The sequence below is a fragment of the Melitaea cinxia genome, chromosome 6, assembly GCF_905220565.1.
Source record: "Melitaea cinxia chromosome 6, ilMelCinx1.1, whole genome shotgun sequence".
NCBI lineage: Eukaryota > Metazoa > Arthropoda > Insecta > Lepidoptera > Nymphalidae > Melitaea > Melitaea cinxia.
This window is the reverse complement of record NC_059399.1, coordinates 829,604-1,083,926: the sequence shown is the minus strand read 5'-3', so window position 1 is coordinate 1,083,926 and position 254,323 is coordinate 829,604. Positions and strand designations below refer to the sequence as shown.

The 254,323-nt window shown below is 34.7% G+C and overlaps 3 protein-coding genes, 1 long non-coding RNA gene and 2 pseudogenes across 4 annotated transcripts; 4 read left to right on the top strand and 2 right to left on the bottom strand.

Moving 5' to 3' along the window:
• The first annotated feature begins 26,309 nt into the window (after positions 1 to 26,309).
• LOC123654468 lies at positions 26,310 to 27,578 on the top strand (annotated as a pseudogene).
• Positions 27,579 to 58,329: 30,751 nt separating this feature from the next.
• On the bottom strand, positions 58,330 to 117,163 carry LOC123654577 (neuropeptide FF receptor 2-like). The gene is made up of 9 exons (XM_045590476.1): positions 116,949 to 117,163; positions 98,333 to 98,475; positions 94,464 to 94,690; positions 92,664 to 92,766; positions 82,319 to 82,416; positions 70,558 to 70,726; positions 64,897 to 65,012; positions 60,347 to 60,427; positions 58,330 to 58,524 (listed from the first exon to the last, which is right to left on the bottom strand). Exons 1-9 carry the CDS (start codon positions 117,161 to 117,163, stop codon positions 58,348 to 58,350), a joined length of 1,329 nt encoding a protein of 442 aa, XP_045446432.1. The 3' UTR covers positions 58,330 to 58,347.
• Positions 117,164 to 131,206: 14,043 nt separating this feature from the next.
• LOC123654467 (sodium channel protein Nach-like) lies at positions 131,207 to 149,484 on the bottom strand. Its single transcript, XM_045590366.1, has 9 exons — positions 149,476 to 149,484; positions 148,538 to 148,683; positions 146,809 to 146,901; positions 145,641 to 145,722; positions 143,087 to 143,360; positions 137,277 to 137,333; positions 135,877 to 136,000; positions 132,727 to 132,833; positions 131,207 to 131,334 (listed from the first exon to the last, which is right to left on the bottom strand). Exons 1-9 carry the CDS (start codon positions 149,482 to 149,484, stop codon positions 131,207 to 131,209), a joined length of 1,020 nt encoding a protein of 339 aa, XP_045446322.1.
• LOC123654839 lies at positions 139,467 to 139,581 on the top strand (annotated as a pseudogene).
• A 29,439-nt stretch (positions 149,485 to 178,923) lies between the features above and the next one.
• LOC123654465 lies at positions 178,924 to 193,866 on the top strand. The gene is made up of 8 exons (XM_045590365.1): positions 178,924 to 178,985; positions 180,903 to 181,023; positions 181,711 to 181,872; positions 186,962 to 187,061; positions 187,544 to 187,615; positions 188,001 to 188,115; positions 192,396 to 192,496; positions 193,640 to 193,866. The coding sequence occupies exons 1-8, from the start codon at positions 178,924 to 178,926 to the stop codon at positions 193,864 to 193,866; spliced, it is 960 nt and encodes a 319-aa protein (XP_045446321.1).
• A 19,343-nt stretch (positions 193,867 to 213,209) lies between these two features.
• Positions 213,210 to 226,094, top strand: LOC123654160. Its single transcript, XR_006743198.1, has 3 exons — positions 213,210 to 213,309; positions 216,954 to 216,960; positions 226,084 to 226,094. It is a non-coding gene; the product is annotated as an uncharacterized LOC123654160 (long non-coding RNA).
• Positions 226,095 to 254,323: the final 28,229 nt, after the last annotated feature.

The following is a 254,323-nucleotide window of genomic DNA, read 5'->3' as shown; positions in this document are numbered from 1 at the left end:
TTTTTTACTTAGAATACCGATTTTGATAATTCTTAATTCTTTTAATCGAAAACTAATGCTTGTTTTGTGGTCACATTTAAATTTGATCATGATCAGACGACTCTATTTTGAGTAACCTTTGATGACGCGTATTTACTTGACTAATTTTTCGTCTACATTGTGTTACTTGTCGATCTAATTGAAGTCGGTTTTTTTTCATTTGCGGGCAAACACAACTAAATAAAATTTAAACATCAATTTTGAATAAATCTTTATGTGTAATATCCCACTTGTTTGACTTATTTTCACTTCTATGTAAATAAACTAAACATAAAATACTTTAACTTTGCAAAGTCAATATTTTGATGCTTATTAGAATATTCGTTTCCTTGACGAAATCCTATATAAATATTGACGGGTCTTGTGTAACAAACTTAAGGCGTATGTGAAAGTATCTATTTTTACATAATAAATATTACACTTTAAAAATTATTCGTATTATAAAGATGTGGTGGGTTGTGTTGCTTATGTTATGTGCGTATATATACCTATTGAGTTGCATAAAAGGAGGTTCAAAACTATTTATTCTCATAAGAAATTATTCATTTACGAAAATTCGATTCCTGCACATGACAAACATTTGTATTGGCCATATAGATAGGTATTTGTTGTGATCTGGGCATTTGTGTTTGTGTATTGTGTGTTTTTCCAGATCCCCGACACAGGAGAAAAGGACAGGGGACCGTTGAGTGTGAATCGTTTATTTATCATTAATTTATTTATTTCAAATGATATTAAAAACAATAAAATAAAATCAACATGTAATGTCAAATGTGCATTAGTCGCCAGTGTTCGAAGCTAGGCGCAACTATAATTTTTTGAAGTGAAAACATCTTTTGGCGTACCGCACACACATTGTTTCATAGGCAATAAGTTAGGCTGATCCGTCATGCTCTGAGGTGAAAGTCTCGATCGGGTGAACTCGGGACCGCCGAGTGTACCCGAGCAAGAAAGATACAGACAGCTACTCTTCACTGCTGGACGGTGAAAGGCTCGATCGGTTTAACTCGGGACTTATTGCGTTATTGCTTGAATGTGATTGTCAATGAAGTTTGCCCTTCTGCCGTGTACACCATCATTACAGCTTATACAGTCCACTGCTGGACATTGGCCTCCACAAGTTTACGCCAAAAATAACGTGAACTCATGTGTTTTGCCCGTAGTCACCACGCTGGGCAGGCGGGTTGGTGACCGCAGTACTGGCTTTGTCGCACCGAAGACGCTGCTGCCCGTCTTTGGCCTGTGTATTTCAAAGCCAGCAGTTGGATGGTTATCCCGCCATCGGTCGGTTTCTTAAGTTCTAAGGTGGTTGTGGAACCTTGTTATCCCTTAGTCGCCTCTTACGACACCCACGGGAAGAGAGGGGGCCGTGTACACATTCTAAGTTTTTTTAATTTATTAATACTTTCAAAACAGCTTAAGTCGTTTGGCAATTTGTATATAACAGAGCTCTCCCAAATGCTATTGTATTGTAAAGTATTGTATTGTAAAATATTGTATTGTAAGTAATATTTATATGTGGCATAATATAACTTTTAAATGTTGTGTGCTGTTATGATAATATTTTATTATGTCTAGATATTATGAATATATAGTTTATAGTATGCCGTGTGGTGTCGGCCGAGTAGAATAGCATCACTCCCTTTCTTCCCGTGGGGGTCGTAAAAAGCGACCGAGGGATAAACCTGGCTCAAAAACATCAGGGTCTTGGAGAAGGAAACCTTCATCAAGGTCTCCTTCAAGCATTCGTGGTATAGCTTTAAAATGCGAAAGACTCTTGCAACCGAACTGGCTCCACACGTATCGACTCGTCATTCCTGTGAGCATAGCCAGTGAGGTCGAGAGGGTGGCGCAGAGCTTAGGCAACTCTGCGTTTTCCTGAAGAGTGTCCTAGGCGACACAGTGTCTGTCTGACACTATCTAAATCGTCTGAAATAGACGAACTAAGGTCAATGTATGTATGTATGTATGTATAATTTATCGATATTATATATGTCGACGCAAAAACACTCAACATTATCTTTTATATTAGATTTTAAGGTTTATTACTTATGTCTACTTAATAATGATAATTGATTATAACCTATGTTATTACCAATGAAATAGGTAAGCTTCATTTTTAAACCTAAATCGAATAATTTATAAATTGAGTTTGTCAACATTTGTTATTACTTCCTTAGAAGTTTCGAACATTCAAAAAGTTAACTTTAAATTACAAAGTTAGGTTGAAAATTAATTATAAATCAAATCTTTAATTTGCAAAATACATTCAAAATTTAATCATTAATAATTCTTTAAGTTGATTTTTAATAGTTGCTTTTTGAATGTTCATTGGAGATTGTGTTGGACGATGAGTGATAAAAACCACGTGTAATTTTATGAAATGATTTGCGTTTATAAGTGTTTAAATAATCTTTTAAAATTATTTCACGAATTACTGTAACGAAATATTCGTATTAAAACCATTAATTAAAAACTATTGTAAAGAAGCAACATGGTGGGAGGCCACCATGTTGTTGACACTTTTTTCACGCGACGTCTGCTGAGGACGGTAGTTTGGTGAGTGCTTTTTAAATAATTGCTATCTGAATTATTTTACTGTGCTATTGGAATTATTGTTGCTTTTGTTTAAAAGATAAATTAAGGGTAGACTTAAGATTCTTGTTAAATTTATAAATTAAGTAAAGTGATAATTATAAAACGAAAGTTAAAAAACAGAGTGTATTGTAAGTGTATAGTTGTTTCATTTCATTGTCTGCTGATTATGAGTGACGTGAATAATGGTGACGTCAGCAATGCTGACGTCACACTTTCTAAAAACTTAAATAATAGTAATAATCCGTCATCAGAAGTGGGATCAGATCCCTCTTCTGCCGGTCATTCTGATGTATTAGATAATTCGTCTGTAAACGGTGTGCCGACCCAGTTTTTCGCTCATATGATGCAGATGATGAAACAGATGAGGGATCGTATGGCGGTTCCGGTTTCTCAAGTTAAAATTAATGATATTTTCTTGCCATCCTACGATCCTGATTCTAATATAGGAATACGTGAGTGGTGTAAGCATGTGACCACTGCAGTTGAAACTTACAACTTGAGCGATTATGATGTGAGAATGAAAGTGGGTAGTTTGTTAAAAGGACGCGCCAAGTTGTGGGTTGATAGCTGGCTGGTATCTGCGAAATCATGGGAGGAATTACGTGATATTTTGATAACAACTTTTGAACCTGAAAATAGGTACACATGGGATATAATTCGTTTTAGGGAACACGTTTATGACAGTAGCAAAGATATATCGCAATTCCTCTCTGAGGCGTGGATATTATGGCAACGTATCACTAAAGATAAATTGTCGAACGATGACGCGGTCGAGGCTGTTATAGGTTGTATCGGTGATGAAAGATTGCGTATAGAATTACTAAATGCGCGTGCTAAATCGGTGCCGGAATTAATTTCCATCGCGTCGTCAATACGGCGAGTAAAACGCCCACCACCTAGTAATGTAAACTCACAGGGGCCTAGTAAACGCTCAAGGTTTCCGGATAAACCTTCTTTATTTTGTCGAATATGTAAGAGAACGAATCATGACACCCGTGAGTGTCACTTTAGTAATAACAAAATCGATACAGCTCAACCGCGTCAAGATCAAAAGAATCCGCCTGCGGCTACCGACAAACGGACATGCACATTTTGCTCCAGAGTAGGTCACACATATGAGACCTGTTACAAGCGCGAACGCGCAGTAGTTTCAAACATAAATTGTGTGGGTACGTTAAAACGTACCCTATTACCTGTCATGATTGGTAACATGAAAATATTTGCTTTATTTGATAGTGGAGCAGAGTGTTCCGTAATACGTGAGTCGGTGGCTGCTAAACTTCCGGGTAGAAGGGTTAATGAGGTTCAGTATCTGAAGGGTATTGGCCATCGAATCGGATGATATCGAAAATTGTGTTTTTTCTAAGAAATAAAAAAATCGACTCAATTCACATCGACCTACTTGTACGATACTACAGTACAACAAACATCATTAGGAATAACTTAGATAACAGGATTAAAAGTAACAAAAATAAATATGCTGTATGAGAGACAAGCTTGACTGCTCGACCATAGGAAAAGGCGATATTATTAAATTAAAAAAAAGTCAAAACCAATGAGGCCTTGATGGTGGCGGGTATATAAACTACAGAAAAGTTTTATTTCAATATCCTTAAGCCGATTTGAGAGTTTACTTGTGTGATTTTCAATTTAAGATATTAATTGAACTGCTATTTATTTATACATAATAAAAGATTAGTGAGGTAAAATTTTAATAATTAATTCAAAAACGATTCTTAGAAAAATTATACATTATATTATAATTTGTAAATGAGGATTAAAAATTATTTTTGAAAATGTTCACGTTGTTTTTAATTCAAAAAATTGTAATAATATAATTAAAAAATTGTAATATTATAATTGTATAAAAATTAGTAAAAATATTAAATTACAAATTGGCTTGGTGAGATTTATTTATTTAGTTTTGGCACGGTAGCAGACCAAATCAATGAAATCAATACAATTTTTTTTATTTAAAAATTTTGATCCACGGGCTCAAAATGCCCGTGCCTTTTGTTAATCACGCATACATTATAATAATACCACAGGCGATTTTTCTTTATTACTACAGATCGACAGTCCTGTGACTGCCTAGTAAAACTAGGACGTGGTCCGACGCTGACGGTTTATTTATTTTTATTTTTTTTTCCTTACTAAATACTGTTCATGAAGAAGTATAGACATAATTCCTTTCTAATTTCTAAACATTATTGTTTTTCTTATCTATGTCTATATTTACACTTATTTGCTAGTTATCATATATGTACACTTATTTCCACAAACATAACACATTATTTCTAAATTTGTATCTTAATGACAACCGAACTCAACATCTAAATTAAATTTAATCAATCCCTTACAACAAGGTTAATTGCTGTTTAATTGTTGTGATGTCGTGGAACGATGTGTAATGTTGCTTCCTGTATTTGTTATTTACACACTATTTTAACTATTTTTTACTGGCTGTATGATGTAAACATGTAATAAAAAATCATTTTTAGATACTTGTAACAAAAACTTTAAAATTGTCAAAAATTAAAATCAAAATTTACTTTTGAAGTAAAACTTCTTTACGCTTGACTTGGGGAGTAAGCTGATGAATGCGTGACGAGTGCGTTACGAAAAGCGTGATTGCGGTGGGGTGAACGGAGTAAGCGTCTTCGGTGCGACAAAGCCAGTACTGCGGTCACCAACCCACCTGCCCAGCGTGGTGACTATGGGCAAAACACATGAGTTCACGTTATTTTTGGCGTGAACTTGTGAAGGCCTATGTCCAGCAGTGGACTGTATAGGCTGTAATGATAATGATGAACGGAGTAAGAGAGGGAGGTGCGAGCCCAACTTTTTTTCTCTTTCCCTCATAGCCAGTCACATTTCATATATCTGATACATATTACAGGTCTATTGTGCAGGCCTATTGCTAAAGAAGTTTTACTTCAGTCGTGTGGTCTAAAGCACACTCGTTTTTTCTGTAATTGAAGACCTTTGTCCCTATACAAGGCTTCGACTTCATCGTCAGGGTATGTTAGGTAGGTGGTATACAAATTTTTCACTAATCAAGTTTAGTGTACGTCCAATATGATCTACTAATAAAAATATACAAACAAACATTCATTATATCTTTTGTAATAACTTTACGCATAAATAACCACGTTTTAAAGACGGTTAAGTATTCTGAATATTTCCAACAATGCCGTTCTCATTTATTATGACACAATTAAAGTTGGGGCTCTAAGTGGCAATATAAATCAGATGTTAAAACAACACAAATACATTACCTTCACTAACTTTGTAGAATACGGAGCATAATTTTGATACAGCTTTAAAGCAAGGCTAAAAATAAGCAGCTGGCAATTATCGCGCGCTCGATTGCACGCAATCAATTGCTGTGCTGTTGCTTTAAATTTGTTCTATATATATTTTTTTTTTAACACTTAAATTCAACTAAACGTACGTGAATTTTATATGATTTATTTATTTATTTAGTGATATTCTTGACCTTTACACGTTAATTTGTAAGTATAAGCTAAGTTTGATAAATAAAATTAGTCGTGAAGGTAAAGTAATAATCTAATATATAAAATTCTCGTGTCGCGGTGTTTGTAGTTAAACTCCTCCGAAACGGCTTGACCGATTCTCATGAAATTTTGTGTGCATATTAGGTAGGTCTGAGAATCGAACAACATCTATTTTTCACACCCCGAAGTTATAAGGGGGGGGATGATTAAGGGGGTTAATAACATATATGGCAAAACAACATTTGCGGGGTCAGCTAGTATATCCATATAATCAAGCAGATACAGCCTTGCTATATTTAAACTTGACGGCAATAATCGCAAGATTCTTGCCATCGGTCGGCTATGTCAAGACATTAAATTTAAACTTTGTATCTACTACGACTAAATATGATAATGCGATTATCTTTTATTAATATGACTGTCTATATTATAATTTCAATCAATATACAATCACTAATTTATTAATAACAATATATTTTGTCTGTAACTATCTTTATGCTTTGTTTGTAATATATTTGTGGTGTACAATAAAGTATAAAATAAATAAAAATAAATAAATATTTTAAGTACGAGTGTCACGTAATAAAACTTAGATTATTGGCTTGTACGAATAGACATACAAAAGTTAATTATTTACTTTTAAACAATTGTTATTGTTCTGAACGCTATAAAGTTGCTTTGTGCTTTGTTTGTTTAGTTATTAATTTTCACGAAATACAATTACTTCACTATTTTAATAGAAAATATTGCTCGCTTTAGCCTGTAATATCCCACTGCTGGGCATAGGGCTCGTTTTCCATGTAGGAGAAGGATCAGAGCTTAATCCACCATGCTGCTCTAGTGCGGGTTGGGGGATATATGAGTAACGATCGCTATCAGGTGTACATGAAAACAGCCGGGACTGGCGGCTTAGCGTGCTCTCCGAGGCACGGTGGAGAGACCCACAAGGACTGCAAAAACACTCAGACCACGGCATACACCTGTATGGCCAATACAAATGTTTGTCATGTGCGGGGATCGAACCCGCAACCGCCAGCGCAACAGCCACAATCCATGGTTGTAACCGTTGCGCCAACGCGTCGTCAATGAAAAACATATGAAGTTTTTTTTTTACTTAACGAGGTCGGCAAACAAACGGAATGGCTCACCTGACGGTAAGTGATTACCGTAGCTTATAGACGTCTCCAACACCAGAAGCATCGCAAGCGCGTTGCCGTCCCTATCTCCCAGGAGCTACGGTCACCTTACTCATCAACAAGAACACGACATAGCTGAAAGCAGTATTATTTAGCTGTAAACTTCTGTAAGGTCTCTGTAGGAGTCCCAGTCGGGCTGCTGCATATTTTGAGCAGGAAATTTCCTGCTGTGCCCTTCCTCAGTAAAAATTATTATTTTACCTTCTTTTCAAATTTTAAATGGAGAAAAGATATTGCAAAACAAGTACTATCGAGCGTTTCGATGATAGAGCATTAGATATAATATGTCTAGAAGTACTTTTAAGGCATTTTAACGGATTACTTTACATACATGTTTTTCCCAACAGAACTAGAAGTTCGCGAGAGTAGCGCATTCAAACAACTTTTTAGCTTTTATTATTATTTATTTTATTTTATTTTATACTTTATTGTACACCACAAATATATTACAAACAAAGTATAAAAATAGTTACAGACAGTGAAGTACAATGGGCGGACTTATGGCTAATTAGCCATTTCTTCCAGACAACCCATACATAGAAAGGAAACTTATGATCTAAATTGGGTAGGTGGTGTAGATGTATAATAAACTTACATACAAATGTTTATAATTACATTCAAATACTTATAATAAAATAAAGAATTTATTATTATAGCACTTTCATAAAAAATACATAAATAAATAAAAAGAAGAATAAAAAATATAATATATTTAGTATTCAGGAGTGGAAAGTATTTAAAAAAACAAAAACTTAACAATTATTTATTTAAAATCAAATTAAAGATAGCTAACAAAAATACCCTCACTTAGAATCTAATTATTTACAAAATAAATCACCAGATCGTTATACAAGATTGTACTTACAAATAATACGCCGATTTAGATCAAATTATCACTATTACACTACACAAGTCGCGTCGAACACCACCGGAGCCGAGAAGCAGAGAAACCCATTCCTAGAACGGCTATCGCTTTATACAGAGTGACGGTGGGGGGTCGGTATCACCCAACTATAGAGTCTTAATGGTGGGGGGTCGGTAACACCCAACTATAGAGTCTTGATGGTGGGGGGTCGGTAACACCTAACTCGGCCTCTCCTGACTATTCGTCGTCCTCGACGCGCCATTTTCGTCCCAGGTGAACGTCCGGAGCTGTAGATGGACCAGCCGCGTTGGCGTCGCTTGGCACCGACGGACCTTCCATGTCGACACCATCAGTGTCAGTCCCTTCGACACTGAGTGGAACCCTCTCAGAAACCAATGAAGGTTGCCGATCTATTTCTGAAATGTCTTCTTCCTCCTCTGAAAACAACATTACACATTAATTAAGTTGCCCTTAATTAAGCAACAAGAGTTTGCATTCGATGTATCTACGAGGAAAAATTACAACTAGATACTTTGAGAGCTCTCATAAAACCCCAATACGTTACCACCAGCGTTTTCGTTTTTGTTCAAAGCTCGACATATTCGTATCAGCTGAATCTCACTTCCTGTGAACAAACTAAGCAGACGGAAGGCGTCCCTACCGTCTATTATGATTTTATAATCGACAGAGGCGTCTCACAGTAGGCATGTCCGAATAGCACAAAAACATGGACAGAGGCGTCTCACAGTAGGCATGTCCGAATAACACAAATACATGGACAGAGGCGTCTCACAGTAGGCATGTCCAGTCAGTACCAGAGAACAGAGGCGTCACACAGTAGGCATGTTCTAAAAACTACAATCTATCAGGACAGAGGCGTCTCACAGTAGGCGTATCCCGTAGATTCTACTAGCTAGCAAAAAAAAACTCACCATCAAATAAGGCGGCGCACGACTCTGGACACCACTCTCCGTGCCAAGGCACCATATATTCGGCGGCTGCCTGTGTGGTCTTCCCGTAAGACCCACTTAACAACTTCAACTGATATCGCCCACTAGGCAATGCCTTTATTACTCGATATGGGCCTCTCATTCCGGGATCCAATTTCCCAGAACTCTGTGAATACTTTATCACAAAGACTAAGTCATTTTCGTTGAAGCTACGTGGTGGCTGGCGGTTTCGGTTTACTTGTAGATCCTGATTTGTTTGGTTTTGCTGTAGGTGTTCACTAGCCCTGGCTCGACAGAGTTCTCTCCAACCATCTCGATTTTGCGACATCTCAACACATATGTCACGGATCAAGGAATTAATGACGGGTGTAGTAGCGTCGGTCCCAACTAGCAACATTAGTGGCGATGTCCTCGTAGTCTTTTGTCGAGTTATGTTGAGAATAAGTTGAAGCTTCCATAATTGCTCCGACCAACTTGCGTGTTTATGGTTAACTTCTATTCGGATCATATTTAAGACAGTCCTCACGTATCTCTCGACTTGCCCGTTGGCGTTATGCATTTCGGGTGTGATGTAATGAATTTCGCAACCGAATTGAGAAAGAAGACTGATAAAATCGGTAGATTCGAACATCCTCCCGCGATCGGTTACAAGGAGTTTTGGAACACCAAATAGAGAAACGGCATTAGTGAACGTACGGGTGAGTTCGACAGCATCTTGTCTATAAATAGCGTACAACAGGCAGTATTTGGTAAAAGAGTCAATCATTAACAAAATGAATTTAAACCCGTTTGACTCTGGTAAAGGACCCAAGACGTCAAGGTGTATTGTATGAAACGGGATGTCAGGTTTCTCCCATGATGTTATAGGTTGGTGAGGGGCTCTCGAGATTCGTTTCATGGATACACACACCAAACAGTGTTTTATATATTTGGCAATAAACTGGCGCATTGAAGGGAACCAAAAATGTTTTAATATCAAATCTAAGGTCTTTTCGGGGGAAATATGCTCGTGTTCGTCATGGAAGATCCTCAATAAACTCAATCGAAAACCCTTAGGGACAAAGCAAAGGAGTCGAGGTTTTTCGCCCGTGGGAGTGTAGCGATAGAACAGTAGGTCATTTTTGTGGATGTATCTCTGTGAGTCTAATTCACCATCTTGTAATTTTTGAATTAAGGTCTGGGTCTCATGATCCGCCGACTGGGCAATTTGTGCCCAATTACGGGGTTTAGAGATTTGGTGCACATTGGCAGAGATGGGGTTTCGGCTTAGATAGTCGGCATGCGCCATACGATTTCCTTTTCTATACTCGATAGTGAAAGTAAAATCTTGTAAATAGACCCACCATCTAGCGACTCGTGGAAGCAGGTCTTTTTTCTTCTCAGTGGCCCTAAGAGCATTGCAATCCGTAACAACTTTAAATTGCAAACTAACTAAATAATGGCGAAAATGTGCCAATGCTCTCACGACTGCTAATGTCTCCAACTGATAAGAATTATACTTGGCTTCCGCGCCCTGAGTTGTCTTACTAAAGTAACCCACTACATGTTTCTTACCGTCGGTATCTTTTTGTATCATTACAGCGCCGTAACCAATGCTACTTGCATCCGTGTGCACTTCAGTAGCCAAATTAGGGTCAAAAATTGACAAGACAGGAGAACTTGTTAAAATAGAAATAATTTCTTGTCGAACTCTTTCTTGGTCAGATCCCCAATGAAAAAGAACATCTTTTTTAAGTAAATTTGAGATAAGAGAAACCCTTGTCGAGTAATTGGGGATATATCTCCTAAAATATCCGGCCAGACCCAGAAATTGCCTAACCTGTCTAACGTTAGAGGGAATTGGAGAATGAACAAGTGCTTTTATTTTAGAGGGACTCGGCTTAACTTGTCCCTGACTTATAATTCGCCCCAGATATTCAATTTCGGTAAATAGAAAAGAGCATTTTCCCAAATTTATAGAAAACCCAGCTTCAGTCAGTGTCTTCAGGACATCTTTAAGTAACTTTAAGCCATCATTAATAGTATTACTCATCAATAAAACGTCATCGACATAGACAAGCACATTGCCAGCCTCAATGTGTTTTGAAAGAGTTTTATTGATGATTCGTTGGTATACTATCGGCGAATTTGTAAGGCCAAATGGCATACGAGTGTATTCGAAGTGGCCTTCCGGCGTCACAAAAGCGGTCTTATGTATTGACTCTTCATCGACCGGTATCTGATGGAAACCGGTGGCCATGTCTAAACTTGTAAAGTACTTAAAGTTACCCAGCCTGTCGATTTGATCGTCAATACGTGGTAAAGGGTATCGATCTCTAACCGTGAGTCTATTTAAGGCCCGATAATCGACACACATCCTGTCGCTTCCGTCTTTCTTTTTAACCAATATAATAGGGCTAGCATACTGTGATTTTGAATCGCGAATGATACCTTTACTCTTTAGATCTTTAATTATTTCTCTAACTTTTAGTTTTTCGGAATATGACAATCGGTAAGGACGGTAAGCAACAGGTGTGCTGTCGGTTAGTTCGATACGCATAGTTCCAGTAGTGACAATACTTGACGCGATACCCGAAATCAAATAGTCAGAAAAGTCAGTGATTATTCCTAAAAGTAACTCGCGATCAACGCCCAGGAGGGGCGTTTTAATTACTTCTGATTTTTGAGATGTCGAGTGTATACAGCGCTCTAATGTTCGTGTCAAGTACTGTCTGTCCTTTGTCCTCACGTAAGTTATACCATCGCGATTAAGGATATCAGTACCTATTACGATGGGGGAGCTCATACAAGAACCCGGAACCACAACAAGGTCAGCCTCAATTGTAATCTCGTCAAACTCAATAGTCAGCGTTACATAACTATCAGATATGACTACCTTGTCGCTTATGCCTTTCAGAGTGCAACGAGTAGTCTTTCTTTCACACGAAAAATGTTTTAATACATCACTAGAAATTAGTGAGATGTTTAAAGCACCGCTATCAATAAGGATATCGATAGGAATACCCTGTACAACTGCAGTGGTCAAGTCAGAGTCTCGAGGTTGCCGAATTAACGAGGGTTTCTCGCATAGATTTACGTTCCGAGTGTTACGAGAATTGGATCTTTCCTTTGTGAAACAAGCTGATTCTAAATGGCCCGGTTTTTTACAGAAGTTGCATACTACACTTGCGCCGTTAGTAATTGAATTATGTGCTGACGTTTGGGCCCGATTAGGCGCGAAACTACCACTAGTAGACCTACACTCTTGAATTTTATGCCCTGTCCGCCCACACTTAAAGCATTTCACCTTATTATAATTATTAGGAGGTTTTCTGGGATGATGACTACGTTGATCATGCTTAATGTGAGCGGGCTTGACATAAATTGATAGAAAGTTAACCAGGTTATCACAATTTAACCCAGCGTTCGTTGCTGCGGCCCTCACCTGGACGTCTGTAATACCTCGTATGACAATCAGTACTCGTAATTCGTCACTAAGCCCCTTAACTATCTTAAGGCGTAATAAGGTTCTCCTAGCATACTCGGCATATGAACTATACTTATCAGAGTTTGTTTGCATAGTTTGATATAAAATGTTTGCGTAGTCTAACCTACGCGGACACAAGGACTTAAATTCCCGACAAAAGTTAGTCCAGGTCCTGTCATGAGTCACCCATTCGTTCAGCCACGTGCGTGCATCACCCTTAAGACATACTGAAACCCGAGACAAACACTCTGCATCTCCCCAGTTGTTCGTTAGCATCGCCCTATCGACTTCTTCACACCACACCTCTATATCGTTTACCATAGGGTCAAAATTCGAGACAAAGTAGTTTTGGTTCCTAACGGTGCCTAGTGATTTAATTGCTTCCGTAAGAGCACGCGTCGAATCAGTTACGGCTGATTCGCATGGTAACGATAAGTGGTTGTTATCGTTCGTAGTACTGTTATTTGCTATGCTATCAGGCAGGTGGACACTGGAAACTGCATTTAGATTTGAGGGTAGTAACGAATCATTTAAATCAATCGACTTTTCATGGGACGCTAAATCAGTTAGATTATTCTGCACTGGCGTTAACGTTTGCGTACTATCCCTAACTCCTGCCGTTCTATTTGTATCATGATCGCTTTCGAGCGTAGTTATTCGAGAAAGAATCGAGTTCAAAGTGTGTTGCAGTTTGTCGCTTTCTCTATAGTACCTATGCGATGAATTGCCTCTAGAATAACGACGTGACCGAGATCTATCACGCGAGTGACGCCTGGGTGGCGAACGAGAAGGGGATTTATCTACATTGTATCGAGGCGCACGAGTACGGGACCTACCGCGTCGATAAGAATGTGACTTAGGGTCGTCAGCCTTATTTTTTGAATGTAAACGGGAACGCGGCCTATTTTCATCATGAGGCGAACAAGCAGGAGACCTATTTGATCGATAACAAGGCGTTCCAGGCTCGCCCGAACTGTCTATTGGATGCGAACGAGAGTGAGATGTGCGTCTATCTCGTCTACTATTGGCTTTGTGTCGACGCGACTTGTCACGCGAACTTGCTCCGATATCAGACATATCGAAAACGATTATAAAATTACAAATACGAAAAATAGCAACAAATAAATCTGTAAGATATGAAAGAGAAATGAGCTGGTGTTTTATTTGTATAAGTGTGGGTACTTTTCAAAATTTACTTTATGATGTGGGCAAAATAAAGGTATACATCCCACTTCTGAATTTAGTATTCAGGAGTGGAAAGTATTAAAAAAAACAAAAACTTAACAATTATTTATTTAAAATCAAATTAAAGATAGCTAACAAAAATACCCTCACTTAGAATCTAATTATTTACAAAATAAATCACCAGATCGTTATACAAGATTGTACTTACAAATAATACGCCGATTTAGATCAAATTATCACTATTACACTACACAAGTCGCGTCGAACACCACCGGAGCCGAGAAGCAGAGAAACCCATTCCTAGAACGGCTATCGCTTTATACAGAGTGACGGTGGGGGGTCGGTATCACCCAACTATAGAGTCTTAATGGTGGGGGGTCGGTAACACCCAACTATAGAGTCTTGATGGTGGGGGGTCGGTAACACCTAACTATATATATATTTATTATATATATAGAATCCTTTAATCTTCAATATAATAACCAGAATATATCAAATGATTATAAATTCATGAATTGTAATGATGTGGTGTATACGTTAAGAAGCGTTGTTTGCGTTTTTATGATTAATTTTTTTTTCTTTCAATGGAAAATTTATTTTAAATAGGTTATAACGTCAAAGTATACTGAACTCTAACGTGTTACAATATGGTATTATATCATTTTACAATTTACTGAATAAGAAAATGTATAGAATTGAATGAAGATATTTGTTGATGAGATTCGCAAAAAAATTCTTAAAGCTATTTTATTTTGTCAATAAGTCGAGCATTTGTTGTTTACTTAGTTGTTTTCAGTCATTTCAGTCATTTTCTACATCTCAAGAGGTAACGAAAAAATCTCGTCTCGTCGAGTCTTCACTTCGAAGATTCCGCAATACTTGAAGACAAAAGTCTTCGAGCAATGCGTCCTGCCTGTGTTGACATACGGAACCGAATCGTGGACACTGATAAAGGGACTGGTCTACTAGTTTAAAGTCGCTCAACGTGCAATGGAAAGGCTATGATCGCGGTTTCGCTCAAAGGTATGATAAGAAATAAGACTATTCGCGAGAGAACGAAATTCATCGACATCGCCCACAGAATTAGCAAATTTAAGTGGCAGTGAGCTGGTCATCTGTGTCGCAAGACCGATGGCCGTTGTAGCAGACGTGTCCTGGAGTAGTGACCACGTCTTGCAAAACGCAGTGTGGGACATCCTCCGGCTCGATGGACCGACAATCTACTTAAGATTGCCTGTATTAGCTGGATGAGGATTACGGAAAACCGAGATGTCTGACGCGAACTTGGAGAGGCCTATGTCCAACAGTGGACCGCAATAGGCTGAACAGACTGACTCACTGACTTCAGATAAGGGTTTAATAAATGTAACAGTTTCGAATATATATGTATTATAGTCAGAGCTATTTTATATAATACAACAACTGTGGAACATTGAAAAGTCGAGTCGATATATTTCGCATATGTATGTAAATTGCTTTGCAAACGCAAATGCTTATTTTCTTTACGAATAGTTCTATTTTGCTCTACTTGAAATTGTTACAAAACATGCAATGTTGTCGAAACAAATATGCAAGTTTCCAGAAGTAGCGAGTGTTACATTTATATAGTAAACCTTAAATAAAAATGCTTAAACAATTTACACCTGAATATGAATAAGACTTAAAATCTCTAATTTAATATAAATATAGATTAGAAAATATATATAACCGTACGCTTATTTTTTGACTTAGTTGTAAATTTTCTTTTTCTTTTTTAATTTAAAGCCATTAAAAGTGCAAATAAAATGCTTTATGTAAACAATAACCATAATAAAAGTTACCATAGTAAAATGCCTCTGAAAATCTGTACATTCAGCCCTAAACCCTTAATTCGTATATTATATTTGTTACATAGCATTTTAGAAACATAGGTATGAATAGTTACGGGTCTCTGTAAAGAACTCACTATAGACGGCGCCACGGTTCGCTTAAACCGAAAATAAAAATCATCATATCAAAAATTTCGCTCTAGCGGGTACATCGTTCTATAGCTTAATTGGCTAGAGCGCCGACACGGTCAGTCGAAGATGCGGGTTCGAACTCCGCTGGAGCGTTCAATTTTTGATATGATGATATTCAAAAATGTTTAGAATTCCTAATGTGTGGGTAACACAAAAATAAAATCGTACATATAAAAAAAAAACATAGGTATGCTCTCTAATATCCAATTATCCACAATACGTTGTTGTGATTTAGATTAATACGTAGCGTTCTGTTTTAGTTCTGGTAATGTAATTTAAATTAGTTAAAAATGTGCCATATAAAATCTGCATTGCGCCAAATAAAGTATCCTTGGTTCTGTGATTTTAAACAGAATTAAATTCGTTGAATTCTACGATGAAAACGATTTAATGTGCCAGCCTTGAATATGTTTACTATTTTTTTTAATATATAAGTAAAGTGGTAATTGTCTGTGTATTTGTTTTTAGTTTTTAAATTCTTATCTATATATTAATACGTGAATCAAAACTTCGTATCTCTTAATATGTACGATTTTATTTTTGTGTTACCCACACATTAGGAATTCTAAACATTTTTGAATATCATATCAAAAATTGACCGCTCCAGCGGGATACGAACCCGCGTCTCCGACTGACCGTGTCTCTTTCGTATCTTTCGTATCTCTTTTAACGAAAATTGTGCGGACGGAGGTGTATGAAATTCTCGTAAACTTATAGTTTATATAGAGAAGGAGCGCAAAATACTAATATTTTTTTTAAAACTATGCATAAAAATATATTAATTGAATGAAAGAAAAAAAAAAACATCACACACTATAATATATTTGACACACACACGCATATTATACTTTTTTATAAATTGTCAAAGTATGTAGTAAAATTGAAAAATATAAAAAAAGTTTCTTTATTTTCGTTATTTTTTGGTTTTCTTTAATTTAAGTTTTTAATTATGGTCGAATTTCGACCTCTAGGCGACCACTAGTTTTCGTCGTTTTTTTAGTTTTTAGGTTTTCAATACAATTCCTTTTAACAATTTCTGTGAGAAAATTAGTAAAAAGTTTAATTTTAAATAATGCAATATAATGGTCAAATTACTTTAAATCCAAATCAAAACTATCAAGGAGTATTTTGAATTCTTCACTCTTTTATTTTTAAAATTATTTCTTAGCTTATACTACACTAAACTATTATTATTTTAATTACTGTATAGTATGTTAAATACTGTATAGTATATATAGTAATATATTATAATATAGCTCCTGAGGGGAGAGGGGATTGGGAATTTAGTCGGCAACGCGCTTGCGATGCTTCTGGTGTTGCTGGCGTCTATAAGCTACGGTAATCTCTTACCATCAGGTGAGCCGTACGCTTGTTTGCCGACCTAGTGACATAAAAAAAAATTCTCCAGTAAAAAGGGAATAAATTTTAAACACATGTTACATTCAACATATTCAACATTCACAAATCTCACAATAACCGAATCCACGTTTTGATTAATTTAACATTTCAAATCTATTTGGAATTCAAAACCGCAACCATCTATTACGCGTCCTATCTAAGGGATCTCGACAAAACCCTGTCAAAAGATTACATCAATGTCGAACGCATTTCCTTAAATGGGACCGTTTTATTAAATGAGCTTTTATCCTTTTCAATCTCTAAGGGAACATCCATTTTATGATATCAATATATTTTCCACATTTCAGTAAAACAATAAAACTATATAATTTTTGTTTTCTTTACTTAGTAGCTCGTTTTCGACGGACACTATCAATTAAAAATAGAGTAACAATAAAAGATAAATGAGCTTTATGTTTGTATTTAACTAATTTACACATTTTTACCCGACTGTCAAGGAAGGGTTATTATGTGTAGTGTAGTGTAGTGTAGCTTCAAGTTTGTATTCAACTAATTTACACATTTTTATGTGTAAGGTAAATTTCTGGTGCTATTTATACTTATCTGATCAAGATCGTCGGTCCAGCGGTCTGGAGGGCATCCCACACTGTATTTGCCAGCACGCAGTCCCCACTCCAGAACGCGTCTTCTCCAGCTGCCATCGATATTGCGATACAGGTGACCAGCCCACTGCCACCTTAACTTGCTAATTCTGAGGGCTTTGTCGATTGCTTTCGTTTTCTCGCGGATAGTCTCATTTCTGATCCTATCTTTGAAAGAGACCCAAAGCATACCACGTTCCATTGCACGTTGAGCGATTGTAAACTTGTTAACGTAATTATGTTAAAATAGGCAGGACGCATTGCTCGAATACTTTTGTCTTGTAATAATATTTAATATTATTATACTTTTAGGATTATTTGTTTATTTACAGAAAAAAATAGATACAATTTATGTGATAAACAGTGCAGCAAAAACAATTAACAGTTTAACAGTGCACTGTGTTTCTAAAGTAATAATACTAAAGTACACACGATATTATATACTAATATAAAAATATGATATAAAGCTATACAAATAATAGATTATACATGTGAATATAATTGGAAAGAAAAAAAAATAACATCAAGTGGTTAAAGAATAATAATAATTATAATAAAAATTAAAAATAGTTTTTTTTTAAATAAGTTTTTATTGTTGTTTTTTAAATTTTTTCTTTTAAATTCGATGGCAGATTATTTATTAAGAAAGGAATAATATATTCAAGCGTGGTTACTAACTACTAAAAATTATTGTGTCTAGGTATTTTTAATGTGTGATTTGTAATATTTCTTGTTAGTTTATAGTGACTCATTTTTATTTGAACACATGAGTTCACGTTATTTTTGGCGTAAACTTGTGGAGGCCTGTCCAGCAGTGGACTGTATAGGCTGTAATGATGATGATGATGATTTTTATTTGAATGATAAAAATAAAAAAAAATTTAAATTTGAAACTACGTATTTATCAAGTTGAATTTCCCATACCTTTGTTTTCGTCATGCCGCATATAGACACAGGCAATATTCCTTCTAGGGCACGAGTATTGTCAGAGTAAATGTATTACAATCTGAATGTCGCTTTGAGCGCTATGTGAACTAGTCTACGCTATTTGTATCCAAAACGAAATACTGCTGTAGTGAGGTTTAGTAAAGAGAGATATAATATTTCCTGCGTTTGTTTATTTCATTTTTTTTTTTTAGTTATGTGATATATCCACAGGCTTATTATGCCCGTGCTTTTGTTATTCCATATATTGTTATTATTTTTTTTTTTTTAACATGCATCGGTACTTCACCGCAACTTAGAATCCAGAAGCCTTAATAACTAGTCTTAAAATTTCAAATTTCTAAAAGTCGACGCGAGTCCACTGACCAAGACTATTCTACATATTGCTTATTTTATATTCTTATATACTAATTATTTTTATTATATTTACACTTATTTGCTAACTACAATATATGTACACTTATTTGCTACTTACAATGTACACTTAACCTATGTTATTGTTAGTAGTTAGGTACTTTTTTTTTGTGCTTAGGAATCGTTTTATCCATTTAAATTTCATTTTTTTTAATCCTATCTTATTCAGTAAATATATAAAGCCTTATCATTACAATTACATTATCCTATTCCTATACTATTACATTCAATTTTATTATTTATATTACTTACTTTACACTTTTATCTACGCATAATTTATACTTACAATACAATGATGTCTTCACACCTCTACATTTTTCAACATTTTGAGCACATTCTCAATGACGGCAGCATCTCTATGGTGAATGGCCATCTTGAGACTATGCTCAAGGATTTTCTTGTCCGTCATCTCCGCTGCCCTCGCCACAAAGCGACCAATTGCGTCGTCACGGTCGTCGGTGTAATAGACACAGGTGTTGGTGTGTCTAGTCACCGCGACTACAGCGTGCGAAACGCTGTTTATTTCATTGGAATGCTACAGAAACAATGACGTGGAGATTTTTTTTTGTACAAAAAAAGGCTATACACACTGACCAATAGTTTGTACAAATTAAAGTACCTGCCTTGAACAGGAATCGAACCAGAGGCCACCCAGAATTGAGGAAACTGTTGTTACTACACCATAGTGTGGTGTGCTAGCGTTGTGCCTTGAAAACTATGCTTTACAAACACATGAGGCATGTCTATGTAGCGTATATGACAGAAATTTTATCGATATACCCGCTAGGTCTAATGATTTGTTTAATATAGACGTCTAGAATTTGATAAGTATATTGAATAATAAATGCATTAATAAGCTAAGACATTTGGTACGTATTGAATATTAAATTGGTTGACAGATTTCAAATAACAGTGTTTGCGCTTGTATGAAAGATTCACGTCGTCAACTAAATTTCTTGACTTTGTGATTTGTATATCGTTGCACAAATGTTATAATTTCTTTTTTCCATAGGTATATCTTTAGTCTAGTGGTAGCTTCACTCAATTATTATAGTGGTAGGGCAGAACAGATATGTCTTGAATGAAATTTCATAGCAGCACGTCCAAGAAAGTCCTTCAAGCTTTCAGAAGATCAAAGCTAAATAATGCTGCTCTTGTGTTGTGTTCCTAATGTGTGCAGTCTGGTTTCCAGGGGATGATACTGAATAGAGTCGGCGATTTGCTTGCAATGCTCTTAAATTTGCAGGTATCCATAAGCTTCGGTTATCGCTTGCCAACGCGTGGACAGTGAGCTTGTTTGTCAATCTCTAGATGTATAAAAAACATTTATCCAAAGTGATGACTTAAAATTATTTAATAGCTAGGTGAAAGATCTTTGATATCGTCTGATTTTAACGATTTCATCACGTGCGCATCTGCGAAGTTGTAAAATAAGAAAGCTCAAGAAAAAACACATGAAAGGAATTCGTTCAATCGTCTTGCTATCAGAAATAAATCTTTGACTAGGTATTATAAATCGTCAAATAATGTTATTGATACTTTTTGATTTTTAAGACTACTTTATTCATGTGTCGAAATGACACAAATATTTCGTAATCCCATCAAAAATATTTTGAGAAATTGTTCATCCCAATTTAAAAATTGAAACTAACTGAGGTAGGGCACAGCAGGAATTTCCTGCTCAAAATATGGAGCAGCTCGACTGGGGTAGTACCTCGACCTTACAGAAGATCACAGCTAAATAATACTGTTTTTAAGCAATATTGTGTTCCTGTTGGTGAGTAAGGTGACCAGAGCTCCTGGGGGGGTATTGGGGATTGGGTCAGCAACGCGTTTGCGATGCTTCTGGTGTTGCAGGCGTCTATAAGCTACGGTAATCGCTTAACATCAGGTGAGCCGTACGCTTGTTTGTCGACCTAGTGGTATAAAAAAAATGTAGAATAATTGACAGTATAACCTAAGCATAACCTGTAACCTCTGTTAAAGTCACTAAATTCGCAAGAAAAATGCAGCAGCTTTCAAAATGATATAAATTGAAATACAAATTGAAAGAAAATTTTCTTATCCAACGTTTCTTTGATTTATTTTCTGAATGGGACAAAAATTTTAGCGTTTATTTCCGAAGTGCAATTTGATGTTTGCGAAGAAAATGCAAATAAGAAAACTAAAAAATTCTGCGCGTTTGTAGAAGGATAAAATAACGTAAAATTTTAAAGTACGTTAAATTAAAATATTCATGGTCACCAACCCGCCTGCCCAGCGTGGTGACTATGGGCAACATACATGAGGTCAAGGCTTTTTGGCGCGAACTCATGGAGGCCTATGTCCAGCAGTGGACTGCGATAGACTGAAGTGCAAATTTAAGTATAGGAGTTTCATTAATTAGGAAGAAAATAAAGTAACAAACTGTTACAGCTATTTAAAGGATCTCTATCTATCCCTATTATAATTATCCCTAAGATAATCCCTAGTAAAAAATATAAGCCTTAGATCATGGGTTCTCAATGGGAACGGTACCACTTAATAATAAAGGTAATAATAATCTTTATTGCACAGCATTAAAATATGCAAACAAAAGTAGCACAATTAGAGGAAGATGTACAAAGGCAATCTTATCGCTAAAAGAGCGATTTCTTCCAGACAACTTTTGGATATAGGACAGAGCATAGAACACGCATACACACACACACACACACACACACACATATATATATATATATATATATATATATATATATATATGTGTGTGTGTGTGTGTGTGTATGCGTAAGTATATATATCTATAATGTATATAAACGCGAAAGGTCATTCATCACGAAATCTTCGAAACTATAACACCTACAAACTTGAAATTTGGCAGGTAGGCTCCTTATAAGACGTAGGCATCCGCTAAGAACGGGTTTTACGAAACTCGACCCCTAAAGGGGTAAAACGAAGGTTGCAAGTTTGTATGAAAGTCCTATATTTTTGAAGTAAGAGACTTGAAAATTACAATGTATGCTCTATAGATGGTGAGGAGTTGTCCAAATAATGCATCGCGATCTATATATAAAAGAGAAAGGTCACTTACTCACTCATCACGAGAACTCAAAAACCGCTGGATGGTCCCATCCACCCAGGATGGACAAAGATGAAATTTGGCAGCGGGGTAGATTATAGTTAGTAGACTTCCGCTAAGAACGAATTTTGTGATATTCCACCGCTAAGGGGGTTTAATTGGGGATGATACTTTGTATGAAACATATACATACAGCAACTATAAGTTCGCCTGATAGGTTATTTAAAAAAATAATTTGCGTTAAACCTCTTAATAGTAATGCATATCTTCATAACTATGCGAACGTAGTCGCGGGTAACAGTTGTGTAGTAACAGGTATTATAAAACAAGTCCCCAAAAGTGTATGTGATCGATTCCCTCAAAATCTACTGAACGGATTTTTATGCGGTTTCACCAATGGAGAGAGGGCTTCAAGAGAAAGGTTTACGAAACGGCTAAGCCGATTTTGATGATAGTTTCACTGGAGGTTTACCGGGAAAACCTTATAAGGCGTAGACATCCCCTAAGAACGGATTTTACGAAATTCGACCCCTAAGGGGGTAAAACGGGGGTTGGAAGTTTGTGTGAAAGTCCCATGTTTTTGAAGTAAGACACTTGAAATTTAAAATGTATGTCTTATAGATGATGAGAAGGTGTCCAAACAATGTATCTTTAGAAATCAACCACCTTTTGGGGTTAAAACGGCGGATGCTAGGTTTACTCACTCATCACGAAATCTCCGAAACTATAACAGCTACAAACTTGAAATTTGGCAGGTAGGTTCCTTATAGGGGGTAAACATCCGCTAAGAACGGATTTTACGAAATTCGACCCCTAAGGGGATAAAACGGGGAGTGGAAGTTTGTGTGAAAGCCCCATGTTTTTTAAAGTAAGAGACTTGAAATTTAAAATGTACGTTCTTTAGATGGTGAGAAGGTGTTGAAATAATGTATTTTTAGAAATCAACTCCTTTTTGGGGTTAAAACGGGGGATGGTAGGTTGATTTACTCATCAGGAAATTTCCGAAACTTTAACAGCTATAAACTTGAAATTTGGCAGGTAAGTTCTTTATAGGGCGTAGACATCCGCTAAGAAAGAATTTTACGAAACTCGACCCTTAAAGGGATAAAACGGGGTTTAGAAGTTTGTATGAAAGTCCGATTTTTTTTAAAGTAAGAGACTTGAAATTTAAAATGTATGCTCTATTCATGGTGAGGACGTGTCCAAATAATGTATCTTTAGAAGTCAACTCTCTTTTGGGGTTAAAACGGAGGATGGTTGGTTGACTCACTCATCACGAAATCTCCGAAACTATAACAGCCACAAACTTGAAGTTTGGCTGGTAGGTTTCTTATAAGGTGTAAACATCTGCTAAGAATGGATTTTACGAAACTCGACCCCCATGGGGATAAAACGGGGGTTGGAAGTTTGTATGAAAATCCTAAATTTTTGAAGTAAGAAGCTTGAAATTTAAAATGTATGCTCTATAGATGGTGAGGAGTTGTCTAAATAATGCATAGCAATGTATATATATAAAAAAGAACCGTCACTGACTCACTCATCGCGAGAACTCAAAAATCGCTGGATGGTCCCATCCATCCAGGATGGACAAAGATGAAATTTGGCAGGGAGGTAGATTATAGTTAGTAGACTTCCGCTAAGAACGGATTTTGCGATATTCCACCGCTAAGGGGGTGTAATTGGGGTTGATAGTTTGTATGAAACATTTACAACAGCTATAAGTTTGCCTGATAGGTTTTTTATACTGCAGCCTGAAAATAAAACTAAAAATGTGGTGTATAGAGAGTTTTTATAAATATAACTATTAAATTTTACTAAATTGTGGCTTTTAAAAAGTTACCCAGTGTGATAAGCATTTCAAGTGACTGAAATAAAAAAAAATAATTGCGTTAAACATCTTAATAGTAATGCATATCTTCATAACCATGCGAGCGTAGTCGCGGGTAACAGTTAGTGTATTATAAAAACCCCCAAAAGTGTATGTGATCGATTCCCTTAAAATCTATTGAACGGATTTTCATGCGGTTTCACCAATGGAGAGAGGGCTTTAAGAGGAAGGTTTACGGAACGGCTAAGCCGATTTTGATAATATTCACTGAAAGTTTGCTGGGAAAACTTTGTGACACACTGATATCAACGCGGGCGAAGCCGCGGGCACAGCTAGTATATATATATATATATGTGTCAGTCATCTGTTCCTAAAGTAAGCAACTTAATGCTTGTTTTAAAGATTACAGCCTACTGGTATAGCTACATTTTTTTTTCGATAAACATATAAATAATACATAATATATAAATATATATATTACACCCAGACTTGGGGTGGAAATCGAACCCACAACCCCCTGATCAGATAGCTCTACACTGCGCCAACGGGCTAGTCTATCGGTCGGGTCGGGTTACGTGAAGGGGATTGCTGAAATTTTGTTTTCTTGTAAAGTAGTCCATAAAAGGTTGGAAAGCTATGCTTTAGAACTTTACTAGAACCTTTTCTACTGAATAGGTTATATAATGGGTGCTCATCTAAAATAAAAAGGCTGATAGAGACCTTTCAAGTTGAAATGGATCTACTCATTCGAAGACAGTCAATCGCTCGTGATTAATTTCATTCTTGAAAAAAGTATTCAACAAAAGTCGACAGTTCTGTAAATGATTCCGGTAGTAGATAAAAGTTTGGTAGAGCTCAGGAATCATCTGTGACGGGGAAGATAAAAACGGAAATTGCGGGATGAAATATAGTAAGTTGTTGTTTTGTCGGTTTATCGTCAGGCTTAAGATATGGATAGACAAAAAAATCAAAATAAAAATAAAAATAGCTTTATTCAAATAGGCTCCAAGAGCACTTTCGAATCGTCATTTTACAAATTAAAACTTTAAAAACAAATTATTATTTTTGTAAAAAATAGCTTTATATTAAAACATAATTGTGTTTGTCAACAAACAAAAAAAAAAAAAAACGATTTTAATTTACATCAAACTTTGGTTAGATTTAAATCAAAAATTACTTGAAATGGAACCACACGATAAATACCAGCTTCTGAAAAACAACATTATAATCCGACAATTAGTAAAAATTTTAACTGCAGTTGTGCACACCAGTATGTATATATCCTGCTCGAAAGTACCCTGACCTTGCAGAAGATCACAGCTAAATAATACTGCTTTCAAGCAGTGTTGTGTTCCTGTGGTGAGTAAAGTGACCAGAGTTCCTGGATTGGGGGGGTACCTCCAGCCCTATACGAGGTAACACACACACGTATATATATACGTCTGCGTAGTATATATATATATATATATATATATATATTCGAATTGAAAACCTTGTTATTTTATAATTTGTTTCAAAATTTAAAATAATTAATTCAATAAATACTTCGGCACAAATTCATATATGTATTGTATAGTTAGGAATGTGAATTTTGTAGTAAAAGCCTGTTTCATTATGGGCAAAGTATCCCTTTCCTTTGAAGTAATAGCTTTGGAGCTTAATTCGTCACGATGTCCTTCAGGCTAAATTTAAGGCTTAGAAACTGATGTAAATTTTGATATTTAGACCCAGTTACATAGAATATATATGTATGCCAACCCGCAGTGGAGCAGCGTGGTGGATTAAGCTCTGGTTCTTCTCCTACATAGGGAAAGAGGCCTACGCCTAACAGTGGGATATTACAGTATGAAGTGAATATGGTAGCTGTTTAAAATTGTGTTATAGTCTGTATGTCATGAAATCCTATGTCAAATTTGTTCTATAAAACGTAAGAATCTTTTGCGATTAGCCTAATTTTGCCTGCTAAATAATATTATTAATAATATTTTCTAATACATCAGACCTCTTAAATAATTTTCCACTTAAGCGCCGAAAACTTCTTTTTTTTCTCCACGAACATAAATATCAATGAAAATTTCATATCCCTTACTTGAATGTTCTTCCAAACAAACTTTTCGATCCCCTTCAAATTCAATTTAATCAGAAAAAAGAACTTTTAGATTTATGATATTGGTATGTAATTATAAACCAAGAGGCTATATTTTTAAATTAAGTTTTGTTATAAATAGACATATATTAGGAGAGGAGATCAAACATCTACATGTCAGTGACAAAGAAACTATGGTTAGTTTTGATGTGCAATCACTTTTTACATGCTTACCGGTTGAAGAAGGTTGTATAAGTATTGTATCAAGAAAGCTGAGGGAAAATGATATGCCGATAGAATATGCTGACCTTCTCAAGCATTGCCTTACATCTGGCTACATATTGTGGAATAATCAGTTCTACAAGCAAGTAGATGGCGTATCGATGGGCTCACCAGTATCCCCCGTTTTTGCCGACATATTTATGGAGGACTTCGAGGAGACTGCTCTGCGTACCTCGCCTATAACGTCTAGGTTCTACAAACGGTATGTTGATGATACTTTCACAATATTACCATCTGATAAAGTATCCATATTCTTACACCATCTTAATTCCATAAATTCTAAAATTCAATTCACAATGGAGTTAGAGGCAAATAAATCTTTAGTTTTCTTAGATGCATTAGTCATCCGTAATCCCAACAATACCTTAAGCCATACAGAGTATAGAAAGCATACCCATACGGATAGGTACTTAAACGGTGAATCTCACCACCATCCAACACAGTTAGCTACCGTGGGTAAATCTTCGTTTCGAGAGCACAAGGGATCTGCGATGAACGACACCTGGAGACCGAACTTCAACATGTCAAGCTAATACTGCGAGACAACAAGCTTTGGGTACCGCGTCTTCGTCACAGTGAACGTATGAAACCAGCCACCGTCGAACGAGTACCTGCTGTGCTACCTTTTATGAAAGGGGTCACTCGCAAGACTGGCTTGATTGGATTGATTTTTCAAGCCGCCAAAAACGATAAGTCAATTTTTACCACCTGTCAAGTGTCATATACCCTTACAAGATGCAGGAGTATAGAAGCTTGATTAGTTGATTGTGACTGTGGTCTCTCTTATACAGGACAAACAAAACGATCAATTAAAACTCGCGTTAAAGAACATATAGCTGACTTAAAACATCGTCGCTATACTAGGTCCGCAATCTGTGGACACAGTCTAGACAAAGCTAGCCATTATATTAGATTCGGTAAACCACAGATCCTCGCAAAAGAACACCGATTCCAATCAAGGATGATCCGTGAGGCTATTGATATAAAAAAAACATCCAAATTTCAATAGAGAAGATGGCTGGCTTTTACCACCTGCTTGGGATCCCACTATTAATATAATTAAATCAAAAACCAAGCATAATATACCACAGGTTAAAGACTCAATTAGCACATTCTGCGTAGATGTCCTATACTATGTCCTGTACTAGTCACGTGGTGATATTTAAAGTTAATCGAAGTTTGACAAGTAATTTTGAATTATCTCCAATATTGAGTATTTACTTGACTATTTTTTCGCCGATCTACGTTGTATTATAACCCCATAAATTTTACTGGGAGTGCCATTTTTGATGATTCTTCTTTTGGTCAAAAGATGGTGCTTTTTGTGTGATCTCATTTAAATTTGATTGTGATCTGATGAGACTTTTATGAGTTATCTCTGATAATGAGTATGTACGTGAAAATAGGAAATATATTCGCCAAGAAAAAAACCGGCTTCAGTTACATTGACAAGTAATACAACGCAAGGAAACGAAAAAATAGTCAAGTAAATACTATGAGTAACGATCGGTATCAGATGTATATGGTTACAACCAGTACCGACAGCATAACGTGCTCTCCAAGGCTATATGGGGAGGCCCACAAGAACAAACATCTAAACCAAAAAAAAAATGGACAAATAGAAATACTCGAAATCGAACCATACAGCCGGTGTTTAGGCACGTAAATAGCACACGCACAACAACATCAGAGCAATTTTTAATCATTTATTACTGCAGGTAAATTTCCACTTCCTCGTTAAAGTTCGTAGATCGATGTATAAATGTACATTTCCCACACATGAAGAATAGATTTTTCTCCAGGAGTGTATCGTTTGCAGATGTCTTCACTGCCGATCACTAAGAAGTAGGAAAAACTGACTCATGTAAAAAACTTTTTTCTTATGAATTTTGTAATATTATAGCTTCATTGTAGATACTAAGGGATCTCTTTCCACTCTGTGTCCTGTATGATTTAATTAGAAATATCGAATCATGCGGGTGAAGCTTCGATCAAATGTGAGTAAATACGGTATTCATTAAGTAAAAAAAGATGTCTACAGTATTGTATATTCAAATAACGTTAACGTAAGGAAAGATTGATTTAATAAGAGACATTATTTCATTCTTGAATAAAAAGCATCAAACATTGGATTTCCTGACGTCATTACTGGAATAATTTCGATGAAATGTTTCATTGACGCGCTTACAGGATTTTATTTTAGAATGGATAAATTCACTTCCGAGAAAATTTAATTTACTATCACTGTAAAATTAGTCAAAGTGACTTCATGTTTTAAATTATTTAAGATAAAATGTTATGAGTTGTTACGGGTTGTCTTGTACTAACGTTAAAATATTTACGTTTCCTTTAAACATCAACTTACAATTATCAAAATTTTACATCATTAACTTATTCTGATAGGTACCAACTTATTTTGTAATATTCCTTAAATGTACTTATGACTAACTTAAAATTATAATATGGCGTGCCAGAAGTTTTGACCAGCGTAGAACAAGCCTGATTGCGTGAAACTCTGAAGGAACCTGCGTCTTATTATGCTCAGGAAATGTAGTACTAGAAGGGGATGGTGGTAGTCGCAAGTCAATATATTCTCCTCATTTTAAAAGGGCATTTCCGTAACCTTCGACAAAACTGGTTAAAAAGTAAATAAAACTCTCAACGCTCAAATCCGGGTCGACTCCAAGTATTTTTAAGTACTCTCAAAGCAAGTATTCGCTCCATTTGAAATAAAGTAAATATTTGTCTTTATGTAATTGTGTCAAATGTTTGATGCTTTTTATTAGTTTTACATTTAAAAAAAATATATTTTTTGTCGGGTTTTGGTTTCTGTAACTTATATTATTAAGCAACTTGTTTCATTTATAACCGACTTCAAAGGTTCTCAATTCAACTGTATTTATATATGTGACAGGTTTGCTCTTTATAATAATAATAATAATATACTTTATTGCACATTTAAATAAAGAACAAAATTTACATTACAAGCAATTATAGTAACAAATTGTTCAACCAGGCGAACTTATTGCTAAAAAGCAATCTCTTCCAGACAACCTGATAATGAATGGGATTTTGCTTTTCAGATAGGCAGGTGTTATATAAATATAAATAAGTAAAAAGAAAGAAAAAACAGAATATATAATAATTATATACTCGTATAATCGAAATCTGTGCTGTGTGGCTACGGCACTAAAGAATTTAGCCACCCCCTCTCTTCCCGTGGGTGTCGTAAGAGGCGACTAAGGGATAACAAGGTTCCACAACCACCTTGGAACTTAAGAAGCCGACCGGTGGCGGGATAACCATCCAACTGCTGGCTTTGAAATACACAGGCCGAAGACGGGCAGCAGCGTCTTCGGTGCGACAAAGCCAGTACTGCGGTCACCAACACGCCTGCCCAGCGTGGTGACTACGGGCAAAACACATGAGTTCACGTTATTTTTGGCGTAAACTTGTGGAGGCCTATGTCCAGCAGTGGACTGTATAGGCTGTAATGAGAGATAATGAGATAATCGAAATCTCATTATGGTTCCATTTAAATTTGACCATATATATTTAAATATTTACTCAAATACCGTAGTATTTTTCGATAAAATTGAAGCCGTATTTGAAGTTATAATTCTTTTGGCGCGTCAGGGGGAAAAAAAATAAGAGTTACGATGCGCGCGCACAACACCGTCACAAAAAACCGACACCCTGAAGTTAGCTAGTCCACGAAGAAGAACCTTAGAAATGTGAAGTTATCTAGCCAATGAAGTATAACTTCTTACGTGCGTACATAAGTACACAAAAACTTTTTTTTTGTTTGCGAGTTCAGTAATAGCTATTCTGTTAATGTTTCATTATACGAGTAATAAAACTTTGTCAACTTTACTGACCTACATCTTAATTACAATTAACAGTGAGTGTTTCTAGTCCCAAAAATTTCATTGAGGTTGTAATCTCGACCTTATCAATTAATCTTCTTCGTGTCTTCTCAATGCTACGCGAAATCGGTGAAATGGACGGTGCTATTGGGCATTATTGAAAGTCATTAACCCTTATTCGATTGAGCTGTTGGCGAAATGGGGGTTACTCTGTAAAATATATTCAGATATTAATTAATTTATATGTAAATTGATAATTGACATTTAAAGACATTAAAATTGTAATTAAATTTATCGAAACAATATCGTGGAGGTTATGAATAAAATAAATCTTTAATACTGTTATTTTTTTTTTAATATTTTTTTTTATTCTTAAAAAAATTGAGGTTTTGTCACTCCGTAACCACGTCACTTTCATCGTTATTAACTAAATCAACAAAGTCTCTTTAAATACATTAGGACTAATTTATAAACATTTCTAGCCTCATCAGAAGTTGGAGAAGCCAAGATACTGTTGAATTTATTAGCACATTATTTAAATTATATTCTGGGCACTGCATAAAAAACAAACTTTTTTTAGTTTCGATTCGCACACATTCCATCAAAACATGATATGTATCCTCTACTTGGTCACATTCTGTGCACAAAGGCGAATCTAATTTCTTCATTAGGAAGCCAATTCTATTTAATGGAATGTGTTCGGATCAAAGCCTATGTGCTGTGATGACCTCTTGTCTACTCAAATCTGTATCGACAAACCGGGACAGCGGTAAAGCTGGTTGAATAGTTTTGTACCATATTCTAATACTGTTAGTTATTTTATTTTAAAAATAATACAAAATATTACTCCAGTCTTCGTTTGTCTTAATACGTCATAATTGAATTTTTTTCCTTAATAAAGCTTCCATAGACTTTATACTTAGCTAATCACCATCTAATCACTAACTTCACTTTTATCAGTTAGTTCTGGTAGTCGAAAATCCTAACTTCTATTATTAAGCTAATAGGAGATGATATAAACTTTGCGTTCAACCGAATTTGATTTCATAACTTCTCAAATGCATAACATTGACGTTATATTATACTCTAGAGAGATATATTTTGGACTAGCTGTGCCCGCGACTTCATCTGCGTGGAATTAAAAAAAATATATTGTTCAGTTTGCAGTTACAAAAAAAATCTAAAATAAAAGTAGCCTAAGTTACTACTTACAACATCAGCAATCTGCTAGAGAAAGTCCCGTCAAAATTGGTCCAGCCATTTCAGAGATCAGCCAGAACCAACATTAATAACATTTTACACTAAGGGTACATTATGAGATGGTTACAAGCTCATATATGTATACTATACTCGTATGTTTAAAGAAAGTTCAATTATTCGTACATTGAACATTATTATTAATATTAATATTATTACTTTTCTTTGCTACATCTAATTTTATGGAAACAGCGAGAATGCTATATAAATCACATAATAAAATTATAATATGAAAAGTAATCTATATATTAATACGTGAATCAAAAACTTTGTACCCCATTTTACGAAAATTGCGGGATAAGTAATCTATATCTATTAACACGAGAATCAAAAACTTTGTACCCCTTTTTGCGCCGGCGGAGGAGTATAAAATTTTGCATTTTATATAGAGAAGGAGTGCAGGATGCTAATTTTTTATCGTGCATAAAAATGCATTAAATCAATTTAAAAGAAACTACTACTACTAATACTACTGTACTGTGTGGCTACGGTACTAAAGAATTTAGCCACCCCCTCTCTTCCCGTGGGTGTCGTAAGAGGCGACTAAGGGACATCACAGTTTCACTACCACCTTGGAACTTAAAAAGCCGACCGGTGCGGTGGCGGGATAACCCTCAAACTGCTGGCTTTGAAATACACAGGCCGAAAACGGGCAACAGCGTCTTCGGTGCGACAAAGCCAGTACTGCGGTCACCAACCCGCCTGCCCAGCGTGGTGACTATGGGCAAAACACATGAGTTCACGTTATGTTTGGCGTAAACTTGTGGAGGCCTGTGTCCAGCAGTGGACTGTATAGGCTGTAATGATGAAAAGAAACTACACATCCTAACATCTATTTTACACACACCCATACACACTACTAAGTTGTTTATTGTTAAAGTCTGTGGTTACTAGGCCATCACTAGTTCCTTTAAAACTTGAATGCTCATTATATTTTATTTAAATTTAATATGAACGCTAAGAGATAATTTATTATGGTCTAAGTACTTCTCCAATAAGATCGAACACTGCCTTATGGAGCTATAAAAATATTTACTCAGAAATTATACGAAAATCTCTTACGGGGATGTGTGCCGTAACATATTTACAATCCACATGAAATATTTAATATAGCAGCGCTACGTCGAGGGTGAAAACCGGAAGCATATTCCCATCCCCTTACTCTGCCCCCCTACTCCCTTTTTATCTTAATCTAATGACGCGTTTGTATTACCGCTGCTGTGGAAAATGAAACGTACAATGATATAATGCCTCTTTGTTTCCTATTTTTTAAATATTTGAAAACAATTTCAAACGTGTACAGTGTACATGGAATTGTTTCACACCCTTCACGTCATGGTCCCCTGTTTATAGACTTTGTACAGAAAACAAATAATAAATAAATAATCAGCTCGACTCGGCGACTAAGGGATAACACAGTCGCACTACCACCTTGGAACTTAAACGGCCGAACGATGGCAGGATAACCATCCAACGGCTGGCTTTGAATCGGCTGTTGCGCTGGCGGTCATGGATTCGGTCCCACCTCACGACAGACATGTCTATTGGCCATATAGATGTTTTTCGTGGTTTGGGCGTTTGTGTGTGTGTGTGTGTGTGTGTGTGTGTGTGTGTTTGTGTGCGTATGTGTACTCAGTATGTTTCCAAACCCCGACACAGAAGAAAATCTTACTGAAGGTTGTTGAGTGTAAACCGTTTGTTTAGCGACCTCGATATTATTTTTAGATTATCAAAAAAGTAAGCCATAATATATGTAAATAGGCAGGTGACGCATTTCCTCACTAAAGAGGGACACAGTATGAACTGTACACAAGGTCGGAACTGAGATGATGCAATGAATCACGTGTATCATAACAAACAGGTTTTTGATAAAAACTTACAAAAGGTGTACAATGTATACAAAATACATATATTTATGCTTGTACTTGTGGTCTCGGAGAGCACGTTAAGCCGTCGGTCCCGGTTGTTATCATGCACACCAGATAGCGATCATTACTCATAGCAGGGAATATATCCGCACACTCGCATTGGTTCAATTAGGTTGATTAAGCTCTGATCCTTGTTCTACATGTGGAAAGAAGCCTATGCTGAGAAGTAGGATTTTTATATAAATAAATATTTTATAACATACACACACACGGTCGTCTGTTCCTATGGTAAGCAACTATATGCTTGTGTTACAGGTAACAGCCGACTGTTATAACTATTTTTTTTTTGATAAATATACATAGAAATAATACATGTATAAAAATATAAACACAAATATTACACCCAGACTCGGGCGGAAATCGAACCCGCAACCCGCGGCACAGAAAGCAGGGCCATTACAAACTGCGCCAACGGGCTAGTCAATTGGGATATTAAAGGCTGAAGCGTTTGTACATATGGATATATATATCTCGAAGTAGTAAATATAGACTATAGTCATACACCACGTGGGCGAATAGTGAGATAATCGAGCGAACAAACTTCGTCATAAATGTAACGATCTTCATTTTAATAATTTTCACGGTCCATCACGTCGGTGCCGTCTGTTATCACAGTCTGCCGATAGCGATCGTTATTCGCTAGGTCACATACATACACACACATACATAAACATACACAGAAGGGTATCCACCGACCCGCAGTGGAGCAGCGTGGTGGATTAAACTCAAATCCCTCTCCTACGTGGAGAGAGACATGCCAAGCAGTGGGATGCTGCAGGCTGTATCGTGCTTATGATCGAATGTAATGTAAAATAAAAAATAAAACCGTGTGGTATCGTGGGACACCAGATAGAAATGAGGTCCCTTATAATAAAATATTAATTTCAAGTTCTATTCAAGGTATAAAGAAAATAATTATTCGAGTATACATTTTTAATTATGATTTTTTTATCGATAAAAAAAATATCGAATGATATAATAATGGCAAACTGCAATAATAATAACAGTCATCACTAGACTATACATTAGATATTGCATAGCCATCGTACATGACTATACATAAGAATCTTACGCTTTTATTTAACGTTACGAACATTTTTTGCCGGCTAGGGTACCCCTCCGCAATGCCCCATAAGGAACTTCGTTCCAAAAATTAAACAATTTAAAGAAGTATAAGGAAGTAAAATTTAAATAGTCATTTATATTCAATTAAGAACACACACGCATACTCAGTGGGAAATGAAAATATCGTGATGATAGATGCATGCATGCAAGAAATTCTAAAACATATTGCACATGTGCATATTAATCTCGACAAGTAAAAACAATAAAATTAACTATTATAAATATTCTAGACTAGATTAAAAGTTAAAGGGATTAGAATTTTTTAGTAAATTGAATTGAAATTGATTTTTAATTGATCACAATTTGACTAGCTTCAAAGAAGAGCAATGATACAATCTTAATTGATACTGGTATCTACACAGACGGCAGACATAAAAACGTAATTATACTATTAATAGGTTTAATATGCTTTTATATGATATAACCGTGGCATACATTTTACTGTTGTTATAAAATTCCCGACTTCACTCAGATCGAATGATGTGGTTATACATACATACGCTTATTGTATGAGTCTGCGCTTACATATGTAGACCGGTGTTAGGTATTCCCACTCTGAGTGCGAGTATATTCGACTAGCCCGTTGGCGCAGTTTGTAGTGACCCTGCTTTCTGCTCCGGGGGTTGTGGGTTCGATTCCCACCCCAAGTCCGGGTGTAATATATATATTTCTTTATGTATTTATATATGTATCATTTATAAGTGTGTTTATCGAAAAAAAATACGTAACTATACCAGTCGGCTGTTATCTATAACACAAGCATTATTTACTTTAGGAACAGACGACCGTGTGTGTATTGTGTAGATATTTATTTATTTATATATTATTAATTAATATTTAGCTATATTAGTCAGCTGTTACCTATAACACAAGCATTAAGTTGCTAACCTTAGAAACAGATGATCGTGTTTTATACAACTAGGTCAACCCTTGGAGCAGACAGCAGAGTCACAACAAACTGCGCCAACGGGCAAGGCCACAAAAATGTCACTGTTATGTTATGCAAAACAAAAATAGCAAACAAAAGCATTAAGCATCAGATTCCTAGAAAACAAATTAGTGGGCCAAGATTATGTGTATTGTATTTAATTCCTCACGCTATCCACTTCATTTATCCGTACAATTCAAGTGTTTCATTAAGATCTAAGAGGGTTATTTTGTACGTAGTTTAATAAGCAGTTGATCTTTAAGCGAAATTGTCGTTCGGTAAAACGTTTAACTGAAACATACCATCGCGTATATAATGAAATATCTTAAAATAGTTAACTTTTAACGTTACGGTATTAGAGAGTTGTTTTCTCGATTCTCGAATAAATTTGAAATAGCTTAATTGGCTAGAGCGGGAATATATCCGCCAACCCGCATTAGAGCCGCGTGGTGGATTCAGCTGTGGTCCTTCTTCTACATGGGGAAAGAGACCTATGCCGAGTAGTGGAATATTACGGACTAAAGCGTAGCGTTATGTATATACATAATTAAACATTACTTACAATATGCTTGCATTATTTTGCTATATATATCTTACAGTTCTCGTAACGATGTTAGTAAATTACTTGCAAGGTATCATTATAATATTTAATAACAATCGTTTAGTTTATCCCAGCGAGTAATTACTATAAAATTTGTTTGCTAATCCGGATTTAGCAGCTCGTAATCGTGTAGCTCATTAACCTATTTTCAGTTATCTACTATGGATACCCTTACCTGCTACCGAACTAACGTACATATGAGTTTAGTTCATTATTTCAACAAAGGTTGAAGCCTGAAAATAATTCACTCTACCCAATAGGTAGAGATAACTATTTTTCAATATCATATCAAAAATCGACCATTCCAGCGGGATCGAACCTACATCTCCGACTCACGACAGAGCCGAATTTAAAATCATCATATCAAAAATTTCGACCTACATCATTCCATAGCTTAATTGGCTAGAGCACCGACACGGTAGGTCAGAAAAGCAGGTTCGATCCCCGCTGGAACGGTCGATTTTTGATATGATATATATAAATGTTTAGAGTTCGCTAATGTGTGTGTAGCACAAAAATAAGTGAGTACAAGCTAGAGATAGGTTGTCAAATACTCGCCACGTCTTTATCGTAGACGCTTATCGAAAAGAAAGTTCAGTTTCTAAGCGTAAGGTGTAAGTGATAAGTAAATTTGATCTAAGCCAAAGTAACAAAATTTAGCTTTTTATACAAGTATTGCTTAACCTTGCCGTAACTTATTCATTTAAATTTTTTTTATGTAGCGTCTGGAGATATCCTATAAGATGAGATAATGGAGATAAACCAAGTCTCTGTATACGAGAAGGGTTTTACCCTAATTCAAGATGCTGCTATACGTAGGCGCGCGGATAATTTTCGTAAAATAATTAATGATCATTATCAGTTATCTATGATTACAATCAGGACCGATGGCTTTACGTATACCTTGTCGCATAAATGAAAGATCGACGGAGATATGTACTAAGAAGTCAATGCTTGAGTAAAAGTAAATTAGATAGAAGGCGAATAGCGAAACAAATTAACTCATGACGTTAAGACCGCTTTAATTCTGTTGGTTTATTTAAATTCATCAGGGGTAAATACATTATATATATATATATATATATATATATATATATATGACGCCGCGTTGGCGCAACGGTTACAGCCATGGATTGTACCTGTTGCGTTGGCGGTTGTGGGTTCGATCCCCGCACATGACAAACATTTGTATTGGCCATACAGGTGTTTGCCGTGGTCTGGGTGTTTGTGCAGTCCTTGTGGGTCTCTCCACCGTGCCTCGGAGAGCACTTCAAGCCGTCGGTCCCAGTTGTTATCATGTACACCTGATAGCGATCGTTACTCGTAGTTGGGAATATATCCGCCAACCCGCAATGGAGCAACGTGGTGGATTAAGCTCTGATCCTTCTCCTACATGGGGAAAGAGGTCTATACCCAGTACAGATATTACAGGCTGAGCAGACCACGGCAAACACCTGTATGGCCAATACAAATGTTTGTCATGTGCGGGGATCGAACCCGCAACCGCTGTGACCGTTGCGCCAACACGGTGTCTATCGTCGTATATGTAGATATATATTTTATTGTAATTTGGAACTCGAGTACTCTCGAATCTCCGTTGAAATGAATAAAATGAACAGTAATTAAGCAAGCATAATTCTATTACAACGCAAGATATGTGCCTCTATACGTTAATGTAATTCCGCAGCTGATTCGCTCCTTCCGAGTTCACTGAAATTGCCTTTAAAACTTATCTTTTTTTAAAAATACTATTTATTTGGAACGTTGAATCTGCTGAGAAAAAATGGTAGCACATTTAACAGTCACTTTTGAAAAAAAACAATGAAACCTGAAAACAAATTTGCCTTATCCAATAATTTGAACATAAAATTCATCAAAAGTACTTTGATTTTGATTTAGGAATAAACGAAACCTGATATTCTATTAAGGGTTTTCAACATTTAGTTTTCATAAAGGACATGAAAGCATTTTCAATAAGATCACTCCTACGCTTCGAACTTGGAAGGCCACATCGTTAAAAAGCAATCTGATATAACGTGACTCAGAATTAATACAGTGAATAATAGACTTATAATCTATTTTAGTATTACTTTTATTAGTCTTTATGAAAGAAAGAAAATTGTCGGTCATTAGTCAGTAATAAAACAACATAATTAGGTCCATTAATAAAAGCAGATAACGCGGTGACGCAGCGACCGCAGCGCTATCTGTTGCACTGGCGAACGCGGTCGCGGATTCGATCTCCGCTCACTACATACAAACGTATTTGCTATATGGAAATTTCTCTTGGTCTGGTGTTTACGGACCCCCGACGCGAAGTGTTAATAAATGAATATTACATACCAGGCTTGTGAAGCAATAAAATAGAAAGCAATTTGGTAGTTAAACCATTGAGGTTAACAAATTCGTTGCTTAATCAAGCCTGAAACCACAACATTGATCGAATTCAATAGGAAATCTCTCACAGTGCACCGTATTATAATGATACAAGTAATTTTTCTATAGAAATTATTAACTACATGTACCAATTTTGATGATTATTTTCTGTTCGTATTCGTTCTGTTCTAAGCTTGTGCTTTGTCACCGTGTATATTTGATTGGGATCTAACCAGCAGTTAAGTTATATCCTCAAAACAGCCTGACTAGGGTAGTAGCTAGACCGTAGAAGGTCAAAGCTAAATAATACTACTTTCAAGCAGTGTTGTGTTCCTGTTGGCGAGTAAGGGGACCAGAGCTCCTGGGGGGAATCGGGAATGGGGTCGGCAACACGTTTGCGATGCTTCTGATGTTGCATACGTCTATAAGCTACAGTAATCGCTTACGATCAGGTGAGCCGTGCGCTTGTTTGCCGGTCTACTTATATAGAAAATGGTCGGGTTTTTTACATTTTAGAACAAACATAATTACTTTAGTAGCTTAATATCATCTTGCTTGTGATATGAGAGTGTATATGAGATATATTTCTGTTGGCGTAGCGGTCACAGACATGATATACGTCGCCACCACCAGATCACGCGTCCAATTCCTTATAATATTTATGCAGTAGAACGAACATGTTATAAAGATTACTATTAAGATATAATTACTTTTTCTTTTATTTAAGAGAGCTAGAATTTTAACAAGAGTAAGATCCATCTGATTGTAAGCAATACGGACAGAGCAGTTTACGGACACCTGGAATAATAAAGGCTTTGCCAATTCTCCTCACGTTGTCAATACAGGACATTAATAGAAAGAATTTTTGTCCACCTCGCTGTACAAAGTCAAGATCAAAAAGTTGTCTGGAAGAGATCGCTCCTCTAGCGATAAGACCTTTGTACACTGTTTTTTTATTTGTAATACTAGCTGACCTGGCGAACTTCGTATCACCTTATTTTTTTCTGAAATATAATAATAACATAATATATCAAAATAAAATATAGCCTATCTTTTAAGTAGGATCAAACTGCACACGGTGTGCAAATTTGACTAAAATCGGTTAAGTAGTTTAGGAGTCCATTGAGGACAAACATTGGGACACGAGATTTATATATATTAAGATGTTATTGTGTTGATTGTTGTTGTGTACAATAAAGAGTATTATTATTATTATTATTGTCCCCCTTGAGAGCAATATTACTATATATATGTAGTGTTTATATAAATGTATAATTATGTGTATATATACACACATTTTTTTTTTTTTTTTTTAATAAAAATATGTGTATATATATGTATATATATTATATGTGTATATATATGTATTATATGTGTATATATATGTATTATATGTGTATATGTATTGCATGTGTTATATGTAGTATATTTACTAATTTTTATATCATATAGCTTGTAAACTCCATGCCAATTCTTTATCAACTATTTGTACACTTCCCTACCGCTTCTCATTTTAATATGCCCTGTCCTATACCCTAAGGTTGTCTGGAAGAAATCGCTCTTAGCGATAAGACCGCCTTTGTACATCTTTCTTCGTCTGTATCCCTTTTTGTAACATTTCTTTGTAGTGTACAATAAAGAGTATTTATTATTATTATTATTATTATTATTATTATTATTATTATTATTATTATTATTATTATTATTATTATTATTCCACTGAATGTCACTCCGCCCGCCCAATACATAATAGATACATATATTACAATAACTACTTATATAGATAATATAGTAAATTTACTTATACTTACATATATAAATATAAGCGGGTGGAGGAATACGCCCCGGCAGGGAGATCAAACGGCCGGGGGTTAGGGCTGTAGGCTGAGAAACCGGCGGACAATCCTAGCCGAGTCAAGTAACACCGCCTTCTGCATCCTGGCTGCGAGTGAACCGTCCCGGATCCCCAGTTATTATTATTATTATTATTATTATTATTATTATTATTACTCAGCTGTGACACAAAAATTATCACCGATTCGTTCCACCAAAGGTATGAGGTAACACATATAAAAAAAATAAGATACATTCAAATAGAGAATATCCTTTTTTCAAAGTCAGTTAAAATTAAATGTCAATAAAAATTCAATACTTTTACTTACTACGATTTGATACAAACACACAAAATACATTTATACATTTATAGTAATTTAGTATGGCATCTATTAAAAAAAATATTTGTAAATTTGTAAATTGAAACGCCAGGAAAATCTGTCGGATTTGTAATTCACTTTTAGTACTCTTTCTCAAGGAAGGCTAAATTTTAATTTAAGAACATTAATTACCGAGTTCAAAAAGTAGGCCAGAACTTTATTAGTAAAATGAGCTTCTGTCATCGTTAACTTTAAGAATCGACTTGCAGATTTGGAAAGTTGTAGAAGCTATTTTAGTTAGAGGTAAGGTTAATTTTTATCCGTCATAAAATAAATTTGTTTAAAATAAAGAATATAATTTATGTTTGTTTATTAAGCGTAGAAATTTGTACATCTACAAAAACTCATTTAACAATTTTTTTTATTCATTGAAAAAGTATTCTTTGCTTATTAAGACGCCGCGCTGGCGCAACGGTTACAACACTGGTTTGTGGCTGTTGCACTGGCGGTTGTGGGTTCGATCCCCGCACATGAAAAACATTTGTATTGGCCATGCAGATGTTTGCCGTGGTCTGGGTGTTTGTGCAGTCCTCGTGGGTTCCCCTTCGTGCCTCGGAGAGCACATTAAGCCGTCTATCCCGGTTGTTATCATGCATACATGATAGCGATCGTTACTCATAGTAAGGAATATATCCGCCATATATATTTTTTTTAATAATAATTCACATATTCACACCTTTGAAACCTCGGAAAATAGCTAGTATCAAATTATTTTCTTTTTGTAATTTCATTTTTTTATACAACTAGGTCGGCAAAAAAAGCGTAAGGCTCACTTGATGGTAAGCGATTACCGTAGCGTTGACGCCTGCGACACCAGAAGCACCGCAAGCGCGTTGCCGACCCTACCCCCAATCCCCCCAGCAGCTCTGCATGAAAGCAGTAATATTTATCTGTGATCATCTGTAAGTTCGAGGCACTTCCCCAGTTAGGCTGCTCCAGTTTTGATTCATCAGGAATCAACATTAATAGTACGAAATTTTAAGCGAAGTTCACGTCTAAACTAAGTCGAACTAGATTAATGTTTAAGATTTGTACACCGACGCCTCTATCAACTTAGAGGTATAAGCAAGCGTATCACGTGGTTTGACCTGCGTTTGTTTGAGGAAAAAAAAACATACTAAATTATTGTATAGGCTAATAGCCTTCTTCGGTAAATGGATTATCAAAAACATAATAATTGTGTTTGCTGGCAAACGAAAAAAAACCGACTTCAATTACATCGGGAAGTAAAACTTTTTTTGAAGTCAGTTAAAAAATAATTTATAAATCCCAAACAGTAGTTCTTGAGATTAGAGCATTTAATCAAACATACTCTTTAATTATATAATATTAGTAAAGGTTATGCTAACAATTCCTTTGCTTAGGTCTATTATCTATACTAATATTATAAAGGGGTAAAGTTTATAACTTGGTTTGTATGTAGGGGGTAATCTTCGCAAATACTGATCCGATCATGAAAATTCTTTCACTAATAAAAAGCTACACTATTCAGGAGTGACATAGGCTATATTTTATTGTAATTGAACAATAAATTCAGTAAATAAGAAAAAGATTAAAATATAATATCAAAATGGTAAATAAACTAGGGCCATCTATCGCTATTAGAAAACAATTTATTAATTTAAAATAATAAATGCACGGGAGCAACATATTATTTATTTAAGTGCTATAAAATTTGTTCTTTAAAGTATGTTATTTGGTTAATATAATAATAACGCCCAACGAAGTGGGCACGGGTCGGCTAGTCGATTATAAAATGGCATGGTCTTGAAATAATTAAAAATGCTTTTTTTATAGAAGAGGGGTCAAACGGGCAGTTGGCTCACCTGGTGGTAAGTGAAAGTAAAATCCACAGACACCCGCTACAACAGAGGATTAGCGGGCGCGTTGCCGGCCTTTCAAATAGGAGTATGACCTTTTTTTAGATAGATAGATACTCTTTATTGTACACAACAACAATCAACACAATAACATATTACAAATAAAAAAAAAACAGTGTACAAAGGCGGTCTTATCGCTAGAGTAGCGATCTCTTCCAGACAACCTTTTTTTGAAGGTCACTAAGTAAAAAAAAAGTAATAATTTAGCAAAACAGTTGTAAGATAGCCATACAAACATTTTAAATATTCGTAGACATTTAATTGTTTTCGTTGTTGTAAACAAGATTACTTGTTATTAGCTTTTTCACTCATCGACAAGCTTATGAAAATTACGTCGAAGGTTATTTAATTAAGATTAATTATGGTTATATTGTCAAGTTAAATATTGGGTTTTCTTAGAATATAGGCACAACAAAAAAAAAACATGTACCTAGTAAATTATATGTCTAATACATCATTACAGCCTATACAGTCCACTGCTGGACATAGGCCTCCACAAGTTACGCAAAAAATAACGTGAACTCATGTGTTTTGCCCATAGTCACCACGCTGGGCAGGCGGGTTGGTGACCGGATATGTCTAATACGGGTATCATAAACTACATAGGTTCCAATACGACCTTTTCCTAAATGTAAAAAGAGGCTTACGCCCAGTAGTGGGATGTTACAAGCTGAATCGAAACTTCATAAATAGTATTATTTTTCTATTTCTCTCGTTTCGTAAATAATATTATGATTTGTTGATGCGAGTTAGAAATGGGATGTGGGTATCAGATAACAATCATAACAACGGATTTCCCAGTTGTACTAAGGAATAGCGTATTACATATTTATTTATAGCACGTCTTAGAAACTCTGCTCCTATCCGAAATTATTTACCTGATTCGGATTTTTATTTCGGATATATCTGAAATAAAAATCATTATATAGATAAGTTACGTTATGGATTCAGAGAATCATAACATTCCTATTACTACCTTGAAATGAAAAAAAAATTGCATGTTTTTAGAATAAAAAAGGACATGGGTTCATAAGCCCGTGGATGTATATCACTTAAAAAAAAACATTCCTATTAAATATGACTATTAGCATGGCCACGAAACTTCCATTAATTCTGACTATTCCTGACTTTGATCGGCTTAGTCACGTTTGTTATTGATGTATTGTCTCTCCAATGATGAGTGTCTATTCCAATCGTAAATTTTATAAAAAATTTCATTTTTTAAACTTTGTTCCAATGACATAAAAAATCAATTCATATAATCTGTTAACAAAATATATGAAATACTAGCTGACCCCGCAAATGTTGTTTTGCCATATATGTTATAAACCCCCTTAAGAGGAAAGGGTACCGGGTCTTTCTCCATACAAACGTAGTCGACTGTTTTCTCCCTGGATAATGACACTAGATCAAATATTTTTGTGACATAGAACTCTTTGCTGCCATGACCATGCCCCTATGTTTTGATTTTTTTCATATTCTTATTATCATAGGAATTAGGAGACTTCAAAAACTCGAAATATTGCATAATTTTTTGTACATTTTCAGACACTCATTAAAAAAAATATATGCATATTTTCAAAAAAATGAAAACATAGGGGCATAGCCGAAGTCTTCTTTTATTGTCTAAAAAAAATTTTTAAAAAAATTGCCATGTTTTGAGGAGAAAACAGTCGACTACGAAACACTGTTTTGGTCAAAAATTATATACCTAAAACGGTCTGAGCTGCAGTTGTCCCTTTCTTGCTTTTTGGGGGATAGGTCTGGGGGAGGGAAGGGTCAAAGCAATACGTATATACGCCAGCGAAGTGATGCCTCATAGTCGACAATTATATCGATACACTAGTGATGTAATTTTTAGTCGATATTTTCTAAAATTCGTATTAACAAAATTAAATAATTTCTCTTTTCATAACTACAACAAAACCGTATTTGTATATGCGGTTTTTATTGTAACACTGTGCAAACCTGGGCTAACGAAGGGTTTCGCTAACAAATAACAATGATAATTATGGTAAATAACTGTGTTGTTTGTTTTTGGTATCAAATTAAAGGGCTCAATACAAGGATTTCAAAAAAGTATATTATGATTATTATTACCGTAATACTAATAAAAAATACAATAAGAAAGTTTAAAAAATTAGGACTGCTCTTTCCCATGCCTATGCCAAGCAAGCTGCGAGCCGCGCTTCTTCCTCGCCTCCTAGGCAAAAGACAACTTCGGGGTTTACTCTTTCCAATATATTTTTTTTATCAATTTCGGAATACTCTGTAAAAAGCTATGCATGGTCAAACATAAATAAATATAGGTACGTGGCGACTTTAGAACCTCCTCTGTTTTTTTTCATCGGTAAAAAATTGCTTAGTTGTTTTCTTGACATTACTGAGGAGCAGATTATTAAATTTGGTCGAATCTATGTACCTATGCGATTCGTATTTGGACTTCGCAAATAGAATCATATTTCTGAATTGCGTAAAAAACTCAAGTGGCACCACTGGCGTAGCATTCCTTGGAACCCCGGGAACCTTGGGGCCCTGTATCAAAATTAGTGGGGGGGGCAGGCAAATGATGGGTAAAGATTTCTCACAAAAAATGCTTGCATTGAATTAAAATAAATATTTATTTACTATAAGTTATAACTTCCTCCTAGAATAGACAATAGTGAGTGTAGTCTGCTGTAGCTGTTCCTGTTCCATCGAAATCCTTAGGTAATTTTTTTATCAGTTTTAGTTTTGAAAAACATCAAGTTATTACCTCCGGAAAACTGGATCCAAGGCTATTGAATTTTATCAGTAATAATTCCATGAGTTCTTTAATGGAATGAATGTTTTGAATTTCGGATTTTAAGCTAATTTAAAGAGCTTGTAGTTCCAAGCTGGAGAGTTATTAGCCTTGACCTGCAGCAATAGATGCGGGGGATCGTTCGCTTCAGCCTGTGAGGCCAATACTATTAGTGAATTCCTATGAATCTTCCGCATCTATATGGGGGATTCACAGGCGCATAACCTGAAGAAGAGATTCAACGCTGCCTCCAGGTCTTACAGGTAGTAAATCGCTAGGGCAAAGTTCAAACACAGCAGAATTGGCGAAAGACTATTGGACTTTCCAAATGGAACCCATGCCTTTTGTTTCTTACAAAAGCTGTCGAAGGTAACTTTAGTCTACACTTCCATCATTGCGCGAACCTGAAGGCTCTCTGGCATATTATGCGAAAAAGTAAGCGAAATTCTTTGCACTCTTTTTGCGTCGAATTCAACTCTTGACGATGAGGGAAAAGCACCACCGAGCATTCCACGGTGAGAACACGCGATGCGTAATGTGCACTATGAGCAGTGTCGTTTGTCGTGTTCTGCATTATTTCGATGTCAAGAAGTCTAGTGGTGCTAATTGTATCCACCAGTGGTTTGCAACCAATGTGCGAGCTTCGTGCGCAATGTTTCCGCGTACATTCAAAGTGTGGAATGACCTTGCTAAAATTTGGGGGTTTTAAAGCGTCTAGTGTCTACATCTTTTCTCTAAAGGCCATGGGCGACGGTAGCCGTTATAAATCAGATGGCTTCGTCTGCTTGTGTGCCCCATTCTTATATAAAAAAGATTAATTCATTGTTCATAATTATTAACTGAATCCCGAAAAAAACAATACAGAATGTTATCAACAATTGGGCGCACGCTTGACTCGGATAAAAGGGGACTGCTTTTCAAACTTCAGTCATTTCTGAAGTTAAAACTCTATAGGTATGTATGACAGTTTTTTTATTCTTTTTTCCAGGAAGCACAAGATTAAGTGACATTGTGGATAGCATTTTACAAATTTTTGCTTACACACCTTAGGGGCCCTGTAAATAGGGGGCCCCGTATCATTGATATGGCTGATACGGCAGTAGTTACGCCCTGAGTGGCACCCAATTCCCTACTTCGGGAATACGTATATTCTCAACTTACTTTACTCTATTCTTTTTAATCCTGTTGTACCTGCTTATCTAAAACGACGATTTAAGTTTCTTAGTGATTCCAATGAACGCAGTTTTCGTTCTGAGGAAAGCTTACTTCTTGAATTTCCCTCTCACTCCTCTTTCGTTTATACTAAATCTTTCACTGTTCAAGCTTGTCGACTTAGGAATTCTATAGACGTGTAAAATCGGTTTCTATTTTTAAGCCACTTCCAAAAAAGGAGGAAGCTCTCAATTTAACTGTATTTTTTATGTATGTTACTTCAGAACTTTTGACTGAGTGGACCGATTTCTACAAATATTTTTTTAATCGAAAGGTGGTGTGTATCATTTGGTCTCACTTGAGTTTATTTGAGATCTAACAACAACTTTTCGAGTAATATAAATAATACGTTTTTACTTGACTATTTTCGTCGACCTACGTTGTATTATACCGCATAACTTTTTACTAGGTGTACCGATTTTGATGATTTTTAATTTAATCGAAAGCTGATGTTTATCGTGTAGTCATATTTAAATTTCATCGAGATCTGATAACAAATTTTTGAGTAATCTTTAATAACGCGTATTTACTTGACTATATTTTCGTCTACCTTTGTTGTATTACATGTCGATGTAATTGAAGTCGGCTTTTTTTCCTTTGCGTACAAGTCGAACTCGGTCCACCCAGTCAAAAGTTCTGAAGTAACATATATACAAAAAAAAAGAAAAATACAGTCGAATTAAGAACCTCCTCCTTTTTTGGAAGTCGGTTAAAATCAATCTGATACGTATTATTATTTTCTGTTGGTGTTCAATAAAGTGTATTGTTATGTTATGTCATGTTAATCAACCACTCTTTAAAAAAATTCAATCGATTACGTAATTTGCCTAACTAAAAAAACATAAATAAAATAATAATTGAAAAAGTCGCCTTCATGATTTTTGTAAGTGTACAGTACATAATGTTTGAAATTGGTGTAATTTATTTAGCTATCTTTGTGTAATTATTGAATTTTTATCTTGTTCCAGCTTTTTCAATTGACTTTCTAATAGTTGTTCTTCACGCAGGCGGCTTTTCTTGTTTTTTTTTATTTATAATATTATTTTTAACCATTGTTATATCGCCGCAATTATATGTTAATTAATATATATAACCTATACCCATGTATTAATAACTGCGACAAACATGAGACATTACAAATTATATAGGTACTAAGGCAAACATTTTATACTGTGTATGTACTATATTACATATATATACTATACTTACACTTATACTATGTACTACATGTATACACTATAATTATGTATGTATTTCATTACCCATTCTTACACACACCTCAACCATGTAATTACATACCTAATTTATAAATAAAGTACCTAAGTATTTCGATAATTACCCACAAAAATATAGACATGTATCAAGTCACAAAGAGTATCCAATTCAAAATAATAAAACATAAATAATAAGTAGTTTACGAAAATCAATAATAGTAAGCCGAGTCACAGCAATACGATGCAGAACAAATTCAATAAAACAAGCCAAATTCAGAAAAATAGCACTATGCGCTATATGTACTCGTAGTCAATCACAAACGAAAGATGCGAATACTAAAATATCATCAACAATTAATAGCTGAATAGCCGGCGCACGCACACTAACAACACGACAGTCACACATAGAAAAAACGGGGCGGAGATAGCGCGGGGCGCGGTAGCGGCATGCAGCGCGACAGAAACATTTTATTCAAATACCTATTTTTGAAAAGTCTCTTCGGTACCCTTTCCTCTTAATCTCCCCCCCTACTTGTAACTTAGGGGTATGAAAAATATATGTTGGCCGGTTTTCAGACCTACCCAATATGTGAACAAAATTTCATAAAAATCACTCCAGCCGTTTCGGAGGAGTATTGTAACTAACATCGTGACATGAGAATTTTATAATATATAAGATTAAAATTTTGAAAATATTAACATAAAGTACAAGTCTCTTAGACTTTTCTTTTGAAACATCTTTTCAAAGTTTTTTTGTTTTAATTATATTATAATTAATTATATTCTTTTTGTACCTTAAACATCTCAAGCTTATTTTAATATATTCTTTTTGTGCATCAAAAATCTCAAGCTTATTTTAAAATAGTAATTTATACGATTATAATTAATTATATAAAAATAATTTTCAAAGAAACAGTTTCAAATTTCTTTTCGCAGACGCTCCTCAGTCGAGTAATAAGAGTATAATTTTAAGAGCGGTGTCATTAAAATTGCATCAGTCGTAAAAGGGGAATTTAAGAGGGTCCAGGATATTTCACAGAGTCGCCGCGTCTTTACATTTTATATATAAAGGTGAACTGGTAAGAAACGTGATTAGCGATGTAGGTAGAACTGGGAATAGACCAGACTCGATTTTGGTACTGATATAGGATACATATTGCTTCATGATTAAGGTAAAATCTGAATAAATGTCTACGATTTTATTTTTGTGTCAATCACACATTAGGAATTCTAAAAATTTTTGATTATCATATCAAAAATTGACCGCTCCAGCGGGGTTCGAACCCGCGTCTCCAACTGACCGTGTCGGCGCTCTAACCATTTAAGCTATGGAACGATGTACCCGCTAGATCGAAATTTTTGATATGATTATTTTTATATTCAATTTTTGATATGATATTCAAAAATATCTGAATAAATGTTCTAACATTAAGATAATTATGTTTTGCATACATATTAATCATAATAAATGTGACTTTACCAACTGTATAGCCAAATATTGTGAGATTGCATTATAATATAGTTTTTAAATTCTTATCACCTTGTTTAATAGAAATATAAAGGTTTACAAATAAATAAATATTTCAAAAAACTGTTCACAAGCGTCTATTGAATCCATCACAAGATATACACTAACAAACCAAGTACTGAAGGAGAAAGACCCACACATTAGGAATTCTAAACATTTTTGAATATCATATCATGTCGACACGGTCAGTCGGAGACGCGGGTTCGAACCCCGCTGGAGCGGTCAATTTTTGATATGATTCTCAAAAATGTTTCGAATTCCTAATGTGTGGGTAACACAAAAATAAAATCGTAGATACAAGTATAGCATACAATTTATAGCATAACCTAATTATGCGTATTTAATTAGCTTTAAGAACATTGATGGTATTTTTATTTTATACTAGCTTTTACCAGCGTCTTCGCTCTTATTGAATTATTTTTTTTAACAAAAAGTAACCTACGTTACTTCTAATACCTCCAAGAATATATGTACAAAGTTTTATCATGATCGGTTAAGTAGTTTTCGCGTGAAAGAGTAACAAACAAACTTACATTCACATTTACAATATTAGTAGGGATTACTTGTCGATGTTAATTGATGTCGAAATATCGACTAAAAAGTCTTTTTTTTTATATCACTAAGTTGGCAAACAAGCATACGGCTCACTTGATGGTAATAGATTACCGTAGCTTATAAACGCCTGCAACACCAGAAGCATCGCAAGCGCGTTGCCGATCCAATCCCCAATCCCCCCCAGGAGCTCTGTTCACCTTACTCACCAACAGGAACACAATACTGCTTGAAAACAGCATTATTTTGCTGTGATCACTGTAAGGTCGAGGTACTACCCCAGTCGGGCTGCTCCATATTTTGAGCAGGAAATTCCTGCTGTGCCATACCTCAGTTGAAGTTAAAACGCAATACTTATATAATATTACACTTTCAAATATTAAAGGAAGGTATAATTTGACGATATTCCTGATAACACGATCACATTTCTAAATTCACCAAGCGCGATACGAGTTCTATTCGATTAAACTTTGTAATACATACTCGTTAGTGATAGAAACTTTTTGCTTCACGCCGTTATAATGAAAATTGGATGTGATGTTACGTTACGTTAAGTCACGTTAAAATAAAAACTTTTATCAACAAGATAAGACAAAAATATCTTATATTTTTGTAGTTGTGTGTTGCTACTTAATGCTGTAATAGTCACAATATAGTAATTTATATGTAAAACGTGAATGTCGCAGAATTATCGGGAAATCGAAATACTCAGTAGATTATTTGAGTTCCTTATGTACTGGTACTACAAGTAAATTGATACAGTGTTTGTAGTCTCAGAGCTTTAATAGTACTTCACGCTAATATCTAGTGGTTTCTACTTATATGTATAAATATATGCATATTATATGTGTTTTATTACTGTGGGTCTCCCAACCGTGCCTTGGAGAACACCTTAAGCTATCGGTTCCGGTTGTCATCATGTACACCTGATAGCAATCGTTACTCAGAGTAGAGAATATATCCGTGAACCCGCATTGGAGCAGCGTGCTCTAAATGGGTAAAGTGGTATTTGCCCAACAGCGGGATATTACAGGCTGAAGAGATTTATATTATTTTCATTAAAGATTAAAATAACAGTCTATTGAAAATTCTGAGAAATAGAGATTACCGTTTCATTGACTCATTTCGATAAATAACAACAAACAAATATAATCAAAACATAACAAAACCAAGCAAATCTTGTTGTTGTCTTACTACGCACGTATTTAATCATAAAATAATAACAATATTATGGTATTATAATAGTAATGTATGTAGGGCAAATAATACAATGAAATCTAGATAAATCCGAAGCTAACAATGTAACACGATGACCGAATAACAGAGACCGTCATCTTAAGATCTCGTAAACGTCGTTGTTACGTATCTGATTATTACAATTTTAATACCATGCTTGTAATATCTGCCAGTCTTTTATATTCATTCGAGTAGCTTTATTTTCAAACAGTTTTAAAATCCCCACATATATTATAAATGTAAATACAAGTTTGTTTGTTACGCTTTCACGCGAAAACTACTCAACCGATCATCATGAAACTTTGTACACATATTTTTGGAGGTATTAGAAGTAAAATGGTAACTTTTTATGAAAAAAAAATCTTTATTTTGTACGAAATATACAAAAAGTTGTGTGTCAAAAAATCTCAAAATCTAGCAACTTCAACGCGATCTAGCAGTCCAGTAATGAAGTTTCAACCCTGACTACTGTAATACTGTTGCACTGTATTATCGACGGTCACATCAATACCCAATCCAGTTTCAGTTGTTTGGGATTTTTCTATATTTATTGTTCCTTTTTTCTGTCATTATATATATCCCTACTAATATCATAAATGTGAATGTAAAAAAAATTCAATGCGAGCGAAGCCGCGGCTAAAAGCTAGTATATTAAATTTGGAAAATCCGAAATTGCCCGCCTCTACGCACTCCTTTAAAAATATTGATCGCAGATTATACCTAACAGCGCCCTCTATTGTCTTGTTTAAGAGGCCGCCCACGGAAAGTGCGCCGCTGGGACGGCCCGGTGTCGCACTTTCCTTGGGCTATGATGATGAGTGATGTACAATGGTACTGGGATAAAAAATATAAATAAATAAAATGCATATCTATAACATAAACACACGGTAACAGTCGTTTGATAAAGCTAATTTTTTTCGTTAAATACATTTAAATAAAGGCATACATACAGACTCGAGGCGGCAATCGAACCCACGACCCCCGGATCAGAAACTGCAAACTGCGCCAACGGGCTAGTCAACACCACATAGAATATAACATAGTTGAGGACCTTATCGGCTTACACGCCCATCTTCTTAGTTAGACAATGCCTATTCAGCCTTAGTTGAAAAACTAGGAATATCCACAATCTGCGAGTGCCATCTGAAAGTTTTGTAAGTAACATTCAGCTATTCAGATTAATTCTTAATTATTTTTTATTAAATAATTTTATGTGACGATTTATAGCCAAAATTTTTTCTCTATAACAACTCTATAGATGGTAGTCAGAATTTTTAAGAATGGTCCGAGGTACGATCAGAAATGCGTATGTGATGCTCCTCGTCTTGGAGGAATTCATATACAACGGTAAGCACATACCATTAGGTCTACCGTACGCTTATTATCCACCTATTTTAATGTGTTTGTTTTGCACTCTATTGTATATATTCATATCTCTTAGATTTTTATATGTAAGTATATAATCTATATATTATTTTTATATACACCTCTATTTATGTCTAAACTAGCTCTCTCCTGCGCGCATTGCTACGCTATTTGTATTTAATTTTTTGGTCGTACCAACTCAGAAACCTTTGTGGGCTCATGCACAACATTTTGGTGAAGATCATGACATGATCAAATGCATAGTTTACAATTCTATTAAGGAGATACAGACAAATATTCATTATATATCCTAAAATCAGACAATTTAAACTAACTTGTTATCAGCCAAATAAAAAACAAATACTAATAATAATATTGACGCATATAGGGAATATAAGCTTAGGTACAACATAAACCGGATTTTGACTATTATAGTAACATTTCTAAAACCATACCAACAAACCCAATAAGGTAGATCCTAAACTCCATTCGTAAACACGTCGACGACCAATGTTTGGGTAACCTACACAAATATTTGCCATGAAAAAAGATTGGATCGGCATCAGAGATCCAGGTTAAGACTCAATTGAAAAAAAAGTCATTATTGAAATTTATTTTATCAAAATACCAATATTTCTGAAAGATAAACGACCAAAAACCAAAAACAAGGTCCTATACTTTCGTATATTCTTAACTGTCTTCAAAAACACGCGAAAAAAAACTTATATTAACATTGGGTTATCTGAAAAAAATGGCTAAATAGCCATAAGTCCGCTAATTGGACTTCACAGTCTGTAGCTGTATTTAAATGTGCTTAATGTTTGAAATGTATTTGTGGTGTACAATCAAGTATTAACAAGTAAATAAATAATATATTACAACATTCTTTATTACATTAAAATTTTGTACAGTTGTTTATCTAAAAATTTAGTTAGCAACATTGGTCTTATCTCTAGAAGAGATCTCTGCCAGTCAATAGTGAGAACTAATGTTATACAGCAGGCTAAAAAAGTGCAGTAATATAGATAATATATACTTGAAAATAAAAAGCTAATTAAATATCTTTAACTATGTTTTTATTTTCTTTACGAGATGATTTTATTAGTATATTTAAAGATATTTTTTCCACTCTTATGTACGTTTCGTTGTAGTAGAGCATAGCATTCAAGCATGACTAAAGCTGACTCAATATTGCCCTTTACCTTGAGAATGGTTTATGGGGTAATATCTCTACTTCGAGATGGCGTATCAAGATGAATCCTACACTATATTAAGTTAGATTTCTACGACCATAACTGTAGCCGTATGTAGAGAACTTTGCGTGGTTCTGAAATAACCGTACTAATACAGGGACAAAAAAAAAACTAAAAATAATTTCTTTAAAATCCATTGCTCTCAAAATTACCTTCTAAATTCCTTAGTTATTTCTAAAACTGGTAGCTGACACAATTTTATTTTATATTGAAGATATTTCGAAATATTCTTGAACCGTAATTTATAATTTTACTGAAGCCAAATCTGTACTATTTTATATGCCTTTATTTTATATTTTATCTCTAAATTGCGTCGATCCAAAAATAAATTATTTTGAATAAGACTTGGCATTATAGTGTATGTAATATGAGTTAGGCCTTGTATTTGTTATCCCTCAAATTCAGTACAGTTTCCTTGGTAGAGGTAAATCGCGTGTACAGGTAAATTTAAATTAAAAAAAAATTAAAAAAAAACCCTATATTTTATTCGCGTTAAGGAAATAGTGACTCATCACTGTCACGAAGATTAGCCGCTCTTCTTAATTAATTAAATCCTAATAATTGAGAACGCCTACTGAATGGTTTCCTTCAATTAGTTAATTTGAACACAGCACGTAACAGCAACGACTCGCTACTTTCTTAAAGCGAATAGGCTTACGTAGAGCCATGTTGCTTTATTTATCTTTCATTGTGTTATCAGGAAAAGACAAACTTTGAGCATCAAATGTCTCTTAGCAAGATAAATTGTCAACAAAGTGCTAACAGTAAGTATGCTCAAGAAGCACATTTATCCCAGAGCCTTTAATGAATAAAAAGTGATACATTCATTGGTTTCGAAGTAGGAGTATTTGTAAAAAGTTTATATATTTTCATTGACAACTAATTTTCTTACGATGTTCTCTGAATTTCAATGGACAATGTTATAGAGAAATATGTACCTAATTCTTAGGTCAATAAAGATGTTTTTCGTTTGTCGTTATGTGTACAATACAAATTGAATTTATAAGACGTTTTTCAAGTGTCACGAGAACCATTATTATCGTTGCTTGGAAGATTTCGTACAATACAAACGTCTTGTTCTACGTATCGTTGATTGCTCTCAATGAGAGAAAAATCAGATTGTATTTCTATTTTATTGAAATCGGGCTTATTTTATGAATAACCAATTTGTATTCTGAAGTCAGAATCTTGACAAAAAATCGTAATCAGAATTCTTGTGTATCGAACGTCGAGTGGGTTGAAATTAATACTGGCATTGTTTTCGAATAACAGCATTAAATTAGAAATTAAGTAATCCTTTATTCTCGTTAGTTTTGATAGGACAAAGTTTTTGCAAAGAAAATTTTAGTAAGTCGATAAATTCATAAACAAAAAATATATAGCGGTACGAAGCCCACCGGGTCAGATATATTATAATAATAATATAAAAATAACAATCAAAAATATACATACAATTCATTAGACATAAAAGGAGATTAACATTGATTGTATTACGTTTGATAATAGTTACATTAGTTAGATCTATATTACAGTCAATACGGTGCTGAGACGTGGACACTGACAAAAAGGACTAGTCCACAAGCTTAAAGTCGCTCAACGTGCAATGGAGCGGGCTGTGCTTCGGGTTTCTCTTAAAGATAGGATAGAATAATATCCGCGAGAGGACAAAATTAATCGGCTTAGGCCACAGAACTAGAAAGTTGAAGTGGCAGTGGGTTGATTACCTGTGTCACCAAATCGATGGCCGTTGGGGCAGACGTGTTCTGGAGTGAAGACTGCGTGTTGGCAAACGCAGTGTTGGACCGACGATACGTAAAATTGCCGGTGTAAGCTGATAAGTGTAGCAACATCTATCGAGCAGCAAACAAACTAGGGAACTAGAGAAAACTGACGTATTCTACATCACGCTATCAAAGTTATCTAAGTGATTGAGTATATATACAAGAACCCGACAACAACCGTCGGGGCGGTAGCCCACCAGACACTACACCGTCTGGTCGGAGGATCCTCCCTTTTCAATGGTGGATGAGGAACTCAACACCATTCCTCATACACCTCCCTTTTCGATGCCGGACGTGATTCTTCACACCTTGTTCTCCTCGCTACCAAACTGGTGACCCCGACGTGATCCTCACATCACCCCAAACCAGTTATGTGTGTGGATCTCGGAAGTGGATGGCGGAAAACAGGGAAGTTTCGAAATTGCGGAGGCATATTATCTCCAGCAGTGAACTGCGATAGGCTTAACTGACTAAGTGATTGATATTGCAGTTTTTAACGTCTAACGTTACAAAACTGTTAAAATTATTTAGCTCTTAACAGTGTCAGTTTGGCCGACTACGTTACATGTTCTCTGAGGCATGGTGAGGTTCCATTGAGTGATCCATAAGGACAGACATCCAGTATTAGGCGCCTACAAGACATACACACCACTACATCAGAACCTTTATTTAAGTTAGTATAATTTTCTTCAATTCTGATTACTATGAAGCCCCTTTCTTATACATATATGTATATTTCCAAAACGTAAACAAAACCAAATGCATGTTATAATTACTCCATAATGACATTAGTGGTTTCAAGCAACTTAATAAGCAATAAATCTCATTCGCTGTCGTACAAGTTTGAATCAGCACATTAATTACAAACTGTGAATAATTTAAATATGACAGATTACTCAATTAAGTTTCCTGAACCTTGGTTTCCCAGGAGTAATAATCGATGAATATTCAAATAAAACATATGCGATCGAATTTTGATTAAGTCGTGCAAACTTTTAAATCACTTTTGAATCGCCATTCTAAAATGGAGCAGCTCGACCAGGGAAGTGCCTCGACCTTATAGAAGATCACAGCTAAATAATACCATTTTCAAGCAGTGCTGTGATTCTGTGGTAAGTAAGATTATAAGAGCTCTTGTGGGTATTGGGGGTAGTGTTGCAGGCATCTAAAAACTATGGTCATCGCTTACCATCTGGTAATCCGTACGCTTATTTACTGACCTAGTTATAAAAAAAAAGTTACAATGCGACCATGGTAACATGTCTGTATTATGGCGCAATAATAGTGACTGCGGAAGCTAAAAACTTAGAATATTGTGAAATAAAATATCACTAACCTATAGAAATGCGTAGAGTAGCATAGGTCATCTTTCACTAAAAGTGAACTTTTCTTTAGCAGTAATATATAAATATATATTCGTATATATAAAAGGAAAGTCAACCAAAATCAACCACTCTGGTAAAGTGATGTATGTACCGTGTACCTAAATACCAATGATTTGCAGGGATGGGTATTTGTGTTTGTACAAATATTAGTTTTGCGGTTTGGTTATCTGTCCTTGTGTGTCTCCCACCGTACCATTCGGTGCTTAGTCGCATACACAGCGCACGCAACAACTTCAGACGGTTGTTAATTATACTAAACCAATTTAAAAAAAAGAAAGAGGTTCTCAATTCGATTTTTTTCTCATGTGTGTTTCCACATAACTTTTTACTGGATGTACTGATTATGATTATGATATATATTTTTCTATTCCAAAGCCTGTGCTTGTCATGTAGCGAGTGAGACCAGTAGCTTTTAGTTATTTCTAATAATACGTATTTAATATAAGAGTGATATAAAATTATCACAATAGGAAAAACTGCAAGTCACTATACATTTGATTCAAACATATGTAATATTTTTATTATCTGTAGTAAGGAAATGTAAATGTGAATGTAAAAAAAACACAAACTGACCTATTTACGTTTCAACATTTTACCTCGCTGCCTCTTAGTACTGAAATTTGAAATAAGAACAAAAGTAATACTGTAGGTCAACGTCTCTATTCAGTGTTTATTTTGAATTTCTGTGAAGCGAACAATAAGCACTGTTTGCAATTTAATTAAATTTCAATTGTAAAAGTGCTTTTTTTTAGTGTGAGTGTGTTTGCGTGTGCGTGCGTGTGTGTGTTTGTAACATATTTGCTATGTACTACTTATGCATCTCATACTCTTTGCAAACAACGACTGGTCATCGAGAAATATTTCCACGTATTTTACGGGTAATAAAATATTAAAGTCAAAACATCTCAACCAGTTTCATCCATTTAACTTGTTTTAAATATGGATCTGATTTCGGAAGTTTTCGCTGAGGAATATTCCGAGTACGAACGAATCCGAACAAATACGAGGACGCGTAAATTTTTGATGAGTCTTGACAGAACTTTCAAGAAAAGTCGTTTTTATAGCAAAGTTGGTATAAAAGCTTACGGTCCACCTGAGGGTATGCGGATGCCGCATATAAACGCCAACAACACCAGGAGTTCTGGCAGTACTTTTCGACTCCATCCCCGACTCTGCTCTGGAGAAGAGCTCTGGCTACTTTATTTCCCACAGAAACACAACACTACTTGGGAGTAGTGTAATACACTGTGATCATCTGTTACATTGAGGTGCTTTCCTAGTCAAACTACTCCAAATTTTAAGCAAGAAATTTCCAGTTATGCTTTACCTCAACGAAAGACAAACAAAAAAAATACTGAAATTAATTTTTCTGACTGTATAATAAATATAAGAGGAATGTAAAAATAAAATAAAAGTATATTTTATAATACATTTATTAACGTTTATAATCAAGGTGACCGTGGCGTTGCAACATTTCGACGGACAGCGCATGGGCGGGTGCAGTTCTACGCGACGAGCGCGTCACGTGACTCAGCTGAGTCGTGGCGCGTGGCTCTATGCGTCGCGATGCCTGCATGCCATGCGCGTGGCCGTTATGTCGTAGAGCATTCATCTGGTGAGAAAATATATGATTTAGGATGGAATTCTTAAAACTAGTAAACACGCCAAAATTAAAATTTTATGCCCATATTTAAAATGAAAAAGGCTCGTAACAGTTAATTATTAAGAGCATAGTATAATCGTAAATATTTTTTTTTTAAATTTGGTTTGAAAGTGATTAAATTGGGTCTAATCCTTGATAGAATCATTTTATAATTTGTTTAAAACTGTCTGAAATTGTCTGAATCATCTCCTGAATCGTGATGACCTGTTCCAGCGATGGAAACAGAATTATTCTGCTGGATTCTCGATATAATTTAGATTGGATAGATATCCAATCTAAATAATATATTTACATATTTCTTCTTGATTTGTCACGATGTTTTTTCTTTGTCTCCAAGAACAAAACGGATTTTAAAAACGAATTCAGGATTAAAAACTCAAAAAAAAAAAAACTAATTAACTTGTCATGTCCACAAAGACTGGAGTGTAAGACCTTTAGCAGGAACTTCCGATAAGAAAAATAAAGATTATAGTCATTTATAAGCTCAATGACGTCTTAAGCCTTTAGCCATTAATTATACTGTCGATCAGAACTGTTCAGAAGTTTGTGTCTGCAATTCACACATGGCAGAAGTGAGATTTGTGAAAAGTCGTAAGAAGGTAGGCTGTTGTGATTTGTTCTGTCGACGATGATCACGGTATCGTGAAAGAGGTCGTAAGCGACATGCAAATCGCATCGCTTACACGTTTTGGGCATGTATTCTATCTTATTCTCTCCTATACATTTATATGTGTTTCTTTCTTTATCGTGATGTATTTTCATTTCATCGATCTCTTGAATCATTCAAACTTCAAAATTATCTTCGAAACCTATCTTAACCGAGAATGTTGAGTGTGTGTAGCGTTTAATTTACATTAGGTAGCAGTAATTTTGTTTTACAGTCTTTTCGACTGTGCCTTATTTTATGGTTCTGAGTTGTAAGAAGCTTTTGCTCCGTATACTCATTGTGATAGTAAACAACTTTAACTGTCACAGTATCCTCATAGCGGATTTAATGAACGTATAACTGTTTTTACTATGTGGCTACGGTAGTAAATAATATAGCCACCTCCTCTCTTCCCATGGGCGTCATAAGAGGCGACTAAGGGATAGCACAGTTCCACTACCACCTTGGAACTTATAAAGCCGACCGATGGCGGGATAACCATACAACTGCTGGCTTTGAAATACACAGGCCGAAGACGGGCAGCAGCGTTTTCGATGCGACAAAGCCAGTCATGCGGTCACCAACCCGCCTGCCCAGCGTGGTGACTATGGACAAAACACATGAGTTCGCGCCATTTTTGGCGCAAACTTGTGGAGGCCTATGTCCAGCAGTGGACTGTAATAGGCTGAAAGGAAATGATGAAGCATTATACAGAGCTCAAGCATAAGAAAACCCGTTACTATTATAGTACCCGCAAAATTGGACACACGAGTACATGTTTTTGTATGAGGTATATAAGCCACGAGCGCAAAGAATATTATAATTATAAGCGATGAATATGAAAATAAGTAACCAAGTAATGTATTATTCGTAATATTCAATAAGAACATTAATTATCGAAAACTTTATATATTTAGAAGAACTTAAGTTTATTTTTATATTTTCATAGAATCCGAAGAAAAGAAAACAAAATTTGAAACAAAAGTGAATAATGAGAAAGTTAGGCCCTACTCCCGATGGCAGACATCATCTTGCTGTGTGTGTGCTGCCTTTTATTGAGATAATTATTACAATCGATTCATTTTGCTTTACGATATACAATATACGAAATTTAATTATACTTACTTGCAAATAACACCTCTTGTGTGGTTCATGATAAAGCTCATAGTCGCTTGAAGATCCGTCAGGCTTTTGCGTACATCTCCACTGTAATACAATATTACCTTACAGAAGTTTATCTTAAATACTATTACAATAATTAGAGGAGAAATTCGCTAAGAAAATTAGTTTTATCGTCTTGGACAACTTATATACGAATATTTTTCCAAGCTTATTACTTTCTTCGTTCGGATAATTATTATATATTATATTATATTATATATTATATATGTGTGTTCTAATTAAATTCGTTTTATTATATAATTTGCTGACATAGAACTTGTAAATTGGTATAAATTACACGAGAAATTCGGATGTATATTCTGAGAAATGCTGTCATGAAATATGTTATTTATACTTTTAATTAAACCTCGTGAATAAACCAATCTATGAGCCAAAATAAATAATATAAATGAAATAAACGATCATAAAAGAAGCAAAATAAACATTATAATTGTGTTTGCAGGCAAACAAAAAAAAAAACCGGCTTCAATTAAAATCGACAAGTAATACAACGTAGGTAGACAAAAAAATAGTCAAGTAAATACGCGTTATTAAAGATTACTCCAAAAGCTGTAATCAGATCTCGATGACATTTAAATGTAACCACATAATAAAAATTATCAAAATCGGTACATGTAGTAAAAAGTTATGCGGATTTTTGAGTTTCACTCGATTTCTCTGGGATCCCATCATCAGATTCTGATTTTCTTAAACGACGAAGTTATCCTCGAACATTAAAAATATATATATACGGTTGAATTAAGTAACCTCCTCCTTTTTTGGAAGTCGGTTAAAAATACAGTCAAACTGAGAGCCCCCTTCTTTCATATAATATAATAATAATAATAATTAGGCTGCTAGCTTTCAGGTCGGGCAACACAAGGCCAAGGATTGTGCGCTCTGTTAGAATGGCCTTCAACGGGCTAGGCATCAGCCTCGATCGGCCTGACATAACCGATAAACTAACGGAGTGCATCGACGGCCTGAAGCAGAGAATCGCAGCATGGGGAAAGCGCATTCGCAGGTATTCTGAGAGAGTTGAGCGCTTCCGACAAAATCGCCTCTTCGTGAGTGATCAGAAAAGGTTCTACAGAAAGCTGGAGAACCCGATATCGGGCTCTGCTTCCCTAAAACCGAGTACGGTTGACCTCGTCGCCTTCTGGGGCAACATATGGTCAAGGGAGGTGGAGCACGAGGAGGGCCCTTGGATTGCGGCGGTTCAGGACACATGTGCTAAAATTGAACCGATGAACCCAATTGCCATCTCTACGGAGGACGTAAGTGGTGCGATCCGGCGGGCTCCGAACTGGAAAATTTCGGGGGCCGACGGTCTGCATCACTACTGGCTAAAAGGGCTCTCAGTCTGCCATGCGACCTTGGCTCGACAATACCAAGAGGCAATAGATCGGAAGACACTCCCGAACCTTTTCACTACCGGGATCACTGACTTAGCTCCTAAGTCCACCAACACCGCAGATCCCACCAACTACCGCCCCATAACGTGTCTGACCTCCATCTATAAGACACTGACGTCCGTTTTGAGCTGTAAGATCTCACGACATATTGGTGAGTTTAATATTTTGTCTGCAGCTCAGAACGGATGTCGTGGAGGCGGTCGCGGTACAAAGAAGCTCCTTCTCATTGACTCTGTGGCGGGCCAGCTTGTCAGACGCAACCATCGGAACTTTTCGGCCGCCTGGATCGACTACAAAAAGGCTTTCGACTCGGTAACTCATTCATGGCTCCTGAGGGTCCTCAAGCTGTACAAGATTGACCAGGCAGTTCGAGACTTCCTCGGAGTATGTATGGGGTAATGGAGCACGATCCTATGTCTCCAGGGCGAGCGACTGATGGGCGCGAATGACCCAATCAGGATACGGAGGGGTATTTTCCAGGGTGATTGCCTGAGTCCACTATGGTTCTGCTTGTCCTTGAACCTTCTAAGCACCCTGCTGGAGCATTCGAGGACTGGCTTTCAGTTTCGGAGAGGAGGTACTAAAGTCTCCCACCTTCTCTACATGGACGACCTCAAATTGCTGGCAACTAACGCTGCTCGCCTGCAGGAACTGCTGAAAATCACTACGAAGTTTAGCAGTTCCATCAGGATGCAGCTTGGAGTGGATAAGTGTGCGGTCGTGCATGTGGACAGGGGTCAGGTGACTCAATCGTCGCAGCTTAGTCTCGAATTAACGTCATTCAAGACCCTTTTCGAAGCTGAATCTTACCGGTATCTGGGCATGTCACAATGGATAGGGGTGAAGGAAGTGGACATGAAACAGGCAGTTTGTGAAATCTTTTTTGGACGGCTGACAAAAGTTCTTCGGAGCTAGTTGTCTGGAGCCAACAAGGTCCGAGCCTATAACGCTTGGGTCATGCCCACTCTCTTGTACACCTTTGGCATACTCAGATGGACTCAGACCGAACTTGACGCCCTGGACAGAAGAGTCCGCACAACTATGACGTACCATCGCGTGCATCACCCTAAGTCGTCGGTCATGACACTGTACATCCCGCGGAAGTGTGGTGGTCGAGGCATGTTAAGCGCTAAGACCATGCATAACCGCGAGGTGTGCAGCCTCAGGGCCTACTTTGAGACGAGACGGGACAGCGCTTTGCATGGCGACGTTTCAATGTGTGACAAAGTACTAACCCCCCTAGCCTTGGCCAAAGAGAACTGGCAGAAACCGGCCGTACTGAGCACCTCTGACCAGGAGACCGTATGTATGGAGAAGGAACTGCATGGACGGTTCTACAAGGCGCTTCACGCGCCTCACGTGGACAGTAAGGCCTCCGTGCAGTGGCTGCGATTCGGCGACCTCTTTGGGGAAACCGAAGGTTTTGTCTGTGCAATACAAGATCAGGTGGTCAAGACGAACAACTACCGAAAGCACGTCCTGAAGGATGGCACTCCCGACTTCTGTCGAGCCTGTCGTCATCCCGGTGAGTCACTCAGGCATGTGCTTTCGGGTTGTTCCGCGCTTGCTAATACTGAGTACTTGCACAGACACAACCAAGTGGCCAAGATCCTCCACCAAGAGCTTGCTCTTATGTACGGTCTCCTGGAACAGAAGATGCCGTATTACCAATACTCACCGGTGCCAGTACTCGAACGCGACGGAGTCCGGCTCTACTGGGACCTGCCTATCGCCACAGACAGGACGATACTGGCGAACATATTTCTTATTTCATTATTCTCGGTATTTTTAGTGGACATCACCGTCCCGCATGACGAGAACCTCGTGAAAGCCGAGACTGAGAAAAAACGTAAATATCTGGATCTGGCGCACGAGATTGTCGACATGTGGGGTGTGGGGTCTGCTGAAATAATCCCTATCGTAATATCTGCCAATGGTTTGATCCCGGTTAGCGTCGCTCACCATCTGAGGCAACTGGGGATCCGGGACGGTTCGCTCGCAGCCAGGATGCAGAAGGCGGTGTTACTCGACTCGGCTAGGATTGTCCGCCGGTTTCTCAGCCTACAGCCCTAGCCCCCGGCCGTTTGATCTCCCTGCCGGGGCGTATTCCTCCACCCGCTTATATTTATATATGTAAGTATAAGTAAATTTACTATATTATTTATATAAGTAGTTATTATAATATATGTATGTATTATGTATTGGGCGGGCGGAGTGAGATTCAGTAAGATAATAATAATACTCTTTATTGTACACCATTAAAAGAAACAACAGAGAAAAAAAACATAAAATGAAAGATGTACAAAGGCGGTCTTATCGCTGAAAGAGCGATCTCTTCCAGACAACCTTTGGTTATAGGACACGAAATAGAAACTGCAGTTAGGAAGTAAACAAACGATTGGTGTGCGAATTAGAATACTCGAACAAAGTACTAATAGACAATATATAATAATAATTATAAACATATATACACGTACATATATAAATTACACACACACATATATATATATATAGTAAATATATATTATATCATAATATAATGTAGGTTTAATCCCATTCGTCTTATAATTGGTACAAAGAGTCAGCTGTCCTTCCTAGAAAAATCCAATGAGGATAATTCCAAGTCAAACGTACCAATTTAATTCATAGGATAATCCCCCACTGACGATAGGTAATTTAAAACAGTATGATAAGTACGGATAAGGGACAAAACACCAGCCCGACAATAGACGAGCCCGTTGTCAAAATTACATTGCTTTCTACCTCGAGGGTTCGATTCCCGCCTGAGTGTAATATTCATATTTTTTTAAAAAAATCGCTATATCAGTTGGCTGTTACCTATAATGGAAGCATTAAGTTGCTTACCTTAGGAACAGACGACCATGTGTGTGTGTGTGTGTGTGTTCGTATGAGTGCGTGTAAGTATGTTAAAGTTATTTAAAAAATATACGCATTCAATATTTGGCTCTAGACAGATAGCGTTTCTATTCCTTAATCTAGGAAGATGGGATAGATAGAAATATTACACGACTCCACAGTTCCCTCCAAACTGTTCACAACAGTTTAGAAAGTTTTCAAGTGATCTGAAGTTTATCTTACCGTAAATTTAGTTTGTTGACACATGGCTCGGCCGCAGAGCAATTTGTGCGCGGATCGTTGAAAGTTCCTCGTCATTAAGCAGTAGACTATTGGATTGATGGCGGAGTTCGCGTGACCTGCGGGTTTTCATTTAAATTTTTACACAATTATACTTAAAAATATTTTAATCAATATACCGTCGTCAGTCACACAATCTATACACATTTTGAAATACAAATTCGAAACATTCAATAAACAATTAAACAAACGAATTATACAATTAGCCGATAAAGTTACATCTACCCTCACATTAGGAAATCACGAACATCCATACACACACACACACCCACACACTCACACACACACCTGCACGAGTAACCCCACACAAAAGTATGTTGTATGTGTTTGTCAAGATAACTATTTGACGGATTAGTTTGCGTGACCGTATTGAACCCAATCTTTAACGTGAAGTATTGCCCTTCAATCAAACTACCACATGTAGGATAGTCAGACACCAGAAAACCGCTGTAATTTCATGTGTTCGAGCATTTTGATTAAGGGTTAATCTTAGGGTAATTTATCATAGGTAAATTTTATAATCTTTTTCGTAAAGAATTTTTAAAATTTAATAATTACTAAATTGATAGAATAATATGTAAAATGATTTCAATTCATACTAGCACTTTTCCGATTCCTTTCGATTAAGGATTGAAAGTCAAAATTCGTAATCGCGAATAAAGTCACGGATGCGGCTTCTCAATAATATCTCAATATTATAATAATATCTATAATTTTCCCCCGACGAAAGCATTTGTTAGCTAGTCAAATATAAATTTTAAACATTAAATAATTTCTGTTTAAAATACTCCTCCTTACACATCATTAACAGAAATTAATAACGAATAATTTATGAAGTGAGAGCGTATCCAAATGGCGCTGAAATGTATTATGTACAAACATAAAAAAAATGTATCAATACGCCTTGTGAAATTGACTCTATATATGTATTATATATGTACTATTATGTATTTATATATTTAAGAAAAATATATTAAAAGAGCCATTATTTTTCGTAAACACAACTTTTATTACTTAGATATATGTTTATGTTTTTGATAATGTAGATATAAATATATGTATGTATATTTGATTATTTTGTTCCTTAGTTATTTTTATACATACATATTTTCATATATCACATATTTGTATTGGCCATACAGGTGTTTGCCGTGGTCTGGGTGTTTGTGCAGTCCTTGTGGGTTTCCCCACCGTGCCTCGGAGAGCACGTTAAGCCGTCGGTCCCGGTTGTTATCATGTACACCTGATAGCGATCGTTACTCATAGTAGGGAATATATCCGCCAACCCGCATTGGAGCAGCGTGGTGGATTAAGCTCTGATCCTTCTCCTACATGGGGAAAGAGGATATAACAGGCTGAAGCGTAATATATTCATGATTTAATGACTCCGCATGTCTTCCTCCTCTAAATTCTTTCTGTAACCGTTTCTTTTCGGGTGTGGAAGAAGTTTCTGCTAGAGAGGAATAACAATATCAATTATATGTGAATCTCAATCTCTCATATATATTATAAATTTATAAAATTCTGTACGTATAGTTTTTTGTTAAATAAATAAATGTGATTGATACGACTTGCTATCTCAGTTTCAAAGAGAAATGATGGAATCTAGACTTGACGTGTTAGTCCTTTGCTGCATTTCTGAATTTTGTTACAAATTTTGAGATGTCAACTTTGATTTATGAATGAACTTAGTTTTATTATTTTCGCTTTTATTTTCGTCAACCGCTTACAATCAGGTATAACACATTCTTATTCGACACGTTAGTGGTATAAAAATAGTATTTTTTTTATGTTACTAGGTCGGCAAACAAGCGTACGGCTCACCTGATGGTAAGAGATTAGCGTAGCTTATAGACATCCGCAACACCAGAAGCATCACAAGTGCGTTGCCGACCCAATCCCCAATCCCCCCAGGATCTGTGGTCATCTTACTCACCAACAGGAACACAATACTACTTGAAAACAGTATTATTTAGCTGTGATCTTCTGTAAGGTCGACGAGGTCCCCCAGTCGGGCTGCTCCATATTTTGAGCAGGAAATTCCTGCTGTGCCCTACCTCAAGTTAATATTAATAATAAGAATCATAATAAAGCCTTTTATTTCCAAGAACCAAAAAATAGTAACATAATACATACATATAGTAATGTGTTTATAAAATATCCTTATCTCAAATATAGTTATACTTTTACCTAAAAAATATTGTCACTGAGATTGATATTTCAATTTTTATCTTTTCTCTGCTTTGAAAACATTCTAAAGAGTAACCAGTCCTAATCCCGTTTGTATAAGCCTCTTCACTAAATCCTAGGACTTAAAAATACAATGAGTTTTTCTGTAAAATACTTATTATATTATAATATAAATTGTATACCTCATACAAATGTATGGAATATAAATAGATAGAATACAAATATATAAAACAAATACAGATATATTGCCAGGCTCAATTTAATAATTGGTCAATTAGGTTTTACAACTTTACTAATACTTTTAATAAATTGTATTTGTAGTTACAAAGGTGACAAGCAAGTGTACGGTCCACATGATTGTAAGCGGCTACTGTTGTTTATGGATGCCAGCAGCTCCAGGAGCATTACAAGCGCGTTGGCGACCCTAGCCCCCCCCCCCCCGGAGCTTTGATCACCTTACTCACTACAGGAACACAACACTGCTTGAAAGCAGTATTAATTAGCTGTGATCTGCTTCAAGCGCGTTGCCGACCCTACCCCCTAACCCCCCCGGAGCTCTGATCACCTCACTCACTACAGGAACACAATACTGCTTGAAAGCAATATTATTTAGCTGTGATCTGCTTTAAGCGCGTTGTTGACCCTGCCCCCGACCATCCTCAGGAACTCTGACTACTTTAGTCACCACAAGAACACGAGACTATTCGGGAGTCGTGCTGTTCAGCTGTAATCTTCTGTAAAATTGAGTAACTTTCCCAGTCAAATTTCTTCTTCCCAGACAAAATTCTATTTCATCTTTACTTGGTTCATTTGTGCATTTTATTTATTTAATAGTTACAAATGTTTTTGTTTTTATTTATTTCAATAAAATAATTTTTCAAGTCATGTTTTCTGGACCTTCTACTTAACTACTATTATCCGAAAACGGCAAAAATGTTGAACATTACATAAAGAAATACAGCTTATATTTATAGACTTTGCAAGGTAATGAAATTATTGATGTAATTTGTTTTGAGATAGCATCTTTTATATTTCAAATTAAATAATATAAAAATGTAATATTATTATGATACGCTTGTACATATTTAATCATCTCTGCTCCACGGAAGATTTATAAGAATATAAAGATAAAGCACTTTTTTAAATTAAGTTTCTGGAATATACTAGTAGAAAAACCTGTTACGATAAACAGATGACAAATGTTTATAACAACTTCATTTTATATATTACTAGCGGTTACCCGCGGCTTCGCTCGCTAAAAATTTCATTATATTTACAAATAGATGCAACAGAAGTGGCTAGTACAATAATTTAGGAACTCCTTTCATAACCACCTTCGTTGCATATCACACTAGTACTACAAAATTACGCGCAAAGATCGCTCTCGATCAGATTTCACAGAACAATCGTATGAAAAACAGTATACCCTTAGATCTCCTTTAGCCACTTTAGCCACTTTAAGATTTCAGTAACACAAAGTAATCTCCTCCCATCATTTTCCATATCAACCAGTAGACGAATAACAATTTTTAAATCCATTCTACGCGGACATGCAATAACTAAAATCTCGTAGTTTACCGTACCACAAAACATGATTGACCTTCGTAAAACTTGCGAATTGAACTTGTTGCCCTTAGAACTCACTGATGCAGCACGATTACAGACTATGAACTACTTCTCTGCCGAACTTGAAGTTTGTAGAACAAAAAATGGTCTTTTATAAATTTTTCCATAGACATTAAACCTCCCTTAATTCGGTCCTGTTGTAACATCCGTTCTAGGTAAACGTTTATTCAATTTTAACTATATCCCTGCCTCATTTGAAGCCTGTAGCACAAACAATAAATAGTTTTTATACAAACTTACGAGAGCTTACAGACCACCTTAATCCGGGTCTGTCACAGAATTTATTCACAGCGGACGTATTTTAGCTAAGAATTACTTTTCTGCTTATCTTTACGTCAAACGGTTTTAAAGATTTCGTGATGAGTGAATTACCCGAAGGCATATAGATATGTAAAGAAAGCAATCTCATTGACAACGATTTTATGTCTTCATTTCTAAGACAGTAAAATTATTTTTATGGAGCTACTTTCTATCATTCAAAAGGATGGAGAAGATTAAATTGTAAAAGAAAAGTGTGGAAGCAACTAGGGGAGGCCTATGTCGAAGGACAACATGACAAAAGAACCGGTTACTAAAATAGTAAAAAACTGTAATTGTGTAGTGCTACTTGTCATTTTATTTACTTTATATCCATTTCACTCCTGTAATTAATGAGGTTGAAACAAAATGGTCAGTGAATAAAGGCTTTATTTATTTATTACTTTCTATCATAGAAAAAAAGTTCAGTATATTTGGAGATGAGTTAAGTGATCAAAGTTCGCGATGTTGTAATGTTCGATTCTCGCTCATAATAAATACATATATAGGTCACACATATGTTTGTTGCGTCCTGGATATTAATAATTATGTTTCTGAACCTTCGGCATAGGGGTAAGTCCTATGGGAGGCTATTGAGAGTGGGGCGTTTCTCGGCTAGCTAAAATAGAGTAGGTCCATCAAAAAATTAGGTAATATTAGCTTGCATTTGTGAAACCAATTTAGTGTACTTATTTTAACATCTGTCACTACTTGGTAAATGGCCAGAATAGAAAAAAAATTATTCACTTCAATAATGACTATTTATATATATATATATTTATTATTAAAGTAAATATACAATTAAGTATTTTAAGTATTTTGTGAATAGTTCAAGTCTCTACCTGTTACCATTTATTGACATCGAGCGAAAATAGGTAAAAAATGGCGTTTTTTGTATAGAAGCCCCCCCCCCCCCCCTTAAATATTTATTTTATTTTGTTTTTAGTATTTGTTCTTATAGCGGCAACAGAAATACATAAATCGTGAAAATTTCAACAGTCTAGCTATCACCATTCTTGAGATACAGCCAGACAGGTTGGTGACAGACAGACGGATGGACGGACAGATGGGCGGACAGCGAAGTCTTAGTAATAGGGTCTCGTTTTTATCCTTTGTGTACGGAACCCTAAAAAGCAACAACAGTAAAAAATATAATTAAACCTTGAAAGTTTAAAAAGTAGCTATTATCAAAAAAAAATTACTTCCATTACAGTTTTTTCACGCCTCACGCCCACATTTAATTTTATTAGTTACTGAAAAGGTTCAAGCATCGCCCTATGACACCCTATCCACTTACCGACTTTGCTCCCTTTAATAAACTTAGATCGAGATAGGTACGTCTAGTCAACATTGAGGGCGAGCGGGCTTGTGTGTGTGTGTGTGTGTGTTTGTGTGTGAATATGTGTGTTTGCTTGTCCGTGTTTGAGAATGTGTGGGCTTGTGTGTATCTGTATGCGTGAATCTTTTAAAATTAATTTAATAAAAACTTACCAACAAACAAAGCGTACGGTAAATACATGCTCAAGTCCTTCGGATTGACGGCGTTTATGTCCAGCAGCAGTTGCATGATATTGTACGGCAACCAGCACAAAGCGAACAGAACAGCTAATAGTAAGAGTAACCACGCAACCCGCTTCCGCTCCTTCATCAGTCTTAGACCCTGAAAGAAAGCCTATTGTATATAAAGCTTGAAAATATCAACCAAATGAATTTTGTTATAATGTCCATCCAACTTGACGAAAGATCTAAAAAGGCCTGAATATTTCAACGTATTAGCTAGCCTTCCAACATATTTGGAATATTACTAAATTTTAGGTTTAACTGCTTATCTGTATAATGGCTCATTGATTAAAGCATATTATGATTATTTATAAGAAACTAGCTGACTCGGCAAACGTTGTCTTGCCGCTAAACGCTATTTAAAAATAGGGGTATTTTAGGTAGTAGAAAAGAAGGGTGAAAATATAGGGGTGTATGTATTTTGCAACACTAAATCATAATAAAATAAAAAATAAATAATTTATCTCAAAATTAAAAAAAATTAGGGCTGGACTAACCTTAACATTTAGGGGGATGAAAAATAGATGTTGTTCGATTCTCACCTACCAAATATGCTCACAAAATTTCATGAGAATCGGTCAAGCCGTTTCGGAGGAGTTTAACAACAAACACCGCGACACGAGAATTTTATGTATATATTAGATAATATAAGAATTAATAGGTAAGAATGAAGGTCGAACATGTTGGTGTGTTTAGAAATTCTAAATTTGTGTATATATATGTGTGTTTTTTTTTGAAGTTATGCTTGTTTTGATGAGAGTAAATTTTATGATGCGCGCGCACACCATCACAAAAAACCGACACCCTGAAGTTAGCTAGTCAACGAAGAAGATGTTAGCAACGTGAAGTTAGCTAGCCAATGAAGTATGACCTCTTACGTGCGTACATAACTACACATACACACACACACACACACTTTTTTGTGTAGAATGTTTTTGCGTATTTTTTTGGAACTAAGTTCCTTATGGGACGTTGCGGAGGGATAGTCGGCAAAAAACGGCCGTATCGTTAAAAAAGCGTAAGATTTTTATGGCTAGTCTATGTATGATGGCTATACAGTGTCTAATGTATAGTCTGCGTGATGACTGTTATTATTATTGCAGTTTTCTATTATTATTATATCATCGAATAGTTATTATATTTTTATAAATCATTATAAATAAAATAAAAGTGTTAAGGTAATTTTGTAAATTAGTTTTTTCAATCGATAGAAAAATCATAATAAAAAATGTATGCCCAAATAATTATTTTCTTTATACCTCGAATAGAACTTGAAATTTGTATTTTATAATACGGAACTTCGTCCCTATCAGATGTTCCACAATACCATACGGTTTTTTTTTTAATTTTGAGGTGGTACAAAGTCTGCCGAGCTAGTCAAGTATGTTTCTATTCAACTTTTTACTTATTTACGCATATAAAACGTCTGTTATACTTCCGCTATACCATAGACAGAGTCGATAAAGTAAAATGAAAATAAGTTTAAAGTTAGTTTAAAGTTTTTACTAAACGAATTAAATAGCTTAAGCTTATTATAAGATCCAGAATTGTATTAATCGGGGATATAATGTGGTAATTTAGTGACGCTGCCAGAGTAGAAATTTTTTCGTGTTCCTTAGAAGGACCGGACCAGGCATGCCCGATCTGGACCGGATAAGGTATGTAACGCAGAAGATTCGTCTGGACCTGATCAGGATGAGATTAGATTTCCTGATCAGGTCCAGATCAATCATCTGCGTTATAGGTATACCTTGCCTGGTGCGGGTCAGGTATGCCCGGTCCGTTCCTTTTAAAAAACACGAATGTATATTCTTTAAAAAATTGTTTAATAAAAAAAAGCGAATTGATATTATAAATATGTTACTTAACAAAATTATTATTATCTTTATTTCCATTTACTTTCCAATGTATTATTTATTTTTGTTTTTACTTTAAATATCAATTATTTTCATAATATATATCATATTTTCAGCCAATTATATTCCGAATTGGACTGAACAAAATAGTTCTTAAAAAGTATTCCCTATATAATTTCTATTTGATTACAAAATAAATTATCAATAAAGTAGTTAGCAATACCACTTATACAAACAAAATAATTTAAATTTTACTAACTATTGTAAAAAAAGGTAACACATTCTTTAATCTAAACTTAATATTATTTTATGTGTGGGCGCTGTAATATGCATATGTAAAACGAAATTAAGGAAACGTCAGAACACTGCAGCCGGTTTTACGTTCATTTGAATAAAAATGAATATTTAGCTTAAGGCTAGAAACAGAAAGTGAGCTATTTATTATATTATATTTTACATTTCCGGTCTGGTTGTATGTTCTTGTGTGTCTCCCCACTATGCCTCGGAAAGCACGTTAAGCTGTCGGTACTAGTTGTTATCATATCGTCCAGTTCTTCTCCTAGATGTACTAGATGGATATGACCAGCAGTAGGATGTGACAAGCTGAGTCGTGAAACATAACTATTTTTAACATATTACACATCTGATCTCAAATCTACAGAACGAATGACCTCGTTACGTTTTTTTTAAGTCATATACCACAAGCCAAAGCCCTATAGGGTCCCGATAGATGTCGTTATTTGATTGGTTTATTTAGCATTTGATATGGTATTAATCATTTTCTTAGACTAGTAAGCCATCTTTGTGCCTATTTAGACAGTCGATCTGAAGGAGTAAGCTCTAGTCGTGCGACAGAGCTGACATACATACACTACATAATAATACATATATTTATAAATGTTTACATATAGTTATATCCAAACTCAGAGCGGGACAGGGTCACTATAAACTGCGCCAACGGGCGAGTCCGAAAAATCAGCAGATTAGATCAATAGAATACTATACGGAAGCTACGTGCCTAGAATATTTTGATTGCTATTCGGATATTATGTTAATTGGATATCCGTGCTGGCATTTCAAATCCGAATTCGTAAGAAAAAATATATTTTCTGCTGGGTGTTGAAGAATGTTCCTTCAATTGTAATAACATAATATTATAAATCAGAAAACAGATTATAAAGAGATACCTATTTTACAAGTTAATCATGAATAAGCCTGGTGTATTGATTCAAGGTACAGGTTAAATTGATACTTTCTGTAGATGTGATACAAAATCTAATACTACTAAACGAGCAATTCTTATATGTGCGAGTATAATCTGAATCTCGGAAACGGCTCAAACGATTTTCATGAAATTTAGTATGTAGATAAATCAATTTAGCTGGGATTCATTTCTAGAAAATGTCGTTTTATCCCTGTTTTTAGGTAATGAAAACTAGTAAAAGTATTTGTACAAATACCACCCATAAACCATCGGAGTTTAAGTGCCTTTAAGCACCACTACACCAGAGCGGTTATACTATACTAATTCATATAATTCTGTGCTGTTATAGATGTATGTGTGTACGTATGTATGTGTATATATGTATGTATGTAAGTAGTGTGTGTGTAAATGTATATGTATGATATCTATATGTATCTATGTAAGTGTATGTATTTATACCTGTAAGTATGTAATATATTAAAGTTCTTTAGCTATTACGTTATTAATTCTTGCACTGTGTTCCCCGCTATATGACACTCTCTCTCATGACCATTGGTTGACTGGAAGAGATCTCTTCTAGAGATAAGTCCACCTTTGCCATCAACTTTATGTATAATTTTTCTGTACATTATTTTTAGTGCAATAAAGTATATAAATATAATTACTGTTATATCAATAGAAGTTATTATATAAATAATTAAATAAATAATTATATCAATAATAACTGTTACTGATGTAATATATTGTTTGTTGAAAATGTATTTATCCATAAAAAGTGTAGTTGTAAACTTTGGATAAAGAACTCAATTATTTTGTTTTGAAATTGTCCATTAAGTGAGATAATAAGAGATTCATATTGATAATGATAAAAAAAATCGGAAAAATGTACTCATTATAATGAAACATCTTTTTCGGATTTTATCGCGGTTTATTAGGTTTTCATATTTTTCATTCGAAAAAGTTGTTTCATTGTAATGAGTGAAATTCGCGTAAATATTAGAAAACTTTATTCAGCTAAAACGATTTTTGCCAAATGACAAAATAATGAACAAGAAAATATTTATACGTTCATAATTGTATTATTCGTATATGCTTATGGTAATGTCTCTTTTGAAAAAAACCCACAAATATTTTAAATACGAAAGTTTGGGAGCATCGATGTACATATGTAGATCTATATTGTAAGTTTCTTACTTTTTCACGCAAAAATTAATATACCGATTTTAACCAAAATCGGTACGTAGATAGCTGAAGATCTAAAATAATAAATATGCTAACATTATATCCCGAAATTCTTATGGTACCAGAAATAACGTGAGGAAAAACCCTCCGACTAGAAAAAAGGTCAGGCTCAACCAGATCATGTATCTGGACCGGATCAGGATAGAATGAGGCATGCCAGATCCGGCAAGCTCTATCAGGACCAGGTCTGGTCCAGGCAAGGATAGCCTGATGTAAAATATAATTAAGTATCTCATCACATCCTGATCCGGTCCAGACCAATCATCTGCGTTACATGCCTTATTTAGTCCTGATCGGGCATGCCTGGTCCGGTCCTTCTAAGAAAGACGAAAAAATTTCTACTCGGGCCGTAGCGCAGCTAGTAAAAAAGTGTGTGTGTGTGTGTGTTTATGTACGCACGTAAAAAGTTATACTTCGGCTAGCTAACTTCTTCTTCGTTGACTAGCTAGCTTCAGGCTGTCAGTTTTTTTGACAGTGTGCTCGCGCATCGTAAAAAATTACTCTCATAATTTTTCCCTAAGTTGGCAAAAGAAGTATAATGTCAAAATATAAATAAAGGCACTGTTTTCCTGTGTTTTATTATTTTTATATAAACCAGTTAGTTTTTTTCAATAAATAAGCTTACCGATATCCATCATTTCAGCCTATCACAGTCCACCACTGCTGGACATAGACCTCCACAAGCTCGCACCAAAAATGGCGTGAACTCATGTGTGTTGCTCATAGTCACCACACTGGGCAGGCGGGTTGGTGACCGCAGGGCTTGCTTTGTCACACCTAAGACGCTGCTGCCCGTCTTCGGCCTGTGTATTTCAAAACCAGCAGTTGGATGGTCATCCCGCCATCGGTTGACTTTTTAAGTTCCAAGGTGGTAGTGGAACTGTGTTATCCCTTAGTCGCCTCTTACGACACCCACAGAAAGAGAGGGTGTGGCTATATTCTTCCTTGCCGTAACCACACAGTACAGATATTAACACTGGCGTAAAATTTGCTTTACTAATACTTTATAAAAAGTGGACTATTAATCTACCACTGCCGAAATTCTGCTACGAAGCTAGGTGATCAATTGTGAGTTTTAATTTCAAATATAAATTTCCAAGGATTTCTTTTGTAATGTACAGCTTTTCTTGCGATGTTCTAAATGAGATAAATGTGGGGTTCAGCTCAATAAGGATCTAACAGTTATGAAAAAAATTTTGAAACGCAAAACTTGCAAAGTAAGAAATTTACAAATTGAATTAAAGCTTGCTATAAAACTTGCACAAAACAAACACCGTATAAAATATCTTAATATTTAATTGTTTAAAAACGAAGTAAAAGTATTGAGAGATATAATATTTATATTTAACTGAGGTAGGGCACAGCAGGAATTTCCTGCTCAAAATATGGAGCAGCCCGACTGGGGTAGTACCTCGACCTTACAGAAGATCACAGCAAAATAATACTGTTTTCAAGCAGTATTGTGTTCCTGTTGGTGAGTAAGGTGACCAGAGCACCTGGGGGGATTGGGAATTGGGTTGGCAACACGCTTGCGATGCTTCTGGTGTTGCAGGCGTCTATAAGCTACGGTAATCGCTTACCATCAGGTGAGCCGTACGCTTGTTTGCCGACCTAGTGACATAAAAAAAAAAATTTATTTATTTTTATTTATTTTATACTTTATTGTACACCACAAATATATTACAAACAAAGCATAAAGATAGTTACAGACAGTGAAGTACAAAAATATTACACGAATTTAAAAATGCGTTACACAGTTACGCACAACACATCTTCAATCACATTGTTGATTTTGTTTTTAGCTATCTTTCAATTTCGTCTTGCAAGTATTATGTGTACACCATGTACAATACACGTCACATAAGGCAACCGATATCTAAAATGCAAATTTACACCACGGTCCACGAACTCAAAAGCTTTGAGAATGTTGGATGTTAGATGGCGCAAACAACTCCATTTGTCTTTATTGTGAAATTCTCAAAGGACAGTGGTAACTGGAAGTTCAGTCGATTGTAGAAAGATGAAACAAAGTTAACATTACCGATATTCGTTATAAGAAAACCAAGGGCCGTTTTTAACCGACTTCAAAAAAAGGAGGAGGTTACTCAATTCGACCGTATATATTTTTTTTTTTTTTTATGTATGTTCGGAGATAACTTCTTCGTTTATGAACCGATTTTGATAATTCTTTTTTTGTTGGAAAGGAGATATCCATAGTTTGGTACCATGATAAGGAAACCAGGATCTGATGATGGAATCCCAGAGAAATCGAGGGGAACTTTCAAAAATCGTAAGGGCGACTAGTAAATTTAATCATGTTTTCATTAAGTACTATAAAGCACTACTATTTAATAAAGGTCTGGAGTCGATCTGATGATGGAGAAGAGAGATAGTCGAGGGAACTCTTCAACAATTTATAGCAATTACCTACTTTTTGAACTTAATTCGTTTCTATTGATGAGAACTTTGCACCTGTATGAGTTATAAGTGCCATTACAGTCTGATGATGGAGACAAAAGATAGTCGAGGGAACTCTTTAACGATTTATAGCAATTACCTGCTGTTTGAACTAAATTCGTTTCTATTGATGAGAACTTTGCATATGTATGAGTTATAAGTGCCATTTCAGTCTGATGATGCAGACGAAAGATAGTCGAGGGAACTCTTCAACGACTTATAGCAATTACCTGGTGTTTGAACTTAATTCGTTTCTATTGATGAGAACTTTGCACCTATATGAGTTACAAGTGCCATTACAGTCTGATGATGGAGACGAAAGATAATCGAGGGAACTTTTCAACGATTTATAGCAATTACCTGCTGTGTGGTCATCTATGTCGCAGGACCAGGTTTGATGATGGAGCCCATAAACACTCGAGGGAATTTCTCAACAATTTACAGCAGTTACCTTTTGCTGTTTGACGACCGCATTGATATAATGGTGCATGTGCCGTGTCGGCGGCGCCTAAATACCGACGGTCGCGGGTTCTATTCCCGCTCGGAGTGGATATTTATGTTTATACAAATATTTATTTTCGGTCTAGTTGTTAATCCTTGTGGTTCTCCCAACCTAGCCTCAGAGAACACGCTAGGCTGTCAATCCCGGTTGTTATTACGTACACCTGATAGCGAACTTTACTCATAGTATGTCGACGCGTTAGCGCAGCGGTCACAGCACCGGCTGTTGCGCTATCGTTAGTGGGTTCAATCCCCGCGCACGACAGACATTTGTATTGGCCATATAGATGTTTATCATGATCTGGGTGTTTGTGCTTGTGTATTGTGTATGTTTTCGAACCCCCGACATAAGAGAAAAAGCATCCTTGCTAGATCTTCCCATCACTAAAAATTGTAAAATAAAATAATTTTTAACAAAAAAAAAACCGACTTCAAAAAGGAAACTAAAAAGTGAAAAATAAATTTACTTAGTACAAAGTAATTCGTATTTTGATTTAGTTAATCAGAAATGATTAAATAAATATTTTATAATTTTGAAGTTGGTGCCAAGTAAATACTACAACAACCTGGCTACAATAACAAATACAAACAACACACACACACAACAAACAAGTACAAAAAATATTATTAGATATGTCAAAACAATAACAGAATAATAACAGTATTCAACCTAATAGTCAATGAAACAAATTATGAAAGAAAACTGAATACAACTTACGAGTAGATACTAGAGTAGTTATTGTTTTACTTGGCACCGACTTCAAAATTATAAAATATTTATTTAATCATTTCTGATTAACTAAATCAAAATACGAATTACTTTGTACTAAGTAAATTTATTTTTCACTTTTTAGTTTCCTTTTTGAAGTCGGTTTTTTTTTTGTTAAAAATTATTTTATAACTAGGTGTGAATAAAATTTATCCTGGAAATAAGTTACGATTACACTTAACTTTTTATGGTGAAAGAGAATAATACACCAAAATACCTTATCTGTTGGATATCGTCATCCGTCAAATAGCGTTATCCGCAAACGGTGAAACAGACCCTTAGTGTCTGATTATAAATACTAAATTGGGAGTCAATATTGTTTCACTTAACTTATTGGAACCCACATAGCAGTAGGCATATTCTAGATAATTTTCATTTATTTTTATACTACTGGCATAGTACAGTAACCTGTGTTCGTTTACCATCATGCGGTTCGCTTGTTTGCCACCTTTGTAAAAAAAAAAACAAATAATCTTTCGTTACGCTTATGGTAAGTTGTTTCCATAGATTCTGAACGTTTCCAATTACCACTGACCGTCTTCAAGAGCTGGCTACCTCACTAAAGTAACACAACATTACTTGGGACCGCTATTATTTCGTGTGATTCAAAATCAAAATAATTCTATATAAATAGGGTTCAAAAGCATCTTCAAAACGTAATTTTATAAATTAAAATTTTAATTAATTTTAAAGTGGAGATACCACCGATTCGGAACGCAGATTATGAAGAGGGAAACTCCGCAGTTACTCTTTAATATATATATAATTCTGTAAGGTTGAGGTGCCATCGCAGTCGGGCTTCTCTAGAATTTAAGAAAGATATTTTCCGCTCTCTCCTACCTCATACAAACGCCTATCTTTCTACAAACAAGTCAATAATGGTAAGTTCTACATTAAGTGTTTTTAAAACAGCAATTGTTGATTTTCATACCGATTCTTTTAGTATAATCTACATTCTGAGTTGGTCATAACATCATATTATATTCATTTTTTTGAAATAAATAATAATAATTGCATTATAAACATGAGAAGGAATAACAAAATTGTAACTCCAAGTCTCCGACTGCGCAAAGTAAACGTCTCCTTTCTGGGTTATGGTATTCGCATGTATAATAAAATCCCACAAACAATTTTGGAATTTTCTCGAGATAAATTTAAAGTTTTTATTAAAAATAATAGATAAAGCTTATTATTCGGTGCAGGATTACATAGTTGATAAAGATGTGTGGACTTAGTGACGCTGTATTTTATGCAACATGTTACTAATTTTGTACTAAAATACAGTTTATATTACTTTTACGCTACCACTACGCTATATTACTTTTACAAAAATAATAATTTATTTTTAAAGTTTCAATTTGTAAAATGACGATTCGAAAGTGCTCTTGGGACCTATTTGAATAAAGCTGTTATTGATTTTGATTTTGATGAAATACATATAAGAATAATATATAAATATACGTACCTATAAAAAAACATAAATATTACATAGCAAAAAAAAAACCTATAGCAAAGTATTATAAGGTCTTTTCGTTAAAGATATTTTACATGAAACCTAGGGGCAGAGAAGGTCGAATACCTCATAATAGTGTCAGTATGGGGGTACAAATTACAATATATATATAAATCATTTGCTGTTCGTTTGTCTCACTAAAACTCAAGAATGGCTAATTTTGATCTTAGAATATTTGTTAAAGTTCAGGATGATTTAAACGGTGAGAGATAATAAGTAGCGGAAAATACCAAAACCGACAATTTTTTTCGAATACAAAACGTTAGTTAGCTCTTTGCTTAGTGGCTTGTCAGTTTGACACATATTTTTTCGCCAATGCCACGTGGGATACAAAACGTTCCTAGCTGTAAACCATCTGAAGTCTGTTGTCAAAAAATATTTGTCAATTGGCTGTCAAATATTTATAGGTGCGTTCAGAAGGTCTTTTGTCCATATTTTTCACAAATTATTGTTGGTGATATGAAGTTAAACGGGTCATCTATTATAAGATAAAAATAAAACAACATACTTACGCCTACACATATACATACAAACATTAATTTTAATATTTAAATAAAAGATATGATATGATATTGTAAAATAAGTATTTCAAAGTTCTTCGAAGCCTGTCAACATAAGGACCGGGGTGTACACGGTGAAGATCTTTTTTTTTTATATTTGAAAACCTCTTTGTAACACACGTTTATTTTATACTCGAAATAGAAATATTGTAGTAAAGAGATAAGTATTTTCTATTTTATTCGAAATTCTGAGCGTCTTATGACAGAAAATATGTTGCCAGGCTACTGTCTGGTGACTGAGTTTCATTGAATATTAATTTTTAGATAAATTATTATTTTATTCTTTATTTTATTCTTTATTTTCACCATTCTACCACCAACCCATATTTTTAAATAGCGTTTAAAAGAACGAATAGCGAATAAAGACAACGTTTACCGAGTCAGCATAATAATATTTTAATTTTATTTCTTCACAAAAATTTTAAAATGCTACATTAATGAATAATTGTGTGCTCGCATACGAAAAAACTGACTTCAATTACATCGACAAGTAATACAACGTAAGTAGACGAAACAAATTAACAAACGCACTAGTCGTCACTACGATTTTCGAGGGTTTCCCTCGATTTCTCTGGGATTCCATCATCAGATCTTGGTTTCCTTACCGTGTATTGTATGGTGATATTTATGGCATTCCTTATCACTTGGGATGGGAGATATCCTTTCCAACAAAAAAATAATTATCAATCGGTCATAAAAGACGAAGTTATCCCCGAACATGGAAAAAAAATATATGTATACCGTCGAATTGAGTAACCTCCTCCTTTTTTGAAATCGGTTAGTGAAAACTTTTGTAATAGTGAGATATAGAGTCAAGTTGGTTTGCTAAATCCTACTAATTATTCAATACCTGTGATCTATGTTTGTTTGTAATAAGGTTTAAACGTTAGCATTACTTTTTTATGATTTTATATTTAAATTTCTTAATTCTATTAATTGTCGTATGTGAGTAAGTAAGCCGTAATCAAAATAATGAAACAGCTAACATATACATAATTATATGACATGAGCTGTAAATGCTGTACAGATCTAGTCAAATTCTAAAATATCGCATCGCAATTGTTTTATTCACGATTCAGCCTGTAATATCCTACTGCTGGGCATAGGCCACGTTCTCCATATTGTTTTATTATTTGTGTGCTAAAATACATTTTGTGAATTTATCAAGTAAAAATTAGAAATGTAACTCTAGATATATATATATATATATATATATATATATATATATATATATATATATATATATATATATATATATATATATATATATATTATATATTGTTATATATTTATTGTTATAACACGGATAGATAATTAGATATGAAAAGCTTTTGGAAAAAAAACACCGTTTATATAGTACTATTTTTTATATCACTTATTGTTTTTAAAGCAAAAATTTATTATTTATAAATATTCAACTAAACAAAAACAAATTAATTATTATATAAAATAATTAAAGAAATCCAAAAATCATATCCAAAAGGGGCTTAAAAATTTGTTTTAAAATTTTTGCTTTTAGTTAAACTAAATTGTGTCGCTGCTAAGTCATTTTGTACGCCAGCTCATTGGAATAAAGTTTTGACAACTAACCTGTTGCATGCTGATGTTACCTTCGTCGATATCAAAGGGAGGTCGCACCGAACACAAAGTGCGACCCATACAGGCGTATGACAGGATCGTAATTGAACCTGGAAGAGAAACACTATTCAGTAAAATATTTTTTTAAATATAAACTTGTAAAAAAGGTCTTTATACGCTAAAGTTCTACTAAATGAAAACACAAACTTCACATGGTATAACGCATTCTTTTTTTGAAGTAATATATTTTTACGCACTCTTGACTTGGGTAGTAAGTTTGCAGGAACCTGGCTTTCCTAGCTGTGGTGGCGATTCACGCCCCGAGGCTGGATGTGATATATATATATTTATTTACTTATGTATTATTTTTAGGTAAAATTATTAAATAAAAATTGTAACGTAAATCAGTCGACTGTTACCTTTAACACAAGCTTTAATTTGCTTACCGTAGTAACAGACGACTGTGTGTGTATGTTAAAGATTTTTATTTCTTAATTGTTATTTTTACTATACCAAAAGCGAACAATGGCCAATTTAGTGTTTTTTTTTTATATTTATTTAATTATTTGATTTCAAAATAAAAATAAAAATTATATTTGTCTTAATTACATTAATAATATTTAAAACTGAAGCTACTTTCGCCTTGGACTGTAAATTCTGCAGAGAAGAATCGGCAAGAAAATCTACAATTAATATCTAAGATTTTTATTTTTGTGTTACCCACATTAGGAATTCTAAACATTTTGAATATCATATCAAAAATTGACCGCTCCAGCGGGGTTCGAACCCGCGTCTCCGACGTACCGTGTCGGCGCTCTAGCCAATTAAGCTATGGAACGATACACCCGCTCGAGCGAAATTTTCGATATGATACTTTTTAATTTCGGTTTAAGCGAACCGTGGCGCCGTCTATAGTGAGCTCTTTACAGAAACCCGTAACTATTCAAAGTTTCATATTACAATGAAAATCTTTGACAGGAGACGACACCGTGCTATTTTTAATATCTAAGATTTTTATTTTTGTGTTACCCACATTAGGAATTCTAAACATTTTGAATATCATATCAAAAATTGACCGCTCCAGCGGGGTTCGAACCCGCGTCTCCGACGTACCGTGTCGGCGCTCTAGCCAATTAAGCTATGGAACGATACACCCGCTCGAGCGAAATTTTCGATATGATACTTTTTAATTTCGGTTTAAGCGAACCGTGGCGCCGTCTATAGTGAGCTCTTTACAGAAACCCGTAACTATTCAAAGTTTCATATTACAATGAAAATCTTTGACAGGAGACGACACCGTGCTATTTTTAATATCTAAGATTTTTATTTTTGTGTTACCCACATTAGGAATTCTAAACATTTTGAATATCATATCAAAAATTGACCGCTCCAGCGGGGTTCGAACCCGCGTCTCCGACGTACCGTGTCGGCGCTCTAGCCAATTAAGCTATGGAACGATACACCCGCTCGAGCGAAATTTTCGATATGATACTTTTTAATTTCGGTTTAAGCGAACCGTGGCGCCGTCTATAGTGAGCTCTTTACAGAAACCCGTAACTATTCAAAGTTTCATATTACAATGAAAATCTTTGACAGGAGACGACACCGTGCTATTTTTAATATCTAAGATTTTTATTTTTGTGTTACCCACATTAGGAATTCTAAACATTTTGAATATCATATCAAAAATTGACCGCTCCAGCGGGGTTCGAACCCGCGTCTCCGACGTACCGTGTCGGCGCTCTAGCCAATTAAGCTATGGAACGATACACCCGCTCGAGCGAAATTTCTGTAAGAGCTCACTATAGACGGCGCCACGGTTCGCTTAAACCGAAATTAAAAAGTATCATATCGAAAATTTCGCTCGAGCGGGTGTATCGTTCCATAGCTTAATTGGCTAGAGCGCCGACACGGTACGTCGGAGACGCGGGTTCGAACCCCGCTGGAGCGGTCAATTTTTGATATGATATTCAAAAATATCTACAATTAATCTTTAAAAAGTGCGTTTTATTATAATATTGGTAATATATTGCATGAAATACAGCGTCTTTAAATCCACACAGCTTTATCATTAATATTAGCGATCCGCCCCGGCTTCGCACATTGCAAAAACTGTCAGTGTTCCTCTACTATATTATGCGTATATTATACATTTAAACATTCCTCTGAAATCATTCTATTTACTAAAGGAAACCGCATCAAAATCCGTTGCGTAGTTTTAAAGATCTAAGCATACACACAGTGCGAAATGACTATGTTTTATACTATCATTAATATACTCCTGCACTGAATGAGGTTTTAGTTATTAAATTCTTTTTTAAAACGTACATTGCATACATATGACTCTTCCGTTTCATAGATCTGCTTTAAAATTCCTAATGATTTGAAGTTAACTGTTTCTTTAATGATTGTAATGAGCGTGTCCATTAACTCAATGAGACGTCATTTAGTAAACTTAAAAAAAACAGTAAAGTAGATCATATGATACGAAATGCCACTTTTTTGTCACGATTAAGAAACGTAACGCAACACGCAACTGAATGCATGTTTGTTGATGACCTTAACCCAATTGGTATAAACATTTTTTTTAAATGTAAATCACAGCTTGCTAAAGCATTTTTGCACTGAAGTGGTTCACAGTCCACTTTTATCATTACTTTTAATTTCTCATCATCAACCAAGGGCTTCCATTTATACATGGTATTTTGCCTATGGACAAATTTCGCAAAACGAAAAGGGAAAACAAAGAATGTACTCTGTTTCTATTTATCGTAGCTTCCCAATGTATTTAATTAATCCTTCTTTTGAATTTTAAATGAATTTGGATCCCTATTTATATCCTGATATCCGATTTCCTGGTTAGATCAAAGCTATTGCGACAAAATGTCGATATAAGTACAAGAACCTAACATATATTTTAAACTAGCGACCCGCCCCGGCTTCGCACGGGTACAATGCTGATTCTAAATATACTACAGAATGTCTTTATTTATAGTGTGAAGCTAGCTTATAGCATGGTTATTAACATAATAACAACAACATTCAAATATGCGTCGTTAGGTTACACGTTGTTACAGATTGCATTGAAGAAATAAAGGTTCACTGCTTGTTCCCCGTAGGTGATAGCGTGATAATATGTAGCCTATATGTTGACCCGACTTCTTATTAATATTCGTGCCAAATTTGAAGTAAATCCATGCAGTAATTTTTGAGTTTATCCCGGACATACACACAGACATACAAACAAACAGTGTCTGTTTGTTTGTATGTCTGTGTGAATTCTAAAAACTATATTTTTGGCTTCGGTATCGACTGTAGATCACACCCCAAGTATTCTTTTAAAAATATATCCAATGTACAATTTTGAATTTCCTACCATTTTATTATATGTATAGATTTAAACATCTAATTATAGCATTCCAATGACGTGGACTGTCGCAGAAGAAGAAACGTTTGAACGACCCCATTTGTGTTCGAAAATTGAAGGAAATTGTAAAAAGGCGCAGATTAAAACGACCTTTCAGAAAACTGCAAACATTGAGAACCTACTCAGATAGAACAAGAAATATTAACCTCAAAGAGAGTACTCGTATATATTACATTATATATTAGCTGTACGCGCGACTTCGGTTGCGTACAGCCTTATCCATATCATATCCCACGCTGGGCATATGCCTCTTTCTATGTGTACACTAGGACAAAAAAATCCACCGGAATTAAATATACCACCGCCTCAGATCAGATCGAAGTATTAATACTTGTTCGTGTGTTCCTTAAATGTGGTCATTCAACTCAATGTGAGGGCCTATAAGAGTAACATAAGGGTCCCATTACTTAGCTCACCCATTGATGCTATTTATATGAAAAGTGTTCCAAAATTTTGAAACAAAAGTTATATATTTGAGCGTTTTGACTTTTTTACGATGTTAGAAATAACTAAATGAACGCCCGTACTCAACGAGGATTTAATGTATCTGGGGTGTGGGAACACAGATAATACACAAGCACAAACGCCCAGACCACTGTGACCGTTGCGCTAGCGTCTCGTCAACTTACGATTTTCTCTTATATAACACATGATAAATCAATAAAAAAAAATATCGCCTATCTGCTTCAACTCGCGGTATTACAGTTCTTAAGAAAATAACAATATAAACTAATGCTGCATCGATCTTAATCCATCTAATTGGATGTATGGCATTTTCATTAAATGGAGATTAAAACAAAAAGAAAAAAAAATGTATAGAGCAAGGTAATGATTTCGAGGAAGGTAGAAAAACAACCTTTAATAATAAATAAATAATAATTGTCTTATAACAAACACAGACAGTCGACAGTCATCTGTTCCTACGGTAAACAAATTGATGCTTGTGTTATAAGCAACAGCCAACTGTTATTTTTTTTTTTTGATAAATATACATAGAAATAGTAAATAGTCGTATATAAATAAATACAAATATTACACCAGGACTCAGATGACAATCAAACCCATAATCCCTGTAGCAGAAAGCAGGGCCATTAGAATCAACGCCAAAGAGTTTGTCAAAACAAAACAAAAAAAAAAACTAACTGAAATTATACTTGACAAGTACTAAAATGTAGGTAGTTGAAAAAATATTCAATTAAATACGTATAATTAGTGATAACTCAAAAAGTATTAGTCACTATCGATTAAAAAAAAACATCAAAAACGATACACCCAGTAAAAAGATATTACACGCACAATAATACAGTTCAATCGAGAATGCCCACCTTTTTTGAATTCGGTTAAAATGTATATATACACAAGCAGAAAATTCTAAATATCTCATATATACTTAAAATATGCTTGAATTATATTAGTGTATTTCTTAAATCTGTCAACCCACCCCTGGCTAGGGGCTAAATACTAAGTGCTTGGAACTTGGAATTTCTCCGCTACTGCTGGATACATAGCAACAAGAAAGAAATATAAAGATATATAGTCGTGTGTATGGTCACTACTACACCAAAGTAACACAGTTAATAGGCCTAAAAAGATTGCGTTGCCTTTATTTCATCCACTCAGGTCTTACATTTAAGAGCCATTCGTTTAGTGAAGACTCTTCACTCCCTCTCTAATTCATTTTGTTTAGTATTACCTCAGCCATAATAGTATACTATCAAATATTCAAAAGACTTTTTCATACACCAAAAACATGAAAATGAATTTTTCATCAGTCATATAAAATTATGACAAACAAGTCGGCTGATTCGTCAGAATATTCGTTTGCGAGTGATTTATTATTATCGAATCGAAAAACGTTCAGGCCGATCTGATTATTACATTTGATCAAAATTCAAAACTATTAATGCTGAGAAACGCAACTTCGCTGAATACAGTAGTAATAATTTTTACAATCTTAATAAAAACTAATCTAATACATAAAAATGCTCGTGTCGCGGTGTTTGTAGTTAAACTCCTCCGAAACGGCTTGACCAATTCTCATGAAATGTTGTGTGCATATTGGGTAGGTTTGAGAATCAAACAACATCTATTTTTCATCCCCCTAAATGTTAAGGGTAGTCCACCACTAAACTTTTTTTTTAATTTTATATAAATTATTTTTTTTTATTTTTTTTTTATGATACAACATTAAAAAATACATACAACCCTAAATTTTCAACCCTCTACGATCAACTCTTATTTTTAAATAGCATTTAGCGGCAAGACAACGTTTGCCGAGTCAGCTAGTAGATGCTATAAAAATTTAGTGATATAAATCTTAACTTTTACACAATTAGTTAAAAAATTAAATTAGTAAAGAAGTGTCTATTTAGCATTTGATGACGCGTTGGCGTAGCGGTCATAGCACTGGCTGTTAAGTTGGCGGTCAAGGGTTTGATTCCCGCTCACGACACGACAGACATTTCTATTCGCCATATAGCTGTTTTTCGTGGTCTGGGCGTTGTGTTTGTGTATTGTGTGTGTTCCCGAACCCCCGACACAGGAGAAAATCCTACTGGGGATCCGTTGGGTGTGCAGCATTTATTAATGTATTAATTAATTATTATTAATTTATATTATGCTAGCGACCCGCCCCGAGTTCGCTTGCGTTCAAATTAGTAAAAGAAATACGAATTATAATAATATAACATTTTATCGTTTGTTTTTTGATAAGTTTACCAAAAATGTTATTTCTGTTTTAAGCTTTTGTGATGGCTATTTACTAAAAACCTCTTACATAGAGATTCTCTAAAAATAAGAAATAAAACAGAAATGAACTGCAAATAAACTTCAGTTAATTCTGAATCACTTCGGCAATCTAATTTTTTACTTTTTTTATTGCTTTTTCAAACGGTACGAAAACAATTTATATGATCCCTGACGTGAAGATATGTGTGGATGTAGCGACGCTACATTTCGTGCAAGATATCACTAGAGTATAATAAAACATAGTTTATTTATAAAGCAACTGCTTAGTTTCGATCGGAGTTTGCTATATTCCAAATCGGTGGTAGCTTCAATATAATTTCAATTATAAAATATCAATACAAGAGTGCTTTTGAAGCATTCTTGAATAAATTAAATTTAGAATTTGATTTTGCAACTGTTTTGCAAGTTTTAGAACATTTTGTCATAAAAGAAAACAAAGATTCCCTTGTCCAGTTAAACACTATATAAAACTTCAAGATTGTACCATAACTATTTCATAAAAAAATTTACAAGATTTTACTGAAAATCGATCCTACTATTAGCATTCGCTAAAGTTTATTGAAATGGAATGGCGAAATAATTGGAGTAGATGAGATTGTTCTGGAAAAATCTTTTGATTTTCTAGCTACGTATCTACTTTTTAACATGAAAATGGTAAATATTTGAGTGAAAAGGGCTGTTAAGTCGATACAAAAGGGAAACCTTGTGTCCGATATTACATATTGAATATCTTCATACTCACAATGGCGAACATTATTTGGGAATATTGGTTCAATGCGGCTTTTATTACAACTTTACTTGAATGTAATTTTTGAAGTAAAAGTTCTTTACGCACGCTTGGCTTGGGGATTAAGCTGGTGAATGCATGATGATAGCGTTATGAAAAGTGTGATAGGGGCGAACGCAGCAAGAGAAAGAGGTGCGAACACACATTTTCTGTCTCTCTTTCTCTCATAGCCAGTCACATTTCATATATCTGATACATATTGGAGGCCTATTGTGCAGGCCTATTGCTGAAGAAGCTTTACTTCAGTCGTGTGGTCTAAAGCACACTCGTTTTTTAACCAAATTCCTAAAAATGGTTTTAATTTGATTCTTTTACGTACAAAATTTAGTTTGCAATGTGTGTACTGATTCTTTTGAATCAATAAGTTATAATTAAGTGCTTAAACTTCAATTAAGTTTTCATAACCATATTTCCACTATTAAATATATATCAAGAATGACAAAAATATTTTCTTCAAAAAATGAACCTGATGACTAATGAATATAATTCTCAGACTTTACGCTTCATTAGAAGGCGAAGACCGATGGCGGGATAACCATCCAACTGCTGGCTTTGAAATACACAGGCCGAAGACGGGCAGCAGCGTCTTCGATGCGACAAAGCCAGCCCTGCGGTCACCAAACTTTAACTGAGGTAGGGCACAGCAGGAATTTCCTGCTCAAAATATGGAGCAGCCCGACTGGGCCCTGGGGTAGTACCTCGACCTTACAGAAGATCACAGCAAAATAATACTGTTTTCAAGCAGTATTGTGTTCCTGTTGGTGATTAAGGTGACCAGAGCTCCTGGGGGGGTTGGGGATTGGGTCGGCAACGCGCTTGCGATGCTTCTGGTGTTGCAGGCGTCTATAAGCTACGGTAATCGCTTACCATCAGGTGAGCCGTACGCTTGTTTGCCGAACTAGTGACATAAAAAAAAACTAACCCGCCTGCCCAGCGTGGTGACTATGGGCAAAACACATAAGTTTGTGCAATTTTTGACGTGAACTTGTGGGGGCCTATGTCCAGTAGTAGACTGCGAAAACGCGTGATGATGATGACGTGATGAGAAGTTTAGATATCGAAATAAGTGAAGAGTTTAAAATTAAAAGGCTTAAGCTAGTTGCACAAGTTTTTTTTTGTGTTTTTTTAAATTAATATCTACGACATAATAGCTCGTCGAGAACAACTTTCTTATAGAAAATTATTTTTCTTTTCTCTTCTTTCATTTTAGTTTTAAGCTTCACGTTCAAAATACTCTTTTTATTATAATACGTATTACAAATACAAGGTATGAGTTTTTAAGTCGAAAAGCGACTTTAAAAGTGTGTATTTTTTCCCATCTTGTCTCGTCTTTATTCAATTATTCGTTCAGAGACACTTTCGAAATCTAAATTAGTGAAACAAAGTGTTTTTATAAAATGTCATTGAACTGTGAATACATTACGAGCACTATATCAAATTTATTTTATTTCTAACTTGAAGTGATGGTTGGGTCGTCTAATTAATCACGTTAGGTCCAAGTGCATGGGCGTATCTAAAGTGAGGCAAGTATTGATGCTGGTAACATTTTAGACTTTTGATGGAAATTTTTGGTAGGCTTAGCCAAAATCGCAAGATATCTTATACTATTAAACGAGCAATTCTTGTATACGATTTTCATAACATTTAGTATACAGGGGATTACGGGAGATAAATAAATCTAGCTAGGATTCATTTTTAGAAAATGTCGTTTTATCCCAGTTTTTAGAAAGTGAAAAAATATCGTTAGAATAAGAAGGTAAATTCCGCATCTGTCAGTAATGTAATAGCTCAGGTGGGAAATCGGCCGATCGCGATCGTTCGAAAAGCCCACGGTTCAAATCTTCGGTCGGTTACTATATTCTTTTTTTTTCTAATTGTACTCGTTATTTTTAATAATGTATGATATTAAACCGAACAATATTATTCATATTTTATCATTATTATTTTTTTTTATTTTTGTTTATATATTAGGTTATATTTATTTATATTTTTTATCTTTGTCGATAAAAAAATAGTATCCATATTTTATAAATATGTAATTCGTATTTAAATATGTTTTCCAAAAAACACAATTTATTTATTTATTTATTTACTCCTGATTGTATACCACAATATGCAAATACAAAATAATAATAATACAGTCAACTTAAGAATGTGTAGTACAAGCGGCGGTCTTATGGCTAGTTAGCCATTTCTTCCAGACAACCCGAACTAGGATTGAATACTATTTATTTGAAGATCGGGTGCAGTTATATTGTAATAAACTTACATATAATTTACTAAAAATACTGAACTAAGCTCGGTCACTTATTATTATTCTTTTTATATAACTAGGTCGGCAAACAAGCGTACGGCTCATCTGATTGTATTCAATTAGAGTAACTTATATACGTCTGTAACAACAGAAGCATCGCAAGCGCGTTGCTGACCCTATCCCCAATCCCCCTGGATCTCTGGTCACCTTACTCACTAACAGGAACATGACACTGCTTGAAAACAGTATTATTTAGCTGTGATCTTCTGTAAGGTCGAGGTACTACCCCAGTTGGGCTACTCCATATTTTGAGCTGGAGATTTCCTGCTGTGCCCTACCTGAGTTAAAAATCAATTATTGAAGTATTGTCGACAGTGAATCAAGTCTCAATAACTAAAAAAAAAACTTCCTATTTTTACTTAATTTTCTACTACTTATCGAGTTTTTACATTTTACATAAACAAAATTACATTTTTTTTGCCCCATCTTTACAAAATTCTGGGTACGCCCGTGTCCAACTAGAGTATGATTAGCCTGCTTAAAGAAACCGACTTCAAACAATAAAAAAGCAAAAAATAACTTAATAATGATTAAATATGAAACACGTCTTCTTATGGAAAACCTTAATAACATACTATCATTTATTATGTGCTATCCTGTGATAGGTTTGAAGTCGGTGCCAAGTTAAATAAACAAACAAAGATTTTCCAGTAATTTTTACGATTCATCCTCTAACATACACCCTGTACATGGACCTCTTTCATTATTTATCATTCACTACGCCGCTCCTCTGTGGCTTTGACGAATATATTCCCTAAGATTTGTAACGATCGCTATTTACAGCACACAGCCACAGATACCAAAATCGAAAACTAGTGTTTGTACAAATAAAAATATCCATCTCGAGTAGGAAACGAACCGGCAAGACGCCATTGTTTAGGTTCACAAGGTACATGCGCCACTACACCAAAGCGGCTGTTATTGAGAATGGGGGTAGGGTCGGCAACGCGCTTAGGACGCTAGTAGTATTGCAGGCATCTATAGGCTACAGTAATCGCTTATTTGGTGAACCGTAGGCTTGTAGTACGTAAAAATGTATAAAAAGCGAAGAATTAACTTGCAAAATTTATTTTAAACTCACCTGGTATCGCATACACTAGGGTAAAGCTTAAGGTTCCAAATTGTTTTCGAGTTTCTTGGCTGGGCCATTCCTCTGTACAGAAATATACATCCCTAGTTTCTATCTGAAACAAATAAAAATATTTAATACCCGTTAAAAAAACTATTTTAAAATCTCGTTTTTAACCGATTTCAAAAAAGGAGGAGGTTACTCAATTTGACCGTATATATACATATATTTTTTTATGTATGTTCGGGGATAGCAGAGAACCAGGGTCTGATGATGGGAAACCAGGATCTGATGATGGGATCCCAGAGAAATCGAGGGAATCCCTCAAAAATCCGCATAATTTTTTTACTGGGTGTACCAATTTTGATGATTTTTAACTTAATCGAAAGTCGATGTTTATCATGTCGTCACATTTAAATTTCATCGAAATCTGATGACAACTATTGGAGTAATCTTTTTAGACGAAATGCTTCGATAAAATAGTTCACACAGTAAAATTACAAATGTATGGTTTTACTTTACTTCACACTACACACACTACAGCCTATACAGTCCACTGCAGGACATAGGCCTCCACAAGTTTACGCCAAAAATAACGTGAACTTATGTGTTTTGCCCATAGTCACCACGCTGGGCAGGCGGGTTGGTGACCGCAGTACTGGCTTTGTCGCACCGAAGACGCTGCTGCCCGTCTTCGGCCTGTGTATTTCAAAGCCAGCAGTTGGATGGTTATCCCGCCATCGGTCGGCTTCTTAAGTTCCAAGGTGGTTGTGGAACCTTGTTATCCCTTAGTCGCCTCTTACGACACCCACGGGAAGAGAGGGGGTGGCTAAATTCTTTAGTGCCGTAGCCACACAGCACACTTTCTTCAATTGTGCCAAAATACGATTTATTGACTGTAAGCATCCTCATATCAATTTATTTAATTTATCACAGGTCAAAGTACCCTATTCGTATGGTCCCTTATAACAACAAATTTTGATGGATTAATACTACCAAAACGGTTAAAACCAAGCCACGTGAGAGATTTATTAGAATTCAAATTAGATCATCGCCACAAAGCGTGGTATATTTTGTATCCATAACCTAGAAATTATAGCTTTTCTAGGCAGTCAAAGGCTGGCCTTAAGTATAATATTAAAAAAAAATCCTAGATAAAATAATAGATGTTTAAAGAATGGTGCGGACAACTAAAATTCCTTAGATGTTCTACAAAAGAAAAGAAAAAAACTAGAAAGGAGGCGTTTACTTTACGCAGTTAGAAAAAAGAAGACTAGTCTTAGAGCATTATTATTTTTAATAGATTTGACTAATTACGTAATCTATATAGATAGAAATGAATATTTGTCTGTGTGTCCTTTATAGAATCGTAAACTTTCCATTTGATCGTGTCATGATCTTCAACAAGATTTTAAGTTGGTACGACCAAAAAATAAATAATAATAATTGTATTTGCTCGCTAACGAAAAAAATCGACTTCGATTACATAGACAAGTGATACAACGTAAGTTAAAAAAATTAACAAACGCACTAGTCGTCACTACGATTTTCGAGTGTTCTCCTCGATTTATCTAGGATTCCATTATCAGATCCTGGTTTCCTTATCATGGTACCACAATTGGAATATCTTCTTTCCAACAAAAAAAGAATTATAAAAACGGGTCATAAACGACGAAGTTATCCCCGAACATACATAAATATATACGGTCGAATTGAGTTACCTTCTCCTTTTTTGAAGTCGGTTAAAAATAAAAAAAAAGCTTAGCAACGCGCAGTGTACAGCTAGTAATATATATAATTGATAGAACGTACCGAAATATTTTTATAAGCCTTAGAAATAACAGGTACAGACTCCTTCTTAACACACGCCACTATCAGGAGTGGTATGAAGATCACCAGCGCCGCGACCCACAGCAACACGAGGAGCATTAGCGCTTGCTTACGTCCTGGCGGTCGGAGGCGAGGCTCTGGAGCTATTGACAGCCAGCGATCCACTGACATAGTGGTCAGGGTGAAAACGCTGGCGGCTACTGCTACACCTAGGGAAAAAATTACAGTAAATAACAGTATGTGATTTATATTATTCTCAATAATTGTTTGGCTTAAAATATAAATGTATGAATTTCCAAACGCCATTTTTAGGGTCTGTGGTTAAGCGTATGGTTGCCGGCACAGTACCCTCTATCTTTATTTCACTCCCGATAGCTTGACATTTTTAAATATACTGATTATGTTATTGGAGTTATCAGGGAAGTGGACCAACTATAACTATAATATATATATTTTTCAAAAATAATAAAATATTAGCAATTAAATATTTATATATACAGTAAAATTGAGAATATGAGATAGATTTTTACAAAGTACTTGAATATTTATTTATGACTATACGGTTTTGAACGAAAAATTTTGCGTCAATACCCTACTTGTTATAATACTCTATCGTTTCATATCTATTTTTAATGATATACGTTCACAGCTAACTAAGCGGATTCAGTTTGATAAGAATTGAAAGTGTCCATTTTCTTAAAAATAATAACTAAATTTTTTCGCTTACTTTTTTTAATAAAACTAGGTCGAGGAACAAGCGTAAGGTGAGCTTTACGCTTGTTTGCCGAAGCTGTAGCTCGTGGACTTAGGTGAGCCTGATGGTAAGCGATTACCGTCTACTATAGACGCCTGCAGCAAAGCGCTTTGCCGACCCTATCCCCAATTCTCCCCAGGAACCATGATCACCTTACTTACCAACAGGAACAGAAGACTGCTTGAGAGAATGAAATGGGATATTTTACACAGAATTTTACATGCTCGGTAAAAAAATCTATAAAGCTAGTTCTAGAAGTTTCACTTCTGCTGTGTGAATTGAATACACACACTTTGCTTAACTATCCTAAAACGACGTAAATTCAATTTGTTCCTATAATTAAATGCCAAAATTTACTGCCTTGTAATTGAAACGCCACACAAGCTAAACATACATGTTGGAAATTCTAAACTTTCGCTTACTTAATGAATTATTTCAATTATTCGCTTTGTTGTTTAATTATTCAAAACAGATGTCAGGTAGTTTGTTTAAAGCAAATGTGTTAGTTGGAATCCAATCCAAATCCAAGATTCCAGGAATGTAGTGGAAAATTTTCTCTCCACTATTTCAAATATACTATTTATACTAGTACTAGCGACCCGCCACGGCTTCGCACGGGTGCAATGTTGATACTAAATATACTACAGAATGTCTTTATTTATAGTGTGAAGCTAGCTTATAGCATGAACATAATGACAACAACATTCAAATAAGCGTCGTTAGATTACGCGTTGTCACAGAATGTGTTGAAGAAATAAAGGTTCACTGCTCGTTCCCCGTAGGTGATAGCGTGATAATATGTAGCCTATATGTTGACTCGACTTCTTAATAATATTCGTGCCAAATTTGAAGTAAATCCATGCAGTACTTTTTGAGTTTATCCCGGACATACATAAAGACATACAAACAAACAGACAAAAATTCTAAAAACTACATTTTTGGCTTCGGTGTCGATTGTAGATCACACCCCAAGTATTCTTTTAAAAAAATATTCAATGTACAGTTTTGACTTTTCTACCATTTTATTATATGTATAGATTAATAAAAAAACCGCTCTAGTAGTCGCCTATATCAACGTCGGTTTTGCGGGTTTGATACCCGCTCGGAATGGATATATGTACATATACAAATATTTCCGGTTCAGATGTCTGTCCTTGTGGGTCTCCCCACCGTGCCTCGGAGAGCATGTTAAGCTGTCGGTCCCGGTCGTTATTATAAATACCAACCCGCAGTGGAGCAGAGTAGTGCGTGCGATATAAAAACGACCTATTATTTAATTTATTTTTTACTGTAATGGATAAACTCAAAAACTTAATTGTACCGATTTTAAAAATTCTTTCACTAGAGGAGTAATACGTTATCTTGGGGTGACACAAGCTATATTTTAAAATAAGAATGCGGAAGAGCTAAAAAAGTCTAAGCTATGCGTATTAAATTACAAACGGAAAGCTATTTCTCAATAAAATATGTACAAAAACATACAGAATAGCTTAAAAGTAACCAGCTTTAAAACGTCAAACATAACAGTAATTATAATTTTAGAGCCTAGCCTTAGAAAATAATGGAAACTTGTAACTTGTAAGATACTGGAAGATGTCGTTATTTTCTTAAATTTAATGTAAGGGTCAATAAAGTTTAGCAAAGGTAAGACCTTTTTATACCCATTCTGCCACACTGGAAGTTTGTTTATGACAATTCTAAAGATCCCACGTTGTTTATTTCATGAATAGACAAAATTTTAAAAAAACGAGTGTGCTTTAAGCCACACGACTGAAGTAAATCTTCTGTACACTAGGCCTGCACTATCTCTTAAATATACGAAACGTAACTGGCTATGAGAGAAAGAGAGAAAGAAAATGCGCGCTTACACCTCTCTCTCTTGCTCCGTTCGCCTCGCCCAATAAAGCTTTTCGTAACGCCCTCGTCACGCATCCACCACCTTACTTCCCAAGTCGAGCTTGCGTAAGGAGGTTTTAGTTCAAAAAGCGTGTGTTATTCAGACACGGCAAAGTGACACTTCTGAAAATTCGTAGTAAGGCCATTGCAATTTGTTCTATCAACGATGATCACGGTCTAATAAAAAAAGGTCGTAAGTGCCATGTAAAACGCGTCGCTTACGCGTTTTGACCAGTAACATATGCTATCTCATTTTATTCTATACATTTATATATTTGTTTCTTTGTCATGTCTCATTTTCGTTTCATCGAATTTCAAATTACAACGTTTCTAAAGATTCACTTCAAAAATCTGTACATACATTTTTAAAAATGGGTAGTGAACGTTGAGTATCGTTATCATCATCATCATCATTCCAGCCACGGAGGAGGCTTATGTCCAGCAGTCCACTGCTGGACATAAGCCTCCACAAGTTCGCGCCAAAAATGCGTGAACTCATGTGTGTTGCCCATAGTCACCACGCTGGGCAGGCGGGTTGGTGATCGCAGGGCTGGCTTTGTCGCACCTAAGATGCTGCTGCCCGTCTTCGGCCTGTTTGTTCCAATTAAGCGGTTAGATGGTTATCCCGCCATCGGTCGGCTTCTTAAGTTCCAAGGTGGTAGTGGAACCTTGTTATCCCTTAGTTGCCTCTTACGACACCCTCGGGAAGAGAGGGGGTGGCTATATTCTTTAATGCCGTAGCCACACAGCAGCATCGTTAAGCCAGTTTTTATTTTCGAAGCAATTTACTGACCTTTGTTTTTACTACCTTGACTTTTTCATTTTGTTAACTTTATGATATGTAGATTTTTTGTCACTTTCATTTCACTTCTTTTATTCCCGGTCACATTTACATATGTTTTTTTTATGTTCGTTTCTTGTAGGGTTTATATACATGGGGTTATACCCACCCCAACCTATAGATAGTACATAAAGCCGTGGGATCTGATTCTTATAACAAATACCTAACATCAATGGTTATGGTAGGGAAATAATTGCCAAATCACAGTAAAACAGCGTATTACATTGAACCTTCTTCTGTATTGGTAAGAAACCTTTGCCTAGAAGTTTATTTTATAAAGCAGTTTAAAACTTTATGGGACGTGTTTATTTTGCAAAATTCACATCAAGTTTTTGAAAACAAGAAAACTATTCATCTAACCTTGAATGTAGTTCACGATCTTGCAAACTGTTTCTCCATAGAACCACACCAAGGTTATGGCTTTGCTCAGCTGGATAGGCATGCAAACCCCCGTAACCAGGAGATCGGCGGCAGACAAGTTTACTAGGAAAATGTTCGTGACACTGTAAAAGAAAATCATTGTTATATTCCAAAAGTATGTTATATGATTTAAACGTAACATAGTCGTTCATGCGACCCAAGAAAAGAGTTTTTATGTAACAGCATTTTTCCATTAGGCGCGTATGTAACACCTAAAGAGTACAATTGTATTGTTATACGGGAATCAAAATCTATTAACCTTTTTTAGATTTTGTATGGCATACGATGTAGTCGCAGTGACCTATATCTTTTTTTTTAAACTAAAATAGATTTTTACCTAGAAATAATTTTTAAATTATTTTTTTTTATTGTATATCACTTCAGCCTGTAATGTCGATATAGGATCAGAGCTTAATCCACTATATTCCCTACTATGAGTATCGATTGCTATCAGGTGTAAATGATAACAACCGGGATCGACGACTTAATGTGCGCTTCGAGGCACTGCACGGCTGCACGAACACCTAGACCATGGCAAACGTCTGCATGGCCAATACATATTTAATGTTTGTCATGTGTCGAACCCGCAACTATCAGCGCATCAGCCACAAACCAGTACTGTCATTTGCATACTAACTTCAAAAAATTAATTACAACATACATTTTTTTTTTGTATTATTAAATTAACAAATCTGTTACCTACAGTAAATGTAAAAAGTTATTATGTTTCTTAACATGGTTAAAAGTAGTTTTATCGTCTTATCTTTTAATACTCCTCAGTTATGACGATCAAATTTAAAATCATCATCTCTTAAAAATCAAATTTATCCTTAATTGAAATTTGATTCCATAAATAAAATAAAAATAGGTAAAAAAACTTTTTAAGTTAAACGGTTTTATGTTAAACATACATTGCAATGTTTAAGATAAATGTACTAAAAACCAAAAAATAATAAAATAGATACAGTCGTGGGAATTATAAACATATGCATAGACTAGACTAAAATAAAACCGTGGGGCACGTCAATTGTCTACAATCGTTGATTAAAATGTTTGTTTTGTAATGTTACACTATAATTAGGCAGTTATTCAACCGACAACGATGGACGTGTGATAAGTAGGGCTAGAATGTGGAAACAAGCTAGCAAGCTCGATTATAAGCGAGTTTTAGGGTTTCATAGTGGTGAGCGAGTAGTACTTTTATCATATGTTTTGTCGATTAAAGACAAACTACGAGCAGTGAAACGATTCCTCGCCAGCCAGCAGTGTGAATGTCCTACGATAAACTAGTTGAAACATCTCTTTTATTTACATGGAGTGTATAACTATTGGAATTTCCATGAGCAAGAAAATAGTAAGTAATTTCCTCACTGTCTGCGGGCCAACTGCCTATTTTAACGACGAATTAAACGATTCTTCTATCGCACATTAAGTCGATAATTTGTAGACAATTGACGTGCCCCACGGTTTTATTTTAGTCTAGTCTATGCATATGTTTATAATTCCCACGACTGTATCTATTTTATTATTTTTTGGTTTTTAGTAGATTTATCTTAAACATTGCAATGTATGTTTAACATAAAACCGTTTAACTTAAAAAGTTTTTTTACCTATTTTTATTTTCTAGTTTTTAGTTTTTATTTCGCATTCTGTTTCATTCATTTAGTGCTTCATTATTGCAAGGCCCATCTTAAATATTGAGGTTGTATAGTGCACTGTATTCTTCTTGTCAAGCCCTTTTATTTGATACCCATATTGGTGGGATTGATAAAAAATTGTTATCAGACATTTGGTAGCGGCGGCCAGCTTAGATTTCAATTTTGCATAGTAAATTGTATTCTACTTGTTGAGACCTTTCATTTGATACCCATGTTGATGGAATTGATAAAACCTAAGTTATCCGCCATTTTGTAGAGGCCGCCATCTTGGATTTTAATTTTATATAGTACATTGATTATACTGGTTGAGCACTTTCATTTGATACCCATATTGATGGGATCGATAAAACCTACGTTATCCGCCATTTTATAGCGGCCGCCATCTTGCATTTCAATTTTTTATAGTATATTGTATTCTGCTTGTTGAGCCCTTTCATTTGATACCCATATTGATGGGATTGATAAAACCTACGTTATCCGCCATTTTGTAGCGGCCGCCATCTTGGATTTCAATTTTTTATAGTATATTGTATTCTGCTTGTTGAGCCCTTTCATTTGATACCCATATTGATGGGATTAATAAAACATAAATTATCCGCCATTTTGTAGCGGCGGCCATCTTGAATTTATAATGATAATGAGTAAACATAATTGTATTGTCACCAAAATCCAAAGTGTATACAAAATTTCAGATTAATCGGTTGACAGGAAGAGGGTGAAATTTGAATTACTAAATTTGACCCAAGAATAAATAATAAATAAAAAATAAAACAAACGGGGTGAGCTAAATAAAACCGTTTAATAACAACATTAGTTGAGTAACACGTGCAAAGAAAAAATAAAAAGCAAACATTACACACTATAACTTTATTATATACTTCTAGTAGATACTCAAAATCGAAAACATGAATCACGCACGAAATAATTGTGTTTGCTCGCAAACGAAAAAAAAACCGACTTCAATTACATCGACAAGTAATACAACGTAGATCGACAAAAAAATAGTCAAGCAACTACGCGTTATCAAAGATTACTCAAAAAGTAGTGATCAGATCTCGACAAAATTTATATGTGACCACATGATAAACATCAGCTTTCGATTAAATTAAAAATTATCAAAATCGGTACACCCAGTACAAAGTTATTACGGATTTTCGAGAGTTTCCCTCGATTTCTCTGGGATCCCATGATCAGATCCTGGTTTCCTTATCATGGGACTAAACAAAGGATATCCCCTTTCCAACAAAAAAAGAATTATCAAAATCGGTACATTCAGTAGAAAGTTATGCGGTATAATACAATGTAGGTCGACGAAAAAAGCGTCAAGTAAAAACGCATTATTAGATATAACTCGAAACTTCGAACTTTCGATTAAAACAAAATTTGTCGAAATCGGTCTACCCGGTCAAAAGTTCTGATGTAACATACATAAAAAAAAAAAAAAAAAAAAAATACAGTCGAATTGAGAACCTCCTCCTTTTTTGGAAGTCGGTTAAAAAATGGAAATTAATTTTTTTAACACATTTCCTTAAATTAGGAAAAGAAAACGAAGAATAAAATAAAAGTATTGTGTGTATATGTTGTATATATTACTTTATAACTCACTTTGTTAGTTACGTAAAACAATTAATCGTTTTATTAATAAATTTAATATTATATTAGCTACATTAGCCCACGCTATTTTACACACATTTATTTTCACACTTCGCTACATTCAATTAGACTGTCTACCAAATAAAATCTTTTTATAACGCGTCCAAACAACTCCTTAACATGTTAGTTAATATAAAGGAAAAAAGGAACAAAGTCCTATTCCTTTTGGATATAGATTTAATAAATATTTTTTACGTGACCTTTGACGTGAATTATATAGAAAAAAAAAACATTTTTTTAACAAGATAAGTTACTAACAAGAACATGAAATTTTTGCCAAATTATTATTCTTTAAAAGATAATTATATCTGCTTTCTGGGATTTATGGATATCATATGTAATATATATTAATATCAGCCTAATCTCGATTATATTGTTAATTTATATAGTTAATTTCGTGATAATTGTTGTATTTGTAAAAATTAGTAATAAATAAAAGTTAAGTGTTCGGTTTTGCGTCCTTTTTTAATAGATAAGTTTGTTTCTTCTAAATTTAACATAATACACCTGAAAAGTCCGTTTGTTTTTTGTTTGTTTGTTTAAATATACTTATATTAAGAATAACAATTCTAATTGAAACATTCTTTTAGTGTTGGCTTTTATTTACCAAGGAAGGCTATAGAACTCCAGTGGTTGCTGTAAAGTATCCTAAACTTCGGCCATCTAAATAACTTAACAAACGGCTATAAAATCCGAAAAACTTGTTTAATTATAATGAACGCTATAGACTTTTTCTCCACATATTAACGTGTGTATAATCGCTGGACACAGCTATGTACTGTGTGACTACGGTACTAAAGAATATAGCTACCCCCTCTCTTCCCGTGGGTGTCGTAAGAGGCGACTAAGGGATAACACAGTTCCGCTACCACCTTGGAACTTAAAAAGCCGACCGGTGGCGGGATAACCATCTAACTGCTGGCTTTGAAATACACAGGCCGAAGACGGGCAGCAGCGTCTTCGGTGCGACAAAGCTAGCTCTGCGGTCACCAACCCGCCTGCCCAGCGTGGTGACTATGGGCAACACACATGAGTTCGCGCTATTTTTGGCTTCAACTTGTGGAGGCCTATGTCCAGCAGTGGACTGTATAGGCTGTAATGATGACAGCTATATACTATAATATATTGAGTTAATATTTATGTTAGATGATGTGAAGGTGCAATAGAATATTTATTAGTTCTTTCACTCGATAATCGCATCGAAATCGTTCCATCCAATAAAAGTTTGAGGTGTTATACAACGACAGTCGACGAAAAAATATCAAGTAATTACGCATTATTCGATATAACCGACATAGACCACAGAATTAGCAAGTTGAAGTGGCAGTAGGCTGGTCGTCTGTGTCGTAGGACCGATGGCCGTTGGAGCAGACGTGTCCTGGAGAGAAAACCACGTCTTGGCAAATGCGGTGTAGGACTCCCCCGGCCCGTTGGATCGACGATTTACATAACGTTGCCGATGTAGGTTGGGTGAGGATTACAGAAAACCGGCATGTCTGGCGCAAGCTTTGGGAGGCCTATGTTCAGAAGTTGACTGCAATAGATTGAACTGACTGAGATATAATTAGAAAAGTAGGTACTTGTTAGATCCATCTTTCCGTATCAGTGCTCGACAAAGTTTCTAACTGATATATCGTTGATAATACAATATAAAAAGTAAAAGGCGAACTCTTACTGTTTGTGATGATTGCTCGTAAGTAATTTCCGCTAACAGAAGTATTTTTGAGATGTACTAATCAAGTTTCGTTACAGTTAGTACTAGTTAGTAGTACAGTACGTTTATGAGATAAATGAAAATAGAACCTTTGTGAATAAAATTTAAAAATGGAACAAATTATTTCGTGACATTCCTGTTCGAAAAATGAAATGATTTAAAGTACAAACGAAAAAGGTATACACAAAAGTTTCCTTTATTCACAAGGCAATTAACATTTTATAAATTCCACCGTGAATTGCCAACGAGAAATTTAAAAGCGATTGGTTTTTAAAATTATTATTACGTTCCTGCTTTGTTTAGATATGTAATTACAAATATATTAAATGACAGTAAAAGAACCTTCACCTACAATAATTCACACACATCATTTCAAATGTTAATTTATTCAGTATCATACATATATCAAAAAAAAAATCCACAGAAGGATGTCAAGATGTTACACCATGAAGAATGATTTCATTTTGAGGAAAGCTGAAATAATAAAATACTACGCTATTAATCAGCATTTCCTGCGATAAACTTCCTCAAATCTGCTCCACCTGTAACAATTACCCTGAATACTGATTTTATCTTTTAATGAGATTCCAATCACAGGCTGTACCAATATCATAATGGGTGACCTTCAATTTGTGTACTAACTCTTTCTTAAAGTTTACGTTGCGATCGTGTTGCCATATCAACGAAATTAACTTTTGAGGATGCGGAGGAATGAGTTGTGAAGTTCTTTGTCCGCCATCGCAAAGGGAGGATTCTCCGACCAGACGGTGCTGTGTCTGGCGGGCTACTGGCCGCAACGGTTGTTGTCGGGTTCTTGTATATATACTCAACCGCTCTGATAACTTTGATAGCGCGATGTAGGGTACGTCAGTTTTCTCTAGTTTTATATGTCGCGAGATAGATGTCGCTACAAAGTTATTAAACATTAATCAGAAATAAAAACTTATACAAAGACCGAAATCGCAATCGTAGACATAATTGGAATTCGTATAGTATTAGACTACAAAGACGGTATAAGATCATTAATCGAAAACTGCGTAGGAAATTCATTTAAATCTAATTCTCACATCGATTCTAAAGTCGGCAAATACAATAATAATAATATAATAATAATAATAATAATTTAGCAAAATCGGTTCATAAACGACGAATTTATCCGTGAATACACATAAAAAAATATATACGGTCGAATTGAGAAACCGCCTCCGTTTTTGAAGTCAGTTAATAAATGAAGACGTTCTTTACACTTCAAAGCTTATTGCAAGTATTGGAAAAACAGGTTAGCTTGTAAGTAATATTTTGTATTTGTTTGAGACTAAATCTTAATCGTAATAATCTTATCGTAATAACTTTTACAGTAATAAAATTATTTTAGAAAGATGAATAGAACTGGATGGATCATATCTAAAAGTACGCTAAGTCTTATTTTGAGTAAAAAAAGCTGCTTGTTAATTAACGTCAAATGAGGAGGAGAAAAAACATTGCTATTTATAATATATACAATGAGATTGTTGCCACTTTATCGTGGAAAAAAATCCTACTACTACTATCATAATACAAAAATCTTTAAGAATTGGCCGGTAAAAAATATTTCAATAAAAATATTTCATAAATAATTTAAGAATCGAACTTTCTAACAATTCCTTTTTTATTAATTCATTACTAACTGGAATTTAAGAATAAAATTATTGGAACGCGATAGTTCAAAATTGTCTCGTTCCAAGAATTTCAAAATATAGAAGATAAATACTTGTATTTAAAAATATTGAATAATTTTAGATGCTTGTTTCTGTTTAAAAGAAAACTTGTTCTTTTAATCAGCTATGATAAATAATTATAGCAAAATATTAAGGATTTCATAAAATTAAAATTCATACTTAAAAATAGTGTAAGTTAGTGAAGTAAAAACTTTTTGCATAAACATAAACACACTCATGGTCTTGCCCTAAATATTGTTACAAAGGAAAAAAATCCTTTTTCACGTAACATTTATTACTATTATAGTGTGTTAGCTTAATACATTAATATAAAACCATTAAATATAATTATTTAGAGCTTATTCGAAGTGGTCTCCATTGGCTGAATACAGCCTTTTTAGCGTTGAGGGAAATTTCCTGCTAAAAATATGGAGCAGCCCGACTAAGGTAGTAGTACCTCGACCTTACAGAAGATCATCATCATCATCACCATTTCAGTCTATCGCAGTCCACTGCTGGACATAGGCCTACATAAGTTCGTGCCGAAAATGCCATGAACTCATGTGTTTTGCCCATAGTCACCACGCTGGGCAAGCGGGTTGGTGACCGCAGGGCTAGCTTTGTCACACCTAAGACGCTACCCGTCTTCGGCCTGTGTATTTCAAAACCAGCAGTTGGATGGTTATCCCGCCATCGGTTGTCTTTTTAAGTTCCAAGGCGGTAGTGGAACTGTGTTATACCTTAGTCTCCTCTTACGACACCCACAGGTTAAGAGAGGGTGGCTGTATTCATCAATGCTATAACCACACATTGGTGTGTTTGACAGTATATTGATTGAAAATATTCGAGTCGATAGTAGTCAAGTCAGTCACAATAAGTCAGTCTTTGTTTCGAATACAAATTATTAATATGATATTATATTTCCATTATATTTTTTTAATTTATTGTTGCTTTTAAAACGATTTCAAATAATGGTGGAGGTTGTCAATTCGATTGTATTTTTTTTCAGTGTAAAAATTTATTACTTATACATTTGCGAACAAAAAGACTTATTATTTGTATTAATAAAAATACCTTATTAATTTCTACAAAGCTACTCATAAGCAGTGACTCCATTCCTGGGTAAATACTTAGACCATTTTATCAAAAAAAAAAAAAAAACTTGTATAACATTACTGATAACTGGGTTACTACTAAACGTTCATTGTTATTACATTTTTACGTCGTGCTCAGTCAGTCAATCAATCAATTCATCCTATCGCAGTTCACTGTTAAACATATGCCTTCCCTAGTTCGCGCCAGACATTTGTTTTCTGCAATCTTCATCCAGCCTCTACCGGCAATATTTCATCGTACTCGACAGGTTGACTGACCAGCTTTTACAAGAACTTTAGGTATTTATGTACCAATCTGTATTAACACAGCGTGGCAGATTAAATGCTAACCTTCCATTACTCTTACTTATTATAACGACTAAAGCTTTTATCAGTAGTGGTACATAAAAAATTTATTAAAGCTACAATGTTACAAGTTTTCTTATAACATTTACTTTTGATATAAAACCGTAAAAATATATGTAAACAAATATAAAAACTGAATAGACTACCTTCATTGTTTAATGTAGAAAACATCGTAACCTTTCTAAATCCTCTACTATTGTCATAAAATAAAGATTTCATTAAAATTTTTTTTGACTTGATTACTTGTTTAGTGCTATATATTTGTAACCAACTCCTGTTTCTTGGATGATTTTGTGTGTGAAATCTAATTACGCGTTTAAATTGAGATTTGAGTTCGATAGATATTTGGAGATTTAAATATGTCTCATCAAAAGTTTTTTTATATGACTAGATAGGCTAATAAGCGTACGGTCCACCTGTTAGAAAGCCTTTACTATAGCCTATAGACTCTAGCAACACCAGAAGCATCACATGCGTTGCTGACCCTACCAGATAACACAACACCACTTAAGATCAGTATTACTACTTAAGATTACTATTATTTAGATGTTATCATCTGTAGGTACTTCTCCAGACGGGCTGCTCCAGACTTCTAGCAGGATACGTCCTGCTGCACTCTACCCCACTAAAATTTTAATAAACATTGCACGTTGAATTAGCTTGTAAGTGTTGTGCATTATAAACGTTATTCAATACTTAACTATGGATGAAAGATATGCAAATACTGTATGCTATGATAGCTTGCTATATATTTATATAAATAAATAATTATCATTTATTAAGAAGTAAACTCCGAAAATTCAAAAATCGTTGCGTATCAATATAGGTATGATGTTAATTTAAATACGATTTTCCTGTTTTCTAACGTGTTGTCCCTACATCTTCATATTGTATGTGTGTCTGTCTGACTGTCTATATCGCTAAGTTCAAGTCGCTGTTACAGTGCTTTCAAAAAATCAATTGTGCTTGGTTCTGCTAGAATGATACTATTCCAACATCTGCTCTAAAATACTTCCCCAAAATAGTTTCCACCTGTACCATGTCATGCGACGTATACAAGGGAATGACATCTTGTTTATGAAATGGATGAACACGTCAAGGTCGTATGTTTTATCCAGATTTACAATGCTGCTCGATCTTATACCGAGCAGTTAAGAGTTTCGACACACAAAAACAATATTGCACATGTACAGCGTCAAGATTAATAAATTAGGCTATCGCATTGCATTTGATTTCAATGCATATTTACATATTTCACTTAGGCTAAGGCATCCAACAAATGCGTTCTTATAAGGTTAATACTTCCCCCGTTGTCGCTCGCTCGCTTCAGTCTGTAATATCCCACTGCTGGGCATAGGCCTCTTTCCCCATGTAGGAGAAGGATCAGAGCTTAATCCACCGCGCTGCTCCAACTTCTCCCCAGTTGGGTCGCTCAAAATTTAAAGCAAGATATTTATATATGTACTAGCGACCCGCCCCGGCTTCGCACAGTTGCAATGCTGATACTAAATATACTACAGAATGTCTTTATTTATAGTGTGAAGCTAGCTTATAGCATAGTTATTAGCATAATAACAACAATATTCAAATATGCCTCGTTAGATTACACGTTGTTACAGAGTGCGTTGAAGAAATAAAGGTTCACTGCTCGTTCCCCGTAGGTGATAGCTTCATAATATGTATCCTATACGTTGACCCGACTTCTTAATATTATTTGTGCCAAATTTGAAGTAAATCCATGGAGTACTTTTTGAGTTTATCCCGGACATACATACAGACAAACAGACAAAAATTCTAAAATCTATATTTTGGGCTTCGGTGTCGATTGTAGATTACACCACAAGTATTCTTTTAAAAAAATATTCAATGTACAGTTTTGATTTTCCTACCATTTTATTATATGTATAGATACACAGTAAAAATGTATGAGATAACACATATAAAAAAAATATACACACACGTAGGGACAAGAAAAAGGTATCAATACTTTGTGGTATCGAGTACATAGCCATTCAATACCGATACTTTTGTACTCGATAGTTTGCATTCGATACTTTTACTCAATAAGTACTTTTTGGCAGGTATCGTATCGAAAGTTTTAACTGAAATTTGTACGATAATTTGAAGCAACGACCTTATTCTTTTGGTCGTCGACAGAAATTCGAAGACAGTTCTTCAGTATTTATACGATAATTTGGAGCGGCGACCTTTTTTCTGGAAGTCGAAAATCAATTCGTCTAGGTATCGAGTACTGTTGTGTTTGTACTCAACATACCTAGAAGTATCGATACTTTTATGAGTACGATACTTTTTTTGCGATAACCGTGTCCCTCGCACATTTACTTATCTCCTACATTCAAACTTGTATTTAAAGCCGTATGTTTAAGCTTAAACTCACGCATTTAAACTCAGTCAAAAATACAATCAGAAGTCTCTTAAGTACATCTGCGAAATAATCTTGACAGCGCGATTTAACAGACGGCATACCGCCATCTATTAGTAAATGAAGGAACTAAATACATTAGTTTTTGACTCGGACACACAACGCCATCTATTAGTAGATGAAGGAACTGAATACATTATTCTTAATATCAAATCAATATTAATCTTTAACTCACCCCGTCTTTTACATTTTTGGATACTTCCTTGAATCTATTTTTACTGAAGCAGCTCCGCGTCCCAGCAATTAATGTTAAAAAACACATTGTGCTGACAAATTCTTAAATGTTTACTTTTGATGGTCACGGTATTTACCATTAGATAAAGCACAGCATTTTATAATTTACTAGTGTAATAATGTTTTCAAAATAATATTGAAATAACTTCGACTAGCCCGTTGGCGCAGTTTGTAGTGACCCTGCTTTCTGCTCCGAGGGTTGTGGGTTCGATTCCCACCCCGAGTCTGGGTGTAATGTAAATATTTATTTATATATTTATATATGTATTATTTATAAGTATGTTTATCGAAAAAAAAAATATGTAGCTATATACCAGTCGGCTGTTACTTATAACACAAGCATTAAGTTGCTTACTTTAGGAACAGACGACCGTGTGTGTATTGTGTAAATATTTATATTTATATTTATAACTTTGGTTTATGCAAATTTCTTTTTATATGTTTTGTCATTGATTGTCTTAATTAAGTTCATCACTGTTTTTGCTCGCTAGCGAAAAAAACAGACTTCATTACATCGACTAGTAATACAACATAGAAACACGAAAAAATAGATAAGTAAAAAAGGCGACCAGAGCTCCTGGGAAATTGCGGGTAGGGTTGGAAACGCATTTGCGATGCTTCTGCTGTTGCAGGCGTCTATAAGCTACGGTAATCGTTTACCATCAGGTAAGCAGTACGCTTGTTTGCTGGCCTATTTGTATAAAAAAATGCAAAGACAGGAGGATTAAGCACTGAAAATGATCGCAGACAGCCTAAATTTACTGTATGTCCTATTACGAAAACAATTATTTAATATTGTTAAAAGCGTTTGAATTTCTTTAAAAAGTTTATTTTTTCTTTAAATATGAATTTAGATCTCATTCGGAAGGTTTTCACGATTCATGAAACTTTTTCATTGAACACCAACATAAATTAACACATGTAAAAATAATATTATTTTTATGATCCTCTCAGAGACTTGTTAAAATAACACATGAGTGCACAATTATATACATACATATGTATCTAGATAGCTAATATAAATGTCAATTTCTACTGAGAGCCGGTTTCACCGTTTGTGGATTGTGTTATTTGATGGATGACGGTATCCAGTGTATAATGGTTTTTGAAGTAAGTATTATCTTTTTTAGCATCAACTTACACTATATCTATACTAATATTATAAAGCTGAAGAGTTTGTTTGATTGTTTGCTTGAGCGTGCTAATCTCAAAAACTACTGGTCCGACTTGAAAATTCTTTTACTGTTAGATAGCAAATTTATCGAGAAAGGCTATAGGCTATATATCATCACTCTAAGACCAGCAGGAATGGAGCACCAAAATGGAGCAATAAAGAATGTTTTAAAATCGTTTTTTTTTTTTCCTTTTGAGAGCTTCTAGCCCAAATGAACTATTCCATGTGGACGAAGTTGCGGGCAGAAGCTAGTTTACTATAATTTTATTTATAATTATATTATTATATTTATTATTTTTTTATAATTATATTCGCAAATATGTTATATATATAATGTTGTTGCTTAATAATCGAGGTGAGACTATTCCTAACGGCCTATTCTACTTTCTTCTATTAAAGTCTATTTGTAACTTATCTGTAAGATAAAATTTATTCACAGCTTGTGAAACAGGCCCTTCCCTTAGTGAAGTTCAATTATACTAATTTGTAATGTGTCAAATAAACATTGTTATGACAGGGTGGTCAAAACAATCAATGAACGAAAGTATCGCTTCCGCCTGTAATATGTATATTCCCCATGTAGGAAAAGGATCAGAGCGTAATCCACCAGGCAGATATATTCCCTACTAAGAGAAACTATCGATATCAGGTATACATAATAACAACCGGGACCGACAGCTTAACGTGCTCTCCGAGATACGATGGGGAGACTCACAAGGATAAAAAACCAGGCCGAAAATAAATATTTGTGTAAACACAAATATCCACTCCGAGCGGAATCTAACCCACGGCCCTCGATTTTTAGGCGCCGAAAACATACACACCATTACCAGAGCGGTCGTCAAGAACAAAAGTGAACTGAATATGAAAATATCATATCGAAAATTTCGATCTAGCGGGTACATCGTTCCATAGCTTAATCGGCTAAAGCACTGACACGGTCAGTCGGAGATGCAGGTTCTATCCCGGTGGAACGGTCGAATTTTGATATGATATTAAAATTGTTTAATTGTTTTAAATTCTAAGTAAAAAATTTAAACAAATTTTTATTGACTATTATTAAAAAACTTATATTAAAAGAAAAAAATTGTAGGTTCGTTTTGACCAAATGGTAGGTTATTTTAATCGCGAATTTCGAGTGTTAAGGCTAAGCAAAATCTGTGTCTGCTGTGTCTGAAAAACCAAGACAGGCAAGATTGTTAATAAGTATCTGAATTCCGCACATGTGACTGTACGGTGCGCTATGTGGTCAAGAGTCGTCATTGAGCCGTTTTTAAAGTAAAACATCTGTACGCACGTTTGACTTGGGGAGCTGCTGAATGCGTGACGAGAGCGTTACGAAAAGTATAATCGAGCAAGGCGAACGGAAGTTGAGAGGGAGATATAAGTTAGATGGAGTTGAAGTTGTACTTGAATCGTGTGGTCTGAAGCACACTCGTTTTGTTTTCTGAAACGCTTTTTAGTCCATTATTCATAATATCTCATATTTAAGCTAGAAGAATATGAACGCATATCAACCTAGTAACAAAAGAATTTTGCTAGTAATAATCTTCGACATTTGCCTTTATATTAAGAGGCAATTTAATGCATTGAAAGGTATATATTAATTATGAATATCTTTCTATATGAATAGGATCGCGAAATCTCATCTGCGTTCTCTGTGCCTTGCATACATTAAATTGATTATATGCCTAACCAATTACCAAGGTATATTACTTTATCAAGATACTTAATTATTCTATACTAGCTGACTCGACCTTCGTACCTCCATTGATGTAAATCTAAATATCTTAAAAAAATTAAGTCCAGTTGAGAACCTCCTCCTTTTCTTGAAATCAGTTTAAAAAAGAGTAAATTCTCAAGTTAACTGACTTAACTAATCATTTTTTTTTTGTTACCCTGTTGTGTTATATATGTTACCCCATAACTTCTTAAAAATGATTACATTTATAATCGAAAAAATAAGCTTGTCGTGTGGTAATATTCAAATTTAACCGAGACATTACTTGTACTTTCTGAGTTATCTCTAATGATCCTAATGGCTATTTTCATGTCAGTTATATTTTAGTCCACTGCTGGACATAGGCCTCTACAAGCTCACGCCAAAATCGGCGTGAACTCATGTGTGTTGCCCATAGTCACCACGCTGGGCAGGCGGGTTGGTGACCACAGGGCTGGCTTTGTCGCACCGAAGACGCTGCTGCCCGTCTTCGGTCTGTGTATTTCCAAGCCAGTAGTTGGATGGTTATCCCGCTATCGGGCGGCTTTTTAAGTTCCAAGGTGGTAGTGGAACTATGTTTTTTTTTTGTTACAAGTGATATACATCCACGGGCTTATGAACTCATGTCCTTTTTTATTCTAAAAACATGCAATTTTTATTTTTATCTTTTTTTTTATTTCAAGATAGGCGTTACTCAGCAACATCGTTGTTCAAGTTAGACTAACTTAATGTCTCCAAAAGAGACGTGAGTCCACCGACCGTTACTAGTAGTAGTAATGGTAGTGGAACTCTACTACTACTACTAGTACTACTACTACTGTGTTATCCCTTAGTCGCCTCTTACGACACCCACGGGAAGAGCGTGAAACTTGTGGAGGCCTATGTCCAGCAATGGACTGTATTGGGCTGAAGTGATGAAATAAAAATGAGTCACTGCGGTGTTCTTGCAGAAATATCTCTGCAGGGTCTACGAGTACATACCGTATCGGTAATAGCTTCGGTGGTTACTGCAATTCATTAGAGCAATCTAATGTGCTTTTTCAGACTGCTTGAATAAATTAATATTTAACTATGTAAAGGGTTGTCAGACCCACTTAACTGAAGGGGTTATAAGTTTTACGGCCACGTGAATAGTGGGTCACGATTTCATGTACCTAACGAGGGTTTGAAACTTTTCTTATAAATTGTATGATAAGGTCGTACCAACTCAAACATCAATTTGAAGTAAGTCAAACATATAAGCTAAGATTATCCTTACTTGTAATAATTTTAGTACTTTTGTAAATCTTTTCTTTATACTATACTATATTGTATACTAGCAAACTCTGTCCATCAATATTTTTTTACACGATAAGTAATCACCAATATATCAAATTATACTCAAACCTTTTCCGACACGCTGCATCTTATAGTATAAAAGTATTATTCAGATCGGTTCAGTAGTTTTTGCGGTATAAACGAACAAAAAAACCGGCCCTCCATTTATCAGTATATAAGATGGATATATACTATAACTAATACTACTGTGTGGCTACGGCACTAAAGAATTTAGCCACCCACTCTCTTCCCGTGGGTGTCGTAAGAGGCGACTAAGGGATAACAAGGTTCCACAACCACCTTGGAACTTAAGAAACCGACCGATGGCGGGATAACCATCCGACTGCTGGCTTTGAAATACACAGGCCGAAGACGGGCAGCGTCTTCGGTGTGACAAAGCCAGTACTGCGGTCACCAACCCGCCTGCCCAGCGTGGTGACTATGGGCAAAACACATGAGTTAACGCCATTTTAGGCACGAACTTGTGGAGGCCTGTGTCCAGCAGTGGACTGTATAGGCTGTAATGATACTATATTCAGAAATATATTATAATATATTCATATATCAGTCACTGAATGACATCAATCAGTCAGCTCAGCCTATTGCAGTCCACTGCTGGACATAGGTCTCCCCAAGTTCGCGCCAGACAACCCGGTTTTTCGCAACCCTCATCCAGCCTACACCGAATGACGTGAAGTATAAAAATGATTCGGAAAAAATTGAGATACATTGAGTTTTTGGAAGATTATTTATGTTCTTATAAAACCGACTTGTAACTGTCATCGACATATTTGAGCGTAAATCTTTATTGGTAAGACTGACAGGAAAATGACGTATAATATTTTAATACCTCAGAAAATTTCAATATAAAAATTATACTATTTGGGATTTTTTTTTATTTAATATTCTAATTATTTTTATTTTTTTTTATTTTTTTTTTAATATCTACGTAAACGAAGAAAAAACCGAGTCTAATTACATTAACAATGTGATTAGACGAAAAATAGTCAAATAAATTCACGTTATCAAAGACTTGGTTCTGCCCGTGAGTTCGTCTGCGTGGAAAAGTTACTTTCGGCTCACGCTTACTTTAATAATTTGCGGAACTTTAACTATTTACGCAGCTCACGCAGCGGAAGAAAAAAAAACCGATTTTGAACATTCTTCATTGGTGCTCCGCTCCTATTGGTCTTAACGTGATGATATATATTTTATAGCCTTCTTCAATAAATGGGCTATCTAAAGCTGAAAGAATTTTTCAAATCGGACCAGCAGTTCATGAGATTAGTGCGTTCAAACAAACAAACAAACTCTTTGGCTTTTGTAATATTGGTATAGATTACTCAAAATGTACTCGTTATTTCAATTTAATTTGAATGGGGCGACATGAAACACATGAGTTCAAGCCATTTTTAGCGCGAACTTGTGGAGACCTATGTCTAGCAGTTGACTGCGATAGGCTGAAGTGGGGTAACATGACATTTACTTTCGATTAAAAGAGAGATCATCAAAATCAGTCCACCCTGTCAAAAATTCTGAGTTAACAAAAAAAAAAATCGAATAGAAGCTCCTCCTTTTTCAGCAGTCGGTTAATACTGATTGAAATCTAAAAATATTCATGATGATATAAATAAACAAATAAATAAATGACCAACACACAATCAACGGCCCCTGGTAGGTCCTACACACATAATACATAAGTACAACGCTTAGATCAAGGCAAACATCTGTATGACCAATACAAATATCAACAAATGTGTGTGAGAAAAACCACTTATATTGCGAGCACGAAACATCAATAGCGACCACAAAAGATCAATGAAATCAGATTGCTAGGTGCCAATACTGCTTTTAGTCGTGCAAAAACAAATTCGTCTAACAATTTCTCATGACTGTTTGGAAATTTTTAAAGCTGGCCCACAGAAATTTGAAACGTGTTATTACTATCAGCGAAAACTGGTTTTATTACGATACGCTAGAGTCTAAACAACAGTAAAAAGTATCTGATAAACTGACCCCAAAGAAATAAACGTAAATTTTATCGGCTGAAATATGATGACATTAGTTTTTGTGATGCTCGTTAAAATATAATGGTGGTCTATCTTTCAAAAGGCCAATAAGGTCGGAAATATTTCCCCCTATTTAATCACAAACACAATTTTCGCAAAGAGAATATTTTACAGAAAAACCTCCATCATCACCGAGAAAGTGTGTGGTTTCGCCAGGATAACACATACGTTTATACGTCTTTCAAAACTATGACTCAATTTTGTGATTATAGTTTTGAGCTGCTACTCCACCTGACATATTCTAATTTGACACTTTTCGACTGTCATCAGTTTCCTTCTTTCTGATTTAAAGAAAATACCTTGGTGGCCAAAAATTTTCACCAAATGAAGATGAAGCTGCAGTGAAGAAGTGTTCTGCAGATATTCAAAAATTAGTTTTTGGCACCGGAATAAAAGATTTGCAAAATAGGTGGTAACAGATGATTTGCAAAAGAGATTATGATGGGAGATATTAATATTTTTGTCAGTAACTTAAGAAGTTTTTAATATTACACTGTTACTATGAAAAAATTGGATTCTAAGGGACGCGATTGTCATTTTGAAACACCATATATTTCGGCGTGGTTGCAGATGTATGCTAACGGGCAACTAAGGAGCTGATTCTCAGTTTTCTGTCACCATGGCGTCTATTTCTTAAGACGGCAAATAGGAACACACCGCCACAGTCCCGTTTAGCATCACATGGACAAGGGAGTGTTAGAAATCAGCACTGCATGGAACATTGATCCCGTGTCAGCTGAAGCTGAGCCACTTTCTATTCGAGCTGGATTTATGCTCTGATCCTTTTTATATATGGAGAAAGAGGCCTATGCCTAGCAGTGGGATGTTATCGTGTCTTATCGTCGTCGTGTCAAAATATTTTTTTTTAGGTCCTGTATAATGTTTTTGACTACCGAAAACCCCCAAATAAAGTTTAAATTTAAAACTTTGCCCATATATTTCTATACTGTAAACTCTTAATTTTGGATAGATTAATATTTTATTAGTCAACTGCGACAAACTTGCTGTGTAAATCTGGATGATATATGACTCAGAAATAGGTATAGTCTGAAATAACAAAACGCAATAAGTAATACTCCATACATAACAAAATACACAGAGCAACATTATAATTTCTACGAGAAAAAAATCAATCGTAACAAGTAATTTTAAAATTAACGGAAAATTCATAAGATAATTCACGTAAATTAATTAAATACTTACATAGAATCAAGAAAAACAAAAGACGATAGACTTACTTCTCAGTACAACGACATGTCACAGCATTACTACTTTAAGCTACAAAAATAAAATATACATAATGTATGGAATAAAATCATTAACTCTATGAGAACGTAATCACAGTCACAACTAGTCATAAATAAATGAAAAAAATTCCATTGTAAATTATAACGATAATTAAGGGAAATCCACTTACTTCTTAGTGTAATGACACTTCACAGCAACCACTATCAGTAGAATATTACTGACAAGTGACAACAATATTACTGGAACGTATAACGCAATCAAAACATTTTCCGGCTGAAACAATATGTCTAAGTCAGAACCAAACTGCAAAGTTTCACTTAGATTAGCACTTAAATTAAAATCACTTAAACTATCCAAAATATTGAAAGTCACTTCCGAAGTCATTGTTTATGTATTATTGATCATATTTTTGTTAAAAATAATAACTAATATGCACTATAAAGAATTTTTTTTATATTAAAAACTATTTTAAAAACACATTTATTATTATTATTTATTCTTACACATAAAAAAATTAATATAAAAACTTTTTCGATTGAAAGGAATATAAAAACTTTTAAAATTCGAATGAGCTTTAGCGCGATTTCTCACTTCAAATAGAAACGCGTCCTCGCTTTGAGAAAATCAGTATAAAACTGAATGGAGACTTTTCCTGTGTGAGCGAGTGAGACATGTTAAGTGTGAAGGAGAAAACGCTATACGTATAACTTTCTTTTGTTGAGAAAATTGTTGTGTCTATTATGAGCTGTGATTATGAGGTGGAAAACTATTTCGGCTATTGGTTTTGGTAGGAAACTAATCCTCATATCTTTTGTAATATAGTACTAATATATTTTAGGATTATAACACAACTTACGAATCTGACTACATATTAAAATTGTTTATATTATGTGGTATATATGGATTTTCTTCTACTAAGATATTGTAGCATGATAATCTAATGTTATTAGATCAGGTAATGGTAGGTTAATGTTAAATACAATTTTTTTTTACATTGCTAATGGAGTAACACAACTGGATATTTACATTAAAAAAATATTTCTTTCTTGTTTGGGTGTATGTCCTTGTGGGTCGCCTCACCCAACGTGCCTCGAGGAGCACCTTAAGCTGTCGGTCCCGGTTGTTATTATGAATACATGATAGCGATCGTTACTCATATCAGGGAATATATCCGCCAACTCGCAGTGGGACAGCGTGATGGATTAAGCTCTGTTCCTTCTTCTACACGGGGAAAGAAGCCTATGCCCAGCTGTGGGATATTACAGGCTGAAGCGAATCTTTCAGTACAACGTTTTAAAATGTTTATGTTTATATCTCGAATAATGATATCAAATACATTCTCTCACACATAATTATCGCTTGTTCTACTTTTACATATTTTAAAGAATTTCGTTCGCTGAGATATAAACTTTTTAGTCGAAACGTCTTTTGTTTTTTAGTATAATAATTTCAGTTTAGTGTGTACGTAAAAGTTATTGATATATACATATATATTATTTCCATAACTTACCAACATCGCAACGGTTCCACACTGACAAATGCGAAAATTGTACACCTTTTGCGTATTTTTTTTAATGAAATTGTTATTCTATTTAAAAAAAACGATTGTGCTTTAGACACACAACTGAAGTAAACCTTACGTAACGCAACTCTCTCTTTCTAACGTCACTAACTTATATCTCCCTCTTAACTTCCGTTCGCCTCGCCCGATCACACTTTATGTAAAGCTCTCGTCACGCATCCACCAGCTTACTAAAACGCTTAAAAAAAAAGAAACGACTGTGCTTTAGACCACACGACTGAAGTAAAACTTTTTAGCAATAGGCCTGCACTGTATGTTAGATGTACGAAACGTAACTGTCTATGAGAGAAAGAAAGAAAGAAAATGTGTGCTCGAACCTCTCTCTTTTGCCCCGTTCGCCTGGCCCGATTACACTTTTCACAACGCTCTCGTCACGCATCCACCAGCTTACTCCCGAAGTCAAGCGTACGTAAAGAAGTTCTACTTCAAAAAAACTTCAACTTCCATGATTTCTTTATTTTATCTTCTTACGATAGACCGTTATTTTTTTTTAATATACCGATAGAGGCTGGCTCCCTTGTTCGAAGTCGAAGTAAACAAAATCGCGTGGACAAACTTGTGAAGCTTTGTTGAAAGTAAAGTTTGCGTGTAACTTGTGTGCGTGTTACGTGGCGTGTCAATCGGTCACGTAAAACAAAATCGTAAATAACAAAATTTGCTATAGCCAGTAAAACTAGCCAACTAAACTGGGTTTATGGTATCGGCCCAATGTTCTTAATTAAATAATGAAAGAATTTAAGGGAAGTAACATTTTTTATGGATGTAATAAAACTGATCTGTTAACCATTAAAAAAATGGTTCTTGCCTCATTGTTCAAAATACACTATTTCTGTTCGGGTACTCCTATTTATATACAATTCGAAAATGGAAGTCGAGGATGAATGTTTGATAGTCTTTTATGCAAAAAACTCTGAACTAATTATTATGAACATCTGTATGCAAGTAGTTGTACGTTCACAATAATACATAAGCTACTTTTTGAATTTTAAAATTGCAAGAGGTACGCTTAACTGAGGTAGGTTACAGCAGGAAATATCCTGCTCAAAATCTGGAACAGTCCGACTGGGGAAGTACCTCGACCTTACAGAAGATTACAGCTAAATAATACTGCTTTCATGCAGAGTTGTGTTTCTGTTGGTGAGTAAGGTGACCAGAGCTCCTGGGAGGAATAGGTGTAAGGTCGGCAATGCGCTTGCGATACTGCTGGTGTTCTTTATGTGTATAAGCTACGGTAATCACTTACCATCAGGTGAGCCCCATACGCTTGTTTGCCGACCTAGTTATATATATAAAGAAATAGCTGCGTATAAAACCCTATCCCATATCCATATGTGATCTTATTTGTGAGCTGTGAGTTATTTAATATATTCATGATTCTATGAAAAAAAAATTGACGTATAAAATCTGAATTTTACAATAAAGTGATAGCGAGTAAAATGTTACAAACTTTCCACTATAAATGGATTTGAATATTTAACAAAACAAATCAAATATTGAATTTTTGCAACTTGAAAGCTTTCAAAATATACTGTCAGTTAAAAATACGGTTGTACGATTTTTTCTACAATAGTTATATTTATTTGATTTTACAACTGTATAAAATTCCCACAGCTGGGCAGGCCGCGGTCTCTCATATGAAAATATTGGATATTTGACCTAATGATCTTTACGTTCTCTCTGAGGCATGTTGTGGAGACCCACACGAATATTAATTCAAAACACATGCGTGTTGGCAAACTCAGTGTAGGACGTCCTCCGGCCCGCTGGACCGACGATCTTCGTATGATTGCCGGTTTAGGCTGGATGAAGATTTCTGGAGAAGAAAAACTGGGATGTCTGGTGCGAACAGTAGGTCGCTTATAGCCAGCATTGACAGTGTTAGCAGAAATTTTTGCCCGTCTGATCGACACAGTACCTTGAAATTATCGTGTTTTAGAAAAAATTATCGTACACCCAACAAAAAAATTTGGAATTCAGGTTTTTAAGTAAATTACACTGAACAAGCGTTCAAATTTCAGTCGGCCAAAAAAAAAAAGGTCGTCGTTGCCTCAAATTATCGTTCAAATACTGAACAACTGTTTTCGAATTTCAAATTTCAGTCGGCCAAAAAAAAGGTTGTTGCTTCCAATTCATATTTTGTCGAGAAATCGTTGCGTTTCAGTATTTCGATAGGACATCAAATTATAATAATTGTTGTAGAGGAGGCTCTAAATTCGATATTTTTTTATGTGCAGATTGCGATGATTGTTTTGGATCGGAATGTGGCGCATGTCATGTGGTTCCATTTAAATTTCATTGATAACCAGGACTTTTCGAGTTATATGCAATAACGCGTATTTACTTGACTATTTTTTCATCGACCTACGTTCTATTATTCCGCATAACTTTTCACTGGGTATATCGATTTTGATGATTCTTATTTTAATCGAAAGCTGATACTTTTTAGTTGATTTGAATTTGATCGAGATCTGATGACTGCTTTTTCAGTGTCATTTGATAATGCGCATTTATTTTACTATTTTTTCGTCGACCTGTGTTGTTTTACTTGTCGATGTAATTGAAATCCGTTTTTTTTTCGTTTACGAGCAAACACTCTCTAGAAAGCTCTATATAGCTAAGTGTCTCTATGTAACTAAATAATTATATAGTTAATGCCGACGGTTAAAATTGCATCCAAAATATAGTTTGTAATCCGCTTGCAAATAGGAGAAGTATATCAAACTCGGCTCTATTTTTATGTTTGTGTTATTAATTGTATTACCTCAGAACTTTTATACAACACTAATTTCAATAGAGATGAACAGTAGGAGATATTTCTTCCTTTCACTCTTTTACTGCCAATGAAATACGAGTGAATGGGCTATTATTTCGACCATTAATATTCAATGACGTACGTAAACCGACTGATGATTAAACTGTTAATAATATTCGCTATATTATCCGATGGCAGACGTAGTCCTGCCCGTTACACAGCTTCCAAATTTGATTGTTAATACTAATAGCAGCGCCACCTACCGGGTCCAATTGTGTTTACAAACCATCCATGAACCCATACGTGCAAAATTCATATGAAAAGGGTCCAGCCGCTTAGGAGGATTTCATTGACAAACACACTTACAATAGAAATATTTATATATGCATATAAATATATACATATATATATATATATATATATATATATATATATATATATATATATATATATATATATATGTCTTTTATATATATAATTATGAACAATATTTAAATAGTGTTTCGAAACTTATATTTTTGTTTTATACATCTTTTAGAATCTTCTACTAGAATGTCGGACAAGCATGTGATTATGAAGCAACACTGGTTGAATTAACCATAATAATTTTATTAGAAACTAATATATTATTTAAATTTATATGATGACAATACAAAAGAGATTTTGAAGCCTACTTGATAGTGAAATTTTTTGTTTTGATCTTTGATAAAGAGTTAAAGGGAAATTCCTGTAACATTGCATAATGATAAAGAGGCTGTTCAGATATAGTATACTTAAAGTAACTTCAAGTATGTTATTTAATTTTATATAAATTAATTTTGTTTTAACAGAGTTGTATTGAGCTCTATGAATAGTTTATTGTGTGGTTCCATTTAAATGGAAGCGAGGTCTGAGGAGTTTTTTTGGGGTTATCAATAATAATATTATACAATGCGTATATAATTTTGTATATTTTGTAGTACTTAGTACATATGTTTTTACTTTGATTATTTTTAGTAGGGGTAGTACCTCGACCTTACAGAAGATCACAGCCAAATAATACTGTTTTCAAGCAGTATTGTGTTCCTGTTGGTGAGTAAGGTGACCAGAGCTCCTGGGGGGATTGGGGATTGGGTCGGCAACGCGCTTGCGATGCTTCTGGTGTTGCAGGTGTCTATAAGCTACGGTAATCGCTTACCATCAGGTGAGCCGTACGCTTGTTTGCCGACCTAGAGAAATTAAAAAATATATTTGGTAAGTTAAAGTTTTTTTTGTAAAGTATGTTATCCATGGGCAGTAGTAACCACTATCATAATTGTTCTCTTTGCTAATGTGTTTGCCCTTTTTACTGACTTCCCAAAAAGAAGGAGGTTCTCAATTCGAACTTATTTTTTTTATATGTTACGTCAGAACTTTTTACTATTTTTATTTTAAATGAAAGCTGATGCTTGTTTTATGGTCCAAATTATATTTTATTGAAATATGATGACTACTTTTTGAGTAATCTTTGATAACACGTATTTCATCGACTATTTTCTCGTCTACTTACGTTGTATTACTTTGAAGTCGGTTTTTTTCGTTTGCGAGCAAACATAAATATCATAAAACAATAGCATTGATGCTATGTAGTAGTAGTTTTTTAGTACAACAGCTATTTTTTTTATAAACGTGAAACGTACATTAACTGATTTTAATGTCTAACCCATAAAAAGTTTGTCATAAAAAGCGTATTTTCGCTGTCAGGTATAGAAGAGCTAAATAGCCTAAATACATTTCAACAAATGTGACTATAGCAAGAACCGGACAAGCGTCAGTCGTTAACGATCTTTTCACACTAATACACCTAACATCTTACATCTAAGTACCTAAACCTCGTAAAGTCTAACTAAAATAAAGATTTTGAATTGAAAATAATAAATGAGTAAATGAAATCTTTTTCAATTCAGTTTTCATTTTCATTTTTAGTACCTATTCGTTTTTAAGTGAAGGGTCACTTGAAAATAATGATAATAAATTTAGATTTAATAAACCATAGTCAGATCGGCGTTTAACGTGTGTTACATGCAAATTGAAAAAATTGTTTCAAGGTGAAAATAAAACGTTAGTAGTATATTTATTTTAGAAATGTTTTGGTATCATTGTTACAGAATTACAAAGTGTTAAAAAAATGTTGTAACTGGGCCAAGACGTTCATCATCACGTCTGATAAATATTTTTGTGATCGTACAATACACGTTATTTACTTTACGTGGGTTTAACAATGAACATACATAATATGTAGTGTACCACCAGATTCCTACGTCTTTGCTCGCCCAAAATTGTTGTATTTACAAAGAGGGATTACAGTTGTATATAATTATTTTATTATAATAAAAAATTAAGAACTATTATAAAATCTTTTGAGATCCCTTAGATCTACTTATTATGACTCCGTCGCAAAAATTTCTTTTAACTCGACGTCTATAAGCTATTAAATATCTCTTTGCCAAATTTCGAGCTTGTAGCACAAAAAATATAGTATTTCAAGAAAGAAAAAAACGACTACCCCGACGAACCCAACGATAAACTGTATTATCAGAATTAAAACTTAAGTTCGCTGTTTTCTTCAAAAAATAAGTTTTATAATTTCAATGTCAGGTTTATTATCATCTCTTAAGAATAATTAAGTGACTCGTTTCTTGAGATCAGGGTCAATGTAAATAGTTTCAATGTTAAGAAAGAATGTTCGATGCGCTAAACCAGCGGTTCTTAATCCTAAAATATGGTTTAATATGTATGCAATGTAAATGTATGTAACAAAAAAAATTAAAAAAAAATATTTAGCTTTAGCCGTTTATTCCTGAAATAATGATTGTACTTAATGAGAAACTAACAGTTCATCATCATCATCATCATCATCATCATCATCATCATTTCAGCCTATCGCAGTCTACTACCTTCGCGCCAAAAATGGCGTGGACTCATGTATTGTACCCATAGTCACCAAGCTGGGTAGGCGGGTCGGTGACCTCAGGGCTGGCTTTGTCACACAGAAGACTCTGCTGCCCGTCTTCGGATGAAAAATGTTCAATATATTGAATAGTTATTATAAACAATAGCTTCGTAACCAAAATAAGAACGCATGCTTAAATAAACTACTGTCAGGAATTATAAAAGAGAATATAACAGCTTTGAAAGTTTGTTTTTCACGAATCTTAAAACTGTTTTTTTTTTTTTAACTAGGTCGGCATATAAACGTAAGGCTCACCTGTCGAGGAACTTCCCCGATCGGGCTGCTCCAGATTTTGAGCAGGAAAGTCCTGTTCTGCCGTACCTCGATAAGCGTTTCAATAAATAGTAGCCGAACATTAACTATCAATGAAGTAGTAAGTAATAGTAGAATCAAGAAGTACGTGGTATGTTAATTGTCTTTTGCTAGCAAACGAAAAAAACCAACTTCAATTACATCGACAACAAATACAATGTAAATAGACGAAAAAATTTACATACGCACTAGTCGCCACTACGATTTTTTTTATTAGTTTCCTTACCACGGCACCACCCTTGGGATATCTTCTTTTCCAATAAAAAAATCGTCAAAATCGATTCATAAACGAAACAGTTATCTGCGTACACATAAAAAAAAAAATATAATATGCACGGTCGAATTGAGAAGCCTCCTCCTTTTTAGAAAGTCGCTTGTAAAAAATTTTGCCACTTTCTTTCAATATATACATATCCGAGACAAGAAGATTGAGAGCCAGCGTTTCAAGTAATATTTAAGAATCATTGAACGCTGTCTTCATCGTAATTCAGTCTTGAATATTCAATTGATCGGCAGTAAATGATTTTTTGCACCCCAAGCATTTACAGTTACGAATGTCAATGGGATTTAAAGCCTTTCGTTTAATCTATATTACAAGTAAATAAAATTGGAGTGTCTGTTTGTGAATGTTTGTTCATTAAAATAGCCGCTTTTTACTAAATGCATATATTGGTGGATGTATACACGGTACATATACCAAAATAAGATTTTGGAGGAAAAGGAGTTTTGTCACGATAACTTTTTTGCATTATCATATTTACAAAAACGTAACAACTAAGCAGATGCTTGCATTTTTCGAAGTACGTGATAATATACTGAAATGTATGTTTTGTTCATGGTACTTATTAATAAATTTGCATATTTGAACTTTATAAAGCCAAACTAATCTTCCTAGATAGTAAAATTTCTGATCGATTAATTATTGGCGTTCAAAATTACAGTATACTTACATAAATTTGAGAAAGAGAATAAAGTAACAAAATAACAACAAAGCCTAATATAACAAATATTAAATGTATTTATATTTGTATAAGATGTGAATAGGTATTCATTATAAGCTGAAATAAAGCAACTACTACTTCTTTAGCAAACTACAGCGCTGATTTAGTTAAAAAATAAAAAAAAACGGAAATTATGAAATACAATTTCAAACAGTTTCCTATTTAACGTAAGCTGATAGAAAACATTTCTGCAGCAAGCTACAAATAAAAATTTCAGTGCCTTTTGTACTATTTTCTCAATAGGGGTATATAATACCTTTAAAAATGTTACTATATAAAAAAATATCAGCATTAAATTTAAATTTATCTATATTAATATTATAAAGCTGAAGAATTTGTTTGTTTGTTTGAATGCGCTTATCTCAGGAACTACTGGTTAGATTTGAAAAATTATTTCAGTGTTAGATTGCCCATTTACCAAGGAAGGCTTGGGGTAATTGGGGATAGGGTTGGAAACCCATTTTTGCGATGCTTCTGGCGTTTCAGACGTCTATAAGCTACGGTAATCGCTTACTACCAGGTGAGCCGTACGCTTGTTGCCGACCTAGTTACATAAAAAAATGTAAAGTCATATGGTTAACCATTATTAGAACAGTTGACTGTTTAGTATCGTATCACGAGTAATCTGTCAACGTCCATCTGGTGTGAATAACGCTCTTTTACATTATACCACGATGATCCACTGCAGTTCGCGGATAGTAATCCTAGCACGAGCAAAGCTCTTAGGTTATAACTACCTGACACCTGTATTGACAGCTTTAAATACAGCTCTTGACATCTCCCCCGTTATTAGCACTGGTTAACTGGTTAACGCTGGTAATACAATATTTAGTTTAAAAAAGAAATTTTTGAATTATTGCATTAACAGTACAAACGTAAACGGATTTACTCATTGAATTCAAACCTTGCATACGGACTCGGTGTGGTCGGTATTTGTAATGTATTATGTATTTTAGATACCTACCATTTCTTTTCTTTGATGTGCATTTTTTACTATCATAAAATTGTAACCTGGAGTTGACGGTGTTGGTGTCACGATTAATAATGTTTGTATTGTAAGTCTGTTATGTAAAACTTTATTGTGAACACTGTTTGTTAACTTAAATAAATAAAAAAAAATACAGTAAACAGAGTACTGCATAATGTATTATTATTCGTACGTAAAACATTAAAGTACAAACTTTGATCGATTTCTAACAACCACCATTTAGCAAGCATATTCCAAAAAAAACTTGTGTAACTACAATAGAATAAAATAGTAGACCAATTCAGGCAACGCAACACGAAAAGCTAATTTGAAAACTAATTTGCATAAGTTACTGTATAATGTACTTTATCTACTAACACAGCGGTGGTTCATAATTTAGTTAATATTATTTCTCATGTGTTGCTTTTAATACCCAAGGAAAGCTTAGGGTCATTAATCAACTTACGCTTGTATATTTTAGTTATAAAATATTGTTACTTGTATTTGTCCTGATAAAAGAACATAGTTAGTAATGAGCTTGAGGTCCCCAGCGATGGCGGTCTCTATACATCCCCACCTTCATCGCTAGTTCTGAAGGCGGTACGAGATGCTGTCCCTTATAAATGACAGACGTGCTTACCGGGCTACTTCGGTAAGTGCCTGCAGCAGATCGCGAGTAAGGTGGTAACCTCTGCCTGCCACGAGTATGGCGAGCCTAAAGATTTAGCACGTCACACACTCGAGGACTGAGGAAGTGAACACCTATCGCCTACGCTGACCCGCTCAGCACGAGAAAAGCTTGACACGTAGAGAATAAATCGCAAAGTTATACTCGCAGTAATAATTATAACTACTGCGAGAATATATGTATTGTACGTAACTGTATTTACCAATAGTATCGTATTTTTTTTATGCATTCATATCATACAGTTCATCTGATGGTAAGTGATTACCGTAGCTTAAAGACAATTGCAATACCAGAAGCATCGCGCATTACCAACCCTAACCCCAATTCCCCCCCAAGAGCTCTGGTTACTGTACTCACCACAAGAACACAACACTGCTTGAAAGCAGTATTATTTGGCTGTGATCTTCTGTATATTCGAGGAACTTCCGCTGCTCCAGATTTTGCGCAGGATACTTTCTGTTGTGCCTTACTTACCTCACTAATATATAGCATGCTGAAATTTTAAATCTCTTAAGTAATTTAGAAATTATTAGAACATACTATTCATGTAAAAAAAAACCATTGAAACAGTCTAAAATTGTATTTTCATAATTAATTGTATGCTTTAATATCGGTAGTCCCTTAGGATCTTAACGACGAATACATTTTTCGACCGAAAGCTCATTTTAATAACTTTACGAGAAATTTTGATTTACTTTTTCAAGAATATTATAATTAAATTCTTAAATTAATATACTACTCATATTATCGCTAAATTAACAGTAATAATACTCAAACGACGTTAACGTGAATGTATGTCCCACACAAGCGTGTCATTACAAATTCGTACATACGCGTGTGACTACTATTTTTTTTTATTTACTTTTTGCCATTTATTTATTGCCATATACATGCTACCATTAACGGTTCGTTATCTAATGCGTACATACTAACCGCACTTCCGTACTTCTGCACCAAGTTTATTAATATCTTGTGCGGTGGTCACAATGACTGTTACATAACAATCGCAGGAACGATTCGTAATAGTTCAAATATATGTCAAAATCAAAAATATCATTATTCAAATAGGCTTCAAAAGCACATCTGAATCGCCATTTTACAAATGAAATTTTTTATTATTATAAAAGATTAGTCAACACCGGTTTCCTATCCAGATTCTATGGATTCTGCAGTTAAATTGGAAATAAGATACCTTTTCATTTCCAATACGGATGAATTAAATAACAGATGAGTGTATATTAACTACGTTAAAGTCAGTCTTTGTACCTGACAGTGCCATAATTTTGGTGGGGGAGGCAATAGGCAGTCCTTATTTTTTCAAAATAAAAATCAGTACTAATGATCTATAGGTCTTACATTTTTTGACTATTCAATTTGGTCGGGTTCTCGATATTATAACTTTTGTTGAGTTTCGGAACGCGACATTAGATCGTCCATCGCAAACACGCACTGATAGATATAACTGAATTTGAACTTTGTGCAACGATGATAAAGTGCAAATTGACTCTATGACGTTAGAAACACACCTACATTGCTTAGACAACAGTGAGTGCTTCTGATTTAATATGAACTTTATTGAATAGCAATAAAGTTCAAATTGACTCAATTTTAGTTAGAAAACGTTTGAATGGAAAAAAGAAAAGGGCTGTTTTTAGGGGTTTTCCGGAAAATTATTCGAATTGTTTTCGCCGTAAAAACAATCCTTGGACTTCAACGAACATTTAAAAAAAGAATTGTTAAAATTGGTCCTGGCGTTGTTGAGTTATGCGCTTACTAACACATTTTATAATTCATTTTTATATATAAGATTGTAATTTCGAACAATGGTTTGTAAAAAATAGAATAGCAGTAACTTTATAATTACTGTTTGAAGATATATTTAATGAAGTAAACAAAGATGTATTTTTGTTATTGTTCTGGTTAATTCAGAAGACAGTTGTAATTCAAAGGAAATTGTTTACATTGTTTAATGAATCCTCTTGTTTCTTAAATTTGGTTGCTTTGAAATTAATTTAATGAATTGAAATTATTCAAGTGGTAGTTTTTAATAAAGGTATTAATATTAAATTGATTTATTTTTGGTAACAATTTTAGCTTTAGAACAAAGACAAATCGAATTATGAATAACAATTGATTTTATTTACGTCATTTTATTGATGGAAAAAAATATTGCTTTTGAGGTTATTACAATATCTTTTTCAAATTTGACACGTTTAATCTCACGCTTACGCTGTAACATCCCATTGCTGGGTATAAAACTCTTTTCTCATGTAGGAGAAGGATCAGAACTTAATCCACCACGCTACGCCAATGTTTGTTCCCGCTCGGAGTGGATATTTGTGTTTACATAAATATTTATTAGCTCTGATTATTCTCATACATGTGGAAAGCCTATGCCCAGCAGTAGGATATTACAAGCTGAATCTGAAGCGTATGATGATGTACGCTTCAGCCTGTTACACCCCACTGATGGGGATGTATTATTAATTATTTACATCATTCATAAAGATTCAGATATTTATGATAACAACCAGGACCGACGGCGTAACTTTAGTTTACGGGCTAATATGTATATTTAATGACACTCCCCTGTTTCTCGATTTTTCAACATAAATCAAAATCACAAAATGGGTGTAATTTTGGTTTATTTTAACGAATAAATAAATGTATCGAGTAAATTCACGCACGTACAACATCCCATTGAAATCGCACCCTTAGCTAAGACCGACGCTGTCTAAATCTAACCTAATTATTTTTTATCCTCGAATATTCTGTATTAAAGCCATAAAAAGCCTTTGCGAGCAACGAAAGAACTTAATTATATGAAAATATTTTTTAAGAAATATGCTCTATTGAGTTGTAATATTATTTTGTATTTTCTTTTTGTAATTTTATGTTTGTATTGAAAATTACATATTTTCTGCTTATATTTATATTATTAACTTGTAAGTCATAAATAAATATCAAAATTGATGAAATTCTAAAGCCAATAAACGTATTGAAAGGTTCTATTCAAAATTGCTTAAAAGAAATTTCGCCTCACGTATTTGATTCATAAAGGTCTTTTAGGTTAATAGGCGATACATAGGTGACATATTAAGGCACGTTCTATAACTTTTTATACAACTAGGCCGGCAAATGTGTGCTCGCACGTCTCTTTATTGCTTCACTTGGGAATTAAGCTGGAGAATGCGTGACGAGAACGTTACGAAAAGAGTGATCAGGCGAGGCGAACGGAAGTTGAGAGGGGGATGTAAGTTAGTGAAAGTAGAAAGAGAGAGAGCTACGAGTCCGTTTCGTAAGTTTGGCTTCAGTCGTGTCGCCTAAAGCACACTCATTTTCTTTTATAATTTCAGTAACCATTTGATCCAAACCACCAATTTGACAAGTAATTTTTGAGTAATCATGTTAACGCGTATTATCTTGTCTTTTTTTTAACCGATTTCAAAAAAGGAGGAGCTTACTCAATATATACACACACACATATATATATATATATATATATATATTATGTATGGTCGGGGATAACTTCATCGTTTATGAACCGATTTTGATAATTCTTTTTTTGTTGGAAAGGAGATTTTCCTAGTTTGGTGCCATGATAAGGAAACCAGGATCTGATCTGGATTCTGGATCCTAGAGAAATCGAGAGAAACTCATAAATCCGCATAACTTTTTACTGGGTGTACCGATTTTGATGATTTTTAATTTAATCGAAAGCCGATCCTTATCATGTAGTCATATTTAAATTTCCTCGAGATCTGATTACAACTTTTAGAGTAATCTTTGATAGTGCGTATTTACTCGAGTATTTTTTCGTCTACTTACGTTGTTTTCTCCGTTTGCCTGCAAACACAATTATAATACGTAATGCTCGTGCAAAAGACTTAACACAAATTAACACAAAATCAAGAGACGATCCCAAGGCAGGTACCAAAATAAGGAAATCAGGATCTGATTATGGAATTTTAGAGAAATCGAAGGGAACCTTCGAATATCGTAGTGACGACTAGTGCATTTGTTATTTTTTTTAGTCAACTTACGTTGTATTACTTGTCTATGTAATTGAAGTCAATATTTTTCGTTTACGAGCAATCATCATCTCTCTGAATCATTTGAGCCAGTAAATAAACAACACTTTTTTCACAAACACTTTATTTACTCGTACTTGTCGCATTACTCCAGAACATTTGTATCAAATAAGACATCAGTAAATAAATCCCCTCAAATAATGTTAAGATTGAAACACCAAAGCTAAGCGAGAAAACACCGCCGTAGGTAGCTGCAAAAAAAATTATTATGGATCAGTTTTTTGATTGCAAAATTTTTTCATATTTTTTTTCTTTACAAAAAATGAGCAAGTATAAATTACTACATAGTATAAAATAAAGTCGCTTCCCGCTGTCTGTATGCTTAGATCTTTAAAACTACGCAACTGATTTCGATGCGGTTTTTCTTTGGTAAATAGAGTGATTGCAGAGGAAGGTTTTTATGTATAATACATGCATAATATAGTAAAGGACCACTGATAGTTATATAATATAATTTAAAATAGTTGATTTGATCATTGAGGTAGGATATATCAAGTAATATACTAGTCAAAATTTGGACCAGCTCCGTTGGCAAGTACCTTCACCTTACAGAAGATTACTCAAGTACTGTTATGTTCCTGTGGTGAGTAAGATAACCAGAGCACCTGTGGAAGGTCGGGAGTTAGGGTCGTCAATATGCTTGCGATTAGGGATTGCGAACCGAAAAACTAAATCCGGTGACCGGATCCGGTTACTGTATATTTTGGACAGATAGCTGCTATGTTAAATGACACAACCAACCCGCCTGCCCAGCGTGGTAACTATGAGCAAAGTGAGCATGAGTTCGCGCCATAATGTCTGGCGCGAACTACGATAGGCTGACGTGATAAACCGTAAAACACATGCCAAAAGTAAACACATATCAACAAGACGTAACGTAAGTATTTTTTTTTTTAATATGGATAGGAACAAGGCTTTGGTAGTATGAGGAACAGGGTGTAAAGTTCCTTATCCACCACTGAAAAGGGAGGATCCTCCGACCAGATGGTGTTGTGTCTGGTGGGCTACTGCCCCCACGGTTGTTGTCTGGTTCTTGTATATATGTTTAAATCTTCGGATAACTTTAATATTGCGATGTAGGATACGTCATTTCTTAGTTCGTATATTGCGCGATAGATGTTGCTACAAGGCTTATATAGGCGAATGCAGAAGATGAGAATCTTCTTGCACTTAATGTGATAATTAACCTTATAACTGAGATTTTTTTCGCTCTTTTAAAATGATTCATTAAAAATGTATCTTAAATGCCCATTATTTTCTTATACTTCATTGATTACTCTTTAGCTTGAGTCTATCTTTTTCGCATAAGCATATTTGGTATATTTTGGAATTAAATAGAAAATTTACGTTTTTATCCCTTAGACCGATTCGAGTGGATGTGGATCTGGCCGAATTTGTGAAAATACGATTGGATCTATCCGAATTGAAAATGAGACTGGATTGGAATCCCTACTTGCGATGCTTTTGGTGTTGCAGGCAACTATGAGCTATGGTAACTGCTAACTATTAGGTGGGCCGTATGCTTGTTTGACACTTTGAATTATAAAAAAGCTGTGCTTGTGTAAACTGCTTTCAATATTTACCGATGAAGTAATTAAAGTCAATAAGAAGCATGTTATTAAAACAATTGCAAGTCGATTTTGCGAAGTATACTTGCAAAGCGGACAGCTCACTGACGTTACGGCCGTTTCTGAAAATAAAAAATAAAAAACTTTAAATTAATGTTATGGTAATAAAAATGTCTTATAAATAATAAAACTCAAAATTAATTTAATAATACTTTTGACATTGGAACTTTACATACTTCAAAAGTATTAACATAGATGTGGCTTCATCAATGAGGAGAGTAATGGAATGAACATGTCCAAAATTATATAAAAATAAATTCTAAGATAGTCTCGAATCTCATCATTGTAAAGTAAATATTGTAAATGAACGCTTTACACTCAACTGTAGGGTAAGAGATAGCAGAGAGGGCAGAGATATCCTCATAGTTATAAGTTAGAACAGAAATCGTAAGTAAAATATACCTAGTTAATTAATTTTGTAGATTAAGGCATAGTTAACGTTAAATAATTTTATAGATTAAGGCATAGTTCAAGTTAGTAGTTAAGTAGTTTAATCATTTCATAGATTTAAGCATGCTGTGACACCTTCATAGGCTGTTATTTAGTGATAGTATTAGATATAAGATTTGCTGTAATAGCTACTGGCTGTCCATAAATAAATAAATAAATAGATGTAAACTCGGTAAACCAAATCACATTTTTGAAACGTAAAAATTTCACTATCTGTTTTAGTGTAGTGGTAATGAACACTCTATTAACGCTATTGGCCACAGGTTCAGCGTTCGTTCAGAATTCGCTCTGTATTTCTGCAAATAATAGCCTCTTATCTGATTTATAATTTATTTTGACCTCCTAGGGGGACAGGGGGTAGGGTTGACAACGCGCTTGCGATGCTTCTGGTGTTGCATGCGTTTATAAGCTACGGTAATTACTTATCATCAGGTGAGTAAACTATAATACTAAATGAAAATAGTTTTTTTTTTTAATTTCACTAGATCGGCAAAGAAGCGTACGGCTCACCTGACGGTAAGAGACTACCGTAGCTTATAGACACCTGCAACACCAGAGGCATCGCAAGTGCGTTGCCGATCCAATCCCCAATCCCCCCCAGGAGCTGTGGTCACCTTACTCACTAACAGGAACATAATACTGCTTGAAAACAGTATTATTTAGCTGTGGTCTTCTGTAAGGTCGAGGTACTACCCCAGTCGGGCTGCTCCAGATTTTGAACGGGAAATTCCTGCTGTGCCCTACCTCAGTTGTTACCTCATAATCCTTATGGTTCATTTATAACAGTATCTCTGATAATTTATCGTATCGTTTGTACTGGCTCTGTCGACCTTTAGTGTAACAAATTGCGGACGCACTAAATCAAGCTTTCTCGTGAAATTTCTTTTGAGCTTCGGTTACTTACAAAAATATTTCATAAATCATGAACTAATATCCAGTATCCGACTATAAATAATGCGCATCGATTTTTGGAAAGAGACAATCGGTAAATTTCGACTTCGTAGAGCGTTGTCTCTGACACACTTACCTCGGACTGTCAGTATTTCGTATGACAGATCTAATAGTGCGTGATCAATTTACAAGCTTGTATATTTATGAGTGAAGAAGTTTCCTTTTTTTGAGGATAATTTATAAAAAATTAAGTAAAATAAGAAACACGTGAAAGAATCGATAAAATATCTCAAGAAATGAGGAAGTTATGGAACTTTAAAGTTGCGCTTGCAACAATAATTTTGTTACCATCGTCGCTGTATCGTGTGACGTCATTTGACCTTGACGACGCAGCACGTATCCGCCCAGTACGTACAAAGTTATTGTTGTGTAGATGTTTACGCCGTTCGATTCGTATTTTGTTTATTACCTGATGGCAGAGGTAAAAAAAAATGTATAATTCCCAATAAATTTTTTTGAAGCAAAACTTCTTTACGCGTGCTTGACTTGTGGACTAAATCGTCAAATGATTGACGAGAGTGTTACAAAAAGTGTGATCAGGCGAGGCGAACGGAAGTTGAAAGAGAGATATAAGTTAGATGGAGCTGAAGAAGTTTTACTTCAGTCGTGTGATCTAAAGAACACTCGTGTACCAAATAATATAATAATACGGAAAAAGTGAAGCAAAATAATGAAGCATGACTTACGAGTAATTGCCCCTAAATACACTAAATATATGTGTAAATATCTCTATATAGATATATCTATTGAGTCGATTCGGAATAACTTATTCGGTAAAAATAACTATATATTTTATGTAAATGTACTTATTATTAATTTTATATGTATGGTAAGTACCGTGAAAATCTAATTTATTTACAGATTGAAAATGACACAGAAAATTTAGTCAATTATAATTTTGTCCTTTGATGAAGCCTTCTTCTATTATAGTTAAATAAAAACTAACATTCATAAATTAATAAAAAAGAAACAAAATGGCTGTACATTTTTTTTATAGAATAAGAGGCAAATGCACAGTTGGCTCACCTGGTGCTAAGTGGAAACAACGTCCACAGACACCCACTACATCAGAGGATTAGCAAGCGCGCTGCCGGTCTTTCAAAGTTTCAAATAGGAGTATGCTCTTTTTATGAAGTAATTTTTTGCGGTAAACGCGCAAAAGTTGTACTTGTTGGGGTTATTATTGGACTAGATTACGAATAAAAAAACACGTAAATAAACAGGAACTAACCAAGAGGCCTTTTTTTTCTACGTTGGGAAAATCCATCATGGTTACCCTTCGGCGCGGGGGCGCCAGAGGGTTATGTCAGACTCCTACTAACTAAAAAACCACCACGTGTGAGCAGTCGTCTAGCTAGGTGGGGCAAGATGGGGTCGCGCTAACATTTGCCACCTTGCCCCGGCGGTAGGCCCGGACGAAACCTCCGCGTCCCGGCACAATAGTGGCGGTGGCCTCTCTCATAACAAGGCCACTCCTCAGACATGTGGGGTCGCGTCGTCCAGCTGGCCGAAGTCCTCCGACTATCGGCTGGCGACCCCACTATTACGAGGGGGGGAGGAGTTGGGCAAACCGTCTCCTCTAGGGCATATATCGCACGCTTTTGTGCGTGTGCGTGCGTGCGCGCGTGTGTGGGTGTGTGTTTGCGTGTGTGTGTTTATGTGTGTATGCGTATGTCCATCTCTAAATAAAACGTTTCAACTTACGTTACATTCGTTGGATAAAAATCAGGTAGTAACGGCATGACGTCACTGGTAATGCTGTACCTCTTGTCTTGACATTCTATGTAACATACTGGTGTACATTCTGTCTCCCAATCTATTGTATAAGCTGATAGGAATATAAGATACATTTTTAATGTGTATCGTAAGATATTATTCTAAGTTTACAAATTAAATATTTAATAAGAGGTCAAATGATAAAGTTGTATTATGGGCTTCTAAATCTATTATTGAAAATGGTTTTAAATATTTTTTCAACGTTTTGTGCATTGAAAAAAATTCAGCCTTTTACAAAATTTTTGCTTTGTGGCTACGGCATTAAAGAATAAAGCCATGCCCTCTTTTCCCGTAGGTGTCGTAAGCGGTGACTAAGGGATAACACAGTTCCACTACCACCTTGGAACTTATAAAGCCAACCGATGGCGGAATGACCATCCAAATGCTTGCTTTGAAATACACAGGCCGAAGACGGGCAGCAGCGTCTTCGGTGCGACAAAGCCAGCCCTGTGGTCACCAACCCGCCTGCCCAGCATGGTGACTATGGGCAAAACACAGCCATGAGTTCACGCCATTTTTGGATCCAACTTGTAGAGGCCTATGTCTAGTAGAGGACTTGCAATAGGCTTAAATGATGACAGATTTTTTTATAGTAATAAGCAGTAGAGATGTTTTCTCGTATAACGTTAGCTCACACATCCGGCTGCATACCTATATTTTAAAGTAACTTAAATTTATATTTCGATCTGACTTAATTAACTGAAGAAGCCCTGCTGTTGCAACTGTGTATGTTATTAATTTTAAGCGTCAATGAAATTGTTCTCATAAGCGTATTAAAAATATAGTTGTTAAATTATTTCAGTTATAAGTTAGCCGAATGTATAATATGTTTATTTTAATTGGTCACTAATAGATGGCGGTACTTATATTTTTAATCGCGCTATCGTTTGAATTTTTTAAATCATTAAGTTAAAATACTATATTCACGTATGCATGTCTCCGAGCCCTCCCAGAGGGCTCCAATTCTTCCTTCGCGGCCGGCTTGCCTAAGTGCCCGGCCCCTCTCACCGGTGACGCTGTAAAGGCCGCTAGGGCCAACAGCACTCTTCAATTCGAAAAAAAAAAAAAAAAAAAAAAACGTATGCATGCATCTTGATATAATCATAACAACACAATCCGAAGATCTGGTCAATTCATTGTGACGTATGAATTATTTCAAAGAAAACGAAGTGTTTTCTACAGTAGAAGGGCGTATTGTACACCGAAACCTTTCCAACCTACTATAAGTAAAAATCATCTTTTTTAGTAATTCGTTGCTATAATTATGTAAGCGTTATACGATGATGAAATATAAATAGTATAAAAAGAAATACTAAAATTAATCTTACCCCGCAAATTGTATAAGCACTTTAAATCTTCAAAATCGCAAATTCGTGACGCCTTATCTGAGAACAGAATGGAATTCCTAATTATTCAAAGAGCTATGACTCCGTTTCTAAAGGGTAATCAGAAAATTAATCTGACTCGTGTTTGAGTTTTGTCTTAGATTTAAAAACATGTTTGATATTTAGGTACTAATGTTGCGCTCCCATGAGTCACTTTTTCTTCTCATTGAGAAAAATAAGTCTGAATAAGACATTTAATGAAATGAAATGAAATAAAAATATTTATTTCACGATAAGGCGATTACACATACTTAACGAACGTCAAAAGAATATCATCAAGAAAAAAAACAAGAAAAATAAAAGAAAGCTAAGTTAGTAAAAATATCAAGCAATAAAATAAAAAATTACATCTCAACATTAGGTACATTATAAACTTAGGTAATGTAACCAGTGTTATCCAGCAACATTAACTTAGTCACAATATATAATCAACATTAGATGTTAACGTCTTGTCCTATGATTGCCTTACAATCGCTCTGGTATAGTGGTACGAGTAATCCTCAAAACACCGATGGTTTGCAGATTCGATTCCCACTCGGGATGGTTATTTTTATATGTACTAATATTTCTTTTCGTTTTGGACGTCTGTCCTTGTGAGCCTCTCCATCGTGCCTCGGTGTTATCATAAATATTTAATAACGATCGCTATTCATACTAGGGAATATATCCGCCAACCCGCTATGGATTAGCGTGGTAGATTAAGCTCCAGTCTTTCTCCTATACTGAGAAAGAGGCCTACGCCTATGGGATATTACACGCTAAATGACTAATGTCTAGGTAGGCATTACCTTCCTATTATATCCTCGGTTTTATTAAATATTATAATAAATAAAATGAAGTGATAACCTACCTAGTGTAGTCCGAGAGACGAAAAAGCCGAACAAAAGAAACTCTCGGTGCTCTTTTAATGTTTAAAGTTATATAAAAGACAAAAAACGCAACAGTACGCCCATGAAATGATCAGGACAAACACGAGACAGCCAATGGTGTGTACCAACATTACCACATGCCACCTACCACAATATCTGTAACTGTATCTATTAACAGGGTGGGTCATAGACACAGCCTAGTCGAGCTTCTTTATTCAAATTCCATTTTCATCATTAAATTATGATTTGATTTGATTTGACTGATGTTATAATAAGCTTTATTATATAAATATTTTTTTTTCATTAAAACTTCAGTAAAAGCAGAAATTGAACCGCAGCCGGATTTTTTTTTAATATTAAATTAGACATTCCTATAAAGAAACGACTTTTTTCTGAGCTGGCATTTAGGAATTTTTAATTTGTTATCGTTTTTGAGTGTTACATCAATTGAGGTATGTCGATCGCTATGACTAACAAATAAATGCATATTTTTTCCATATGTACACAATTATTTTCGTAGATATACGACGATGAAAGGTTTTTTTTTTATGTCACTAGGTGGGCAAACAAGCGTACGGCTCACCTGATGATAAGAGATTACCGTAGCTTATAGATGCCTGCAACACCAGAAGCATCGCAAACGCGTTACCGACCCAATCCCCAATCCCCCCAGGAGCTTTGGTCACCTTACTCACCAACAGGAACACAATACTGCTTGAAAACAGTATTAATTAGCTGTGGTCTTCTGTAAGGTCGAGGTACTACCCTGTCGGGCTGCTCCATATTTTGAGCAGGAAATTCCTGCTGTGCCCTACCTCAGTTTATCTCAGTTAGGGTAAGTATGTTGATCTCTTTAAACTTCTCTTTCAGACATTCTTTACATCCTATTTTATAAATATAACGCGCATCGCCCCATAGCCAAATGCCATAGGACATTATACTATTGAAGTGGCTGAAATAAACAAATCTAGCTGTATCAACATCCGTTAATAACCATATTCTTTTAACCGCGTACGCTGCAGAACTCAGTCTATCCGTCAATCGACAGATATGAGGTCCCCACTCTAACTTTGACTCAATTGTGATTTCAAGAAAAAGACTAAAAATATTGTTTAGTTAACTAAGTTCTTTTTATCGCCATTGAATTTTGGTTGCATACATTTTGTATTTTTTTAGTGAAACTTCTTTGGGCGTATGAGGAGTAAAATTGCAGAGAACGTGTGACGCAGCAACCTGTAACGCGTCAGTACTTGGATGGGTGACCGCCTCGTTTATACCACGTTGAATACACCGGTTCACGTCCGATCTCCGAAGTTAAGCAACGTCGGGTGCGGTCAGTACTTGGATGGGTGACCTGGGAACACCGCGTGACGTTGGCTTTTTTTTTCGTTTTTTTTTTCAATTAGATTGCCAAAGAAGTTTTACTTCTGACATGTGTAATTTGTACGCACGCAATTATATTAGGAGCTGAAAATTTGATACAATTAGTTTTTTTACCATCGAGAAGTTATTCACGCTAAACCAATGCACCACTCCAGACAGAGCATTGTTTACATTGTCATAGTTTGTTTCTTGTCTGCGCAATTTAAATATTAATGAAGTATCATCAGCAAACAAAACAACATAAGCTTCTTATCTAATCAAATAAATCTTCGTTTTCCATTCGGTATATTTATTTACGAAACTCTTGACTTTACTGATTGAATTTTTAATTCGAATAACGAAAAGAATTCTTACAAGCAGGATCTGATATGAAATATTAAATTTAGCTCATTTCAAATAATTGTAAAGTACTTAGAGAAAAAGAAATGGGAATTTAATTTACAAAAAAAAAAAACTTTCACAGAAAATTTACAAAATAAATTCACTTGGTTAGTAAAATAATTGTGTTTGCTCGCTAACGAAAAAAATAAACCGAATCGCATACAACGTTCCATAGCTTAATTGGCTAGAGCGCCGACACGGTCAGTCGGAGACGCGGGTTCGAATCCCGCTGGAGCAGTCAATTTTTGATATGATATTCAAAAATGTTTAGAATTCCTAATGTGTGGGTAACACAAAAATAAAATCGTACATATTAAAATAAACCGACTTCAATTACATCGACAAGTAATACAACGTAGATCGACGAAAAAATAGTCAAGCAACTCACATTACAGCCTATGCAGTCCACTGCTGGACATAGGCCTCCACAAGTTTACGCCAAAAATAACGTGAACTCGTGTGTTTTGCCCATAGTCACCACGCTGGGCAGGCGGGTTGGTGACCGCAGTACTGGCTTTGTCGCACCAAAGACGCTGCTGCCCGTCTTCGGCCTGTGTATTTCAAAGCCAGCAGTTGGATGGTTATCCCGCCATCGGTCGGCTTCTTAAGTTCCAAGATGGTTGTGGAACCTTGTTATCCCTTAGTCGCCTCTTACGACACCCACGGGAAGAGAGGGGGTGGCTAAATTCTTTAGTGCCGTAGCCACACAGCAACTACGCGTTATCAAAGATTACTCAAAAAGTAGTTATCAGATCTCGATAAAATTTATATGTGACCATATGATAAACATCAGCTTTCGATTAAATTAAAAATTATCAAAATCGGTACACCCAGTAAAAAGTTATTACGGATTTTCGAGAGTTTCCCTCGATTTCTCTGGGATTCTATCACCAGATCCTGGTTCTTTTATCACGGTACCAAACTAGGAATATCCCCTTTTCAACAAAAAAAGAATTATCAAAATCGGTACATCCAGTAGAAAGTTATGCGGTATAATACAACGTAGGTCGACGAAAAAAGCGTCAAGTAAAAACGCATTATTAGATATAACTCGAAAAGTAGTTGTTAGATCTCAAATAAATTTAAATGGGACCAATTGGCACACACCACCTTTCAATTAAAACAAAATTTGTTGAAATCGGTCCACCCGGTCAAAAGTTCTGATGTAACATACATAAAAAAAAAATACATTCGAATTGAGAACCTCCTCCTTTTTTGGAAGTCGGTTAATAAAAGTTTGTTGAAAATAATCCCTTTCTTCTTGTCACGTGCGTAGAAGTTAAATATAAAGTAAAAGGTATACGTGTTTCTAATCACATACAGATTACGTGTTCTCATGTTAGAAATTAGGTACACGTAAATTAGGTCTCTTATTTACATAATTTTGTTTACATAATATTGTTTACGTTTTCTTGTACACATCTGTACAACCAAGGCCAACGGAGAGATACAATCATTGTATAGAAATCTCTCTCAAACTCTTTATATTAAAATTCCAGGTAAAATTTCACAAAATTTGTTTACTTTACACTACCTAAAGAATTCTGAACAGACTGAAACAGATGGAAATCTGATGGTGTGAGATGGGTCTATATGGTGGATGAATTACGACTTCCCCGTCAAACTCTCTTGACTTCTTCTTTGGTGAGTTGCTCTTTTGTTGAGTAGCTAAAAACATGTCTACCTTAACGGCCATCGGTCCTGTGATACAGGTGACCAGGTCAACGCTGGTTCAACATGCTGATTATACAGACGATGTCTCCGCGAAGATGACGATGGCGTCGGAGAAACGAATCTGAGAAATGTATTCGCCGTGGACGTTGGTGTCCTTTCCTCCAACCAAAGGTCACAAAGACATCTTCCAGCCCATTGAATTTTTACAAAAAATGAGACTTGTTCGTAATAAACAGACAAGACTACCTTAGTTGTATATTATTTAATAGTTTTAAAATTTGTCTTTTTGTGCATATTCCGTAACACGTAAATTTCTTTATTTTAAGTAACGATAGGGATAGAAATATAACTTTATAATTTTACTTCATATTCCGACAGCGTACAGCCTAAAACTTTTAGCATTAATTAAAGTTAATGTTTGAACAAAGTGCCTTTTATTGTAAAAACTCTAACTATTTTGTACTGTGTTTGCCCATGTCAAGCTAATGCAATGTTCAAGGTACCTGAAATGCCAGTGGTCGCGGGTCGATTCCGGAACGTGACAAATATTTTTATAGCCCATACAAATACTTTGAGGCTGATATGTCTGTTATTTGTGAAATTCTGATGATGTCTCACTGCTATCACACCCTGCTTTCTTTCAAAGCTTTGAAGACAGTGAAAAAAGTCCAAATATAAATCGAAGCGTCCGAAATTTGATTTAAGTTAAAATATTTAATATGCATAGCTTTTTATCTCATTGCTAAATAACATATTGCGGTGATATCTCGAGCGAAACTCGGTTTCCCAGACGTTGTTATATTACAATATAATCAAATTCCCGCGTTTCAGCTAAGATGAATTACAATTTAAACTAGGTACTTCCTACCTTGCAAAATGTATCATTACAAAACTTGGTAACTTAAGCGTAGAACTTGTGGATTTAGATCGAGTTTTCAGATTTAGTGCAGCGCGTTTAATGTTTGTGATTAAATTACCTGGCATCACATATTTTTAATCATGATCAGTTACGAGTTGAATAATTAACGTAAAAACTGAAACCCGACAGTTTCGTATCATTAGTAAAATTACATTTAAACGCTTCAGCCTTTGTAATATCCCACTGCTGAGCATAGGCCTCTTTCTCCCATGTAGGAGAAGGATCAGAGCTTAATCCACCACGCTGCTCCAATGCGGGTTGCCAGATATATTTCCAACTACGGGTAACGATCGTTATCAGGTGTACATGATAACAACTGGGACCGACGGCTTAACGTGCTCTCCGAGGCACGGTGGGGAGACCCACAAGGACTGCACAAGCACCCAGATCACGGCAAACACCTGTATGGCCAATACAAATGTTTGTCGTGAGCGGGGATCGAACCCGCAACCGCCAGCGCAACAGGTACAATCCATGGCTGTAACCGTTGCGCCAACGCAGCGTACATTTAAACGTTTACTGTTTACCTTTGGGATATTTATATGGAACGCATCCACACTTTTCTACGTAATTCTTCATTTTACATTCCGTTTTACAAGTCTCGCTGCTAAATCTATCTGTGTGTTGGAGAGAAAATTCACCGTGGAACACACAATTCCTCTTCTTTAACGGTATTACACGAATGGAATCGTCACTTTGAAATATCTTCAGTTCCACCTTGATGTCTAGTGACTGTCCTATCACCAAGTATTTGTACAAAACTGTCACTTCTGGGTAGTCGGTTGGATCGCTTAAAAGGATCTGAAAAACGTTACGATATTATAACTTTCCATAATATTTTTGAAGTGAAACCTCTTTAGGATCATTGTGATTTGAAAGTCGATGAAACAAAAATGCGTCACGATAAATAAACACATAAATATAATAGAACTAAGTTGGCGATAGAATAAGATCTGGCGGAAAAAAATCTGTCGTAGGCTACTTTTCAGAAATTTCACTTCTGCTGTGTACGAATTGCATACACACATTTTTTTGGGAACTTACTGCTTAAGAATCGATTTCCATATAAGGACCCCGGTTTGAAAGAAATTGTGAGGAGTAAAATTTATTGAGCGAATGACCTCGTTACGTTGCTCCCTACCGAAACCCAATAGGGTTCCGATGGATTGCGTAACGACGTTTTCTAATAACGCTATTATAGATATGTAGATCATCATTACAGCCTATACAGTCCACTGCTGGACATAGGCCTCCACAAGTTTACGCCAAAAATAACGTGAACTCGTGTGTTTTGCCTATAGTTACCACGCTGGGCAGGCGGGTTGGTGACCGCAGTGCTGGCTTTGTCGCACCGAAAACGCTGCTGCCCGTCTTCGGCCTCTGTATTTCAAAGCCAGCAGTTGGATGGTTATCGCGCCACCGGTCGGCTTTTTATGTTCCAAGGTGGTAGCGGAACTGTGTTATCCCTTAGTCGCCTCTTACGACACTCACGGGAAGAGAGGGGGTGGGCTATATTCTTTAGTACCGTAGCCACATAGTACAGATAGGTAGATGGCGTTTTTTATTTAGTTTATTGACAATTTGATATAGTATTCTTTTTTAGACTAGTAAGCCTTTTTTGTGCCTATTTAGACAGTGGATCTGAATGAGTAAACTCCAGTCGTGCGTTGGAACTGACACACATTTCTTTTCGTATGTAGATGTTTAAATAATACATGAATAAATAAATAAATATAACATATACAGACGGTCGTCTGTTCCTATGGTAAGCAACTTAATGCTTGTGTTACAGGTAACAGTCGACCGTTATAACTGTTTTTTTTTTGTAATATAAATATACATGGAAATAATACATATATAAAGATACAAATACAAATATTACACCCAGACTTAAGCAGGAATCGAACCCGCAACCCGCGGAACATAAAGCAGGGCTGGTACAAATATGTTCTATTTATGTGTACACGTGTAAAAATAAACTTGAGAATTATTTTTTTTAATGGGCTAGTGATAGCTTTTCCGCGCAAAAAAATACATATATAAATAAATATATGTATTACACCCAGACTTCGGGTGGAAATCGAACCCACAACACCCGCCCACAAACTACGCCAACGGGTTAATCAAATACCACCATCCGTCAAATAAGGTTATCCAGAACCGGCAAAACAGGTTCTTAATGAGATGATAGTCTTCCACTAACTGTCACTCAACTATAAGATCTATAAGAATTAGCAATATTTCTTGGAAAAGTATATTTAGGTTTGGAAATTTTTATTTCGCAATATTATGAACTGTTTAACTGAAGAGCGTCTCTCGTCATTCATCTGACCTCTCTTTGAACAAAGATCAAATAAAAGTCGTCTGCCTTTAAAAATATGCTGTCATTAAAGTGACGAGTTGTTATTATTTAAAAAAAAAATTAGATACTTGAACAGAGTTTGAGTAGCACTTTTAATGTAAAATTTATGGGTCTGATTGATTGTAAGATCTTTTAACATTTTAACTTGTTTATCGGACGTAAACCGACCTCAAGTAAAATTTGTCTTAAATATTTTATTCAAATCTAAGTTGCTAAAGCTGCGTCGAACTAATTTTATATTTGAATCAATCATTTGAACAAATAATTCGTAGTTACCTTACGTAGCAGTTACTTATGGTATTGATAGCTTCGATGACTTAACATATGTTTGAACCGTCAAAACAGGACGAAGTTATCAATTCGACTGTATTTTTTATGTACCTCGGAACTTTTTACTGGGTGTACCGATGTTGATAATTCTTTTTTAATCAAAAGTCGATGCATGTCATGTGGTCCCATTTAAATTTGATTGATCTGCTGAGTACTTTTTGTGTTTTCTCTAATAATACGTATTGACTTGTCTATGTTTTCGTCGAACTACGTTGTATTATACTCCATAACTTTTTACTGGGTGTACCGATTTTGACGAATATTATTTTAATGTTGACCAATCTTATTTTAATTTTGACCAATCTTATTTTAATCGAAAGCTGATGCTTGTATTGCTGTCTTATTTAAATTAAAAATTGAATTGATTAAAAATGACATTAGCATCTTACCTTAGCTCCATTGTATGGTGTCAAAGACCATTTAGGGTAATCATTCGGTTCTACAGTGAAAACAACACTTAGACCTGATCCTCTGTAAAAAAAAAGTTATTACTTCGAACGTTACTTCAGAGCTTTGACTGATTACTTGTTTGGATAGGTAGTGCTGAATTGCTCGTGAAGTTTGAAAACGTGAAAAACATTTAATCCCTCTAAAAGGTTTTCCAAATGACGAAAAATCAAGCAATGCTTTATCCAGTAACATTTTTAGGTCTTTGATTTCTATGACAAATTAACCCCATTGAGTATAGTGAACAAATTGAAAAAAAAAAAAAAACATTTTTAAACAATCATTTCTGGATATACGAAGATGATGTCTAACGGGACACTAGTATTTGCTAGTTCCTTAAATATTCTGAGTGATAATATCAAGAGCCCAATAGGGCCAGACTTTTGTCATTTCGTATAAGCAGAAAAATTCTCAGCATATATTCCCTACATCGATTAAAGCAATGGTCAAATATAAAGCTTAAATTATTGTGGCTTGGCAGCTACAATTGATCATATTGTTTGTTTGTTTTTTGTTAAGTGTGTGCAGTTGCCTTATAGCGATATAAATGTTTTGTCCAATGCATATTAAGGCAAGCATTAAATGTTTTTTTTCTCTGTATCCTATTGTTAAATAGATTCTTTCTCTATCAAGAAGATGGAATGGAACATTATCCGCCACCTAGTTTAAAACAATTTGCGAATTCTTTTAACCCAATGAAATTATTTTAATTATTATTTTGTATATTCTTGATACTTTTTTTTACTTCTTACTTGCGTAATTTGAAATTATGCTGATTTTGTTTTGAAAAACAATAAATATATTATTAGAAAATTTTATGGCACAAGCCCACGAAACCGTGGTGTACAAGTTCCAATAAATATTTACCATAGATTTATTGGCACTTTTACACCTATATTGACATTAGACCATTTCTCTGCCCTAAGATTACCTCAATTAGATCGCTATATAAGGCCGCCCTTTATACCTAATGATTCTTTCTTAAAAAACTTTCTTTCTTTGCTTTGTATTTCTGTTTTTGGTGTAAAATAAAGTGTATATTTTACGCAATGTCAGCTGGACTATTTCAAGTCAGCGAACGAGTTGCATTCTTTATGTAAAGTAGTGTACCTGCCAGACTCCGAAGTGACAAATATACCACTAGATTTGAGGTTACTGCTTGGGTCTATGTAGTATTCGATGTCTTCATCAGAGGAAATTTCACTGAAACAATATTTTAACTATTTACACATGTAAAATATTAATAATTTTGTACTAAAACACAGTTTATATATTATTTTCAAAAGAGTAACTGCAAAGTTAATAGTTAAAAGTCAATATTTTCTGTACAATCTACATTCCATGGTACTTTTAAAAATATAATCACTTTAAAAAAATTTAATTTTTAAAATGACGTTTCAAAAGCACCTTTAAAGCCCATTTGAATAAAATGATTTTTAATTTTGATTTGTTTATTTATGAGTGTGAAAGTACCTATATGGCTACTCAGTAGGTGTGGTATATGGTATATTTATTATTTTATTTATTTATTTACACTTTCACATACCAATACAAGGTTTTAACAGCATTACAAATGATATATAAAAATAGAATTTGCATTAGTTGCAACAGGCGGCCTTATCGCTAATACAGCGATCTCTTCCAGGCAACCTTTGGTCAGAGGACTAAATAAGAAGTGTGCGCAAAATTGTTATGTAACCTACACATAACATTACGGTATACTGATTATGTAGCCTTAAATTGTAATGAAACGACTAAAGTAGCAAGAAATGTGATCTCATAATCACAGAATATTGTCCAATTTTGTTATTACACTTTTCTAATAGATGGAATAGATAATTGCTAGTTATGAAAACGCTTAATATGTGAATTGATATTATATTGTTTTTTAAAATCAGTAAATATTTTAGAATTGTTTATAGAACGCTTCACACTCAATGGCCCCCTATAGAATTTATTTCTGAGTCTAGAAACGCACGCTTACGCTTCAGCCTGTAATATCCCACAGCTGGGCATATGCTTCTTTTCCCATATAACAGAAAGAACGAAGCTTAATCCACCACGCTGCTCCAATGCGGGTTGGTGGACGATCGCTATCATGTGTGTATGATAAAAACCGGGACCGACAACTTAACGTGCTCTCCGAGACACGGAGGGGAGACTCACAAGGACTAACAACCAGGCCGGAAATAAATAATTGTATAAACACAAATATCCACTCTGAGCAGGAATCGAACCCGCGACCGTCGGTGTTTAGGCGCCGCCGACACGGCACACACACCAGTACACCAGAGTGAAGAAAAAACGGTCCGGAAACACACACAATAGACAAATAGTAACGCCCAGACCACATTAAATATAATTATGTACGGTCTGTGTAAATATTTGCCATGAGCGGGGATCGAACCCGCGACCGCTAGCTTGTAACAAGATCGTCACCGTCTATTATATACCGTATAATGACTTTCTATTAGTATTCATGTATGTAGCAGATTATAATCTTCAAATTCAATCAGTTGCATCACTCAAACCTAATTCATCATGTACGGCAATCTATGGAGTCACAAACGAGTGTGCTTTGAACCATACGACCGAAGTAAAACTTCTTTAACTCCTACAGTAATATACGAAACGTAACTCTCTCTTTTTATCTTCACTTAATTATATATCCCTCTCAACTTCTGTTCGCATCGCCCGATCAGACTTTTCGTAACGATCTCGTCACGAATTCACCAGCTTACTCCCCATGCCAAGCGTGCGTAAAGAAGCTTTACTTCAAAAACGTTTTGAACCATTTTCTTTCATGAATATACAAATAGTATCAAATCCGCTCACTCACTCTATATTTCCATCATTAAGCGCAGCATAGTTGAAAGCACAGCAATGACCTTCAGTCGTTTTTATCAGATTAAAAATCTCGTTGCAGTTCTTTTTCTTATTGTTGAACGTGCAGTATAGTAAAAGGTCTTCGCATTTCTGGTGAACCTAAAAGATTAATTAACAGTTTAAATAAAATAAAAGCTAAAAGTATAGAAGGAAACCTGGACCTCATTATCAAAAAGTTCATTGTTTTTTTTTTTATATCACTAGGTCGGCAAACAAGCGTACGGCTCACCTGATGGTAAGCGATTACCGTAGCTTATAGACACCTGCAACACCAGAAGCATCGCAAGCGCGTTGCCGACCCAATCCCCAATCCCCCCAGGAGCTCTGGTCACCTTACTCACCAACAGGAACACAATACTGCTTAAAAACACCTGTATATTACTTAGCAGTGATCTTCTGTAAAGTCGAGGTCCTTCCCTACTCGGATTGCTACAGTATTAGTTTGCTGTGATCTTCTGTAAGATCGAGGTACTACCCCAGTCGGGCTGTTCCATATTTTGAGCAGGAAATTCCTGCTGTGCCCTGCCTCAGTTAAAAAGTTTGTTTTGTATAGAAACGAACAAGAGGCTACCCACACCTTTAAAACGTATAGTAGTTTCATGATTCCAGTGGTACCAACACACAGCACAGGTTTCCTTTCCCCATGAAGGAGAAGAGTCGAAGCTTAATTCACCACGCTGCTCCACTCCAGATTATCAAATATATTCCCTACTTTGAGTGACTATCGCTATTAGCTGTCTATGATAAAAATCGGGACCGATATAGTCCCATAAACATATTAATTAGGTTTGAGCTAATCTGACTATTGCGTCTACGCGCTTTCATATTATAACGTTTCTCGCATGTATTCGTCCCATAGAGGCTAGTTTTCATCTATTTTTACACACATACCTCCTCCATTATAGTTTCAGGGTTGAAGAAATGGCGCTTCAAGATCGACACAATTTTTGAAAATTTATCGACATTTTCGTAAACGCGAGTAAAGTGTATCAGACTTGGTAAATATCGGTAATATTCTTCTATTTCTTCGTTTGTCACGTTATTGTTTTTTCTAAAAAAAAATAACATTAAAGTCAAACAGTTTCAATTTTGAGATTTGTATTGAATGCAAAGAAATATTTATTACTTCTATGTGTACCAATTTTTAAATCTAATAATTATTAAATTAAGTTCAAAACTCAGGTATAATAATAATAATAATAATACAGGTATGACATATTAAGAACTGTATTATTGTTGGAAATTCTAACGCAACGATAAAAACAGAAAAGCGATATAACTTTCAACTGTGTTAGCTTTGCAGTGTGTTTGTACAAATTTATTTATTAGTAAATTTCTATGTTTGGTTCTCTGACACCGTTACGAAAATCGCTTTTCATAACACACAAACGTTTTTACCGTACGATAGCGTGATAAGCTAAAAAAAGTAAGGAACATTTTATTTAAAAATCGAATTCGACTGAAACAATTCACAATATACCACTTTATTTAAAAATCGAATTCAACTGAAACAGTTCACAATATACAACCACAGCCATCTTGATACACACATAATACAGACAATACATTCTGTCAAGACATTTTATTAATCGTGATTTCATATCTCAGAACCTTCATCTAATAATTTTAGTAGAACTATACAATAATGGATTGTCCATTGTGCTTTATCTCGGAACTGAATGTAAATGTCAAGCGATAATTTATCAACGCTTATGCCAGATAGCCCGCCTAAACCTATGTAGAGCGAATATTCTTTGTTTTTAGAACAAATTACGCAACTGATTAATTCGTTTTAAGATAAGATTAAATTTACCCTGACACAGCTTACCTATACAAATAAATAAAATTGTAATGTCTGTTTGTAATATTAAATTTTTGTCTGTCTGTCTTTTTGTTTGTTCCGGCTTATCTCTGAAACAACTGAACCGATTTTAACGGGACTTTCACTGGCAGATAGCTGATGTAGTAAGGAGTAACTTAGCCTACTTTTATTTTAGATTTTTTAAATATATAACGCTGCGAACTAAACAACAACTACTAGTTAAATTTCACGCGAACGAAGTCGCGGACAGAGCTAGTTTTTTAGTACGAAAGCTTTTTTGAAATTTTAGAGAAGGGTAGAGGAAATTTTTTTTTCAAACCTAAAATGATGGATGTTAAATTACCAGCACCACATGTTAAAAGTTATAACATTTTGCTAGACATTTTGCTTAAATATATTAGGAAGCTTTTCAAGTTTTTTAGTTTTGTGTATACTCTATTATAAAACAACTGATCGATGTTATAAACTTATAGCTCGAAGTATTTCTATTAGGTATACTGTGTCGTTAGAAATTTAACTGTAAAATAATCGTATTAATAATGAAATTTAATGCATAATCGTTTATTTGATCATTGTAACAATTACACGTATATTTCTTTTTTTATATAACTAGGTCGGCAAATAAACGTACGGCTCACCTGATGGTAAGCAATTAGCGTAGCTTATAGACGTCTGTAACATCAGAAGCATCGCCAGGGCGTTGCCGACCCTATCCCCAATTCCCCCCAGGAGTTCACCTTACTCACCAAAAGTAACACAACACTGCTTAAAAACAGTATTATTTAGCTGTGCTCTTCTGTAAGGTTGAGGTACTACCACAGTCGTCCCACTCCATATTTTGAGCAGAAAATTTCCTGCTGTGCCATTTTTTTTCGCGGGGAAATGCTTTTACGCACCCCGCCGACGAGGCCAGCGAGAGCGTGGGACTCCTGGCCAACCCAGACTTTTTTTTAGTGCGCTTCAATGTGTACTTACAACCTTCTTACCATTGTTAGTTACGCGGTATTGCAGTATCACTGATATTATTATAATTGAAGTTTGTGAAATAGATGGCCCTGAAGCAACTATGACAAAAATAGCAACAAAATAAGACGTTGTTATTATTGGCTCACTAATAGTCAGATATTTCGGTCTTATTACATAAATTGTAAATAATATTATATTTTTTTTTATTTATATTATTTTACTTTTTTTTATATTTTTATTGTCTATATAAACTGACATGTAATTTATCTTTTTATTGTTTTTTATTATTATTATTATTTTTTTTTTGTTTTGTTTATAGTTTTGTTTAATTTTGACTGAAACTTAATTTTGCTATTTTTATTATTATTATTTTGTTTTTTCTTTTGTTTATTTTTATGCTTATTATCATGATTAATTCATGTAACTTGGTAATTTATTATTATTTTTTTTAAATGTCACATTAATTATGTGACCTATTTGAAATGTTAATTAGTGTAAGTGGTAAATCCGTACCGATTAATTTTATGTAAGTAAATAAATAAATATATTTTTCAATAGATCATTAAGCTACGAGTTGCTCTGATTGCTCTGTTGAGTCTGCCTCTTGAATCTTAAGTAGTTTTTATTTCCGGGGTTGTAATGAAAGACTGTTGATTGGTAATAAAAGTAAATATTTTCTTCTCCTATATTATATATATTTCTACAGATTCCTATCTATATTCAAACTTTTGAATGATGATATTTTAATAAGTAATCTACTAAAAGGCTTTCGGTCCCACAGACCGAGCGCGGGTATTCGTGTTACACTTTTTCAAGCGGGTATTAAGAAGCTTAATTAAGTAGTTATATAGTTAGTATTAAGTAGTATACATTAACCAACTTTATACATAGCGTCTTCGGTGCGACAAAGCCAGTACTGCGGTCACCAACCCGCCTGCCCAGCGTGGTGACTATGGGCAAAACACATGAGTTCACGTTATTTTTGACGTAAACTTGTGGAGGCCTATGTCCAGCAGTGGACTGTATAGGCTGTAATGATACATACATACTAAGCCATATGTGCAGAATGATTTATCTCTGCTTTTGACGTCTTTTTGATACTCCAAACTTTAATAACAAAATTAAATTTGAAAAACGTCAATTTCAAAATTGTTTGCGTAATTTTATTATACATATATTAGTACACCTGGCATAAACAATAAATGTTTTTTTCTTACGTCGCCCTTCATAAGACAACAACTTACTCCTGAACTGTTTAGAAGTCTGTCAGATATTCTTCTCTTAAAACTTGTATTTCTTAATCTTAAGATTTTATTTTATAAAGTTTTATAAATATCAAATACAATACTCACAATATTTGAGTTATACCAGCGGTTCGTTTATATGACACGGAATTGAAGTTGCAGATACTGACAGCGGGAAATGGAACTTGATTCACTTTGCAGTTCGCATTTATCTGACAAGAAATATTGTTTAAATGGAACTTGATCGCAATCAATGGGAATTTTTTTATAACCGTCAAGCGCAGAAAGTTTCTGTAATTTGATTACCTTAGCCTTTAACTTGTAACATCCCACTGCTGGGCATATACCTCTTTCTCCATATAGGAGAAATATCGGAGCTTAATCCACCACTCTGCTTCAAGGGTCGGTGGATAGGATATACTATAATTAACTATCGATATCAGGTGTTCATGATAATAACCGGGATCGACAAATTAACATGCTTTCTGAGGCATAGTGGGAAGACCCACAAGGATAGACAACCAAATATTTGATTTCAGATACAAATATCGATCCCGAGAGGGTAAAGTGAAGCTCTGTATTTGTTCGAACAAAATATATGTTATATGTAATTATAATAATTATAGAGGTTTAATAAGGTTAATAAGGTTTTACGATGTAATTTATAAAATGTAATTGTGTAAAAAAATTATAAAACCAATGAAAAACAGTTACCGTTTTCACCTAACCTACCTACAATATTACCCCCATAGTTCACATTTAATTACATAAAAAAAACTTACCCTGGTAATGATCTGGTCACTGTTATAACGATTCCTTATAACAAATATATAAGCGAACATCATCAGCAAGTTACCCAAGATGATTGCTGACCACAAGCTTATTCCGAGACCGTTTTGCGTCTTTGAATGACTGATACCGTGGATAGTCGTGATGTTATTAAACAATGACCTCAATTTTAAACGCATTTTTTTATTCTATTATATTCTATTTTATTGCTTATTTTTCAATAAATAAACAATATTTTTAAGTATTTGTTTTTAGTTAGTCGAGATATCAATAAGAATTCCTTTTTTGAATTTTTTATTTGAATTTGAATTTGATATTAATGATGGGTTTAATTGTTCGACACCACTTTAACGTTGATGAAATAAAAACAAATTATACTTTTTCACGCACGTAAAATAAACAGCGATTATGTTTTATATTATTTATAAATTACTTTTTAATTTTTATAATTAAGTACTAGTTGAAACTATAGGTATTTATATTACCACCTTTTGAATTATGGTCAGTGCAGTTATTTTTGACGTCACGTCTCAAAATTGCTCCCTATGGAATCAAATTTAAACATTGGCAACCGGAATTTAACGGTAATAAAAAAAATTACAACAAAATCGGGCAATATATATGTAGTTTTCTGTTGCAGCCATAACAATCATCTCCACCTAAAATTCAATTACACTCTGAATAGCTAAGGGAGTAAATAATTTACTACATAAATTAAGGACTGTGATACATTCCGTATGGAGGACGGCGAAGTGCCGCCATATTGAGGTCATTTTGCTGCGCATTGAGCCATTCCGTTTGGTATAACTTTTGACTTGGAGAAGCTACGACGTTCGTTCTAGTTTCAATCGTCAGCTCAAGCATCTGAATCTAATATGATAATGACATGATAATGATGATATGACATGAATAATGGTTACATACATAAATAGTAGTAATATAAAATTGTGAATATGAATATAATAAGATGTTCAATATATATAAATATATATTCTTCTTCTTCTTAAAGTGTCATCTTCTCACGAAGTTCGGCGTTCATTTTGGTAACTTGTAGCCTTGATACCGCGGCCCTGAATAAAAAATGGTTGCTTTTCCCAAACCATTGGCGTATATTTTTTAGCCAATATGTACTTCTACGACTAAAGCAACTTGTATTTTAAGTTTTTCATGATGTGGCCGATATATATATATATATATATATATATATATATATATATATATATATATATATATATGATTGGAAGGGTGCCTCAAAAGCAATCGAATGGTACTAATAAAAGGACCCTGCATGTCCGAGTCAAGGCACTATGTAGAAGTATTACACGCTACGAGACGTAGTCACGTACAACACGCAGTCGAGTCCACGACACAGCCACATGATATTTTTCTGGTCTAGGTACTTATTCCCATGTGTATCTCCAATGTTTCTCAGAGAGTTATGCTGTCCTGATCATTATCACGATACGTCGGACAATACCATCAATCAAGTAATAAAATAGTTGTGGAGTAGTTTTGTGATAAAATTGAATAAATACTATAAACTTATAATACTATAACTTCACTATGTCAACAAACAAGCATACGGTTTACCTGATGGTAAGCGATTACCGTAGTTTATAGATGCCTGCAACACCAGAAGCCTCGCAAGGGCATTGCTGGCCCTATCGTAAGTCCCCCAAGGCTCTGGCCACCTTCTCAAGATCTTTGTTTACCTTATTTACCATAGGAACACTACATTGCTTGAAAGCAGTGTTATTTAGCTATGATCTTCTGTAAGGTTGACATACTTCCCCAGTCGGGCTGCCCCAGATGAGTAGTGTTTGTATTATAACTTATAATGCGGATTTGACCACTCCTTTTATTACTTGTCGATTTTAACTGATTACAATTGAATCCGATTTTTTTCATTTGCGAGCATATAATTTTTAACAACGCGCTCAATTTGAATTGTCATTAGCGTATTCATTTTTTATTAGTGTATCGTTAAAATAAAAGTTTGTATCACTAACGAGTTTCCATTAAAATATTTAATGAAAGTAGTAAGATGACTCGATTTGAGAGATGCGTGTCACTTTGGCACTGATAAAATTAAATTTGTATTATGTCGCATAACTTTTCACTGGGTATATCGATTTTGATGATGCTTGTTTTAATCGACAGCTGATGCTTGTCTTGTAGTTATTTTTTTTTCAAATTTAATCAAGATATAATGAGTAATCTTTGATGATGCGTATTTATGTGACGGCGCGTACGCGTCGTTGTAGTAACGCCATCTCCTCCTAAAGGGTCCCTATTGAGTTCCGGTAGATGGCGTTATTATCTATCAAAAGACATTACATGGCCGTAGTGTATTATCTACTAGGGGGCAGTAGCAGTTTATTGTTTGTAAATAATTTTCATGATTCTTGTTTTAATCGAAAGCTGACGTTTGTCTTGTGGTCCCATTTAAATTTGATCGATATCTTTTTTTTAGTTTTATTTATCAAATAAGAGCTAGTACAATTCATCACACCATCACATCAATTTTGCCCATAGTCACAACGCTGGGCAGGCGGGTTGATGACCTATTGAATAAGCTATCGCGAGCCCATTTGTCAGTTTACTAAGGCATTAATTCTCTATCACGCAGAAAATAAAAGAGAAATATGGAAAAGGCGATCTTATCTGGAAGAGCAATCTTTTTCATAAAGCCCTTGGGTAAGTTCGCAAGATCGAATAAAGGGTCTTTTAAACGACCATGAAAACTATATTTAGATCGTGTACGGCTTATCTTACTTATATAGTTAACTTGCTTTCCGCTTGCGGCTTTACCTACATAGGGTACACGATTTCTAACAGATTTCGAAAAAGGAGGCGGTTTAAAGACTTAAAGACTAAGTCGGCTCATAAGTCTTAAATACTAGATCTATGTACATTTATTTACATAGTTTGGTCGTCTGACTCTGATTGTCTGAGAAACATATAGTGAAATATGAAACTGAGGGTTCTATCACTGAAAGTTGTTGCAAATTTCGAGCTAAAACGTTATGGAAAAAGAAAAAGAGGTTTTCCCTGCTACAATCAATTTCTGTTAAGAGGTTCTGTCTCAAGAGTTCATTTCTGGTACGTTCCATGAGTACATGGTAAAGATCTTCATGGGAGCCACAAACGGTACAGTTAGGACTATTAGCTTTTCGCATAAGATAAAGAAAATAATTAAGTGGAATGTGGTAGGATCGAACTCTGAAAGCAAGTGAAAGGTCTCGTTTGTAAAGTTTAATTTTACAGAACTACGGAACATTTGGCGGTTTATCTGATAAAGTTCGGGACCACAAGCCCTTATCCCCAGATTGTTCTTGAAAATTTTGTGGAGAAATTCGAAAGGAGGAGCATATTTCTCATAAGTATATTCGGCATTCTTGTAAATATATATGACTGTCAATAACATACGGCTTACCATGTTTATTCCAGTAAGGACTACCCGATTGAGTCAAAATTTCGAAATCTAAATTGAGTTTGAGTAGATATTCATTTTTTGTAGAGGTAAGTTTCAGATAGTATTTGTCAGACAGGTATTTTCGTCTGGAAAATAATGGCGGTACACAAAGTATTTTTCCATGACATGGACCGTAGTAGATTTTGTGAATCCAATACTTATATAGTTTATTAGCTTTCTGCTGCTTTACCTACATGGGGTACACGATTTCTAACAGACTTCGAAAAGGGAGGTTTTCAATTTTTTTTTAAATGTCTGTTACCTAATAACTTTTCCTGGGTAAATCGATTTCGATGACTTTTTTAATCAAAAAATGATGCTTATCATGTGGTCCCATAAATTTAATCGAGATCTATTAAGTACTTCTTGAGTTATCTTTAGTTATTATATGTTATATATCCGTATTTAATTAACAATTTTTTTCGTTGACCTACGTTCTATACCTCAGAACTTTTTACTAGTTCTACTTATTTTGATGGTTCTTTCTTTATTCTAAAGGTAATACTTGTCATGTGATTTCATTTAAATTTGATAGAGAGACCAAGAAACTTTGCTCACTTACTCACCACAGAAACACAAAACTGCTCAAAAGCAGTATTTTATGCATAGTATGTTTAAACATATTTAGTTTTTTATTTCGTTGCCCATGGGAATTAAGCCGACTTTAGGGATAACAAGGGTACAGTATTCAATTTCGTAGAATTAATATAATTCATACCATTTTTATTTATGTAATTTTTTCTTATTTTCTCTTTAATGTAAATTGTAATTTATTGAATATTTTATTTATTTAAATTTTCTCCACCTTATTTAATCCTTTATCTTTTATGGCACTGTGTAAGTATACTCACACTCAACAGCCCCCATGAGGATTTTCTCCTGTGTCGGGGGTCCAGAAACACACAATACGCAAGCACAAACGCCCAGACTACGACAAACATGTATATGACCTAAACAAATATCTGTCGTGAGCGGGACTTGAACCCGCGACCGCCACCGCATCAGCTAGTGCTGTGATCGCTACGCCAATTTGCGTCGTATATGAAGTATGAAAAAAATGGCAAAGTATAAATACATGCGGTGTAGAAAAATAATAACTTATTTGAATTCTATCATGAATTTGTGATCTGTCAAATAATTACCGATACATCATCACAAGTAAATCGTACAAATGATAAAGGCAAAAAATATGAAACGTAAAACCATTTAATGCAACTGGGAAATCACTTATAATGAATGCTATTTGATATTCGCATATATTTACTGTCCGCGTCCTATTATAATAATGATGTTATATCAAACGAGGTATATGGAGATAAAAGAAAAAATGGAATACTAAAACAATGCCTTTTTTGTTTGTATCGCAAGGGAACCCCTTTACGGGTGATAATCAGGACGCCCGGGTTGGCAGTTTTAGACCGCATGTCAGCTTCAGCACTTGGGGGTGCAATACCGACCAAACCCCTGCGGGAACCTTCAGCCGCTTTAATTGGAGAGTTCCGGATCTGCAGGCAACAGGATCCACTAAAACAATGCCTACCTATTTGTGGACAACACTGTTGAAGAAGTTTAGCCCCAACCTAAATGTGCGGTGTGAAGTTGGCGGAATTGTTCTAGAGCAATTTCGTCAACTCCACAATTGTTTCATTATCATCCTTATTATAAATGAATTTCGTAACATAGATTTGCATATAACGTCTGTAAGGTCCAATTCTATACATTCAATTTTTGAATGACACAGCCTCTAAAATAAAAGACGACATCCAAAAATGTTTCTTTTTTCGTTGTTATCTGTCTATTTATCTATATGTCTCCTTTTTTAGCTGGGAAATGCATTTACGCACTTTTTTTACGTGGGGAAAATCCATCATGGATGTCGCTGTGGTTCCCAAGCGGCGCACACCTCCAGCGTTTGGAGCACCGTATCATCTGGCGCTCCTCACTCGTGGCAGGCTGGAGTCGCCTCCCGTCTCGTGATTTGGTGCAGGTACTTATCGAAGCATGCATTTACGCACTAGCCCAATCGCCCGGAGGTAACGGAAGTGCAGGGCTCCCGGTGCGGTCAAAAAGCACACGGACTACCCACTAAAGCACAGTGGTGCCATTTCGTCATTTTGGGGCGCCACATCTACATGTCTCCTAATTTGTCTATCAGTATCTTGACATATCATGTTGTGAATAAAAATAAAATGTTTCTTAACCTAGATATATTACGGTAATGCGATAAAATAAGTGTTTTCGTATAGATCAAAGTCTTAAAAGTTAAGTGGGTGTCGTAAAAGGCGATTAAGGGATAACACAGTTCAGTTCCACTACCACCTGCTGGCTTTGAAATACACAGGCCGAAGACGAGCAGCGTCTTCGGTGTGACAAAGCCAGCCCTGCGGTCACCAAACCGCCTGCTCAGCGTGGCGACTATGGGCAAAACACACGAGATCACGCCATTTTTGGCGCGAACTTAGAGAGGCCTATGTCTAGCAGTGGACTGAGATAGCTGAAGTGAAAGTCTTAAAGGTATTTTTCAGTGTTGTAAAAGTAATAATAACGTAATTTGTTGACTCTGAAATTAGGGTTGAGGATAATCTAAGCCACGCAAACTGAACCGGTGTTAATTATGAAACTTTTACATGACACTATTTGAACTGTATCACAGGGGTCATACAACCACATATTGCACTTGGACATTTAACTGGCAAAACTTTATTCATTTCGTTTAATAGCAGACTCTGGGGGAAAAGAGTATTACGAAGCAGCACGGTATTGTATCACCAAGGTTACATTTTGTGTAAAATTAGGAAAAAGATTTCGCCGCGATCAATATTTTAACTAATCTTGTGTTTGAAGGTAAAAGTAGGAAAAGAACGACAAAAGAAACTATTTCTTTTAAATACAATAAATACATTTTCGAAGTTTCCATCTGTAACTTAGCTATGATAATTGTGTTTGCTTGCAAAAGAGAACAAACCGACTTCAATTACATCGACCAGTAATACAACGTAGGTAGACGAAAAAATAGTCAAGTAAATACGCGTTAGGTATTAATGATAACTCAAAAAGCGATTGTCAGATCTCAATAACATTTAAATAAGACTACACGACACCTTGCTATTAAAAAAAAGAATCATCGAAATCGGTACACCCAGTAAAAAGTTATGAGGTAACTTAACATATAAAAATATACAGACGAATTAATAACCTCCTCCTTTCTTAAAGTCGGTTAAGAAAGTTATATAAATTTATATTCTCTTCCGCTTTCATACTCAAACATTCTTAAATCGGTTACTCTTTGCTATATGAAATTCCTTACCTCCATAAAAACCCCTTTAGATAATAATCAAGTGAAGGGACAGCTGGCGTCTTTTATAACATTCCTGACACGCCTTTGGGTAAAAATATGGCCAGGAAAATATTGTATTGAGGATATTGTAATACATATTGGTTCGAATATTTTTAAATGGGATGGGCGGGTAGAATTGAAACTGTCAAGACGTGTTTTTAACTGCTCCTCAATTATATTATAATTTATAGTGTTAATTTTATATATTTATGCTATAATAACTATTCCTTGCCTTGGTTGACTATTACTTCACACTCTCACTCACTAAACAAAATGGATTCATCAGTTGAACTAGTTTTGAAGACCATGGAGGAGCTCTCTTCTTCAATAAATAGCCGGATGGAAGAGTTCGAAAGGCACATCCCTGCTACTGCACCATCCAACCCCACCGTTAAGACACTTAGTTCGGAGTTCTTCACATTTAAGACATTGGTGTGGAAGGCTTTGAGTGTGTTGAAGGCCCAAGTAGAACTCTTAATACTTGGCCTGGATCGCGTGGAGACACACTCACGCAGAAAAGTTCTACTTCTGCATGGAATCAAGGAGGATCCTAGTGAGGATATAATGAAGAAGACTCTCGAGGTGCTAGTCGATCGTATGAAGCTGACGGGTGTAAACCTAGATTCTTTCGAAGCCTGTCATAGGCTGGGTGCTAAGAAAGACAATGCACGGCCAATTCTAGTGCGTTTTTCTTCTCTACAGCTTCGTGCCAAGGTTTGGAGATCGAAGACCTCATTGAAGGGGACTAAGATTAAGCTTTCTGAGTTCCTCACCAAAGCTCGTCAGGACATATTCGCATCGGCTCGCAATCACTTTGGACTGAGAAAGTGTTGGTCAGCAGATGGTGTTATAATTGTTCTGCTGCCGGATAAATCACGAGCAAAGGTAACATCGACCTCTGAGCTGAAACAATTAATTTCGAAGCATCCTAAAGTTTCCACGTCGCAAGTTAAGGACGATTAGTGTTTATGTGCTTTTACTCATCCTGGTTTGTTTATTTGTTTTTGTAATTTGTATAGTTATCGGTTCCATGTGGGTATATTCATCTTTTCTTTCTTTTTTCACTTTTTAACGTATGTAACTATCAATTAATTATTTAAAAAACTCAATTTATAATTACTACCTGCTATCTATTGTTAATATTGTTATTATATCTCATACGTCAAATGTCAATTCTGTCACTGATGTCAAAACTATTGCGTTCGGATACTCCACATGGAACATGTGCGTATAATAATTTAGTCTACTAATTGTTTTTTTTTTTCTTCCTTTTTTGTTTTTTAACTGTATTTATTGCAGTCAACCCATGGGTGAGGATACTGTATTTCAGTCAGTATCAGTGTATTTTAGTTTCAATATTTCAGTATTCGTTTTTATACTTTATAATTTTTTATTTTATTTTTTGTATTTTATTTGGGTCTTATTTCATATTTATAAATTATTATATTTTTTTTTTATTTATATCTTTTTTTAAATTATTTTGAGAGAAAATATGATTGAAGATGATTATTTCACTTGTTCTTCGGATGAATTCGAGAGTGCGGAAAATAGTTGCAACACCTCTATTTCTGATTCCGAAACACTAGCAGACAAATTATCTCATGTCTTTACGAATCAGCGGAATTTCTTATCCTTGGTGCATATAAATGCGCAGAGCATACTTGCTCACTATTCTGATCTTCTCACATCTTTTAGCACTAGCACTGCTGATTGCATACTTGTCTCTGAAACCTGGCTTAAGCCATCCATCCCGTCCACTAGTTGCTCTCTTCCTGGCTACCAACTATTCCGTAATGATCGTACGGATCAGGGTGGCGGAGGCGTGGGAATTTTCCTTCGCAGCTGCATCCCAGCTACTGTAGTTTGTTGCTCATCTTCGCATGTATCAGGGACTCTTGAATATCTTTTTGTAGAAATTATCATCAACCACAGAAAACTCCTATTGGGGGTTCTTTATAGTCCAAATGACAAAGTTAATTACTTTAACAACCTGGAGAATATTCTTGAGAGCTTAGTTCCTAATTATGAGCATATAATTTGCATGGGCGATCTTAACACATGCCTTCTAAAAAATGATAGCAGAGCACAAACATTACTTTCGCTTACCTCTTCTGTTGATCTTCACCTCATACCTATATCTGCTCCTACTCACCACTTCCCTAACTCAAGACCATCCCTTATTGACTTAGCCTTTGCCTCCAACCCCAATCTTGTTTCATCTCATGGACAAATGACATCCCCTTTCTCCTATCATGACCTAATTTTCCTAACATACAAAATACGTCCTCCCAAAATCAGAGACAAAGTTCTCCTTCAGCGGAATTTTAAGCAGATGGATCTGGAACGTTTAAGAGAGGATGTGAGGAACATCGACTGGTCAACTATATACAATGCAAATGACATCAATACCATGGTTGAATCATTAACTGCTGAGCTGATTAAGATCTATGACGTACATGCCCCCATTAGACCAGTACGAATGAAACGGGCGCCAGCCCCATGGTTGTCACCTGTCATTAAAAAGACCATGGCTAAACGTGACAGGGTCAAATCTGCATATAAAAAATTGCCGACGGCTGATAATTTGTCTAAATATAAAACTCTACGTAACCTCTGCAACAGGATGTGTAGGGATGCAAAACGTCGCTACATACATAACTCAGTTCAGAATCGTACCCAAGCGCAAGTTTGGAGATTCTTACGGTCGCTAGGAGTAGGCAAACCCTCTGATGCTTGTCAAAGCTCAGTGGATCCTAATATTTTAAACACTCACTTCACCACTCCACCTCTCACTTTAGACGCCAATGTTAAATCATCCACTCTTTCTATTTTAAATAGTCAGGCTCCTACCGACCTACCTCAATTCTTCTTCAAATCAGTCAATGCAGAAGTGGTAAAGAAGTATGTCCGCTCTATCTCCACCAAGGCCATTGGTAGTGACAATCTCAGTCTTGAGATGATTCTTCCGGTGCTGGAGGACATTGCATCTGTGATCACGCACATAATTAACTTCTCACTGTCATGCAATGTTTTTCCTTCGCTCTGGAAGAAGGCAGTTGTCATTCCACTACCTAAAACCTCAAATCCCTCTTGTCCTGCTCAATATCGTCCTATTTCTATCCTTCCCATTTTATCCAAGGTCCTGGAATCTATAGTTCACCAACAACTCTATTCTTACCTTATTTCCAACTCTCTACTATGCCCCTATCAATCCGGTTTCCATCCTTCCCACAGCACTGTTGGAGCGCTTTTGAATGTGACGGAGGATATTCGGTGGGCTATGGATAGCACCAAGCTCACTGCAATGATTTTGTTAGACTTCAGTAGCGCTTTCAACTCTGTAGACTACGACATACTTCTTGGCACTCTTCGTGCAGTTAACATCTCCCCCACTTGCATTGGCTGGTTTCACTCATATCTTTCGGGACGTCAGCAGTCTGTAACGACTGATTTTAACTCATCGAATTGGTTGACCCTTACTGCTGGTGTCCCACAAGGCGGCGTACTTTACCCGTTACTTTTTTCTATATTTATTAATAACATCTCCAGTGCTATTTCTTCTCCCTTCCACCTGTATGCAGACGATTTACAAATATACCGTCACTTTGGACTGTCTGAGTTGCATGAGACTATCAATCTCCTTAACAATGACCTAGCTGCAATCTGTCAATGGGCCAATTCGTTTGGACTTATTATAAATCCAGCAAAATCTCAAGCAATAATTATCGGTAGCAGCCGTTTAAGAAACCGTATTGCCTAGGAAACAGTACCTCCAGTCTTGTACTGTGGCACACCGATACCATACTGCGACAAAGTTAGAAACCTAGGCTTGATTTTGGACAAAAACTTATCGTGGATAGCTCATGTCAACGAAGTCAGCCGAAGGATGCACTACACCTTCCACTCTCTTAAGCGTCTCCAATATTTTCTTCCCTTTCAAACCAAAATTCTGCTTGCGCAATCCCTTCTTTTACCTATCCTCGATTATGCAGATGTGTGCTATTTAGATGTGACAAAGGAGCTACTTAATAAATTAGAGCGTCTACAAAATCTTGCGATACGCTTCATCTTTGGTTTACGTAAATACGATCACATCACCCAATTTCGCACTCAACTTAAGTGGCTCCCAATCCAACTTCGCCGTGATATGCACATCCTTTCTTTTCTCTATAACATACTCCATGACCAAAATGCTCCCTCCTACCTTCGGTCCCGTTTCCTTCTTTCTCCTACCCCAACACGATCTAGAAGGTCTTGCATCACATCGATGCTCGAAGTCCCCAGACATAACACCAACTTCCTCCTCAATTCATTCACAATACGCGCTGCAAAACTTTGGAACCATCTACCGAGAGTGATCCAAGACAGCACTTCAATTTACGCTTTCAAGGACAGGCTAAGGAAACATCTTCTCTCCGAAGCTATGAATCTCTCATAATTGTTGTACTCTCAATATATGTATGTATGTATGTATGTATGTATGTATGTATGTATGTATGTATGTATGTATGTATGTATGTGTATGTATGTATATGTGTATGTATTTATGTATGTATATGTGTATGTATGTATTTATAAATGTAATTACGCATGCATATGTGCATGTAACTGTGTAAGTATTTAAGTATATATGTATTTTATATCACAAATGCGCTTATGAGTCCCGCGATAACATTTTCTCTCACCACCATGGGTAGACTGGTAGAGATCTCTTACAGAGATAAGTTCGCCCTTGCCAACATTTTTTGTAAACTTGTAATTATGATGTTTTTTTTAAAGTGCAATAAAGAATATATATATATATATAGTCTTGGTTTTTCTTTTATCCCTGAGTTATTTAATATTTTTTTCCAGTATGTTTTGCAGCTAAAAGTAAGAACTATACCACTGTTTTATATTGAACTAGCTGTTACCCTGCGTGCGTTGTTTTTTTCTATTTTGTTTTGTCGTATTACCGCAGAAAGCTTTGTAGGCTCACGCACAACGCTGCTGAAGATTATGACATGATCAAATGCATAGTTTACGATTCTATGAAGGTCATACAGACAAACATTCAATATATATCATTACAGCCTATACAGTCCACTGCTGGACATAGGCCTCCACAAGTTGACGCCAAAAATAACGTGAACTCATGTGTTTTGCCTATAGTCACCACGCTGGGCAGGCGGGTTGGTGACCGCAGTACTGGCTTTGTCGCAGCGAAGACGCTGCTTGTTATATACCATAACCTTGTTATCCCTTAGTCGCCTCTTACGACACCCACGGGAAGAGAGGGGGTGGCTAAATTCTTTAGTGCCGTAGCCACACAACACAATTCAATATATACATAAAACACAATTATTATTATATTTACGAGGTAGCACAATTATTTTGAAAATTAAATGCGTTAGGTTGTTATTGTGCTACCCATATATGTGTTTACGAACATGCGTCTAAGTTAAAGAATAAACGTATAACAATAACACGTTTGTAACGGTTCATATTAAAAAAGTTACACTCATACAAATCCTCGTTTCATAAAAGTTTAGACATTAAAATGAATATAACATTAATCAAACATTTTATTAATTGTACATCACCTGATAAATGAACTTCGAAATATTAATTTATTACTTAGATTGATGATCAATCAAATTATCACAAGAAATTTATTAGCTGGTTAATTAGATGGTAAACGTGACTTTATTTAAGAAGTATAAATTGTTAAATTTTATCGACTTAAAAAATGGTTTTTAAAGCCTTTAAAACACATATAAACGACTAGCTGTGCCCGCGACTTCGGCCGCGTGGGATTTAACAAAAAAGTTATTGTTCAGTTTGCAGAGCTATAAGATATATAACTATCCATAATAACAATAGCCTAAGTTACTCCTTATTACATCAGCTACCTGCCAGTGAAGTATCGTCAAAATCGGTACAGCCGTTTCAGTGATTAGCCGGAATAAACAGACAGACAGACGGTCAAAATTTGTAAAAATGTTATTTTGGTATATGCACCATATAGATTTAGAAAAAGCGGTTATTTTAATATTACAAACAAATACTCCAATTTTATTTATTTGTATAGATTTACTGTAGTGCTTCATGCTCTATACTTAATTGTATTAAATGTCAAAATGTTTAAACAATTTACAAGTTTGTGCTACCGTTGGGGACCAATTAGGATTTCAATTAGTGACCGTCTGTATGATAAAAAATTAAGTTTTTAATCTAAACAATATCACAGCACAATTTACGGCGTCTGAACGGTATAACATTGGACAATTCAGTTTATTTAGTGAATGTAAGACACGCTTCAGCCTGTAATATCCCACATCTGGGCATAGGCCTCTTTCCCCATGTAGGAGAAGGATCAGAGCTTAATTCGCCATGCTGCTCCAATGCGGGTTAGCGGATATGTTCACTACTATGAGTAGCGATTGCTATCAGGTGTACATGATAACAACCTGGACCGACGGCTTAACGTGATCTCCGAGGCACGGTTGGGACAAGGACTGCACAAACACCCAGACCACGGCAAACATCTGTATGGCCAATACAAATGTTTGTCACGTACGGAAATCGAACCCCTAACCGCCAGCGCAACAGCCACAAACCAGTACTGTGACCGTTGCGCCAACGCGTCGTAAGGGTGCTTAATAAATAGGTACCTGGGTGACCGAGCTTAACTCGGTATTATTAGTAAATCATGTTTTTTAGAAATCATATTTAAATACTAATTACATATTTATAAAATATGAATAATATTTTTTTACCGACGATGATAAAAATATAAATAAATATAAGAAATCAAAAATAAAAAGAATAATTAAAAAATAAAAATTATTAATAATATTTTTCGATTTTACATAGATTATTAAATAAAAAATAATCAGTGCAATTAGAAAAAAAAAGAAAAAATAATAATTGATCGAGGATTTGAAACATTGTCTTTTCGGTCAGATCGCGACCGGCCGATTTCCCACCTGAGCTATTACAACTTTACTGACAGGTGCGAAATTTACCTTCGTATTCTAACGAAATTTTTTCACTGTCTAAAAACTGGGATAAAACGACATTATATAAAAATGAATCCTGGTTAGATTTATTTATCTCCCCCGAAATTCCCTGCACACTAAATTTCATAAAAATCGTTGGAGCCGTTTCCGAGAACATATATATATACATACAAGAATTGCTCGTTTAATAGCATAAGATTTAATGAAAATGACGGATGAGAGTTACAGGGATAAAATATACTTAGAAAAATTTCAGTTATCACACGTGCACTTAGAAATGCTGGAGTGTAATAGGAACACAGAAACACTTGACTCGTTTTACTAACAAGCTCCTAACTAGTTTAAAAAGTTATTACATCTTCCGTAACAGCTTAAGTTTGTTTAAAGTACTTCTTACCTTAACAAGCTTTTTAAATTATTTTTCTATTTGTTTCATCCGAGCTTTTGATTACAAAAGTGTTTTATATTTAAACGAAAATAATGAAGTAAAACACAGTAAATAATTATTGTTATATAATGTGTAAATTATAAGCAATTTATGTATTTCTTTTTGAAAAAAATCATCCATTATATTTAATCGCGTGCGAAATATGCAAAATATATACTATAAATAAAACAAATAAAAATATTAAAAAAAAATATAACAGTTTCCATTACTTTTTACATTTGCTAATTGTTTTAACATTCATATAATTGATAAGTAACTTTTTAAATGAGATAAAGTCACGATATACCTAGATGTTAACTTAAATTGTGATATTTTCTTTATTTTAGTACTAAATTGGGTGTTTTTAAATTTGTAAAAATAACAACTCATTTTTTTAAGCTAAATCAATAATAGCGTTGAAAAAAAAGCCAATAAAAGACACACCTTTATAAATAAACCAAACTAAAAGTAAATAAACTTATCAAATTAGTGTATTGTCATCGTTCCTCGATAAGTGTACTAAGTTTAAAGGGAATCTGAACGTTTGAAGTGGGTCAAAATTAAGTCCAAATGAATCTGTTACAAACATACATACGTACAGGTGAAGCTAATAAAAAGCGTGTAAAAATAATGACATGTAATATAACGAATAGACGTTTATTAAAATTAAATATACGATACATACATACGAACTGCGCTTAATAAAAATAACGACACAATTTAGAAAACTCGTTATAACGCTATCACCTTAGACAAACGCTGACCTATGACCTTAGATAAAGAAACCTGTGTCTAAATCTATGACATTATATGTTGTATAGCATATTACATGTGTAACGTACTTACAATAAAGCAACCGTTTATATGGAACGTTACACTCGAAGGATTCGATGTTTTCATTGCAATTGAATTTTCCGAGAACTACTTCATACTGGACATTTTAATTTAACTTACGGGGTAAACCAATGAAATCCGATAGCCGTCACATTTTATGAATAAATAAACTGCCCGAAATGCTATCAATCATTTAGCCATTATTTGAAATCAGTTTAGATTTTTTTATTAATTTTTTTTTTTTTTTTTTTTTGGCATAAAACAATTCATTTTGTATATGAAAAAGAAATACTTAATGACAATTATGTGAATCAAATACGCGTTTACAAAAATTACACAAAAAGTTCGTTCGCATAAGTTTAGTTCGCATTAATTTTATTTATTTACCCCATTACTCGAAAAGTACTTAGGTATTAAAAGTCAATTAAATTTAAACAGGACTACTTGACACGCCGAAGCGTTGGCGCAACGGTCATAGCCATGGATTGTACCTGTTGCGCTGGCGGTTGCGGGTTCAATCCCCGCACATGACAAACTTTTGTATTGGCCATACAGGTGTTTGCCGTAGTGTAGGTGTTTGTGCAGTCCTTGTGGGTCCCCACCGTGTCTCGGAGAGCACGTTAAGCCGTCGGTCCCGGTAGTTATCATGTACACTTGATAGCGATCGTTACTCATAGTAGGGAATATATCCGTCAACCCGTATTGGAGCAGCGTGGTGGATTAAGCTCTGATCCTTCTCCTATATGGGAAAAGAGGCCTATGCCCAGTAGTGGGATATTACAGGCTGAAGCGTAATTGACACGCACCATCTTTCGATTAAAAAAAATCATCAAAGTCGGTCCACCTAGTTAAAAGTTCTGAGGTAACATACATAATAAAAATACAATCGAATTGAGAACCTCCTCCTTTTTTGGAAGTCGTTTAAAAATAGGCTATAGTGACCGAATGTGTCTTAAATAATGTATCACTCAGGAACGGCCACATACTAACGTTTTCTATATGTCGGCTTAGAAAAAAGTTTTTCCTTTTTTAGCATGTCCATTTTGATATGATGCGGTCCAATCTCTGCCTTTACAGAAGCTTAAAGAAACCGTAACATAACAAACATTGTGTAGAAAAACTTATTTCTGATTGAATATTTTAATGGTTATACTATCAGTCATCATCATCAGTTCAGCCTATTGCAGTCCACTGCTGGACATAGGCCTGCCTAAGTTCGCGCCAGACATGCCGGTTTTCCACAATCCTCATCCAGCCTACACCGGCAATCTTACGTAGATCGTCGGTCCAACGGGCCGGAGGAAGTCCCACACTGCGTTTGCCAAGACGCGGTGGTTATACTATGAATTTTATTTATTTTTTTTTGAAGTCAAAACATCTTTTTGCGCACCGCACACACATTTTTTCGTCGGTATTAAGTTATAAGCTGATCCGTCACGTTCTGAGGTGAAAAGCTCAATAGCGTGAACTCGAGACCGCTAAGTGTACCAAAAGCCACGATAACCACTGGAGTCTTTATGAATGATTACCGTGATATTTCAAATAAAATTGGGTTGGTTAAAGCGATGTTCAAAATTTTTCATTTCGACAAAAATTAACCAGAAAGCTTAACTTCCTCTGACACAAGCGACAAAATCACCCGAATTTTGACAAATGACGTTGAAATGAGCTTTATCCCAAAGTTTCCGTTGAAATTTATGACAAGCTGTTACATTGTTTTGTTTTTTGGGCGCCTTTTTTCAATAATAAATAATATTATTCTTTATAATTCCTTGACATGTTACAAATTGGATAACTGCTTGTTAAATGAAAAAATATATTATCAAGTTTCCGAATTGTTTCCATATTCCGTTTTCAGTGAAAGACTCGTGTCCTTCGTCTTCTACACTTCACTCTTTACAATCCATTAGATCCACACACCATTTTAAAAAGAACATTCTTAGTTCCTAGGATCACTGAATAATCACACTCTTCGATCAGAAAAAAAAATCTAGTTTTAAAAATACCTTCCCATTTGACAACATTTTATACAAACTCTATTACCGCGCAATCCATTTCATAATGGAATTCTTTACCACTTGCAGCGAGACGTGCATAATCTATTATGTCATTTAAAATTATAAAAGAATATAGTCTTACTTGATAGATGTTTTAGTAAATAGTTAAGTATATGTGTAGGTATGTGTTAGGTATGATGTAATTAGAGACAAGATGAATGTGGAATGAGTAGTGAAAGATTATTTCTGTTAAAAAGGAAAAAAATATTGTTTCGAATTTAATCATATGTAAATATTTGACAATCTAGAAAATAAATACAAAAAGTGGTGACGATGTGTATTATTTGCAAAGCCTTCAACCGCTAACATATGTTTAAGTATATAGTATGTGTGGAAGTATGTATGTAATATTTATAAATTTTCTGGTAAAAGTTTATTTACTTATATTTTATTTGTTTGTTACAACACTTTTACTCTACATTTTGTTAATTTCCTTTACCTAACGTTGCCTGGAAGAGGTTGCTGCTTTAGCAACGAGGTTTCATCTTGCACATTTCACTTCTAAACAATTTTTAGTCTCCATTTGTTTGATTTTTAGTAGAATACTTATTAAGTACTTGTATTGTATTGAGGTACAATGCAAAGAGCAATTCAATAATATTGACTTTTTGTTGCATGTTATACAACTTTAAATCAGAAATTATAATTTTTTGTCGGATTCCCATTCTCTATACGCTTCATCATCATTACAGCCTATACCGTCCACTGCTGGACATAGGCCTCCACAAGTTTACGCCAAAAATTACGTGAACTCATGTGACCGCAGTACTGGCTTTATCGCACCGAAGATGCTGCTGCCCATCTTCGGCCTGTGTATTTCAAAGCCAGCAGTTGGATGGTTATCCCGCCATCGGTCGGCTTTTTAAGTTCCAAGGTGGTAGCGGAACTGTGTTATCCCTTAGTCGCCTCTTACGACACCCACGGGAAGAGAGGGGGTGGCTAAATTCTTTAGTGCCGTAGCCACACAGCACATACGCTTGTATTTATACATTATTATTACTCATCTCTTCTAATTATAATTAACATCTGTGTATAAATCATCGATGCCGTGTGGTCTCGGCCCAGTAGAATAGCACCACCCCATTTCTTCCGGTGGGGGTAGTAAAAGGCGACCGAGAGATAAACCTGGCTCAAAATCATGAGAGTCCTGGAGAAGGAAAACTTCATTTGAAACCCGGAATGGGGTATCCGTCAAGCATTCGTGGCATAGCTCTAAAATGCGAAAGACTCCTACAGCCGAACTGGCTCCACACGTATCGACTCGTCTTTCCTGTAGGCCTAGCCAGTGAGGTCGAGAGGGTGGCGAAGAGCTTAGGCAACTCTGCGTTTTCCTGAATAGTGTCCTAGGTGACACAGTGTCTGTCTGACACTGTCTAAATCGTCTGCAATAGACGTACTAAGGCCAATGATAAATTATCGACTGCTACATGTAATATTGTACTATGATTATTTATAAGTATTTACACTGCCTTTTTCATTTAGAAACATTAAAAAAACAAAGAAACCTTTTCTCTAAATATAAACGGTTATATAATAACACTGTAATCATACGCTTGAGAATTTACTAACACAATATTCTTTCGTTTATATCGCGTATTTATTGCTCCATTGCCTCGACGGGTATAAGCGATCCTGAAATAATTATTTATAAGCGAGGTTCATCGATAAGTAACGAGTATAAAGTGTTTGTTTTTTAACCGACACTAAAAAAGGAGGAGGTTACTCAATTCGACCGTATATATGTATATATGTATGTTCGGAGATAACTCCGTCGTTTGTGAACCGATTTTGATAATTCTTATTTTGTTGTAAAGAAGATATCCCTAGTTTGGTACCATAACAAAGAAACCAGAATCTGATGATGGGATGCCAGAGAAATCTTTTATAAATAAATATCTTTACTTTTTACTGGATGTCCCGTTTTTGATGATTTTTAATTTAATCAAAAGTCGATGTTTATCATGTGGTCACATTTAAATTTCATTGAGATCTGATTACAACTTTTGGAGTAATCTTTGATAATGCGTATTTACTCGAATTTTTTCGTCTTTTCTTCGTTTGCCTGCAAACACAATTATCTTGTATGTGATTCTCTTTTTATATGAAAGCTGGTGCTTGCATTTGGTCCCATTTAAACTGTATCAAGGTCTGACAAATTATTCGCGTATTTAATTGACGGTTTTACCGACTACCTACGTTGTATTACTGGTCGATGTAATTGAAGTCGGCTTATATTTCGTTTACAAGCAAACACAATTATTGTTCATGATTTTGCAAATTACATGGTTTACTAACCTAAGCGTTAAGAAAGCGCAGTGTCGTAAGATTCATTTTAGTTTGGGGGATAAAGTGATTGTTTCCTTTTTTTTGATTGTTTGTTTATTTACGATAATTTAATGACTGTTACAACTTACCACACATTGTATTGTTATCTCACTTTATAACTTATCCTTTTGTAATTTTAGTCTGTTGTTCAAATAGCTTAAAATTGAAATTAATTTGAAAATATGTATTAAATACGGTAATAATAAAATAATCTATCTATAATCATCGTCTCGTCGTCATGTACACATGATAGCGATCTTTAGTCATAGTAGGGAATATATCCGCCGGCCCGCATTTAAGCAGCATGGCGGATTCAGCTGTGATCCTTCTCCTACATGGGGAAAGAGGCCTATGCCCAGTAGTGGGATATCACAGGCTGAAGCGAAACATCGATTGCAAAAGAAAATACAAGCAATCTAAATGTTTGAAATGTTCGATATTGACGTGCTTTCATTCGGTATATGATGTAGTAGTCGTAATAATTAGACTCGAGAAGAGAACATATGATAATAAGATACATTTAATGATGTTTGTTTCATTTATTGTTTGTTTTTCTACAGTAGGATTTTTATAACTTCTATAATATTAAACTTTTATTACTTATTACTTTCCATATCACTATTTTATCGTGAATAGCCTCTATAATCAAAACCGTCTTTTCTACAAATTAATTATTTCACAGACCCATTGATTTACATCCATTAGACCAATATCAAAGTTTTTAGACACTTAAAATCGTAATTAACGTTACTATTGGAACAATAATTACTTACAACTTTATAAACAAGATTTTTTTTATTGATTTTAAGAAATTTGACACGGAAATATTATATTCAATTTCAAAGTGTTGACGAACAATCCTCAGAACAGACTTTACGGACTTATCATGTTTACACAAAATGTAGTTTGGAAGATCGTCAGAATAAAATTCAAGCAGTTCTGTAAGCACAGTACTATTCATGGAATGTATTACTTTTCTACTAACACAAGCTGGTTGATCCAAGTTATTTGGAGTATTGTTATAGCATGCAGTGTCAGTTTGTGCGTTTATCTTAGTGGTATGATTTGGGATAAGTTTGTCGAAAATCCTACGTTTACTGTCGTGAGTATTCATCATTATAATTTATGTATTAACTCTTCAATCGCATTATTTTGAAGAGAAAAACATTCCAATATATATAATGCATAAACTATAGCCTTCTTCGTTAAATAAAAAGTCCAAAAAGAAACACGTTCAAACAAACAAACAAAAATTTTCTCATCATTATAATATTAGTATATACAACTGTTTGTAATGTGCGGGGATCGAAAGTGCAACTGCCAGCACAACAGCCACAAACCGTGACGGTTGCGCCAACGCGTCATGCATATTGCTGTGTCATGCTTTCGGTGGTCTGGGTGTTTTGTGGTATCCCTGCCGTGCCTCAAAGAGCACGTTAAGCTGTCGGTCCCGGTTCACTTACACTTGATAGCGATCATTACTCATAGTAGGGAATATATTCGCCAACCCGCATTAAGTAAATAAGTATAGATAGTAAAATAAAAAAAAGAGAATTAGGCTAGGCTTTAGATTAAGAACCGTCATTTTGAAGTTAAAAAATTATGAAGAAAAATAAAAAATTAGGAAATTATGTCGGTAAACGGTCGAATTTGGAATTTAGATGGATTAGGGTTATTTTGTAACGAAATTATGCCGATAAACGGTAAAATTTTGAGCTTAGGTTCTTAATCTAAAGCCTTACCGAGAATTGAAAAGTAAAATGTACCTCATTAGATTTTCTATGTTTTAGTTATATGACTTATTATCTATATAACGTGTCTATCTACGAGTATACTGTTTGATTGGATGTGTGTCTTTTTTCAGGTAGAGTCAACTCATTATCACGTTGACAACATACCATTTCCTGCAGTGGCTATTTGTGATTCAGAAATGGTTTACGGCCCCAACACATTAAATTTCACACAAATTCTGTAAGTATATCATGTTTCACGTCACTTATTTTTATCTATAGAAATAAAGTTGATTTTATAGTTGTCAAATGACGTCTATAAAGGAGCAGGTACTTATTTTGATAGTTTTTTTTTTTTTGTCTTACTTCATAACTTTTACTGGGTGATGTGATTTTTTTTCGGTGATCGCCGCTTGATCCCATTGAAATTATTTCAATAATCCTCAAAGCCAATAATAACGTAAATTTAAAATACTTGTGGATATTATGTGGTCACGGCAGTAAAGAATATAGCCCACTCTCTTCCCGTAGGTGTCGTAGAGGTGACTAAGGGATAACACAGTTCCACTACCACCTTGGAACTTAAAAAGCTGTCCGATGATGGGATAACCATCAAACTGCTGATTTTGAATATGCACAGGCCGAAGAGGGGCAGCAGCGTCTTCGGTGCGACAAAGCCAGCCCTGCGGTCACCAACCTGCCTGCCCAGCGTGGTGACTATGGGCGATACACGTGAGTTCACGCCATTTTTGGCCCGAATTTGTGGAGGCCTATGTCAAGCAGTGGATAAGCTGAAGTGATGTCGATGTTAATTGAAGTCGGTTTCTTTTTGAACCGACTTCAAAAAAGGAAGAGGTTACTCAATTATTGATTTGATTGAATTTGAGATTATATATATATATATATATATATATATTTAATGTATGTTCGAGGATAACTTCGTCGTTCATTAACCGATTTTGATAATTCTTTTTTTGTTGGAAAGAAAATATCTCAAGTGTGGTACCATGATAAGGAAACCAGGATATGATGATGGGATCCCAGAGAAATCGAGGGAAACCCTCGAAAATCTTAGCGACGACTAGTGCGCTTGTTAATTTTTTTCGTCTACCTACTTTGTATTACTTGTCGATGTAATTGAAGTCGGTTTTTTTCGTTTGCGAGCAAACACAATTATTGAGTTTAAAAACAATTATTTTGACCACACCATGCGAACTGTACAACCATTTTTACATATCCGAATAAAAATAATCTCCTTAGTGCTGGCTATGTATCTATCGGGTGTCACGTAGACATATTGATATACGAGTATATGCCAGCCTAATTATTTTAGATCCAGGAAATTAAAGCGAGAGAAAACGTAAAGTTCAAAGGTCATTCAATTCAAATTATTTATGTTTGCTAAGTTACTATTTAAGTAGCTATTTTATTATTGGAAGAGATTATTTGTCAAATTAGATGGAAAGAAAAATGATAGGCAATGTTCGTTAATACTTACATCCAGAAAAAATATAGTTACAAATTATTTTAGAAAAATATGTATCGGTAACTTATAGTGTGAAAACCGCGCTAATTTAGTGATGCGTGTACCATGTATGCAGGTTCGATACCCGCTCGGGATGGATATTTGTATTTATCTACCCTTGTAAACACGTTAAACTGGCGATTCCAGTTCTTATATACGCCTAGTAACGATCGTTAGTCATAGTATATATCCGCCAACCCGCATTGGAGCAGCGCGATGGATTAAGCTCCGATCGTTCTCTTACATGGAGAAAGAGGCCTATGTCCAGCAGTGGAATTCTACAAGCTGAACCGATTGAATCGATTGAACTTCTTGATAGTGATACCTTTTATGTAGCACATAGACATGGATAATAGTGATAATTTAATCAGGTGGTGTTGTCTGCTCTTCGGTAAAAAATGTAAAAATATCATATTTATTTTAAAATAAACAGAACTTCTGTGAAGAAAATTGTGTATATTTTTATATTTCGCGGTATGTTTGTAGTGGAAATTTCCTGTCAGTAACAGATTATACTTATGAACGGGTACTGATCGAATGATAAATAAAATATAATTGATTTTCTATTACATTACATTTTGTTTTATTAAACATTATACATATTTACAATTCACAATTTATGAACTAAATATTTACAGATAGTTTTGGTATAAATCATGTCCGCGTGGAATTGTGCCAAGAATGCTGGCAGCATTTCCCCGTTGAATCGCTATGCCGATTCTCTGGGCAAAAAATGCACCACCCCTCTTGTCACCAGTGGAGGCAAGAAGGCGAGGAGTTATCTCATTTAAAAAAAATTTAGCACTGCTACTCCAATGTCCAAGTGTTTCGAGTGCAAACGGCAAAAAGATGTAATTTTGTTTTATAAGAATAAAGATTACCTTTTCCCTCAATTATGTCTGTATACAAATAATTTATCAGAAAATTTTGTACATTTAATTATACAGATTTGATGGCATGGCACATGGGTGTAATTATTTGGTAAAAATGAAGACAAGCTCTAGTGTGAACGATAATTGAATTGTTAAATATATAATCGTTATAGTAATTTTACTTACTGAGATGTTCGTGTAAGGTTCTTAAACTATTTCATCGCCATTTTTAAAATTTAGAATCAATGCAGCGGAAGCTTCTAGTATACAAAATATTGAGATTGAAGAGTAAAATTTTTTTCAGGAGATTTCGAGATTACAACGAAACTGAGATATACGATTTTTACGCAAGCTTTACTAAAATAAAAAGTAAGGATTACACGCCAAATGAAAATGTGAAGAAAATGCACTCAGTTCTAGAAGACTTGGGGTATACTTACGAAAAACTAACAGATACAGTATGCCTAATCATTACTTAATAACTTTTGCTTTTTAAATTTTGCTGCTTTCTGCTCCGAGGGTTGCGGGTTCGATTCCCACCCCAAGGGTTGTGGGTTCGATTCCCACCCAAAGTCTGGGTGTAATATAATTATTTATTTATATATTTATATATGTATTATTTATAAATATTTTTATCGAACAAACATGTAGCTATATACCAGTCGGCTGTTACCTATAACACAAGCATTAAGTTGCTTACTTTAGGAACAGACGATCGTGTATTGTGTAGATATTTATTATTAATTATATTTATATCGGTAGCTTATGATAGTATCGAACGGAATATAACACACTTCACAGTAAACTGTACAGCTTGTTTTTCTCTTATTAGTGGTTATTTGTTACTGTAGATTTTTTTTTAATAATTATTTTATATTTCGAATAGAAACCGAAAAAAAATTATATTAATGTCTATCAAACTTTTTTGTGGTAACACAAAATCTAATCTCAAAAATAAATACGAAAGCGTTCGCCTTCGATCAAATGATGAAAGAACCGACGGTAATTGAGAAAATAATTTTTCATTTATAGCTAATTTTTAAAGGCGGCGCCTTCCAATTTAACTCGAAAGATGAAATTGAATTAAGGGCTAAGCTAACGGCTATTGATTCAATATTATGCATGACAATAGTTAAAATCAATTAAGACCTTGAGGTCTTGTCGTATGTCAAATCTATGTCACTAGCAATGTTGCTTTACAATTTTATTCTCATATCTTATACGCAGAGATTATTCAATATAAATTTAACCTGTTTAAAAGGCTTATGAATCAATTTTACACTACTTACAGTATACACATATCTTTGCTATTTGAGATTTAAAACCAAATAGGTTGTTTCACTTTAGTCGGTGAGAAGGCGCGCCCTCATAAATAATAATTAAGAATGTTAGGCACAATGCTCACGCGCTCTATGCGATTTTACTTGACGCTTTTTTCGTCGATCTACGTTGTTTTATACCGCATAACTTTCTACTGGATATATCGATTTTGATAATTCTTTTTTTGTTGGAAAGGGGATATCCCTAGTTTAGTACCATGCTAAGGAAACTAGGATTTGATGATGGGATCCTAGAGAAATCGAGGGAAACTCTCGAAAATCCGTAATAACTTTTTACTGGGTGAACCGATTTTGATAATTTTTAATTTAATCGAAAGCTGATGTTTATCATATGGTCACATATAAATTTTATCGAGATCTGAAAACTACTTTTTGAGTAATCTTTGATAACGCGTAGTTACTTGACTATTTTTTCGTCGATCTACGTTGTATTACTCGTCGATGTAATTGAAGTCGGTTTTTTTTTCGTTTGCGAGCAAACACAATTATTTTAATATCTTCTTATACCTACTGTTATTATTTTCAGCTCAAGAAACCGTGTGACGTTTTGGTCAAGGAGTGCGTTTGGAGATCTCATCTAGTAGACTGTTCTAAAATGTTCAGACACGTTTTCACTATAATGGGATACTGCTGTCAGTTTGATGTCCAATATTTCAGGTAATACTTACACTAGATTTTACATCAGGTAAAATTTACATCTTCATTAAATGTTAGATCATTTCTATTCATCGTAGGTATACAGAGCAGGTGAAGAGATTAATACAATTTTAATTAAATTGAGAGATTCTTGTAGCTTATTGTAGTAGTAGGAACATAATATTAAAAAATATGAGTGGTCTTTACAAGAAAACTATGTGAAGTGGGGCGAAACCTTATCAGATACTTATCGGTTGGATTGCGGGGTGAGGCAGGGGGGTATAACCTCACCTAAGCTTTTCAATCTGTATGTAAATGAGCTAATTGTGGGACTCAGCAGCAGACGTGTTGGATGCTGGATTGATGGAATTTGCCTAAATAATCTTAGTTACGCAGATGACATGGTGCTGCTGGGTCCGTCGGCTGGCTCTATTAGGACGCTATTAAAAATTTGTGACGAATACGCGGTAAAACATGGCCTGACGTACAATGTAAATAAAAGTGAGTACATGGTTTTTGTGGTCCGCGGAGGGGTAATTGACTACGAGTCAGTGTTAAAACTAAACGATGTTCAACTAAGACGGGTAAAACTTTTTAAATATCTAGCTCATTACATTTCCGAGGATCTCAGGGATCATGCTGACATAGAACGTGAACGAAGGGCACTTGCCGCCAGATGTAATATGCTGGCCCACAGGTTTGCTCGCTGTAACAACGATGCTAAAATAACATTGTTTAAAGCATATTGTCAAACTTTTTATACGTGTGCCCTGTGGACCAGGTATAGTAAAAAATCGCTGGACGCACTTAGAGTGCAATATAACAATGGTTTTAGGATTTTGTTGGGACTGAGACGCTTCTGTAGTGCGTCTGCAATGTTTACTGAAGCGAATACTGACTCCTTTTTCGCAATCTTGAGGAAACGGACCGCCTCTCTATTAAACAGAATGCGGCTCAGTTCTAACAAAATTCTGAAAATGTTCAGTGCTAAGCTTGCTGAGCCTATGCTTCAGCACTTTGTTGGCGTAGTGGTGAGGCAAGAGAGGTTAAGCAAGTGAATTGGTAAATTGTTAATTTTAATTTTAATTTAAGTGCACTAACGTAGTTGGAAGTTACTAATGTTACTAACAAGTGGACTGTAAGTCTTAATTAAATAAAATTATTATTATTATTATTATTTACTAGTACTTAAACTTTAGGTGGACTTGTATTCCTTGGAGGTGTGACACCATTTCAATTGTATTCAATTTTCTTATATCTTCTAAATTTAAAATTTACTAAACAAGACTGGGTATTCAAGCAGTGTGCATATGAGCAGTAAAATCTACTGAACGAATGACCTCGTAACGTTTTTGTTATCACGTCATCAACCGATAGATGGCGTTACGACATTTTCTAGTAACGCCATCTCAATCATCATCATCGACAGATGGCGCTATTTGATTCGTTTATTTACCATTTGATATGGTAATAATGTTTTTCTTAGACTAGTAAGACTTTTTTGTGCCGTTAGACAGTCGATATGTAATCTCCAGTCGTGTGTCGGAGCTGATACACACACTTTATTAGATGTATACATAATTTGTTGTCTGGTACAATTGATATACTATTATTAATTCGCTTAAGCATTTTTTTTTAATTTAAAATTTCAACAAATTTTTATTGTTATACTAGCTGACCCCATAAGCGTTGTTTTGCCATATATGCTATTAGCCCCCTTAATACCCCCCCCAGGAACCCCCTAACTTAGGGGTATGTAAAATAGATGTTGGCCGATTCTCAGACCTACCCGATATGCACACAAAATTTAATAAAAAATTGTCCACCCGGTTTGGAGGTGTATTTTAACTAATATTACGACACGAGAATTTTGGATAAGATAACTAACTACTGTCTATAAAAAATAAATATTTATGAACTAATTAATTTTTATAACAGAGAACAAGCAGGTATGGGTATCAACTTACGAACCGGTACCGAAGTATCAGAAGCAATGGATATAATTGTAAACAGTCAGAGAACGCTTTTTAATGGAAGTGTTGAAGATAGCTATGAATTTGTAAGTACAGACTTAATTTAATCACACTAAAAAAATATTTAAATTACATACAACTTAGCTTGACGAAAAAAATTAACAAATGCACTATTCGCCACTACGATTTTCGAAGGTTCCACTTGATTTCTTTGGGATACTATAAAAAATCCTAGTTCCCTAATCATGGTACTCTTGGGACATTCCCTTTCCAACAAAAAAAGAATAATAATAATTGTGTTTGCTCGCAAACGAAAAAAACCGACTTCAATTACGTCGACAAGTAATACAACGTAAGTAGACGAAAATAATTAACAAACGCACTAGTCGTCACTACGATTTTTGAGGGTTTCCTTCGATTTCCCTGGGATTCCATCATGAGATCCTGGTTTCCTTATCATGGTTCCGCACTTAAGATATCTTCTTTCCAACAAAAAAAGAATTATCAAAATCGGTTCATAAACGACGAAGTTATCCGCAACACATAATATATATATATATATATATTATATACGGTCGAATTGAGTAACCTCCTCGTTAAAAAGCATCGAACCCAAACTGACTATAGGCCAGCTGATTCGTTCATCAAATGTTTTGCTCAGATAATATGAATTGCAAAAATAAGGAGTAATATTTTATTAAGCTTGTAATTTAAATATTACTCATAAGACACATGTAATAGTTAAAAACATTGTTATTTATATTATGTTACAGCTATATGTCTTTGACAAGCAAGATAACCTAACACTATTAAACAGACCAATTACTCTGCCTCCGCTTACGTATTTTGACGTCACGGTGAACGTATGGGCGATCGACTCATCCAGCGATGTGAAAGCTCTGTCCTTAGATAACCGAAAATGTTTTCTACCCTCTGTAAGTATATCGATACCTCGGGGCTCAAAGGGCGTAAGCACCAAAACTCGATTTTACAGGAGAGCCAAAAAACAAAAAACAAAAAAATATTTTCGACATAACTTTCTCAATTATTGTCCTAAATAAACCATTCTAGGACCAAAAGTTTTTTTTTTTTTTTTTGATGCAGAACTTTGTATAATTATATTTCAAATAAATTTAAAAGTAACAAAAATAGCTTGTCTATACGCCTCGGAAAATCGAATGATTGGGGCGTTTACGCCCGAAAAATCAATGGATATTTGATTAGTGATGGTTGTAACCGTATTTAAGTGTATAATCTATGGTTGCAACGGTCAATTTTCTCACTATTTCTATCAGTTTGTAGACAGCTGCTTTGTTTTCTTCATTTAGGTAATCGATTTAAGTGCAATTTTTATGAACTTTATTAACTTTTGTATATAATTATGTACTTTATTAACCTTTTTATAGATTTTATTACCATTTATCGACTCAGATAACTAATTAATTATACAAATACCTAATTATTAATTTTATCTATACTTAATAGCCTAACCTATCTAAAACCTATTCCAAAACTCATTTATTATAAAAAAAATGATAAATAAAATTCACTTGTTATTGAAAATATTGTTTATTAAACAAAGTAAGAAAAAGACTCTTATTTTTATATAATTTCAGTTGTAACGAAACATCTTATTAACGTAAAGCAGAATGAACGATTAAAACTAAATTGTACTGAAATGGCAAGTACTTAGGTATCGCTACAAAATTTTGCGCTAATGTCTAATCTTCTGTTTAAAATGTATAGAAAATACAAGGAACTCTTGAGATCAATTATATATTATTTATGAAGTATTTTGGTAAAAGTTATTAGGTAATCTTAAGTATTGCTACCTACTAAAATAGCAGACTCATTAAAATTTGACCATCCTTGAATAACGAATGTTTGACAAACATATTGATTATAAACAAATAATCTGTGAGGCTAATAAAACAACTGCTACTATTAAAAATCTATCTTACAATGAGAAAAATAAGTGCATAAACAAAATAAATTTCTGAATAGGATTCAGGGACAATGATAAATTCAATAATTTTTGCGTCACCTGCGTTACATATTATTTAAACAATTTTAGTCAATAATAGACTGTGGAACCATTAACATTACACATACATTTAATAAAATGACCAAAACTTAGGTACCTGCACTTACAAAACTAGAAATATTAAATTTGGTTAAAAATATTATCACACTATAACGTTTAACTTAAACATTAATGACCCTTAATCAAGAAATCACAATCACAAGCAAAGCTCTCGCAATCACATAATATATAGGTAGATATGGTTGACCAATTAAGGGATAATTGTTAGACGTATGTGTCATTTTATTTTAGAGTACATAAATGTTTAAGGGTGTATCTGGTAAGTTGATTCTTTAGAAATGGTTATGTTCGGGCTTAAGCACCACGTAAGAATATTCGTACCATCTACGGTGTCGTTTACTCCCATCACGTTTATGATTATTAACAATGATTGCTGTTACGACACAAAAACTGAAAAAATATGTTTTATTTTTTACAAAAAATAGGTCACTTTTTGGCAAATAGGAAGACTTTAAATATACAGATCGATAGAGGAGAAAAAAATAAGTAAGGCTGCATTAAAAAGTCAATTTCGCCAAAATGGCGGTTACGCCCTTTGAGCCCCGAGGTATCGATATAATACAAACTGGCTTGCTACCGAACTGGATTTATAGAAATTTTGAATCGGATGTTGCTTCCCTTTTACCCATAAATACAATTTTAATTTGTAAAACGACAACTCGAAGGTGGTTTTAAAGCCTTTTTTACTTTGATTATGATTTTACCGTCTGATAACAGTGAATTGTCTTTTATTCCTTACATGTGTGAATACTCCTTAGATCTCGATTAGGCTGTGTGGTTACAGCGGTAAGAATATAGCCACACCCTCTCTTCCCGTAATAAGAGGCGACTAAGGGATAACACACTTCCACTACCACCTTGGAACTTAAAAAGCCGACCGGATGGTGGGATAACTATCCAACTGCTGGCTTTGAATTACACAGGCCGAAGACGGACAGCATCATTTTCGGTGCAACAAAGCCACACCCACCACCAATATCGCATATCAGTCACCAACCCGCCTGCCCAGCGTGATGACTATGGGCAAAACACATGAGTTTACGTTATTTTTGGCGTAAACTTGTGGAGGCCTATGTCCAGCAGTGGACTGTATAGGCTGTAATGATGATTAAAAATCCAAGTTAAAATCAAGATTCTTAAAGTGCAAATATATCGCAAAAGCTTAAAATAAGTGAAGTCGTCAAGGTTACAATAAATAAATATGAAAATGCTACAAGTATCGCAAACTCTTTCATCTTCGGTAAGAAACCTGTCACTTGTTCAATATTCAACATTACATGTTTCCTTTACTCCGTATTTGTAGGTGATCTGAACTAGAGACGAACTTCACCCATCTGTTTAATGGATGAAAACTATTTTATATTCATTTACAGTGTGAACGCTTCAGCCTGTAATATCCCACTACTGGGCATAGGCCTCTTTCCCCATGTAGGAGAAGGATCAGAGCTTAATCCACCAAGCTGCTCCAATGCGGGTTGGCGGATGTATTCCCTACTATGAGTAACGATCGCTATCAGCAGGCCTAGCATGCGCGCCACGACAAAATTTTGTCTACCCCTTTTCTCGTATTATCTCTCTATGTCTACAGTAGCTAACATGCGTGCACGCGATACTCTTCTCGTTACGTCAATAGAAGAGATAATCATTAAATTTTAGTGATCTGTGATATTTATCTCTACGGAAGCTAACATGACATCGTAATTTTGTCGAATTTTGTCGTTTTAGGAAGAGAAACTTCTCGTTTTCAATATTATCGACGAGAAAGACGATAAATAAAAAATAAATAAAACCGGGTGCCAATTTTTTGTATACCATGGCGTTTCCCTATTATAATTATATAATTTCGGTATACGAAGAGCGGGAAATGCGAAAAGTCGAGTGAAGTGTGCCATATAATGACACAAAAAACGTATTTGCGCCCTGTTGCTTCTTATTCTAAATAATAATAATAATAATACTTTATTTCAGACCAAAGTATAAGTCCATATTGGGTTAGTACAACAAGACAAGACAACATTCAGAATAAAAAACAAAACAAAACTATATTAAAAAAATCAGTAACTAAAAATAAAATTAAATAGAATAAAAGTAAAATCAATAATCAAAAAAAAAAAATCAAAAATTCAAAAAATTTTAAAAATTAAAAAAAAAAAAAACAAAACAATGCGTGATAGAATTACAATTATCTAATGTGCGACAAGATATAAAGCACAACACGAGCATATTGTTGTACATATATAATTAAATTCATTTACTTACGCCGTTTTATTTTCCATATTAGATTTTTTAAATTAGATATACACTTTTTATCTTAGCCAAAAGGCCGAGAACATTGTTAAATAAAACATGTGTCACTCGTTTGAAATTATACAAACGTTGGCTCATCCCGGTTTGTAACGATTGGTCAATAACCTTGTAAATTCAACTTTACGACATAAGAAATAAGAATGATATTCAGTTGTGATTATGGTTGATAATGTTTCTCTACTCGACAAGGCGAAGTCTTCGGAAGAGAATTTTGTCTCTCGTAGTGCGCATGTTAGGGTAATCGAGAAAATACTCGATGTAGACATTATCTCTCTCTCTCGTCAAGAGATATCTCGTTGTATGCATGCTAGGCCGGCAGGTGTACATGGTAACAAGCGGCACCGACGGCTTAACGTGCTCTCCGAGGCACGGTGAGGAGACCCACAAGCACTGCACAAACACCCAGATCACGGCAAATACCTGTATGACCAATACAAATGTTCGTCATGTGTGGGGATCGAACCCGAAACCTCCAGCGCAACAGGTACAATCCATGGCTGTAACCGTTGCGCCAACGCGGCGTCATTAACAGCGTTATTAACAGTGTGAAGCCTGTAGAATAACTACTAGGTTAGCAAGTATAAACAGGTATATTAATATATATTGATACTAGCTACTTTCACCCACATGTTTGATAAATAAATCAGAATGAGCTCAGCTTCATCGCGAATACTTTCACATAGGATTGCCAGCTAAAAGGCTAGTTTGAATGGCAGTTGCCAAAAATAATATAGCCTGGCCAGGAATTTTCAGGGAGCCCCTTTGCGGTTTATCTTTAACATACTAAAGTGGATATAAAATTATTTTATCCATTACACAGATGTATAAAGAACATGTAGACATGATGAAATGAAACTCCTTGATTCAGAACGACCTCACTTTATTAAATCCTGCACTAAAATAATTACTTATTACACTTGCATTGGCTTTTTGGGCATTTTCTAACATCTTCCGATCTTTTTAATAAAAAAATAGTAACAACACTCCCCGCCGCACTCGATTCCCATTGGTTGTCACCAGTGAACAGAAAAGTGAGACCGCACGAGAAATAAATCGAACTACTAAACAATTTAGACATTATTAAAAAATATCCTAGATTTAAAATCACAACACTAGTTGAGATGTTTAGACAATATTATTCAATAGACGTACTCGTATGACACGTCTTCAATAGTCAAATAAGATTGGCTTTCTACGAGGCACCTTGTGCAATATATACTCGTAATAGTAAAATTGATATTGCATTTTTCAGCGGATCTCGTCCTTGTAATAAATTGGAGTTATTGCTTCGATTACTTAGTAATTTTTAACGTTTTAATTGTACTGCAGTGATACATCATATATTGTTGCCAAAGGTAGACAAAGTCTTTATTGAGAAGATCAGGTATAAGGAGGTTCTGGTAGACGGGAAAAACGGATACACATAATTATCTTATTGTTATTATAGTATTATTATGATCTTCTTTTAAATTTTATTAATGCAAATATTTGCTGATATATTGCAAATGACGCAACTTAAACTTTATTTCATTACCCTCACGCGAGGTTATTCAACTTTTCATTTTAGTCAGTTTATTCGGCAGATGATTAAGAGTACTATTTTTTTGTTCCAGGATAATGAAGTTAACGCAAATTCATACCAAGGTTGCATGACAGTACTGATGATGAGGAAAGTAATTGGACACTGCCGTTGTATACCTTTCAATTATGATCGTAAGTTTTTTAATATTAATTAGGTTTAGTGGCGTCGTTTTTTTGTCGTAGCCCTACTATCGATTTCACTATTGTCAAATAGAGTGGAGATTCTATTCTTCAGCCTGTAAGATCCCACTTCAGGCCAAAGGCCTCTATCTACATATAGGAGTAAGATCGGAGCTTAATCCACCACACCGCTTCACTGCGGTTTTCGGGTATATTCCCCACTATGAGTAACGGTCACTATCTCGTATACAAAACTCGGAGGCATTTTGGGGGATCCAGAAAGACAAAACTCAGAAAGACCGAAATAGAAAGTAGAAGTCTCCTCGTAGACAGACCGAATTTAATTATTTGTACAAATACGCTAATTTGAGGAAGGAATCAGAATTTTTTTTTTAACTTTAATTACAATCTTCATGCCGATAATAAATGGTTTGACATTTGATCGTAATTTTATGGCTGTATCTTTGCTTAAATTGTACCGCATTTGTTTCTAGCGAAAGAGCTCAAAGTCGAAGATTTTCGCCAATGTTCGTGGGAACGACTAAAGTGCATTTATAAGATGATAGGTAAATGTTATTGAAATCATAAAATAGATTAACTTATGATATATTTTATACAATTGTATATCATAGAATAATAACAAATAACATCATAAAATAGATTTATACAACGTGTAATAAAACTGGCGTCTTTCCGTTTAGGGGCTTATAGTCCCACATGTAGGCACACATAGCCGAAATTATAAGGGAAAAATCGCTACACTAATAAATTACAGCTCGTTACTAAGTAACTTCAAATCGACACATTTGAAAAAATACTTTGTGAAGAAATGGGTGTGTATCTTTTTTGTCCCTAATCGGAAGGACGCCAATTTAACAACACGTTTTATATAAGATATTGATGATAAAATCTCTTTCTTAAAATTTCTTCTACTTTCATTTATTTTTTCAGATCAGGTTCAGAACGACATTCGGAACATAATATTGGAGCATGAGTGTTACCAGCGATGTGACTATGTGCAGTTCGACACTGAGGCGGAGTACATCAAATTGGACCGAATTCCTATGTACGTAATTATAATGTATACTGGCGGACCCGTTAGACATTGTACTGTCTGGAATAGCACCTTCATATTAAATTTGACATACCAATAGCAGCGCCAACTACCGGGTCCAATTGTAATTTCAAATCATTCATAAACTCTTTGAAATGTATACACGAAATTTCAATCAAATAGGTCCGCCGTTTCAGGGAAGTTAGGTGAAAAACACATACGAAACTAAGATTATATATATTAAGATTTATTACAAATAAAAGGATTAATTGAGCTTGTCGTTTAATAACGTTTCATAAGAATTTGTTCTATGGTTTTTTTTAGAAAATTTGTTCGGGTCTAAACTAAATTGTTGTAAGATTAGTTTTCGCTTCCCACTATTTATTTTGTTAGGTTAACTTTAATATGTATTAGTTTTATGATTATAAATTTTGGCGGTACAATATTTTTAATTAACGTGATTGAACAGAAAAATGGTTCTAATGATTTTGATAAGATTTTCAATTAAGATTTTAAGGTTTGCAAAAATCAAAACGACATTAGAGGTCTCTAATACCTAAAAAAATCGTTCTTTTTTTTTTTGTTCTTCTAAATCTTAAACCACCGTTGTACATTTTTTGAGATGCGGTTACCAATTTGTGGCCATAGAGATATATTGTTTGATATAAAAAGTATCTTAACCATATAATTAATATATCTTAACTAAACATCTTGCTCAAAATCTGGAGCAACCCGACTGGGAAAGTACCTCAACCCTATAGAAGATAATACTGTTTCTACGTAGTGTTGTGTTCCTGTGGTGAGTAAATATCCAGAGCTTCTGAGGAGGGTCTGGGGTTAGTTCGGCTTTGGGCTGCTTAAAATCAGCTTTTTTGCCAACCTAGTCGAATAAAAAAAGCATGTCAGTCCTGTATCAATTTAAACAGTATATGAATATGTCCATACATCAACTGAGTTGCCCAAGTCTTTTGTTGTATGAAGGTAAGGGTTCAAACTTAATCCGCTAAACTATTTGACTACAGGGTTGTGAATAAGTATACAAGTATGTCTCGTATGTGACTAATTTTTTTTCCGAAACAACACTAATGGAGTTGACCTTTATCACAAAACCTAATTTTAATTTCAAAGACGAAAGCATTAGAAACCCTAGACAAAATTGTCGTCAATTTATGATTATCGACTGAACAATCTCGCTCCTTATCTAATCCATGCTTCCAGTTTGAAAAATTTGTATGGCATCATTCAGTTACCTTATATTTTTATAAACCAAATTTATACTAGTACTACATTGAAAGAAACTTTTTTTTTCATACAACTAGACCGGTAATCAGTCTCATGATTGGTTGCTAAGTGGTTACGGCACTATATAATGTAGCCACCCTCTCTCATCTCGTGGGTGTCGTGAAAGGCGACTTTTAGATTACAAAATTTCACTATCACCTTGGAACTGTTGAAGCTGACCGATGGTGGGATAACTATCTGATTATGCTGGTTTTCAAATAGACCAGCAGCATCTTCGGTGCAATAAAGCTAGTCCTGTGGTCATCAACCCTGCCCAGCCTGGTGACTTTATGTAAAATGCAGCAGAAATTTCGGCCCTAAGTTGCAGGCAGTCCTACTATTCCCGACTACGCAGTGGTCGCAGTAACGGTGGCGTGGAGGGTACTAGGAATTACCTGGTTACGAGAGGCTGCCACCCTACACTATACCTGGCAACATTTAATGGATGCACAATACGTCTGGACCAACACCTCACCGAACTTTACGTAGGGGTAAGGCACATTAAACGGAGTCTGAAGTCCGAAGGAGGACACATTACTCTTTAAAACTTTAACAGACTAAATGTCCTGTTCAAAATCTGGAGCAGACTGAAAAAGGAAGAACCTCGACCTTACAGAAGATCACAGAAAAATATCACTGCTATCAAGCACTCTTGTATTCCTGTGGGGTGTAAGATGAGCAGAGCTCCTGGGGAGATTCAGCGACGAGCTTTCTATGCTTCTGATTTTCCAAGCACCTATAAGAAATATGTTCAGCCCTGCCCTACCTTAGCGAGAGACTTCTAAGCATCTTTCTGATCACTAAAAACACGAGAGAATGATTGAAATAATGTGATCCCTGTCAGCTACTCTTCATTTCAATCACAAGCTTTTGTGCAAATTTTGTTTTTACGACATTGTAGTCGAATAATACAACGATTTTTTATGCTCTAAATTTACTTTATTAAGATGTTTCTTTGAATGAAAACGATTCGTCATTCAAAGCAAAAATGAAATATAATTCATTTTATCACAATGGTCGCTATGAATAGGATAAATTCTATCATGAGATAGATTTTCGTCACTAAAAGTATTATAAAGGACAAAGCCTCGACCCTCATGAACACTCATACTACTATTCCGTTAAATGTCGGTGTATTTTGACGAAATTTAAATTTAAATGTTCCATTTGACAAAAGTGTGGATTAACTCTTCACAGCTGTCAAATCGACGCCATTTTTAGATTCTTTTTAGGGTAAACCTTATTTCCGTTCTAAGTTAAATTTAACACAATAAGCGAAAACTGATTGTGTTAAATTTATTTGTGGACACAGTTTTGGTTTATTTTTTATGTTTGTAAATTTAATTGTATGTGTTTATTTTTAGCGGTTCGAGTTCCTTAACAATAAAAAAAAAAGACTAAGAACATTTTTTTTTATTTCAAATAATCGATTGATTCGCAGTTAAATATTTAAGAATTTAATTGAAATTTTAGCTAGATTTTTTCTTACAAGCTCATTCTCCAACGAATGTAAATGAAATCTTGATACTACGTTATCCTATCACGTTCACTATCCCATTTGCCCTTCGAATATGTCTTAAAGCAAATATAATGGAGTCAATTTGACTGCTTACATTTGAAGAACTATTTTATTTTTTTTTGACGATTCGTTAGCGCAGTGTTCACGATCAGGCTGTCTCGGGACTGTTGCGCGGGCAGTCACGGGTTCGATCACCGCACATGGCAAACGTTTGTATTGTTCATACAGATATTTGTTATGGTCTGGGCGTTTATGCTTGTGTATTAAAAATAAAGGTTTGAGCAACTTTAAACAAGAAATATGTTTTCATACATAAAGTCAAGTCTTGTTTTATCCCATTAGAGAAACTTCAAAAAATACTGAAATAAATGTTAATGTTTTTGTCATCAGAAGGCCAAGGATAAAGTTTCATACTTTTAATTCCTGGAACGGCGCACTTCCATATTAACCTGTATACTAATCATCAATATACATAATATGTATATAGCAACATTAGTTATGCAACTTAGGCCTTAATTGCCGCGTGGTGTCGGTCGAGTAGAATAGCACCACCCCCTTTCTTCCCATGGGGGTCGTAAAAGGCGACCAAGGGATCAACCTGGCTCAAAATTATCAGGGTCCTGAAGAAGAAAAACTTCATTTGAAACCCGGAATGGGGTCTCCGTCAAGCATTCTTGGTATAGCTCTAAAATGTGAAAGACTCCTGCAGCTGAACTGGCTCCACACGTATCGACTCGTCGTTCCTGTTGGCCTAGCCAGTGAGGTCGAGAGGGTGTCGCAGAGCTTAGGCAAGTCTGCGTTTTCCTGAAGAGTCTCCTAGGCGACACAGTGTCTGTCTGACACTGTCTATATCGTCTGCAATAGACGGACTAAGGCCAATGATGATGATGATAGGCCTTAACACTTGCTCATTTTGAATCAGTGTCCCGAAAAAAACAAAGTTTCACATCTCTAGTATTGAAACAATCGAACGTATTTCTGCAAAATCTTCAATCCCTAGGTTACTCATTAGGGATAGAATTCTCAAAAACGCTGATATACTTATCTTTTTATTTTTGATGACAAATCCTTATCATGAAGCTTAATACTTTTAACAACAAAAATGGTGAAAACATACAAATTTTTAGGTTAGGTGAGGTAAATGCGATCTTTCTCGCTTAAATCCCGATTACCCAAAAATACCGCGATTAAAAGTATTCTGTTTGTTGCTCCACAGCCTCCTCAACCCTTTGGTGAAAGTCTGACAAATAGAAAAAAGTGAGACAGACAAACAGACTGACAAAAATTTAAAAATCGTTTTAGTATCGTCTAAATATCTATATGCACTTAACAAAAAAGACAGATTATATTATAAAATATTATTTATATGTGATATAGATTCATAATTTTATTACATTTATGTATGTGCAGATTCACAATTTCATTAAATTTATATAATTTTTGATAAAAGTTGAAAGAATTAATTTGTTTCATTTCTGTAATTATGTTTTAGTGGAACAGCGGAGCGTAACACCCGTGTAACTGTGCATTTCGCTGATAACACTTGCCTCAAGTATAAACGGGAAGTTTTATATACTTGGGATCAAATGCTTGGTGAGTTTAATTAAATTTATAGGATTGCTTGATTACGTGAAAATTGTTTACGTAGCGTTCGACCAGATATCTTCTACTCGTTTCGTGAACAATTTAATCATTAAATTAGAAACAAATCAAAGAAAAATAAAACAGAAAACGAGTGTTCTATAGACCACACGACTGTAATAAAAATTTTGCACAATAGGCCTGCACTGTGTCTTAGATGTATGAAACGTAACTGGTTATAAGAGAAAGAGAAAAAAAGGTGTGCTCGCACTGTGCTCTCTCTCTATCTTGCTCCGTTCGCCTCGCTCGATCACACTTTTCTTTTGGTTACCGTAGCTTGTAGATGTCTGTAATACCAGAAGCATAGCAAGCGTGTTGCTCACCCTATCCCCAGTTTGCCCCAGAAGCTCTGGTCACCTTACTGACCACAGAAACAAAACACTGCTTGGAAGCAGTATTATTTAGCTGTGATCTTCTGCAAGGTTGACGTACATCTCCAGTCGGGCTACTTCAAAGTTGTAGTAATATGTTAATTCAATAGTGATAAAGTAGCCACATTATATTTATCATTATTAATTTTAACTTTGAACTTAGTATTATATAATTTAAGTTCTATAAAATTATCTACATATTTTCTAAGATAACTAACTGTGTTTGCTGGCAAACTAAAAAAAAAAAAACAACTTCAATTATATCGACAAGTAATACAACGTAGGTAGACGAAAAATTAGTCAAGTAAATACGCATTATCAAAGATTACTCCAAACGTTGTGATCAGATCTCGATGAAATTTAAATGTTACCACATGGTAAATATCGGATTTTGATTAAATTAAAAATCATCAAAATCGGTACACTTAGTAAAAAGTTATGAAGATTTTCGAGGGTCCCTCGATTTCTCTGGGATCCCATCATCAGATCCTGGTTTCCTTATCATGGTACCACACTTAGGATATCTTTTTTCCAACAAAAAAATTATTATCAAAATCGAGTTATAAACGACGAAGTTATCCCCGAACATACATAATGTATATATATACGGTCGAATTGAGTAACCTCCTCCTTTTTTGAAGTCGCTTAAAAACAATCTTGACTTTTTTTTTCCAGCAGTAACAATAATATCTACAAAGAGATTTTAAATATTTTTTCCTTTCAGCGAATCTCGGCGGTATCTTCGGTCTCTGCCTCGGTGGTTCTATTATAAGCGTTATAGAACTAATTTGGTTCGTACTTGGACTATTGTTTACGTTTTGTGGTTTTAAGAATAAGGTGGCGGAAAAAAAGGACACCAAAATGGTTTTTACGTTGTCGAAAAAGAACTTCACAAACACACCATCGAAATTTGAAACGAAGAAAATTGGACGATATCCTTTTTTGAAATGAATTTAAACCATAAACGTATATGAATAAAATGGGATATATAAATTGATACGAATAATATGGGATAATAGATTAACACTTTTGAGACTTAGACTTTTCGCGTAATTTTTGAGGCAATTTTGAGATGTTTGACAAATCATATATGTCGGTTTTTAGTAAATATGCTACTTTTAATGGTTCGCGCCATTTTAATTGCTTCTATTTAACTTGGAATGCATGTAAGTATCTAGTAGGGTGGAATCTTGCAACTCAATTTTAATAAAAAATTAAAAAGTAAAATATTAAATACACGTTCAATTAAAATGATAATGTACGATTAAAGAAATTATGAAAAAAAAAACGTATTATTATTTTTAGCGCATTAAAAATAAAAGCTTGCGTTTTAAAAATGATTTCAATTTTAATTTTTTTCATTAGTATGTTGCTCCTATAAAATACCGATATATGGAATAAAAAAAAAAACAAAAATACTTCGGAAATAAGCTTGTCTTGTCAGACCAGTGCTCTAAATTTTTGAAACCAAAAAAAAAAGTTATAGACAGATGAAACCCATTTAAAAAAAAAGAGAACACAACGAAAATGAAAGGAAGAATCAATTACTCTTCCTTTTCCAACGTGTTTCAACCTAATATTTTTTTTCACTTTTTACTACTTTCACAAAGACTAAAAGCACTGGTCTAGTGTACTCGTAAAGAAAAGACAAAACTAACTTTTTGTTAGGGCTATCACTCGACATTGGCTGTGTGGTTACAGCATTAAGAATGTAGCCATCTCTTTCCGTGCGTGTCGTAAGAGGCGACTAAGGGATAACACAGTTCCACTATCACCTTGGAAGTTAGAAAGCTGACCGATGGCAGAATAACTATCCAACTGCTGGCTTTGAAATACACAGGCCGAAGATGGGCAGCAGCGTCTTCGGCGCGACAAAGCCAGCCCTGCGGTCACCAACCCGCCTGCCCAGCGTGGTGACTATGGGCAAACCACATGAGTTCACGTTATTTTTGGCGTAAACTTGTGGAGGCCTATGTACTGTATTAGGCTCAAGTGATGATCACTCGACATTATAATTTTATGTCAAAACAGGTATTTTGTAATACTAGACGGTGCGATATTTATTTTATTAACTTAATCTAGTTTCAATGAAGGTAAAAATCAGCGTTAAATTTAGAAAAAAATCATGCATTTACTGTTTCTATATTCATCTATACTAATATTATAAAGCTGAAGTGTTTGTTTGTTTTAACACGCTTATCTCAGGAACTACCGGTATTACCAGGTCCGATTTGAAAAATTCTTTCAGTGGTAGATAGCTTATTGAGGAAGGCTATAGGCTATATATCATCATGCTAAGACCAAAACAGATGATTCCAAATCGGTTTCTTTTTCCTTTTGAGAGCTTCCGCTGCGTGTGCTACGGTTTCGCAAAAATCATGTATGACAGAATAATTGTTCATATTCCACGCGGAAGAAGTTGCGGGCAGAAGCTAGTAATGTATAAATAATTGTTAATTCGCTGTGTTTTACATGTTTCATTTCAAACTTGACATATTTTTAATTAATTACAATGACACATGATGGACAGACCTGACTATTACATAAGTGATCATAAACAATTGATAAAATGGTTGCTTCGAAATTAAAAAAAAAAAAAAAACGACTTCACAGTACACTCAATTAAATACGCTTTATTAATAACAGCTAAAATAAGTACTCGTCAGATGTCGATTAAATTTAAATTGGAACATATGACAAGCACGAGCTTTCGATTTAAAAAAAAAAAAAAGAATTTATTTCTCTTAATTTTTTAAATCGGTTAAATATGGTTACGATTATAATTTTTATAACCAAACAAAGGAGTCATTGATGTCGATTCATCATTGCCGAAATTGTTTCTTATAATCGCAAAAATAGTTATTCTAATAAAGGATTGACTTAAGACGAAAGATACTCGCCCTTTCTCAATACAAGCGTAGTCGACTGTTTCCTCATAGGATAGGTTTGCGAGAAGAACACGATTTTTAGAAACAATAAAAATGAACGGCGACCTAGATAAGAGCAAATTATTCATATCTATAGTTCAAAATCTATAACAATATGCATACCAGTAGTGTTCGTCTAACGTAGATTAAAAATAAATGCTGAATAGAAACGTTGACCTGAAATATTGCTATTTGTCTAGTTTCAAAATTAAAGAGGAGAGGAAATGAAGAGGTTAAAATGTATAAATATATTCCAGTGTCGATCAGTTTTAAGGGAAAAAAACTTATGTGCTTTAGACCACATGACTAAAGTATAACTTCGTAAGAAAGTAACTAAATCAAGAGTGAATAGGCATCTTCTAGGCAAGCGCGCACCACCTTAGGCTGCATCTTCACTTGCCATCAGGTGAGATCGCAGTCAAGCGCTAGTCTATATATTAAAAAAACTCTCTGTGTTTCTATCTTTAATAACTTATATCTACCTCTCAACACCCGTTTGCCTCGCCGGATCACACTTTTCGTCTTGTCACGCATCCACCAGCTTACTCTCGTAGTCAAGCGTGCGTAAAGAAGCTTTACTTCAAAAAAGTAGGTATAGCAGGATAAAACCCGTTGGCAAAATAACAATAATTGTATTTGCTCGCAAACAAAAAAAAAAAAGACTTCAATTACATCGACAAGTAATTCAACGTAAGTAGACGAAAAAATAGGCAAGTAAAAACGTATTATTAGATATAACTCGAAAAGTTATTGTTAGATCTCAAATAAATTTCAATGGGGCCAAATGACATACACCATCTTTCGATTAAAAATTTTTTTGTCGAAATCGGTCCACCCGGTCAAAAGTTGTGAAGTAACATACATTAAAAAAAAGTATAGTCGAATTGAGAACCTCCTCATTTCAATTATTTTGAGAATTTTACTTTACGCTGCTGTAAGTGGCAAAACTAAAGCAATGTTTGAAGATAGCTTGAAGCAGAATCTAACAAAAAATTGGTTTCATTCATATAAATTTTATAAAATATATTGTGGTTGAGTCTTCCTATTCAATAGTCGTAGACACTCGTTTGGGAAACGGCTCGTAACTCATTTTATACCAACTTATTATATTTAATCATACATTTTGAGGTTTTAGTTTAACTGCAAAAGAAATTTTGTTTATAGTACTTATCAATAGCCGCACGGGAACGGCTCTACCATTAACATACATTATCCATCACATCACATTGGTAATAAAACAATTTCAACAACCTTTTATTGCCAGAGAAAGGTTTTCGAAGTAAAAATTCTTCACGCACGCTTGACTTGGTGAGTATGCTGGTGAATACGCGACGAGGGCGTCACGAAAAGTGTGATTGGGCGAGGCAAACGGAAGGTCGAGAGGGAGATATAAGTGAGTGAAGATAGAGAGAGAGAGTTACGTTTCGTAAGTTTTACTTCAGTCGTGTGGTCTAAAGCACACTCGTTTTTTTAAAAAATGAATTCAATAGTTTTTGACTTTTACAAAAACTAAAATCAAACATGACATCTTTATGACATTAGAATACAAAATACCGAACGATTCAAATATACTTGATACTCGATTGGTAAAAATTGTGATTTCGCATATTTCTTACACTCAAATTGCCTATTTACAAGATCGTCTCGATTTCCACAAACCAAAGATACAATTTGATTTTTTCTCTCATTGAGAGCAGTCAACGATACGTAGAACAATACGATTGTATTTTACGAAAACTTCCAAGCAACGATAATGGTTCTCGTGACACTTGAATAATATGTTACAAATTCAATTCGTAATTTACATACTTTGACGTACAAAAAACGTCTTTATTTCTAGAGTATTTTGGTACAGTTTTTTTCGGACTATTTGTTTATTTTATTGAAATCCACAAAAGCCTCAGAGATTGCTGTAAATGAAAATATATAAAATGTATACAAATAAGCCTCAAAGAACATTATCCTGCTTCTCACCGAAGATTGTGTCACTTTTTTATTCTTTTTAAGCGTTTAAAGGTGTATTGCGTGAACAAACATTTATCTGCTAGTATTTAGTTTATTGAATAACATTGAGGTAGGGTACAGCAGGTTATATTCTTCTCAAAATCTGGAGTAGTCCATCTGGGGAGATAGACCTCGACCTTCAAGAAGATTACAGCTAAATCATACTACATTCAAGCAATGTTCTGTTCCTGTGCTGAGTGAGTTGGCATGTGCTTCTGGCGAGGGCTAGGGGTTGGGTTGGTAACACGCTTACGATGTCCGTAAACTTGTTTGCCGATTTAGTCTTAAAAAGGTTCCTTGTACTTGTAAAGATATGATTGATTGGATAAACACATATGATTCATTCATTGATTCAGCATCTAACGTTCCACTTGTGGGCAAAGGCTTCTTATGTAATAAGGAGTCCAGTCGTGTGATAGCGCTGACACTCTAACTTTTTAATTTCACATGTTCTATTTGTTTTTTATTTGTATCTGTATTTGGTCTTTAATCATTTGCTTCACTGATTTTATTCTTATAAAAAAATATAGACAAAAATGTAATACTATTAACATTTTCAGTCTATACAATACAAGGGAAATCCACTAAGTTTATTCATGAACTAGAAAAAGTAACAAATGTCAGGCTCTTAAACACATTCTTGAGATATTTCGGATTTCGGGACGGTCATAAATATGAACTGGTACGTGAAAGGCCGAGAGTAAATTTAAGCATCACGAGAATAGATGTAAATTCCAGAAATAGATTTGAATTTGCTCAAAAAAGAAAGATGTTCTATACACGTCCTTTTTATTGCTCTTTGATGGGTTCACAGATATTTTTGTCCCAAACAATGACGAACCGGTAAAATGTTTATTTAACACAGGATACAAAAGTGTTCTTTTAAGTACTTTTTGGGGACGGTTTTGAAGAAAAACAATACAAGTAAATTATTCTGTGATTATAATTATGATTCGAATGTACTACATGGATGTGATGATCACGTCCTGATGATGCAATCTAAAATAGGAACGTATAAAATACTAGGAATTTAAAAAAAATGTCCAGGATGTCACTTTTGCTATTTGGTTGGTTATCATTTCTCGTTGAGAATGTAAAAAATGTTTTTGTGAAATAATAATAATAATACTATCTATAAGGTTTAAAATAACATTTTTGTTCGTATGATTTATTTTTGTGCTACGTACACATTAGGAAATTCTAAGCAATTTTTAATATCATATCAAAAAATCGACCGTTCCAGCGGGGATCGAACCTAGATCTCCGACTTGCCGTGTCGGTGCTTTAGCCAATTAACTCACTATAGACGGCACCACGGTCGCTTAGACCAAATATAAAATCATCATATCAAAAATTTTGATCTAGCGGTTACATCGTTCCAGAGCTTAATTGGCTAAAGCACCAACACGGTAAGTCGGAGATGCAGGTTCGATTCCCGCTGGAACGGTCGATTTTTGATATGATACTAAAAATTGTTTGACATTTTTGTTTTGTAAGTGTGAAGTCATTTCTTTTTTTTTTCTCCTTTTACAAAAACTTGGTTTTTTAAAGGTATTTTTTAAGTTATACTTCTTTTGTCGCATTAGGGTAAAATAATGAGAGTAAATTTTTACGATGCGCGCGCACACCATAACAAAAAAATGACCTCCTGTAGCGAGCTAGTCAACGAAGAATAAGTTAGCAACGTGAAGTTAGCTAGCCAATGAAGTATAACTTCTTACATCCGTAGGTTAGTATAATAACATTTTTTTTTAATTTTGTATTCCTTATGAACACATAGAACGCACTTGTAAACAACTGTAACAGGATAAACAACTAAAATGTACATTATTAAAATAGTGTGTGATATTTTGTTAGGTTTATTTACAATTGGGTTATTTCTGGTGTCAGTTGGCGCTGGTCCGATCTCTTTTCGTGGTAAATATTTATATAAGATACACAAACATCTGTCGTCGACGTATTTACGATTGGAGATGAAGATCTACCTTATTAGATTTGGAGTGTATGCTTTCTAACTACAATAGTCAAACTATCAATACATTTTTGGGTATTTATTATCTATTTTTTTTTTTTATATGACTAGGTCGGGACACAAGCACAAACATGCAGTGAAACAGCGTAGTGAAAGAAGCTCCTTATACTATGTATGTAAAAGCCTTTGCCCAGCAACGGGATGTTATAGCCTGATTTATTTTTTGTTTGTTGAGGTCGTTTTAGACACACAGTTTTAATTATTAAGATTCTTAATAACATGAGTTAAATCACGTGACAAGTATTATATACCGTATAAAGATTTGAACAAAATATAATTTAAATTAATCCATTATTAAGTGCGAAATGCTATATTTTAACAGTATGTGTCTACGCGTTCTGGTTAAAGCTTTTAGCGTTCATTAAATTTTAGCTTTTCATTTAAGTGCCTTTTGTAATGAGTATCCAAAACGTTTTATTATGAATTATGACTTGTGATACTATTTAACCGACTTCCAAAAAAGGAGGAGGAAAATCCGCAATAACTTTTTACTGGGTGTACAGATTTTGATAATTTGTAATTTAATGAAAAGCTGATGTTCACCATGTGGTCATATTTAAATTTTATCGAGATCTGATAACTACTTTTTGAGTAATCTTTGATAACGCGTAGTTACTTGACTATTTTTTCGTCGATCTACGTTGTGTTACTTGTCGATGTAATTGAAGTCGGTTTTTTTTTTCGTTTGTCTGCAAACACAATTATTTGAATAATTAAAACACAACTGTGTAACAGGACTTATTCAGAAGTCTAGTAAGACCTGTGATAGATTGTGACTTTAAATTTTTTACATATATGCAAATATAAGATTTGGTTGACATTCCCCCTGTACGCACTAAGCGATTCGCTAGTACTTTCTTGATCCGTTCGGCCAAAAAATGGAACTCTCTACCAGCGTCCGTGTTTCTGGAAAACTATGAACTGGGGATCTTTAAATCGCGATTGAATAGGTTACTTCTAGGTAAGCGTGCTCCATCTTAGACCGCATTGTCACTTATCATCAGATGAAATAGTAGTCAAACCCAAGCCTATCATTGTATATAAAAAAAAGATTTTTATATTTGTAAATGAATTATTTAAAAAATATTAATAGCTGTAGACAGTGGGAACATATTTTCGCATTCACAAAAATTGGCAAATGTTGTATCAGTTGTAGATTAAAGAACCACAGGACTCGATCTCGTCTATCCTTATGCGCCTCGCCACCATGCTGCAGAGAGCACGTTAAAGCCATCTGTCACGGTTGTTATCATAAATATCAAAATATCAATTAGGTACATATCCGCCAACCTACAGTGGAGCAACGTGGTGGATTAAGCTCTAATCCTTCTCCTACATGGAACGTGAGGCCTATGTCCAGCAGCGGGATGTTACTGCCTGAATCGATTGATCGATCGATGGGGTAACGAGTACGTGTGGTACATAGCAGAGGGACATTTTCTCGCAACCGTCCTTTAGTAGTCAGGAGTAGCAGTAGCGTAGCAGTAACGTAGCAGTAGCGTAGCAGTCACCTAGCAGTGGCGTAGCAGTATCGTAGCAGTAGCGTAGCAGTAACATAGCAGTAGCGTAGCAAAAACGTAGCTTTAACGTAGCAGTAGCGGTAATGGTACCAGCAACGGTTGTCGTAGCGCTCGTATTGCTACAATAGTTACAGTAGTACTTCAAACTAGCTATGCCCGCGACTTCGTCTGCGTGGAATTTAACAAAATAGTTATTGTTTAGTTTGCAGTTCTATAATATTATTAATAAGTAGTCCAAGTTACTGCTTATTACATCAGCTATCTGTCAGTGAAAGTCCCTTCAAAATCGGTCTAGCCGTTTCAAAATTAATCCCGTATTTCCAATTTTTATATTCCTACAGACTGAACTAGCTGAACTAAACGCAAAAGTATGACCAAGTAAGGGCATCTTATTCTATAGACGATGGAAATATCATATTTTTGTTTAGCAAAACGCTCATAGCGCGCCTTCAAATTGGCCTTAGTCCGTCTATTGCAGACGATTTAGACAGTGTCAGACAGACATTGTGTCGCCTAGGACACTCTTCAGGAAAACGCAGAGTTGCCTAAGCTCTGCGTCACCCTCTCGACCTCACTGGCTAGGCCCACAGGAACGACGAGTCGATGCGTGTGTAGCCAGTTCGGCTGCAGGAGTCTTTCGCATTTTAGAGCTATGCCACGAATGCTTGACGGAGACCCCATTCCGGGATCCAAATGAAGTTTTCCTTCTCATTTTGGGCCAGGTATATCCTTCGGTCGCCTTTTACGACCCCCACGGGAAGAAAGGGGGTGGTGGTATTCTACTCGGCCGACACCACACGGCGCCTTCTTACGGTTTAAATAAAACTACATTTTTCAACTTTAAATTATCTATAGTCTGGCCAGCAATTTTTCATCTCACAATTTCGTGATTTTTTTTCACACTAAATTCAATATTAAATAATTTTTCATCTTTAAACAGACGGGTGAAGATCGTCTCAAGTTCGATTCGCTTAAACGTTGACCGTAATCAATTTAAAACTTTATAATTGACGCTTTGTATTTTTTTTTTTGTTCAATATGTATTCCAAACACACTTAAGCACTTAACTTATCATATATAGCATTGTAATCCTACATTGGGGATTCGACAAAACTCAGTCCATTAGAATTTTATTATTAGTTAGGTTACGATAAAAAGTTTTGTCAAGGTCTAAAAATAAAGTAATAGTGAATAAGTACTATTTTGTTATTTTCCTTCGAAATTTAATTTCTTAAAGCAAAGAAGAGCTGTGTGATCATGGTAGTACAGAATATAGCCACCCCTCTCTTTCTCATACAAGGGAATTGTATAAATTCTTGTGAGACAAAATATCTTTGACTTGAACTACAACCAAAACAAAGAGGCTTAGACGAGTAGTGTGTACTAATATTACAGTATTATATGATTGCTGTATGATATAAATGCTATATATTCCTAACTGGCAACAACACAAAATTATCTTCACAAAAAAAAAATCTATGAAAAAGAACTTATCCTTTCACTAACCAATAGAAATATCTTTGATCAATCGAAACCACTTGTAGATGTGTTATAGAACTGTCAAACAAATAGCATATAAAATAACATAAGATACCTTGTACTTTGAAGTTATTAGGATTTTTATTGGAGTAGATGAAAAATATATGTTGTAAGTTATAAAAAGGACTTCAATAAAATATAATATCAATTATGTTCAGATTGTCATTACTTTCGTAGAAAAAATTTAATTTCAAGAAATGCTGAAGACAATTTATAACATTCTTAATTATAATTGTTTGCTCGCAAACGGAAAAAAGCCGACTTTAATTAAATTGACAAGTAGTACAACGTAAGAAGACGATAAAATAGTCAAGTAAATACACAATAACAAAGATTACTTAAAAATTAACCATTAGATCTTGATCAAATTTAATAGGGGTCACGAAACAAGTAACAGCTTTTGAAAAAATTAAGAATCATTGAAATCGATATAATTAGTGAAAAGTTATGCAGTCTAATAGAACGTAGGTCGACGAAAAATAGTCAAGTAAATACGCTTTATTAAATATAACTCGAAAAGTACTTGTCAGATCTCAATTAAATTTAAATGGGACCACGTGACACGAACCATCTTTAGATTAAAATATCATCGAAATCGGTCTACCCAGTCAAAAGTTCTGTAATAACATACTTAAAAAAATCTACTCCTTTTCTGGAAGTCGGTTTAAAAAGTAAACTTGATCCCTGCATTAATTTCAGCATGTAGATGTCTATAATTGTGGTGTTTGGACTAAATACAGTTTATGGGTGAGTGTTATGACATTAGCATGTTTCCTTATATCGTCTTATGATTTCGTATTACATACAGTTGCTAGTAGCAGCTCTATCGCTCAGCCATCGCTACCGCCGACATATATATATATATATATATATATATATATATATATATATATATATATATATATATATATATATATATATATATACATACATATATATATATGTATATATATATATATATATATATATATATATATATATATATATATATATACATACATATATATATATGTATATATATATATATATATATATATATATATATATGTGTATGTATAAACTAAATTACGCCATTAACATACCTAAAGACAAAGAAACGACAATGAAAGTTTATCATTTTTTACTATTTTCCTGTTACATATAATTAATATTTTCGTAAAAGTTTAATTGACCGCTGGTTTTTAATAGCCTACACATTACACGCGCCACTACACCAGACCGAATCTAATGTGAATAGATTGGTATAAATCTATTTACTGATCCAAATCGTTAACATTTCCGCCCTAAATTTGATGAATTCCCACCCTCCAGATCGGATTTTTATCAAACGCTCATTTTGTTTTCGTTTATAACGATTCAGAAAATCCTATCTCATTTAAGACTTGGATTCAAAGTTTCATCTTTCTTGAGATTTTTTTTCTACTTTGTTTTTCACTTTGTAGGTAGTTACGATGCGGAAGGCGAATGTTGCGCGAGTGTTCTTAAAAAGTATTGTGAGAAACTTTGTAACTTACTTTTCGGTGTTTCTTGCTTTGTTTACGTTACTTGCATTATAATTTGTTATAGTGATGTTATTTTATTAATTGTGAGCGATATAAATTTAGGCGGAGGAAACAGAAATCAACAATTACATTATTTTTATCTGTTTACATTTTTAGTTTAAAAAAAATACTTAAAGATACTTAATAACAAAGACATTTGAAGTAGCCTAGACGATATATTATTAGAAAAAAAAGTGCGTGCGTACAAAGTACACATGTAACAAATGAAACTACTTTGGCAAACTAATTTTCAAGTCTCGTTTATATTTATACAAATCTGAAGATTTAGATTTCCGTTCCAGCGCCATCTAGTTAGTTCGCAATGTAATACTATCGATATTAATGTAACGACCTTTGTAGTTTCTGCATTTCACGCTAGGTGGCTCTGATGTTCAAAAAATGTTGGAACATCTTCGTGACGCTAATATTATTATTATTATTGCGTTTCATCCGTAAACATTTTACCCTCATGCGCCTGAAGAAGTTTCACTTCAATAATTGAGTGATCACAGGTTCAAGTCATATTTTTCTTTTCGTAGTTTCTAATCCTTATAAATCTCCTTTTACGATTGATGTAACTTTAATGATATCTCTTTTAAAATGACATACGTGACTTTGGAATATCTGCTGAAAGTTTGAAGAGAGGAGAGCTAGGTATGTAGGTGAGTTTGCGCTATTTTTACGTACCAACCAATGGCTAGCTGTGTTCAGTAGTTTCATCCGCGTTCCTTAATGGAAACAAAAATCCCATAGCTTCCCTCGGTAAATAGCTAATTTAACACGAAAATAATTTATCAATAAGAACCAGTGTTTATAGAACAAACTTTTCAGCTTTATACATACATATATAATATCAGTATAAATAATTGTACACTATAGTAAACGTGTTTAAGCTTGTTTTGATGGGATATTTGTACAAGATTTAATAATTATAAGATTCATTTAATGCTAAAGAGCACGAAAGCGAGAATCTAAATTTAGAAAATGAATAAATAATTTAGTTAATTAAGAAAAAAAGGAATAAATAGAATTTAGAAAATCACTTCAGCCTATCGCAGTCCACTGCTGGACATAGGCCTCCCCAAGTTCGCGCCACACATCCCGGTCTTCCGCAATCCTCATCCAGCCTACACCGGCACTCTTACGTAGATCGTCGGTCCAACGGGCCGGAGGACGTCCCACACTGCGTTTGCCAAGACGCGGTCTCCACTCTAGGACCCGTCTACTCCAACGGCCATCGGTCCTGCGACACAATTTAGAAAATAAAAATTACAAATCATTTAACATATACGCGCGGTCAAGGGTTCCAAGATTAATAACTACATAGATATATAAATTAAACTATATTATTAAACTATATATATACTCAAACTGACTAAGATATGTACAAGAAATCAGTCAAAAAGTTTTGCAATTGATTGATGCCTATCAAGGGTTTGTATTGGCCATACAGGTGTTTGCCGTGGTCTGGGCGTTTGCGCAGTCCTTGTGGGTCTCCCCACTGTGCCTCGTAGAGCACGTTAAGCCGCCGGTCCCGGTTGTTATCATATACACCTGATAGCGATCGTTACTCATAGTAGGGAATATATCCGCCAACCCGCATTGGAGCAGCGTGGTGGATTAAGCTCTGATCCTTCTCCTATATGGGGAAAGAGGCCTATGCCCAGTAGTGGGATATTAGAGGCTGAAGCGTATATATAAATATCACATCCAGAGTCAGGGTGGAAATTAAACCCACGATCCTTGATCAGATTTATCGTGCTATCTGGTCCTGACCACTTTATAATGAAAACGATTAATTATTTTTGTAAATTCAAACAGAAATCTACTCATACAATATTATTATTTCTAATATCCGCATAAAATATTGCACGAAAATTAAAAAAATAATAAATAATTATAGTTGTGTTTGCTCGCAAACGAAAAACAAAATGATTTTAATTACATCGACAAGTAAAACAACGTAGGTACATGAGAAAAAGGTTCAGTAAATACGTGTTATCAAAGATTACTCAAAAAGAAGTCATAAAATCTCGATCAATTAAAAGGACCCACGTGATAAGGATCAGCTTTCGATTAAAACTAGAATCACAAAAATCGATACACCCGGTGAAATGTTGTACGGTATAATAGTAGGTCGACGAAAAAATTATCACGCAAACATGCATTATTACATCTAACTTGAAAATTACTTGTCAGGTCTCGATTAAATTTAAATGGTACCTCATGAGTCATGACACCCACTACTTTTCCACTAAAATAAATCATAAAAAATACAATCGAATTGAGAACCTCCAAAATTTTTGGAAATCGGTTAAAAACGATTACCGTGAGATTAGAACGTTTTATTAAATTAATCATATTATATTACAAAAGTGTGTGTCAGCTCCGACGTACGACTGGAATTTACTCCTTCAGGTCGACTGTCTAATGGGCACAAAAAAGGCTTAATAGTCTAAGAAAAAAATAATACCATATCAAGTGGTAAATAAACGAATCAAATAACGCCATCTGTTAGGCGTTATTAGAAAACGTCGTACGCCATATATATAGATGCCATATATAGATTTTACTTATCATATTTTTTCACAAAAATATAAGTAAAATCTAAAGAAATCTAAGAGCAAAAATCTAAGAGCTTTATTTGAAAGTCGATTCTCAAGAAGTAAACTCCAATAAACTCCAATAAAATAATAAGACTAAACTACACTATACTAAGTATCAAAACTATGTCGGGCCGGGATGGGAACCCGGTCCTGCTAGACATGGCGTCGTCGGGATTGTTCAGAGGTGAGCCGGACAGTCCCCTTGGAGGAGAAGTCTGGTCTTTTCGCCGAGGCCAGCCTGTCGCTGGAGGGATCCTGTTGCCTGCAAATCCGGGACCCTCCAATTAAAGTGGCTGAAGGCTCCCGCAGGGGTTTTGGTCGGTACTGCGCCCCCAAGTGCTGAAGCCGACATACGGTCTAGGAATGCCTACCCGGGCATACTGGATATCACCCGTAAATGGGTTACCCTGCGATATCAAAAAAAAGTATCAAAACTTAAATTGACGCTTGTCATTCGCACCGTAAATGCTGGTAAAATATTAAACCTACGAGTATATCTTACACGAGCAGCTAAGAGCGCTGTGAAATGTCACGCATCAATGATCATCAGCATCGGTTATTTAACATGATTTCACACTCCATAATAATCTTCATTATCGGGGAAAAAACTTCAATAAAAATTGATTTAGGTACAAAAAGCTAGTGACTATGAAATGGTTCTCGTGTTGTGTTTAATCAACGTGACCCTGAGTAAAATAACGATCATACGGACCGTTAAGTGTTCACGAAAGTGTCACTCAATTTAATCACTCGTGAATTATGTTGGAGTGATCGTTGCTCGAGTTAGGTTAGGTTAGTTTCGAACGATCATCTATCATAATTAAGATTTTATGGAAATCTACACGAATCATACTGTTCTATATTGTAAAATACATTACTTTTAAATCCTGGGATAAACCTGATGAAAAAAAACCTAATTATCATTGACAAAATACCCCAAAAAACAAAACTATTCTGGTAGGAAATAATTTAAAAATGTATAAATATCTCTCATTTAAAATTCAGTTCAATCAAAAAATAAGTATAAACAAAAAAATTTGTTTATAAAATTAATATTTGTCAAAAACAAGTATGTACCTATTCGTTTCGCGAGAAAATCGAGCGTATGACGCTTTTTACCGCTACACTAGAACAGTTGGCATCGTTCTTCGAAAACTTTAAATTTAATTGTATCGTTATGGTAATATTTACTTGAATCTTTAACTACTACGATTTTTTTGAGCTTCTAACGCCATCTATTGATACTTTCATGAACCCTTTACTTATCACTCAACGTTAGACTTACTCATTCCTCAGCAAAATGAAAACTATAACGCACTTTAACTTAAATGTCATAGATGGCACTTGTATTGATAATACATATCTTTTACAGGTAGATAGGTTTTTTATAATTACTTTTGATTGCAACTTACTAATGGCTCAAAACCGCTAATATTATTTTTTGTAGCTTAAAACTAATAAAAAAATAAAAGGAATTTAATTATAATTATGGAATTAAAAACTATTTTCATCGACTTGTGACGAAAGAAACTATTTAAAATTATTAAATTTTTACGACGTGTTCGCTTTAAAAAGATATTTTTTAACATTTTTGTACGCCTTGTGTGGCGAGGGAGGCCTACGTCCAACAGTGGACTGCGATAGGCTGTACATGCATATGTAATCGTAAAAGAAAGAACCGGACTCAAATAATTGTAATATTAGACTTTGTTAAGAATCCTATAGAATAACGTTATGGTATATTTTTTAAAATATTAAGAAATTGTACAGTACCAATAGTATGTTTACATGCCATTATAATTATATTTACAAAATTTTTGGAGCAAAAGTAATCAATATAAACTGAAAAAAAAAAAATGAATTCTCATACAAGAAATAAATGTCAATCGTTATAATCGTCTTTATACTTAACATATTATTTAACAGAATAAGCGACATAAATTTTCTATAAAACCAATATCAAATGTTCGTCTCATAATTAAAACTTTTGATGGGAGCGATAAAATTTTATGCAAATCAACGATGGGGCCACATACCGACGGGCTTTGAATAATTAAATCTTGGTCTCGAAAAAAATTGATAGCAATACGGAGGCAATCCCGGTATTAGAGACGTGACCTGTTACCGAAATTTATCGGTTAAATTTATTTATTACCGGTTTTTATCGGTATCATTTATTCAAGTAGTTTTAATTTCAATAAAACATTATATATTTAGGGCCGGTATCATTAGTTTAGAAAAAGTTTATAATGCAAATAAGTTACGAATAGACTTTAACAGTGGGAGATGGAATAGTTCGTTTTCTTCTCAATTAACAAACGAAAATTTTAAATTCATATTTACTCATAGAATTATCTGATAAATATTGTGAAATTCCACGATAAAAAAGAATAACATATCAAAAAATTTTATCTGTTGCATGCCGTCATCCGTCAAATGACGTAATATCCACAACCGTTGAAAGAGGCCTTAAGAGGCTGCTTCAGAGATATCTGATAAAAAAGTGAGTGTGTCAGCTCCGACACACGACTATAGGTTACTCCTTCAGATCGATTGTCTAAATAGGCACAAAAAAGTCTAAGTCTAGTCTAGTCTAGTCTAAGATAAAAATTAATACCATATCAAATGGTAAATAAACAAATCAAATAACGCCATCTATCGATGATACGTTACGATGTGATGGCGTTATTAGAAAACGTCGTTACGCCTTTTGACTTTTGACTCATATTTTTTTCATACCGAGGGCCTTATATAAAAATCGATTCTTAAGAAATTAATTAAAAAATTTCTAGCACATAACATACTGATTAGTTATCTGGAACTTCACCGAGAAATAAAAAGTGCATATTTTACTTCAACGAATAAACTGTAACTTAAAATTTTATATATTGCGAAGAGACATATCTAAGAGTTGTTTTCTAATGTTTACGCGAATTTCAGTTATTATAATGAAACAACTTTTTGGAAATTTTATTGCGGTTTATTAAGTTCTTTAAATGCCCGACGTTTCGAATACTTTACAGCAACCATGGTCACGGGAGGACATATCTAAGAGTTACAATGAAATTATTTTTATCTGTTAGATACCGTCATATCAACAATCTAACACTTATAAACAGGCCATAAGCAACTAAAATAATATATAAAATAAGGAAGTAATAATAAAAATATTATAAATAATCTATATTCTTAGAAATAAAAGATTGCACATGTAGAAAAAGTAACTCTGCATCTAATATAACCAAAATAATATCTGAAATCATGGTATAAGTTGTCGAAAACTTTGATTTAGACAAATCGAAATCCAGGTGAGCGAAAACACCATTACAAACGAGTACACTGATAAAAAATACATATAAAAAATTTATGAGAGATTTTTTCATTCTTTCGCAGGTTATCCATAAAACATTGATAAGACGAGTGGAACAGTCTTAAAGGTGTACTCCAGAATGCTATCAGTAAACACGGAATAATATTCTTCATAAAACTGCGTAATAAAAACGTAGTAGATTTTTATGGCATTGCAATAAAGGCGCGTTTTGTACGGTCTGGGGGTAGATATGGGAAAGTATAGCAATTGTACGATATTGTCATGGGCGACGATATTCTTTATTTAAACGTTCGTAAAATTCTGACTTTTAAACAAACACAGATTTTCGGGATGGTAATAAGAGTCAATGGTAAGAAACGAGAAAAACGGCTTTCTTTATTACGTTGTTTTATTTCCCTATAATAACTTGTGAACATTTTTTTTGAGGTGGTGATAACTATCAGCTACAAGCGACTTTTCAGGAAAATTCATGGTAATTACTTATCCGAAATTTCTCTGTGCGTGAAGACCAAATATTGTGAACCAATTGAACTTTGATGCTGGGACTCATTTGGACATTTTCAATTGCTAATATATTATATAAAAGTATAATAAGTAAAGTAAGACGCTGCGTTGGTTGAACGGTCGCAGGTTGCGGGTTCGATCTCCGCACATGACAATTTTTTTATTGGCCATACAGATATTTATTCGCCGTGGTCTGGGTATTTGTGCAGTCCTTGTGGGTCTCCCCACCGTGCCCTGGACGTTAAGCCGTTGGTTGGTTGTTATCATGTACACCTGATAATAAACAGCGATATATGAGGTAAAATTACGCTTTAGCCTGTGCCAGCTAGCTTCAACATGTACAACGTGATTCTTTAAATTAATTTTTTTTATTTATTAACGGATTGATATGAAACAAACACTAAAAGCTAAGTGATGCTACCACAATATATTAATGAAAACTGCATTTAAATCGGATAAGCAGTTTCTGAGATTAGCGTGTACAAAAATATTACATTTACATTTTTATTCAATGTACTGATGATGATTGACGATGATGACGATGACTTTTAAGTTATTGTTATCACCGTCTGATAACGGTTTTCGCGTCATTGAAGATAGTATTCACGCGGAATTTGAACGCCCTTATCTGTAAGGAAGAGAAACATAAAGATGCCTGTAAATTGTTTTTATGGAAGTCCCTTTGCTTTATGAATATTTGAGAACGAGTCTGGTAATATTTGTGTGAAATATCGGTTATGAAAAACAGTTTTGGTTTTCTTTTATATTATAAATATCTAACTATATATCTAATCTATAATATCTAACTATTGTAAATATTTTTAGTTAATGTGAATAAACGCCTCACACTCAACAGTCCCACTACGATCATCTCCTGTGTCAGGGGTCAGGAAACACACATAAAAGCACAAACACCCAGACCACGGCAAACATACAATACAAATGTTTGCTATGCGGGGATCGAACCCGCAATATTTAGCGCAACAGCCACAATCCAGCGCCGTGACAGCGCACTGACGCGTTGTTAATAGTGTTTGTAATCAAACAAAAAAAATTTAAAAAAAAATGGATTCGAGTACCTCGTCCTTTTTTAAAGTCGGTTAAAAATAAAGTCTCACTTCATTGTAAGCTTTGTTGGAAGAAATGCTAAAAAATACGAAAGATTAAATCAATGAAGAATGTATGGGTGGATGGATCATTGATCCGGGACATTGGCCCCTTACGTATAATCGATATATACCTACGTATAATTTGATACTTGTACACCAAAATTTTCCACATATCTTAAATTATTAGGGTCTTACACGAGGCACGGTTAATATGAGTATAAAAATTCATATTTGAAAACCAAGTATTTTACGTGCTGCCCGGAATTAAAAAATATGTTAACATCATCGAATCTCATGGGTTCTTAGTTAAATCAGCAGTATGTGGTCCATACAGATCTTTCTTCTTCATTTCCCCAGATTGGCTTTTAAGGAGGATATATTCTGCTGTGTCCTACCTCCATAAAATTGATAAAGTATTTACTTACTACTTTAATTCCATGTAGTTTAACCTGGCCGTCTCTCAAGGTTTTACTTCTGAACCTAAATCATACGTTTTATTGTGTGATCTTTCATAACCTGTTTAGTTGTATAACATTTTGTTTTTACATTGATATAATAATATTAACAAACGTAAAGAATGTTCATATATTCACATGTAGGTAATTCATGCACGCATGTATGTAAATTTAAACAATATATTAAACATGTTGATTTTTTCTATTGTCTTTTTTAGTACAGGAGAAAGAGTAATCTCGTTGTTCAGTCACACGCTTACATATTCAATAATTGTGCTTGCTCGCAAACGAAAAAAAAATCGACTTCAGTTACATCGACCAGTAATACAACGTAGGTACACGAAAAACAGTCAACTAAATACGCATTATCAAAGATAACTCAAAAACAAAAACTAGCCATCAGCTCTCAATTTAAAACGTTATTTTTATTTAAAATGTAATCTTTATTTAAACACTTTTTAATAAAAACTAAGTTTTTCACTAGATATTGTAAAATGGCTTGTAGGAATTTGTTTTATATACGAATATCTTTGCCTAGAAATGTAATTGTATAGACTAGGAGCATTCAACACATTGAACTCAAAGCTCTTCCTAATCCAAGCAATCCAAAGTAATTTATTAAATAAAAAAGTGCGTGCGTACAAAGTACACACGTCAGAAGTGAAAATCCTTTGACAAACTAATTTTTAAGTCTCGTTTATATTTATTCAAATCTATAGTTTTAGATTTCCGTTTCAGCGCCATCTAGTTAGTTTGCAATATAATACTATCGATATTATTGTAACAATCTTTGTAGTTTCTGCAGTACACGGTAGGTGGCTCTGTTGTTCAATAACGTTTTATATCTTTGTGACGCTAATATTATTATTATTGCGTTTTATCCGTAAAAATTTACCCTCATGCACCTGAAGAAGTTTCACTTCAAAAATGATATTTTGAAAGAGTAAACTTTTCCATAAAGCTTTCTTTTAAGTCAAAGGAAAACTATGTCATTGGGGTAAGTGCGACCTCGCGTTAGTTACGACGTAATCTTACTAATTTCAAAGTGCACTTAATTTTATACAGAGAGTCATATAAAATTGTATTCTGCATTTTAACTTTTTAGCTAAATTTATATATACACCTATATATTTTTTTGTTGTTAATGGTTGATATTTGTGTCTCTTATTTCATTTAAATAGCTATGCCCTAAAAAAATGTAGCAAACCTTCCTCTGTAAATAGGCTATCCAAGACAAATATATTTTATCAATTCGAACCAGTAACTCTTGAGATTATAGCGTTAAAAAAAAACAAACAAATGAACTTTTCACTTAGTTACGCAAATCAGAATTAAACACACAAAATTAATTTAGAATAATGTGGCTAAATTAATATCTAACAATTGTTCTACTTAAATAAGTGCCTTTTGGTTACTTCAAAGATTTTTAACGTCTTCTTTAAAGGCCTATCATCTTCCAAATAGAATTTTTTAAATATATTAAAAACATTACAGTCAAATTGTGTTCCTTTAAAATTTTCTGTACTGTATACTATACGTATTTTTTTAATATCGCAATCTTGGCAATGCCTCGCATAATTTAAATAAAATTTGCTATTAATGGTAATCGAAGTACGAGCTAGGATACTGCATATTTCGAAATTTAGTTCAATTATTAAAAAAAAAACCTAAAGACAAAATGTGCTATCGCAGACAAAGTCGCTTGTACGACTAGTGTAATAAATAAATATGAAATTAGGAAAGCTTCTCTGGAGATTAATATACTAAAAGGAATTTTTTCTACTATTTTTGAACATTTAATCAGACTTATTTAAAAGAATACTTAGAAATGAAAGTAATTCATTTTTAATTCGTCTTCAATTTTTACGCGAAATAGAAAAATTTAAAAAGATAAATATCAAGCAAGATGAAGAAATTCGTGTGATAATTTTTAAAAACTTGTTCCATCGTTGACCTGGCCACGTTTGAAGCACGCTTTATTTTGCGTATCGCTGTCCAGGTAACAGTGTGGAACGAGATGGTCCAGATATAAGAATTTTACTAAATGATTTTAAAAAGAAATTTGTTTTCAATTCCCTTGTACATTTTGTGTGTGATACTTACTTTTTTTACAAAAGTTTTTAAGCTGTGACTTTCTAGTACTTTTACTTAAGCGGAAATTGAATTTTGACGGAACTTTGCAGACGTTATGGTCAAGGGTGACTTGAATGTGAACCCTGATGTGAATGTGAACCGCGATCTGACGACAGTCTTCGGTCCTGAGTATCACCGCTGAGTATCATCACCGCGATGCTCGGCGACGACGAGTCCTGGACGGCGATGGTCTCCTTCTGCGAGACGGTAATGCCCCAGAAGGAGAATGACGAGCGAATGAGAGAGGAGGCCACCGATGAGGCCTCCGTTCACAGGCGACGAACGGGGGTGCTTAGGAGGCGCTACTTAATGCGCCTCCAGTAACGCCCCTGTGTTCGTGTTGGACCGCGATGGGATCCCGGTCCTGCTAGACATGGCGTCGTCGGGATTGTTCAGAAGTAAGCCGGACAGTCCCCATGGAGGAGAAGTCTGGCCTTTTCGCCGAGGCCAGCCTGTCGCTGGAGGGATCATGTTGCCTGCAGATCCGCGACCCTCCAATTAAAGCGGCTGAAGGCACCCGCAGGGGTTTGGTCGGTGTTGCACCCCCAAGCGCTGAAGCCGATATATGGTCTAGGACTGCCTACCCGGGCGTCCTGGATATCTCCCGTAAAATGTTTCCCCTGCGATACCAAAAAAAAAAGTATATAAACATTATATTACAATAATATAGGATTTCTTTGTATATCACATTAATGATTCACGTTTCATATGCTAGAACTACGTAACTACTCACAGAACTCGCTCTCGATCACGCTTCATGGACAGTCGAGTGATAAATAGAAAAACTTGAGAGAAGAATATTAAGTAAATAAAATCAAAGCAATACCTTATTATGCGATATACCATTTTATTATATCGAAGACCGTGTTTGTTATTAATGAATCTAACCGAAATTTGATTTTAATACAGAAAGTCAGGATGGAATAAAATTAAGGAAATCTGTCTGTTGGCGCTGTGGTCTAACTCAATTAACATAGGTTTCAAATTTCAATCTTTTCGGAAACGCCAACTCAACAGCCAATTCTGCAATTGGCACTAGTGTGTATGTTAATTTCAAATTGTTTTCAAGCCAATTTGAGTAAAGAAGGTTTTGATGTTTTTGTTTTTATTAATCTTTTAAGTCATAGCGACTTTATGTAACTGTCTATATAAACTGGTAACAAAGTATAGTCATAAGATTATGGATCGACATATATCTTAGTGATAACTGTCATTGCATCTGCGTCAAACAACAAAAAAATAAAGGATGGATAAGTTACGAATAAACATGATATCATGTACTTATTAAATTGATAAAGCTGTAACGATGAATGACTCATTGTCAAGATTTATTGCGCTTTCCTTTAGGCGAAATAATAAAAATATGACGACACCGTTTTAAATAGACAAACTGTTGCATACGCATTTTTGTTCCGAAGTCTCCGCCACAATTTTACGAGATGGAGACATTTCCTTCGAACAAATACCCTTCCATACCAGTTCTCGTTCATATTCAGTTCGCACTTTCGTTGCGCATACTTGTTCCTTTTTGGAATCCATCTACATGCACACATTGGATAGATTCCTATCTAATTCGACGCTAGCTACATACTGCCTTTACCGATCGTTACCTTCCAGACCAAGCTTTGAGTCAAAAAAAACTTAAACGTTAGTTCTGGAGCAAATCTTTTCGCAGGTAGGCGCTTAATGGACTGCGAATGCCTGCTGTGTCGAAAATGCATGGCCTGAGAATGCCTGCTGTGTCGACAAGAAGTCTGAATAAATCCAGGCTGGTCCGACCGTCATCCACGCAGCTTTGCATACCGAGAGCTTAGCCTGGAAGCAGGACGGCAAAACAAGCTTGAGAGTTTTGGTTTCAGCCGCACCGGTCCATATGGATACTGACTCTGGTCGCCCAGTTACCGGTTAACGTGACAACATTTTTGAAAAAGTGGAGCAATATCGATATTCAAGTACTTACAGTATAACTGAAGATCTGAGAATTTATCATAAAACAGTTTCTACCCATTTGAAAAAGGGCTGGCTGTACGAAAAAGCTCAAAAAGAACATGAACACACTGAAACAAAACCTAATTGACCGTGTACCTTTCTGCGATTATCTCTTAAGAGAGAAGAAGTGATTGATCACTAGGGACGAAAAGTGGTACAAAAAGGTTAAGAATGTATGGTTGGTGAAAAGTGACCGTAGTGAAAAGTTGGTTAAGCTGCACAGACTTTTGCGAAACCCGGGTTAATATGCAACAAGGTGATATTTAGTGAATAGTGGGATTGTAAGGGAATCATTCATTATATTCTACTGTCAATAGCTGATGAGATTTAAGTTGAAGATGGATGTAGTCGACAAGTCAAATTAATGGTCAATCAGGGTATTTTATCGAAAAAAGCTTCAAAGACGTTTACCAACTTGTCATCCGAGTTTACAACAACATTATTTATATTTAATTTAATTGGTATAGTTTGCTTATTGTATTTCAAGCAGATTGTATTAACTATATGTCACGTTCATTTAATTTTAGTATCAGAATTAATAATTTTATCTTTTAAGTACTTCGATTTAGCAACTATGCAACTAGCTTTAAAAGTTTTGGAATATTGTTTTACAAAATCCAAAAAACTAGTCACCTGCTTCCATTGTACTATAAACAGTATACTGTACAGTTCGTACAACATATTTCTACTCTTATAAACACCTTCACCACATTTAAATTACACCAATTATTAATTTTACACCAACACCATAATTACATTGAAAGTACACCTTATTATTTTTTATATTTTATTTAAATCAACAAAATACTGGAAATGTGTTCTGTAACCAATGCAAAGTCAAGTCCATAGTTATTATTTGGCTTGATAAGTTGGATTACTATCAAAGAAGTATTGATTACTACTTACCTACTCAGCTGACATGAATTATTGTGGATATTCTGTTACATTTCGCTCACACTTATTATTTTTAAATCAAATGTTTTAGTTAAAAATATTTTGTTTTTATTATTTTACTGTTATTTACAAAGTACCATTGAGGTTATTATCAGGCGTCAGTGTTACTTATTTTGTCAATGAGCTAAAAAAGGTTTGATGAAATTTGAAAATGTCAAGTATTGTATGTCTTTGATAAGATAAACTCAATATTGCGTATATATTTTGAGGAAAAAGATAATCGTTTCATTCTTAGATATATTTTTCTAGCAGTGCAAACGAAATAAGGTTTTTTTTTACGATGGCCGCTATGTTAAAACTCTCATTAGTGCTTTTTGTATTTTTGTATGTAGATTTATGTAAATCAGAAAATTTGGTATTAGGCGTTACTAATGGTACTATAGTGTATACGGAGAACGTAAGATTGAACGCTATACCACTTAATACTAGAAATAAGAATGTTTTCTACAGCGGAAGTCTAGTCATAAGGGTAAGAACTATATCTTGTTTGAATATTAAATTATATTGTTATTGTTCGGACTTAGACGTAGTTTACAATTGATCAGATTTTAGACTGTGTGATTTTATGTTCTAAATAGCTGAATTAGATAGCTTTTTCATTATTATTATCATTTATAAAATTTACAATATATAAAATAATAGAAAACAGCAACAAAAAACCACTAAGGTTGCAATCTGTGCTATCTTAGTCTGCTTATACTTTTTTTTTTTTTTTTTTTACATGTGATATACATCCACGGGCTTATGAACCCATGTCCTTTTTTATTTTCAAAAACATGCAATTTTTATTTTTATTTTTTATTATTATTTTTTATTTTTTTTTTTTTATTTTTAAAAGTCTGCTTATACTAGGCTATATTGAGCTAGGACTTTTTTTTTGTTATTAAGGTATTTGTCGACTTCGTCGGTAAACCTTGACAAAAGGGATGAAGTGCTTTTACCCGACTGAAACCCAAACTGATTTTTATTGATTACATTATGATTTCTATAGAAACTAATTTCAAAAAACGTAATTTTTTTTAATATTATTTATATTTTCTAATAAGGAATCCAAAAAAAAAATGATATTTTCACGTCTTAAAAATACAAATAAGATACGATACGACAACTGGTATGCTTTGAGAGTCTCTAATTATTAACTTACCGTTCTATCTATAATAGCTTGTTTAGCTATAAATAATAAAAAAAAGAGTGTGTGTGTCAGCTTCGATGCACGACTGGAGATTACTTCTTAAAGTCGACTTTCTAAATAGATACAAAATTGGCTTCCTAGTCTAAGAAAAAGCTTAATACTATGATGATTATGATGATGATTAATGGGCCATTCTCCGCAATTCGACGTCTTCGTGCGCCTATTTTGCGTGACTGGCTCTATTCGTGCCAGCCCTAAAGAAAGCCTATCAGACCCTCCACGTTGCCGACGACTTCCTGGAGCGACCTCGGTGTCCCGAGGTGTAGTGCCCTGTAGAGCTTAATACTCACATGGTAAATAAACGAATCAAATAACGCCATCTATAGAAACACTATTAGGTTCCGATAGATGGCGTAACAAAAAACCTAACGAGATTATTCGTTCAGTACATTTTACCCCTCATATTTTTTTATACCGGGAGCCTTATATTAAAATCGATTCTAAAAGAGTAAACTCCAAAAACTAAAACGTTAAATCCTTATCGAACTAGAAGGGTCTGGTAACCGACAGTATTTTTAAGCACGTACAGATGAACAAATAAATAAAAATTTTAATGATTGCTATTATGTTTCAGGGAATAGTCGCTAATGACTTATTGAAAGGGAAGAGTGAAGTAACTGTAACAGCAGGTGGAGTTGGATCATCTTTCGCAAATGTAAGGCTGAAGAGTAAGAGAGGAGATGCATTGAATTATGTGGTGCAGATATTTGTGTAACTGTTAAAATCGACGAATAAAAAATAAATAAATAAAGTGAAATAAAAGAATATTGTTTAGCTTTTTATTTTTATTTTTTAAAATAATTATTTTGTAAATAAATTAAATAGCCTGACTATTTTAGCGATAGAGAGACTTTGGATATCAATTGATAAGAAATTTTCCGATTTTTCTTGTAAAAAAAAATTAAAATCCGAAACAAAAGTTATATTATATTTGACTCAGTCACAGATACTCAAACAGACAGAGGCTTATCACCTGACATCAAGCATCAAAGGATAATCTTAACACATCCAAACAAATTTTTAATACACAGCTCAAAGGTTACAACCAATTTCTTATCCACGTACCATTTAAAATTTATACATGAATTAACATTTTTGGACAACTTAGATCTAGACAGTGACTTTTTCCTAATACAAACATTAGGAGTATTCTTTCATCAGTTACTACAAAAACAGGTGTGATTTGCATATACATACATTTGACCAGTATCTTGAAACGAAACATCCAATATCTATTTAATATAAAAATGTATTTTCTTGATAAATATAGTCAGTATTAGAGTATTTTACAAGTGTAAATAACAGTAATGATAATCTACAATAGATAGACGATCTATACAGATAGTGGACATACAGTCGACAACAAATACTTTACCTACTAGATATGTAGTTAATGTGACCGTTACATGTTGAGTTTTATTAGTTAGATATGAAGTAATGATATCAAGAGCTTTATCATTAACACTGTAATACTAAAGTTTATTATGGATTGACATGGTTCTGTAATTACTGAGATCAGTTCATTTTACATTTTTTTAAAAGAAGTAAAACTTTACTACTTTTTAAACAAATCTGGTAAAGAATCTATTTAAATAGCAATGTTAAACATAAATGCTAAAGTGAGGTCATCAATGAAAGTACTAATTAACGTAGTTCTACCGTCATAAAACTAGTCACGTTGGCAACTTTTTTTTGCATTTAAGCCTAAATTAATGTTTGTCTGTATGTCCTTTATAGAATCGTAAACTATGCATTTGATCATGTCATGATCTTCAGCAAAGTGTTGTGTATGAACCCGAAAAGGTTTCTGAGTTTTTGATATGATATTAATTTTTTTTAGAATTCTTAATATGTGGGTAACACAAAAATAAAATCCTAGATACTATAATTTAACTGGAATACATCATTGTTTTTTTTTAATACTAAGGCTCAAATGATTTTAAAATATCTAAGAAATCAACCCGCGAGAATGAAAAATCAATATTACATTTTCTAACGCTATTTTTAAGAAGTTGAGTAAATTAGTTGAAAATTAATTCAGTTGAGAAGTTAAATCAATGGGTATTTCATCGAAAAAGGCGTCAAAGACCGAAGTTTTCCGAGCTTACAACGGCATTATTTATATTTAATTCTATAGCAATAATTTGCTTATTACGTTTCCCACGCATACTATATTTTTGTTTAGCAGCCGTGCAAATAGCTTTTTAAGTTTTAGAATATTGTTTTAAATAATCCAAAAACTAGTCACTTGTTCCATTGCTCACTGTACAGTTCGTACAACCTATTTCAACTCTTATAAATACCTTCAGAGGCCCATTCACTAAATTTTCAGTTTACATTTGTATCTAAAGTTTGTAGTTTAAAAATGTTATAGAATTCATCTAAAATTAATTTAAAAACTAAATTTTAAATTACATTTGGATCTTGTGACATTATATCGACTCTGCATAGTTTTGCGCTACAATATGCTTAAAACAATTTATTTTCTTCACCGTTATTGGCCTACATGTAATTCTTCGCGAATTTACATTAATTTTCCCATTAAGAGAGAATATTTCATCGCAGTGATCGGGAGTTAAGACGGTTATGACAGATTTATCGTATTTTTCAATATCACTAGATACGTTATCTATACAAGCAGAAAATGTACTTAGTGACTAGACTTGGTAAAAATGTCTGTCTATTAAATTAAACGCTTCAGCCTTTAATATCCCACTACTGGGCGTAAGCCCATGTAGGAGAAGGAGCTTAATCCACCACGCTGCTTCAATGCGGGTTGGCGGATATATTGCCTACTATGAGTAACCATCGCTATCAGGTGTACATGATAACAACTGGGTGCGACGGCTTAACGTGCTCTCCAAGGCACGGTGGAGAGACCCACAAGGACTGCACAAACACCCAGACCACGGCAAACACCTGTAAGGCCAATACAAATGTTTGTCATGTGCGGGGATCGAACCCGCAACCGCCAGCGCAACAGGTACAATCCATGGCTGTGACCGTTGCGCCAACGCGGCGTCTTTATTTTAATCAAACGTGTTAAACAAATTATTTAATCTACTTCTAATTGTTTTTTTTTTTTTCTTTTAACATGTCGACATTAAAATCACCACACACTAAAACATATTTGGAACTTTAAAACAACTTTTTAAGAATATCATCCATAACTGTCGCAAATACTGTAAAATCACCTACAAGGAGCCGGTTTACGCAAAGTATAATGCGTTCAGCCTGTACCTAACATCCCACTGCTAGGCATAGTAACCAATGCAAAGTAAAGTACATAGTTATTATTTGGATTGATAAGTTGGACCACCTTCAAACTAAAGTATTGATTACTACGCTATCATAAATTATTGTGGTTATTCTATTACGGTTCGTCCACATTTATAATTTTAAATCAAATGTTCTAATTAACATTTTTTTTTTCTGTTATTGATGTTTACTTTTCATCTTTTATTTACAAAGTACAGCTGATGAATATCAGGCGTAAGTGCTTGGTTATTTATCTCAATTTATTGATAACTCTATTTGTTTCTTGTTTTTTTTTTCTTTCTTTGACAATGAGCTATAAAAAAGCGTGACAAAATTTGAAAATGTCAAGTATTGTATGTCTTTGATAAGATAAACTAAATATTGCGTATATATTTTGAGGAAAAAGACAATCATTTCATTCTTAGATCCATTTTTCTAGAGGTGCAAACGAAATTAAGTATTTTTTTTACAATGGCCGCTATGGTAAAACTTGCATTGGTGCTTTTCGTATTTCTGTATGTAGATTTATGTAAATCGGAAAATTTGATATTAGGCGTTATTAGTGGTAATACAGTGTATACGGAGAACGTAAGATTGAGCGCTACACCGTTTATTACTAGAACTAAGAATGTTTTCTACAGCGGAACTCAAATAATAAGGGTAAGAACTATATTTTCTTAAAATATTAAATAATATAATTAAAAGACTAATTGAATACGTACATAAATTTGTTCGGACTTAAATGTAGTTTGTAATCGATCAGATTTTAGACTTTCTGATTTTACGTTCTAAATTGCTGAATACGATAGCTTTTTTATTATTACTAGTGTCCATCCAGTGGTCGAAAATCGACCATAATTAAAAATTTAAATAAAAAAAAATTATGTGTTGATTGGTTTTTATTAAGTACATAAAAGTATTTAGGAAATTTAGTATTTTAGAAAATAACAAATACCGTAAAATAAAATAAATCAAACAAAATAATAATAATAATAATTCAAACTACATATTAATTGAAATAAAAAAACATGTGTCTTTATTTATTTTTATCGACAGTATAAAATTAAATAAATAATTTAAAAAAAGTTTACTAGTAACATTTATTTTTACAAACGTCATACTATACAGTCATGTGACTGATCTTACGTCACTTCCGTTATATATTTTTCTTACGGTTTTAGTATCACATTTTTTTCAGTTCGGTCGCCCAGCCAAATGTCAAGCCGTAAGGAACTTCGTTCCAAAAAACAAAAAATAATGAAAATAAAGAACTTTAAAAAAAATATATTTGAGACTGACAATCAACAAAAGAGTAGATTAGATTAGAGCGATGGAGTTGATTTAATATATGTTTGTGTATAATTAAAATAGTTTTAGCATTCTGCACTCCTTCTCTATATAAACTATAAGTGTACGAAATTTCATGCACCTCCGTCCGCGCAACTTTCGTAAAAAGGGTCACAAAGTTTTTGCTTTACGTATTAATATAAAGATTATCGTTTATAACATTTACAATGCATAAAATGATAAAAAATAGCAACAAACAACCACCAAGGTTTCATTCTGTGCTGTCGTAGTCTATTCATACTCCTGAGCTGGGACATTTTTTTTGTCATTAAGGTGTTTGTTGACTTTGTCGGTAAACTTTGACAAAAGGGATGAAATATATCTAATGAATATATTGTTAAAAAAAATTCTTACATTGATATGTATTATTTCTGTTCAATTATAATAACTTCTTTACTTATAAATACAACGAATGGAGTTTACTCCTTCAGATAAACTTTTTAAATAGGCACAAAAAGGCTTACTAGTCTAAAAAAAGCTTATTGTCATATGAAATGGTATATAAACGAATCAATAGATGGCGTTACAAAAACGTGAAGAGGTCATTCGTTCAGTAATATCTTATAAGATAATCGATTCTTAAGGAGTTAACTCCAAAACTGTGTACTATGTGGCTACGGTACTAAAGAATATAGCCACCCCCTCTCTTCCCGTGGGTGTCGTAAGAGGCGACTAAGGGATAACACAGTTCCGCTACCGCCTTGGAACTTAAAAAGCCGACCGGTGGCGGGATAACCATCCAACTGCTGGCTTTGAAATACACACACCGAAGACGGGCAGCAGGGTCTTCGGTGCGACAAAGCCAGCCCTGCGGTCACCAACCCGCCTGCCCAGCGTGGTGACTATGGGCAAAACACATGAGTTCACGTTGTTTTTGGCGTCAAATAGTCGAGGCTTACGTCCAGCATTGGACTGTATACACCAAAAACTAAAAAGTTGAATCATTATCGAACTAGATGAGTCTGGTAACCGACAGTATCTTTAAGCACGTACAGATGAACAAATAAATGAAAGTTTCATAATTGTTATAATGTTTCAGGGAATAGTCGCAACTGATTTATTGAACGGGAGGAGTGAAGTAATCGTAACGTCAGGTGGAGTTGGATCAGCTTTCGTAAATGTAAGGCTGAAGAGTAAGAGAGGAGATGCATTGAATTATGTGGTGCAGATATTTGTATAACTTGTAAAATCGAAAAATAAAAAATTGTATAAATAAAGTGAAATTAAGGAATGTTGTTTAGCTTTTTATTTTTAATTTAAAAAATGTTAAATAAATACAAAAAAGCCTGACTATTTTAGGGATAGGGCTTGGGATATAATTATTTAACGAAGAATATCTCTTTTCTGCCATGTAAAATAAAATATAAAGTCAAAAACAAAATTTATAATATGAGTCAGTCACGGATACTCAGACGTTAGGTGACGTCAAACATCAAAAGATAATCTCAACACATCCAAACAAATTTTAATCATCTTAAAGGTTTACAAATTACATATTTCTTATTGATGGACTATTTTTAAAATTTCTAAATGAATTTCAAAGAATTAGCAAAGATTTTTGGATTTCTTTGTTTAGAGACAATTTAGATCTACACAGTAACTTTTTTCTGTTATAAACGTAAGGGGTCTTTTTTTCAGCTACTGGAAAAGTAGGTGTGATTTGCATATACGTTTTACCAGTATCTTGAAACAGAAACACCAATGTCTATTTAATATTAAATATATTTTATTGACAAATAAAGTAAGTGTACAGTATTTTATAAGTTTGAATGACATTAATGATAATGTTCAATAGATAAACGATATACAGACAGTGGGCATACAGTAGACAACAAATACTGTACCTACTAGATATGTAGTTATTGTAACTATCTTTCGTTTGAATCAAAAATAGCAGATACCTTGCTTACAATGGCCACTCCATATACATGTGTATGAGTACGTGCGCGCCTGATGATCGCGTGGGGCGCGGGCGACGCGAAGGGGCGGGGAGCGCCGGCGCCGGTGCGAGCGCAGCGGCGACGAATTAAAATTGTCATCCACGACGCCGAGCCGTCAACATTAATATTTTCTTTATCCGCGACGCGCCCCAACATATGTGGCGCCAGTGCCCTGTGCCGTAATGGTTAGGGAAAACTGGTACCCGATGCTGTTTAATGAAGTGGACTGTATTTTTTTTTGTATCGTATATTGTTGTTTAAATGATAAAAATATATATAACTATGGACGGCTTGGCATCGCGGATAGCTTTAAAATCAATTTACCACTTTTATTCATATTTTTTTTTTAATCTTCTAATAGTAGAAGGATAAGAAAATAATCTTAAGAAAATGTAAAATTTGAGGAAACAACGACAGTTGTAAATTCACTCGTTTGACAGTTTACAATACAGAACAAAGTCGTTTGCGTCAGTTAGTAATATTATAATATCGTACCCATATTAATTTTTTTTGTAAGTACTTTAGAACTCGATCTAACTTATGATTATAAATGAGTATCAATACACAAAATTCTCTAAGGAGTACACATTGAATTCACTATCTCCTTATATGTTGTACAGCTTATATAAACAACCGTTATCCCTGATTCATTGTAATATTGGTTAATTCTTTAATGTATTCGTTTTGTCCGGCAGTAAAGTAAATACACTGTAACTTTGGTAATATGCTTAATTATGCGTACTTGAACAAATTATGTGAACGTATGTTACATTACACACACTTAAAGAAACTTGCACACCCACATACACATACATATAAACATTAAAATAAGTTATCTTAACACGTTTGCAGTCACTATACGGAACCATTGGATAAGTTACCAAGTCAAAACAATTACCGACTAAGGTATATTGTCATGGTAGTATATTTTGCGTATTTTAAAAGATCCATGCATATTCACATGCACAAGATACGTTAAAATTTAAATATTTGAAGGTAGTTTTATATTTTCGTCTCACTTTAAAAAATGAATTTTTAAAAGGCCGTTTAAAGCGACAATATGGTCTTTGACAGGTCTAGCATTGAGTATCAGAAGAATGTCTGGTAACTTTTACTCTGTTAAATAAAGACGACAGTTTTATTGAAAGTAGGGCCGTTTTCCTTCTGTAATTTCCTCGGGCCACCCTTCAGATGCCGTCCAATTTAAAAGCGTTTAGTGTCTTCTGAAATGAATTCGATTCACTAAAATTACGACGAATTGTGCTAACGAACGTTTATTAGAAATGATTAAAATTAATAGATTTTTAAAGTAGTTATCTAGTACCTTGACATCACATATACAAGAGGACCTGTGCGGTTTTATTTATTTATTTATTTTATACTTTATTGTACACCACAAATATATTACAAACAAAGCATAAAGATAGTTACAGACAGTGAAGTACAATGGGTGGACTTATAGCTAATTAGCCATTTCTTCCAGACAACCCATACATAGAAAGGAAACTTATTATCTAAATTGGGTAGGTGGTGTAGATGTATAATAAACTTACATACAAATGTCTACATTCAAATACTTATAATAAAATAAAGAATTTATTATTATCATTAGCACTATCATAAAAAATACATAAATAAATAAAAAGAAGAATATAAGAAGTTTTACCCAAGTTCATAGTCCTAGTACTATATACTTTGATATTTTTTTCTTAGAACCTACCTTAACAAACAGGTAGATTTTAATTTTAACTGTTTGGCCCTGAGATTGGTAATAATAGATTTGTATGTTCGCAATTTAAAAAAAACGATTACAATTTCACAAGTAACACGACATCGATAGCCGATAAAACGGTCAATTAAAACGCATTATTATGAATAACTTCAAAAGTATTTCTCAGATCTTGACCAAATTAAACACACAACAATACAGCAACACACAACAAAAAACATAGTTGATATGAGAAGCTTTTTTGACGTCGCGTAAAATAAATTTTATTTTGACATTTAAAAAAATACACATAGCATTTGTTTAAGAATTTATTTATCTCTAGCTGCCCGGATACACTTCGTTCTGTCAAAAGTTAATAGAAAAGAAAAAATTATTATTATTATTATTAAAACCTTCCGTGAGCCGTAAGGAACATACAAAAAAAATTAGCCGAATTGGTCGAGCCGTTCTCCAGTTATGCGCTTAGCAACGTCCATTTTTATTTATTATTTATTTATTTTGTCACTCACTTTAACTCTTCATAAAAAAACTTTATATTTAAAAAAAACATGATATATTTGCTCAGAATATTATCGAGTAATAAGAAAAAAGAAAAATAAATTTACTGAGAGCGTAGTTAACATATATCATCATTTCGTATTTTCCCAAATCAAAAACCTAATAACATTAATTACACCAATAAAAATAGATTCTCTACATCAAACGTACCTTATGTGTCAGTAAATGATAATTAAAAAATATGTGTGTGCACTTACGTACGTAAGAAGTTATACTTCATTGGTTAGCTAACTTCAAGTTGCTAACTTCTTCTTCGTTGACTAGCTAGCTTCAGGGTGTCGGTTTTTTGTGACGGTGTGTGCGGGCATCGTAAAAATTATTTCTCATCATTTTTAGCTTGAAAAATATAATTTTCCAAATCCCAGCATAAGTCCATACCATACACCATTCCATGACGAAGATAGAGACATTTTTCGCTTTGCCACAAAGTTAAAAACTCGTTATACGAAGCGAAAAGTTAAGAAAAGTCACCATTGTGTCGAGCGGGAAATTTATCGTTCGGAGGCCTGTTATTATTTCTACAACAAGTAATGATAATTGGAGTGTAAGTTTGACTGTAATTAACAGAATGATCTTTTGGTTTGTTATCATCTATTGAAAGGTATAACAAGGATTTACAATAAAATATATTAAAATAATATTGATTACAAATCAGAATTTCTAAAGAATATTACTGCTTACAATATTATTATTATTATTATTTCTATTAATATGAGAGATTATTATTATTAATATGAGAAGACTAACAAAATATAAACAGATGAAGAGTCACATATGTACTAATCTTTTCAGAATCAGCTATGTATGTAGGTACTAGCTGTGTCCGCGACTTCTTACGCGTAGAATTTAACAAAAAAGTTATTGTTCAGTTCACAGTCATAAAATAAACAAATTTCTAAAATAAAAGAGCCTAAATTTTTCCTTATTACATCAGCTATATACGAGTGAAAGTCCCATCAAAATCTGTCTATCCGTTTCAGAGATTAGCCGGAACAAACAATCCGGACAAAAATTGTAAAAAAAATGATTTTGGTATATGTGCCGTTTCCAAGGGCATTTAGTAAAAAAGTGGTTGTTTTAATATTACAAACAGATACTCCAATTTTGTTTATTTTTTAGATATAAACAAAGATTTATAGGTTAATACCAAATCAAAAGTAAGTACCTCTTTCTTTTCCATGTTTTACTTTCGAGCTTAACGACAATCTTACCGGATGGCAGCATAGATGAAGACATCGTGCACTTTCCTAGAAAATTTCTCTTCTTTTGAAGGCACTCAAATTATAGGTGGCAGGAAACGCGGACGTTGGGCGGACGGTCTACACTCATGCGGTTTATATGCATAACATTTACGAGTACGAGGAATATTCTAGACAAGTCAACTTTATTTTTCGTACTGCAACTTATCATTCGACGAAATTGCGGTCTACACTTTTTTTCTTTGCTGAGTATCCCGATAAACTTTTTTCAAATTTCGTTATGATTTTATTATTAGTGCTAAGTATTAAATGAATTTCGAGCAGAAATTACTTCAAAAATCAAAATTGTGCTCGGATTGTAAACCAGAGTATTATGTGTTAAATGTAATGTAAACCTGAACACAAAGCAAAAAATTGGCTTCAATTTGTTTCATTAAAAATTTATTGCCATTATCATTAGTTATTATTAAAATTATTTATTTGTATTAGGTTATTAGTTAAAATTATTTATTTGTATTAGGTATTGTTTATTATTAATGTGATTTTATTATTTTATTATTGTATTTTACAAATTGTCGTGACATTCATTAATTTTTCTAGTTGTTATAAGACTTGTTTAAGAGGAATTGTTTTATGGGTCAATTGTTGCCTGAAATAAAGAAATTATTATTATTATTATTATTAGAATTATAAAATAAATAATTAATAAATAAACACCTCACACTAAACGGTCCCCACTAGGATTATCATCTGCGTCAGGGGTCCAAAAATACACACAATACACAAGCACAAACGCCAACACTACGGCAAACATCTGATTGGCCAATACAAATGTTTGACATGTGCATCAAATACGACACCGCCAGCGCAACAGCCACAAACTATTGCTGTGACCGTTGCGCCAATGCGTCACCAATCATTTTTTACTGTCTCTATTAAATAAATCCAATTTATGTATTTCACAAAGGTAAATTTTCTTATCATATTCTAATATAGAAAATTCTCGTGTCGCGGTGTTTGTAGTTAAACTCCTCCGAAACGGCTTGACCGATTCTCATGAAATTTTGTGCGCATATTAGGTAGGTTTGAGAATCGAACAACATCTATTTTTCATGCCCCTAAATGTTAAGGGTAGTCCACCCCAATTTTTTTTTTAATTTTTAGATAAATTATTTATTTTTTATTTTATTATGATTTGGCGTTGAAAAATACATACAACCTTAAATTTTCACACTTCTACCATCAACCCCTATTTTTAAATAGCGTTTAGTGACAAGACAACTTTTGCCGAGTCAGCTAGTTATGTTATATTATTACAGTTACATTAAAAAGTTACTAAACAGGTATTTCTATTAGCACACTATAAACAAAAAAAATCTTTAACTAATGATACTTCATTAGTAAAAACAAAAAACATATTGTAATAATACTGTAAATATATACATATAACTTACAAAACAAAAAAAAAAATGTAGTAACATTCAACAATAAACAATATCCATTCTACGTTTACTGTTATTCTAGCGACGCGAGTCTTGAGGCTTATGGCAGCCATCTAATTAATCCACACAAAAAAGTCTCACAGAAAAAAAAAGAAAAAAAAATACATCCCTACACTTACTTTATTCACGCGAATAAAACAGCTAGAAACATATGCGAGGGAAAGCCTTTCACATATATAAATAAGTAACGTACATCCCTATTACGTTTCAGCTGTAGAATATTCAGCAATCCAATACATTTGCTGTCCCTTTCATATCTGGTACTTTAGAGAAAGATAGGACAGCACATTCGGAAGCAGTTTTCCAGAATAGGTACACGACGGGTACCCAAGATATATTTTATGGAGAAAGCGCACTCTTTTTGCAATAGCTACCAGAAGGTGTACCCAACCTTTCATATTTACGATTAAGTCGTGATCAGAAACATAATATACGCGTGTTTTTTTGTCGATAGGCGTCTGATACACGATATTCTAGTGATATGGTTAAAAGTTGCTAGCGAGATTGGTATCCGTTCTGTTCCTAAGACGGTATTTATTTTACGTTATCCGTGATCGGTTCGTTTTATATCGAGGAAATAAGAATGTATCACGAATGTTTATATTCGTTTTGAAGTAACGATTGGAAGAATAAATTTAATATTTTTTGGGTATGTCGTAGTTTTTCTTCTCATTTCTTTTGTTTCGTTTGAACCTTTTCTAGTGCTGGTCTCTTTATTGGTATAGCTAAAGTTTAGTTCGTTTTTCTTTCTTTTGACACTTGGCCACCATCACTGTATATGCGTTTATTCTTTTTTTCATCATCAATATCATTAGAAATTATATTATATTATAAACAAAGATTGGTTATGTAATAGCATTATGAATTATCTGAGTTGTGGACAAATACCTCTTTTATGGGTGAGAAAGGTATGTGTTTAATCTGTTACATTGATCCGTTGTAGATATCATTAATATACATGTCAAATTATTTACGTATAAAAAAATATATATTGACTTTATTCAAATAGTTTTCAAAAGCACCTTCGAGCTACCACCACCACCGGTTTGGAATGCAGATTCTACAAAGAAGCACAGGCAAGAAACTCCGCTGTTACTCTTTAAAAAATATAAATTGTGTTTTTATACAAATTTAGTAATATCTTGCATGAAATACAGCGTCACTAAGTCCACACATCTTTATCATCTGTGTAATCCTGCACCGAATAATAAGCTTTAGCTATTAATTTCTTTAAATTTAATGTCAGACAATTTCAATATCGTTCGTGAAATTGTATTGTTCATGCGAATACCATAACACTAAAAAAGGGACGTTTACTTTGCGCAGTCAGAAACGTGGAGTTACAATTTTGTTATTTCTTCTCGTTTATTATACTTACTTTTTACCCTTAAAGTGATTTCGACAAAAAAGTAGGTTTTAGAGCTTTAGCATAAAAAGTATCATGCTATAATTTCCATAATTCATATTAAAAATAATTTGAAGAACATGATAAAGTGTAAATTATTTCTAATATTATTCAAAAGATCAGCATGATATTCATAATTATTTGCAATAAGAATAGAACGAAGCGTAAACAGTTAACAGACAAACAAAGACAACGTTTAGAGATTATCCTGTTAAATTAAGAAACAGTTACGTATTAAGCAACGTTAAATGAAAAATCGTTTGCTGTAAGAGGTCGTGTAAAGGTTGTAACGAAATATAATTGTGGTATAAGAAAATTCAGAAGAGGTAATTCTGTTATATATGTAATAGAGTAAAAGAAAATGTGTTTATAATGAAATAGGTAACTGAAAAACTATGTAATCCACATCTTAGAGGGTCTAGGATAACCATTCAGATTTCACAACGTAATATAATTGAACACAAAAAAAATGTCTCAAGTTTTTTGTCATTCGTTTTTCTTTTAAAATACTTTTTTCTTATTTCTTCAAATCTTCCCACAACACTTTACTACGTCACTGCCTCTCCCATTTGAATATTTAACATCGTGGCTTGCAGTCTCTGTACAAAGGAATAGTTTTTATGTATTTTGGAACACCTAAATTACTACCACTTACATGGCTTTCCGAATAAGTAATGCAGCGTTTTACGACTGCAAGTTGACGTATCTTGAAGGAATGTTCTGATCTTTTAAATTATAGATGTCTGTCCATATCCAATAGGTGTACTTTGCAAAAAAATCGGACTTCGATTTTATATATTATTTTAGTATAAATAACGAGTTTTGATACTTGTTATTTTACGCTGTTTAGGTTGTGTCGACTGTCGAGTATGAAAATAAAAATGTTGAATTGACGCTTTTATTTGTTTACGTTGATTGAGTAATTGATTGATTCGATCTGTAACATCTCACTGCTGGGCATATACTTCTTTTTCCATGTAGGAGAAGAGTCAATGAGTAAGTAGTTTATAAGTTTTTTTTACTGATAAATATTACAAATAATTCTAACACAACCATAACGTAAGACCTAAAATATATACTTAAATATAACGTCTATACATTATAATTATTATGATAATTACAGCAGCTAAAAAGGTGAGTTGAATAATAATTTCCGTGAAGTTCTAAATACCCTTGTGACAAAATAACGCTCAATTTATATCACCACAGAACGAAATTCATAAAAGGGAATCTTTGTAGTGAAATTAATGACATGTTAAAATCAATTGTACAATATGCAAAATGCAATAGAATTGACCATTATCAATTACAGATTTAATTAAAATTTATTTATTACTAGCTGTGTCCGCGACTTTGTCTGCGTGGAATTTAAGAAAAAAACTTTTTTTTTTTTCATTATTCAGTTCACAGCGTTATAAAATAAATAAATTTCTAAAATAAAAGTAACCTGTGTTACTCCTTATTACATCAGCTATCTACCAGTGAAAGTCCCGTCAAAATCAGTCCAGCCGTTTCAGAGATTAGCCGGAACAAAGAGACAGACAGACAGACAAAAATTAAAAAAAATGTCATTTTGTTTTATGTACCGTGTATTTAGTAAAAAGCGGTTATTTTAATATTACAAACAGACTCTTCAATTTTATTTATTTATATAGATAATTAGTAAAATCTAATTTAGATAAAATTATATACTTGATAAAAGAGACTTCCTGAGTACAATGCATACTAAATGATTAAAAAAATATTATATTTGCGTTATTCTGTTATCTATGAGCCAGTAAAATTTTATCTATAATGTCATCAATAACTTTTACATAAAAGTATCAATACCCTAAGCTAAAGTCCTCATTTATAATACTAGTTGCAAAATTAAATAAACAAAAACCGAAATAAAAGTTTTCGATTCCGACTTCAGCACTAGAATACCATCGACAAAAGGAAAAAAAAAATTAATCCGACATTTTTTCGTGGAAGTTCTTTATTACGCCGTGAGGGAGCCCGGTTAGGTCGTAAATCAGAAACCGCAAAAAGTAACTAAAACTTTTCCCACGCGAAAATGATGAAAAGATGCTGCGTTTTATTCAGTTAGAGTAGAAGATGGCGGCTTAATTGGCGAGCGGAGTTTGACGTAACATTTTCAACTGAAATCGGTTGAAATGACAAATGATTTAACGTTTTCCGCAGGATCCTCTTTGACATTCGTTCTGCTGTAGTATTTATGAACAGAGGTACATTTTCTAATACGCTTCAGCCTGTAATATCCCACTACTGGGCATAGGCCTCTTTCCCCATGTAGGAGAAGGATTAGAGCTTAATCCACCACGCTGCTCCATTGCGGGTTGGCGGATATATTCCCTACTATGAGTAACGATCGCATCAGGTGTACATGATAACAACCGGGACCAACGGCTTAACGTGCTCTCCGAGGCACGGTGGGGAGACCCCACAAGGACTGCGCAAACACCCAGACCACGGCAAACACCTGTATGGCCAATACAAATGTTTGTCGTCATTGTCATTTTCTAATGATGGTTTTTAATGTGCGAGTACCTATTCTTGATATGGGTGTTTATCCTTGTGAGTCTTCCAAATATGTATCGATTATGTCGTTATCGTAACGCACATCACACCTTACTACAGTAATTTAGCCAAGACTATTTCACTAAATTAATTCCTTAAATAAAACTTCTGCACAATAAGGCCTGGACTGTGTCTTAGAACCTCTCTCTCTTGCCCCGTTCGCTTCACTCGACTTCATTTTTCGTAACGCTCTTGTCACGTATTCACCAGCTTACTTCCCGAATCAAGCGTGCGTGAAGTTTTACTTCAAAAATTCAAGTCGTACCAGTGCATCTCCGAAATTAGTTCATTAAACAAACTGTACTATAGATTTTCGTTTCATCATAGTCATATGGTAGCTTCATCGTGGATGGCGAATGCTAGCGCGACCCCATCTCGTCCCACCCAGCGGACGACTGCTCACACGTGGTGGTTTTTAGTTAGTAGGAGTCTGACATAACCCTCTAGCGTCAGTAGGAGTCTGACAAAACCCTCTGGCACCCCCGCGCTGGAGGGTATCCATGATGGATTTTCCCCACGTGAAAAAACAAAGCTACATCGTGATTTTTAGAAGACATTCATTTTGTAATATTTTAGTTTATGTTGGAGAGCATTAAAATAATATTATGTTGTTGTAACATTACGTGGCAATAAAAGTTTGTATTTGTTTCGTTGCTTGAAAATATTTTTAGTATCGTGCCGACGCACTCGAATACAAACTGAAAAGTATTTTTTAAGCCACGTTAACATATTTTACTCGCATTGCAAAATTCTTATCTGTAAAAAGCTAAATAATCTACGTGCTCAATCTGAAATATTTAAAAGTGTACCTTAAATTTTGTATGTAGATTCTTAATTATTTAATTAAAACAAGTATTAGTTTTTCTACAAAACTATTTTTTTGCGATTCTTTTGACGAAATAATAAAAGTAAAAATAGCAATCCCAGCCAGCAGCATTAGCAAACGCAGCAGCTGTTGCTGCAGCAGTTGTTGTTTTAAAACGAAAATTACAACAAATGGCTAGCGATAAAATAACACTATATATAAGTACTAGCGACCTCTGTCGTCCATATTTTTTTACGCGATAAGTAATCGCCAACATATCATATACTTAAATCTATTCCAAAACACACTGTATCTATGGTACAAGTATTATTCCTACCGGTCCAGTAGTTTTAACAATATAACGGAACAAAGAACCGGCTCTCAATTTATTAATATAGATAAAATATAATACCTAAAGTCCTAAACCATTTTTTATCAAACAATTCTAACCAACAATAATTATCGTCGACGATTCATAAACATAATCAATATAGAAATACTTCTTTAAAAGTTACTCGATGGAACAATAAAAACAAAGCGGAAACATAAAAAATGACAAAAACCACGTTTATCAAAAATGCAAAATCATTTAAATAAAGAATACAAAAATAGAAAAATAAGTGAAAGGGCCAGTTACAGTTGACGAAGCATTTGTTGCGACCTCCTTTTTTACCCACAACCAAATTACCTTCTTTAGCGTTGAGCACGCACGAAGCAAAAAAACCATTCGTACTAATATACCGGATTATTTTAAGGGAACCGTACGAATCTTTAGATAATTTTAAATAATTGTTATAATTGTGCGTGTAATTTTCGTATCTGTCAGCGTGTGTTCGGTGTGACTGGTTGTAATTACAGAATAATATGTTAAAACGGTATTTCAATTCTAAAATAATGAGGTATAACCGATTTGTTATATGTACATGACATATACATATATATGATATTGCTTATTTATTTATCTAAATTCTTCATTGTACAATAAATACACTAATACAAGTGTGTACAAAAGGCCGTGGTATGTGCAAGAAAGTATAGTGTGTAGGTGTACAATAAAAAATAATATAATTGTTAGTGTACAAATATCATAACAGATGGCGCTGCTTGAATTAAATAAATTTGTCTTCGATTTCATATTGTTGCTTATCATGAGCGTCGGCTCTGAACAAATATTTACTAAATAAATAATCGGGATAGTTACCATTGTTCAGAATTGAGTACAACATGCAGATAAATCTCATCGATCTACGACGCTGAACCTTGGTTGTAATGGGTAAAAAATGTTTTAAATCCATCATACCATGAGTACTGTGAAATTTACGACACAAGTCTCTCGCATGATCAGACCAGTTCAACAATTTACCCAGCGTAATCCCGAGATCTTTTACGGATTCTGAAAATTAAATCGAATAATTCTCGTAACAAAGCTAGCTTAGTATGTCTATTATCCATATTATTTAAAGAGAAATATGTTTGTCTTGGTCAGGCGACCAATTACATTTTTTTTTCTGTTAAACTAGCAAACCATACAAATAAGAAAGTGGATCTTGGTTTCCGATACCACAAGTCACCGTCACCAGCTCGCGCAGGTATCTCTACATCTCGTCTTCCCAGCGGTACTTGGGGCGTCACACATGCCTACGGCCATCAGGTTTCCCCAAGTATGCTCTCTTTGCTGCGCGATCGTTTCCCACGCTCTCGTCACGCATTCACCAACTCACTCTCCAACTCAAGCATGCAAAAAGAAGTTTTACTTAAAAAAAAAACGACTGTGTTTTCGAACTTATCCTTTCTTCTCCCGTCCACCTCGCCCGATCTCACTTTTCGTAACGCTCTCATCACGCATTCACCATCTTACACCCCAAGTCAAGCATGCGTAAGGAAGTTTTACTTCAAAACCCTATAAATAAGCTTTCCTGTGCGGAACTTTAAACGTAATGCATCAACTCACTGCAACTCACGGAGCTATGTACATAAATATCGATGGAAATTCTTGTTTCCAACATTAGTATCATGCAGCAACATTGTAGCGGCAGTGAATTTTTAAAAAATATAGGTTATAGCGTATTTTATTGCTGGGCATCAGTGCATAATGTTGTGAGCGTATTCGAGCAGAGGCGCCATCTGCGACGTCGCTCGCGCCGACATTTTACGAGCGGACCGTGGCGCGAATTGCAACTAACTAACCAATGACCGAAAAACACGATGCTACAATCGAGACGTTTATTAGTAGGAACTGTTGAGATTAGCTGTGTGGTTACGTCAGTGAAGAATATAGCCACCCCCTCTCTTCCCGTGGGTGTCGTAAGAGGCGACTAAGGGATAACACAGTTCCGCTACCACCTTGGAACTTAAAAAGCCGACCGTTGGCGGGATAACCATCCAACTGCTGGCTTTGAAATACACAGGCCGAAGACGGGCAACAGCGTTTTCGGTGCGGCAAAGCCAGCCCTGCGGTCACCAACCCGCCTGGCCAGCGTAGTGACTATTGGCAACACACATGAGTTCACGCTATTTTTGTCGCGAACTTGTGGTGGCCTATGTTCAGCAGTGGACTGCCATCGGCTGAAGTAATAATGATGATGAGTGATGATGGGGTTACTCTATTTCAATTACTAAATTTTATTATAGGTACTACTTGTAAGTTATCAGAAATGTTTAAAAGTATGGGAATAATTTTTGAATTATTTAACACATATGTCACCAAAAAGGTTCAAAAGTAAGGTTTTTATTAAACAATTAATGCTTAATTTAGACTATTTTGTTCATATTAATTAGTAAGAAATGTTGATCAAAATTAGTTTTATTAACTGACTTCCAAAAAAGGAGGAGGTTCTTAATTAGATTTTATAATTTTTATATAATTATGTTACCTCAGAACTTTTGACTGGGTGGACCGATTTTGATGATTTATTTATCGAACAAGTAATGTTCGATTTATATCTAATAATGTCTATTTACTCGACTATGTTTTCGTCTACTTACATTATAACTTGTCGTATCATTAGAGCCGGCTGTTTTTTTTTCGTTTGTGAGCAAACACTATTATTTTTGAAGCATATTAAAATATTTTATATGTCCAAATGTAGAAATGCTACAGTTGTTATTATTATTACATTGTATTTGATTTTTTTTTTACTTTTAATATTGGGTAAATTTTAACAATTGGATTTAACTGAGGCAGGGCACAGCAGGGATTATCCTGCTCAAAATCTGGAGCAGCCCGACTGGAGAAGTATCTCAACTCTAGAAAAGATCTGAATAATATTGCTTTCAAGCAGTGTTGTGTTTCTGTAAGGTGATCAGAGTTCCTGGGAGGAATTCTGGATGGGGTCGACAACGCGCTTGCAGTGCTTTTGGTGTTGTAGATAAGCTACGGTACGGTAATCGCTTACCATCAGGTGAGCCGTACGCTTGATTGCTGATCTAATTATGTAAAAAGAAATCACAAAAATAAGACGTTTAATGTTAAATTATGAATTAAAATTTTCTGAATTGAACATATGGTATTCTACAAATAAAGAATCGCTGTTGTTTACTTTATATATAAGTCGTAGAACATAATAAGCAGCGATTTGGAACAAAATAAGGTCCCGTATAACTCATTGTATTGGCCATAACCACGCACAATGTAGCCAAGCATAGAACTCGCTGTGAGCTATTTGAAAGCCATTTACAATCGGCCCGCGTTACACGTATAGACAATCTTATAAAATTGTTGTTTGTCCATTTTTATAACTTTACATTGAACCTTATTGGAGGTAATTTGTTTTGATATTAAACAAGAATTCTGAATTATATTAACGTTTGATGACGCGTTGACCAGTGGTTATAGCACCAAGTCTTTTTGCCATTCCGGTGTCCAAAACCCAACATTGGCATTATTTAGCAAACATACATAAACTATATATAAAAATGTTACTCCACGCATTTTATTTACGGACGATTTTTGTCGGCTAGGATACCCCTCCCCATGTTCCATAAGGAACCTCGTCCCAAAGATAATATATATAGCCATCATTGGCCTTATCCCATCTATTGCAGACGAGTGTCAGACAGACACTGTGTCACCTAGGACACTCTTCAGGAAAACGCAGAGTTGCCTAAGCTCTGCGCCACCCTCTCGACCTCACTAGCTAGGCTTACAGGAACGAAGAGTCGATACGTGTGGAGCCAGTTCGGCTGCAGGAGTCTTTCGCATTTTAGAGCTATGCCACGAATGCTTGACGGATACCCCATTCTGGGTTTCAAATGAAGTTATCCTTTTCCAGGACCCTGATGATTTTGAGCCAGGTTTATCCCTCGGTCACCTTTTACGACCCCCACGGGAAGAAAGGGGGGGGCACCACACGGCATATATACGTCGCAATGTAGAGTAAATCGAAAACTGCCAAATGTATTTTTTTAAGAACATTCACTGAATTCTTGTATTATGTCTATATCATATGTATATAAGACTCATCTGTCTATCTCTCTATCTGTCTGTCTTTTTAAATCTTCAATCAAATTTTATTATTTTTTTATAAATATTAGCCCCATATTATGTAGAACAAAACGCAGTAATAATAACATAGGGCAACATGGCGTTATTCTTACCTTAATTATAAAAACATCACAACAATATCTTAAACGTTGTTTAGTGTAAGCGTTAAATACACGCAATAAAAACAGACCCTGTTTAAGCAATCAGAAAAAAATACCTTAACAAAAAGTTAAAAAGATAACTTCATATACGCAACAATCCTTCAATTCTTATTATTATTTTAGGCTTTAGTTGAGTTAGAGATTTCGTTATCGAGCCCTTTAGTATGCATCTCAGCGCAATCAAAGCGCTGTAACCAGTATAAAACAATTCGTGACCTCTCTTAAAATTCTCATAAGTGCACCTGAGCGGAAGCCTGCAAAATTAACTAATTAGTCACCCACTCACAAAGGCCTGAGTCCTTTGTGATGCGTACGTTACGGCACGTACCGCTTATGAGATTTCATTTCGTAATCTGCTATTGGGGATCTCTAAAGGGACCTGACAATGAATGGGTTCAACATTGATGTAGATTTTCACGTAGCTGTTTTTAAAATCCGAAAATCCTTGGTGATTAGAACGTTGTGTTATATCTGTTTTAATATGACATGGATTGATTTTCATTTTATTTTGAAGTGAAATGAAAAACCGTTTACTTTTATAATCACTTATTATTTAAACATTACATGACTTATATTAGTAACTTCTGTTAGTCATATGTAGTTAAGATTTTATTAATTAAAAGTGAAGTATATTTAGGGCAGATTATATTTTTTACATATTAAAATTGTCCAACGTATAAAACCATTAATTTACTAAACAAATATTTATATATAAAAAAAAAAACTTTTTTTTTAAATCTTAATTTTATGTAAAACTAGCGACCCGCCCCGGTCTTCGTATGGTTGCAAAAACTATCAGTGTACCTCTACTATAATATGCATGTATTATACATATAAACCTTCCTCCGGAATCACTATGTTTACTAAAGTAAACCGCATCAAAATCCCTTGCGTAGTTTTAAAGGTTTAAGCATACAGACAGCGGGAAGCGACTTTGTTTTATACTACATAATGATTACATATTTCTGTGCTACTAGAATGAACACAAATTTCCAACACGTGCTTAGAAAAAGAAATCAGGTAAAACAACATAATTCGTGAATACAAAATGTTTTTCTAAAAATTTAAAATAAAAGCCACATAAACGGTAAAACGACAATATTTCCATGAATTTTAAAGTGAGTTATCATCAACTTCGGGCCGCACAAAGGAAGAGAAAAATGGAGAATCGAGAGGCTGGAATCATTATTTCCAATTTGGTGGTACAGTTAGTTGCATATTAAAGTTTAAATTGAACGTACACTGCGCCTCTGTGTAAGTCTGCATTAGGAGTCTCGCGGGAGGCCAGGTTGGGGTGAGGTCACAGAGAGAAACAAAGAGCGAATATATTATTAATATTTTTTAGTTCAGTCTACGTTTGCTTTGATTTTCGTAACTTTTTAAGAGTTTTTGAAAGTATGATTTTTTTTCTTGTAAAGTTGATATAAAAATTGATCTAAAAACTAACATATACCTCCTAAAACAAAGCGCAAACTTAGTTAATTTTTCAAAAACGAGCTGTACGCTTGTTTGCCGAACTACTTATATTAAAAAAAAAAAGTAAAATTATCACAATTTCTGATAATTTTAAAATTTATGATAATACTTACATAGAAATTCGCTTCAACTTCATTGAGCTACAATAACAACTATTATAAAAACTGTTATTTCCTAAGCCCAGAATAATTACTTCAAAAAATAACGTACATTTTAAATTGTTAAATAATTTAAAAATCGCTTTTCCTTAGCTAATGTATTCTCTGCGTGTAGTTCTTCAGGGCGAAGAGCAAAGTATCGTTGCAGTTGTCTGCATAATTCACTTTATTGCGCGTTCACTGTAAGATATCCCGTCATAACTCTGTTTCGGTTTGTACATGTTACAGAATCCTCGTGGATTTCCCTCGACGCTAAATCCATACATATTACGAATTTCGTAAGCTGTGATTAAGTATTAAAAGAATATTTTTAAATAGGTTGTAAGTGTTAAATACGAAATTGGATTTATATGTAAAAAAAAAAAATCTTTTCACATTTGGATGATATAAATTTGTATGAATTGTTATGTGTATGTGTGAGTGTATGTATATTTATGTATGTATATATGTATAATTTTATATTCTATTGTAATTTATTCTAATTTTTGTAACAATCATTTGTACACTTCCTAACCGCTTCTCTATGCCCTGTTCTATGCCCAAAGGTTGTCTGGAAGAAATCGCTCTTTTAGCGATAAGACCGCCTTTGTACATCTTCTTCCAAATGTACTACTTTTGTTTGTATCTAGACAAGTTTACGGGAGCGCGAAAGGGCTTTTTAAAAAATATTACATTAATAAATAAATAAATAAAGCATGAGACAACGTGAGAATTCGTTTCTTATTCCTATTCCACTGATCAAGCATTTACTTCTATTGTTCTCATACTTTGGTCCAACATAACTATCTTTTATTGGTGCAATAAAGAATATTATTATTAATAATAAATATTTATTTAACTCAAAACCAATTCCACAATAGCTATATACAAACATTTAGGACATGTATCGAACACTTTTCGAAGCATTATAATTTCGCTCAGCCAGCACGAAAGATAATTCACAGATAGCTGGAGCGAAAATTGATACTCGTAACGCATTTTTATACCAACATTGCCCTAAAAAGGAAGTATTAAAAATATTTAAAGGCCATAAAGCGTTGTAATTCGTGGACGATACGTATAATAATAGAACATAACAGATATCTTTGTAAGAGGTAAATAAATTGCTAGTTTACATTTTTTATAACTTAACTATCTACTATTATTATTCTACTGAATTAGGAATGAACCGGCCTTTTAACAATAGGATTATTTACAGACTATTAAGTCTATTATATTTTTTTTTTCTTTTTTTTAATCAAATGTTTGTGATTTGTCTATTTCTTTTAAAATCAATTTATTTTTCTTCATTTTAAATGTTGATAAGGTAAGGTAAGTGACTCTTAACTGTAATAGTACGTTGCTGAGTAGCTCGTATAAAGTAATATTTTAAAAGAGGTCTAGGATTTTGTTTTGACGTCGAATATGATCTATAACACTTACGAAACCGCCATTTGAAGGAACGCAGTTAGGAGTTGACCCACAGTATAAACACAGTTATCAGTATCTGACCTAGACCTCCCATATATAACTAAAGACTTCAAGCCAAATGATTCTCAATATGTCAACTATTCGCTCAACGCTGAAGCTACCTTTTCGTTCGTATTTCCACTGGGAAATCACGGAACTTACATCTTACCGGGGACTCTTTTAAAAGTAAATGCTTTTGATTTTTTAAGCTTAACGTTTAACTATTTTTTATTCGGTCGTCTGTGTTTTATATAGAGATGTTTTGTCGATAGAAATGGATCTTGGTGTAGGGAAGAAATGGTTGTGCTTGTACTAGGCACAGGAGTGTGGTAGTGTGTTTCTTTGCATATGTTTCTTTTTTTTCGTTATGTTACTGCCTAAGGTTGCCTGAAAAAGTTCGCTCATTAGCGATAAGGTCGCCTTTTATAGTTAACTCCTGTTTTATTTTTGTAATTTTCTCACTCTTGGTGTACAATAAAGAGTTTTTATTATTATTATTATTATTATTACTGTTATTTGAATAATACTAATCATAGTTATGTTAGATATTGGTTATAGATTTGTTATTAAGATCTTATCGTTAGCTAGATTAGAAATTAGATTGAAAATATAAATAAATTAACGCGACAATCGATTTCTTTTACCTGGCGCTCATCGTAAAAATTAGGCATTTTAATGTAAGCAATGTTCATATATGCGACTTGGTAATATTTTAAAAAACTATAATACGGGATGTGATATAAAGACAATAAAGTAATACTCTTTTGTGTTTCAACGTGAATAAATAATTAATCTGTCCTAATTAATATATTTAAAAGCGAAAATCTTTTTTGATATAAATACTGAAATTATGAGAGTCTGCGTTCATTAAAGAGTTTTGTAAAAGTCTACGTTATTATTTAAAAGTGTCAGTTATTTAAAAAACTTGTTCTTTTGAAGACGCTAGGTGTAAAGTTTTTATATTGAACCTGTTAGCTGATGGTAATTTTAATTCAGTATGAAAAAAAAAATTGTCATTCACCACACTTTAATTAAACGGCTCCCAAAGGGATAAAAATCTGTCCAGTCATTGTGTCTGTCAGTCATTGTCTGTCAGTCATTATGTCTGTCGGTCATTATGTATGTCAGTCATTATGTCTGTCAGTCATTATGTCTGTCAGTCATTATGCATTGGTTAAAAATCCACAAAGATGACGCTGGAACGGAAATTTAAAGCTTAAGATTTGTATAAATATAAAAGAGACTTAAATTTAGTTTGCCGAAGAAGTTTAACTTCTGACACGTGTACTTTGTATGCACGCACTTTTTTTAAATACATTTATTTAGTTTTTTTTTTACTTCTTCTTCAAATGAATACTTCTTGCACTGTTTGCCTCGCTATACGAAAATCTCATGACAATCGGTTAACTGGAAGATATATCTTTCAGAGATAAATCAACTTTTGCTATAAATCTTATAATTATGTAATGTTTCTATATAATTTTTTAAGTGTAATTACATATATGATCACATTAATGTAATTAAATATATACAATCTAATAATGCGTATTTGCTTGACTATTCAATGATAACGGTTTTTTTTTTCATTTGCCAGCTAACCTAACAAAATAGATATAAAGAATCAATCACAATTAATTTGACTAGTCTGTTAGTGTAGTTTATAGAGATCCTGATTTCTGCTCTGGGGCTAACTGTTCGATTTCAGCCTCGAGTCTGGTTTGTAATACATCTATTTGTAGCAAAAATAATGCTATTAGCCGGCTGTTGCCTCCATCACAAGCGTTAAAGTTGCTTACCGTTGGAACAGACAACCGTGTGTGTATGTTATAGATATTTATTGTTATTATTATTTATTTATTTAGGACGGACTTAGAGCTAAGATTATTTACAAGTATTATCTAACGATTAACTTAAGACGTTCAAGATTCATCATCATTTTTTATAATCTGTTCCTCTCTATTATTAGAATCCATCACAATCAACTCCAGCGATATCTAACTGGAATCACTATAAATCAGTCCAGTGTCTCGTATATATACCTGTATGGCGCATTCAATTTGGTCTGCAACAAGACAATAGACCGTTCTCATTATATCGATCAACTTAGATACAGTCCAGCTATTTAGTAAATCATGGATTTATCTGCAGTCAAATATATACCTTATTACAATCGAGTAAAACTCAAAACTGTGTCATAGATTAAACTTGTGTTCAAATGACTTCAAAATCCCAGTTTGAATTTCGAAACCTGAAAATCGGGAATGAAAAATTTTAAGCGACTGTTTTAGCATTTTCTAATTTTTTAAATAACAATATTGAATCACAATCAAATTGTAATAAACATAGTAATATGATGTTAAAAGTAATTATTGTTCCTAGGTTCCCAGAACAAAAAGGACAAAATGATCTTACTGAGGTATCTAAACGTAAATCATGTTTCATTTACATATTAAGTCAAAGTCGACATACTTTGCGCTTAATTTTTTTTTTGCTTTTGTCTTAATTAGATCTAAAAGAATTTCAATATTTTAGCTACATACGATTTTTTTTTATATAATGACGATAATATTTGTCTAAAATGTATGTCTTAATGGGGTAGATTTACTGAGAGTCAAGTAGTTGAACTTTTTGTCTATCATTTACTTTTATATAAAAATGGAAATTCAATTACCTACAGATAGTCTTCAGAAAAAATTTCTGTATAATTTATCCCGCTGCAGACTAGTTAAAAAAACTAATTGAGGCAGGCTACGACAGAAATTAAAAATTAAAAAAACTAGAGCAACCTCTAGCAAATACCTCAACCTTACAGAACATCACAGGCAAATAATAATAATAATAATAATAAAAAAAAAACCTGGCAGCTGTCAACTGAAATGACGCTTTTTTATCTTGTCATTAAATTTATTATTTTAAAATATATTTAAATATGAAAATACAATTAAAATATCACAAAAATGACTAATACCAAGAAGATAAAATGAATAAAGCCAGAGGACGACGCGCACAAAAAACACCAAAGGTTCCATCGAGCTCCGAAACACAGTCAACGACAGATGATGAATATCAAACACCGCCGTCCACCGCGGATTCGGATGCTGACGATGCTGACTCATCTACGAGACCATCTAACCGTCGACGAGTCATACGCCCGCCACCAGCTTGCTTGGAGATTCAGGGACAATGCGCTCCCACAAGAAATCCCGCTGCCGGTGGTGCTGTGCGCCGCATGAGATGGACTCAAAAAATGAATGAGAGTGTCATGCGAGCGTACTATGAGGTGACAGGTGGGGGAATTAACCTCACTGCGTATCGTTCAACGATGTTGTCTCTGTTTCAGGCGCTTGAACCAACCGTCACTGTAACTGCACAACGACTATCGGATCAAGTACGAGCCATTCAGCGTTGTCACCTCCTGGATGAATCAGTACTTGAGCGGCTGCGTACAAATTTACCACAACTTAATACTGTTAGTCACATTCGTGATATACAAACATCACAAAAAGAGCAAAGAGAGGTAATAAATTTTAATATAAATCATATATCTCCTAACAGTGTTGATTTGTCGGTAAACGAACAGGATAATGAGCCTATGAGGAGAGCTTTGGAGGATGCTATTTTGAAATATAGATCCTTGCCACCAAATATTAGGCCACAGCTACCTCGTTTGCCTATTCACAGACGTAATTTGGCTTTAGTAGGTGTTATGGATAAAATTTTACAACAATATTTAGACAGCACTCAAAATTTATCCGATACTCACTCACTTCTGTACTGTGGAGCTGCAGCTGTTTGTAATGTAGCTAATGTGAAGTTTAAATCAAATAAAATTACTTTACCATCCCATACAGCTCCAGCTTGGCAGGCCAGAATTGAAAAACGAATAAATTTAACCAGAACACTAATAGCCAAATTAACATGTTTCAGGGCAGGTAACAGGCGTCCAAAAATCATGCGGTTTGTACACCAGGCTTTTGCGGGTACAAATATAAGACCCAACGAGTACATAACATCAGTCTCAGACCGCATAGATTTTCTGAAGCAAAAACTCTGTGCATGGGCAAAACGCATTAAGAGGTATAAAAAACGCAGGGATCGATATCATCAAAATAGCATATTTCAAAGTGACCAACGAAAGGTATACAGGAATTGGGAACAGTGCACTACTAATGTGGTCAATGGTAATTTACCGACCCGAGAATCGATAAATAATTTTTGGCGAAATATTTGGTCGAACCCCATTGACCACATTGAGAGTGATTGGATGGATGTTGTCAGGAGGAGGTGCAGCTCACTTCCACAAATGGAACAAATTAAAATAAATTCAGAAGATATAAGTTATGCAATCCGTTCAACGTCGAATTGGAAATGTCCTGGACTGGACGGATTGCATAACTTTTGGCTTAAATGGTTTCATAGTTCGCACCCCATCCTGGCATCACAATTTCAAAATGCAATTTCAACTAATACTTTACCAAAATTTATGACGACTGGTACCACATTCCTGTTATACAAATCGGGATGTACCGCTGATCCTAAAAACTACCGCCCTATAACTTGCTTACCCACCATCTATAAGCTACTTACATCTGTTCTCGTCACAAAAATTACAAAACATATTACTACAAATAATATTTTGGCTACGACTCAGAACGGATGTAAGTCTGGTAGTCGCGGTACCAAGGAACTTCTCCTCATAGACATGACCATATGCCAACAGGTACGTCGAAACCGGAAAAATCTGGCTGCCGCTTGGATTGACTACAAGAAAGCGTATGATTCAGTGCCTCATACATGGCTTATGAAAGTAATGGAGCTATACAAAATTGATACTGCTTTGTGCTCTTTTCTGAGTACGTGTATGAGACAGTGGAACACTTTTTTACGTCATCCGGGTGCGGTTGATGTTTCAGGATCGACTGAACCGATAAGGATTATGCGGGGTATTTTTCAAGGTGATAGTTTGAGTCCATTGTGGTTTTGTCTAGCCTTGAACCCTTTAAGCACTTTATTAGAGGATTCAAGATTGGGCTTTCACCTTCGTAGAGGAAGCAAAGCAATCTCTCACCTACTTTATATGGATGATTTGAAGCTTTTCGCATCCAGACTACCAGACTTATACAAGTTGTTAAAAATAACAGAAACTTTTAGCACTTGTATAAGAATGGAGTTTGGTGTGGATAAATGCGCTGTCATCCATGTAGAAAGAGGTAGAACTGTATCATCACAAAATTTAAAACTTAACAACTCTTTGTCTTTTAGATCTCTCAACGAAGGTGAAACCTATAAATATCTCGGAATGTCAGAGGCATTGGGCATTGATGACGGAGCCATGAAACAACTGGTAAAGGAACGATTCTTTGGCCGGCTGAAGAAAGTTCTCAATAGCTTTCTTTCGGGCGGTAACAAGGTACGTGCCTTTAACAGTTGGGTTATGCCCTTAATCGTCTATACCTTTGGCATTTTGAGATGGACTCAAACGGAATTAGATACCCTTGATCGCCAAGTCCGTAAACTGTTAACAACGTACCGAATACACCATCCTCGATCGTCTGTGATGAGATTATACATCCCACGAAAATGTGGGGGTCGTGGCTTTTTAAACGCTAAAAATCTCCACAATCGTGAGGTGTATAATCTCAGAGAGTACTTTTTAAATATGAAGAGCGATATGCACATGGACGTTGTTGCAGTTGATAGGGGCTTTACTCCGCTGTCCTTAGGCAAAGAGAAATGGCGTAAGCCTATAGTAATGCGTACCGTTGACCGCGTGGCCGTATGGAAGAGCAAGGAATTACATGGCCGGTTCTACAAAGTTCTGACAGACCCAGATGTAGACCAGCCCAGCTCTATATCCTGGTTACAACACGGGAACCTCTTCGGAGAAACCGAAGGTTTTGTCTGTGCAATTATGGACGAAGTTATTAAGACGAATAACTACCGGAAACATATCATGAAAGACGGAACTCCAGACATATGCCGAGCTTGCCATAAGCCTGGAGAATCCATTAGACATGTTGTTTCCGGTTGTAGTCATCTTGCTAACGGTGAGTACTTGCACAGACATAACCAAGTAGCCAGGATTATACACCAACAACTTGCTATTCGTTACGGCCTCGTTGAAAATGAGTTGCCTTATTATAGGTATAGCCCAATGCCATTTCTTGAGAATGGTCGTGCATTGCTCTACTGGGATCGATCTATTGTCACTGACAGGTTTATTGCAGCCAATAAACCTGATATAGTGCTAGTAGACCGATCAGCGCGCCGAGCAATTATTGTTGACATTACAGTTCCACATGACGATAATCTCGTAAAGGCCGAAAAAGAAAAATTAAGTAAATATTTAGACCTTGCCCACGAGATTACCGGCATGTGGAATGTAGACTCAACAATAATTGTTCCTATTGTTGTATCGGTTAATGGTCTATTAGCGAAGAGTTTCGACCAACACCTTAAGAAACTCTCACTTGACTGTTGGATCAAGGGTCGGATTCAAAAGGCAGTGTTGCTTGAAACGGCCCGCATTGTGAGGAGGTTCCTCAGCCTGGAACCTTAACTACCGGTGGCCTGGGCCTCAACCTGCCATCGGAGGACTACTATTTTTATATTTTTAAATATTTTTATTTGTCTTTTTTATAAATATATTTAAAAATGTAATCATAAGAAAATATATTGAATAAAAGAAATAATAATAATAATAATAATATATTCTTTATTCAAGTGACCAGTGACTCATTTTGGTTAGTTAACAATATTTCTTACATACTATGTTAGTTTAGTTATTACAATTTTTTTAAATAAATAAATGTTACAGAACACATGAATCACCGCTGCGCCGTTCCATTTGCAACGGCACAGCAATGATTCATGTATATGCAATCCAGTCTAGTGGATATCATGCCCAGAATTCCGTTGGCACTACCCCGCACTCTACGCACCAGAGACCCACATCTTTTTCTTATCAGAGCGTAAAAACAATCAACACGCGCTTCTGCGAACATCCCTGAGGCGCTGCAGTATCGAGGTAGCCCCAACAACACCCTGAACGCGTTATTGTATTGAACGCGGAGAGCACTATAAGATTTTTGAGTATATCTCGCCCATAGGCTGCACGTGTAAAAAGATGTACAATATGCTTTAAATAATGTTATCTTAACATTGGGTGAACTACGTGCAAACCTACGAGCAAGCATATTCGCTCTCACCGACAATGCTCTCCGCTGTCGTTCAATGTCAGCATCATCTTTGAGATCGGAAGACAGATAGTGTCCGAGATATTTAAAATTATCCACTCTATCTAGGATACAATCATTTAGAAATACCGGTGGTAGTTCCTTCGTACACTTGCCTCGGACGTTAAACACCATTATTTGGCTCTTTTTTACATTATAAATTAAGCCGTGTGATTTAGCATACGACTCACATACTGACAATAATTTTCTTATGCCACAGACGGACGCACTCAGCAGCACCATATCGTCAGCGTAGCTAATGTTGTTCACACATACACCATCTATGTAACAGCCAACTCTGGTACTGCTGAGCTCCGCTATCAACTCATTTATATAGATGTTAAAAAGCGTTGGCGAAGTCAAACCCCCTTGTCTCACGCCACACTCCAGGCCATACGGCCGAGACAACGCTCCTTCCCATCGTACATTATTGACCTGGTTCCCATACCAATACTTAAGAATATTAATGAGATCTACAGGTAACCCGCTCTTCTGTAGTTTCTTCCATAAAATATTGTATGAGACCAGGTCGAAAGCCTTGGAGAGATCAAGGAAGCAAGCAACAACTGGCGTTTCCCTCTCTACGTAGTAGGTGACAGCACTCTTAAGACACAGCACTGCGGTTTCTGTTGATAAACCCGGCTTAAAACCAAACTGATTGTCGTGCTGTTGGACGTACACGTTAAGCTGTGTATTAAGAATGCTGTCAAATACTTTCGAAATTACAGTTGCTAACGAAATGGGCCTATAGTTATTCTTATCAGCGTTGTCGCCCGTTTTATTTTTGATTATAGGAACCACCACCGTACGCATCATATCATCCGGCATATAACTATGATTTAAACATAAGTTAAATAACATACATAAAACAAGGGGTAAGTGAGGACCAGCCGACTGCAAATGTTCAATGCTAAGACCATCGTGACCAGGTGACTTACCTCTGGTCATTGACATTATGGTTTCAGCAATACTTTTAGTTGTTATTTTTGTCAACCTGTTCACTCCGGTCCCACCATCCCACACATGACTCGACCGACCAAGTGGTGACTTTACAGAGAAGTGATCCATGAATAGATTAGCAATCTGTTCAGGATCAGTCAAACCGCTGATGCTCACAGGGATACCCGGCTTTGGTTGCAATCTGTTAGTATGCTTCCAAAAGGATCGAAATTCTTTTTTAGTATGATGAGATGCTAATATATCCATTTTAATTTGTTCCGCGTGATCTTGGCACCATTTTAAACGCGATTTAAATTTTCTTTTAGCCTCACACATTATTTGATAACAATAACCGTTTTTCGGTCTTCCTTGCAACGACCATAGCTCAAACTTAAGCCTGGCATCCGCGCGAGCAGCAGCGACATGTTTATTCCAACCCGGTACTACCCGCCTGCCACCCCTGCTACGTACACAACTTACAATGGCAGATTCACTTAGACTCGCTACAATATTTTCGTAAAGGTTACTTATGATAGTTCTGTGACTCGGATCACTACAACTGATGTCACTACACTTACGAAGCTCATGTGGGAAATCGATAACACTCAACCTTTTATGACATTCCTTTAGGTAAGTTTCAGTCTGTTGTGGGTCCCTGTCACCCCACACGACTTTGCTGCGTTGAATATTAGATTGCATTTTTATTATTGGAATAACATCCAAGTTACATTCAACAATTAAGGGAAAGTGATCCGACCACGTCATATAATAGTTTACATACACTTTTTTAACTGTTTGAGCGGCAGCTTTGGTCACAACACAATGGTCCAGCCATCGCTTAGAGCCATTAGCTTCACTAATAAAAGTATAGATATTAGAAAAAGGATTTAACATTTCAAAGTCTATGCATAACCATTCTTGGTCATTACAAAACGCCATAAGCTCGTCATAGAAGCGCTCGAAGGGGTGAGCGTTATAGTCACCAAGAATATACGCACAGTCCACATTACAATTGTCTATAATTGCACTTACCGAGCTCATAATGTCCGTAAAATCCGTTAAGTTAATCAGTGAATCCGTCGGCATATATAAGCTCACTAATAAGACTGACCTTTGATTTAACACCATTTTCACTGCACATACACGAGAGCTATTACACTGTACGACGGTTACATTTTGAAAGATCTTACGCCTCCACAGCAGGGCTACACCGCCATGAGGTCTACCACGCAGTATTCCCACCGAGGTATCAACGGCTGACACGCCTGTACAACTGAACTCGTCACTGATGGTGTTCAGAAAAGGTATTTCGTCAGGCAACAGCCATGTCTCCTGGAGCGCCACAACATCAGCTGTTTTACATAAATCACGGATACTATCTACAGATCTTTTTACGTTCTTACAGTTAAATGTAGCAAACTTATAAATATTTTTATTTTTATCCATTTTGTGTTTTTATAACTGAGCCGATATTTTTATTTCGTGACACTTTAAAATTAATAAAGCGACGAAAAATAATCCCTTTCGGCCATAGACTCTCGTCCAAGAACAGAGGGACTTTACTTTGTAGTACAAAAAATTTATAAGCATTATATTCACATTCACGTTGTATCGATATTCTCCCAAGTTTAACCGTTTCTTGAGTTTTCTTATGAATATAAGTAGTGATATCCGATTCAGAAGTATTCTTATGAACATTTGTAATGAATAGGGGTGTGTGTCGCTCTGCAGCTCTGAATTTTTCCTCCGCATCAACTACCACGCTCCCTGTTTTCCCTGCAATATAATTCCTTCTCTTTCGTCCTTTTTTTTGGACTAGTTTCCACCCCTCATTTGGGTTAGATTTCGTTTTCGACTTTGTGACTATCGCATAAGACTTATTTTGCGTTGTCTTATCGCCCTCACTCAGCTGACAGTCTTTACTGTCGGGTGACTCATCGCTTACCGATCGCACTAACGGACTTTTGCTCATAGTAATTTGATTACTACCGTCAACGCTTATTTTATTTAAACTTTTAAAACGGGGACTATCAATATTTGGAAGATTTATTTCATTTTCGTAACAACTTATAGTTGATTCATCCATATTTGTTAAGCCCATAGGACCACTATCTTGGTACGCGCCCCTTTTAATGTTTATCTTAGAAGCAGAAAAGGGGGGTAATGCATATTGAACCTTCAAAAGATCCCTTTTTACGGCCTCTAACTGATCGATGGATACATAAGAGGACTTAATAATATCAATTTCGCCACGAACCAACGCCAAATCCTTCAGGAGCTTAGATGTATCCAAGTGATCGAATAAAATTGGGGGTAGTTTTTCTAGATCCCGTGCTACGAATACAGGGAGTAAGTCCGGATCAGTTACTTTGAAAAAGCTGATTATATCATATAAAACACGATTCTCTTTTCCCTTTCCTTTTCTAATCGTTTTACGTTGATCAGTCGGAACAGATTCAAAAAGCAACTCCTTGGACCTATTTATTTGTTCAATGGAGAACGTCGAAGCACATATCTTCACTAAGGTCTCTTCGTCAGCTATCGATATTTTATTTTGTATATACGATAGTAGTTCGTCTATCACAATATTGCAACTGTTACACTTAATTGTACACGACATTGTTACTCAGACACAACGCACACGCCCGGCGATAACGAATGCGCAAGCGCGACATAGCACGATATAGTGCACCCAAGTAGTATTCTGTTCCTTTCGAAAATAAGGAAGTCAGAGATATTCTGGAAGATCAGGGATAGAATTGGCAATGTATTTGATTATGGTGTCGTTGGCCTTTGTAGGCTGCGGTAATTGCTAACCATCAAGCAGAAGATACGCTTGCTTGCTGCCCCAATGATATAAACTCTAAACTGTAGTTAAATACAAACTTTTTATGACGGCACTTCAACTAAACGTATTTAAAAACAAAGTTTAATCTGTAGTTCGAAATGAAATGTAAATTTTTATTAATTCCCCTTTTCAGTATAATTTCGCGGACAAGTTTCAAAGGTAGAATCGTTCGAAAGAACGTCTCAACGCAACGGTGCATAGGAAACTTTAATGCCTTATGACACGCCGTGCGAAAATATCTTTTAATTACCACACTTTAAGGGCTTTAGTCGCTGATGTTTTTGCCGTGACTCGACGGGGAGCCGTAAGTACGGAGCACTCGAGTTAAGGGCGTGGTGCAAAGATAACCTGAAGAAAAAACTATAAATAAACAAAAAAAAAAAAAAATGCTCAATGTATATTCTTCGATATTTCAAAGATGTATATAGTTTTTAATTAGATTTAATTAGATGACGCGTTAGCGCAACGGTCACAGCACTGGTTTGTGGCTGTTGTGCTGG

Coding starts and splice junctions, on each gene's coding strand:
- LOC123654465 (XM_045590365.1), top strand. CDS start 178,924: ATGTTCAGACACGTTTTCACTATAATGGGATACTGCTGTCAGTTTGAT. Junction 187,062..187,543: donor TATACCTTTCAATTATGATC/GTAAGTTTTTTA, acceptor ATTTGTTTCTAG/CGAAAGAGCTCAAAGTCGAA. Junction 188,116..192,395: donor AAATTGGACCGAATTCCTAT/GTACGTAATTAT, acceptor ATTATGTTTTAG/TGGAACAGCGGAGCGTAACA.
- LOC123654467 (XM_045590366.1), bottom strand. Junction 137,334..143,086: donor TCCATATAAATATCCCAAAG/GTAAACAGTAAA, acceptor TTCTGTTCTCAG/ATAAGGCGTCACGAATTTGC. Junction 132,834..135,876: donor TTTTATCCAACGAATGTAAC/GTAAGTTGAAAC, acceptor TTTTATTTTCAG/AAACGGCCGTAACGTCAGTG.
- LOC123654577 (XM_045590476.1), bottom strand. CDS start 117,163: ATGACTTCGGAAGTGACTTTCAATATTTTGGATAGTTTAAGTGATTTT. Junction 82,417..92,663: donor CCTAGTGTATGCGATACCAG/GTGAGTTTAAAA, acceptor TTTCTCTTCCAG/GTTCAATTACGATCCTGTCA. Junction 65,013..70,557: donor ACCGTACGCTTTGTTTGTTG/GTAAGTTTTTAT, acceptor GAAAACCCGCAG/GTCACGCGAACTCCGCCATC.